The 241097-nt window shown below is 46.6% G+C and overlaps 13 protein-coding genes, 4 long non-coding RNA genes and 2 pseudogenes across 50 annotated transcripts; 9 read left to right on the top strand and 10 right to left on the bottom strand.

Moving 5' to 3' along the window:
• Positions 1 to 64472: 64472 nt before the first annotated feature.
• Positions 64473 to 106457, bottom strand: LOC140844070 (uncharacterized). The gene is made up of 2 exons (XR_012122241.1): positions 106221 to 106457; positions 64473 to 64718 (listed from the first exon to the last, which is right to left on the bottom strand). It is a non-coding gene; the product is annotated as an uncharacterized lncRNA (long non-coding RNA).
• On the top strand, positions 103338 to 105769 carry LOC140844071 (uncharacterized). The gene is made up of 2 exons (XR_012122242.1): positions 103338 to 104358; positions 105157 to 105769. It is a non-coding gene; the product is annotated as an uncharacterized lncRNA (long non-coding RNA).
• Positions 106458 to 106508: 51 nt separating the features above from the next.
• On the top strand, positions 106509 to 113202 carry MAPK3 (mitogen-activated protein kinase 3). Of its 2 annotated transcripts, none has more exons than XM_017662499.3 (9): positions 106509 to 106701; positions 107740 to 107922; positions 109716 to 109905; positions 110114 to 110230; positions 110523 to 110637; positions 111016 to 111147; positions 111314 to 111423; positions 111511 to 111664; positions 112589 to 113202. In XM_017662499.3, exons 1-8 carry the CDS (start codon positions 106538 to 106540, stop codon positions 111631 to 111633), a joined length of 1134 nt encoding a protein of 377 aa, XP_017517988.2. In that variant the 5' UTR covers positions 106509 to 106537; the 3' UTR covers positions 111634 to 111664; positions 112589 to 113202. The 2 variants fall into 2 exon arrangements, with proteins under 2 accessions (XP_017517988.2, XP_073071435.1); XM_073215334.1 differs by having other exon boundaries at positions 111511 to 111678.
• Positions 113203 to 113341: 139 nt separating this feature from the next.
• On the top strand, positions 113342 to 119028 carry GDPD3 (glycerophosphodiester phosphodiesterase domain containing 3). 9 transcript variants are annotated; one of them, XR_012122240.1, is made up of 12 exons: positions 113342 to 113998; positions 114266 to 114308; positions 114542 to 114677; positions 114766 to 114811; positions 114971 to 115089; positions 115174 to 115263; positions 115590 to 115723; positions 116971 to 117030; positions 117133 to 117184; positions 117642 to 117858; positions 118309 to 118381; positions 118832 to 119028. XR_012122240.1 is itself a non-coding variant. In XM_036992551.2 (11 exons), the coding sequence occupies exons 1-11, from the start codon at positions 113860 to 113862 to the stop codon at positions 118849 to 118851; spliced, it is 912 nt and encodes a 303-aa protein (XP_036848446.1). In that variant the 5' UTR covers positions 113342 to 113859; the 3' UTR covers positions 118852 to 119028. The 9 variants fall into 9 exon arrangements, 8 of the variants coding, with proteins under 8 accessions (XP_036848446.1, XP_073071436.1, XP_017517992.1 ...); XM_036992551.2 differs by lacking the exon at positions 117642 to 117858; XM_073215335.1 differs by lacking the exons at positions 116971 to 117030; positions 117642 to 117858.
• On the bottom strand, positions 116301 to 120303 carry LOC108398460 (uncharacterized). Its single transcript, XR_001853422.3, has 2 exons — positions 120105 to 120303; positions 116301 to 117319 (listed from the first exon to the last, which is right to left on the bottom strand). It is a non-coding gene; the product is annotated as an uncharacterized lncRNA (long non-coding RNA).
• Positions 120304 to 120333: 30 nt separating this feature from the next.
• YPEL3 (yippee like 3) lies at positions 120334 to 123696 on the top strand. 6 transcript variants are annotated; one of them, XM_017662506.3, is made up of 5 exons: positions 120334 to 120612; positions 121174 to 121356; positions 121462 to 121505; positions 121715 to 121823; positions 123218 to 123696. In XM_017662506.3, exons 2-5 carry the CDS (start codon positions 121240 to 121242, stop codon positions 123305 to 123307), a joined length of 360 nt encoding a protein of 119 aa, XP_017517995.1. In that variant the 5' UTR covers positions 120334 to 120612; positions 121174 to 121239; the 3' UTR covers positions 123308 to 123696. The 6 variants fall into 6 exon arrangements, with proteins under 6 accessions (XP_017517995.1, XP_073071441.1, XP_073071439.1 ...); XM_073215340.1 differs by having other exon boundaries at positions 120335 to 120492; positions 123663 to 123696; XM_073215338.1 differs by having other exon boundaries at positions 120335 to 120492.
• Positions 123697 to 123886: 190 nt separating this feature from the next.
• Positions 123887 to 129259, top strand: TBX6 (T-box transcription factor 6). The gene is made up of 7 exons (XM_017662502.3): positions 123887 to 125253; positions 126182 to 126449; positions 126531 to 126677; positions 126753 to 126823; positions 127907 to 127980; positions 128068 to 128251; positions 128333 to 129259. Exons 1-7 carry the CDS (start codon positions 124814 to 124816, stop codon positions 128544 to 128546), a joined length of 1398 nt encoding a protein of 465 aa, XP_017517991.1. The 5' UTR covers positions 123887 to 124813; the 3' UTR covers positions 128547 to 129259.
• Positions 129260 to 129365: 106 nt separating this feature from the next.
• Positions 129366 to 138799, bottom strand: PPP4C (protein phosphatase 4 catalytic subunit). Of its 2 annotated transcripts, none has more exons than XM_017662527.3 (9): positions 138696 to 138799; positions 138299 to 138460; positions 132758 to 132809; positions 132164 to 132214; positions 131826 to 131927; positions 131063 to 131236; positions 130845 to 130971; positions 129884 to 130073; positions 129366 to 129799 (listed from the first exon to the last, which is right to left on the bottom strand). In XM_017662527.3, exons 2-9 carry the CDS (start codon positions 138394 to 138396, stop codon positions 129670 to 129672), a joined length of 924 nt encoding a protein of 307 aa, XP_017518016.1. In that variant the 5' UTR covers positions 138397 to 138460; positions 138696 to 138799; the 3' UTR covers positions 129366 to 129669. The 2 variants fall into 2 exon arrangements, with proteins under 2 accessions (XP_017518016.1, XP_036848449.1); XM_036992554.2 differs by lacking the exon at positions 138696 to 138799 and adding an exon at positions 136985 to 137030 and having other exon boundaries at positions 138299 to 138436.
• A 2034-nt stretch (positions 138800 to 140833) lies between these two features.
• ALDOA (aldolase, fructose-bisphosphate A) lies at positions 140834 to 146127 on the bottom strand. Of its 2 annotated transcripts, none has more exons than XM_036992384.2 (9): positions 145989 to 146127; positions 143385 to 143511; positions 143102 to 143313; positions 142561 to 142615; positions 142277 to 142437; positions 141861 to 141944; positions 141578 to 141752; positions 141220 to 141419; positions 140834 to 141134 (listed from the first exon to the last, which is right to left on the bottom strand). In XM_036992384.2, the coding sequence occupies exons 2-9, from the start codon at positions 143494 to 143496 to the stop codon at positions 141039 to 141041; spliced, it is 1095 nt and encodes a 364-aa protein (XP_036848279.1). In that variant the 5' UTR covers positions 143497 to 143511; positions 145989 to 146127; the 3' UTR covers positions 140834 to 141038. The 2 variants fall into 2 exon arrangements, with proteins under 2 accessions (XP_036848279.1, XP_017518015.1); XM_017662526.2 differs by lacking the exon at positions 145989 to 146127 and adding an exon at positions 144814 to 144940.
• On the bottom strand, positions 144813 to 152814 carry LOC108398455 (uncharacterized). 4 transcript variants are annotated; one of them, XM_036992386.2, is made up of 6 exons: positions 152668 to 152814; positions 152122 to 152405; positions 151418 to 151561; positions 151022 to 151177; positions 145989 to 147030; positions 144813 to 145305 (listed from the first exon to the last, which is right to left on the bottom strand). In XM_036992386.2, the coding sequence occupies exons 2-5, from the start codon at positions 152137 to 152139 to the stop codon at positions 146917 to 146919; spliced, it is 432 nt and encodes a 143-aa protein (XP_036848281.1). In that variant the 5' UTR covers positions 152140 to 152405; positions 152668 to 152814; the 3' UTR covers positions 144813 to 145305; positions 145989 to 146916. The 4 variants fall into 4 exon arrangements, with proteins under 4 accessions (XP_036848281.1, XP_017517989.2, XP_036848282.1 ...); XM_017662500.3 differs by having other exon boundaries at positions 152371 to 152405; XM_036992387.2 differs by lacking the exon at positions 144813 to 145305 and having other exon boundaries at positions 145988 to 147030.
• On the top strand, positions 148058 to 153178 carry LOC118967283 (uncharacterized). The gene is made up of 3 exons (XR_005054191.2): positions 148058 to 148300; positions 149264 to 149338; positions 152852 to 153178. It is a non-coding gene; the product is annotated as an uncharacterized lncRNA (long non-coding RNA).
• A 6172-nt stretch (positions 153179 to 159350) lies between these two features.
• LOC108398456 (tudor domain-containing protein 3-like) lies at positions 159351 to 162807 on the top strand (annotated as a pseudogene).
• A 4311-nt stretch (positions 162808 to 167118) lies between these two features.
• DOC2A (double C2 domain alpha) lies at positions 167119 to 185266 on the top strand. 6 transcript variants are annotated; one of them, XM_073215326.1, is made up of 17 exons: positions 167126 to 167907; positions 168804 to 168887; positions 171525 to 171759; positions 172178 to 172273; positions 175069 to 175137; positions 177583 to 177637; positions 180183 to 180294; positions 180970 to 181247; positions 181584 to 181663; positions 181886 to 181960; positions 182084 to 182193; positions 183701 to 183827; positions 183909 to 183968; positions 184045 to 184208; positions 184336 to 184417; positions 184499 to 184595; positions 184686 to 185266. In XM_073215326.1, exons 1-17 carry the CDS (start codon positions 167783 to 167785, stop codon positions 184829 to 184831), a joined length of 1995 nt encoding a protein of 664 aa, XP_073071427.1. In that variant the 5' UTR covers positions 167126 to 167782; the 3' UTR covers positions 184832 to 185266. The 6 variants fall into 6 exon arrangements, with proteins under 6 accessions (XP_017518005.1, XP_073071427.1, XP_073071428.1 ...); XM_073215327.1 differs by lacking the exon at positions 177583 to 177637 and having other exon boundaries at positions 167127 to 167907; positions 175069 to 175132; XM_073215328.1 differs by lacking the exons at positions 167126 to 167907; positions 168804 to 168887; positions 171525 to 171759; positions 172178 to 172273; positions 177583 to 177637 and adding an exon at positions 174803 to 174854 and having other exon boundaries at positions 175069 to 175132.
• C10H16orf92 (chromosome 10 C16orf92 homolog) lies at positions 173743 to 174721 on the bottom strand. 4 transcript variants are annotated; one of them, XM_073215329.1, is made up of 4 exons: positions 174616 to 174720; positions 174161 to 174319; positions 173957 to 174047; positions 173743 to 173839 (listed from the first exon to the last, which is right to left on the bottom strand). In XM_073215329.1, the coding sequence occupies exons 1-4, from the start codon at positions 174677 to 174679 to the stop codon at positions 173818 to 173820; spliced, it is 336 nt and encodes a 111-aa protein (XP_073071430.1). In that variant the 5' UTR covers positions 174680 to 174720; the 3' UTR covers positions 173743 to 173817. The 4 variants fall into 4 exon arrangements, with proteins under 4 accessions (XP_073071430.1, XP_073071431.1, XP_073071432.1 ...); XM_073215330.1 differs by having other exon boundaries at positions 173957 to 174044; positions 174616 to 174717; XM_073215331.1 differs by having other exon boundaries at positions 173765 to 173836; positions 174616 to 174721.
• INO80E (INO80 complex subunit E) lies at positions 185216 to 193034 on the bottom strand. Of its 3 annotated transcripts, XM_017662525.3 has the most exons (8): positions 192878 to 193034; positions 192659 to 192729; positions 192395 to 192447; positions 189830 to 189908; positions 189616 to 189727; positions 189120 to 189236; positions 186360 to 186452; positions 185613 to 185798 (listed from the first exon to the last, which is right to left on the bottom strand). In XM_017662525.3, exons 1-7 carry the CDS (start codon positions 192956 to 192958, stop codon positions 186381 to 186383), a joined length of 585 nt encoding a protein of 194 aa, XP_017518014.1. In that variant the 5' UTR covers positions 192959 to 193034; the 3' UTR covers positions 185613 to 185798; positions 186360 to 186380. The 3 variants fall into 3 exon arrangements, with proteins under 3 accessions (XP_017518012.1, XP_017518013.1, XP_017518014.1); XM_017662523.3 differs by lacking the exon at positions 186360 to 186452 and having other exon boundaries at positions 185216 to 185798; XM_017662524.3 differs by lacking the exons at positions 186360 to 186452; positions 189120 to 189236 and having other exon boundaries at positions 185216 to 185798.
• A 324-nt stretch (positions 193035 to 193358) lies between these two features.
• Positions 193359 to 196328, top strand: HIRIP3 (HIRA interacting protein 3). Of its 3 annotated transcripts, none has more exons than XM_017662518.3 (7): positions 193359 to 193736; positions 193814 to 193934; positions 194041 to 194155; positions 194395 to 195410; positions 195508 to 195676; positions 195771 to 195869; positions 195945 to 196328. In XM_017662518.3, exons 1-7 carry the CDS (start codon positions 193672 to 193674, stop codon positions 196106 to 196108), a joined length of 1749 nt encoding a protein of 582 aa, XP_017518007.3. In that variant the 5' UTR covers positions 193359 to 193671; the 3' UTR covers positions 196109 to 196328. The 3 variants fall into 3 exon arrangements, with proteins under 3 accessions (XP_017518007.3, XP_017518006.3, XP_017518008.3); XM_017662517.3 differs by having other exon boundaries at positions 195481 to 195676; XM_017662519.3 differs by lacking the exon at positions 194041 to 194155 and having other exon boundaries at positions 194313 to 195410; positions 195481 to 195676.
• A 715-nt stretch (positions 196329 to 197043) lies between these two features.
• Positions 197044 to 217232, bottom strand: TAOK2 (TAO kinase 2). Its single transcript, XM_073215325.1, has 19 exons — positions 217102 to 217232; positions 211155 to 211321; positions 210905 to 210976; positions 210711 to 210812; positions 210163 to 210208; positions 209933 to 210029; positions 209670 to 209783; positions 209472 to 209563; positions 207389 to 207482; positions 207209 to 207290; positions 206266 to 206433; positions 205827 to 206090; positions 205482 to 205640; positions 203642 to 204007; positions 203350 to 203553; positions 202784 to 203023; positions 199467 to 199679; positions 198351 to 198533; positions 197044 to 198273 (listed from the first exon to the last, which is right to left on the bottom strand). Exons 1-19 carry the CDS (start codon positions 217109 to 217111, stop codon positions 197755 to 197757), a joined length of 3192 nt encoding a protein of 1063 aa, XP_073071426.1. The 5' UTR covers positions 217112 to 217232; the 3' UTR covers positions 197044 to 197754.
• On the bottom strand, positions 215976 to 224376 carry TMEM219 (transmembrane protein 219). Of its 3 annotated transcripts, none has more exons than XM_017662522.3 (6): positions 224211 to 224375; positions 222982 to 223183; positions 222706 to 222895; positions 218663 to 218892; positions 217102 to 217271; positions 215976 to 216078 (listed from the first exon to the last, which is right to left on the bottom strand). In XM_017662522.3, exons 2-5 carry the CDS (start codon positions 223144 to 223146, stop codon positions 217134 to 217136), a joined length of 723 nt encoding a protein of 240 aa, XP_017518011.3. In that variant the 5' UTR covers positions 223147 to 223183; positions 224211 to 224375; the 3' UTR covers positions 215976 to 216078; positions 217102 to 217133. The 3 variants fall into 3 exon arrangements, with proteins under 3 accessions (XP_017518011.3, XP_017518010.3, XP_036848159.2); XM_017662521.3 differs by having other exon boundaries at positions 222982 to 223180; positions 224211 to 224374; XM_036992264.2 differs by lacking the exon at positions 217102 to 217271 and having other exon boundaries at positions 222982 to 223180; positions 224211 to 224376.
• A 13347-nt stretch (positions 224377 to 237723) lies between these two features.
• Positions 237724 to 238578, bottom strand: LOC140843852 (nuclear envelope pore membrane protein POM 121-like; annotated as a pseudogene).
• Between the last annotated feature and the right edge of the window lie 2519 nt (positions 238579 to 241097).

Genomic DNA, 241097 nt, shown 5'->3' with positions numbered 1-241097 from the left:
CCTCCTGCAGAGATATCTGCTGTGAGATATGCTGTCTTATCCTGACAATCTATGGGTCCTCGGGTGGTCAGTTGGGGTCCAGCTAAGTATTTTGTCCCTTGAGATGTTACTTGTTTATGTCCTTGTATATTGGGTTCCAAATCCTGTATTCCTCCTTTACAATCACATGGTTGTCCAAATAGCTGCATATAGATCTGTTCTTTGTTAGGGGGTGATTGAAACCCACCCCCCCTCCGACAATAGAGAGGGAATAGTATACTTACCGTGAAGAAGGTGAAACCGGAGAGTTGATGGGCTTCATCTTTTTATAAGGTGCAGTTAAGAAGTGTGAAGATGCCAACAAGGATCCAGTAAGTGGTAACAAGAATAGTCTGCTGTACAAGGGTCCACTGGGGAGGGGTGGAGGTGGCGAGTCCTATGCCTAAGATAAAGGCAAGGACTAAACCGGCGGCCAGAATCTATGGAGAGAAGAAGAAAAAGGATGTCTCAGGGGGTATCACCACCCTGAACAGTTGGATACTATTTTTTAAAATCTTCTGGTAAATCTATTGGTTTAATCAAACGCTCTGGCAGCCAGCGAGCAGCTCTTTCTTTGGTGTCGAAAACACAGGCAGATCCCCGGCCCCATATGAGTATGGGATCAGGGCCATTCCAATGGGAAGTGAGGGGGTCTCTCCACATGACAGTGGCATAATTTTTATCAGTTTGTGGGTGCCAAAGGCGATCAGCTGCAGATTTGCCATGAGCGTCCAAAGTTAGAAAATTAAGAACAAACAAGGCATGATGAAGAATATTTCTTGGAGAGCCTTTCATGGGATATAAATCCCCCATTTTTAATTTGTGGAAGGTATGTTTAATAGTTAAATGGGCTCGTTCGACAATCCCTTGACCCTGGGGATTGTATAGTATGCCTGTAACATGCTTAATTTGTAATTGGCGACAAAATTCTTGGAATTTTTTTCCAGTATATCCAGGACCATTATCAGTCTTGATAATCTCGGGTTGTCCCATGACACTAAGACAATTGAGTACATGAGCAATAACATTTTTTGAAGCTTCTCCAACATGGAGGCTGACAAAAATAAATCTGCTAAAGGTATCTACAGTAACATGAAGATATTTAAGATTTGCGAATGAGGGGACATGTGTTACATCCATTTGCCAGATCTCATTGGGAACTAGGCCCCTAGGGTTCACACCCAAGTGAAGAACAGGCAGGAGAGTGACACAATTTGCACATTGTTTAACAATCTGACGGGCTTGTTCTCTAGTAATTTTAAAAAGAAGTAAGGTTTGAGCGTTAAGGTGGTGTAAAGAGTGAGCTTCTTTGGCTTGAGCCACAGGATCGAGCTCAGCGAGAAGGGCAAGTTGGGTAGCTTTATCAGTCACAGCGTTGCCTGTGGCTAGAGGTCCAGGAACACCAGAATGGGCACGAATATGGCTTATATAAAAGGGATGTTGCCTGGAATGTATGCACTGCTGGATGGAAGAAAACAGAGGGGTGGCGTTTGTAGTGGGTTTTATATAGGGCACGGTCTCTAAAAGGGGAATGGATTGAGCAATATAAGCACTGTCAGTGTATAGGTTAAATGGAGTATTTGGGAGTTGTTGAAAACTTGTAAAACAACAAAGAGTTCAACCAATTGAGCAGAGTGGAATGGGGATTGTAGGGAAGTGGTTTGATTATCTATGGTGAAGGCTGCTACTCTGTTGGAGGAGCCATTGGTGAAAACTAGGGGGGCATGAGGAAGGGGTTGGGAGGAGGTCAATGTAGGGAAAACAAATGGTTGGGTCCTTAGAAAATGGAGAAGCTTGTTAGCAGGGTAATGATTGTCAAGGGCTCCCTGGAAAGAGGTGCAGGATGTTGCCCATTCATTGTCATTCTCCATCAACCACTGGATTTGGGTAGGGGAATAGGGTAGGACAATTTTGTCGGGGTCTTTACCGAATATTTTCCTGCTGTGGTCACGTCCGATTTTTATCAGCTCAGCCACCCAGGAGGTATAGGGGATAAGGACTTTGGGTGGTGAGGCAGGTAAATGGACCCAAAAAGGGGCCCCTCTTGCCAGAACACTCCGGTGGGTGTAAAATCAGTAGCACAAATGACTAGGAGAAGAGGCTTCTCATAAGAGATAAAGACGACCCTTTGGTTTAGAATTGCGGCTTCCACTGCCTTTAGGGCTTCTAGGGCAGGGGCTGTTAATGAGTGAATGGAAGTAGGATCTGGGTCCCCTTTAAGAATATCAAACAAGGGTTTAAGCTCTCCAGTAGTTAGCTTGAGATAAGGCCTGAGCCAATTGATATCTCCTAGAAGTTTTTGAAAATCATTTAAAGTTTTTAAGCAATCTGTTCTAAGTTGAACCTTTTGTAAAAGAATCTTTTTATGAAAGAGTTCAAAGCCTAAAAACAAGTAAGGGGGTTTTAATTGAATTTTATCGGGGGCCATCTGAAGACCAGCTCTGGTAAGGGCCCTAGAAAGCTCTTGGGAATAAGCAAGGAGTTCAGTGGGGTTAGGACCAGCCCCACTGAGGATGTCGTCCATTTAATGAATTAAATATGTAGAAGGCCGTCTTTGCCTAAATGGGTCTATAATTTGAGCTACAAATTTTTGGCACAGTGTAGGGCTGTTTGCCATTCCTTGGGGCAGAACTTTCCATTGGAATCTTGGCATAGGGCCTTTAAAATTAATCACCGGCAAACTAAATGCAAAATGCTTGTGGTCTTTAGGATGTAGGGGGATTGTGAAAAAGCAATCTTTTAGGTCAATAATGATTTTACAATATCCTGCAGGAATCGCCACAGGAGTGGGGGGGCCTGGTTGAAGGGCCCCCATAGGTATCATAGCTTTATTAATTTCTCTAAGATCTTGAAGTAACCTCCATTTTCCTGATTTTTTCTTTATGACAAAAATAGGAGTATTCCAGGGGGAGGTGGTGGGCTCTATATGGCCTGCAGCAAGTTGTTCCTGTATTAACATTGTGGCTGCAGCCAGTTTTTCAGAAGTTAAGGGCCATTGATCAACCCATACAGGCTCTGTTGTTTTCCAGGATATTTTATCTGCATGGGGTACAGGTATGTCAACGGCCATTAGGGTAAATTTTCATAGCCAATTCCAGCACGATCAGTTTTTATGGTGACCAGGACTGGCTCTTTTGCGCCCTGAGAGTGTTTGCCCAACCCTTGCCCAGGGCGAAAGCCTTGATTGAGCATCTGGTGAGTGACTAGTTCATTAGGGCTGCACATAATGAGCTTCACTTGAGAGAGAATATCTCTGCCCCAGAGGTTGATAGGTAGGCCTGCAACCACATAGGGCTGGACAGTACCGTGATTGCCTTCTTATCTTCCCATTGAATAACTTCGGAGCTTTGTAGGGGGTTGGAGGTTTGTCCAATAACCTCTAAGGTGAGTCATGGAAGCGGTGAGAGGCAAAGGTGAAGGCCAATCCTTACTGGAAATTATTGTGGTGTCCGCGCCAGTATCTATAAGGCCTTCAAAGGTTTTTCCTTTTAATTTTAACTTAAGAAGGGGTCTTTTTTGAGTGATCTCTTGTGCCCAATAAACATCTGCTGATCCAAACTCATTGGGGCCTCTCTTTTGCTTATAGCAAGGATTTTTATCATCGAGGGGGGGTAATATTAATTGAGCAATCCGTTGGCCAGGGGAAATGGTAATTGGTCCCTGAAAGGCCGTAGCCATAAGTTTAATTTCTCCAGTATAATCGTTGTCAATGACTCCTGGAGAAATAGTGAGGCCCTGAATAGTGGAGCTGGCACGACCCAGAATAAGACCAAAGGTGCCCTGCGGCAAAGGGCCAAAAATCCCCATAGAAAGAATTTGAGTTCCCATTTCTGGGGTCAATATTGACTGGGAGGTGGAACAGAGGTCCAGTCCTGCGCTACCGAGGTTGCTCGGGAGAGGATAGTGACGCTGGATTTTGGACTGACTGGGGGACGAATCTGACGACCCCAGGGTTCTGTCCCGGGTAGGTTTTGGGGCCCTGGGGTGGGCTCTGTATCAAGTTTCCCTGCTTCGGAGGCAGAGGGTTACCCTGTATGTCAGCCTTGGAGCAGCATTCAGAGGCCCAATGCTTACCCCGTTTGCATCGCGGGCACAGGGATGATGGGAGCGATCGTTCGGTCCTAGGGGCTGTGCACTCTCTTGAAAAATGACCTGGTTGCTTGCAATTAAAGCAAGTCTTGGGCCTGGCTCCCTGAATAAAATCTTTAAGAGCTGCTCCTATGGCTATTCTGATATTGTGAGAGGTTGGGTCTGAAAGGAAAGGAGCGACACACAGCAGCAATTCACCGGAGAATTCCACTTTATTAGGGAAAGGTGCTGGGTTATATAGGAAGGGGCATGAATTGATTGAGGTGTCACTTCTACGGGGCTGGTGGCTGTTGGCTAGGTGCTGGGATTGGGAGGGGGGCGAGAGGTGATTGGGCTTCAGGTGGCACCGGCGGGAACCGGGGACCCCCCCAAAGAGAAGCTGGAAGTTCGCCATCTTACTGGTGGGGGCCCTTCATTCCCCCCTTTCTCCTCTATGGGGTTGTGGACGTTGCTTTCTCTCTGACTGCTTCCTGCTGAACAGGGGCGGAGAAGGGAGTGAGGGCTTGAGGACTGGGAGAAAAGGGTTGATAGGACTCCCCACAGTAAGGACGAGTAGATGTGGACTTCTTCAGGTTGGAAATCAATGAAGTTTCCCTGTAACTATAGGTCGAGGACTTGATTCCAATGGTGCCAAGAGGATATGGGTGTCAGGAGCCAGGCGTCTGCGGCCATTGTTTCCAGGAACAGTTTCCAGCGGAGAGAGGGGTCCATCTCAACGTGTGGTGAGGAGGTCACGTGAGGGTGAGGGATCTTCTGTGGCCAGAAGCTGGTAGTTCCTGAGTAAAAGCTGGTTGAAAGCTTGATTAGAGATTTTTCTGACTTGGGATTTGATGAACTTTATTATACAGGGTAAGAAGAGACAGGCGAGAAGAATGATTATTATGGGGCCTGCAATGGGCCAGAGCCAGGTGAAGAGGGGGTTAGTATTGAAGAGAATGGGTTGGAATTGGAAGCAGAGTGGAGGCTGGAGGCAAGGTCGGTGAGTTTGGTGATGTCAGTTTCTACAATGCCGGATTCATTGATGTAATAGCAGCACTCTTCCCGGAGGAAGAAGCAGGTGCCGCCCTTCTCGGCTGTAAGCAGATCTAAGGCCCACCGGTTTTGAAGGGTGACTTTAGCTAGCGAAGTGACCTGTCTTTGGAGAGAGGCTAGGGAATCAGCAGTGGATGTCAGGGCTCCCTCAAGTTTGGCGTTGAGATCTCTAACTGCCATAGAGAGTGACCCAAGGCTTCTCTCGAAAACCCTGCCCCAATGGCTGAAGTGATCAAAGAGATACCGACCATGATGGGAAGGAAAGCAGCCCTTTTTGTGCATGAGGACAAGGGAGGTTGGAACTCAAGGAATTCTGCCATGCTGTAAAGTGTAAGCTGTGGGATTAGGGTGATGAGAATGCAGGGTGTGCTGGAGTTGGGAGGCACTGAAGTGCGCTGGAGGGGGGTGGAGTTGGGCCTACACAGTGGTGGATGGTGAGATTATCTGCGTATTCTGGTTCTCATAGGGGTATGTCTGCCAGGGGGCAGAGGGGTTGTCTTTCTGCATGGAAGGAGTAGTTGGAAATATTAAGGGGCATGGCAGCCAGCAGTGGGCGCTGTAGTGATGTGCACAAGAAACAATTGGCGGTGCTAAGGGTGTGGTTGAGAAAGATGGTGGTGTCCTGAATGAGCTGTGACGAAGAGTAGGAGAAATGGGAAGAGGGGTGGGGATAAGAAGATGAAGAGGCGCCGTCAAGAGTTTGGATAATGACTTTTTCGGAATGTCTGATATCTGATGCAACTTGAGAGATCTGGGAATGAGAGGGAACATACTTTCGAGAGATATGAAGGGTACCGTGGGGGGTCAAGGACCCCCCATAGTAAACTGAGGCTGTGACTCCAGCAGCCCATCGAGAGTCCCAGGGATCTGGGATTAATAAGGAGAATGAGCCGTTGGGATATTTCATAAAATGGTTGGAGGAGTAATACTGTGGGTACTGGAAGTTACCCATGTAGTGAATGGCGCAAGACCAGTAGGGACATCTCCTGTAGGTGTCTGGCCATCGCCTGCAATAGGCTTGTTTTTGGTCATAGAGGAAGCAGAGGTAGGGAGAATAAGGGTAGCTACTAGTGAACACTTCGGTGGAGGGAGGAAAGTGGAGGTATAAAGGCTCAGAGCAGCTTTTCAGAGGGCAGTCTGGTGTGGCAATGAGGGCAGTAACTTTTGTTTGATGCTGTGTGTAAGTTTGTCTGACTTTGAATCGCCATACAAAGGAGGCTGGGGTGGTGGGGAAGACAATAGGAATGAGGAAAAAAAGCGAGAGAGCAGTAAATGAGGAAAAAGTCATGATTCGGGTATGGATGGCAAAGGGGGTGAACGGGATTTGGAGGAAAGAGGACAGTAAGGTCAGGAGTCTGGAGGGAGGGAGAGTCTGTAAACTTTTGTAGGTTAAGAGATCTTTTAGGTGATGTGGGGACAGAATGGTAAGGGGCGCCCTGAATGTCAGTTTATGAGCTGCCTTCTGCAAGAGCTGTCTAGCGGCTAATGCTCGTAGGTAGTGGGCCCATCCCCAAACTGTGGGGTCTAATTGCTTGGAGAGATAAGCTACTGGGGCAAAGGATGGGCCATAATATTGGCCTAGGACTCCTAGAGCTTGACTGGACCTCTCATGAATGTATAATGAGAAGGGCTTCGACAAATCAGGAAGATGGAGAGCTGGGGCTCCCACAAGGGCTTGACGGAGCTTAATGAAGGAGTGTCGGGGTGAGGAGGATAATGGTTCTTTAGGGGGGCCCTTGCTGAGGTCATATAGGGGTCTTGCCAACAGGGAGAAGTTAGGGATCTACACTCTAAAACATCTAGCCAGGCCTAGAAATGAAAGGATTTCTGTCTTGGTTTTGGGAACAGTTTCTGTTTAAGGTAATGGACTTTCTTTGTTGAGATAGAAGGAATCTGAGGTAAGTGACAGGAGGGGAAGAGATTTGAGCTTTGACGGGGGATATTCGGTAACCTCTGGAAGCTAGAAGGTTAAGTAGGGAGGCAATGTCAAGTTGAGACTGTTCCCACGAGGGACTGCAGAGTAAAAGATTGTCCATGTGTTGTAATAATGTGGACTTGGAGTGATCATGATGAAACTGTTTGAGGTCCTGAGCTAGGACCTGTCTAAAAATGTGGGGACTATCTCGGAAGCTTTGTGGCAAAACTGTTCAAATGAGTTGTTCAGAATGTCTTGTGTATGGGTCCGTCCAGGTGAAGATGAAAAAATCTTGGGAGCAGGGGTCTTGAGGGACAGAAAAATGGGTCCCTGAGATCTAGGACTGAGAAGTGGGATGCTGAGGCAGGGATCTGCGATAAAAGGCTGTATGGATTTGGAACTAAGGGATGGATAGGGAGAACCGCTATGTCGATGAGGCAAAGGTCTTGGACAAGGCGGAAAGATCCATTGGTTTTTTAACAGCTAATATGGGGGTATTAAACGGGGATTGAGTGGGTCTGAGGTAATTTTTGTTTAAGAGATCTTGAATGATGGGTTGGAGGCCTATGAGGGCTGAAGTGGTTAGGGGATATTGGGCCTGACAGATATACTGAGAGGGATCACATAATTTGATAGAGGCAGGAGGACATAGAGCTACGGAGGGGCTTGTAATGTCCCAAACTTTGGGATTTACAGGGTGTATGAGGGTGGAACCGGAGCTTTCATTGGGTAGAGGGGGGTCGTCGGCTATAAGAGATATCAGAAAGGGAGTACTGGGGGCTGTGGGAGTGGATATAGTTATGGAAACGTGGAGGAGAGAAAGGATGTCCCGTCCTAGTAAAGGGATGGGACACTGGGGCATAACCAGGAAGGAGTCGGAGAAAGGTATGGGATTTTCTTGGATTGTGCATAAAAGAGGGGGGAGTTTTAATGGGAAAATCTGTTTACCTCTTACCCCGACTATAGGAGTAATGGCTGGCATGGTAGGGCCCCGGTATTCTCACAAGACTGAGAAGGTGGCTCCTGTATCTAGGAAGAAGGAGATGGGGTGACCATCTACTGTTAAAGTAACCCTGGGCTCCTGTTTGGTGATGGAAATGGTCAGGCGAGAAGCCCCCGGACCCCATCAATCTTCTTCTGCCAGCCCCACTACGGCGGGCGTAGGATGGGGGTTGTTCGTCCAGCCTCCCCTTCGGGTGGTTGGGCAATCAGACCCCCAGTGGCCCTTTTTGTGGCATCTGGAGAATGGGGTGGTAGGAGATCTGGGGGAGGGGCACGCCCTTGACCAATGTCCCACTTTTCTGCACTTGAAACAAGCTCCTGGGTGGGGGGCTTGTTTGTAGAGGGGCGCCCAGGTTGTGGTTTTATCAGCTGGGCCAACATTTGAAAATTGGTCTGATCAGCCTTTTGTTTACGGCGTTCTTTCTCCTCCTCCCGGTTATGGAAGACTTTAAAGGCCACTGTTAGGATCTCAGTCTGTGGGGTAGCGGGGCCCTGTTCTAACTTTTTGAGTTTAGCTTTAATGTCAGGGTAGCTTTGAGCTAGGAAGTATGTCATAAGGACATGTTTTCCTTCAGGTGTTTCTGGGTCTAGGCTGGTATACTGTAATAGGGCTTGAGTGAGTCTGTCTATGAACTCGGGAGGGGGTTTCATCTCTCTTTTGAATTATGTCTTGGAGCTTTTGAAAATTGACTACTTTACGAGCTGCCTTTTTCAGACCTGCTATTAAGCAGGAGGCAAAAATATCTCGAGAGCGGAGACCTACGGCGGTGTTATAATCCCAGTGTGGGTCTGGTTCGGGGACAGCAGTGGGGCCAGGGGGATAGGTGGGGTCAGTCCTGTGGGTTTCGGTAGCATGCATTTGGGCGAAGTCCCAAACTCATCTACGCTCTTCAGGGAGGAGAGTATTGGCCAGGAGCATGAAAATGTCATGATGCGTGAGGCTGTAAGACTGGAGGGTCCATTGAAACTCCCTGATGTATGTCGTGGGATCAGTGGAAAAGGAACTTAGGCATTTCTCTAGTTGGGCTAAATCTCCTAAGGAGAAAGGGACATGAACGCGCACGATGCCTTCAGATTTTGCTACCTCCTGGAGGGGGGCGATAATTTTGGGAGGCTCTCGGGACCGAGTCTGAGGGGGACTGAAGGGTTCTGTCTCAGTCTGTGGGGGAGTGATGCAGTCTAGCCACGCCTAGTCGAGCAGGTCCTGAAGTGCGGAAGGGGGGCAAAGAAAATAAAGAAAGATAGAATCGGACCCACCTGTTGCCAGCCAGCAACCCAGCTGCTTGCTTCTGCCCCTCTAGTTGGGCTTGAACTCATGACTCTGAGGTTAAGAGTCCCAGGCTCTACTAACTGAGCTACAACAGGGCTCCAGTTAATTGCTTATGGAATGCTTAAACAGAATTTTCTTTGTTCTCCATTCCTGCCACATCGGCAAGTGGGGGAAGGGCATAGCTAGAAGCAGGGGCGGTGTTTCTACACATCTTCAAGGTCTCCCTACTTTCAGAGTGAGGAGTCTTGGCTCATCTTCAAGGACAAGATATGTTTTTGTGGACACATAACTTGCAAGGACTGCACCGGTTGTTCTCTAGCTTGTGCTTTCCCATGATGCGTTCAGACATAGGGGAAGGTGCTTTCCCATTCTCCCTACAAACATGTGAGAAGACAAAGGCGGTCCCTAACAGGGGAGAAACAGGTGATGAGGGCAAAGATGGAGGAGGCCCCTGGGACCTAGTTAAAGGGGGGGCTGAAAGGCTCAGGCTTAATCTGCGGGGGATGAAGGCGGAGGAGGTGAGATGGGGGAGGAGATGGTGGGGGAGGAAGGGAGAAGGGCTGTTGTAGGAGAAGAAGGGGAAGGGAGTGAATGGGAGGCTTCTGCCGGGGCAGCGGCTTGCAGGCTAGGAGAACTTGGGAGGGGGCGGGGGGAAGAGGAGGCGGAAAACTTCGATATAGGGAATCTCCTACCATTTTTTCAGGCACTGGCAGTAGTTAAAGAGATTGCGAGTGATGTTAGGATCAAGAGTTCCCCCTGCGGGCCATTGCTTGTTATTGTCTAGGGGGTATGTCGGCCAATCTTGGGAGCAATATTTACGGAGAAGTTTTGGTTTTATATCAGGCGTCAGGGAGAGGGTAGCCAGATGCTTAAGCAGGCATTCAAGAGGTGAACTTTCAGGGAGGGATGAGGAGGCTCCCATGGCTAAAGGACAGAGAAGGAGACAAACGGGAAGACAAATGGAGATCCTCGGACTGGAAGCAGACCGCAAGGAGACAAAGGGTGTCCCCGATGATCCTTGGTGGTCTGCAGAAACTCGTATATGAGTCGGAATTTCTTAGGAAGTGTGGGTCATCACCCAGACTTCCCTAAGAAGGCAGAGTGCTGGAGTCACGAGGTACCTAGCGCTAGGAATTTTTGGCAGACAGAACAGATTTTGGCGGACGGAACAGAAGGAGTGGGGGGGGGGGGAGGGAGTGTTCTCATCTTCAAAGGAGTCACCTCATTTAGGGCTGTTGGAGGGGGGCCTGAGGGTCTGCCACAGCCATGAAGGCCTGTGGCGGGGATTTATGGCTGCCAGAGGAGGGGCCTGAGGGTCCGCCGCAGCCGTGAAGGCCTGAGGCAGGAATTTATGGCTGTTGGAGGAGGGGCCTGAGGGTCCACCGCAGCCATGAAGGCCTGAGGTGGGGAGAGTTCCCACCTCATCCCTGAGCATCAGGGCCTTGCTGGACAATCACGGTCAATGGCACTGCGATAGCTCAGGGAAGAGTGGCCCACTCCGGGGGGGAAAACTTACCTAAAGGCCAGAGAGGAGTGGTGAGTGTGATGAGCCAGCACTGGAAAAAGAGGATGAGGGCAAGCTGCTGCTGGTGTCGGGGGGAAGACGGGGCCCAGTTGGGGTGTCCCGTCTCCCGGGTTTTGGCACCAATGAAAGGAAAGGAGCGACACACAGCAGCAATTCACCAGAGAATTCCGCTTTATTAGGGAAAGGTGCTGGGTTATATAGGAAGGAACATGAATTGATTGAGGTGTCACTTCTACGGGGCTGGTGGCTGTTGGCTAGGTGCTGGGATTGGGAGGGGGGTGAGAGGTGATTGGGCTTCAGGTGGCACCAGCGGGAACCGAGGACCCCAAAGAAAAGCCAGAAGTTTGCCATCTTACTAGTGGGGGCCCTTCAGGGTCGACATTGGCACAAAGTTTTATAAAATCAGAGACATTTTTGCCATGGTGATGGGGACGCATAGCCGCTTGACAAGCTGAGTTAGCATTTTCAAAAGCAAGATGTTTAATGAATTCATTATCTGTTTCCTCCCTTCCCATGAGGCATTCAGCGGCCTCTGTAAGGCAGCATATGAATTCACTGTAAGGTTCCTGTGGCCCCTGTCTAACCTTGCCAAGAGAGGTGATGGCTGACCCTTTAGAAGGGAGGCTCTTCCAGGCCTTAAGGGCTGCATGTTGGATTTGTGTGAGTAAGCCTGGAGAAAACTTAGCCTGTTTTTCATTTGTGTCATAGGGGTGATCGCCCAGAAGTTTGTCTAATGTCCAGGATTTGGAAGGACTGCTGGCAGTCATATTGCGGCGGGCAGTATCCTGGCATCTTTCAGTGTAATCAGCTTTCCATAAGAGAAAGTCACCCCTTGTTAAGGTGGCTTTAGTTAAAATGCCCCAATCATTAACTGTAAGCCAGTCTTCGCTTAGAGACTCTAACAATGAAATAGTAAAGGGGGTAACGGCCATAAGAGGAAACAGCATTCTTTAAGTCTTTTATATTTTTAAATTTAAGGCGGCAGTACCGCTGAGTCCTACTGGTTGAAGCTGCATTCTCGTCCTCTCCCTCAGTGTTTTCTGACTCAAGCTTGGCTATAGGCTCTTCTGCGTCCGTATCTCCCCCTTCTGATTCTCGTGGTTCAGCCTCATTTGACTCTCCCTGGGTCGGCTCTCCTTCGGTCGGTCTAGTTTGGGATCGGGTCACCGGGAAGACATTAAGGGTTTTATTTTTGGTTTTAACTTTCTGAATGGGGGGTGCAGAGGGGGAACTTATTTTTATTTTCTGAACAGGAGGGACAGTGGGGGAGCTTATTTCTAAGTCAAGGTCACATAATTGCCTAAGCAATTGGGATCTTTCCCTTTTGACCTGAAGCAGTGCCTTAAGGGACTGCACCTCCCGAGAGAGTTTAACAGTGGCTTGTCTAGTTATTTCTTCTAGATCGGGTTGAGTACAGAAAGGGGATGGTATGTTATAGGGTGGTGGACATGCACCTAAAGGTGCTTGAGGGGGCCAATCAAGATTATGGTGCTTAGTGGCAGCGTCTTTTAGTTCGGCCTCCTCTTCAGAGGAGAGGGGATCATCATCAGGGCTGTTGGACTTGAGACCGGACAGGACTGGGTAAATAGATTTTGGGGAGGGCCACTAGACGGCAGATCATTATTAACCACGGGCACGGGAATGGAGACAGAGGGACAATTAGAGGCTGGGGAGGAGGGACGAAGGTCCTCGGGGACCTCCTTTTTGTGAAGAGAAGTCTGACTGGTTTTTAACTTTCCTTTCAGATAATTTTCACTATCATCAACAATCTTTGAAACATCTGGGTGACAGTGGCGGACCTGCAACACATCATTTATGAGATTCCAATAAGAAAATGCCTGTACTGGGACCTTCTCAGGGCCAAAGGAACGATAAAAATCATTCAGGCAGTTGCCAACTCGGCGCCACCGTTTTTCATCTATAGTTCCTTCCTGGGGGAACCATGGGCAGACATCCTCTAGCAAGATAAAGAATTTAACTAAATCTTTTTTCTTAACCCTTATTCCTCGTGTCTTGAGAGAAGCCTTAAGTCCCTAAACAAATAACTCATGCTTATTTAGTGTTTGCCTCATGATTGCATCACTTTCCTTACCTTTACTGATCTGTGTCACAGGTGGGTACTCCTGTGGTGATCTTCGTGTGGATCTTCACTCACCGGCGGGGTGGCGATCTAAAGACAGAAGGACAGCTGTCCATATGAGCGACGTCCAGATCAGGCTTCATACCTCGAGCCCCGCATTGGGCGCCACTTGCCCCAGCCGGCGGGGAGTTCAACAAAGGCTCAAACAGAAGTTAACCTGGATGAGAGACAAACCAGACACAAAGAAGGAGACCAAGTCAAAAGTCTGATCAAGGTCTCAAGGTTTATTCTTACAAGGTAGATTATATAGGAGCTAGGAGGAGGAAACAGCCTCAGCTGAAGTGGCAAGGGTTATCTAGGTTGCTAGGATACCTAACTGAAGAATGTTCTCTAGAAAAGATCATGGGTGGGGGATTACTGAGAAAAGGCAGAATGTTTTACTAAGGAGGAGATGTTATCACAGCAGCTGCTTAATCTCTATCCCAGTGGTCTAATCGCAAGCTGGGTCAATTGATCTTTCGTAAATGGGGCAGACTTGAGAAACTAGAGACCTAGGCGAAAAGGGCGAGACCATTGTTTCTATGGCCTACAGCTCTCGACAACCAATTATTTCAGAAGAATCTGATTTACAATGAAATTTATGAGCTTTCTTATTCAAAATTTCTTTTTTGTTCCTTCAAACTATAAATGGCTGGTACAGCTTTCAGTTTTCAAAACAGCCAACACAATTTTCTATCTTCTTTCTGCAGAAGTTACAAAAACAGCTTAAATTAAAACAACAAAAACATTACTTACAGTAGTTTCTAGACTTAAACGTATCTTAGGACTTCTCTTAATATTTTACAACACTACATTGCAATATTTTGTATCAGCCTTGCCAACATTCTTAAAACTGGTTTTCTCTCGAAGCTTCTATTTCAGGACTCCACTGAGAAAACAATATGTTCCCCGAGTTTGGCCACTTGATTCCATCTGATGCCATGACTTGGATGTGACAATAACATCAGGTGACTTCCCCCTCAGTATCAGGGCAATGACTGGAGAAGAATGAGAGTGGGGGCCTTGTCATATCTCTGAGTCTGAAGGATCTTTCATGAAACACCCAGATGGTTCTTCTGTTCCTTGGCATTCAAAGCATCTCCTTTATTGCTCATCCTCACACTAGTAAAGAATTTTTTTAATGTTTCATAATTAAACATTTTTAATCTCAAAAGTAATACATGCTCATTGTATATTAAATCCTGAAAGATACATAAGGAAAAAGCTAATCATTTCACAACTAACCCTCTATTCCCATAGCCCAGAGGTAACCAACAATTGGATGTATTCTCTTGCATGCTTGGTAAAGAATATCCTAAATGCGGGTATTTCCCAGAGAGCCAAAGAAAGTCCTGGGCAACAACCAAAGAAAGATGAGCCTTAAAAAGAGAGTAAAAAGGAGGCGGAGCAAAGATGGCGGCGTGAGTAGAGCAGTGGAAATCTCCTCCCAAAAACACATAGAGCTATGAAAATATAACAAAGAAAAATCTTCCTAAAATAGAGACCACAGGACACAGGACAACATCCAGACCACATCCACACCTGCAAGAACCCAGCGCCTTGTGAAGGGGGTAAGACACAAGCCCCGGCCCGGCGGGACCCGAGCGCCCCTCCCCCCGGCTCCCGGCGGGTGGAGAGAAACCGGAGCGGTTTTTTTTTTTTTTTTTTTGGCGAGCGCTTTTTGGAAGCCTTAGAGGGACGGGCCCCCGTTGCTGGGGAGGCAGGGTGGCGGGACCGGTGAGGAGGTGCCTGGGAACGGCGCCAGAGGACAAAGAATATCCCGCGTTTCTCCCTGCGAGACCTGGGGGCGGGTGCCTGAGACCGGTGCCTGAGGACGGAGGAGGTCGCGCGTTTTTCCCCTTTTTTTTTTTTTTTCTCTTTTTGGCGAGCGCTTTTTGGAAGCCTTGAAGGGACGGGGACCCCAGTGCTAGGGAGGCACGGTGGCGGGACTGGTGAGCGGGTGGCTGGGACCGGCGCCTGAGGACAAAGAATATCCCCCGTTTTTCCCTGCGGGACCGGTGGGCGGGTGCCTGAGACCGGCACTTGAGGACAGAGGAAATCGCGCGTTTTTCCCCTTTTTTTTTTCTCTTTTCTGCGAGTGCTTTTTGGAAGCCTAAAAGGGACAGGGACTCTGGTGCTAGGGAGGCAGGGCAGCGGGACTGGTGAGCGGGTGCCTGGGACCAGCACCTGAGGACAAAGAATATCCCGTATTTTTCCCTGTGGGACCGGTGGGTGGGTGCCTGAGACCAGCACCTGAGGACGGAAGAAATCGCGCGTTTTTCCCCTTTTTTTTCTCTCTTTTTGCCGAGTGCTTTTTGGAAGCCTTGAAGGGACAGGGACCCCGGTGCTAGGGAGGCAGGGCGGCGGGACTGGTGAGCGGGTGCGTGGGACCAGTGCCTGAGGACAAAGAATATTGAGCGTTCCTTCCCTGCGGGACCGGTGGGTGGGTGCTTTTTGGAAGCCTTGAAAGGACAGGGACCCTGGTGCTAGGGAGACAGGGCAGCAGGACCAGTGAGCGGGTGCCTGGGACCGGCACCTGAGGACAAAAAAAAAAAAAAAAAATCGCTTGTTTTTTCCTTTTTTTTCCTTTTTTTTTTTTCTCTTTGTTTCTGTTCCCTCTCTCATTGTTGCTGCTGTTGTTTTGGTTTGGAGAGTGCTTTTTGGAAATCTTAAAGGGGCAGGACAGGTCACTTAGACCAGAAGCAGGGAATCTGGGGATCTCTGGGAACTCTAACCCCCTGGGCAGCAGGGAGCACAGAGGCCCCTTACGGAGATAAATAGTCTCCTGGCTGCTCCCCCTCCAACGGGGCTCCACCATTTTGGAGGAACAGCCCCAGCCAGGCCAAGCCCACAGCAACAGTGGAGATAAACCCCAAAGCAACTGGGCAGGAAGCAGAAGCCCTGTCTGCGCACAGCTGCCCAGCACAAGCCACTAGAGGTCGCTATTCTCCCAGGAAAAGGCTACAAACCAACAAGAAGGGAAGCTCTTCCAGCGGTCACTTGTACCAGCTCTGCAAACTATCTCTATCACCATGAAAAGGCAAAACTACAGGCAGACAAAGATCACAGAGACAACACCTGAGAAGGAGACAGACCTAACTAGTCTTCCTGAAAAAGAATTCAAAATAAAAATCATGAACATGCTGACAGAGATGCAGAAAAAAATGCAAGAGCAATGGGATGAGATGCAGAGAAAAATGCAAGAGCAGTGGGATGAAGTCCGGAAGGAGATCACAGATGTCAGGAAAGAGATCACAGAAGTGAAACAATCCCTGGAAGGATTTATAAGCAGAATGGATAAGATGCAAGAGGCCATTGAAGGAATAGAAGCCAGAGAACAGGAACGTATAGAAGCTGACATAGAGAGAGATAAAAGGATCTCCAGGAATGAAACAACACTAAGAGAAATATGTGACCAATACAAAAGGAAAAACATTCGTATTATAGGGCTACCAGAAGAGGAAGAAAGAGGAAAAGGGATAGAAAGTGTCTTTGAAGAAATAATTGCTGAAAACTTCCCCAAACTGGGGGAGGAAATAATCGAACAGACCATGGAATTATACAGAACCCCCAACAGAAAGGATCCAAGGAGGACAACACCAAGACACATAATAATTAAAATGGCAAGGATCAAGGACAAGGAAAGAGTTTTAAAGGCAGCTAGAGAGAAAAAGGTCACCTATAAAGGAAAACCAATCAGGCTAACATCAGACTTCTCAACAGAAACCCTACAGGCCAGAAGAGAATGGCATGATATACTTAATGCAATGAAACAGAAGGGCCTTGAACCAAGGATACTGTATCCAGCACGACTATCATTTAAATATGATGGTGGGATCAAACAATTCCCAGACAAGCAAAAGCTGAGGGAATTTGCTTCCCACAAACCACCTCTACAGGGCATCCTACAGGGACTGCTCTAGATGGGAGCACCCCTAAAAAGAGCACATAACAAAACACACAACATATGAAGAATGGAGGAGGAGGAATAAGAAGGGAGAGAAGAAAAGACTCTCCAGACAGTGTATATAACAGCTCAATAAGCGAGCTAAGTTAGGCAGTAAGATACTAAAGAAGCTAACCTTGAACCTTTGGTAACCACGAATCTAAAGCCTGCAATGGCAATAAGTACATATCTTTCAATAGTCACCCTAAATGTAAATGGACTTAATGCACCAATCAAAAGACATAGAGTAATAGAATGGATAAAAAAGCAAGACCCATCTATATGCTGCTTACAAGAAACTCACCTTAAACCCAAAGATAAGCATAGACTAAAAGTCAAGGGATGGAAAAACATATTTCAGGCAAACAACAGTGAGAAGAAAGCAGGGGTTGCAGTACTAATATCAGACAAAATAGACTTCAAAACAAAGAAAGTAACAAGAGATAAAGAAGGCCACTACATAATGATAAAGGGCTTAGTCCAACAAGAGGATATAACCATTCTAAATATATATGCACCCAATACAGGAGCACCAGCATATGTGAAGCAAATACTAACAGAACTAAAGAGGGAAATAGACTGCAATGCATTCATTGTAGGAGACTTCAACACACCACTCACCCCAAAGGATAGATCCACCGGGCAGAAAATAAGTAAAGACACACAGGCACTGAACAACACACTAGAACAGATGGACCTAATAGACATCTATAGAACTCTACATCCAAAAGCAACAGGATATACATTCTTCTCAAGTGCACATGGAACATTCTCCAGAATAGACCACATACTAGCTCACAAAAAGAGCCTCAGTAAATTCCACAATATTGAAATTCTACCAACCAATTTTTCAGACCACAAAGGTATGAAAGTAGAAATAAATTCTACAAAGAAAACAAAAAGGCTCACAAACACATGGAGGCTTAACAACATGCTACTAAATAATCAATGGATCAATGAACAAATCAAAATAGAGATCAAGGAATATATAGAAACAAATGACAACAACAACACTAAGCCCCAACTTCTGTGGGATGCAGCGAAAGCAGTCTTAAGAGGAAAGTATATAGCAATCCAGGCACACTTGAAGAAGGAAGAACAATCCCAAATGAATAGTCTAACATCACAACTATTAAAACTGGAAAAAGAAGAACAAATGAGGCCTAAAGTCAGCAGAAGGAGGGACATAATAAAGATCAGAGAAGAAATAAACAAAATTGAGAAGAATAAAACAATAGCAAAAATCAACGAAACCAAGAGCTGGTTCTTTGAGAAAATAAACAAAATAGATAAGCCTCTAGCCCAACTTATTAAGAGAAAAAGAGAGTCAACACAAATCAACATAATCAGAAATGAGAATGGAAAAATCACGACAGACTCCACAGAAATACAAAGAATTATTAAAGACTACTATGAAAACCTATATGCCAACAAGCTGGAAAACCTAGAAGAAATGGACAACTTCCTAGAAAAATACAACCTCCCAAGACTGACCAAGGAAGAAACACAAAAGTTAAACAAACCAATTACAAGCAAAGAAATTGAAACGGTAATCAAAAAACTACCCAAGAACAAAACCCCGGGGCCGGACGGATTTACCTCGGAATTTTATCAGACACACAGAGAAGACATAATACCCATTCTCCTTAAAGTGTTCCACAAAATAGAAGAAGAGGGAATACTCCCAAACTCATTCTATGAAGCCAACATCACCCTAATACCAAAACCAGGAAAAGACCCCACCAAAAAAGAAAATTACAGACCAATATCCCTGATGAATGTAGATGCAAAAATACTCAATAAAATATTAGCAAACAGAATTCAACAGTATATCAAAAGGATCATACACCATGACCAAGTGGGGTTCATCCCAGGGATGCAAGGATGGTACAACATTCGAAAATCCATCAACATCATCCACCACATCAACAAAAAGAAAGACAAAAACCACATGATCATCTCCATAGATGCTGAAAAAGCATTTGACAAAATTCAACATCCATTCATGATAAAAACTCTCAGCAAAATGGGAATAGAGGGCAAGTACCTCAACATAATAAAGGCCATATATGATAAACCCACAGCCAGCATTATACTGAACAGCGAGAAGCTGAAAGCATTTCCACTGAGATCGGGAACCAGACAGGGATGCCCACTCTCCCCACTGTTATTTAACATAGTACTGGAGGTCCTAGCCACGGCAATCAGACAAAACAAAGAAATACAAGGAATCCAGATTGGTAAAGAAGAAGTTAAACTGTCACTATTTGCAGATGATATGATACTGTACATAAAAAACCCTAAAGACTCCACTCCAAAACTACTAGAACTGATATCGGAATACAGCAAAGTTGCAGGATACAAAATCAACACACAGAAATCTGTAGCTTTCCTATACACTAACAACGAATCAATAGAAAGAGAAATCAGGAAAACAATTCCATTCACCATTGCATCAAAAACAATAAAATACCTAGGAATAAACCTAACCAAGGAAGTGAAAGACTTATACTCTGAAAACTACAAGTCACTCTTAAGAGAAATTAAAGGGGACTCTAATAAATGGAAACTCATCCCATGCTCATGGCTAGGAAGAATTAATATCGTCAAAATGGCCATCCTGCCGAAAGCAATATACAAATTTGATGCAATCCCTCTCAAATTACAAGCAACATTCTTCAATGAATTGGAACAAATAATTCAAAAATTCATATGGAAACACCAAAGACCCCGAATAGCCAAAGCAATCCTAAAAAAGAAGAATAAAGTAGGGGGGATCTCACTCCCCAACTTCAAGCTCTACTACAAAGCCATAGTAATCAAGACAATTTGGTACTGGCACAAGAACAGAGCCACAGACCAGTGGAACAGATTAGAGACCCCAGAAATTAACCCAAACATATATGGTCAATTAATATTTGATAAAGGAGCCATGGACATACAATGGCAAAATGACAGTCTCTTCAACAGATGGTGCTGGCAAAACTGGACAGCTACATGTAGGAGAATGAAACTGGACCATTGTCTAACCCCATATACAAAGGTAAACTCAAAATGGATCAAAGACCTGAATGTAAGTCACGAAACCATTAAACTCTTGGAAAAAAACATAGGCAAAAACCTCTTAGATATAAACATGAGTGATCTCTTCTTGAACATATCTCCCCGGGCAAGGAAAACAACAGCAAAAATGAGCAAGTGGGACTACATTAAGCTGAAAAGCTTCTGTACAGCGAAAGACACCATCAATAGAACAAAAAGGAACCCTACAGTATGGGAGAATATATTTGAAAATGACAGATCTGATAAAGGCTTGACGTCCAGAATATATAAAGAGCTCACACGCCTCAACAAACAAAAAACAAATAACCCAATTAAAAAATGGGCAGAGGAACTGAACAGACAGTTCTCCAAAAAAGAAATACAGATGGCCAAGAGACACATGAAAAGATGCTCCACATCGCTAATTATCAGAGAAATGCAAATTAAAACTACAATGAGGTATCACCTCACACCAGTAAGGATAGCTGCCATCCAAAAGACAAACAACAACAAATGTTGGCGAGGCTGTGGAGAAAGGGGAACCCTCCTACACTGCTGGTGGGAATGTAAATTAGTTCAACCATTGTGGAAAGCAGTATGGAGGTGCATCAAAAGGCTCAAAACAGACCTACCATTTGACCCAGGAATTCCACTCCTAGGAATTTACCCTAAGAACGCAGCAATCAAGTTTGAGAAAGACAGATGCACTCCTATGTTTATCGCAGCACTATTTACAATAGCCAAGAATTGGAAGCAACCTAAATGTCCATCTGTAGATGAATGGATAAAGAAGATGTGGTACATATACACAATGGAATACTACTCAGCCATAAGAAGTGGAAAAATCCAACCATTTGCAGCAACATGGATGGAGCTGGAGAGTATTATGCTCAGTGAAATAAGCCAAGCGGAGAAAGAGAAATACCAAATGATTTCACTCATCTGAGGAGTATAGGAACAAAGGAAAAACTGAAGGAACAAAACAGCAGCAGAATTACAGAACCCAAAAATGGACTAACAGGTACCAAAGGGAAAGGAACTGGGGAGGATGGGTGGGCAGGGAGGGATAAGGGGGGGGAAGAAGAAGGGGGGTATTAAGATTAGCATGCATGGGGGGGAGGGAGAAAGGGGAGGGTGGGCTGCACAACACAGAGAGGACAAGTAGTGACTCTACCACATTTTGCTAAGCTGATGGACAGTAACCGTAATGTGGTTGTTAGGGGGGACCTGATATAGGGGAGAGCATAGTAAACATAGTATTCTTCAGGTAAGTGTAGATTAAAAATTTAAAAAAAAAAAGAAAGAAAGAAAGAAAAGGGGGATTACGCCTTAACAGGATAAAACTATTGGTAAATCAAAGATCAACGCATGCTTTAAATATCCTTAATGTTGATCACTTAAAGGGTGTCAGATGATCAGCTATGGAGGTACTCTTTTCTGATAATATTCCTTTCTCTTAATTAAAAAAAAAAAAAAAAAGCAGTTACTGTGTGCTGACCTCCAATGAGTTCTGCACAGTGGTATAGAGGGCATGTCAAAGTGTGGGCAAAGGGTCTCTTTGTTTCTACGCAGAAGATCAAGGCCTAGCTTGGATACCCAGAAAATGAACTAAGATACGATATGAGGAGGAGCTTCCGGCATCAGCACTCTCTGGAGGACTCGTGCCGGGGGATGATCATCAAAAAGCCTCCACAGGGATCCGGACGATGCTGCGGTTGTGGCTGCATCCAGCCCACCGTCTCCTGGACTTGCCATAAGAAGGAGGAGGGAGATGTCTAGGCTGGCATGTGCATACAGTGAGACAACGAATTTGACTGGATCTGTACTGTTGGAACTCAACCAGGAGTTGGGAGGGGTGCAAGTTGTAGCACCCCAAAATCTCATGACTATAGACTATCTATGGTTAAAAGAACATATGGGATGTGAACAGATCCCAGAAATGGGCTGCTTTAATTTGTCTGATGGTTCAAGTACAGTTGGACAATATCCATCATATCATAGATAAATTTTCACAAATGCCTAGGGTGCCTAAATGGTTTTCTTGGCTTCACTGGAGATGGCTGGTAATTATAGATTTGCTTTGTTTATGTCACCGTATTCCTATTATGTTAATATGTGTGTGCAAATTAGTTAGTAGTTTAAAACCTATACATACTTAAGGTACTATACAAGAAGATATGTCAAAGAAATAATCAATCCTCCCAAGTTTCCTTCATATGCTAAATCTATAGCTTTTCTTCTTCCTTCCTAATTACAAACCTTAAATAGAATTCGTGCCTCATATCGAATTTACCGAGTATCATAATTCCTCCAGGTGGTAAAGATACCTCGAGACAAGTGCTGGGCATAGAAGCCACAGGGCATAAATCTGCAAAGAAGTAAAAAGCTAACCTTTGCAAACAATATGGCTTCTCTCTCACTTACCAACTTTACATTTCCCTGTATGGCCCCGGAAGATGACTGGTTGGCCAGAGACGGGTAAGATTCCTCAGGGGAGGAGCAACCTAAGACAGGCACAGTCGCAGGGGGGCCATCAGGTGAGAATTTGGGGATCAACAGAGGTGAGGCTCAGAACCTCACCCCCCCTGCTTTGAGAGAAATCTTCTGCATCCGTGGATGTCTTGCTGCCCTTGTCTAGCCTGGATTAATACTTAGTCCATAGGCACACACCTGATCATCTGATCATCTACATTTGCCTTCTTACAGCACTAAACTATGTTTTCTACCTTTATCTTGCATCTACCTACCACTTCAGCATTTTATTAAAAATAAAAATAATAATAATAATAGGAGAAATGTGGGATCAACATATAAATCAAGTACAAAAATCAAATGAATATTCATATTTGACCTGATGGTTTATAGGTCATATTGCATGATCAAAACCGAAAGTTTCTGTGATGACTGCCCTTGTACTGTTCACCATGTAAGAATTTATTCACTCTGTAAGAATTCGTTCACCATGTAAGAACTTGTTCGTTATGCTTCAGAAGATTGGAGACTGACGAGAATTAGGCTTGAGATGGATTAATGATTGTACATTGAGCATTGACCCCCCTATACTGAATTTTATTGTTGTTAACAACCATTTGATCAATAAATATGAGAGATGCCCTCTCAAAAAATAAATAAATAAATAAATAAATTTAAAAAAAAAAAAAAAGAGTAGTTGATAATGGGAAAAGATGCTCATAACATACTGATAAGATTTTAAAAGCAAATTATTAAACTACTGTGGCTCTAAAAAAAAAAAAAAAAAAAAGAGAGAGTAAAAAGGAACAGCCAATGGACTACAAAGGGTCCTGAGAAACCTTTTTGGGCTGATGGATATGTTCCAAAACTGAGACAGGGACCATGGATGTAGTTAGAATAGGGTGAGGGCCTCCAGAGAAAGCAAGGCAAGATATTTACAGTCAGAGCAATGTAACGACATGCAAGGAAACCCCCTACCAAAACTCTGTGTTAAATGTTAAGCTCAAAAGTCATTCTTCAGTGAGATCAGTTGATACTACCCAGATAAAGGAAAGTAGCCCATGTTTTTATTATGCTAATTGTTTGTAATCATGTGTAAGATTCACTTTAGCATGCTAAAAGGGATTTAATATCTCATCAAGGACAAACATCCTAAGGCCACTTTTAACAAGTCCACACCCTAAGCCCTTTCAGTTCCCCAAAATCCTCAACTGCCTATAAATCCCCTAGACAACCCAGCACCCAGTGCTCTCTTGTCCCCTCCTGGTGTGAGCCAGGAGCTCTATTCTCTCACTGTATCTCTAAATAAAAGCCTCTCCCTGGCTCTCCTATCTTGGGTGTTTGCTAAGTTCATTCTTTGACTCCACAAACAAGAACCCCAGCATCAAAACTATGTTGTGGCAATGGTTACACAATTCCATAAATTTACTAAAAGTCATTAAATTGCACCCATAAAGTGGGTGAGTGTAAATTATACCTCAATAAAGCTGTTTGTTTTTTAAAGTAGCCAAGGAAATGGGAGGGAAACCAGGTGTTGGGGCACAACACAGATGTGAAAGAACTCTGAATTTTAGAAGCTACCTAGACCCTTCCCCTATGGCCAGCAGAATAATGCCCCCTCGGGGATGTCCATACTCTATCCCTCGAACCAGTGAATTGTTATCTAACATCAATTAAAGGACTTTGTAGATGTAATTAAGTCTACAGATCTTAAAATAGGGAGATGATCCTAGATTATTCAGGAGCTCAATCTAATCACATAAGCCTTTAAAAGCAGAAAACTTTCCCCAGCTGGAAGCAAGAGAGATGTGGTAGAAGTCAGAGATTTGACACACACCTTTGCAGCTCTGGAATGTAAAGGCTGTGTGCAAGCACAGGAGTGAGGCGTCAAGAGGCTGAGGGTGGCCCACAGCTGACAGCAGCAAGGAAACGGGGACCTCAGTCCTACCACAAAGAACTAGATTCCACCAAAAATCTGAATAAGCAGATTCTTCACAGAGCCTCCCTGACAGAGTCCAGCCAGCTGACACCTTGACTTCAGCCTGATAAATCCCAGAGAAAGCAGTTGAGCCAACCTAGACTTCTGAAATACAGACCTGAGAGACAACAAACTGGGTTGTCTTAAATCTCTAGGCATGTAGTGACTTGTTAGGGCCACAGTAGAAAAGTAATACAATGTCTAAACTATAAATCGGATGTCAGACCCCACTTAAAACCTTTTAATGACTTTTTTTGTTGTTCTTGTTATCATTAATCTACAATTACATGAAGAACATTATGTTTACTAGGCTCCACTCTTCACCAAGTACCCCCACAAACCCCATTACAGTCACTGTCGATAAGTGTAGTAAGATGCTGTAGAATCATTACTTCTCTTCTCTGTATTGTACAGCCCTCCCCAGGACACCCATACACATTATACATTCTTATCATAAGGACCCCTTTCTTTTTCCCCACCCTTATCCCTCCCTTCCCACCCATCCTCCCCAGTCCCTTTCCCTTTAGTAACTGTTAGTTGATTCTTGGGTTCTGTGATTCTGCTGCTGTTTTGTTCCTTCAGTTTTTCCTTTGTTCTTATACTCCACATATGAGTGAAATCATTTGGTACTTGTCTTTCTCCGCCTGGCTTATTTCACTGAGCATAATACCCTCTAGCTCCATCCATGTTGTTGCAAATGGTAGGATTTGTTTCTTCTTATGGCTGAATAATATTCCATTGTGTATATGTACCATATGTACCACATCTTCTTTATCCATTCATCTACTGATGGACACTTAGGTTGCTTCCATTTCTTGGCTATTGTAAATAGTACTGCGATAAACATAGGGGTACATCTGTCCCTTTCAAACAGGGCTGCTGCATTCTGAGGGTAAATTGCTAGAAGTGGAATTCATGGGTCAAATGGTATGTCTATTTTGAGCTTTTTGAGGAACCTGCATATTGCTTTCCACAATGGTTGAACTAATTTACATTCCCACCAGCAGTATAGGAGGGCTCCCCTTACTCCACAACCTCGCCAACATGTGTTGTTGTTTGCCTTTTGGATGATGAGAATCCTTACTGGTGTGAGGTAATATCTCATTGTGGTTTTAATTTGCATTTCTCTGATGACTAGCGATGTGGAGCATCTTTTCATGTCTGTTGGCCATCTGAATTTCTTCTTTGGAGAATTGTCTGTTCAGTTCCTCTGCCCATTTTTAATTGGATTATTTGCTTTTTGTTTGTTGAGGTGCATGAGCTCTTAATATATTTTGGATGTCAGCCCTTTATTGGATGTGTCATTTATGAGTATATTCTCCCATTCTGTAGGCTGCCTTTTTGTTCTTTTGGTGGTGAACTTTGCTGTACAGAAGCTTTTCAGCTTGATATAGTCCCACTTGTTCATTTTTGCTTTTGTTTTCCTTGCCCAGGGAGATATGTTCATGAAGAAGTTGCTCATGTTTATGCCCAAGAGATTTTGCCTAGATTTTTTCTAAGAGTGTTATGGTTTCATGACTTATATTCAAGTCTTTGAACCATTTCTAATTTACTTTTGTGTATGGGGTTAGACAGTGATCCAGTTTCATTGTCTTACATGTAGCTGTCCAGTTTTGCCAGCACCATCTGTTGAAGAGACTGTCATTTCCCCATTGTATGTCCATGGCTCCTTTATGGTATATTAGTTGACCATATATGTTTGTGTTAATGTCTGGAGTCTCTCTTCTGTTCCACTGGTCTGTGGCTCTGTTCTTGTGCCAGTACCAAATTGTCCTGATTACTGTGGCTTTGTAGCAGATCTTGAAGTTGGGGAGCATAATCCCCCCAGCTTTATTCTTCCTTCTCAGGATTGCTTTGGCTATTCAGGGTCTTTTGTGGTTCCATATGAATTTTAGAACTATTTGTTCCAGTTCGTTGAAGAATGCTGCTGGTAATTTGATAGGGATTGCATCGCATCTGTATATTGCTTTGGGCAGGATGGCCATTTTGACAATATTAATTCTTCCTAGGCAAGAGGATGGGATGAGTTTCCATTTGCTAGTGCCCTCTTTAATTTCTCTTATGAGTGTCTTATAGTTTTCAGGGTTTAGGTCTTTCACTTCCTTGGTTAAGTTTATTCCTAGGTATTTTATTCTTTTTGATGCTATTGTGAATGGAATTGTTTCCCTAATATCTTTTTCTATTACTTCATTGTTAGTGTATAGGAAAGCCACAGAATTCTGTGTGTTAATTTTGTATCCTGCAACTTTGCTGAATTCCAAAATTAGTTCTAGTAGTTTTGGTGTGAAGTCTTTAGGGTTTTTTATGTACAATATCATGTCATCTTCAAATAGTGACAGTTTAACTTCTTCTTTACCAATCTGGATTTCTTTTATTTCTTTGTTTTGTCTAATTGCCATGGCTAGGACGTCCAGTATTATGTTGAATAACAGTGGGGAGAGAGGCCATCCCTGTCTTGTACCCGATCTCAGAGGAAAAGCTTTCAGCTTCTGGCTCTTCAGTATGATGTTGACTGTGGCTTTATCATATATGGCCTTTATTATGTTGAGGTACTTGCCTTCTATATCCATTGTGTTGAAGGTTTTTATCATGAATGGATGTTGAATTTTGTCAAATGCTTTTTCAGCATGTATGGAGATGATCATGTGGTTTTTGTCCTTTTCTTTTTGTTTATATGGTGGATAATGTTGATGGATTTTCAAATGTTGTACCATCCTTGCATCCCTGGGATGAATCCCACTTGGTCATGGTGTATGATACTCTTGATGTATTTTTGAATTCAGTTTGCTAATATTTTGTTGAGTATTTTTGCATCTACGTTCATCAGGGATATTGGTCTGTAGTTTTCTTTTTTGGTGGGGTCTTTGCCTGGTTTTGGTATTAGGGTGATGTTGGCTTCATAGAATGAGCTTGGGAGTATTCCCTCTTCTATTTTTTGGAAAACTTTATGGAGAATGGGTATTATATCTTCTCTGTATGTCTGATAAAATTCCGAGGTAAATCCATCTGGCCCGGGGGTTTTGTTCTTGGGTAGTTTTTTGATTACCGCTTCAATTTTGTTGCTTGTAATTGGTATGTTTTGATTTTGTTTCTTTCTGGGTCAGTCTTGGAAGGTTGTATTTTTCTAGTAAGCTGCCATTTCTTCTATGTTTTCCAGCTTGTTAGCGTATAGGTTTTCACAGTATTCTCTAATAATTCTTTGTATTTCTGTGGGGTCCGTGGTGATTTTTCATTTCTTGTTCTGATTCTGTTGATTTGTGTTGATTATCTTTTTCTCTTAATAAGTCTGGCTAGAGGCTTATCTATTTTATTTTCTCAAAGAACCAGTGCTTGGTTTCACTGATTTTTTTCTATTGTTTTATTCTTCTCAATTTTATTTCTTCTCTGATCTTTATTATGTCCCTCCTTCTGCTGACTTTAGGCCTCATTTGTTCTTCTTTTTCCAATTTCAATAATTGTGAGATTAGACTATTCATTTGGGATTGTTCTTCCTTCTTTCAATAGGCCTGGATTGCTATATACTTTCCTCTTAAGACTGTTTTCGCTGCATCCCACAGAAGTTGGGGCTTTGTGTTTTTGTTGTCATTTGTTTCCATATATTGCTTGATCTCTATTTTAATTTGGTCATTGATCCATTGATTATTCAGGAGCTTGTTGTTAAGCCTTCTTGTGTTTGTGAGCCTTTTTACTTTCTTTGTACAATTTATTTCTAGTTTCATACCTTTGTGGTCTGAAAAGTTGGTTGGTAGAATTTCAGTCTTTTTTAATTTGCTGAGTCTCTTTTTGAGGCCTAGTGTGTGGTCTATTCTGGAGAACGTTCCATGTGCACTTGAGAAGAATGTGTATCCTGTTGCTTTTGGATGTAGAGTTCTGTAGATGTCTATTAGGTCCATCTGTTCTAGGGTGTTGTTCAGTGCCTCTGTGTCCTTATTTATTTTCTGTTTTGCAGATCTGGCATTTGGAGTGAGTGGTGGTTGAAGTCTCCTAAAATGAATGCATTGCATTCTATTTCCTCCTTTAATTCTGTTAGTATTTGTTTCACATATGCTGGTGCTCCTGTGTTGGGTGCATATATATTTATAATGGTTATATCCTCTTGTTGGACTGACCCCTTTATCATTATGTAATGTCCTTCTTTATCTCATTACTTTCCTTGTTTTGATGTCTATTTTGTCTGATACTAGTACTACAACACCTGCTTTTTTCTCCCTGTTGTTTGCATGAAATATCTTTTTCCATCCCTTTACTTTTAATCTGTGCATGTCTTTGGGTTTGAGGTGAGTCTCTTGTAAGCAGCATATAGATGGGTCTTGCTTTTTTATCCATTCTATTACTCTGTGTCTTTTGATTGGTGCATTCATTCCATTTACATTTATGGTGATTATTGAAAGATATGTACTTACTGCCATTGCAGGCTTTAGATTCGTGGTTACCAAAAGTTCAAGTGTAGCTTCTTTACTATCTAACCATCTAACTTAACTCACTTATTAAGCTATTATAAACATGATCTGATGATTCTTTATTTCTCTCTCTTCTTATTCTTCCTCCTTCATTATTTACATGTTAGGTGTTTTATTCTGTGCTCTTTTGTGTTTCCTTTGATTGCTTTTGTGAGTAGTTGATTTTATTTTTTGCCTTTAGTTAATATTGATTGGTCTGCTTTCTTTGTTGTGATTTTATTTTCTCTGTTGACATCTATTTAGCCTTAGGAGTGCTCCCAACTAGAGCAGTCTCTCTAAAATACCCTGTAGAGGTTGTTTGTGGGAGGCAAATTCCTTCAACTTTTGCTTGTCTGGGAATTGTTTAATCTCTCTTTCATATTTAAATGATAATCTTGCTCGATATAGTATTCTTGGTTCAAGGCCCTTCTATTTCATTGTATTAAATATATCATGCCATTCTCTTCTGGTCTGTAAGGTTTCTGTTGAGAACTCTCATGATAGCATGATGGGTTTTCCTTTGTGAGTGACCTTTTTCCTCTCTCTAGCTACCTTTAAAACTCTGTCCTTGTCCTTGATCTTTGCTATTTTAGTTATTATGTATCTTGGTGTTGTCCTCTTTGGGTCCCTTCTTTTGGGAGTTCTGTGTACTTCTGTGGTCTGAGCAACTATTTCGTTCCCCAGTTTGGGGAAGTTTTCAGCAATTATTTCTTCAAAGACACTTTCTACCCCTTTTTCTCTCTCTTCTTCTTCTGGTACCCCTATAATGTGGATATTGCTCCTTTTGGATTGGTCACACAGTTCTCTTAATATTGTTTCATTCCTGGAGATCCTTTTATCTCTCTCTGCATCAGCTTCTATATGTTCCTGTTCTCTGGTTTCTATTCCATCACTGTCCTCTTATCTATTCTGCTTTTAAATCCTTCCATAGCTTGTTTTATTTCTGTATTCTCCCTCCCTACTTTGTCTGTTAGCTCTTGCATATTTCTCTGCAGCTTCATCAGCTTCAGTTGAGAATGATGAGTCCTGAGCTGAGAAGTATTTAGTTTTCTATACTTCTCTCACTGATTTCCTCCTTTCAATAAATGAGCACCAAGTAAGCTCTGCCTCAAATCTATTGGGCAACCTGAACGTGGCTACATATGTTAGTAATGAGTTTCCTATTCATGTCTCCAACATTGCAGAACCCTTGATAACATTCCCATTTCCTTAGAATCCACTGATGATGCTCAGACATCAGGTACAATCCTTTATTTTGAATTCTTTTTCAGAGAGATTGCTTAGGTCTATCTGTCCAAGCTCCTTCTCAGGGGTTGTCTCTGTGATTTTGGTCTGGATCAAATTCTTCTGCCCTTTCATGGCAATAGAAGTAGTTGTGGGGAGCTGGTGCGTGTGTCTGCTGGGAGAATGTACCTTCTTGTTAGTTTGTGGCCTTCCTCTCCTGGGAGAATGGCGACCCCTAGTGGCTTGTGCTGCACAGCTGCGCGCAGATGGGGCCTCTGATTCTCACCTGGCCTCTGAGGAGTAAGCTCTGCGGTTGCTGTGGGAGTGGCGGCTCTCAGGCTGCTGTTCCACTATGGCAAAGCCGCGTCGGAGGGGGAATTGGCAGGAGGCTGTTTATCACCATGAGGGCCCTCAGAGCTGCACTGCCACCCAGGGGGTTAGGGTGCCCGGATTCCCGGAGATTCCCAGCTGCTGGGCTAAGTGTCCAGGGATGCTTCTGTCCAGCTGTGGGATCCCTGTCCTTTTAAGACTTCATAAAGCATTCACTTTTCTTTGTCTCAGGGGCACCATCTGTGGGGACCCATTCACAGGTTTTACTGTCCTGTTTCCCTAGTATCCAGCACCCCACGCACTGTGTGTCTGTGCTCCCAGTGCGGATGGCTAGGGTTGGGTATTTGGCAGTCATGGGCTCCCTCTCCCTCCCCGCTCCAACTCCTGTCCTCCCGCCAGAAGCTTGGGTGAGGGGCGCTCGGGCCCTGCCAGGCCATGGCTTGTATCTTACCCCCTTCTTGAGGCTCTGAGTTCTCACAGGTGTAGATGTAGCCTGGCTGTTGTACTGTATCTTCTGGTCTCTCTTTTAGGAATGGTTGTATTTGTTGTACTTTCAAAAATATATATAGTTTTGGGAGGAGATTTCCACTGCTCTACTCATGCTGCCATCTTGGCTCCTCCTCCCTTTTAATGACTTTTTACTTCCTAAAACCAGGGTCTAAACTCCTTAATGTAGCATAGATGGCCCTCCAAGACCTGACCTCTGACATACCCTTAGCCAGAGACTATCCACCCCCATGCACCCTGTAATCTCTAACTTCCCTCCCTCTCCAATAAACCTTTCCCACTCTTTGAGACTGAAGCTCAGACATCACCTATTCCAGAAAGACTCTCCTGCCTCTGTTCCTAGCACCCTCTGGAGAGTTCCCTCATAGTAACATTAATATAGTGCATAATTACACTTACAATGAATTATAGCAAACCATTTGTGTTCAGGTTTCCTCTGCATAGGCTGCAACTTACTTCAGGGCAGGATCAAATCTTTTTTTGTTTCCCCAGTGATCAATGGACCCTCAATAAATATTATTTACATGTCCCATTTGTAAGAAAAAGTTTTGGTAACTAATAAGGAAGCTCATTATTCTACAGTTAGATCCTGAGGGGCCATTTACACATCTGTTCACTTGTAAGAAAGTGGGGGTTAGGTAGGCATCCCTAGATATTTCCATGAAATAGGATTATGTGTAAGCCCTCAAGCCCTAAAACAAGCTCCTCTCATCCTCCTTTGCAGATAACATTTTTCTAGAACACTACTACTTATATCTGTGGCAGAAGGACATCTCCTTCCTCAATACCTGTGTCAGTGGGAATTCCTTGCAGCTACTTGTGTCCACACCAGCCACCTGATTACTCACTTGGATGCTGTCTATGTCAAAAGGGCTTTGACATATGAAACCACCATGGTCAAGTAGTTTCCTCACAGTACATTCACCAAGCTTAGCCTGTAGGTTTTCCAAACTAATATCAAGCTAATAGGCATTGGAGGCATTTGCCATTACTTTTCCTGTTCTCTTGATGATTAATGTCAATGACACATTTTGCAAGTTACATAATTAAATGTTTGTTCTTCAGAATGGGTTTCTGTTGGGGAAAAATTCATCCCTTATACACATGACCATTCACCATTTTCCTAGGTTACACTTACTATTGCTACTATAAAACTTTGTAACTAGTAACTTTAACATGAATGTAGTATAGCAGGCTTAAAAATGTTTGTAAAACACCTCAAAACCAAACACAAACCCAGGAAACACACTGACAATTTAAGGGATATGCTGATGCTGAGTAACGCTGAAATGACAGCATGCAACCACTAACCCCATCTGTTGGTTCAGAGATGGCACATGCTTTTTCTTGAGTACAGCTTGGTTTTTCCTATAAAGGTTTATAAGTTGAGTAAGTAGAGGAAATTTTGTGTTTTGACTTGAAATTAAAAAGTGTATTATAATACTATAGCACAGATGTTTAAAGGCAAACATTCAGAATGTTCACCATTACCTTCCATAGATGGTTGAGAATGATGAGTCCTGAGCTGACAAGTATTTAGTTTTCTATACTTCTCTCACTGATTTCCTCTTTTCAATAAATTAGCACCAAGTAAGCTCTGTCTCAAATCTATTGAGTAACCTGAACGTGGCTACATATGTTAGTAATGAGTTTCCTATTCATGTCTCCAACATTGCAGAACCCTTGATAACATTCCCATTTCCTTAGAATCCACTGATGATGCTCAGACATCAGGTACAATCATAACATCCTAAACTTCTTTTTCGCCCACATAAATGGTGCAATCTTATTACATCACTAACACCAACAGGGGATCTTATCAGGAAACAGTACAAATTATCACATTTCATCTATATTTGCAAACGTCTTCATCAACACTCAAATGTGTAAATGATTTCCTGCAACACTCCAAAGCTGAGTTAACATGATAAAATAACTCCCTTCTAGCAGAAAATCCAATCTTCATATCCTATCCCTCAGGGATTATTTATAACCTGTCCCTCAAGTTCCTCTCCACATAACTCTTACTCTTGACCCCTTCACTTCAGGCAATTCATTGTGTCCACACTTGGGGTTTTTCATCACCCCTCTTCCTTATCCAAGCCCAGCTCATATCTCTGAAGTCCCAGTTTTCCAAGAAGCTATTCCTCTTCCAAACTTCTGAGTAGTTTATTAGGAATCAGACAATTCAGTCATAAACAAACTGGGCATCTGTGTCTTATACTTTGAGGAAAGGTTGATTTTTAAAAATTGGAACAATTCAAATTAAAGATGGTGGGTTAAACAAGTGTATTTACCTTTGTTTCTGCCAGAACCACAATAAAATGGCAGTAAGAGTTTTCTAATGCCTCAAACACATAAGAACAAATAATGGGACAGAAGACCATACAAACACAATTTAAAGTCAGGCAATAGATGAACATATGATAACTGATCTATGAGAACTGAGAAAGCAGAATCTTGAGCTGGCAGTGGAAAAAATGAGAAGTCAACAGATTTTTCTTCGCAAAAGATGCAGAAATTAGCAACTTCAGGCAGGAAACTGGAAAAAAAGCTGCACATTCAAAGTACTGAGGACAGGTGATTTCCAATTTTGAATCCCCTGCCTAAGCTATTAAGTATAAAAATAAAATAAAGACATTTTTAGACACACAAAGTCTGAAAATGTACCCTTACTTATCAAGGTACCGAGGAATGTTCTTACCAAAATAAGGGACAAAGAAAGAAAGTGGATGATAAGGAATCCACGGAACTAGAGCTCCAATCCAAGACATGATGAAGTAGATAAAGACAGTTCTCAAGGAGATGGCTATGTAGCAGGCCTGAAATAACCACTCCAAACAGAAGCAAGTCAGAAGGCCAGACAGATGTCTGTAGATTTTTCTATTGGTTTTATTACTCTTAACATATTTGAATGTAATGAAATATTTACACCTCAAAACAGAGTTTAAGATTAATTTAGGATTACACAAACAAAGCAAATAAAACAACAAAAGCAGAACACAATTATTACCTTGAAATGGGTGATGGGGACAGGGAAGAGTGGGAAACAAAAGTGCTGGAAAAGAAAAGTAGTCAGACTAAGTACATGGTTCAGCCACATGGAGTGCAGTTTGCATAGTTATAGTGATGTAAACTCTGAATATCTATATAACCAGAACTATTTGTGTTACAGCAACATAGCAGGAATGAAGACAGGAAGTATATGAAAGTTGCAAGAGGTAAAGCCTCAACTTCCAAAATGAAAATAGATAACACCTAAAACCAACAAATCAAGAAGTAGCAATATAATTAAAGACCTAAATATTAGACCTGAAATCATAAAACTCTTAGAAGTAAACATAAGCAGGAATCTCTTGAACATCAGCATCAGTAATTTTTTTCTGGATATGTCTCCCTAGGGAAGGAAAATAAATGAAAAAATAAGTAAGACTACATCAAACCAAAAAGCTTCTGCCCAGCAAAGGACACCATTAACAAAATGAAAAGGCAACCTAATATATTGGAGAATATATTTGCAAATGATACATCTGATAAAGGACAAATATCTAAAATAAATAAAGAACTCTTTCAACTCAACACCAAAATAATTATAACCCAATTAAAAAATGGGCAGAGGACCTGAATAGACATTTTTCCAAAGATGTACAGATGACCAACAGACACATGAAAGATGCTCCACATCACTAATCATCAGGGAAATGCAAATCAAAACCACAGTGAGATATCAGTTCATACCAGTCAGAATGACTACTATCCAAAAGGCAAGAAATAAGTGTTGTGCCCGAAGTCGTGAATCCCAAGGAGACACCAAGGAGCCAACACGGATGCAAAAGCAAGGAGCCTTTATTCGAGCTAGCCTGAGCTCAATCTCACACCCTTGCCAACACAGTGGCCAGGTGCCAGAGAGCGAGCGAATTTTCCAACAACAAAGGTTTTATGGGTTTCTAGGGTGGTTTGTGGGGTGATGGTCATGGCCCTGGATGATTGGCTGGGCCTGGGGGTAGTTGGTGGGGTGATAGGTTGTGGCTTTGGTCAATTAGCAGAGTCTAAGGGTGGTGGGTGAGCTCTTTGCTGACTGGAGAGGAGACCAAGCTCCGATTGGGTGAAATAGGATCTGGGTCCCGATTGGCTGAGGTAGGATCCGGGCCCCAATTGGCTGAAATAGAACCTGGGAGCTTGCCATTTCATTCCCCCCTTTCTCTGGATCCTAAGAAGGGACCCAATCATGGGTCTAATAAGGTTTTGCAGTTGTAAGGTGATAAAGGCTGATACTGTTGTCTTAGCACCATTAGCTGGACTGTATTAATTCTATCTTTAATAAAATTTATCAGTTTATTGAGGATACATGGTCTAAAGGTAAGCAGGAGTAACAAGATTACTAGGGGCTTGTATGAGCATGGAGGGCTATCAGTTGGATGGCCCCCACGTGGTCTCTGACAATCTGGACCAGCCTGTTGACCATACAGGGCCCAAGGGTTAGTAAAAGGAGTAGGATGGCAAGGGGTCCTTGAATATTAAAGATGATTTCCTACCTTGATTACTCTCTGGGACACTGGCACCTTGGTTCAGGCACACATCAAAAGACTGCATGCCCAGCCTCTAAGGTGGGCTGAGATATTGTCTATTTGCTAAAGAATCCTGCCTTTTACTATGCCATCTATAGCTGGGTCTGCATGCTAAGTCAATTGCTCTGATTGCAAATATCCTGCCCTGCCCCCTCCAGAGGCTCTCACCTTATTCTAAGCCTATGGTCCCTGTCTCATTCTCCCCTCTACAGATAGAGACCCTAGCTGCTGCTGGGAAAAAGGGGCGATGACCGCTCTGGGTTCTTCGTGCTGAGAAGGGGGCGCAGTAAAGGGTGCAGCTAGGTCTCCATCACTGGTCAGTTGAGAGGGCCTCAGAAAGTTGGTGCTTCTATTCTGGGTTTCATTTCTATTACTATTTGCAGTTTTGCGGCTTCTAGGCAAGATAAAACAAACTGTGTTATTAGGTTAAGTAGCAACATCTGGAGTTGGATTTTCTATTCTGGAAGGACAAACTTGACAAGATTAAGAATGCATGGCTGAATATGAGAACTAGAAATATGAAGGCTCTAATTGAGAATCATAGTCAGGTATTATGGGGAAACTAGAATTCTGGATATTAGGATTTAGTAAAGATAAGACAGCATTATTGAAACAACACTTTTCTCTAAAATCACCCTTATTTTTATTAGAATTAGCCAGATTAAGAAAACAATTAACAGGTGGCTTGATTATTTGCATAAGTGCAGCAAGAAGAGCAATTGATTACATAGGCTCTTTTAAACGTGCCTTGCTGGAACTTTTTGTAAGGAATTTCAGATTGAACTTTTAAAGGCCTCTTGAGGCCAGACAGCCAAGCCAGACTTGCCATCAGGTTTTGCCTGCAGTACCTGTGGATTTGGGTGAATTCCTCTCTTCTCGAGGTCCCTGAGACATCTTGAGTTTCCTGAACCTGCCAGGAAGTGACCTTCCTTACTCACCTGGTAAGGCTGCTGGGAACCCTGTAAGCAAGGTACCAGGCCAGTTCTTCCAAGGGGCTTTGCTGGCTTTATAAAGTCAACCTTAGTTCCTTAAAGCTGTTCATATCTGAGTTTATGCATGTGTCTCTCAGGTATGACATTCCAGTCAAAGCCTTAGTAGTATAACCTGTGTTTTTAATTGGTCCTCTTACAAGGAAAGCAGATTCTTATTGAACTTGTGCAAATAAACATACTGCCATGAAACATAAAAATACTGAAAGCTTTTAAATTCTTGAGGGGTCAAGGTAGAGAGAAAGATAAATGTTTCAATTCTGCTTATAAAGGTATTGTCATTCATGGAACTGTTGTCAGCTTAAGAGAAAAAGCTTAAAACACTTTATCAGCAACATCTGAAACAAAAAGTCACAAAACCATCTTCCTTAGTTCACTTAATCCTATGTAACCAATACCTGTTCTGCTGAAATCTAGTTCTTTACTAGTGTAGGAGTAATAAAACAGTGACTATAAATGGCAAAAGACTTACAAATGACAATGGTTAAAGATCTGATGAGAGCTTACTGCAAGACAGTAGACATAAGAAAATTCAGATATTTCTGTAACAAAAAAACATTAAGTAACAAAGTTTAGCATCATTCCCTTTGACAGTGTTTTCCAGGTAATTAAGCAGATAAGTATATATCAGATAAATAAGCCAAATTAGTCAAATACTTTCTCCAATGAGAAAAAAATTCCTCTGACATGTTCCAGGGGCCCTCTGGAAAACATCAGAGTTAACTAGCGGTAAAAGTACCTTTTTGAATTTGATTTTGGGAAGTTGTCAGAAGAAAGTTTATTTGGCACTTGCTTAAATAGTATTATAGCTTGCTATGAAGCAATACTTATACATTTAACCAGAATGACAAAATACCTCAAAGGCAAATAAAGAAGTTTACACAGTTGTTAGCAAACTTTAGCTTTTAGTTTTTTTAATATTAAGATGTTATTTTCTTAAATACTCAGACAACTCATTGAGACTTTAAGCATGAGAAACTGCTTTGATAAAACAATTAGAAAACTCATTGCAATTTTTAATATTAAGAGCAGACTAACATTTAGGAAATCTTTGTCTTTTTAACTGAAAACAAAATTCTAATTTTGCTGTGTACTTGATACCGACACTCATTTGCTTTAATTTTATATAGCAGGACCATATTAAATTCTTCCAAAACTTTCTACAACCTTCTTATATTTAGAGCTCTCCCTCTAAATAAACAGCTGTACTTTAGAACAAAGTTACTTTCTATTATCAAAAGGCACATTCTTTAGCATGCAGAAATGTTTTCCGTATTACTTTAAGTAGTTTTAAGTAGAACTTAAAACCATTAGGTACCTTAATTTCTGGTGAACACTGAGAAGCAGGCTATTGTAAACTGTTACACTATCATTCTTTAGATTGACAAATTTATGAACATTTTATAATTTCTGTAACTATGAGCTTTACAGCACAATCTCTCACTAAACATAAAGTATATCAACTTAGCAAAACTTTAAGATTTTAGGTTACTACGAAGATTCTCAGGCTGCAGGTAGGTATACACACTGTAACACACAATTAAAAAGGTGTTCACTTGCCACACTCATTTAGTTCGCTCATTCGTAACAACTATGCTAGATTACTTACAAGACCTTTACTTAATATTAGACAAACCCAAGCCTTTCAGCATTTTATTCTTAAAAGATTTAGCAGATAACATCACTTAAATGACCTTAGGTAAACTTAGGCAGCTGATAACTACAAGGACATGCCCGCCTCAGGCAAACCCAAATTAGCATTAATGCTGAACACTTTTTTATCAGATTTTCTGGAAGTTTTAGAATGCTCAATTTTCACAAGCGCTTGTCTTTAAATCAATTTCATTAATACCATCTGGAGGTAGAAAGATATTTTCATTTACACACTTAGACACACAAACATACAGACTGAGGCATAATGATAAGGTTCCCTCTGACAGCCATCCGACATTATAGGATGGCCTCTCCGAGGTGCAGAAAACATGAAATTTTCCCTTCCTGACATCCGTGCTCAAATTGTGAGCTCTCTTCCTAACGTCTGAGAAAAATGGTCATGAGAGACAAGGGGGTCGTCTGCGTCTGTCCCATTTCTTCTGTCAAGAAGACTAAGACAAACACGAGAAACAACAAACAGGGGCCTACAGAGAAGAATCTGCCGTGGCCACAGAGGCAAAACCGAAAGTTGAGGGCCTGTCGGACTGCAGTGGCAGCCAACTTTCCTCACAGATGAGGACCTCGTCCTCCAGATGGGGGCAAGGGACATCTCCCAAGACCCCTGGTCAGCGACCCGCCTAAGTCAATGCCGACCCAGATACAGATTGGAGCTCCTACAGGCTTATACAGGCTTGTTTGTGAACAAAAACAGTAAGACATAGACAAAGACAGAGTGAGACACAGGTAGACAAGGACAGAAAGATAACTGAGTGCACTCACCAGCCAGCACAGGGCCCTCCGGGTCGGGAGTCCTGGGGGTCTCTGGGATCCCGGATGAGCCCCCAAATGTTGTGCCCAAAGTTGTGAATCCCAAGGAGACCACCAAGGAGCCAACACGGATGCAAAAGCAAGGAGCCTTTATTCGAGCTAGCCCGAGCTCAATCTCACACCCATGCCAACGCAGTGGCCAGGTGCCAGAGAGAGAGCGAGTTTTCCAAGAACAAAGGTTTTATGGGTTTCTAGGGCAGTTTCTGGGGTGATGGTTGTGGCCCTGGCTGATTGGCTGGGCCTGGGGGTAGTTGGTGGGATGATAGGTCGTGGCTTTGGTCAATTGGCAGAGTCTAAGGGTGGTGGGTGAGCTCCTTGCTGACCAGAGAGGAGAGAGACCAAGCTCCGATTGGGTGAAATAGGGTCTGGGTCCCGATTGGCTGAGGTAGGATCTGGGCCCCAATTGGCTGAAATAGAATCTGGGAGCTTGCCCTTTCAATAACAAGTATTGGCAAGGATGTGGAGAAAAGGGAACACTCCTACACTGTTGGTGGGAATGTAAATTGATTCAGCCAATGTGGGAAGCAGTATGGAGATTCCTCAAAAAACTAAAAATGGAAATACCATACAACCCAGCAATTCCACTCCTGGGACTTTACCCAAAGGAAACAAAATCACTGATTTGAAAAGACTATGCACTCCTATGTTTATTGCCAATAAACTCCAATGTTTATTGTAGATGTTATTATCTACAATAGCTAAGGAATGAAAGCAACCTAAGTGTCCATCAATAGATGATGGATAAAGAAGATGTGGTACATATGTGCAAGGGAATATTATTCAACCATAAAAGAAAAAGAAATCTTGCCACTTGCAACAACATGGATCGACCTAGAGGGTATTATGTTAAGTGAAATAGGCCAGGCAGAGAAAGTCAAATACCATATGACTTCACTTAAATGTGGAATCTGAAAAAAAAAACAAAACAAAACAAAGAACAAATGAACAAAATATAAATAGACTGATAGAGAAGAGATTGGTGGTTAGTATAGAAGAAAAAGTGGTAGGGGGTGGGTGAAATAGGTGATAGGAATAAAAAGGCACAAAATCTCAATTATAATATAAATTAGTCATGGGGATGAAAGTATAGCAGAGAATATAGTCCATAATACTGTAATATCTTTCTATGTTGACAGATAGTAACTTCACTTATTGGGGTGAGCACTTCATAATATAGATAACCATGGAATCACATTGTACACCTGAAACCAATGTAATGCTGCATTATCAATGAAACAAATTTTAAGTAGCAATATGAGCATGCTATTTAGTTATAAGAAGAAAACAGAATAAGCTAATGGGGTTGAATGTAGTGGCTCTGGGGAATAGGAAATGATGATAGGGGAAGCCTGGTTTCCCATAATAAACTGCATAACTTTCTAAATGTGTATATGTACCTTTGGAAAATAAATAAACCCAGTTGAGGTAGAGGCTAATTTTTCCATTTTCTCTGTGTCTGCTTTTTTTTTTTTTTTTTGGTATCATTACTCTACAATTACATGAAGAACATTATGTTTACTAGGCTTGCCCCTTCACCAAGTCCCCCCCCCACATACCCCTTCACAGTCACTGTCCATCTGTGTAGTAAGATGCTGTAAAAATACTACTTGTCTTCTCTGTGTTACACAGCCCTCCCTGTGCCCCCCACTCACTATACGTGCTAATCATAATGCCCTCTTTCTTTTTCCCTGCCCTTATCCCTCCCTTCCCTCCCATCCTCCCCAGTCCCTTTCCCTTTGGTAACTATTAGTCCATGCTTGGGTTCTGTGATTCTGCTGCTGTTCTGTTCCTTCAGTTTTCCTTTGTTCTTATACTCCACATATGACTGAAATCATTTGGTACTTGTCTTTCTCCGCCTGGCTTATTTCACTGAGCATAATACCCTCTAACTCCATCCATGTTGTTGTGAATGGTAGGATCTGTTTTTTTCTTATGGCTGAGTAATATTCCATCGTGTATATTCACCACATCTTCTTTATCCATTCATCTACTGATGGACATTTAGGTTGCTTCCATATCTTGGCTATTGTAAATAGTGCAGCAATAAACATAGGGGTGCATCTGTCTTTTTCAAACTGGAGTGCTGCATTCTTAGGGTAAATTCCTATAAGTGGAATTCCTGGGTCAAATGGTATATCTATTTTGAGCATTCTGAGGATCCTCCATACTGCTTTCCACAATGGTTGAACTAATTTACATTCCCGCCAGCAGTGTAGGAGGGTTCCCCTTTCTCCACAACCTTGCCAACATTTGTTGTTGTTTGTCTTTTCAATGATGGTGATCCTTACTGGTGTGAGGTGATATCACATTGTGGTTTTAATTTGCATTTCTCTGATGATTAGCAATGTGGAGCATCTTTTCATGTGTCTGTTGGCCATCTGGATTTCTTCTTTACAGAACTATCTATTCACCACCTCTGACCATTTTTTAATTGGATTATTTGCTTTTTGTTGAGGCATGTGAGCTCTTTATATATTTTAGATGTCAATCCTTTATCGGATCTGTCATTTATGAATATTTTCTCCCATACTGTAGGATACCTTTTTGTTCTATTGATGGTGTCCTTTGCTGTACAGAAGCTCTTTAGCTTGATATATAGTCCCACTTCTTCATTTTTGCCTTTGTTTCCATTGCCCAGGGAGATATGTTCAGGAAGAAGTCACTCATGTTTATGTCCATGAGATTTTTGCTTATGTTTTTTTCTAAGAGTTTTATGGTTTCATGACTTACATTCATGTCTTTGTTCCATTTGGAGTTTACTTTTGTGTATGGGGTTAGACAGTGATCCAGTTTCATTCTCTTACACACAGCTGTCCAGTTTTGCCACCACCATCTGTTGAAGAGACTCTCATTTCCCCGTTGTATGTCCATGGCTCCTTTATTGTATATTAATTGGCCATATATGTTTGGGTTAATGTCTGGATTCTCTATTCTGTTCCACTGGTCTGTGGCTCTGTTCTTGTGCCAGTACCAAATTGTCTTAATTACTGTGGCTTTGTAATAGAGCTTGAAGTTAGGGAGCGAGTTCCCCCCCACCACTTTATTCTTCCTTCTCAGGATTGCTTTGGCTATTTGGGGTCTTTGATGGCTCCATATGAATTTTTGAACTATTTGTTCCAGTTCATTGAAGAATGCTGCTGGTAATTTCATAGGGATTGCATCGAATCTGTATATTGCTTTGGGCAGGATGGCCATTTTGACAATATTAATTCTTCCTAGGCAAGAGGATGGGATGAGTTTCCATTTGTTAGTGTCCTCTTTAATTTCTCTTAAGAGTGTCTTGTAGTTTTCAGGGTATAGGTCTTTCACTTCCTTGGTTAGGTTTATTCCTAGGTATTTTATTCTTTTTGATGGTATTGTGAATAGAATCATTTTCCTGATTTCTCTTTCTATTAGTTTATTGCTGGTGTATAGGAAAGTCACAGATTTCTGTGTGTTAATTTTGTATCATACGACTTTGCTGTATTCCAGTATCAGTTCTAGTAGTTTTGGAGTGGAGTCTTTAGGGTTTTTTATGTACAATATCATGTCATCTTCAAATAGTGACAGTTTAACTTCTTCTTTACCAATCTGGATTCCTTGTATTTCTTTGTTTTGTCTGATTGCCATGGCTAGGACCTCCAGTACTATGTTAAATAACAGTGGGGAGAGTGGGCATCCCTGTCTTGTTCCTGATCTCAGAGGAAAAGCTTTCAGCCTCTCGCTGTTCAGTATGATGTTAGCTGTGGATTTATCATATATGGCCTTTATTATGTTGAGGTACTTGCCCTCTGTGCCCATTTTGTTGAGAGTTTTTTTTTTATCATGAATGGATGTTAAATTTTGTCAAATGCTTTTTCAGCATCTATGGAGATGGTCATGTGGTTTTTGTTCTTCCATTTGTTGATGCGGTAGATGATGTTTATGGATTTTTTTATGTTGTACCATCCTTTCATCCCTGGGATGAATCCCACTTGGTCATGGTATATGATCCTTTTGATGTATCTTTGAATTCGGTTTGCTAATATTTTGTTGAGTATTTTTGCATCTATGTTCATCATGGATATTGGTCTGTAGTTTTCTTTTTTGGTGGGGTCTTTGCCTGGTTTTGGTATTAGGGTGATGTTGGCTTCATAGAATGAGTTTGGGAGTATTCCCTCCTCTTCTATTTTTTGGAAAACTTTAAGGAGAATGGGTGTTATGTCTTCTCTGTATGTCTGATAAAATTCCAAGGTAAATCCATTTGGCATGGGGGTTTTGTTCTTGGGTAGTTTTTTGATTACTGCTTCAATTTTGTTGCTGGTAATTGGTCTGTTTAGATTTTCTGTTTCTTTCTGAGTCAGTCTTGGAAGGTTTTATTTTTCTAGGAAGTTGTCCATTTCTCCTAGGTTTTCCAGCTTGTTAGCATATAGGTTTTCATAGTATTCTCTAATAATTCTTTGTATTTCTGTGGGGTTCATTGTGATATTTCCTTTCTCATTTCTGATTCTGTTGATGTGTGTTGATTCTCTTTTTCTCTTAATAAGTCTGGCTAGAGGCTTATCTATTTTGTTTATTTTCTCAAAGAATGAGCTCTTGGTTTCATTGAGTTTTTCTATTGTTTTATTCTTCTCAATTTTATTTATTTCTTCTCTGATCTTTATTATGTCCCTCCATCTGTTGACCTTAGGCCTCATTTCTTCTTCTTTTTCCAATTTCGATAATTGTGACATTAGACTATTCATTTGGGATTGTTCTTCCTTCTTTAAGTATGCCTGGATTGCCTATACTTCCCTCTTAAGACTGCTTTTGCTGTGTCCCACAGAAGTTGGGGCTTTGTGTTGTTGTTGTCATTTGTTTCCATGTTTTGCTGGATCTCCATTTTAATTTGGTAATTGATCCATTGATTATTTAGGAGCATGTTGTTAAGCCTCCATGTGTTTGTGAGCCTTTTTGCTTTCATTGTACAATTTATTTCTACTTTTATACCTTTGTGGTCTGAAAAGTTGGTTGGTAGGATTTTAATCTTTTTGAATTTACTGAGGCTCTTTTTGTGGCTTAGTATGTGGTCTATTCTGGAGAATGTTCCATGTGCACGTGAGAAGAATGTGTATCCTGTTGCTTTTGGATATAGAGTCCTATAGATGTCTATTAGGTCCATTTGTTCTAGTGTGTTCTTCAGTGCCTCTGTGTCTTTACTTATTTTCTGTCTGGTGGATCTGTCCTTTGGAGTGAGTGGTGTGTTAGAGTCTCCCAAAATGAATGCATTGCATTGTATTTCCTCCTTTAATTCTGTGAGTATTTGTTTCACATATATTGTTGCTCCTGTATTGGGTGCATATATGTTTATAATGGTTATATCCTCTTGTTGGACTGAACCCTTTGTCATTATGTAATGTCCTTCTTTATCTCTTGTTTCTTTCTTTTCAAGTCTATTTTGTCTGATACTAGTATTGCAACACCTGCTTTTTTCTCTCTGTTGTTTGCATGAAATATCTTTTTCCATCCCTTGACTTTTAATCTGTGCATGTCTTTGGGTTTGAGGTGAGTCTCTTGTAAGCAGCATATAGATGGGTCTTGCTTTTTCATCCATTCTATTACTCTGTGTCTTTTTATTGGTGCATTCATTCCATTTACATTTATGGTGATTATTGAAAGATATGTACTTATTGCCATTGCAGGCTTGAGATTCATGGTTACCAAAGGTTCAAGGTTAGCTTGTTTACTACCTTACTCTCTGACTTAACTCACTTATTGAGCTGTTATAAACACAGTCTGATGATTATTTCTTTCCCTTCTTTTTCCTCCTCCTCCAGTATTCATATGTTGGGTGTTTTGTTCTGTGCTCTTTTTAGGAGTGCTCCCATCTAGAGCAGTCCCTCTAAGATACCCTGTAGAAGTGGTTTGTGGAAGGCAAATTCCCTCAACTTTTGCTTGTCTGGGAATTGTTTAATCCCTCCTTAGTAATTAAATGATAATCGTGCTGGATACAGTATCCTTGGTTCAAGGCCCTTCTGTTTCATTGCATTGAATATATCATGCCATTCTCTTCTGGCCTGTAATGTTTCTGTTGAGAAGTCTGATGATAGCCTGATGGGTTTTCCTTTGTAGGTGACCTTTCTTCTCTCTGTGGCTGCCTTTAATACTCTGTCCTTGTCCTTGATCTTTACCATTTCAATTATTATGTGTCTTGGTGTTGTCCTCCTTGGGTCCTGTCTCTCAGGAGTTCTGTGTACCTCCGTAGTCTGAGCAACTATTTCCTCCCCCAGTTTGGGGAAGTTCTCAGCAATTATTTCTTCAAAGACACTTTCTATACCTTTTTCTCTCTCTTCTTCTCCTGGTACCCCTATAATGTGGATATTGCTCCTTTTGGACTGGTCACACAGTTTTCTTAATATTGTTTCCTTCCTGGAGGTCCTTTTATCTCTCTCTGCATCAGCTTCTATGCATTCCTGTTCTCCGGTTTCTATTCCATCAATGGCCTCTTGCCTCTTATCCATTCTGCTTATAAATCTTTCCAGAGTTTGTTTCACTTCTGTAATCTCCCTCCAGACATCTGTAATCTCCCTCTGGACTTCATCCCCTAGATGTTGCATATTTCTCTGCAGCTCTGTCAGCATGTCTATGATTTTTATTTTGAATTCTTTTTCAGGGAGACTGGTTAGGTCTGCCTCTGCAGATCCTTTCTTAGGTGTTGTTTGAACTATCTTGGAGTGGACTAAATATTTTTGCCTTCTCATGGTAATAGCGGTGGCTGTAGGCAGGTTGCGGGTGTGTCAGCTGGGAGAAGAAAGTTCTTTCCTGCTTGCTGGATGCCTTGCCCTTCTCCGCTGCCTGTGACGGCTACCTGCACTCCTGGAGCAGCCACCGGGTTAGTCCCCTAAGCTGCTGTGTGCGGGGTGTCCATCAGAGCAGCACAGAGCCCTGCGGGGAGTAGCAGGCACACCAGGTATGCTCCTCCATGCTAGCAGCGCCCCTGCCGCGCAGCTCTGTGCCAGCAGCCACCTTTGGGTCTGGCCTGGGCGGCTGTGCATTGGGCTGGAATCCGGTCAGTTGCTGGGAGCGCGCCTGCTCTCTCTGTCTCAGCTGCAGGTGCGCATGGACCTCTACTGGGCTCCTCTGGCTCCACTGCTGCTTTTGCATGTGGACCCGGGCTGTTTGGTCACACCGCTGCAGCTCGCACAGGCCTCTCCTGGTCCCATCCTGCACCGTTGGCACATGGATCTGCTCCCAGTCCCTTCTGGTGCCACCGTACGCAGCACGTGCTGCCACTCACCCACCTCTGGGCCAGTGTGTCAGGGTTCACGCCATTTGGAGGAATGACTGGCAGGCTGCTTAGTGCTGTGAGGGGCTTCAGAGCTGCACTGCCTCCCTGGGGTTTAGGGCACCTAAGTTTCCCCGGGATTCCCAGCTGCTGGCTAAGTGTGCCAGGACAACTTCTTCCAGCTATGGGGTCCCTGTCTCTTTAAGACTTGCAGAAAGCACTCACTTTTCTTTTGTCTCAGTGGCACCGGTTATGGGGAACTGCCCACAGGTTTTGCTTTTCCATTTCTCTAATATCCAGCACCCCGTGCACCTTGTGTCTGCCTTCTGGGTGTGGATTTCTAGAGCTGGTTGTTTAGTAGTCCTGGACTTTCACTCCCTCGCCATTCTGACTCCTTTCTTCCTGCCGGGTTTTGGGGTGGGGGGGCATTCGGGTCCTGCCTGGCCACGGCTTGTGTCTTACCCCCTTCATGTGATGTTGAGTTCTCACAGATGTAGTTGTATCCTGGCTGTTGTACCACATCCACTGGTGTCTCTTTTAGGAATAGTTGTATTTATTGTATTTTCATAAACATATATGTTTTGGGGAGGAGATTTCCTCTGAACTACTCACACTGCCATCTTCCCATGATCCCCCTTCTATGTCTGCATTTTTATCAGAAGCATATATTTATTTTTATGCAAAGATGTTTAAATTGATCAAAAGAAAAAATTACTAATTATTTCTGTTCATGGACTGGTAAGCTTCCAGCTAGAGGCATATACTTCACCTTTATAAATACTTATTCGTAAAGCTGAGGCAGTTTTAAAATACAGCCATAATTTTTTTTAATGGCTTAAAGCAATAACCATTTTATTGAGCTTACAGTTCTATGGGTTGGTTGAGGAGTTCTTTTTCCTAAACAGTAATTTATTTGATACTCCTCCCATTAAGTGGCGGGGCCTAAATTCACGCCCCTCAATCTGAGCTGGCTGTGACCACTTCAATAAATATAGTGCGGTCACATGCTATGTGACACCGGAGCACAGATCATTAGAGTCTCAGTGGATTTCACCTTTGTCACTGGAACATTCATTCCTGGAGTCCAAAAACCTGGCCACAACCATGCTGGTAAGGACACCTGTTGGCACTGTGGTTGACAGTCCTGTCTGATCCTGTCCTTCAGCTTTCTCAGTCAGGTGACAATCATATGAGTGAAGAAGCCATCTTGGAGGTGGATACCCACCCCCCAACCACCCCACACACCCCCGTCCCAGCTGTTTCAGCCCCAGCCATTAGAATCACCCTTAGCTGTTCAGGTCATACGAGGTGAGGCTCAGGTATCATGGAATAGAGTATAGCTTTGCCTAAATGTCTCTTCCAAATTCCTGACCCAGAATCAAAGAGCATTAAGAAAAAAATTGTTTGATGCAACTAAACATTGGGATGGTTTATTATGTAGTAACAGATACATGAAACAAAAGCTGAAGAAAAAAGCAGCATGTAATTATGTATTAATGTACTCAGCATTAACAAGATAATGCCTATGACTATTACAATGCTAAATTAATCATCAGATGCTAAATTAATGAACAATATCATTACATGTGCTAAATATTTTTATGTTCCAATATTAAACTAATATGTGGGATTTTAATAATCATTTCAAGAACTTCCAACCAAAAAAAGTCACTTCTTCATCCCCTTTATATCTTGAAGAAGCAATGGAGGGGCAAATAAAGGAACAAAAGTGGCTGCACAGGAAATTCTATGATAGAGGATGAAGAAGAGCCGCCTATTCAGAGATAAGCACAAAAGACTGATACAGACCTATATGAACCGTGTCAGGATGGTTGTAATGCAGAATTAGCTGAGGTTATGAAACATGCTATAGACAACAAAAAGGGCTTTGATAGCTATATTTGGAGCAAGAAGAAGGAAGAAATGGGCTCACTGCTTGGGGTAGATGGTGTAATATTAACAGATGACCAAGAGAAAGCAGAACTTCTCAACTTTCATTTAGTTTGCTTTGTATAAGGAGAATGATGCTCAAGATCAAAACTGTTAAAGGTTGTAGTTAGTGGGAAATTGAAGTCCCAAAGAAATGAAGAATGATAAGAGAACACTAACTCCAGTGAAATGTTCAAGACCCCAGATTTGGATGCAGTCTCTCCCATGGGATGCTGAAAGAAACTGTAGACTGGAACTATGTAGACAAACTTTGAGAAATGTTAGAAAAAAAGGGAAGTACTGGAGATAACTGAATATTGTTCTTTCAAGAAATTTTAAGAAGAAATTTATAAAACTATTCACCAATGACTTTGGTTATTAGTCATTCTGACAAGGTTCTAGATACTATATTCTCCAGATAACTTGTGAACACCATGTAGCAGGAGCAGTAAGAACTACTCATGATAAATAAACCTCATTTCCACTTTTCACAGTGTTACAATAGGGTTACAACACTGTTAGACAGGGGAATCTTTAGGACTTTATTTGCTTTCTGTTCTGACTTGCCATGGAAGAAACAGTCTTTCAGGACATCCTTGCAGAGCATATAAAGAAACTTGAGCAAAAGTGTAGGAATTTTGTGGGTCCATATTGTAAGAAAAATTCTAGCTGAAATAAGCAGGCAAAGAGAGGCAACAAAGGGCCAGGTAGTTTATTTGAACACAAATTCCCGGGTGATATTCCCCCATCTTGCTATCACAGGCTGGGGAAGTCAAACTCATCAGGGCAGGCAGTGAGTTTTTAAAGAAGGTAGGGGGAGGCAGAGCTTAGATTTACATTGGAGCGAGGATTGGCTAGCCTAAGGCACATTTTTCAGGTTGGGAGGGGGCAGCAGCCAGGAACTTTGGCACGTCATCAGTGTCTGAGTGCTCACCTTTCCCAGTGCCTTCAACCTTAACATTCCTGCCTTTTGGTCATAATGGGTGACGACTTGATCTGGCTACTTCTAGCTGACAAGGGGCGTCAGGGAGGCGTTTCATAGCATGTAGTCACATTGCTCTGATTGCAAATATCCTGCCCTGCCTTCTCCAGAGGCTTTCACTCCACTCTGTTTAAGCTCATGGTCCCTGTCTTATTTTATCCTCTACAGATAGAGACTCTAGCTGCTGCCAGGGAATAGGGGCGATGACTGCTCTGGCTGCTTCATGCTGAGAAGGGGTGCAGTAAAGGGTGCAGCTAGGTTTTTATCACTGGTCAGTTGAGAGGGCCTTGGAAGGTTGGTGCTTCTATTCTGGAAGGACAAACTTGATGAGATTAAGAATGCATGGCTGAATATGAGAACTAGAAATATGAAGAGTCTAATTGAGAATCATAGCCAGGTATCATGGGGAAACTAAAATTCTGGATCAAGTTTACATCTCAATGACTAGTATTAGGATTTAGTATAGATAAGACTGCATTATTGAAACAATACTTTTCTCTAAAATCACCCTTATTTTCATTAGAAGTAACCACATTAAGAAAAAAATTAACAGTTGGCTTGATTTTTTGCATAAGTGCAGCAAGAAGAGCAATTGATTACATAGGCTCTTTTAAATGTTCTTTGCTGGAACTTTTTGTAAGGAATTTCAGATTGAATTTTTAAAGGCCTCTTGAGGCCAGAAAGCCAAGCCAGACTTGCTATCAGGTTGTGCCTGCAGTACCTGTAGATTTGGGTGAATTCCTCTCTTGAGGTTCTCAAGACATTCCTGAGGTTCCTGCACCTGCCAGGAAGTGACCTTCTTTACGCACCTGGTAAGGCTGCTGGAAACTCTGTAAGCAAGGTACTAGGCCAGTTCTTCTAAGGGGCTTTGTTGGCTTTATAAAGTCAATCTTAGTTTCTTAAAGTTGTCTGTTCATATCTGAGTTTACACACGTGTCTCTCAGGTATGACATTCCAGTTAAAGCTTTGGTAATATAGCTAGTGTTTCAAATTGGTCTTCTTACAAGGAAAGCAGATTCTTATTGAACTTGTGCAAATAAACATACTGCCATGAAATATAAAAATAGTCACTGAGAGGTTTTTCTTTTAATACTGGAGGGATCAGGTAGAGAGAAAGATAAAGTTTCAATTCTGCTTATAAAGGCAGTCATTTACTAAACTGTTGTCAGATTAAGAGAAAAAGCATAAAACACTTTATCAGCAACATTTGAAACAAAAAACCACAAAATCATCCTCTTTAGTTTACTTAATCTTATGTAACTAATACTTGTTCTGCTGAAATCTAGTTCTTTACTAGCTTAAGAGTAATAAAACTGACTATAAATAATAAAAGACTTACAAATGACAATGGTTAAAGATCTGATTAGAGCTTACTGTAAGACAGTTGACATAAGGAAATTCTGATATTTCTGTAACACAAAACATTCAGTAACAAAGATTATCATCATTCTTTTTGACAGTGCTTTCTAGGTAATTAAGCAGGTAATTATATATCAGATAAATAAGCTAAATTAGCCAAATAGTTTCTCCAATGAGAAAAAGTTCTTCTGACATGTTCCAGGGGCCCTCTGGAAAATATCAGAGTTAACTAGAGGTAAAAGTACCTTTTTGAATTTGATTTTGGGAAGCTATTAAAAGTTTTAAGGCACTTGCTTAAATAGGATTACAGGCTGCTATGAAGCAATACTTATCTATTTAACCAGAATGACAACAAAATACCTCAAAGGCAAATAAAGAAGGTTACACAGTTGTTAGAAAACATTAGCTTTTAGTCCTTTTAATATTAAGATTTCATTTTCTTAAATACTCTGACAACTCATTGAGACTTTAAGCATGAGAAACTGCTTTGATAAAACAATTAGAGAACTTTTTGCAATTTTTCAATATTAAGAGCAGACTAACAGTTAAGAAAATTTTGTCTTTTTAACTGAAAACAAAATTCTAATTTTGCTGTGTACTTGATACCAAGATTCATTTGCTTTAATTTTTTATAGCATGACTATATTAAATTCTTCTACAAACTTTCTACAACTTTCCTTTCATATTTAGAGTTCTCTCTCTAAATAGCTATACTTTAGAACAAAGTTACTTTCTTTTATCAAGACATATTCTTTAGCATGGAGAAATGTTTTCCTTATTTAAGTAATTTTAATTAGAACTTAAAACTATTAGGTACCTTAATTTTTAGTGAATACTGAGAAGTAGGCTATTATAAGCTGTTACACTAGCATTCTTTGGATTGACAAATTTATGAACATTTTATAATTTCTGTTAACTATGAGCTTTACAACACAATCTCTCACTAAGCATAAAGCATATCTTTTTAATTTAGCAAAATTTTAAGGTTTTAGATTACCACAAAGATTTCTAGGCTGTAGATAGGTATACACACTGTAATGCACAATTAAAAAAGGTGTTCACTTGCCACACTTATTTAGTTCACTCATTTGTAACAACTATGCTAGATTACTTACAAGACCTTTACTGAATATTAGACAAAGCCAAGCCTTTAAGTATTTTATTCTTAAAAGATTTAGCAGATAACATCAACTTAAATGACCTTAGGTAAACTTAGGCAGCTGATAACTACAAGGACATGCTCACCTCAGCCAAACTCAAATTAGCATTAATGCTTAACATTTTTTATCAGATTTTCTGGAAGTTTTAGAATGCCTAATTTTCACAAGCACTTGTTTTTAAATCAATTTTTGTTAATACCATCCAGAAGTAGGAAAATATTTTTCATCCATACACCTAGACATACAAACATACAAACTGAGATACAATGACTACAGTCAGTAACACTTCTTACACAAAAACATATACACAGACAGACAAACTGATATAAAGACTTGAGTCACTGATATCTAATTGCTTTCCTCTCCTCAGCTTCCTGTCCATGGTTTATGGAACCAGAGGGTGGGAGGAGCATGTTCTGGTGGGGGAAGAGGGCAGTGAAGATGGAAGGAGAGGGGGAGGGTGTGGTGCAGCCACCGGAAGAGGAGAGCGGGACAACGGCATGGTTGAGAATGTAGGACTTTAAGATGGCAGTGATATGTGTGAAGACAAAGGACTTAAAGATGGTGGTGGAGAGAGGGGGAGGGGATCGCGAGCTGAGGGAGGTGGGTGACTGAGATTTTCTGGTGGATCTGAAAAGGAAGAAGGACTGGGCAGAGTAAGAGGCTGACAATCTTTAACTGGAGATCAAGCCAGGAGAACACTTAACATGAAGGTCTGGGCAGGAGTGCAAAGTCCAAAAAGCCTACACATATGGGATTTCACTCTACTCTCTGCTCCAGTGGCAATAATTAATCAAGTCAGTGAGGAGGCCAAAATTGAAAGTTCCCTCAGGGGGCCAGCAAGATTGATTGTCCAAGGAATATTGAGGCCTGGCCTCAGAGCAAAGAAAGACTAGCTTCCATTTGCGAACTTCCTGGGACAAATATAGAGTAGCCAAATTAGAAATGAAACACCGCAAAAGGGATTGAGCCTCTGCTTTTGAGGGCTGGTTCCCCATGTCTGCCCTACTTCCCAACTAATCCCACTGAGAGGAGTGCCCAGAGTCCCAAGCGCACCAAGTCAGGGGAGACAGCCTGGGAGCCTGGGTGAGGGACGTCTCCCACACTGCAGGGCCAGAGGCAGGTATCCGGATACCCGCAATGGATGGGCTGAATGCCCAGACCTGGACGTATATATGATTTCGGACAGACCAGGTGAAATGGAGTTAGGAAGGGAAACAGACTGGGGGAAACTTAGTCCACGCAGCAGAGAGCAGGCTAAGGTCCCGGGTCCGGGGAGGAGGGGGCGGGGCCGCCGACGGCCAGTCAGGGCCCCATGCTCATGCTCCTTCCTGGATTTCAGCATGAAATGTAAGATAAATTCTAGCCAAAATAAGCAGGCGAAGAGAGACAACAAAGGGCCAGGTAGTTTATTTGAACAAAATTCCTGGGTGATATTCCCCCATCTGGCTATCACAGGCTGGGGAAGTCACACTCAGCAGGACAGGCAGTGAGTTTTTAAAGAAGGTAGGGCGAGGCAGAGCTTAGATTTACAGCAGTGGGAGGGTTGGCTATCCTAAGGCACATTTTTCAGATTGGGAGGGGACAGCACCCCAGGACTTTGGCACGTCATCAGTGTCTGACGGGCTCACCTTTCCCACCCAGTGCCTTCAACCTTACACGTATTAGCTTGAACATTAATATTAATTAAATTACTTGAACATTAATATTAATTAAATGTTGATTTTGGTGATGTCAGAAAAAATAGCAGAGGAAGGAGCTATGAAAGTTCACTCCTACATAAAAACAATGAAAAACCCTGCAAAAATGATCAGAATCAACTTTTTCAAAACTCTATAATCAAAGGCCCGCAACTACTAGCAATACTTATTCAAGAAACTGGCTGAATCTTGATAAGAACACTGAGCTTTGTGATATTTAACTTGCCTTAATCCTGCCTCCACTCTTCATTTCTATCACAACTTTGAAAAATAGTGAAGGGTCCCCACCAGTAAGATGGCAAACTTCCGGCTTCTCTTCGGGGTCCTCAGTTCCCACCGGCACCACCTGAAGCCCAATCACCTCTCGCCCCCCTCCCAATCCCAGCACCTAGCCAACAGCCACCAGCCCCGTAGAAGTGACACCTCAATCAATTCATGCCCCCTCCTATATAACCCAGCACCTTTCCCTAATAAAGCGGAACTCTCCGGTGAATTGCTGCTATGTGTCGCTCCTTTCCTTTCAAATAGCATGTATTCCCAATGCAACCTAGCAACCACTGGAAAGCACAGAATGGGGCTAGAGCTCTTCCTGTCTTATTCCCAAAGAATTATCATTATTGGCACTGTTTTCTGCTTCATAGGAAGACCCCACTTACAAGACTGTCTGGATTTGACTTCATTTGGAGTTTGCCTCTTTCCCAGGGGTCATTTGTCAAAAGCATTTGCAGGAAATGTTTTACTTTTGCAGCTGCCTTAGGTAGTGGAGAGCTTTTAGGACAAACAATAGACTACCAAAAAAGCTTTTAAAGGAAAAGCTAGAGGTTTACCAAAGCTCTGAGATGACATACCCACTCCCCAGAAGAACAAGCAAAACTGGTGAAAATTATTTAAAAGAATATTTAAAGTCTCTGGAAATTGTCTTAATGGCAAATATACAATGAAGAAACATTTATTCAAGAAAATCCAACATTAGGGAGAGTCACAAACAATCCCTTCCTTCTCTCCCTCCTGCCAACTCAGTTTGAGGGACAACTCCACTCTGGGTAGGTGTGGCCAAGAAGATGGCCCTTTTTCTCCCTCAGCTCTCAATAAAGCCTTACTATTTCTCACCAGGTGGGGCAGGTGCCAAGATCTCTCATCCCCTCCAACTCCAAGTTAAAAAGGTTGAATTTTGGCTGTGTGGCAGAGGCAGGGGGCTCTCCTTCCCCACCCAGCCCCTACTCATATAAGATGAAGGTCTGTCCCGTGTGATAGTCCAAGAATACTGGGGCCCTGACTATATAAACCCAGCTTGCTCGTACAGCAGAGATCCCATCCTAGGAGAGTGTGGGTAAAATTGTAACATTTCCAGAGTATCTTGCCTGACTTTAGTACATCTTCATATCAATAGGCGTTCAGAGGTGGAAAGAAGTATGGCTTTAGTTCATTTACATCATTCCTCAGGGGTGGAGAGAAGTTCATCTCCATATCAATGGCAAGCGGGGCTTATCTGTACCTAGGAGGTGAGGGGAAGGCGGGTTTTGCCTCTCTGGAGCAGGAAAGAGAGTGGTCCCAGGACTGCAGCTTGTGAGCAATAAATGAATTTTAAACTTTATTTCTCCCTTTGACTGATTTCGGTTTTTAGAGGTATTTTGTTCCGGGATTTCCTTTCCCCAGACTTACAGAATGACAAGCCAAGAAACTAGAGGCTACTGCGTCACTCAAGGCCCAGAGTAGTGGTGTTACAGAAAATACTGAAAAAAAAAGCCTGGACTGGATCACCAATGGAAAAAACCAAGCGGCACTTGGAGGTCTTGGAGTGTTGAGGCTTTATTTCACACCGGCGGGCTCAGAGGGGAGTAATCTCCAAAAAAGTCTGAGCCCTGAACAAAGGAAAAGGGAGAAATTTATACCTTTCTGCTTCCTTATCTGTAACATTCCTACGTGCACAGCAAGAGAGCAGGCAAAGGGGAGGGAGTTTAGGGAGCGAACCTTGGTACCTGGTGCTCAACAGCATGGGGAAACCAAGGGAGTGTTTCTTTTGTTTGGGTTGAGGAGGGGGGCGAGGCAGAGGGGAGCCTCCCGCCAGGTTGCTGTTGTAAATCTTTCCTATCAGTGGCTCAGAGACTTTGCTCAGTGGAGAGGCAGTCCTTAGGAAAAGAGAGGACTACAGACTCTCTCCAGAGCAGTTGGCTTTGAAACATAATGTGGGAAAGCTCAAGCCTAAGGGCTCTCTAAAAGAAAACAAACAAAAATAGCTGCTCTTAATTAAGAACTATAAGGCTAAACAATAGGCCATTTGATGTACCAGAGAGAATGACGGGGAAACAGCTAAGAAGAGCTTGCCTGGGATCAGAACCAACCTCAAAGACCAGCCTCAAAACTTACCTCTGCCCAGATTTAGTCGGTCAGAGTGCTAAGCAAGATATGCCCCAAGGCAGTGTCAAGAACAGCAGGGCAATCAGCCAGCAATTAATGGAGCCTAAGGCTGGTGTGTAATACCAAATGAAGCAGACAACTTACCAGAGGAATCAGGGAGACAGTCAAATAGAGCCTGGCACAACCACTGTCACCCCGAAGTGACTGTGCACATGCCCAAGGCTGTGCCCTTGGAAGAGCACCACCAAAATGTTTCATGCTGAGGAGAGACAGACATAACTAAAAGAACCTAGTCAAGTCACAAGTCAAGCAAACAGCAAAACAACACCCAAAGAGGAAGAAGGAGAATCAGCATCTAGTTGCTATATTACCTAAAATGTCCAGTTTTCAACAACAGTTGAGACATGCAAAGAGAAAACTGTGACCCACAGGCAAAAAAAAGCAGGCCACAGATACTGTCTGTCTGAGCAAATCCCAGTGCACTAACACCAACTCCTTTTGGGTCCTGGACCCAACTCCAGAATGTGTGGGCTGGGGGTGGGTACAGTTCCTCACATACAACATCAAGCAATTCTCAAACACATGCAGGGTATCTGGGAGTTGAACTCAATTCTGACACTATTGCCTGGAGACAGCACCAGATTCTCCAGATAAAGGCTTGGTCCCACAAAGCTACCCTCCACCTGCACCCCATTCCAGACACCAGCTACAAGTCCCAGGCTGTTGCAGTTCCCTGTGCTTCTGACCAACTGGCTTCAGATCGGAGGTCCAACAACGCTTTAGGTTCGATGAATTTGCTAGAGCAGCACACAGAACTCAGGGAAACACTTATGTTTATCAGTTTAATAAAGAATACCGTAAAGGATATAAGTTGATAGCCAAATGAAAAGATACATAGGGCAAGTCCCAAACCAAGAAGCTTCTATCCTTGTGTAGCTTGGGTCCTGGCTCAGGGGCACATGGAAGAATTCTGCTTCTCCAAGCATGGAGGTTCTCTCTCTTCTGCAGGGAAGCTTGATGCGAAAAGGGCTGTTATCCTGGGTTTTTATGAAGGCTTCATTGCAGAATCATAATTGACTATCTTACTGGCCATTGGCTAATTCAACCTCCAGCCCCTCTGCCCTCTCCCCTCCCAGTGGTTGGGAACTGGGGCTGACCACCTTCTAATCACATGGTCAGTCCCCCTGGTAACCAACCCCTACTCTTGGGTGGAGTCCAAAAGTCTCATTAACATAAAAAGACAACCATTTCACTTTTATGACTCTGAAGCATTTTCAGAACTATGAATGATTCCAAATATATCTGAGAAATATATTTTGGTTATCTGAATGACCAAATACATATTTCTTATAAATCTTTATATCACAGCCTGTGAGAGGAACCAGACATTAGATTTAAACTTCAATGAACCCATTATAAATATGCTCAAAGAACTAAAGGAAATCATGTTTAAAGGAATTAAGGAAAGTATTGTTGTCTGAAAATCCAATCCGGGGAGATCTTCCTGCGTGTTAGGTGAGACCTCAACCAGGCAGAGGGTTATTGACTCTGACTGGGAAAGAATTTGCGAATAGGTCAGACGAGTGTAGATGAGGAAGGAGTTCATTCAAGCAAGAATGGTAGTGAATTGAAAGGAAAGGAGCGACACATAGCAGCAATTCACCGGAGAGTTCCGCTTTATTAGGGAAAGGTGCTGGGTTATATAGGAGGGGGCATGATTGATTGAGGTGTCACTTCTACGGGGCTGTTGGCTGTTGGCTAGGTGCTGGGACTGGGAGGGGGGCAAGAGGTGATTGGGCTTCAGGTGGCGCCGGCGGGAACTGAGGACCCCCGAAGAGAAGCCGGAAGTTTGCCATCTTACTGGTGGGGACCCTTCATTCCCCCCTTTCTCCTCTATGGGTTTGTGGACGTTGCTTTCTCTCTGGCTGCTTCCTGCTGAACAGGGGCGGAGAAGGGAGTGAGGGCTTGAGGATTGGGAGGAAAGGGTTGATAGGACTCCCCGCAGTAAGGACGAGTAGATGTGGACTTCTTCAGGTTTGGAAATCAATGAAGGTTCCCTGTAACCATAGGTTGGCCAAGAGGATATGGGTGTCAGGAGCCAGGCGTCTGCGGCTATTGTTTCCAGGAACAGTTTCCAGTGGAGAGAGGGGTCCATCTCAGCGTGTGGTGAGGAGGTCACGTGAGGGTGAGGGATCTTCTGTGGCCAGAAGCTGGTAGTTTCTGAGTAAAAGCTGGTTGAAAGCTTGATTAGAGATTTTTCTGACTTGGGATTTGATGAACTTTATTATACAGGGTAAGAAGAGACAGGCGAGAAGAATGATTATTATGGGGCCTGCAATGGGCCAGAGCCAGGTGAGGAGGGGGTTTGTTAGTATTGAAGAGAATGGGTTGGAATTGGAAGCAGAGTGGAGACTGGAGGCAAGGTCGGTGAGTTTGGTAATGTCAGTTTCTACAATGCCAGATTCGTTGATGTAATAGCAGCACTCTTCCCAGAGGAAGACGCAGGTGCCGCCCTTCTCGGCTGTAAGCAGATCTAGGGCCCGCCGGTTTTGAAGGGTGACTTTAGCTAGCGAAGTGACCTGTCTTTGGAGAGAGGCTAGAGAATCGGCAGTGGATGTCAGGGCTCCCTCAAGTTTGGCGTCGAGATCTCTAACTGCCTATAGAGAGTGACCCAAGGCTTCTCCCGAAAACCCTGCCCCAATGGCTGAGGTGATCAAAGAGCTACTGACCATGATGGGAAGGAAAGCAGCTCTTTTTGTGCGCGAGGGCAAGGGAGGTTGGAGCTCAAGAAATTCTGCCATGCTGTAAAGTGTTAACTGTGGGATTAGGGTGACGAGAATGCAGGGTGTATCGGAGTTGAGAGGCAGTGAGTTGAAAAGACTGCTATTACACTAAAAGAAGTGTCCCGGTTGCATAAAAGTCTTAGAGCTGGAGGTAGGGGTGTAGATAGAGAGGCAGTGAAGTGCGCTGGAGGGGGGTGGAGTTGGGCCTACACATTGGTGGATGGTGATATTATCTGCGTATTCTGGTTCCCATAGGGTTATGTCTGCCAGGGGGCAGAGGGGTTGTCTTTCTGCATGGAAGGAGTAGTTGGAAATATTAAGGGGCACGGCGGCCAGCAGTGGGCGCTGTAGTGATGCGCACAAGAAACAATTGGCTGTGTTAAGGGTGTGGTTGAGAAAGATGGTGGTGTCCTGAATGAGCTGTAATGAAGAGTAGGAGAAATGGGAAGAGGGGTGGGGATAAGAAGATGAAGAGGCGCTATCAAGAGTTTGGATAATGACTTTTTCGGAATGTCTGCTATCTGATGCAACTTGAGAGATCTGGGAATGAGAGGGAACATACTTTCGAGAGATATGAAGGGTACTGTGGGGGGTCGAGGACTCCCCGTAGTAAACTGAGGCTGTGACTCTGGCAGCCCATCGAGAGTCCCAGGGATCTGGGATTGATAAGGAGAATGAGCTGTTGGGATATTTCATGAAACGGTTGGAGGAGTAATACTGTGGGTACTGGAAGTTACCTATGTAGTGAATGGTGCAAGACTAGTAGGAACATCTCCTGTAGGTATCTAGCCATTGCCTGCAATAGGCTTGTTTTTGGTCATAGAGGAAGCAGAGGTAGGGAGAATAAGGGTAGCTGCTAGTGAACACTTCGGTGGAGGGAGGAAAGTGGAGGTATAAAGGCTCAGAGCAGCTTTTCAGAGGGCAGTCTGGTGTGGCAATGAGGGCAGTAACTTTTGTTTGATGCTGTGTGTAAGTTTGTCTGACTTTGAATCGCCATACAAAGGAGGCTGGGGTGGTGGGGAAGACAATAGGAATGAGGAAAAAAAGCGAGAGAGCAGTAAAGGAGGAAAAAGTCATGATTCGGGTATGGATGGCAAAGGGGGTGAACGGGATTTGGAGGAAAGAGGACAGTAAGGTCAGGAGTCTGGAGGGAGGGAGAGTCTGTAAACTTTTGTAGGTTAAGAGATCTTTTAGGTGATGTGGGGACAGAATGGTAAGGGGCGCCCTGAATGTCAGTTTATGAGCTTCTTCCTGCAAGAGCTGTCTAGCAGCTAATGCTCGTAGGCAGGGGGCTCATCCCTGAACTGTGGGGTCTAGTTGCTTGGAGAGATAAGGTACTGGGGGGCAAAGGATGGGCCATAATATTGGCCTAGGACTCTTAGAGCTTGACTGGACCTCTCATGAATGTATAATGAGAAGGGCTTCGACAAATCAGGAAGATGGAGAGCTGGGGCTTCCACAAGGGCTTGACAGAGCTTAATGAAGGAGTGTCGGGGTGAGGAGGATAATGGTTTTTTAGGGGGGCTCTTGCTGAGGTTATATAGGGGTCTTGCCAACAGGGTGCAGGGAGAAGTTAGGGATCTACGTTCTAAAATATCTAGCTAGGCTTAGAAAGGGCCTAGAAAGGAAAGGATTTTTGTCTTGGTTTTGGGAATGGGCAGGTCAGAGAGGAGCCATTTTCTGTCTAAGGTAATGGACTTTCTTTGTTGAGATAGAAGGAATCTGAGGTAAGTGAAAGGAGGGGAAGAGATTTGAGCTTTGACGGGGGATACTCGGTAACTTCTGGAAGCTAGAAAGTTAAGTAGGGAGGCAGTGTCAAGTTGAGACTGTTCCCATGAGAGACTGCAGAGTAGAAGATTGTCTATGTATTATAAGGTGGACTTGGAGTGATCATGATGAAACTGTTTGAGGTCCTGAGCTAGGACCTGTCTAAAAATATGGGGACTATCTCGGAAGCTTTGTGGCAAAACTGACCAAGTGAGTTGTTTAGAATGTCTTGTGTATGGGTCCGTCCAGGTGAAGATGAAAAAATCTTGGGAGCAGGGGTCTAGAGGGATAGAAAAATGGGTCTTTGAGATCTAGGACTGAGAAGTGGGATGCTGAGGCTGTATGGATTTGGAACTAAGGGATGGATAGGGACAATGGCTATGTCGATGAGGTGAAGGTCTTGGACAAGGCGGCAAGATCCATTGGTTTTTTTAACAGCTAATATGGGGGTATGTCTTTGAGATCTAGGACTGAGAAGTGGGATGCTGAGGCTGTATGGATTTGGAACTAAGGGATGGATAGGGACAATGGCTATGTTGATGAGGCGAAGGTCTTGGACAAGGCGTAAAGATCCGTTGGTTTTTTTAACAGCTAATATGGGGGTATTAAATGGGGAGTGAGTGGGTCTGCTTGAATGATTGGTTGGAGGCCTATGAGGGCTGAAGTGGTTAGGGGGTATTGGGCCTGACAGATATACTGAGAGGGGTCACATAATTTGATAGAGGCAGGGGGACATAGGGCCACGGAGGGGCTTGTAATGTCCCAAACTTTGGGATTTACAGGGTGTATGAGGGCAGAACCGGAGCTTTCATTGGGTAGAGGGGAGTCGTCGGCTATGAGGGCCATCAGAAAGGGAGTACTGGGGGCTGTGGGAGTGGATATAGTTATGGAAACGTGGAGGAGGGAAAGGATGTCTCGTCCTAGTAAAGGGATGGGACACTGGGGCATAACCAGGAAGGAGTGGGAGAAAGGTATGGGATTGTCTTGGATTGTGCATAAAAGGGTGGGTGGGGGGTTTAATGGGAAAATCTGTTTACCTCCTACTCTGACTATAGGAGTAATGGCTGGCGTGGTAGGGCCCCGGTATTCTCACAAGACTGAGAAGGTGGCTCCTGTATCTAGGAGGAAGGAGATGGGGTGACCGTCTACTGTTAGAGTAACCCTGGGCTCCTGTTTGGTGGTGGAAATGGTCAGGCGAGAAGTCCCCGGACCCCATCAATCTTCTTCTGCCAGCCCCACTACGGCGGGCTTAGGATGGGGGTTGTTCGTCCAGCCTCCCCTTCGGGTGGTTGGGCAATCAGACCCCCAGTGGCCCTTTTTGTGGCATCTGGGGCATGGGGTGGTAGGAGATCTGGGGGAGGGGCATGCCCTTGACCAATGTCCCTCTTTTCTGCACTTGAAACAAGCTCTTGGGGGGGCTTGTTTGTAGAGGGGCGCCCAGGTTGTGGTTTTATCAGCTGGGCCAACATCTGGAAATTGGCCTGATCAGCCTTTTGTTTACGGCATTCTTTCTCCTCCTCCCGCTTATGGAAGACTTTAAAGGCCACTGTTAGGATCTCAGTCTGTGGGGTAGCGGGGCCCTGTTCTAACTTTTTGAGTTTAGCTTTAATGTCGGGGTAGCCTTGAGCTAGGAAGTATGTCATAAGGACATGTCTTCCTTCAGGTGTTTCTGGGTCCAGGCTGGTATACTGTAATAGGGCTTGAGTGAGTCTGTCTAAGAACTCGGAGGGGATTTCATCTCTCTTTTGAATTATGTCTTGGAGCTTTTGAAAATTGACTACTTTACAAGCTGCCCTTTTTCAGACCTGCTATTAAGCAGGAGGCAAAAATATCTCAAGAGCGGAGACTCATGGCGGTGTTATAATTTCAGTGTGGGTCTTGTTCGGGGACAGCAGTGGGGCCAGGGGGATAAGTGGGGTCAGTCCTGTGGGTTTCAGTAGCCTGCATTTGGGCGAAGTCCTAAACTCGTCTACGCTCTTCAGGGAGGAGAGTATTGGCCAGGAGCATGAAAATGTCATGATGTGTGAGGCTGTAAGACTGGAGGGTCTATTGAAACTCCCTGATGTATGTCATGGGATCAGTGGAAAAGGAACTTAGGCGTTTCTCTAGTTAGGCTAAATCTCTTAAGGAGAAAGGGATGTGAACGCGCACGCTGCCTTCGGATCCTGCTACCTCCCTGAGGGGGGCGATAATTTTGGGAGGCTCTCGGGACTGAGTCTGAGGGGGACTGAAGGGTTCTGGCTCAGTCTGTGGGGGAGTGACGCGGTCTAGCCGTGCCTAGTCGAGCAGGTCCTGAAGTGCAGAAGGGGGGCAAAGAAAATAAAGAAAGATAGAATCGGACCCACATGTCGCCAGCTAGCAGCCCAGCTGCTTACTTCTGCCGCTCTAGTTGGGCTTGAACTCATGACTCTGAATTAAGAGTCCCATGCTCTACTAACTGAGCTGCAGCAGGGCTCTAGTTAATTGCTTATGGAATACGTAAACAGAATGTTCTTTGTTCTCCATTCCTGCCACATCGGCAAGTGGGGGAAGGGCATATTTAGAAGCAGGGGCGGTGTTTCTACACATCTTCAAAGTCTCCCTATTTTCAGAGTGAGGAGTCTTAGCAAGATATGTTTTTGTGGACAGATAACTTCTAAGGACTGCACCGGTTGTTCTCTAGCTTGTGCCTTCCCATGCTGCGTTCAGACATGGGGGAAGGTGCTTTCCCATTCTCCCTACAAACATGTGAGAAGACAAAGGCGGTCCCTAACAGGGGAGAAACAGGTGATGAGGGCAAAGACAGAGGAGGCTCTTGGGACCTAGTTAAAGGGGGGCTGAAAGGCTCAGGCTTAATCTGCAGGGAATGAAGGTGGAGGAGGTGAGATGGGGGAGGAGATGGTTGGGGAGGAAGGGAGAAGGGCTGTTGTAGGAGAAGAAGGGGAAGGGAGTGAACAGGAGGCTTCTGCGGGGGCGGCGGCTTGCAGGCTAGGAGAACTTGGAAGGGGGCGGGGAGAGGAGGAGGCGGAAAGCTTCCATATAGGGAATCTCCTTCCATTTTTTCAGGCACTGGCAGTAGTTAAAAAGATCGCGAGTGATGTTAGGATCAAGAGTTCCCCCTGCGGGCCATTGGTTTTTATTGTCTAGGGGGTATGTCGGCCAATCTTGGGAGCAATATTTACGGAGAAGTTTTGGTTTTATATCAGGCGTCAGGGAGAGGGTAGCCAGATGCTTAAGCAGGCATTCAAGAGGTGAACTTTCAGGGAGGGATGAGGAGGCTCCCATGGCTAAAGGACAGAGAAGGAGACAAACGGGAAGACGAACGGAGATCCTCGGACTGGAAGCAGACCACAAGGAGACAAAGGGCGTCCCCGATGATCCTTGGTGGTCTGCGGAAACTCGTATACGAGTCGGAATTTCTTGGGAAGTGTGGGTCGTCACCCAGACTTCCCTAAGAAGGCAGAGTGCCAGAGTCACGAGGTACCTAGGGCTAGGCGTTTTCGGCAGACGGAGCAGAAGGAGGAGGGGGGGAAAGGGAGCGTTCTCATCCACAAAGGAGTCACCTCGTTTATGGCTGTTGGAGGGGGGTGCCTGAGAGTCGGCCGCAGCCGTGAAGGCCTGAGGCGGGGATTTATGACTGTCGGAGGAGGGGCCTGAGCGTCCGCCGCACCCGTAAAGGCTTGAGGCGGGGATTTATGGCTGTTTGGGGAGGGCCCTGAGGGTCCACCGCAGCCCGTGAAGGCCTGAGGCGGGGAGAGTTCCCTCCTCATCCCCGAGCGTCAGGGCCTTGCCGGATGATCACGGTCAATGACACTGCGATAGCTCGGGGAAGAGTGGCCCACCCCGGGGAAATTTTGCTTAAAAACTTTCAGCACTGATGGAAGGGATGGTGAATGCATTTATGACTGTCGGAGGAGGGGCCTGAGCGTCCGCCGCAGCCGTAAAGGCTTGAGGCGGGGATTTATGGCTTTTGGAGGAGGGGCCTGAGGGTCCACCGCAGCCGTGAAGGCCTGAGGCGGGGAGCGTTCCCTCCTCATCCCCAAGCGTCAGGGCCTTGCGGGACGATCACGGTCAATGGCACTGCGATAGCTCAGGGAAGAGCGACCCACTCCGGGGGGAAACTTACCTAAAGGCCAGAGAGGAGTGGTGAGTGTGATGAGCCAGCGCCGGAAAAAGAGGACGAGGGCAAGCTGCTGCTGGTGTCGGGGGAAGACGGGGCCCAGTTGGGGTGTCCCGTCTCCCGGGTTTCAGCGCCAATGAAAGGAAAGGAGCGACACATAGCAGCAATTCACCGGAGAGTTCCGCTTTATTAGGGAAAGGTGCTGGGTTATATAGGAGGGGGCATGATTGATTGAGGTGTCACTTCTACGGGGCTGGTGGCTGTTGGCTAGGTGCTGGGATTGGGAGGGGGGCAAGAGGTGATTGGGCTTCAGGTTGCGCCGGCGGGAACTGAGGACCCCGAAGAGAAGCCGGAAGTTTGCCATCTTACTGGTGGGGACCCTTCATGAATGGCAGCAGCCATACAGGCAGAGACTAAGGAAAAACAGGCAGGAAAGGAAAGTTCATTGAACTCCTGCATGGAGTAGAGAAAATCCACTGTCAACTCCTAAAGCTGGGATCATTTGGCGTTCAGTGTCAGCTTGGTGTGGGAACTAAGACCCTACCATCCCAGGAGTTGGAGGAGCCACGGAGCACTGGATAGAGTGAGATTATGTTCTGAGAACTTCCCAAAGAAAAGAAAGGAGATTTTCTGGAAGGCTACTAGAGAACATGACTGTACAGCTGCAGTCCCATCAGGGTCACTCAGGCTATGGGAACGTGCAAGCCTAAATCACAGATATCAGTAGCCCTTCCCCATTTGTCTGAAGTAGAACAGGGAAGGAGAAGAGCTATGCTTAAGTCTAGAAAATTGAATGAAGTAGAGAAGTCATGGAGATGCATACCACCAGGAAGGGGGTCTCTTATTAACCTCCTGGGAGCATTGAGACAAAAAGCAGTAAGTTGAGCAGCAAAAAGGTTTTATTCAAGGCAAAGCACACACTTGAAGAAAGGGGAGTACAGGCAGCCTCAGAGGAGAGGTGTGCTTAAACCCTTAGGATTCAGGTTTTAAGGATTTCAAGAGTGGGGTAAAGGGCCAAGGGAGTGTGGGCTGATGTGCGCTCTCATGATATCTATCTCTGGTGGTAGAGACATTAACATGAACAGTCCTCTAAATATTCTGTAAGATAAATTTAACACAGGAATTTATTGGTCCTGTTATTTTCCAAGATAATGATTACCTTCAATCAGTGAAAATATCATTTAGGACTACTTGCCTGCCTTAGGATGGGGTTGGTTGCTGGTTAATCATGATAAAATGTTAGGAATTTTACCTTCTAACTGCCTGGTTTTTAAAATGGAGCCTTAGCCTTAAGATAGAGTCCCTCCTGTTCTTACTATTTATATCTCAGCATCTTTCATCATAGGAAAAATTATTCATGACACTTGTCCTGTGTCCTTGCCCCACCTCAGTAGAGTAACCATGTCACATCAAAGAGAACATATCAATAAAGAGGTAGAAATTATTTCAAAATGAAACAGAAATTCTAGAGTTGAAAAGTGTAAGGCTGGAGGTACTGATGGGAGAAGCGAGCACGTCAGACACTGATGACTTGTCAAAGTCCCCGGCTGTTGCCCCTCCCAACCTGAAAAATGTGCCTTGGGCTAGCCAATCCTGGCGCCACTGTAAATCTAAGCTCTGCCTCCCCCTGCCTTCTTTAAAAACTCGCTGCCTGTCTACTTACGTGCGAATTCCCCAGCCTCCATTTCTATAGATTGGAGAAATCTCGCCTGGGTATTTGCATTCAAATAAACTACCTTGCCCTTTGTTGCCTCTCTGCACCTGCTTATTTCAGCTAGAATTTATCTTACATTTGGTGCCGAAATCCCAGGAAGGTGCATGAGCAGGGGGCCTGGACTGGTGATGGGTGGCCCCGCTCCCTCCTTCCCCAACCCAGGACTTCAGCCTGCTCTCCGCTGCATGGACTATTTTCTGGTGAGTCCCTCAGTTTCCCCTGGTCTGCTTCCCTTCCTAACTCCATTTCACCTGGTCCATTAGAAATCATACTTACATCCAGGTCTGGGCATCCAGCCCATCCATTGCGAGTATACGGGATACCCGCCCCCGGCCCTGCAGTGTGGGAGATGTCCCTCACCCAGGCTCCCAGGCCATCTCCTCTGACCTGGTGTGCTTGGGACTCTGGGCACTCCTCTCAGTGGGATTAGTTGGGAAGTGGGGCAGACATGGGGAACCAGCCCTTGAAAGCAGAGGCTCAGACCCCGTTGCAGTGTCTCATTTCTAATCTGGCTACTCTATATTTGTTTTGGGAAGTTTGCAAATGGAAGTTAGTCTTCCTTTGCCCTCAGGCATGGCCTCAGTATCCCTTGGACAACCAATCTCGCTGGCCCCCTGAGGGAACTTTCAATTTTGGCCTCCTCACCGACTTAACTAATTATTGCCACTGGAGTGGAAAGTGGAGTGAAATCCAATACGTGCAGGCCTTTTGGACTCTGTGCACCTGCCCAGATCTATGTGTTAAGTGTACTTCTTCCCAAGTTTTGTTAGCCCAGGCCCTCTGCCAAGGACCACCGATCTCTACTACTCCTATTACTGGGAGGCTCTTCTCTGACAGACTCAGCAGAAGATCTCGGCTACCCCCCTTCCCTCTCCTCCAGGCCCACCATGGGGGCCAGCACCCTTCCTCACTGTTCATGTCCTCCATCTTGTTCTCCTTCTCTTCCAGTCTCTCCTCCATCTTGTTCCCCTTCTCTTCCAGTCTCTCCTCCATCTTGTTCCCCTTCTCTTCCAGTCTCTCCTCCATCTTGTTCTCCTTCTCTTCCAGTCTCTCCTCCATCTTGTTCTTCTCTTCCAGTCTCTCCTTCACCTTGTTCCCCTTCTCTTCTGGTCATGCCACCATTTTGCTCCACAGGTGCTGACTCCACTTCGGATAAAACTCCCCCATGTCCTAGTCCCCTGCCTTCAAGTTCTGCACCAATTCCCAGGTTGTATCCCCCACTACCAAGGTCACCTCCTCCATCCCCTTCTTCAAACCAGCCACTGTCTTACTCGCCATGGCTGGCGCCCAAATGGTCTAGTCCTCCTGTAACCCGCTCTAAGTCACAGCAGTCTCAAGCTCACGTGATGGCTTCTCTGAGGGAGGTAGTGGGGGCTGAAGGGGTAGTGCAGGTTCATGTTCCCTTTTCCCTGGCAGACTTGTCCCAAGTAGAACAGCAATTGAGGTCCTTTTTCCTTCAACCCCATAATCTTCACTAAACAGTTTAAATATCTCACTCGAGCTTACAAGCTCACCTGGCATGATGTACATGTAGTCCTCCAATTCACTCTAACCCCAGAGGAATATGACCGTGTCACATCAGCGGCACAGCATTGTGACAATGAGGCCCATGCCACAGATGAGTGGGACCCTATGGGCAGAGAAGCTATTCCTCTACAAGAACCCCTGTGGGATTATAATTCTCCCGAGGGTGAAGCATGCCGGGATCGCATGGTTCGCTACTTATTGGCAGGTATGAATTCAACTGCCCAAAAAACTATCAGTTATGATAAGCTTAGAGAAATTACCCAGAAACCTGATGAAAACCCATCAGAATTCCTCAAGTGCCTGAAAGAAACTCTGGGAGCTTTTACTAAGATTGACCCAGCCTCAACGTTAGGTTCCTCTCTCCTGGCCATGCATTTTATAACTCAGTCAGCTCCTGACATCAGGTGCAAGCTTAAAAAGGCTGAAGATGGTCCCCAGACCCCTCTAGGAGACCTGGTAGATATGGCATTTAAAGTTTTTCATGCCCGAGAGGACAAGAGTGAGAAGAGGTCAGCTGCCCGAATGGCAGAACAGACTCACGCCATAACAGCTGCTCTGGAGACCAGCTGGCTCGTGGAGACCGTTGGGGTGTCCCTGAAGATCGACTTGAACCTCCTGGCCCTTGCTTTCAGTGTGGCGAAGAAGGGCACTGGGCATGGAAGTGCCCCAACCCACACAAACTGACCAAACCGTGCCCCAGCTGTGGTAAGCAAGGTCATTAGAAAGTAGACTGTCCACTAGGTGGTGGTCCTCCCCTAGCAGCAGAGCCCCATGGGGGGCAGACGCCCTCAAAGGACTACCCTTCAGACCTGTTGGGCATCTTTGAAGATTAAAGACGCCTGGACTCAGACACCCCAATCACCCTCGCTGAGCCCAGGGCTAAGCTGTGGGTAGCGGGTAAGCCCATCTCCTTCTTGGTGGAAATGGGGGCTACCTACTCTGTTTTCCCCTCCTTTAAAGGGCTTTTATACCCTGCCAAGGTCTCCGTAGTTGGGTTCATGAGAACCTCCTCCAAGCCTTTAGAGATGGGCCCAGTAGCCTGAACCTTTCAAAGCATCCCATTTACCCATTTCTTTCTAGTCATGCCTTCCTGTCCTACCCCTCTGTTAGGACGGGATCTGCTCTATAAGTTAAAAGCCTCTATTTCCCTCCCACCTTTTAAATGCTTACAGGATGCCAGAAACTCCCTCATTGCTTTAGTCAGCAAAGGAGAGTTAGATGACAGAAACCTGAGTCTCCCAACTCCCTGGACTTCTGTCAATCCAGTCGTGTAGGATATCTCCACCCCGGTGGTGTCAACCCAACACACCCCGGTTTTAATACACCTTAAAGACCCATCCTGCTTCCCTTCTTGGCCTCGATTTCCTATTTCACAGGCTCACTGAAGGAGACTACAGCCTATTGTTAATCATCTACTCTTGCAAGGGCTTTTAGTACCGACTAACTCTCCATGCAGTACTCCCATCTTGCCGGTGAAAAAGCCTTCTGGAGCGTATCGCCTTACTCAGGACCTCCGAATAATTAACAAGGCTGTTATTCCCTTACACCCAGTAGTGCCTAACCCATATACTCTTCTGTCTCAGGTCCCATCCAGTACCTCTCATTTTACTGTACTAGACCTTAAAGATGCCTTTTTCACTATACCTCTCCACTCAGAATTGCAGCCGCTATTTGCCTTCACGTGAGAAAACCCTGACACCTGTTGATCTTGACAACTGACCTAGACAGTTCTACCTCACAGTTTTAGAGATAGCCCCCATCTTTTTGGACAGGCCCTGGCAGATCTCTCACAACATTCAACGGGTGAGAGTACTCTCCTCCAATATGTAGGTGATCTTTTACTTTGCAGCCACTCAAAAGAAGCCTCAGTTCTAGACACCATATCTCTTCTTAATTTCCTGGCAGACATGGGATACAGAATACCCCCTGGCAAAGCACAGCCGTCTCTACCTCAAGTTACATACCTCAGGCTAACTCTAACTCCCACCACTAAAGCCCTAATGGCAGACCGAGCGACTATGATTAAAGCTCTCTTACCACCTACTTCCGGAGCTGAGATACTATCCTTTCTAAGATTAGTGGAGTTTTTCAGACACTGGGTGCCTAACTTTGCACTTCTGGCCAGACCGCTCTATGTGGCTGCTACAGAGACTCCTACTGGGCCACTAACTTCACCCACTGAAGTAGCTTCTGCTTTCAATTTTCAATCAGTTGCAGAATGCATTGCTCTCATCCCCCTCCCCCCCGTTAATGCTCCCCAACTTAACTAAGCCCTTTAACCTATATACAGCAGAGAGGGCAGGAGTGGCCACCAGAGTGCTGGTATGGTCAGTGGGGCCAAGGTGCCATCCTGTTGCCTTTCTCTCCAAACAGTTGGATACCACCGCCAGAGGGTAACAGCCTTGCCTCTGAGCCCTGGCAGCTGTGGGAAGTCTGGCCTGAGAAGCCCTGAAATTAATGCTCCAACAGCCCATTACTGTGTATTCCCCACACTGGTTACACAATCTTTTGAGTCATAAATACCTGGCCTCCTTGAGTCCTTCAAGAGTACAAGAATCCCACCTCCTGTTCATTGAACATCCACAGGTTACCCTACAAGTCTCTCCACCCCTTAACCTAGCCTCCTTGCTTCCTGTCAGCGATCAGGCAGATCAGCCCACTCATTCCTGTGTAGAGATTGTAGAAGCTCTTAGAAAACCTAGAAAGGGCCTACAAGACGTGCCCCTTGAAAACCCTAATTAGACCTTTTTCGTAGACGGAAGCTCGGTGAAGGGGAGTGATGGGGTGCGAAGGGCAGCCTATGCAGTGGTGACTCTGTTGCAAGTGATAGAAGCAAATCTACTCCCATCTGGGACCACCTCCCAGAAAGCCAAATTAGTGGCTCTTACCCAGGCGTTACAGCTGGCAGCTGGGAAGAGGGCCACAATTTATACTGACTCTAAATATGCCTTCCTAATTACACACACTTATGCTGCAATTTGGAAAGAAAGGGGCTTCCTTACTACCAAGGGAACCCCAATCATCAATGGCAGGGCTATCAGCCGCCTGCTACAGACCCTACAGGACCCCAAAGAAGTGGCCATCGTGCATTGTAAAGGACATCAGACTAGAAACGATCCAGTAACCAGAGGTAGTGCATTAGCCGACTCCACGGCCCGACAGTTAACATCCAAGTCTAGTCTACCCTCTGTGCTGTTTCTTTCCTCCTCTCTACTGCCCCAATACACCGATGATGAACAGCAACTGCTCCTACATCAAGGGAGGGTGTTAGGAGATCAGGGATGGATATATCTCAGGGGACAAATTGCCCTCCCCAAAACCCAAGGCAGAGATGTCATATCCAAAATTCATCAGTTCCTACACATTGGGCCAGAGGCCATGCACCAGTTTTTCTCCCCCATATTTGCCCCTTATGGTCTCCGCAATGCCATAAATCAGGTGCACCAAACCTGCACTACTTGTCATCATGTCTCATCTTAAGGTGCTCTGAGAACCCAGATAGCCCTCCACCAGATGAGAGGAACGTTCCCAGGACAAGATTGGCAGGTCGATTTCACCCACATGCCTAAGCATAAAAGGCTCCATTATTTACTAATTCTGGTTGATACCTTTTCAGGATGGATTGAAGCCTTCCCCACCAGCCAAGAAACAGCCTCAGTAGTGGCACAGATGTTGGTGATGCATATCATCCCATTTTGGCCTGCCTGCCTCACTACAATCAGACAATGGGCCTGCTTTCATCTCTCAGGTCACTCAACTAACAGCTGAGGCTCTCAACATCACCTGGAACCCCCATATACCCTATCACCCCCAATCGTCAGGTAAAGTTGAAAGAGCTAATGGTCTCCTAAAAGACCAACTAACTAAGCTGTCTCTAGAGGTAAAGCTTTCGTGGCCCGATCTTCTCCCCATCTCTCTTGCTCGATTGCGTGCTGCCCCCAGGGAACCTGTTGGGCTAAGCGCATTTGAGCTAATGTATGGCAGGCCCTTCTTACTGAACACAAGCCTGCCTGCTGCCTCTCCTCCTTAGCCTCCTACCTTCCTTATTTTTCACTATTGAGACATCTCAGAAAACAAGCAGACCAGCTCCTACCCCAGCCCATGTTGTCCGACAACCCAGAGGACGCAGATCTCCTTCAGCCAGGAGACAAGGTACTTCTAAAAGAACTCCAGCCTCGATCACTCCAGCCACGCTGGACAGGACCAAACACTGTAATCATCACAACCCCCACTGCTTCCAAACTATCAGGACACCCTGCATGGTACCATATTTCCCGACTAAAAAGAGCCCCCCTTTCCAATAATGTTTGGCAAGCAGAACAAGTTGGACCTCTACGGGATCCAACTCTGAAGAGCTCCTGGTCCTACTCCTCCTCCTACATAGTGGAGTAGCCTCGCCCTCTCTTGTCAGGTATCAATTTGAATCCACCCAGCAATACATCATAAAAAATGGGCGGGTAGAAGAGACTATTGGGACAGCCTTTTGTGAAGCTGACAATTGTCAGCCCATAATTGCCCTCCCTCTTAACCGAGTTTGGTGCCCTGATGGAGAGACACCTACCCACATGGCCCTCTGCTTCACCTTTCAGCAAACAGGAAAGTGCAGAACATAGTGGGTCAAAGAAAATTTTGGGTGTCTCTGTGCCTCCTGTGTCATGAATTGGATGGTAGAAGGCCGCCTGGGCGATAGCCACCATATGCTTACTTTTCAATGCTGGGCACCCCAGGCAAAGAGGTATTTACACATCAAGGACCCCTTACATAATTGCTGGAATGAGGGCATTACAAGAGGTGTTTATTTAAATAATTTTCAAGCATATCCCTGCCATACTATCACGATTCACTGATACCTAGAGGTAAGCGCCCCCAAACATCTCGAAGAAGTACAACAGGCCATTAAAACCCAAGAAATCCACCTACAGACTCACATACAACAAAAGGCTAAGACCCTTCCCTTTTCTTGGTTAAGTCTCCTCCAAGAGGGGCTAGACTTATTCCGACACACCCTCCCCAACACGTCCTTGATACAATGCTTCCTCTGCACTTCCCTTATAGAAACCCCTGTGGTGGCAATTCAGATACCACCAAGAGAGAGCCTACCCTGCCCTCCAAGTCCTCCCTCAAAGCCCAAACTTATTGGTGAGGTACCGTTATTTGAAACACCTGAAGCAAATGTGACCTTGAGACATCACTATAAGCAGCCTTCCTTTCTCTGCTCCCCACCAGGCACTTTCCTGTGGTGCAATGGGACCTTATACGAAACCAACTTTGCAAATGCTTCTTGCCTGCTGGTCACCCTAGTCCCTAGGCTGACCCTGTACAGGGGAGCTGAGTTCACCAACTCCTGGGCCTTAGAATCCCATCACAAGAGAGCAGTCCTCCTGCCTTTAGTGGCAGGGATCTCCCTCACTTCCTCCATTCTAGCCATGGGAGGGAGTGCTGGTGCCCTGGGTTACAGTATTACAGCCCTAGAAAAACTAGAACGATGGCTCGAAGTAGCTGTCCAAGCATCTGCAGCCTCTCTGGCATCCCTCCAGAGGCAAGTCACCTCCTGGGCCCAAGTAAACCTCCAAAACCACCACGCTTTAGACCTCCTTACTGCAGAGAAGGGAGGGACCTGTCTATTCCTCTGGGAACAATGTTGTTACTATATCAATGAGTTGGGACTCGTAGAGCAGAATGTTCACAAACTACAAGAACTGAAAAAGGAACTCTAAAGAAACGGCATATCAGGTAATAATCTGTACAGCTGGTTTCAATCCCCTATTATGGCCTGGTTAGTGCCTCTCCTAGGCCCTGTTGCAGCAATCTGTTTCATACTCCTTATTGGTCCATGTGTTTTTAAGTTCCTAAAACAGTGCATAGCAGAAATGACACACATAAAAATCAATCAACTGTTGCTGCACAAGTACTTGCTCCTCCCGACTGAGCCTCTGGCCATCAACCAGCCTTAAACCACCCCCCACATCGCCCCCCCCTCAGCCAGAAGTAGCCAGATCAAGTCGGCACCCATTATAACCAAAAGGCTGAAATGTAAGGCTGGAAGCACTGATGGGAGGAGCGAGCACATCGGACACTGATGACGTGCTAAGTCCCCGGCTGCTGCCACCTCCCAACCTGAAAAACTTGGGCTAGCCAATCCTCACTCCACTGTAAATCTAAGCTCTGCCTCCCCCTATCTTCTTTAAAAACTTGCTGCCTGTCTACTTATGTACGAATTCCCCAGCCTCCATTTCTATAGACTGAGGAAATCTAGCCCAGGTATTTGCGTTCAAATAAACTACCTGGCCCTTTGTTGCCTCTCTTCACCTGCTTATTTCAGCTAGAATTTATCTTACAAAAAGTACATTAACCAAAAGGAAAAATTCATTACAGGGGCTCAACAGTAGATTTGAACTAACAAAAGAAAGAATCAGCCATCTTGAAGATAGATAGAGATTATGAAATCCAAAGAACAGAGAGAAATGTAATGAAGAAAAATAAACAGACTCTCAGAGAAATGTGGGACATTTTTAAGAGTATCAACATATGCATAACAGTAAGAGTAGTAGAGGAGAGGAGAGGAGAGAAAGGAACAGAAAAAAAAGTGGAAGAAAATGGCTAAAGACTTCCAGATTTGCTTGAAAATGTTGCTGTATACATTCAAAAAGCTCACTGAACTCTGAGAAGGATAAGTGCAAAGAGTTCCATACCCAAAATATATCATAGTAAAAGTACTGAAATACAAAGAGAAAATCTTGGCAGTAACAAAAGAAAAGATGAATCACATGTAAATCAGTCTAAAATCAGATTAACAGCTGACTTTTGCACCCAAAACAATGGAAGCCAGAAGGTGGGGGAATGACACAGTTGAAGTAGAGTTGAATCTCATTGCTCATGAAGTTATATTCTGTAAAGCCACTGCAAACACGGAGCGAATTCTGAACCATTGTTCCTAGAGAGAAATATAGGGCTAAGTTTCTATCAGCCTTTGGTCACAGAATTTTTCTCAACCCATCAATATATAACCTTGTTTTATGTATATTTTGTTTAAAGACACCTTATTTAATATATATATATAATTGATTCCTTAACATTGAACTCATGACCAACAGTACTATAACTCACACCTCAGTGAAGCTTATCTAGAGCACATATTTTTCTCCCAGGGTTTATTATGACCTCCTTGCACTTAGGAACACTTGTTCCTGGTGTCCAAGCATCACCTTGTTCAACCTTAGCTTAGAAAATACACACTGGTTACCTAAACTTTTTTGATGCTCTGCCCATGTCTGCAAATGACCATTGAAAGCACCCTGAGTATTGATTTTGAGATTACAAATAAAATTTAGCAAGTAAGCAAATTCACAAATACAGAATCTCTGAATAATGCAGATCACCTGTACGGAAAGAAAAAGATTGCCAACCAAGAAATCTTATATCCAGAAATACTACCTTTCAAAAATGGAGGTGAAATATAGACATTCTCAGATAAACAAAACTGAAAGAATTTGTTGCTAGCAGGCCCGCCTTACAAGAACAACTAGGAAATGTGTCAAGATGAATGAAAATAAACCTAGATGGAAATTCAAGTCCACACAAAAAAATAAATACCAGCAAAGGTCATTATATCAGCGTGAATGTGTATTTTTCTTTACTTGTCTTACATAATTTTAAAAGTGAGCATATAGCATATAAAGATGTAATATGATTGAAAATACCTCTAAGAACATGGGGGACCCAACTTGTATTGGTGTAAAGACATGACACCAGATGCTAACTTGACATCACAGAAACAAACTAAAAGAAGCCAAAATGGTGAAATAAATACAAGAAACTCTATAAATAAATACTTTCTCTCTTTTTTCTTAGCTACTTTGATAGACATAAAATTATATAAAGTCAGTTATATATCATTGTATTGCAACATGTAGTAATATATATAACAATGACAGCACAAAAAAGGATAAGAGGGAATAGAGCTATATAAGAGTAACATTCTATATCTTAACAGAATTAAGTTAGTATAATGTTTAATAGATTCTGCTAAATTAATATGTATATGGTAAGCCCTAGAGCAACCAATAAGAAAATAACTCAAAAGTACAGTTAAAAAAAACAAAAAGGAAATGTTACAAATGAAAATATTTACTTACTGCAAAATAAGCAGTGAAGGGAGAGAGAAAATATGATAAATATACAAAAGAATTATTTAATGGAAGATGAAATCCAACTATAGTAATATTACATGTGAATGGATTAAATAATCCAGTCAGAAAGGAGAAATTGTCAGACCACATAATCTACAGGAGATACACTTCAGATTGAAAGATACAAGTAGGCTGAAAGTAACTAGATAGAAAAAAGATATATCATGCAAAAAGTTAACCCTAAGAAAGCTGTAATGGCTTAATAATATCAGACAAAATTTACTATAAAACAAAACAAAACAAAAGCTACTACAGATAAAGGGGGACATTTTATAATAAAAAAGCCAACCTAGGAAAAAAGCAAAAATGAACAAGTGGGACTATATCAAACTAAAAACCTTCTGTACAGCAAAGGACACCATCAGTAGAACAAAAAGGCATCCTACAGTATGGGAGAATTCATAAATGACATATCCGTAAGGGGTTGACATCCAAAATATGCAAACAGGTTATACACCTCAACCAAAAAAAAGCAAATAATCCAATTAAAAAATGGGCACAGGATCTGAACAGACACTTCTCCAAAGAAGAAATTCAGATGGCCAACAGGCACATGAAAAGATGCTCCACATTGCTAATCATCAGAGAAATGCAAATTAAAACCATAATGAGATACCACCTCACACCAGTTAGGATTGCCACCATCCAAAAGACAAACAACAACAAATGCTGGTGAGGATGTGGAGAAAATGGGAACCCTCTTACACTGTTGGTGGGAATGTAAGTTAGTTCAACCATTGTGAAAAGCAGTATGGAGGTTCCTCAAAAAGTTCAAAATAGAAATACCATTTGACCCAGGAATTTCACTCCTAGGAATTTACCCTAAGAATGCAGGAGCCCAGTTTGAAAAAGACATATGGAACCTGTTTATCACACCACTATTTACAATAGCCAAGATATGGAAGCAACCTAAGTGTTCATCAGTAGATGAATGGATAAAGAAGATGTGGTATATATGCACAATGGAATATTATTCAGCCATAAGAAGAAAACAAATCATCCCATTTGCAACAACATGGATGGAGCTGGAGGGTATTATGCTCAGTGAAATAAGCCAGGCAGAGAAAGACAAGTATCAAATGATTTCACTCATCTGTGGATCATAAAAACAAAGCCAAAACTGAAGGAACAAAGCAGCATAAGACTCACTGAACCCAAGAATGGACTAACAGTTACCAAAGGGAAAGGGACTGGGGAGGATGGGTGGGAAGGGAGGGATAAGGGGAAAAGGGGGCATTACGATTAGCACACATAATGGGGGGAGGCACGGGGAAGGCAGTACAGCATGGAGAAGACAAGTAGTGATTCTGTAGCATCTTGCTACACTGATGGACAGTGACTGTGATGGGGTATGTGGTGAGGACTTAATGGTGGGGGGGAGTCTTGTAACCAGTGTTGCTCATTTAATCATATATTAATGACACCAAAAAAATCCTATACAATATGAAATAAATTGCAGTTCAAAAAGAACACAAGAGAAACTTCCATGGGAAAAAAAAAGCCAACCTTTCAGGAAAATACAGCAATAATAATCATATGTGTATTCAACAACAGAGAAATATATAAAGCAAAGACTGACTGAAGTCAGGAGAATGTTAGAAAATTCAACAGTAATAGAGATTTCAATACTCCACCTTTGATAAGAGATTGAATGAATAGGCAATAGGAAACAAAGAAATAGACAACCTGAACAACACTAAACACAAAATAGACCTAACAGACACATATAAATTTCTCTACCAGACAATAGCAGATACACATTCTTCTCCAATGCACATGGAACATTCTCGAGGATAGACCATGTATTAGACCACAGAACAAGCCTTAATACATTTGAAAGGATTGAAATCATACAAAATGTTTTCTAATCACAGAGAAATTGAAAATTCGTAACAGAAAGAAATTTTGGAAATTCACAAATATGTGGAAATGAACACACTATTTAAATAACCAATGAGTCAAAGAAGAAATCACAAGAGAAATTAAAAAATACTTTGAGATGAATGAAGATTAAATACAACATACCAAAACTTATGGCATGGAGCTGAGCAGTGCTTAGAGGGGCAATTTATAGTTTTAACAGGCTACATAAGAAATGCCCATATTAAAAAAGAGGAAAGAGATGGGATTAAAGATGGCACTGTGAGAAGTGAGACAGAAACCTCCTCCCAAAACCACATATAATATGAAAATATGGCAAATACAATTAATCCTGAAAGAGTGACAAGAAAGACTATGACAGACTGCCTACAACTGGGGAAAAGAGAAGATCTCATGGAAAAGGATAAAGTAGCAAAACCACAATCTGGCAGGACCCAAGCTCTTCCCCCACCTCAGCTCACCAGAGTGAGGAAGAGAAATAGAGAAGGGAGGGGGTGGACACCTAAGACTGCTGAACATCTAGCCATGGACATCTGCTCTGGGAGCATGAACCTACATTACCTGGTGCTCTGGAGATTAGTGGGGTTGGAAAGGTAAGACAGGTGGAATCTTTGGAGAGATTGAGATTCCAGCCACTTGTGGAGAACAGGTACCCACAATCGGCCGCTCTGGAACAAAAGAAAGACGGGCACTCTGAGAGACTTTCCAACAGTGAGAGGGCTGCTAAAGGGGCAAGGATTGCACAGAGCTTGCTGCTCAAGAGAAAGTTCAAGTGGACAAAATCATCCTGGCACACTCAGTCCATCAGGGTGGGAACTTTTGGGAGCTTCAGGTGCTCCATCCCCCTGACTGGCAACACAGCCCTGAGGCCCCCCACTGTGATAAGCAGCCTGCCGCTCCTTCCTCTCGGCCAGCACCAGCTCACAAACCAGCTGTCCCAACCATTGTGCCAGGCCAGCCAGAGGGTGTCCCTACCTATGGCAGTTTCAGGGGATTGGCACAGAAGCTGCTCCCTGCATGCTCCACTGGCCCTGGCAGTGGAGGCAGGCACTGCAGCCAGGAAGCAGGAAAGAGCTCTTTCCTCCAAGCAGGTACCAGCACCACACACCTGCAAACCCTGCCATTGCTCCAGGTGCTAAGCAGCTCCAGAGAGTAGAGCTTCTGGTCACTAGAGGGCACCACCTATGCAAAGTTATTGTTTCATATTCTTCATTACAAATATGAAATGTCAAAAGAACCTGGTATAAACCAAAATTCCACAAACACCAGAAAAAGGGCTAAGTGAAACCAAAATTACCTAACTCCCTTGAAATATTTCAAAATAAAAATCATAAACATGCTCATGGAGCTACAGAAAAATATTCAACACCTCAGGGAGGAATTCAAGAAAGAGATAGAAACTTTGAAAAATACAGTATCCAGGACTCTCTTGTCCCCTCCTGGCATGAGCTGGGAGCTCTGTCCTTTCACTGTATCTCTAAATAAAAGCCTGTACCTTGCTCTCCTACCTTGACTGTGAAGCTCATTCTTTGGCTCTGCAAACAAGAACCCCAGCATCATCTTTGGGGGCTCATCCGGGATAACTTTGGAGGTGAGTATCAGCATCCAAGCCTGGCTTTTCTTTCACTGTCCTTATAGAAAGAAGCCATCTGTGGCACACAAAATCGGGTGCTTGTCAGCCACTTAAATGGGACTAGCCCAGCTGCTGATCTCAAAGTCTCAAGCGACAGGTTCCCCTGCATCTCCCTCAGTGGATCCCCCATCTCCCTTGGGAGCTGGGAATGTCAGCTGAGTGGAGGCCAGGATTCCCTTTCAGAGGCATCTCCTTGGATGCAAGGGACTGAGGAAAGCCATGGACAACTGCGAGAGTCTAGGCTGAGGCTACACTTCAGTGGCTTCTCAAAGGCCCGCGTGTCTGGAATCAGACCCCAACAGCCCAATTGGGTATCCATGAGGAGCACCTCTCTGTCTCTGCCTCTGACTTCCAACCTGCTTCTTCAGGCCGCCCTGGCCTCAGTGAGGCAGGGGGTGTTCCTAACTCCCTTCTAACCTCATCGATTTCACAGAACCAATGCTCACCACTGCAAGGTAGGAGATCCACACTCCACTCCTATTCCTAACTAAATGCTGTACTTTTTATCTCATAAAAATGTGTCTGGGCACCCGTTAGCCACTTAAAAGATGATTAGCATCGGCTACCAGTCTTAAGTCTTGGGTGAAAGGTTTCTTGGTGTCTGCCGCTCCTTGATCCCCCGCCTCCAGATGGATGGGAATGTCAGGGAGTGGCTGAGCCGATTTTCTACTTTCCTCTCCTAATCTGTGGACTCCAAGGGCAGACTGGACTAGTAGACAGTGGTCCTTGAATCTCGGCTCTGGCCAATTGATCCAACAGCGCTGAGTGAACCTCCAGCTAGGCTGCTGCCTATGCAAGAGTTGCAGATGACTCCCGACCTCCTATCTCAGTGATCAGATTTGTTATAGTGGGTGATTGGTGAGATAATATCCAGGCAGTGGCAAAAACTGGTGTTTGGGAGTATAGACCCTCCATAAATGTCTGTGGCAGCTCCTGAATTTTATTTCTGGCCTTAGAAAAAAGTTCCCTCGCTCTCCATTCAAAGCAGTCCTCTTAGGCCTGTGCCACTTTCTCCTGTGTAAGGTAAATGATGTTTGTAAAGTAATCAAGCTAAAACCTGAGACCAACATGTAAATGGCTCTATTCTGTTGATCTCCTTTCCTTAGAGGCAGTCACCCTGGGGCTAGGCATTTCCTTTTCTGCAGCCCTGGAAGAGCAAAACAGGCTTGTGACTTAGATCAGGGCTCTGGCAGCAAGAAGTCACACAGTCCCTGCACTTATCAGACAGGCAGGGGGCTCTCAAGGAAAGCTCACGCAGAGAAAACTAGGAAAACTCCCAAAAGGCATAAGTAGGAGCACACTGGTAAGGTCCCATTAAATCCAGAGCTCCGAGATGACTCTTGCTCAGTGGGTAGGCAAGAGGGGAATCAGGCAAGGTGCAGGCCACGCTGGTAAGAAGTGGTTAAATCCAGTAGGCCTGGCAGAGGGGGTGATTGACCACTATCACCTAAGCTCCAAGGCGAGGGGACACCCTCACAGAGAAAGAGGCTGATCAGGTGCTGGACACCCGTCTTTTTCTCTCTGTTTCAGATGGGAGCATCCTCTTCAAGGTTAAAGCCAGACACGCCTCTGGCATGCATTCTGAGGAACTGGGAGCAATTTTGATCCCCAGACCCTGAAAAGGAAAAAGTGCTTTATCTTTGCACACAAGCCTGGCCTCAATACAAACTCTGATGGAGAGGCTTGGTCCCTGAGAGATGTATGCAATATAACAAAGTTATGCAGCTAAATTTATTTTAATGCAAGGAAGGAAAATAGTCAACAGTCCCGTAGACTATAATGTGGAACTAGTTTTCTAAATTATTTTGGTGGAAATCTATTCTACTTATTGGGTTCATTATCTTCAAAAATTGAGAGGTTTTTAAACTAGACTCCCTGAAACAGAAGAAATTTATCTTCTGAAATACAGCCTGGCTTTAAATGACTGGAGCTAGAATTGTGCTTGCATTTCATTTCCACCCACCTGGAGACACACAGTCCCTATCAGTTCAGAGCCTTCATCAGCCCTGTTAGTCTGAGGCCATCAAAACCTTAACCCAGTTATATAAACTGCTTGCCTGTAGAGTGTATTCTTGAAAACTGAGGTACTTTTAGTCAAATAAGCTAAAAAGAAAGGCAATTGGATATCAGTAACTCAAATCTCTGTATCAGTTTATCTGTCTGTGTATATGTTCTTTTATGGAAAGTGTTGCTAACTGTAGTCATTATGTCTCAATCTATATGTTTGTGTGTCTAAGCGTGTAAATGAAAGATTTTTCTACCTCTGGATGGTATTAATAAAATTGATTTAAAGACAAGCGCTTGTGAAAATTGGGCATTCTAAAACTTCCAGAGAATTCTAATAGAAAATATTAAGCATTAATGCTAATTTAAGTTGAACTGAAACGGACATGTCCTTATAGTTATCAGCTGCCTAAGTTTACCTGAAGTCATTTAAGTTGATGTTACCTGTTAAATCTTTCAAGAATAAAATGCTTAGAGGCTTGACTTTGTCTAATATTCAGTAAAGGTTTTGTAAGTAGTCTAGCATAGTTGTTAAGAATGAGTAAACTAAATGTAGCAAGTAACTTCTTAATAATAATTGTGTTATAGTGTGTATAACTACCTACAGCCTGAGAATCTTTGTGGTAACCTAAAACCTCAAAGTTTTGCTAAGTTAAGAAGATATACTTTGTGTTTAGTGAGAAAGTGTTGTAAAGCTCATGGTTACAGAAATTATAAAATGTTCATAAATTTGTCAATCCAAAGCATGCTAGTGTAACAGTTTATAATAGCCTGCTTCTCAGTGTTTACTAAACATTAAGGTACCTAATAGTTTTAAGTTCTAATGGTTAACACTGATATTTTCCAGAGGGTCTCTGGAACATGTCAGAGGAATTTTTTTCTCATTAGAGAAAGTATTTGGCTAATTTGGCTTATTTATCTGATATATAATTACCTGATTAACTACCTGGAAAGCACTGTCAAAGGGAATGATGCTAAACTTTGTTATTAAATGTTTTGTGTTGCAGAAATGTCAGAATTTCCTTATGTCAACTGTCTTACAGTAAGCTCTTATCAGATCTTTAACCATTGTCATTTGTAAGTCTTGTCATTTATAGCCACTGTTTTATTAATCCTAAACTAGTAAAGAACAAGATTTCAGCAGAACAGGTATTGGTTACATAGGATTAAGTAAACTAAGCAAGATGATGTTGTGGCTTTTTTGTTTCAAATGTTGCTGATAAAGAGTTTAAAGCTTTTTCTCTTAAGCTGACTGACAACAGTTTCATAAATGACAATACCTTTATAAGCAGAATTGAAACATTTATCTTTCTCTCTACCTGACCCCTCAAGAATTTAAAAGCTTTCAGTATTTTTATATTTCATGGCATTATGTTTATTTGCATAAGTTCAATAAGAATCTGCTTTCCTTGTAAGAGAACCAATTAAAAACACAGGTTATACTACTAAGACTTCGACTGGAATGTCATACCTGAAAGACACGTGCTTAAACTCAGATATGAACAGCTTTAAGGAACTAAGGTTGACTTTATAAAGCCAACAAAGCCCCTTGGAAGAACTGGCCTGGTACCTTGCTTACAGGGTTCCCAGCAACCTTACAGGTGAGTAAGGAAGGTCACTTCCTGGCAGGTGCAGGAACCTCAGGATGTCTTGGAGACCTTGAGAAGAGAAGAATTCACCCAAATCTACAGGTACTGCAGGCAAAACCTGATGGCAAGTCTGGCTTGGCTGTCTGGCCTCAAGAGGCCTTTAAAAGTTCAATCTGAAATTCCTTACAAAAGTTCCAGCAAAGCACATTTAAAAGAGCCTATGTAATCAATTGCTCTTCTTGCTGCACTTATGCAAAAAATCAAGCCAACTGTTAATTATTTTCTTAACCTAGTTACTTCTAATTCAAATGATTTTGGAGAAAAGTATTGTTTCAATAATGCAGTCTTATTTATACTAAATCCTAATACTAGTCATTGAGATGTAAACTCGATCCAGAATTCTAGTTTCCCCATGATACCTAGCTATGATTCTCAATTAGACACTTCATATTTCTAGTTCTCATATTCAACCATGCATTCCTAATCATCAAGTTTGTCCTTCCAGAATGGAAAATCCAACTCCAGATATTGCTACTTAACTTAATAACATGATTTGTTCTATCTTGCCTAGAAGCCACAAAACTGCAAATAGCAATGGAGATGGAACCTGGAATAAAAGTGCCCATCTTCTAAGGCCCTCTTGAATGACCAGTGATGGAGACCTAACTGCACCCCTTACTGCGCCCCCTCTCAGCATGAAGCAGCCAGAGTGGTCATTGCCCCCTTTCCCTAGCAGCAGCTAGGGTCTCTATCTGTAGAGGGGGGAATGAGACAGGGAACCTGGATGTAGTCAGAGTAGGGTGAGGGCCTCCAGAGGGGGCAGGGTGGGATATTTGCAGTCAGAGCAATGTAACTACATGCAAGGAACCCCCCTGCTAAAACTCTATGTTAAACATTGAGCTCTAGAATAATTCTTCAGTGAAATCAGTTAATATTCCCCAGATAAAGAAGAGTAGCACATGTTTTATTATGCTAACCACTTATAATCATGTGTAAGGTTCTCTTTAGCATACTAAAAGGCCCAGGCCTATGTGCTGTCTTTCCTCCTTCAGATCTGATGAAGTGATTTTGCAAGCTGGGCAACTAATTTAGCAAGTAAGCCCAGGCATAAACAACACAGTAAAAGGCAGGAAGGATTCCACCTTAAACATAAGATTGCATTTTAATACCCAAGAAATTAAGATGTTAGAAATTCTTAACTTACTCTTTGGCAAAACAATACCTCGGCCCACCGTGGGGGCTGAGCAGGTGGCCTTGTTTCATATGCCCCCAGACCAAGATGCTGGTATCCCAGGGAGAAATTATCAGAGGAAGTTGCTTGTGTTAAGTTAATTCTAAATATTCAGAGACCACTTAACAAGTCCACACCCCTAAGCTTTTTTCATGTTCTCGAAAAATCCTCAACTGTCTGTAAAACCCCCTAGACAATGCACCACTACGGACTCTCTTGTCCCCTCCTGGCATGAGCCGGGAGCTCTGTCCTTTTACTGTATCTCTAAATAAAAGCCTGTACCTTGCTCTCCTAAAAAAAAAAAAAAAAGAAAAAAAACAGTATCCAAAATGAAACACACAATGTAGGGATTTAAAAGCAGATTAGATGAGGTAGAGGAGATGGTACATGAAACAGAAATTAGAGAACAGGAATACAAAGAAGGTGAGGCACAGAGAGAAAAGGATCTCTAAAAATGAAAGAATATTAAGAGAACTGTGTGTCCAATCCAAATGGAGCAATATTTGCATTCTTGTGGTACTAGAAGACGAAGAAGAAGAAGAGAGAAAAAGGGATAGAAAGTGCTTTGAGGAGGTAGTTGCTGAAAACGTCCAAAATTTGGGGAGGGAGATAGTCTCTCAGGCCATGGAGATGCACAGATCTCCCAACACGAGGAACCCTAGGAAGACAACACCAAGACATGTAATAATTAAAATGGCAAAGGTCAAGGATGAGGACAGAGTATTAGAAACAGCCAGAGAGAAAAAAAATCACATAGAAAGGAAAATCCATCCAGCTATCATCAGACTTCTCAGCAGAAACCTTACAGGCCAGAAAGGAGTGGCATGATGTATTTAAAGCAATGAAGCAGAAGGGCCTTGAACCAAGAATACTCTACTGGGCAAGATTATCATTTAAATTTGAAGGAGGGATTAAACAATTTTCAGATAAGCAAAGGTTGAGGGAATTTACCTCCCACAAACAGTCTCTACAGTGTATTTTGGAGGGACTCTATAGATGGAAGTGCTCCTAAGGCTAAACAGGAGAAAATAAAACCACAGTAAAAGAAGTACACCAATTTATTATTAAGCAAATGCAAAATTTTATCAACTACCCCAAAAGGCAGTCAAGGTATACACAGAGTACAGAATATGACACCTAATATATAAAGAATGGAGGAGGAAGAAAAAGCAGGGAGGAAAAAAAAGAACCTTTAGATTGTGTTTCAAATAGCATATTAAATGAGTTAAGTTAGACTACTAGATAGTAAAGAAGCTACCCTTGAACCTTTGGTAACCATGAATCTAAAGCCTGCAATCGCAATAAGTACATATCTATTGATAATCACCCTAAATGTAAATGGACTGAATGCACCAATCAAAAGACACAGAGTTACTGAATGGATAAAAAAAACAAGACCTGTCTATATGCTGCCTATAAGAGACTCATTTCAAACCAAAAGACATACACAGACTAAAAGTGAAGGGATGGAAAAAGATATTTCATGCAATAATAGGGAGAAAAAAGCAGGAGTTGCAGTACTTGTATCAGACAAAATAGACTTCAAAATAAAGAAAGTAACAAGAGACAAAGAAGGACATTACATAATGATAAACGGGTCAGTCCAACAAGAGGATAAAACCATTATAAATTATAAATATCTGTGCATCCAACAAAGGAGCACCTACATATGTGAAACAAATACTAACAGAATTAAAGATGGAAATAGAATGCAGTGCATTCATTTTAGGAGATTTCAACACACCACTCACTCCAAAGGACAGATCAACAAGATAGAAAATAAGAATGGAGAGAGAGGCACTGAACAACACATTAGAACAGATGGAACCAACAGACATCTACAGAACTCTACACCCAAAAGCAGCAGGACACACATTCTTCTCAAGTATACATGGAACACTTTCAAGAACAGATCATATACTAGGACACAAAAAGAGCCTCAGTAAATTCAAAAGGACTGAAATTGTACCAACCCGCTTCTCAGACCCCAAAGGTATGAAACCAGACACAAATTATGCCAAGAAAACAAAAAAGGCCACAAACACATGGAGGCTTAACACATGTTAAGCTCCTAGGTAATCAATGGATCAATGACCAAATAAAAACAGAGATCAAGCAATATATGGACACAAATGAAAGCAATAACTCAACAATGCAAAATTTGCGGAACGTAGCAAAGGCCACGCAATACAGGCTTACCTCAGGAAGATAGAACAATACCATATGATAAGTCTAAACTCACAATTAATTAAACTAGAAAAACAAGAACAAATGAAGCCTAAAGTCTTTAGGAGGGACTTAATAAAGATCAAAGCAGACATAAATAAAATCAAGAGGAATAAAAGAGTAGAAAGAATCAATGAAAGCAGGAGCTGCTTCTTCAAGAAAATAAACAAAATAGATAAACCCCTAGCCAGACGTTAGACACATAAATAATATCAGAAATGAGAAAGGAAAAATCACTATGGACACCACAGAAATACAAAGAATTATTAGATAATACTATGAAAAATTATATGCTATTAAACTGGATAATCTAGAAGAAATGGACAACTTTCTAGAAAAATACAACTTTCCAAGACTGACCCAGGAAGAAAAAGAAAATCTAAACAGACCAATTACCAGCAACATAATTGAACTGGTAATCAAAAAACTATTTAAGAACAAAAGCCATGGACCAGGTGGCTTTACTGAATTTTATCAAACATTTAGTGAAGACCTAATACCCATCCTCCTTAAAGTTTTCCAAGAAAAAGAGGAGGGAATACTTCCACACTCATTCTATGAGGCTACCATCACTCTAGTAACAAAACGAGACTAAGACACGACATAAAAAGAAAATTATAGATCAATATCCCTGATGAACATACATGCAAAAATACTCAACAAAATATTAGCAAACTGAATTCAAAAATCATCCATCATGATCAAGTAGGATTTATTCCAGGGATGCAAGGATGGTACAACATTTGAAAATCCATCAACATCATCCACCACATCAACAAAAAGAAGGACAAAAACCACATGATCATCTCCATAGATGCTGAAAACGCATTTGACAAAATTCAACATCTATTCATGATTACACTTCACATCTCAATAAAATGGGCATAGAGGGCAAGTACCTCAACATAATAAAGGCCATATATGACAAACCCAGAGACAACACTATACTTAACACCAAAAAGCTGAAAGCTTTCCCTTTAAGATCAGGAACAAGACAAGGAATCCCACTCACTCCACTTTTATTCAACATTGTACTGGAGGTCCTAGCCATGGCAATCAGAAAACACAAAGAAATAAAAGGCATCCAGACTGGTAAAGAAGAAGTTAAAGTGTCACTGTTTGCAGATGAACTGATATTGTACATAAAAAAAAACTAAAGAATCCACCCCAAAACGACTAGAACTAATAGCTGAATTCAGCAAAGTTGCAGGATACAAAATTAATACACAGAAATATGTTGGATTCCTATATACTAATGATGAACTAGCAGAAAGAGAAATCAGGAAACAGTTTTTTCACAATTGCAACAAAAAGAATAAATTACCTAGGAATACACCTAACCAAGGAGGTGAAAGACCTATACCCTGAAAACTACAGGACACTCATGGGAGATATTAAAGAAGATACCAATAAATGGAAATACATCCCATGCTCATGGATACGAAGAATTAATATTGTCAAAATGGCCATCCTACCCAAATCAATCTACAGATTCAATGCAATCCCTATCAAAATACCAACGGCATTCTTCAATGAACTAGAGCAAATAGTTCTAAAATTCAAATGGAACCACAGAGGACCCTGAATAGCCAAAGCACTCCTGAGAAGGAAGAATAAAGCTGGGGTGATTGTCCCCAACTTCAAGCTCTACTATAAAGCTACAGTAATCAAAACAATTAGGTACTGGCACAAGAACAGATCCATAGACCAATGGAACAGACTAGAGAGCCCAGATATAAACCCAAGCAAGTCAGTTAATATATGATAAAATACCCATGGATATACAATGGAGAAATGACAGACTCTTTGGCAACTGGTGTTGGCAAAACTGGACAGCGAAGAGAATGAAACAGGACTACTGTCTAACTCCACACACAAAAGTAAACTCGAAATGGATCAAAGACCTGAATGTAAGTCATGAAACCATAAAACTCTTAGAAGAAAACATAGGCAAAAATCTCCTGAATATAAACATGAGAAATAAAAGCAAAAATGAACAAATGGGACTACATCAAATTAAAAAGCTTCTGTACAGTAAAGGACACCATCAGTAGAATAAAAAGGCATCCTATAGTATGGGAGAATATATTCATAAAAGATATATCCAACAAGGGGTTAACATCCAAAATATATAAAGAGCTCACACGCCCCAACACCCAAAAAGCAAATAACCGGATTTAAAAATGTGTGGAGGATATGATCAGACATTTCTCCAAAGAAGAAATTCAGATGACCAGCAGGCACATGAAAAGATGTTCCACATTGCTAATCATCAGGGAAATGCAAATTAAAACCACAATGAGATATTACCTCAACCAGTTAGGATGGCCAACATCGAAAGAGTAGGAACAACAAATGCTGGTGAAGACATGGAGAAAAGGGAACCCCCCTACACTGTTGGTGGGAATGTAAATTAGTTCAACCATTGTGGAAAGCAATATGGATGTTCCTCAAAAAACTAAAAATAAGAAATACCATTTTACCTGGGAATTCCACTCCTAGGAATTTACCCAAAGAAAACAAGATCCCAGATTCAAAAAGATATATGCACCCCTATGTTTATCACAGCACTACTTACAATAGCCAGTGGAATCAACCTAAGTGCCCATCAGTAGATGAATGGATAAAGAAGATGTGGTACATATACACAATGGAATATTATTCAATCATAAGAAGAAAATAAATCCTATCATTTGTAACAACATGGATGGAACTAGAGGGTATTATGCTCAGTGAAATAAGTCATGCAGAGAAAAACAAATACCAAATGATTTCCCACATTTGTGGAGTATAACAATGAAGCAAAACTGAAGGAACAAAACAACAGCAGACTCACAGACTCCAAGAAGGGACTATCAGGTACCAAAGGGGAAGGGTGGGGTGGGCAGGTGGGGAGGAAGGGAGAACGGGATTGAAGGGCATTATGATTGGCACACATGGTGTGTGTTGGGGTCATGGGGAAGACAGTGTAACACCGAGAAGTAATGACTCAGGCATCTTACTGCACTGATAGACAGTGACTGCAATGGGGTATGGTGGGGGACTTCATAACATGCGTGAATGTAGTAACCACAATGTTGATCATGTGAAACCTTCATAAGAGTGTATATCAATGATACCTTAATAAAAAACTAGTTATGTATGCATAGTGTATTATCCAAAACTGTTTCTTCCAAAATTCAACAAAAATTGCAAAAAAAAAAAGAGAAAAGACCTAGGCAATAATCATCAACAGCTAGTAGAAATATTATGTGACAAGCTGTTAGGGAACCTTATAAGGATGGGTCAGGCGGACCTTCCAATGTCATACAACAGAAAGTAACAACTTGATGTATACTTACAGAAAATAATGAACCTGAAACTCATCAGAGTCCTGGATCTAACAGAATCAGTTTAACAATGTCACAGAAATACAGTCAGAAAATCCCAGTTTAGGAAAATTCACAGGACAAATGACCAGTTTTTTTCATCAAATAAAATTACCAGGAAAAAAACAGTAAAAAGGGAACCTATAGATTAAAAGACACTTAAAGGAAATATCAACCAAAGACATTAGTGAACTGGTTTGCATCCTGGTTTGAATAAATTAATTGTAATACAAATTTAAGAAGAGACAGAAATTTTAAAACTTCACATTTACATTAAAGAGTTGTGCACTTTTACAATGTAATCATACTTTTTTATAAGTTTTTTGCATACTTACGTTTTCACCAATGAAATATGATTTGTGGGATTTGCTTAAAAGCAATACTGTGGAAAAGGAAGGAAAGTGGGAGGTAATTGATGAAACAAGATTGTTCATGAGTCGATCACTGCTAAATGAAGTCATCAGATTATTTTCTCTACTATGTATGTTTGAAATTTTCCATAATTAAAAAGTTGACACTTTAAAATAAAAAAATAAATAAGAAGAAAGATCTCAAATCAACAACTTACTCTTCTACCCTAAGACCCTGGAAAAAGAAGCACAAGCTAAACCAAAGAAAGCAAAAGGAAAGAAGTAATGATTAGATTGATTGATGAACTAGAACTGAGAGCCCAAATATAAACCCATATATCTATGGTCAGTTGATTTTTAACAAGGGTGTCAAGAAAATTCAGTGGGGAAAGAATAGTATTGTCAACAAATGGTAGTAGGATACTGGATCTCCACATGCAAAAGAATGAATTTGGACCCTCCTACCTAACACCATATACAAAATAAAATGTATCAGCCCTAAATGTATGAATTAAAACTAAAAAACTCTTAGAAAAAATATAGGCATATATCTTCATGACCTTGGAGTAAGCAACAGTTTCTTAGATATGAAACTTAAGCACAAGCTACAGATAAGCTGGACTTCACTAAAATTAAAACATTTGGACTTCAAGTAAATGAAAAGAAAGTCCATTGAATGGGAGAGGATATTTGCAAACTTCTTAAAAGAGACAAAATTGCAAAATACCTGATAAGAGCTTAATATCCGGAAATACAAATAACTTTTATAATTAAACCACAAAAAGACTAACATTTGAATTTTAAATTTTTAAATGGGCAAAGAACTTGAATAGACATTTCCCCAAAGAAGATAGACAAATGCCCAATAAGTTCATAGCCAGAAAATGTAGATAAAAACTAACAAGATACCACTTCACACCTACTAGGATGGGTATAATAAAAAAGACAGATAAAAACAAGTGTTGGTGAAGACATAGAGAAACTGAAATCCTCATATACTGCTGGTAGTAATATAAAATGGTGCAACCACCATGGAAAACAGATTGGCAGTTCCTCAAAAAATTCAACATAAAGTTATCATATGATCCAGCAATTCCACTCCTAGATATATACCTAAGAGAACTGAAGACACACGTTCACACAAAAGCTTACACACAAATGTTCATAGCAACATTATTCGTAATTGTCCCAAAGTGGAAACAACTCAAATGTCCATCAACTGATGAATAGATATATATATGTGTTATCGCTACACAATAAAATATCACTGTGGTACAAAGAATGAAGTACTGATATAAACTACAGTCTGGATGAATCTCAAAAACACACTGAGTAAAAGAAGCCAGATGCAAAGGCCACAGCTTAATATGATTCCATTTATGTGAAGTGTCTAGAATAGGCAAATCCATACCGACAGAAAGCAGGATTAATGGTTGCCAGGGCTGGAGGGATGTGGAAACAGACAGTGACTGCTAATGGGTATGAGGTTTCTTTTTGGGGTGATGAAAATGTTCTGGAATTAAATAGTGGAAATGGTGGCACAACCTTGCAAATATATTAAAAATTGCTGAGTTGTGCATTTTAAAATAGTGAATTTTATGACATATGAATATATCTCAATAAAAAAGTTGATTCCAAGGAATGAAGTATTAATATGCACAGGACCATTGATTAATATCAGAAGTATTATATTAAAAATAAGAAGTGAAACACAAACACTATATACTATATGATTCCATTTATATGAAATACTAGAAAAAGCAAAACTAGAGTGACAGGAAGTAGATCAATCATTGCCTAGAAAAGAGAATCACTGGTAAAGGGGCTTTGTAGTGTGAAGAAATTGTTCTATATCCTGATTGAAGTAGCTATTACATGATTGTATACAGAATATAAAATACACCAAGCTATATATTTAAAAGGGGTGAGCTTTATTGAATGTAGTTAGTATCTTAATTTTAGCAATAAAAATTCGATGTCAACTTAGGGAGGTATTCTCTATTGATGAAACATCTAACATCTGTGTATCTTTTCAGTTTTAAGGCCTGCATATTCAAAAATCTCCAAAATTTTACTACACCTACCAACTTTGTAAGGTAGACAGAATCAGTTTTATTATCCCAAATTTGCATTTGATAAAAACTGAAGTTTAGAAAAGTTATGCCACCCACCCAGGTTCACACATAAAAGCCTTTAAATCTCAACATCCCTGTGAAATAAATTTAACCTCTTTTTCAGATGAGAAAACTGAGGAAGAAGTTACACTGATAAGTGGTGACAGGATTCAAACTCTGATGTCTGATTCCAGAACCCATATTTTTGTTTTGTTTTGTTTTGTTTTTAATTAAAAGAAAGCAAAACAGCATGGGCTAATAGATATACATTTGTAGGCTGAATATGGCCTTGGGCCACCCATTTACAGCCTATCCAGAGTCAGATAGACACTGGCTAGAATCCAAGGCCTGACACTTAATCACATGTGCAGTCAAGTCATCACCCTTTCCACCCCAGTTTCCCCATGTGTGAAAAGAAAGTGACATCTATTTCACACAGCAAGTGTGAAAACCAAGATCTTGTACCTAAAATAATCTAGCACTTGGATGGCACTCAATTTACCCTTCCAATTTAGCCATTGCCTGCCTGGCACAAAAGTACTCAATAAATGTATATTGAAATAATATAATCCAAGCTTCTGCACTGAATAGGAGTATACTTCATCTCCACATTCTGGGAAGTGGATTCACAGAAGTGAATGAGAAGGGACCTTGCAGTCCCCACACTTACAATCACTCTATCACCTCATAAATGAATCTGTAAAGACAAATTATGATAAGTCCCCTGCTAGAAAAAAACAACATGAGGCAGGTATATGAACAGCACAAATTTTAGACGGGGGATTCAGGGAAAGGTTCTGTATGGAAGTGAATAAAATACCTGCCCAATACAAGGGAAACAGTTTTACTGTACTCCCAGGGGTCAGACTACCTATAGAAATGGGATTCTAGTTTGAATGCTGCATTTTAACAGGAACACAGTCAATCCAGAGCTCACCCAGAAAATTGCATCCCAGCTGATGATGGGTGTGGACACTATGCCATAAATATTCAATTCCTTCATTCAACAAATATTTATTGAGTCCAAACACTACTTGGTATTGGAGAGGGTTTAAAAGTAAAGACACCTGCATTATGGTCTTCAAGACTTTAACCACCTAGGAAGGGAAGTAAAAATGAGTACATAAATGTAATAGAAATGTGACATTTGTTCTAAGACATATGAAGAACAGTTGTAGCACATGCAACTGGAGGATACCAGGAAACACCTCATAAAAGGGTGGTATTTAAATTAATCCGAGATGAAAAGGATTCCTTTTATTGAAAAACCCATCCCACATAAGGAACATCCCCAATAACAGAAATAACATGAACAAAGTACAGAAGCAGGAATGCATATGGCAGCCAAGTCATTGAAAAATTCAGTTTGGCTAGAGCAAAAAATTTTATCTAGAAAACAAGCCTGAAAAGACAGATTTGGATGGAATTAAGTGGGCCTTGGATGTTGGTAAAGGAATTTGGACTTCATTTGTAGTTAATGGGAGGAATTAAGAATTTCTAAACAGAAACATTTTAATGGACACTGCTGTTTTGCTAGTTCAATCCTTTCTGGGGATAGCACCCCAAATTTCTTCTGGGAAACCATCCCTCCCCCAACCCCACTCATGTCATGCAAGTAGAGATATAACTAAACCCCAAGTCCTCATTCATGGGTCAGAGATTTGCACAGGCTCTAAACAGAACCAATAACCAATGGGGGTCAAAGCTGGGGTTTTAGTTATGTCAATAAAAAATTCATTAAAAGCATCTTAAAATAAAGACAGTTTTATTTGAGCCCAATTAAGGACTGAAGTCTGGAAACATTAACTTCCACAGGTAGAGAAATGTTTCAAGGAGCCCAAGTCACACGGAGATTTTTATATCCTCAAGAAGATAGCCAAGAAAGAAAGAATTTCAAAGGGGTATATTCCATTTACATAAAATCACGATGCTAAAAAACAAAGGATTATGGTTGATATATCTTGACACCAAAGGGAGCTAAGGGGAAGGGCAAAGGTTTTTGCTTATTTTATCTTATGACCCTGAGCATAAATCCAAAAGGCAAAAGTGAACAGATGTGGTGATACAAACTTGTCTAGCTTTTGACTTGGTTTTAATTAACAGATGGTATTATAGAATTAGGAAGCTAAAGATTTTCCTTTTTTTAATTAAAGAAAGTATCATTATATACAATCCTGGCTGTATAAAAAAAAGCTATTGCATATAAAATTGATATAAAAAAGCCAAAGTTTTTTCAAAGGTGTTATTTTGAGATGCCCAGAGTTAATGAAACCTTCAATACTCAGGCTTTAGAAATCTTTTTGGTAGTTGCTAGTACGCTGGTCAGCTTTTCTTTATTTCACAGTGACAAGGAGAGACAGATAGACAGAGACAGCAAGACATGAGATTTTCCCACTGCTGGCGTCCATCTTGTCACCAGGAAAGGAACCACCTGAGAATGGAACCCATTCAGAAGAAAGCATTTCAGTGATGGGACCAAAGTCCCAATGACATTGTTTGAGTTCCTGGAGCCACCTGTGCCTTAACATCTACCTCTAAACTTTTCAGTAATTGAGCCAATAAATTTCCTTTCTTTTTTAAGTTGGTTTGAGCTGGGTCTTTGACCTCTTATTACTAAAAGAGTCCTGCTTCATACAAACCTCACCAGGGCTGTGTTTTAGCCATATCTGAGGAAGAAGGCTAAAGAGAGACTGGTTAGTACAATAGTAATAGTACAATACATCAGTGAAGGTGAAGCGCAGTGAGGAATCACAAGGAAACATCTGACAGACCCAAACTGAGGGACCTTCTACAAAATAAGTGGCCTGTAATCTTCAAAAGTGTCAAGATCATGAAAGAAAAACAAAAACAAAAACAAAAAAACTAAGGAACTGTTCCAGATTAAAGGAAACAAGGGAGTGGTAACAACTAAATGCAACATGTGATCCTGAAGGGGATCCTGAGTCAGAAAATGGAGATTATGGAACAATTGCCCAAATTTGAAAAAGATCTATAGATTAACTCTATTAATGTTAATGTCTTGATTTTATTGTTGTACTGTGTTTGTTTAAAATTTTAACATTTAGGGATTGCTGATGAAGGGTATAACAGAAATTCTTTCAGCTCTTTTTGCAATTTTCTGGTAAATTCTGACATTATTTTAAAAGAAAAAATGGAATTTGAGCAATGGTAGAAGGGATGGCTTCAGGAAATATATGGTAATAAAATGACAAAAGAGTTGGCTAGATATGGAGAGAAATGGAAGAAGGAGAAAACAACGGTGTTCAATTCTGAGAGAATGGTGGCAGTACTGAACCAAATAGAGTCTGGAAGAGAAATAAGTTTGGGAGTAAAAAAGGCAGCTTTCATTTGCATGCTGAATTTTACATATCAGCTAGCCTCCAGGTGAAGATGTCCCACAAACACTGACACTTTGGAGCTGGAGCTTAGGAGAAAGCAATGGCCAAGGATGGAGATTTTACCTAAAGGAAACAGTTGCCACCATAGACGTGTGATGTGACTGGAAGAGACACTGTAGAGAAAGAAGGCCAGTGAGGACAGCCCAGGGAAAGGAACCCAGTAGGGCTTGGCAGAGCTGACCACAAAGGTTTCGGCAAAGGGATCAGCTGAAGAATACTTATGCCAGAAATGTTTGAGCACAACTGATCTCTCATACATAAACAAGTGTCATCAAGAAAACTACAACTGAGGTCTTTTGGATTTAAAAAATGGTCAGTACTTAAATCTTAATAAATTATTAAATGTGTTCTAACCCCTTTTCCTGACTATTTGTTGCCTCTTTGGTTTGTGCTGGCTAGTTGAGTTGAAATGGGCATGTTCATCCGTGCTCTTCAACTGTTACTCACTTGTGGTGCCCTGGACAAATTACCCACTGGCCTGTCTTGGAACCTTGATATCACAAACAGACAAGAACTGCCTTAAGACTTAGTCTGGGTAGATCCAGGGACTAGAGCTAAGACAAACAGCCGCTGTTACAAAGCAGTGAGCTGTGAAGTAATGAAATGCCTGATGGAAAAAATTATTCCTAGAGATCCTTCCAATCATGTAGGTCAGTATGCTTCTGCTTTTTCTTTTTCTGTTAAATGTTCATAGTATCTAATTCACATGGATGCTATAAGAATGACAGGAGATAAAGCACATAAAAATGCCTGGTACAAAATGATTTCACTCATCTGAGGAGTATAGGAACAAAGGAAAAACTGAAGGAACAAAACAGCAGCAGAATTACAGAACCCAAAAATGGACTAACAGGTACCAAAGGGAAAGGAACTGGGGAGGATGGGTGGGCAGGGAGGGATAAGGGGGGGGAAGAAGAAGGGGGGTATTAAGATTAGCATGCATGGGGGGGAGGGAGAAAGGGGAGGGTGGGCTGCACAACACAGAGAGGACAAGTAGTGACTCTACAACATTTTGCTAAGCTGATGGACAGTAACCGTAATGTGGTTGTTAGGGGGGACCTGATATAGGGGAGAGCATAGTAAACATAGTATTCTTCAGGTAAGTGTAGATTAAAAATTTAAAAAAAAAAAAAAGAAAGAAAGAAAGAAAAGGGGGATTACTCCTTAACAGGATAAAACTATTGGTAAATCAAAGATCAACGCATGCTTTAAATATCCTTAATGTTGATCACTTAAAGGGTGTCAGATGATCAGCTATGGAGGTACTCTTTTCTGATAATATTCCTTTCTCTTAATTAAAAAAAAAAAAAAAAAAAAGCAGTTACTGTGTGCTGACCTCCAATGAGTTCTGCACAGTGGTATAGAGGGCATGTCAAAGTGTGGGCAAAGGGTCTGTTTGTTTCTACGCAGAAGATCAAGGCCTAGCTTGGATACCCAGAAAATGAACTAAGATACGATATGAGGAGGAGCTTCCGGCATCAGCACTCTCTGGAGGACTCGTGCCGGGGGATGATCATCAAAAAGCCTCCACAGGGATCCGGACGATGCTGCGGTTGTGGCTGCATCCAGCCCACCATCTCCTGGACTTGCCATAAGAAGGAGGAGGGAGATGTCTAGGCTGGCATGTGCATACAGTGAGACAACGAATTTGACTGGATCTGTACTGTTGGAACTCAACCAGGAGTTGGGAGGGGTGCAAGTTGTAGCACCCCAAAATCTCATGACTATAGACTATCTATGGTTAAAAGAACATATGGGATGTGAACAGATCCCAGAAATGGGCTGCTTTAATTTGTCTGATGGTTCAAGTACAGTTGGAAAATATCCATCATATCATAGATAAATTTTCACAAATGCCTAGGGTGCCTAAATGGTTTTCTTGGCTTCACTGGAGATGGCTGGTAATTATAGATTTGCTTTGTTTATGTCACCGTATTCCTATTACGTCAATATGTGTGTGCAAATTAGTTAGTAGTTTAAAACCTATACATACTTAAGGTACTATACAAGAAGATATGTCAAAGAAATAATCAATCCTCCCAAGTTTCCTTCATATGCTACATCTATAGCTTTTCTTCTTCCTTCCTAATTACAAACTTTAAATAGAATTCGTGCCTCATATCGAATTTACCGAGTATCATAATTCCTCCAGGTGGTAAAGATACCTCGAGACAAGTGCTGGGCATAGAAGCCACAGGGCATAAATCTGCAAAGAAGTAAAAAGCTAACCTTTGCAAACAATATGGCTTCTCTCTCACTTACCAACTTTACATTTCCCTGTATGGCCCCGGAAGATGACTGGTTAGCCAGAGACGGGTAAGATTCCTCAAGGGAGGAACAACCTAAGACAGGCACAGTCGCAGGGGGGCCATCAGGTGAGAATTTGGGGATCAACAGAGGTGAGGCTCAGAACCTCACCCCCCCTGCTTTGAGAGAAATCTTCTGCATCCGTGGATGTCTTGCTGCCCTTGTCTAGCCTGGATTAATACTTAGTCCATAGGCACACACCTGATCATCTGATCATCTACATTTGCCTTCTTACAGCACTAAACTATGTTTTCTACCTTTATCTTGCATCTACCTACCACTTCAGCATTTTATTAAAAATAAAAATAATAATAATAATAGGAGAAATGTGGGATCAACATATAAATCAAGTACAAAAATCAAATGAATATTCATATTTGACCTGATGGTTTATAGGTCATATTGCATGATCAAAACCGAAAGTTTCTGTGATGACTGCCCTTGTACTGTTCACCATGTAAGAATTTATTCACTCTGTAAGAATTCGTTCACCATGTAAGAACTTGTTCGTTATGCTTCAGAAGATTGGAGACTGACGAGAATTAGGCTTGAGATGGATTAATGATTGTACATTGAGCATTGACCCCCCTATACTGAATTTTATTGTTGTTAACAACCATTTGATCAATAAATATGAGAGATGCCCTCTCAAAAAAAAAAAAAAAAAAGAGTGGGAGATTCAGATTTTTTAATTTGAACTATTTTTCAGAAACATTATTGACATACATATTTAAGGTGGACAATTTGAAAAATGTTGCCACACATATAAACCTGTTGAAACCATCATAATGTTGATATTGAATATGTCCATTATTTATACCTCATGCCCTTTTATATTCTCTCTGTCCTCTCCAGTCCTACAGGAGCCCAGTGGTTTACTTTCTTTAACAATAAATTTGTTTTCAGGGTCTAGAATTTTACATGAATCGACTCACAGTGTTTTTACTTTTTTCTGATATTTTTTACACTAATTAGAGATCATTGATGTTGCTTATATGAATAGTTCATTATTTTACTGTCGAGTAATGTTCTTCTCTGTGCTTGTGCCACTATTGGTTTACCTGCTCATCTGTTAAGGGGAATTTGGGTTGTTTCATTTGGTTTTGTTAGAAATAAAGCTGCAGTGAATGTAGGCATATAATTCTTTATATGAATTTCTCTTCTGCCAATACTTTATAGAGTTGGTGGATGTATGAGTACTGAAGAAACTGCCAACTGTGCTCTAAGCTGCCTGTGCTCATCTGTGTTCCCACCAGCAGTTTATGAGACCTCGTGTTCATCCACCATGTGCCAACGCCTGGTTGGTGGTTTTGTTATTCTTTTTCATTTTAGCTGTTTTCATAGGGGTGCAATAGCATCTCCATGTGGTTTGAATTGCAGTTCTGTGATGTTTTGTGAAGTTTAGCTTTTTTGATGTTTTCATCTGCTACTTGTTTAGCTTGTTTAATAAAATGATCATTAATACCATTTGCTTATTTTAAAATAGATGTTGGGTGACATTTTCCCTTTCACTAATGAAGACATATGTAACAAAGCCATATGTTGAAACTCCAGTTATCCTTCAGCAGTGATGTGTCATCTTTGCTAAATGGAAGTATTGTTTTTGAATACTGTAAGAATATTTTCTCATTTTCTGGTGCTATTCACAGTATAACATTCAGAGGCTACATGCTTTTAAGCATAATCTACAATTAACTTACTGACCATCACTTTCTTAAATCCAGCCGTCCAATAAAATAATCTGTGTTGTAGTGTTTGTGAATTTCTGCAGTGTACATACTCCCATCCTAGCCAATTTCAGGTTGCACCTGAACATGGATTTGGGAAGAGGTGTGCAGTGGGACACTTCTGTTCCCACCCTTCTGCTACCATAGCAACAGATAACCTCAGCAATAGAAAGAAGAGTACAACACTGTAAAGTAATTTGGAAGTGACAACCTTTGAGTACTTATTACATCTACTTTAAAAAGTAGTTTTATTGAAGTGTAATAGTCTTATAATAAATTCTGCACATTTAAAATAAAAAAAAAAAATGCCTGGTACAAAACAGATGTGCAGTCTAGATTAGCTGAATATGAATCTATGAAATAGACTAAGAAAATCCTAGTCCAATCCCCAAGGAAGTACCAACCTCAGCCACTAGAGGGGAATCTCTGTCACACTCCTTTAAATGAGATCAGATACTGCTTGAGGTGGCAGGCACCCCTCCGGATACACTGACCTATTGTATGCTGGGAAATTCACTCTGACTCAGGAAATTGGCTCCATGTTGAACTCCATGGTGTTTTCTGAGTCACTATATTCTCCCACAGTTGCAAAATGATCTGGCAAAAGTCCCTCAAAGGATTTTACTGCTTACTGAGTAACATCCAAACTCCTTGCCAGAATCCAAAGTGTCCCTCAATCTAGCCCCAGCCTACCTCTCCAGCCCCAACCCCCTATAACCCTTTATGCCACAGCCACAGTGGATGAATTACGCTCCTGCCTCTGTCGTGGTTTTTGCTGCTCATTCTATGCCTTTTCTCTCTCCCAACCTTCTGAAAGTCTACTTCTTTTTCAATGATGCAAATGCCACCTTTCTCCATTACTCCCTCTTCACTTCTCTAGATTGGTCTCACACACCCCTGAGCTTGCACACCATATATTACATCCATCTAGCTTGTATTACGTTGATTTATTTGTGTGCATCTTTCCTTTTCAATAGATCAGAAACTAAGAGTAGGAGAGGCAACGGGTAATCTGCCCAGGGTAACACAGCAAGTAAGTGGCAAAAGTGGGATTCTAACCCTGGCAATTTGGCCCCAGAAAGTTCTTACTCTTAGCCACTAATTCACAGTATATAGTAATCTTTCATCAGCCACAGTGCCTAGCTCAGAACTTTTGCACACAGTGCCATTCAATAGCTTACCAAATCAATAACTTAAAAAAAACTGGTATAATTATCACCTCTTTACATTTTGTTTACTTGTGGGCTATTGGGAACCAGCAACTTGGTCCCATTAATCTGAATCAAGAGTTCCTGGCTATACATCTAATTATCAGCAATTTCAGAATCATAATTACTGTTTTATTTTGTCTCTTGCTCTGTAATGCATATTAGAACCTACTCCCAGCTTCTAAGGGAGAAAAAAAAATGTGATTACTTACTGAAACCTAGGAGATGTGTTTTTGTGAAGCTGCAAGTTCACATCTTCACTGAGAAGTGAGGGAAATGGACTGGATGGTCTTTGAGGGCCCTTTCTTCAGTGTTAACAGTCTGATTCTGGGAGACTGCATGGAATTAAAGAGCACCTCTGCCTACATGTCAGAGGATATCATTTTGCATCTCAACCTCCCTGGCAACTTTCAGATTCCCCATATGTAAAACTTAAAACATCCATTCAAAGTCCTGAGTGTCTCCCTAGGAAGGGGGAAGGGGGGCATAATAAACAAGGCATGGCCCCTGCTCATTCAGCTAAGAAAATCAGATGACATCTGTATTGTGGTGTTGTCCTAAGGAAGAAAACTGAAGTGGTCAAAATACTGTATAAAGTCTAGTGCAGAATCAAAAGATGATCCTGGCAGAATTCCAGTTTTGCCAAACCCACTAACAACAAAAATGTTACCTATTTTGCTGGTTTTGAGAAAACCCTGATTGCGCATTTTAACTAAATCCAGTCGCATTACATGCAGCTTTCTCGCCTTTCCCTTGATCTATGTATAAGGTTGGAGGCACTAGAGGGAGGGGTGAGCACATCTGACGTACCAAAGTCCCTGGCTGCTGCCCCCTCCCAACCTGAAAAATGTGCCTTAGGCTAGCCAATCCTCCTGCTGCTGTAAATCTAAGCTCTGCCTCCTCCTACCTTCTTTGAAACCTCGCTGCCTGCCCTGCTGAGTAAGACTTCCCCGGCATGCGATAACCAGACTGGAGAATATCACCCAGGAATCGCGCCCAAATAATCTGCCTGGCCCTTTGTTGCCTCTTGTCACCTGCTTATTTCGGTTAGAATTTATCTTATATTTGGTGCCGAAACTCGGGAAGGGGTGTGAGCATGGGGCCCTGACTGGCCACCGGCAGCCCTGCCCCTTCCTTCCCCTACCTGGGACCTCAGCCTGCTCTCTGCTGCGTGGACTCAGTTTCCCCCAGTCTGTTTCACCTTGTCTGTCCGAAATCATAGCTATGTCCAGGTCTGGGCATCTAGCCCATCAGCTGCAGGCATCCGAGATACCCACCCCCTGGCCCTGCAGTGTGGGGGACGTCCCTCACCCAGGCTCCCAGGATGTCTCCCCAGACTTGGCGCACTTGGGACACTGGGCGCTCCTCTTAGCGGGATTAGTTGGGGAGTGGCACAGATATGGGGAACCAGCCCTCAAAAGCAGAGGCTCAGATCCTGTCACGGTGTCTCATTTCTAATTTAGCTACTCTATATTTGTCCCAGGAAGTTCGCAAACAGAAGCTAGTCTTTCTTTGTTCTGAGGCAGGACCTCAGTATCCCTTGGACAATCAATCTCGCTGGCCCCGAGGGAACTTTTGATTTTGGCCTCCTCACTGACTTTACCAATTGTTGCCACCGGAACAGAGAGTAGGGTGAAATCCCATATGTGCAGGCTTTTTGGACTTTGTGCCCCCACCCAGACCTTTACGTTGAGTGTTCAATGACCCAAGTTCTCCTGGCCCGATCTCCAGTTAAAGATTGTCAGCCTCTTACTCTGCCCAGTCCCTCTTCCTTTTCAGATCCTCCGGAGGGCCTTGGTCTCCCACCTCTCTCAGCTCACTACCCCCACCCCTCTCCACCACCATCTTTAACTTCTTGGTCATCCCCCAGGTTGCTGCCATCTTAAAGTCCTACATTCTCAACCATGCTGTCATCCTGCTCCTCTCCTCTTCCAGTGGCTGCACCATCCCCTCCTTCTCTCCTTCCGCCTTCACCGCCCTCTTCCCCCACCGGAACACGCTCCTCCCGCCCTCCGGTTCCGGAAGCCACAGACAAGAAGCTAAAAAGAAAGAAAGCAATTAAATATCAGTAACTCGAATCTTTATATCAGTTTGTCTGTCTGTGTATATATGAAGAGTATATACATAACTGTAGTTGTTATGTCTCAATTTGTATGTTTGTGTGTCTAAGTGTGTAAATGAAAAATATTTTCCTACCTCCAGATGGTATTAATAAAAATTGATTTAAAAACAAGCGCCTGTGAAAATTGAGCATTCTAAAACTTCCAGAAAATCTAATAAAAAATATTAAGCATTAATGCTAATTTAAGTTTAACTGAAACAGACATGTCCTTATAGTTATCAGCTGCCAAAATTTACTTAAAGTCATTGAAGTTGAAGTTATCTGTTAAGCATTTAAGAAGATGCTTAAAGAAAAGCTTGACTTTGTCTAATGTTTAGTAGAAGTTTTGTAAGTAATCTACCATGGTTGCTAAAAATAAGTAAACAAGTATAGCAAATAAACATATTAATAATAATACTGTATTAATGTATAACAGTGTATATATCTGCAAACAGCCTGAGAATTTTTGTGGTAACCAAAATTCTTAAAGTTTGCTAAGTTATATAAACTTTGGTGCTTAGTGAGAGATTGTGCTGTAAAGCTCATTGTTACAGAAATTATAAAATATGTTCATAAATTTGTCAAAGAATGCTAGTGTAACAGTTTACAATAGCCTGCTTCTCAGTGTTCACTAAAAATTAAGGTACTTAATGGTTTTCAGTTCTAATTAAAACTACTTAAAGTAATAAGGAAAACATTTCTGCATGCTAAAGAATGTGTCTTTTGATAAAAGAAAGTAACTTTGTTCTAAAGTACAGCTGTTTATTTAGAGGGAGAACTCTAAATGTAAGAAGAAGGTTGTAGAAAGTTCGTGGAAGAATTTAATATGGTCATGCTATATAAAATTAAAGCAAATGAGTCTCGGTATCAAGTACACAGCAAAATTAGAATTTTGTTTTCAGTTAAAAAGACAAAGATTTCCTAAATGTTAGTCTGCTCTTAATATTAAAAATTGCAATGAGTTTTCTAATTGTTTTATCAAAGCAGTTTCTCATGCTTAAAGTCTGAGTGAGTTGTCAGAGTATTTAAGAAAATGAGATCTTAATATTAAAAAACTAAAAGCTAAAGTTTGCTGTGTAACCTTCTTTATTTGCCTTTGAGGTATTTTGTTGTCATTCTGTTTAAATGGGTAAGTATTGCTTCATGGCGACCTATAGTCCTATTTAAGTAAGTGCCAAAGAAACTTTCTTCTGACAACTTCCCAAAATCAAATTCAAAAAGGTACTTTTACCTCTAGTTAACTCTGATATTTTCCAGAAGGCCTCTGGAATATGTCAGAAGAATTTTTTCTCATTGGAGAAAGTATTTGGCTAATTTGGCTTATTTATCTGATATATAAATACCTGTTTAATTACCTGGAAAGCATTGTCAAAGGGAATGATGCTAAACTTTGTTACTGAATGTTTTGTTTTACAGAAATATCCGAATTTCCTTACGTCAACTGTCTTACAGTAAGCTCTCATCAGATCTTTAACCATTGTCATTCGTAAGTCTTTTGTCATTTATAGTCACTGTTTTATTACCCCTAAACTAGTAAAGTTTATTCATGGCAGTATGTTTATTTGCACAAGTTCAATAAGAATCTGCTTTCCTTGTAAGAGAACCAATTAAAAACACTAGTTATATTGCCAAAGCTTTGACTGGAACGTCATACCTGAGAGACGTGTGTAAACTCAGATATGAACAGACAACTTTAAGAAACTAAGATTGACTTTATAAAGCCAACAAAGCCCCTTAGAAGAACTGGCCTAGTACCTTACTTACAGGGTTCCCAGCAGCCTTACCAGGTGAGTAAAGAAGGTCACTTATTGGCAGGTGTAGGAACCTCACGATGTCTTGGAAACCTTGAGAAGAGAAGAATTCACCCAAATCTACAGGTACTGCAGGCAAAACCTGATGGAAAGTCTGTCTGGGCTTTCTGGCCTCAAGAGGCCTTTAAAAGTTCAATCTGAAATTCCTTACAAAAAGTTCCAGCAAAGCACATTTAAAAGAGCCTATGTAATTAATTGCTCTTCTTGCTGCACTTATGCAAATAATCAAGCCAACTGTTATTTTCTTAATCTGGCTACTTCTAATAAAAATAAGGGTGATTTTAGAGAAAATATTGTTTCAATAATGCAATCTTATCTATACTAAATCCTAATACTAGTCATTGAGATGTAAACTCGATCCAAAATTCTAGTTTCCCCATGATACCTGGCTATGATTCTCAATTAGACTCTTCATATTTCTAGTTCTCATATTCAGCCACGCATTCTTAATCTCATCAAGTTTGTCCTTTCAGAACAGAAGCGCCAACCTTCCGAGGCCCTCTCAACTGACCACTGATAGAGACCTAACTGCACCCTTTATGCACCCCCTCTCAGCATGAAGCAGCCAGAGCGGTCATCGCCCCTTTTCCCTAGCAGCAGCTAGGGTCTCTATCTGTAGAAGGGAAAATGAGACAGAGACCATAAGCTTAGACAGAATAAAGTGAGAGCCTCTGGAAAAAGCAAGGCAAGATATTTGCAATCAAAGCAATGTAACTACATACTAAGAACCCCCACCCCCACCCCACGACGCCCCTTGTCAGCCAGAAGTAGCCGGATCAAGTCGTCGCCCATTATGACCAAAAGGCTAAAAGTAAGGTTGGAGGCTTTGGGGGAGGGGGGAGCACGTCGGACACTGATGACATGCCAAAGTCCCTGGCTGCTGCCCCCTCCCAACCTGAAAAATGTGCCTTAGGATAGCCAATCCTCGCACTGCTGTAAATCTAAGCTCTGCTCCCCCCAACCTTCTTTAAAAACTCCCTGCCTGCCCTGCTGAGTGTGACTTCCCCGTCTGTGATAATCAGACCTGAGAATATCACCGGGGAATTGCCCTCAAATAAACTACCTGGGCCTTTGTTGCCTCTCGTCGCCTGCGTATTTCAGTTAGAATTTATCTTACACTATGTAGAAGTAACACACAGTTAACTGTCCTGGCTGAAGGGACACTGCACGGTTTCTGACAGAGGTTAGGCTACTCCCACAGGCCTGTGTTTGAAAGCCCTTAGGCTGGGAGTCTGGACCCTGGGTTCACCAGTTGCCCGATCCACTCCAAGTCACCAACCCCGGCCCAGGTGTCAGTTTCCCCATCTATGAAATGCAAGTCACATCTGTGAGGAAACCATCCCCAACTGCTACTGTGAAATGCGGGTGGCGTCACTTATCGCTGGGCCACGCCTGGCCCAGGGAGGCCAAACTCCAGAGCTGTGAGGGTTCCTTTAAGGTTCCCTCTCAAGTCCCGCGCCACACTTCAGGGCCCTGCCCAGCAGAGCTAGCGGGTCCAGGAGCCTCTGTCCTGGTCCCAGCTCCAGCATCCACTTACTGGGTGGCTCTGGCTAAGGTCACCGGGAGGCCCTATAGGATGTTTTGCCTTCGGGGGAAGCGTCCGGACAGTCTCAAGGCGGCCCTGTGGTGGGGGAACCGAAAGATTGGCTGAGCAGACAGAGTGGGCGGGAGTCAGGCACGCACCAACGGCCTGTAAGCCGGACTCGGTGGCCCAGGCCACGTGACGGGCGCTGGGGCGCGCGGAGGCGGGGCCTGGCGCGCGCGGCTCCGCGACTGACCGGGCGGGCGGGAAGGGGTGGGGTCTCGGGCGGGGCCGCCGGGGGGAGGCTGGCGGGCGGGAGGGGAGGAGCGGAGATGGCGGCGGTGGCGGCTCAGGGGGGCGGGGAGTCCCGGGGAGCTGATGGGGTCGGCCCAGGGGTCCCGGGGGGAGTGGAGACAGTGAAGGGACAGCCGTTCGACGTGGGCCCGCGCTACACGCAGCTCCAGTACATCGGCGAGGGCGCTTACGGCATGGTCAGGTGAGGGGGCGTTTCGGGGAGGGGGCGTTTTTGAGGGAGGGGACTCTAAGGTTGGGGCAGGGAGGGTGCTGAGTGCTTTCTGGACCGGGGAGGCGCGGAGCGCCCGGAGGAGACGGGCTTCAGGAGGCTGCGGAGCGTCCCAGGAGAGGGCCTCTGAGTGCTTTCAGGGGGAGGGGGCGCTGCGTACGTTTGAAGGAGAGGGAGTTTGTAGGCTGTAGATCCGACTATATAATGAGACAAGGGTCATCTGAGAATGTGTGGGAGTCGTGGGAACCTTGAGGACCCTATAGACACGGGGTGAGGCAAATGAGGCAAAGACAGTAAGTGATCTTGTGGAGTGAAGAGGGAGTGAAGGACCCTTCTTTGGGGAGAGGATGCTATGGATTTCCCCAGTGAGGCCATCAAGGAGTTTGGGAGAGAAGAGCAGAGCTCAGGTCTGAGCAGGGTGGGGCAGGACTTTGGGACTGGGTGGAGGGGCCCAGTAAGCCTTGAGGGATCCAGGAGTGCCTCCCTGCAACTCTTCGGAGGGTCTGTGACTGTGAGTTCTCTCACCCCCACTGTACCTCTAAGCCTTTGCTCATCTGGGAACAGCTCTGCTGCCTGGGTATTCACCCTTACACCTTCTCTCCAGTACCTCCTGTGACTCTCTCCTTCACACTGTATTTGCCTCACTGTAGGTCCTCCACTTATCTCCCACCCACTGGACCTGGCTTGGTTGAGAGAGCCCACCCTAGAAAGGGGAGGATGAGGGGAGGATGAGACAACTAGAATGGAAAGGGTTGAAGAGAAGAGAAGTCAGTGAGCAGTCAGTCTCTTCCTCTGTTTGTGAAGTCACTGAAGGGCAGCCTGGCTGGTCCCCAGCTTTCTCCCTGGAGATCCCAGGCCTTCACAGCAGGAAGGAACCAGCACTGTTTATTACTTTGCCAGAGCCCTCTCCTGCTCCCTCCCCTCCCTGCCAAGACCTGGGTGCGGCTACCAACCAGGCTTGGACTCCCCCTTTGTAAAGTTGCACCAACGACATCTTTCTGGCCTTCTCAGCTCAGCTTATGACCATGCGTGCAAGATTCGCGTGGCCATCAAGAAAATCAGCCCCTTTGAGCATCAGACCTACTGCCAGCGCACACTGCGGGAGATCCAGATCTTGCTGCGCTTCCGCCATGAGAACGTTATTGGCATTCGAGACATTCTGCGGGCACCCACCCTGGAAGTCATGAGGGATGTGTATCCTTCACCTTGGCCAGTTGGCAGGCCAGGCACGGCCTCAGCTGGGCTGGGAGAACATAGGCTTGCTTTCTGTTTCCTTCTTCCCTACACCCTTCAAAACAAACCCAGTAAAAGACACTTTCCCACAGAAAAGAGTGTAAGAGTACTGGGAGGCCTCAGATGAATCCTGTTCTGCAGCAGCCAGACAGTGTGGCCTTGGGCAAGTCTCTCTTCTAGGCTGTGCCTCAGTGGGGGACTGGGCAGGATGGTCTCTATGGTAGCTTTGTCTTCTGACATCTGCAGTTCTGTGACAGGATCCAGCCTCTGCCCACAGTCAGTTCTTGTTTAACGGACAGTGATTATTTGCTCTCTGGGTCCTCAGACTGGAAGGCAGGCAGGAAGGAAGAAAACTGCCCTCTTTTGAGGGCTTACTGTAAGTCAGGTGCAGTGCATGCCAAGTGCTTTGCCATTTAGTTATTCTGTCTCCCCACTTCCCCCTGAGATGTGTCTTATCTGCTCTATTTCAAAGATGAGGAAACTGAGGCTCAGAAAACCTGAGATCCTGTGCTTCTGTCACTGCCTCCTCTCCCCCAGATGAGAGCCTGTCCTTGCTCCTCTGAGCCTTCCCGCTCAGAGCCCCACCCCAGGCACCTGTGGACTTGCACCTTGCCCAGGGAGAGACAACCTTGCCTTTGTTGCCCTCCCCCCATATCACGTTCCTAGTTGTCTACTTCCCGCCTGGCTCTGTTGTTAGCTTATAACACCTGTCACCTCTCCCCACCCCACCCATCCCCAGTCAGTCCCAGTTCTCCACCCAAGCATGGGGATTTATTTGTATTGTGATGTCTATAGTCCCAACCACAAAATGTGGGCAGGAAATCTCCATATTCATTCCCAGCTTGCTGTATGCCCTTAAGCAAGTCACTGCGTCTTGCCATACCTCCTCATCTCTAGAACAGCAGGGTTGACCCCCATGTTCTTAGAAGGCTCTTTTGAGGCTGATTCTAAAAAACAATCCTGACATTCTTCCAGAGACAATCCAAATGGCATTTATTTATTTATGTATGTTTAATCTTTGTTTTATCTTAAATTGTAAAAGTACATTTATTCCTCTGTCTTCTGATTGTATGGCCAGGCACTCTGAGTAGGAGCAGCTGGGAGTTTCTCATTTGTCTTTCACAAATCATTCCCATAAGGCAGGCATTTATTTTTAAGCAAACTTTTATTGCAAGCCAGATGGCATCCACACCTTATCTCACTTAACCCTCTCAATAGCCATGTGGCTCAGGCATTCAGTAGCAATGCTAGTTCATGTTTGCTGAGCACTTGCAACATGCCAAGCACTGGACTGGCTGGTATACACGGGTCACCTCATCTTATTTTCACAACTACTTTCTAAAGAACCATTGTCTCCCCTACAGTACAAATGAGGAATAGAGACACAGACAGGTTGAGGTCACAGCCAGTGAGCAGTGGAGTGGGATATTTCAGACACCAGCAGTTTAACTCCAGAGCTGATGCTTTTAACTGAATTCTCCTGCCTCCACAGTTTATTATCCCCAATTCCCAATAGAGAAACTGAGGCCACAACTGAAGTGCTTCTGCTCGGGTCACCATCTGAGACGTGGCAGAGGCCCCAAGCCCAGCTACTGAGGATAGGCCTAGTCCAGCTCACGATATGAGCTGGAAGATTTGTTGAGTCTTAGGGGCCCCCGCTGGAGGGGACAGGAAACCTAGTCATCAGAGCTTGTTCTTCTTAACCAAGTGCCCCCAACTACCCTCACCTGGGGGGTCTCTGGTGCCATCCTCAGCTATATTGTGCAGGACCTGATGGAGACAGACCTGTACAAGTTGCTCAAAAGCCAGCAGCTGAGCAACGACCACGTTTGCTACTTCCTCTACCAGATCCTTCGGGGCCTCAAGTATATCCACTCAGCCAATGTGCTCCACCGAGATTTAAAGCCCTCCAACTTGCTCATCAACACCACCTGCGACCTTAAGGTCAGAGGATTGGGTGCGGTCAGAGGATTGGGTGCCTGTCCCTTCCTCCCCTGGGGTTTGGGGCTTCCAGGTGACCAGTAGCCCCCTTGAGTATAGGAGCGCATCATAAGCAAAGGGCACAGCATGGGCAGAAGCACTGTGATACAATTGCTTAATTAGGCCTTGGAGGCCTGGAACATGAAGCTTAGCAGCCTGGGTTGGATTCCAGATCTGTGATTTTGGCCTGGCCCGAATTGCTGATCCTGAACATGACCACACTGGCTTCCTGACTGAGTATGTGGCCACACGCTGGTACCGTGCCCCAGAGATCATGCTTAACTCCAAGGTATGTGGGCTACTCACACTGAAGGGCAGGGTCCAGGTCCTAAAAAGTCCTGGAGCTAACTGTTAGCCAGAAATTGATGCCCATGGTGCAGGAAATCTCCTTCCTGCATCATGGGCCTTGTCACATTACTGTGGTCCTTAGGCTCTGGAAAGAAGCTGAGCATTAGTTCCTCCAGGCCTCTGCCCACTCCCTCCCTAGCTGGTATTGAAATAGATTGGGATGGTAATGTGGCCCAGACAACAGGACCCTGTTGCGACTGGCCCAGGAACCCACCATTTTCTCCTCTTCTCAGGGCTATACCAAGTCCATTGACATCTGGTCTGTGGGCTGCATTCTGGCTGAGATGCTCTCCAACCGGCCCATCTTCCCTGGCAAGCACTACCTGGACCAGCTCAACCACATTCTGGGTGAGGATCCTGACCAGCTGAGTGGGAGGGAGGTCAGCTTATCAGAAGCAAGATTTCTTTAGGGTCAGCGTCAGTGCATCTGTGGGAGTCGGGTTGGATACCACCATGTGTGGAGCCCCTACAGCATCTCACAGTATTTCAGTGAGGTACGATACCGTCTCCCACTTGATATATGGGAAAAGCAGAGCTACACCCCATGCTTAGGAGGCACTAGAGTTGAGATTTGAACCTGTAGCTGCCCAAATCCATACTTTTGATCTTCACTACCGTTATAGATAACTGTCAGGACCTGGAGCGGGTTAGTGGGGCTTTTGTTCTTGGCTTTTGTTCCCAGGAGGGAGAGTAAATCTGTCACCAGGTTACCTGCCTTACCTACAGGTATCCTGGGCTCCCCATCCCAGGAGGACCTGAATTGTATCATCAACCTGAAGGCCCGAAACTACTTACAGTCTCTGCCTTCCAAGACCAAGGTGGCCTGGACCAAGCTGTTTCCCAAGTCAGACTCCAAAGGTGAGAGAAATCAGGGCTGGTGTCGGATAAGAACTGGGTGCAGAGGAGGGTACATGAGCTCAGCAGCTGCCTGAGTAGACAGACCCTTGGGGAACAGAGAAGCAAAGTAATGCTCTGGGAGCTCCTCTGGCCTCCCCTTGGACTCCTGACTCCTACCCTTACCTAGCACTTGACCTGCTGGACCGGATGTTGACCTTTAACCCCAACAAACGGATCACAGTGGAGGAAGCTCTGGCTCACCCCTACCTGGAGCAATACTACGACCCAACGGATGAGGTGGGCCAGCCACCAACAGCAGGACTGGTGGGTAGGTGAATGGGTATGCATCCCTCAGTAACTGGCTGAGCCTCACTCCTATCCCAGCCAGTGGCTGAGGAACCTTTCACCTTCGACATGGAGCTGGATGATCTACCCAAGGAGCGGCTGAAGGAGCTCATCTTCCAGGAGACAGCCCGCTTCCAGCCTGGGGCACCGGAGGCCCCCTAACCTGGACAGATGCCTCTGCGCACTAGGCCTGGTGAGTGCTCCTTGGTGAGTGATTCCAGGGTGCCCAGTATGTCTCCGTACAGTCACAGGCTTGCTCATGCCCATGATACATGTGGCAACATGAAGGGCCAGAGCCATCCCAGGCCACACACCTGTGGACCACCAGTTTTATATGCCCCTCCATTCCTCCAACTGCAGATGTCTCCCACCTGTCAACACCCTGTACCTCCAGGCCCTCAGTGACCTCTAAGGAACCTATCTGAGGAACAGAACCAGGTTTTGGCTCTCCCATTATGAGCAGAGAGGCAGGTGGGGCAGTAATTGCACTGGGAGGAACCAGCAGCACCCGCCTGACCCGGATGCTAAGCTTTCTCATACCTGGTCCCCAGGTCAGCAGTTCACACACCATTAGGGAGCTCTGTAAGGCCTACCCTGACTCATGCCACTCTTCCTCCTTCCTCTGGTCTCCATTCTGTCTTTCTGGCCAGCTGCAACCTGATAAAAGGAAGGCAGACTCAGCTGGGCTCGAACTCCAGCTCTGACACTTATTAAAGAGCTGTGTGATATTGTGCAAGACACCTCACCCCTCTGTACCTCAGTTTCCTGGAGACAGTCCTGATAATAAGAGCAAATCCTTACAGAACACTAAGCATTATTATAAGAGGGTTACCTGTATTCACATATTTAATCTTTTCATCAGTACCTTGAGATTGTACTAATGTTATCCATCCCAGTACAGATAAGTAAACCAGACACATCCCACTCAGCTGTCAGGATGCAATGAGACAGTTGAGGTCAGGGCTTTCTCAGGGATACTAGCCCTTAAGCCTTAGGAATATTCCTTCAGGGAAAATGGGGTAGGGTTTTAATGAGATGAGGCCTCTCATCTCATTAAATGAGAGAGAGGGCCTCTCTGGGTGCTAACGGTTCCTTTCTTGCTTGCCTTTTTGTTTAGGCCCTGCCTCCTGCCTGCCCCTTCCCTGCTGGACTGTTAGAAAATGGACACTCTGCCAAGCCCAGACCCCCGCAGCCCAGGCTGGGGCAGAGGGCAGGCCTGATCACCTTCCCTTGCTTTGCTCAGGCCTCCTGCTTAAGGCAGGCCAAGGCTCCCTCCATTCTCCCTCTCCTCTCCAGAACCTGTGGGGCTCAGGTGGCCTCAAAGTAAATTCCCCTCTGCTGCTCTGCCTTCATCTACCCCAGCTATCCCAGTCTCTGGCAGTTCTGGAATCAAAGGGCTCTGGCTGCCCCAGGACCTACTGAGGGGTGGTGGGGGATGGGGGACACTGAGTAAGGACTCAGGGCAAGCCCTGCCCCACTCATCTCATTAAAACCCTACCCCATTTTCCCTGAAGGAATATTCCTAAGGCTTAAGGGCTAGTATCCCTGAGGAGCAGGACCCAGGCCTGAACTCCCTTCCCTGGAAAGCTACCACATCTAATGCCCTCCTACCCCACCCCATCCCACCCCGCTGCTGCATCTGTGTGTGGGTGAGCAGAAGTAGAGGTGGGGGCACACAGGAAACCCTATGCCTGTATCTAATATATAAAATATAGAGATGTGTGTATGATGGCCCTGGCTCTGTCTGTGTTCGCCGATGCCTTCACCTGAACCATTGCTGCTTTGAGGACTGACTGTTTGGCCCAGCACTTGCCAGCTGTGGCTTTATCCAGCCCTGGCTACCTTTGGCTCCCTAGCTGGCAGGGCTGAGAATGAGGGTATAAGGAACCCAAACTTTTGGACAGAGTGGGGTCAGTTTGACCTCTTAGTCATTGTCCTCTTCCCTCTTTAATGTCTTCTGGTCTAACTAGCTGGGGGTGATTTGGGGGTGACTCGGGCACCCTGCACAGCCCCAGATTCTCTGGAAATGGCAGGGGGTGGTGTGTTATACAGCCTGGCTGTAAGCACCAGTGGGAAGGGGAAAGGTGGTTGCAGACCCAGTGGGGGGACATGATTCCCCAGTGCGGCCAAGGAGAGGGTACTAGGGTCTATTAAGGATCTAGGATGTGAGGGCCAGAGCTGCCGGACTTCTACTCCTGCCTCTACTCCATTCCCTGCTGAGCCCTGCAGCCTGGCCCTGAGCCAGCAGCAGGCTCAGCAGGTCCCAGGGGTGTGGTGGCGGCCAGTGGTGGAGCCAGCCTGCATGGGCCAGGCAGGCAGTGGAAGCAGCACAGTCCATTGGGAACAGCTGAGCTTGCCGCAGCCAGAGCCAGGACAGACAGCGCGGCCATGGGCTCTCTGCTGTACTACGCCCTGCCCGCTCTAGGCAGCTATGTCATGCTCTCCATCTTCTTCCTGCGCCGGCCTCGCCTCCTGCACACACCCCAGGCTCCGGCCTTCTGTCCCCACCTGGCAGCCCATCGGGGAGGTGAGCTGGGTCAGGGTAGGAAGGTGGGGGTGGCAGCTATTGAGGGTGGAGTGAGGATAGCAAGAAAGGTGACTGGGTGGGCAGCAGTGAGGGGCAGGATGGAGGAAGAAGGCAGAAGTCAAGGTAGGTGGAGAGGGGTGGTGGGGCAAGATGTGAATTGGGGAAAAAGGCCTGTTCAGCCTGGGTGGACTCAGGGTGATGAGTCAGGAGTGAGGGGAGAATGAGTTGGCCAAGGCCCTAGGGACCCACCCCAGCTGCCCCACACAGGATCTGGAGAGCGGCTGGAGCACACCATGGAGGCCATGGAGAAGTGAGTACACCTGTCCGGCCAAGCTGCCGGGTACGGTTGTGCCAGTTGGGTGCTGCATGACACTAAGGGTGCCATTCACTTCTCAGTCTGGTGACTTGAGCCCCCTGGTGGTGAACCCTGCACAGCCTGCCATCTCACCTTGAACTTTGCCCTCTACTCCCCTGAACCTCCCCACCACCCCACGGTCTGCGCCACCCCTGTCCTGTGCCTCACACTGACTTTTGCTCCCATAGCTCCATGGCCCAGCAAGCAGACCTCCTGGAACTCGACTGCCAACTGACACGGGACGGTGTGGTGGTAGTGTCGCATGACAAGAACCTGTCCCGCCAGTCAGGTGTGAATAGGGATGTGGGCAGCCTGGACTTTGAGGTGAGCCTTGCCCAGCCCCCTACCATACCCAGAGAGCTGCCATACCTCCACACATACCTCCCAGTGATATGCTCCCTGCTCTTGCCAGGAGCTGCCCTTTTATAAGGAGGAGCTGGAGGTTTACTTCTCACCAGGTCAGAGCATGGGCTATGAGCCGTGGGCTGGGTCAACCAGAGTGGGGTCATGGCCTTAACCTCCTCCCCTCTTCTTCTCTGGGACTCTCCCCTGTCTCCATGGTGAGCCCCCCCTACCCACCCCAACCCTCCTGTGATCCTACTTCCCACACCCTGCAGGCCACTTTGCACATGGGTCAGACCGGCACATGGTGAGTCTGGAGGATGTGTTCCAGAGATTCCCTCGGATGCCCATGAGCGTGGAGGTCAAAGAGGAAAATGAAGAGCTCATTCACAAGGTGGGGCTGCCGACAGGTGGGTAGGGCCCAGGCCTGGAGAGACACCTGGCCTGACTCCCCTTCATCTACTCCTCCTCCTCCCAGATAGTAGACCTAGTGAGGCACTTTGACCGCAATGAAATCACCATCTGGGCCTCAGAGAAGAGCTCAATCATGAAGAAGTGCAAGGCTGCTGTGAGTCCCTTTTCTCTCCCGGCCCCAGTGGCCCCTCCTCCAAGGGTAGAGGAGTTTGGGGGGTGTTTCTGGAGCACCCTAAGCAGGGTCTCAAATGTAGGATTATGAGAGGTGAGGTGATGAAGAAAGTGTCAGCAGCGTCATGCTGCCGGGAACTGGGAGAATAAGTACACTGAGGCCTCTAACGCTGGGCCAAGAGGGGGCTTTGATCCTGCAGGTGGTAGGGCTTCCTGAATGTCCTAAACTGTTTATCCTGAAGCCCAGACCTCCTCTATGCTTCCCCAGGAGCAGACTGATCCCCTTTCTCACTTGCCCTTGTCTCCCAGAACCCTGAGATGCCGTTCTCCTTCACACAAAACCGAGGATTCTGGCTGCTGCTGCTCTATTACGTGGGGCTGCTGCCCTTCATGCCAATCCAGGAAAGATTCCTCATCAGCTTCCTACCCACCATCATCAACAGGTGCTCAGAGGGTTCCCATCTCTCTTCTTTATCTTCCCCAGGCCCCCAGCTGCTCTGTCTTCAGAAACCCCTCCTCCTCAAGCCCATCGTACAGGGTCCCCAGCTCCCTGACCACCCTCAAGCATAACCCCCAGGGTCCTTTGAGGACAGTCAGCATTCATGAATACTAAGGGGGCCACAAACCCCCTGAAATTCTGTGCAAATGTGTATTCATATGATTGGAGTTTTTGGACAAAGCGTTCATTTATTTATCCACTCACCCAACAAATATCTGTTGAATGCCTACTCTGCTCCGGGTGCAGTTACAGTGGTCAACAAAACCAGTGTGGGTGGGGTAAGGCCCTTGGTGAGCTTACAGTCTGGCTGTGGAAACACGTAGTAGGTAGAGCATCACTCTCTGATTCTCAAAAGGAAAAGCAGGGTTTTTCCTGCTGGGAGACACAGTAATGGCTGGGAAAGTATCAGGAATTTTGATACTTCCCCAGTGCTCTCTGCTCCTTCTGTTGACCTGAGGGAAGCTCCCAACCAGCCACCAAAATGCCTTGCTACGAAGAAAGACATCATTATACTACAGAACTTTATGTACATACTTTTTAATGTAGAATTTGCAAAGTGTTCTTACATCCTTTAGTTTATTTGAGCTTTACCTAACAGCCTGCTCAGGAGGTACAGGAATCATAATCCCCATGTACCCATGGAGAATCCGAAGCTCCAAGAGTTTCTGTAATTTGCCCAATTGCGGTCACACAGCTGGAGGTACAGAGCCTGGCTTTGCACTGGATCTGACTCCAAAGCCTGCTGTGAGACATTGTAAAGGACCTCTGAAGTCATGCCTGGAGTCGGGTAATTAGGGGGAAGTAGCTGACCCATTAAACACTCCGTTGTCAGGAAACTGGTCAGGCCCAACCAGAAGGACCTTCAGATTGCATGTCCAGGTTGGGAATCAAGCTGGGCTCCAGTGCTGGTCCTAGCACCATCACAGATTTACTCTGTGACCTCAGGGAAGTCACTTTAGCTCTCCAAGACTCAGTTTCCTCTTCTGTAAAACACTGAAGGGAGGGCACCCTCTCAAAGCATGATGTCAAGGCTATGGGAGTGGGGTCTCACTGAGCAATAGGTGAATTGCTCATCTGGGCAACTGCAAAGGTTCTAGAGGCGGTGGGCTTATACTGGTCAGGAGTCCTGACCACCCCAGCACACCCATGACAGAGACCCAAAATGCTGACTGCAGTACTCCTCCTCCACAGGACCTATTTCCCATTTTCCTGCCCAGGTCTGAACCAGTTGGCAGCTGTAGTTTCCAAATGGTAAGGTGATAGGGAAGGCTGGGTGACGTGTCCCCATAGAGACCCGCCGCTGCCCTTCTCCTTCATCCCTCGTCATGGCCTTTCCCGCATCCTTTTCACTAGGTTCCTTATGAGGAAAAGTCTGATCCAACACCTGGAGCAGCGAGGAGTGCAGGTGAGGCTTGACCACCACCCCCTCAGCAAGGAGGTGGCTCTCAAGTGTGGGCCTAGCACAGCCCTTCAGTCATAGCTCTGCTACTCAGCAGCTGGGTCACTTGGCAGGTCACTCTCTGTGTCTCAATTTCTTCATCTGTAAAATGGGGAGAATGGTATATTTAACTCTTCTGCATTGTACTGGTACTTAGTAAGCGCTTGATAAATGCTAGCCATTCTGATAACAATGATGAGTCAAACCTACTGCCCTGACTCCTATTGAGGGGGGCTGGGGAAAGACCAAGAAAAGGAAAAAATCCAGCCCAGCCCCGTCCCACCCCCAACCCTGAGCATCAGCTTTGACCAATTCATTTACTTAGCAAACCTTTGTTAAGAACTTCTAGGCACTGTGGTACCAGGGATAGAGCAGGGAGCTTACTATTAAAGACAGAGGAAGGAAATGAAGCAGTTTATCACAGCAGTCTGAAAGGAAACCATGCTAGAGATGGCCTCTGGAAGACATGAGGAGCTGGTTCATCAGAAGAGGAAGATGACAGCATCTCAAGCAGGAGCCTCAGCATATGGGAAGGCCAGGAGGAACAAGAGAGGGTTTCCACCAGGCTGTGGTCTGGAGGAAGAACGTGAAGAGAGCTGGAGAAGGCAGGAGAGGACGAGACAGGCAGCCGGTGAACCTCAGTAAGGAGCCTGGACTTCAGCCAAAAGGGAAGGGAAGCTTTTGAGGTGCTTAAGCAGGGGAGAGGTTTTATCCAGTTGAGGTTTGTTGAGGGTCCTGTCCCTCTGGTCACTGTGTGAAGTGATCGTGGGAGCCAGTGTGGAACCAAGAGGGTCCATCAGGATGCTGATGCTGCCATGGACAGGCCTCAGGCTTAGGTGCCAGCAATGGGGATGGATGGAAGTGTTAACTCAGACAGGCTGGGGCTCAGGGATGGACGGGATGTGGGGTAAGTGAGGCATGGGGGTGGGGAGTGACAAAGCACTTCCAGATGAGCCCTTCTCACTGCATGGGGCTTCCCCATTACTCTGGGAGGTTGGACCATCACACTCATTTGTTACAGTAAGGAACTAAGAGGTCCAGTGACTTGCCCGGGATACAGACACCATCTCCACCTTCCTCACTGCCCACAGGAGAGGACTCAGGAGGCAGGGAAGATGGAGAGCAGCAGGAGATGCAGGCAGGATGGGAAGCACTGGCATGCTGGTAAATGTTTCACAGCTGCTCTTCCAGAAGAAAAAAGCACCCTGATTTGAGCATTACTTCCCTGGTGTATATACTTCCACTTTGGCCAATTTCAAGCTACCAACATGAAGTCACTGAACAGAGTTGGAAAAAGATGTGTGCTGGCACACCATAGCATTTTCGTCTTACACATTCAACAGACATAAATAGCATCCATAGGTTATAGTGAGTATAGGTAACAGTAAAATGTAGCAAAGTAATTCAAAAGTGATGAGTTTTGAGTATTACCTTTAATATGTTGAATTGAACATTTATACAAGTTAATATTTAATAATGGCTTTATCTATGACCAGTTTATAAAACTCCTGAAAAGTTAACCATCAGCTCCTGCATACCACTGCTCGGAGCTCTCCACAGAGGAGATCCTGGTAAAGTTGTTTAGAAACCACAAAACCTACCCTTTCCACTCAGGTGATATTTTGGTGCCTTAATGAGGAGTCAGATTTTGAAGTGGCCTTTGGCCTGGGAGCCACTGGTGTCATGACTGATTACCCCACAGCCCTGAGGCACTACCTGGACAACCGTGGAGCAGCTGCCCAGGCCTCCTAAGCTGGAGTCCCTCAACTTCTCCTCTATTTCTCTTCCCCAATAAATACATAAATACTTCATTTTTAGTCATGTCTTTGTGTTTAAGGGGTAGGGAGTATGGTGGCATTGTGGGAATGGGGGCAGATCCTAGAAGACTGTAGAGATGGCAGCTTAGAGCAGAAGACACCAGCCTAGGGCCAGAGTTGGGCCCTAACCAGCCTGACCCACTGGTTCCACCACATTCCAGCCCCAGAGTAATGCCACACCCTGTGCCAGCCTGGCCTCTACTCCCCTCAGGAATATCCCTTGCAGAGGCAAGTCCTCCCAACCCCCCCTTCACCTTTTCAGAACCACAGATAATGGTTCCATTCTCCTGAGGACATCAAGACCAGGCACACGGTAAGGGACTTGACTTGCCCCTACGGGCCTTCTCACTTGGCCGCAGAGGGTGGGCACAGCTGGGACAGCTGAGTTCACAAGTGCCCATGTAGATGCCTCAGCCATTCCAACCTTCCACTCCCAAGTCTCCTACTCCAGAAGCTCTCCGAATTCTTCAGCCCTGTCCAGCCCTAGTATTTTATTCATTGAATGAATCACGTTTCACTAATTTTTATGGACTACCCTAGGCCAGGCTGGGTACTATGGTGAGTTCACGGAACAAGACAAGTCTAGTATGGCACACATGTTTAAACTGAGTTTTCAGCTGAGTTTAGAGGTGACGGAAGGAAAGGGGGAAGCCCACAGCAGACACCTAATGCATTCTGGAGGAGCAGGGTTATCAGAGGAGGCTGCCTGGAGGAGGTGATGCTCAACAGCAGGGGCTGGCATGTTCAGAGGCTCTGGCTCCCAGGGGTCTAACACAGATGGACACCCTCAGCACTTTCATTCCAAATCTGCCTGGTGCTAATGGCAAAGACCGTGGAATGGGACCAAAGTGAAAATCCCAACTTTGCCCCTTACCAGCTGGACAGACCTCCTTGGACCTCAGCTCCCTGGTAAAGTGGGAACAATAGCAGAAGCTGCCTCACAGGATTGCTGCAGGGGTTGAGAGTGGAGCATAGGCGGTGAGTAAAAGCCGATGATTATGACTGTTATTTCCCGGGGGGGGTGCGCATAGACACCATTTTCCTCCTAACCCCAAGGCCAGGTCACGTACCTCAGATCCTTGCCACTTGAAGGACCACGGGGGCCAGGAAGCGGGGCCACGTAGCTTGGGCCGCGGATTTGGCTGGTTGGGTTGCGAGCCGCAGCCGCATTTCCGGGCCAGCCGGAGCCCGAGCAGGGGGAAGGGCAGCCCAGGCCTGCACTGGCCGCTGTGTGACGCGCCCCCTCATTTGCATGCTGCGCGCCGATTGGCCACAGCGACCGGGACCAGAGGCCGGCCCCCTCCCCCTCCCGCCGCAGCGGCGGTAGCAGCTGGTCTCGGTGTAAACAAGTCGCGGCGCCTGCGAACCCGTGCCGGGGGGGACGGCGCCCACCAGGAGCGTCCCCCACTCCCAGGCCAGGCCACCCCGGCGGACCGGGCCCCCGCGCGCCCAGGCGAGGTGAGACTCGCATCGTCAGGGCTGCGCATCGCCCCGTGCCCCGTCCCCGCCAGCGAGGACTACCCCCTTCCGTCAGCGCCCGCCCCCATTCCCGCGCCCCAGGTGAGCCCGGGGTCTCAGGTAAGGCTCCGCGATGCAGGTAAGATCCCTTAGGCATAGACAAGGCCCCAAAGCCCGCAAGTAAGAGCCACTCCTCTGCTAGGTGGCCCTTCACCCCCCAGTGAGGCCTCACTGCCTGCTCCAGGTGAGGAACCTTCTCCCCAGGTGATCTCCCTGTACCTCAAGTGGAGCGGTAACCATCCTTCTCCAATCCCTGGCAGTTCAGATGAGGTCCTAAAGACCATCCAATTCCTAATCCCTCCGTGCTTCCCATACACTGAGAACTGAAAGCTCACCCAACTCTAAAGCCCCCTCCGCCAGTTTCAGTTGCTAGGTCAGCAGGAGTGAGGCCAGAAGTGGGTGGGTGATTCACCTTGGGCCCCTCCTAGCCTCAGTTTCCCCGTTGATGCAATGTGAGGCCTCCTCAGTGAGTCAAAACTGAGACGGCTCTGGCCCCTGGAGATGTTGCTGGCTCTGGGGATAGGAGGCAGCAGCCAAGTGTGACAGAATCCCCATAGCCCTGGGTGTGCCTGCATGTGTGTGCCCCTGGTCCTGACAGCCAACTCACTGTCTCTCTGGCAGGCACTGGGCTCCCTCTGCTCCCCGTGGGCCGCTCCCCGCGTGGGGCCACTGCCCCCGGCCCCCGCCATGGTGCGGATTTCAAAGCCCAAGACGTTTCAGGCCTACTTGGATGATTGCCATCGGAGGTATAGTTGTGCCCACTGCCGCGCTCACCTGGCCAACCACGACGACCTCATCTCCAAGGTAACCAACCAGGTCACTGTTGGTGGAATGGGAGGCTAAAGGGGCTGCCTGGCAGCTCCCCACCAAGAGTCCTGACCAACCCCTTCTCTCCCTCCCACCCTTTAGTCTTTCCAGGGCAGTCAGGGGCGTGCCTACCTCTTCAACTCCGTGTAAGTATGTGGTCTCCTTTCTTTCCCTGGCCTCAGTTGTGACCTATGACCCCTGGCATCATGCTGAGACTCCTGGAGTCCCCTGGTTCAGGCAGAAAGTTGTGACTGCCCTTCTGTTGGATGCTAAGGAGAGGCACAGTTGGATACAAGCTAGAGGGGGACTTTCTAATGGTGGGACCCTCCCTGGGACTGCCCCCATGTCCCTGCAGGGTGAACGTGGGCTGCGGGCCAGCCGAGGAGCGAGTGCTGCTGACAGGACTCCATGCTGTTGCTGACATCCACTGCGAGAACTGCAAGACCACTTTGGGCTGGAAATATGTGAGTCGGTGACCTCTGACCCCCGACTAGCCTTTAACCTGACCCCTCACATCATCTTCTCCTCAAAAGCAGTCATCTGGTCATCTTTCAGAGTATATGGGCCCAGTTCACACAAGTAAAACTGTCTTTTCATCCCCTGACCATGTGCTCATCTCTCACATCCTAAAAGGGCTTTTACAGTTTTTCTCTTAACCCATCCCTTTCCTCACAGGCTCAAGCATCTCCACTTTAGACATGAGGATATAATCAGAATTACCATTTAATGAATGATGTGGCATGCACTGTCATGTGCTTGGCATATATTATTTTATTCTGTCATTCCAACAATCCTGTAGGTAGAGTCTATTATTATCTCCACTTTACAGAAGAAGAAAGGAAGGCCCAAGGATGTTAGGTAATTTTCCTGAGGTCAAACAACTGGTAAGTAACAGAATAGGGATCAGAATCCTACGGGTGTGTGTGTGTACCAGAATCCTAGGTGTATATGTGTGTGTATGTGTTTAATCCCAAACCCTTGACTCCCAGTTTCTGTAGCCATTCAGAGGATCAGAGAAGTTCCCAAGACCTCACAGCAGCATGGAGCTTGGGTCCATGAGCCTCCATTTCCACAGCCCTCCTTGCCACTGGCACTGTCCAGGGTCTGATTTCTCTACTCTGAGTCTCAATTCCTTATCTGACCGTGGAGGAAAAAGTCACCATCTGGCACCTAAGATTGTTAAGAGAATGAGATTAGATACAGCAAAAAAAGATGCTCTTGGGAAACCGCAAGGGACAGGAGGCCTCAGGCATCACTTGGAGCAGTGGTGCCACTGTGAGGTGTTATATCTCAGGCACAGACAGGCAGACAGCCCTAATCTGAGTTCGCTCCTGGCCTTGCCACAGATTTGCTGTGTCCCTGGACAGGTGGCTTGGCCTCTCTGGACCTCTATCGAATAAAAAGGTGGTCTAATCCAAAGGTCAAAACCTCAAGTGCTTGCAGGGCCAGGCAGAGCAAAAGTGTGTGTGTTTTTAGGGTGGGGCAGGGTTGTCTTTGGCAAATTGGAGCGATACTTTATTATCTTTAACTCTGCTAGCCAAACAAAACGCGTAAGCCAAAACTGGCCCTCAAACTACCAGTTGTAATCTCTGGATCTTTTAGAAGTTTCCATATTTTCTCTGTTGGAGTCAACATTAGTATACTTAAAAAGTACTCATGATTCAGAGTTCTATCTCTTCTGGTAGTGAGAAGCCTGGCCCTGCCATTTAGCATCTCTGTATCTGTGGGTAGGTGGTTTGGCTTCTCTGGGTGACAGTTTCCTCCTCTCAAAAATGGGGCAAATTGTGCCCACTCCACAACCCCTATCCGTTTTGGTAAGGCCCTTGCTCCAGGGTTGAGGGTTCTCCCCTCCTTTCAGGAACAGGCTTTTGAGAGCAGCCAGAAGTACAAAGAGGGGAAGTACATCATTGAACTCAACCACATGATCAAAGACAACGGCTGGGACTGACAGCTACCCCTGCCACATGTGGTTCCAACCTGGCTTGGGTGCCAGGGGGAGCCAGTGGCTTCCCACCACTCACTCCAAGGCGCTCTGGACCCTCAGGGCCCCTGCAGAGGAGGAATCCAGCTCCTGTACATATATTTTATTGCATGCACTGTGACCTTGGGGGGAGATCATAAGGTGGAAGACACCCCTGCACCTCCCTGCGATCTGGCTGGCTTGGATCTTGTTTTTAATCCCTTTCTGCCCTATAGATATGGCCTGTGTACTGCTCTCTTGGCCCCAGTGCATCGTCTGCCCTGTGAACTTACCCAACTGGGCCCTTCTTACCCGATGTGTATCTGCTCTCCTTGTTCTGTAGAGTTTGTACATAATAAAACAATGAAGTCAAGACAGCCCTGGCTCTCGTGGAATCCAGGAGAGGAGACTCAAATGTGGATTCCTGCCTCTATAGACCTGTTTCCTTCTAAACTCCGACCGGGCATGGAGTAAGCTCAGCGGTCAAACCTGGGGTCTGCGCTACTAAGGCTCAACCATCTGAGACCTAGGGCGGGTCTCAACTGCTCGTGGAATCTCCGGAACCCATTCTGACTCCCTAGGCCTTGACCTGTGCTGATAGGCGTCTTCTCTGACTTAGCATTTTGCTGCCGCCTAGAGACAGCTTCCCTGGGAGGCAAGTGCGTCGCCACTTTTGCGAGCCCCTCGTCTCGACTACAACTTCCAGCGGCCGCAGCGGCATCTATCGGTCGCCTCTGCGCTGGGCCTGTTGGGAAGTGTAGTTCCGAGGGTTCCCAGCGCGGGACCTTCTGGGAATCCTAGGCGCCAGCCGTCTGAGATTGTCGACCTGTGGGGCGCCCCTAAATTTTTAAGATTTAGCCGAGGGTGGTTTTTTCAGAATGGGAGCTAGGAAGGACTCCAGGTTTCAGACCTCTGGCTGCAGGCTTCTCGAGGTCTCCAATACCCTGCGTAAAGATAAGCTCAGGCTGCGGCCCTCCAGCCCTGCTCTTTCCCTTAAGCATGGTTCATACCGCCAAGCCCCGTCCTCCAAGTGAAGCAGGAGTCACCTGCCAGAAAAGTCTGGGGCGCCAATGTCTGCCCCAGGTCCCCAGTCTCCATCCCAGGGACCAGGCTCCGCCCTCAGCTTATCCCTAGCCGGGGCTCCCCCCGTGGGAATGGGGACCAGCTGGCCGGAAGCGCCAAACTGCGTCCCTGTCCGAGCCCTGGGGATCAATCAGGCCGAGAATGTTAATTATGTAATGAGGGGGCAGGGGGTCGAGGCTAATGAATCCTGGTGGGGTGGGTGGAGAAGGGGAGGGTACCCAGGTATCCGGCCTCCTCTTGGACCCCTTCCAGGCCCCAGGGGTCTCCACCCCAGCCCAACTCCAGGGCCCCAAAGAGGGGAGGGGCTGTGATCCTGGGTCTGGAAGGGGCTGAGCTGTGAGCTATAAAGGGAGCATCTCTTAGCACGGGGACTCTAGGCAACTAGACCTGAGGCCAGACAGGACTAACTCCATGTACCATCCACAAGAGTTGTACCCCTCCCTGGGGACCAGCTACCGCCTTGGGGCTCCCCAGCCGGGGACAGATTCCAGCTTCCCCCCTCCCCTGGCAGAGGGCTACCGATATCCCGGTGAGCGCAGGGACGAGCTCCTGCGCAGGGATTGGGGGTGGGGGAGCTGTGGCCCTGTGCTGGCTCCTCATTCTCCCCCATTGCCAGATCTGGACACTCCCAAACTGGATTGCTTTCTCACGGGTATTGAGGCTGCTCCCTGCACCCTGGCCGCTCCTCCACCTCTACCCCCGCTGCCCCCAGCCCTGGGCACTGAGCCAGTACCCCCAGCCCCAGAAGCCCTTCATTCGTTCCCTGGAGTCAGCCTGAGTCTGGAGAATCAGGAGCTGTGGAAAGAGTTCAATTCCGTGGGAACAGAGATGATCATCACCAAAGCTGGGAGGTGAGGGGGCTGGGACAGGGTCAGAGCACCCAGTGTGTTCCCGGTGGGGATCTCTTGGGAAAAGCAGAGTTCCTGGTGATGGGGCTAAGTTTGGGGGTTTCTAGAGGGGCTAGAGCTCTGTTTAAATTCAGAGTGTGATTGTGGCGTGGTCAGGGGTTACTCTATGGCTGGATCAGGGGTCATTCTTCAGCAAGGGTCAAGGGTCAGTCTGTGGAGTCTATGGCTGGTATAGAGAGCAACCTATGGCAAGGGTCCTAGGTCAGTCTAGGCCAGAGTCAGAAAGTATGGCTGAATTATAGGTTAGTATGTGGCCTAGATCAGAGGTCAGTCTGCAGATAGAGTCAGGGTTCAGACTATGACTATGGTCAAGGCCCAGCCAGTGACTACCATCAGGGAAATCTGGCCATGATCAGGGTTAGTATGTGACTAAGACCTTAGAGACAGGAATATGGCCAGTATGTGGCCTGTGTTGGGGTCTTTATCTAGGCCAGGCGCCCAGGTCCTGGCGTGATAAGTCCTCTGCCTTGCTGAAGGCAGGGCATTTTTCTGAAGCCAATTCTCTTCAGCAGCTGTAGAGTCTGGTTCTGGAGATCAGGTGAGGAGATCAGGATGGGGAGCAGGAAGCTCCTGTAGAGAGAAAGTATACTACCACAGCTTCTGCAAATGGAGCTTGAGGGGCCAGGAGTCAGGGTTCTGGGCTCTGCTCCAATCTGCTCTGTGACCCTGGTCAGATCATCTGTCCATCCTGTCACCTGTCTGTAAAATACGATGTAAGACAAGCTTCCAGCTCGGAGACGCTGTCCTCTGAGTTCAAATTCTACCTCCCTCAGTGGTTCTCTGATAAAACTGGGTGGGCTGCTGGCTATGTTCCCTTTCTGGTGCTGTGGTACCCCTGGCTCCAGGCCTCTCCCATCACCTCCCTGTCCAGGCGCATGTTCCCTGCTTGCCGAATATCAGTCACTGGCCTGGACCCTGAGGCTCGCTACCTGTTTCTACTGGATGTGGTTCCCGTGGATGGGGCTCGCTACCGCTGGCAGGGCCAGTGCTGGGAGCCCAGTGGCAAGGCAGAGCCCCGCCTGCCTGACCGGGTCTACATTCACCCTGACTCTCCTGCCACTGGTGCCCACTGGATGCGGCAGCCTGTATCTTTCCATCGTGTCAAGCTCACTAACAGCACGCTGGACCCCCATGGCCACGTGAGGCCCAGGCTGTGACCCCAAGCTGGGGGGTGGGGGTGGGGCCCAGAACAGGGAGTCACTTCAGTTCTTCCCTCACAGCTGATCTTGCACTCTATGCACAAGTACCAGCCCCGCATACACTTGGTGCGGGCCGCCCAGCTTTGCAGCCAGCACTGGGGGGGCATTGCCTCCTTCCGCTTCCCTGAGACCACATTCATCTCTGTGACAGCCTACCAGAACCCGCGGGTAAGTGACTGCTTGTGGGGATGGTGGTGTCTTACCCAGGCTGTGGGACCTTTGACCCTGGATGTGTACCCCCAGATCACACAACTGAAGATCGCAGCCAACCCCTTTGCCAAGGGCTTCCGAGAGAATGGCAGAAACTGTAAGAGGTGGGCATTGTTCATTCACTCGCTCATTCAACAAATGTTTATTAGTCACCCCGTGTGTGCCCAGCACTGTGGTGGAGGCCAGGAACACAGTGGTAAGTAAAAACATTTTTTTCACTTATTGATTCAACAAGTACTTATTTAGCACCTGCTGCATGCAAAGCACGGTCTGGGCACTGGAGATGCATCAGTAAACAAAAGAAACCAAAGCCCCTGTCATCGTGAAACTGATACTCTAGTGGGCAGAGTAGACAAGCAAGAGAAATAAATAAAATATATGATGTGTCAAGGGTAAGCTCTAAAGAGAAAACAAATAAATCAAGGAAGAAAGATAGGAAGGACTGGAGTAAGGTATTTTTTAGAGGCCTAGGAAGGTCCTGAAGGAAGTATAGGAGGGAGCCAGGTGGATATCTGGGAAAAAGCATGCCAAGGAGTGGGAACAGCATGTGCAAGGGTCCTGAGAGCAAGCCCATAGTGTGGCTGGGTAGAGTGAGAGGTAACAGGGAGCCAGATTATATTGGACAGTGAAGGGTTAGTTAAGGCTCTGGCTTCAATTCTGAGTTCAGCCCCCACCCCCACCCCCCACCGCCCAGAGCTGGCCCTTCCTCTCAGGAGCTTACAGACTGGCCAGAGATAGGCATTAATCAAAGAATCACTCTGAATTAGCAGAACTGCTGACATGTTATAGGGGGTGCTGTGGGAGGTCAGCTTGAACTGAGACAAGAAGGATGAGCTACAAAGGTGAAGGGGGACAGAAGAGGATTTCACAGAGGGGCTGAAGGGCACAGCAGACAAGGTGGGATGAGCTGGCTTCAGACCACACCCTGGCCTTGTATCTTGGGAAGGACTTTCCAATGATTCTAATGCAGTAAGAAAACCATTGGGAGGTTTTAAGAAGGGAATAAATCCCAGCTTTGCCACTTCCTAGTCATCTAATTCTCTGGCCTTCAGTTCCTTCATCTATAAAATGGGTATAATAATGGCACCTACCTGATAGGGTCCCTGGAAGGGTGAGATGCCTGGCACCTGGTAAGTGCTATTGTTACCATCATCACCACCACCACCACCACCATCACTATTCCCCAGGGAGCGAGATGCCCGTGTGAAGAGGAAACTGCGGGGCCCAGAGCCAGTAGCCACAGAGGTCTGTGGGAGTGGAGGTGAGTATGGTCCCAATGGTGATGGGGCCAGGCAGGCCTGAGACGCTGATCCTCCTTAGCCCAACCTGTCCCCTTCTATCTTGCCAGATGCACCAGGTGGCCCCTGCGATTCCACACTGGGTGGGGATGTTCATGAGTCAGATCCAGAGCAGGCCCCAGCCCCCCAGGAAGGTGCCCCTGCCTCAGCTCCTCCATGTGGTGGCCCCAGTGCCGAGGCCTACCTTCTGCACCCTGCAGCTTTCCATGGGGCCCCCGGTCACCTTCCAACGAGGCAAGTGGGACCTGGGCACGGGGCTGGGCTGTTTGAGGCTGGGGTCCCCTTCCATTCTGACACCCCTCACTTCTACTTTAGGAATCCCAGCTTCCCTGAGGCTCCAGACTCTGGGCGTCCAGCCCCTTACTCAGCTGCATTCCTGGAGCTGCAGCCTGGGCCAGGGGGCTCAGGATACCCAGCGGCTGCACCCCCAGCACCCTTTGCCTCACACTTCCTCCAAGGGGGCCCCTTTCCCCTACCCTACCCTGGTCCTGGGGCTTACCTGGATGTGGGCTCCAAACCTATGTACTGAGCAATTGCTGGGCCCCTCTGCCTCCCTCCCTGTCTTCCATCACAAACCACAAACCTCCAGTTCCCCTGCACCCCAACCCAGCTACAGACCCCATAGCCTGCCACTTCCACTGGTCCCATCCCCCACACCAAATGGCAGCCTTGGGCCTCCCCCCACCACTTCACACTTTGATTTCACTGCCACCACCCATGGCTTCAAAGCTCTGGCTAAGCTGCTGGGAGTCCAGCTGGGGCCAGCTTCCCCTTCCCGGCTCTCACCTTAGTGTGAATGGAGGGAGGCTCTGCCTGGCCAAATGGGGCCAGTGACCATCATTCCCACCTTCTGGGCTTCACCCTTGGGCTTTGCAAGTTCTACCCCTATGCCCCAGTGCAAGCCACATCAGGCTGTTCTCAGGACCAGAGTATTTTTGTTAATAAAACTGAAAAGCCATCAGCGCTCTGGAACATTGGGCTAATGGTGTTTGGTTTTGTTGGTCCTGGGGCTTACCTGGATGTGGGCTCCAAACCTATGTACTTTGACAAGTCCCCCAGACTTGCCAGTTTCAAGCTGCTTAACTTTGTGCACTTAAATCAACCAACTCTGGGCTTGCTTCCTCATCTGGGAAATGGGGGAATCTGAATGTTTGGACACTTCATGTCTTGAGAATTAAATAAGGCTGCCTCTGGAACCCAGGCCTGGACCTAGTAACAATGAAGCCTTTGGGAAGTGGTCACTGTCACTGGATGGGGACCAATAGGCTCTGGCGCAGTGAAGGTCCTGACATCTACCCCAGGTCCCAGCCTGGGATTGCTGCTCATCCACAATCATGTCTGACACAAATTCAAAGACTATTTTTCTTCTTTTATTAGAATTTTTTCTCAAAATTTTTATCTAAAAACAAACAAAAAATAAAAGGAAGAAAGGAAAACAAAATATTATTGGAAACTTCACAATTCAAGTCAGGAGAAAGGAGAGAAAGAGCATGGAGCTGAGGCTCCAAGCCTCTCCAGACAAAGTCCTCACCCTCAAAGTGCCCTCTCTGTGGGGAGAGCAGAGCTGGGGACAGCCCCCCATGCCCAGCTTCCACATGGAGAGGAGGCTGGAGTCACAGTGGTCCAAGAGCAGAGGGGCTGGAGCCAGAGGGTCACAGGAAGTAGTCAGCCACAGGCTTCTTGGAGGGGATGCCGCGTGTCTCTTGGGGAGCGGCCTCAAAGATGATGAAATCTTTCTGGAGATGCTCATCCAGTTCCAAGATGGCAGCCACATTCCCACAGCTGGAAGTCGAGGACAGCACTGTTAAAGCAGTGGATCAACCTAGACCCCCAAGCCCCAGTGACCTCCCAGCACAGGCTGCTCACCGGTAGCAATAGTTGGGTGCCGACCACACAGTGAGCACAGTCTCATTGAAGTGCCACTTGTAACCTTCCATCACCAATTGGTGGGCACGGCAGATCATGTCAATGTCATTGGCTGCATTGAACTGGGCCACCACGTCACTGCCAAATAGGTAGCCAGCTCCACGAGGGCTCACACCCCAGCCTGTTGTGTCTGAGGCAAATGAAAGTATGGAGGGGAAGAGAGAGGGTGTCTTCAAGGCTTCTCTAGTTGCCCACTGCCCTTCTAAGGAGAATATCCTGTCCCCCTTCCCCAGTCAGGCCTGTGGGGCAAGAGCACAGGGCATAATGGAGTCTGAGGGGTTCTGGAGGACAGGACAGCAAATGGGGCAGATAAACTCCAAATAATTTCTTGATGGTTGGAGCTGTTTCATGGAGTGCCCATGTCGTTTACTGTCCAGACAGGCATACCACGCCGGCAGAGAAGGTGGGACCAAGGGCTGCCCCGGCTAGCAGTGGGGCAGCTGGTGTGGCAGTGAGGGAGTGGGGCTGTGTGTTACAGCAGGAGCCCTACTGGTATTTGGGAGATATGGCTTTCAATCTACAAGCCAGGGAACCCTGAAAAATAAGGGGCCCTCAGAGGGCTATCATTCTGAGAGTCTGACCTCTGCAAAAGCCCCTGCACATTCAGGGAGCTGTTGATTTGTCCCCAACAAGCCTCTGAGCTATGACATACATGCTCCAACCCCTTCTCTGAGCTCAAAGCACCAGCTCCCCACACTCCCCACTCCTCTCTCATGGGTGCTACTAGTGGGCAGGTCAAGCACAGACACCAGTGAAAACCAGCCCTGCTCTGCTCTTCCCCAAACTCACATGGTCTGGCTGTCCCCACCTTCAAGCACTTGCTTTAACACAGGACCTCCTTAAGTCTCTCACCAATTAAGGGTAGAGTCTACCTACCCCTGCCCTATCTGCTTGCCCTCACCTTCAGGGTCAGACCAGAGCAGGTCACACATGGGCCCATCATGCGGCACCTCCTGCTTTCGGTCAATTGTCCGGATCTGGTCCAGGGTCTGGATGGATGGGGAGAGGCCCCCATGTACACAAAAGATCTACAAAGACAACAAGAAAGGAGGGAGGGCTGGCTGAAGCCTGGCACCTTTCCCACCCCTCCCGACCCCTGGGGCCCTGTGGCCGGCCTACCTTGCCATCGATGATGGCTGATAGGCTGAGGTAGTCAAAAATCTCAGTGCAGTAGCGCCACACAGTCACTGAGCCATACTTGCGCAGGCACTCATCATAGAAGCCATAGACCTGGGTGATCTGGCGGCTCTCATGGTTGCCCCGGATCAGAGTGATGCGGTCAGGATAGCGAACCTGGAGGTAGCCACCAAGCCAGGGATGGGGGCTAGGCTCTGTCTCCTCCTCATAACCTTACCTGTCCTCTCCCAGACCTCCTCATATCTGCCAGCCCCACTCTATCCTTATCACCACTGCTCCAGCCCAGAATCACATCATCTCTTGCCTAAACCATGGTACATCCAGCTCAAAGACCCTCACTCCTCCTCAACAGGATGCAAAACTGACCCCACCCTATCAACTGTAAACCTACTGGCTCTAGCTCCCTTTTCACTTACCAGGTAGACCAAGCCCTTAACAAGATACTGATGGCCCTTTGTCATCTAGCTCCTTATACCCTCTCCCCCACCAGCAGATACTGTATTAACACAAGGGAACCTCTGTTTCCTTCCTATAATGCCACCCCTCTGACCTCATCCTCCAGGGGCCCAATCAGACACCCCCAAGTCAAGGAAACCTTCTCTGACTAGCCCCCACCAAGCTGCACGTGTCTGTCACGAGCAATACAGCCGACTTGGAGGGGAATAGAGCAGGAAAGGGCAGGAAGGCTGCAGACAGGTCAGGCCTGAGGTGGCCCAGTTTGGGCTCCGAAGCCAGGGGTTCCCACCTTAAGAGCCAACAGCAGGAGAAACGTTTCGACGCTGTAGAAACCACGATCCACAAAGTCCCCCATGAAGAGGTAGTTGGTCTCAGGGACGTCACCACCCACCTAAAAGGAGGGAGATTCTGCTTGGCCCTACACTGTCCTCTGCCCACTGTAGTGGTAGTCCATGTGCCAGTCAAGTTGAGGCCCCTCTCTCATAAAGGGCCCACCCACCTAACTAGCGGTTTCTTGCCCCAGTGCCACTCACCAAAATCAAAGCTTCCATTCTCAATTAAAGGGGTCTGCCAGTCACCCCCCCAACCTTGCCACCAGTCGCCTTTCCCAGTGTTCCCCACACTCACTCTGAACAGCTCCTTGAGGTCATAGAACTGTCCATGGATGTCACCGCATACCTGGGAAGTAAGGAGGAGGGTCAGCACTTAGAGTTGGAAAGCCTCTGCTCCTCTGCTTTCAAAACACCCACTGCTTTAGGAGAGGCTTATCCCTCTTGGCAAGCCTCTACTTCTCAGGGCTACTCTTGCACCCAAGTCAGCCTACTCTGGAATCATCCCCCAGCGCACTATGAATGTGAACTAGTCTGTGGGCAACAGCTAGAGCCAGGTCTTTCCAGCCATACCTGGAGGTCCTGGTTCCCTCCTCTCCCTACTCCCCTCAAGGAACCCAGAATAAAACATCTAATAATAAAGAAAGCATAGAAACATGTAGAGCAGAACCACTCACCAAATGAAGAGTGCTTCTGCTTTGCCTAAGAATATTCCCCTGACAAAAGATCCTTCCCGTAACATCCATGTCTCATAAAAGCTCCCTTGACAGTGGGGGAGGGGATACATGGCCTGTCAGGGATGAGGGGGCAGACTTCTAGAAACTGCAACGCTATAGAAAGTCCACGTGCCTAAAAGACCAAGCCAGGCTCTGGAGGGACAGAGGGTACTCACTGTGACTGGCGAGTCCACCCTCTGCACGTTGCTCTCCTCTACCAAGATCTCTCTGGAGACAGGAGAAGACCAGGGTCACCACAGGCAGCCCAATTCCCGACACTTCTTTGGAAGGGAGGGGAGGTATGAGGTGGTCCTTGAACCTCTAGGGGGCAGGAGTGAGGTGCACGATTTCCCCAGGATAGGCTGATTACAGCCTCCACTGCTCAACACCTTAGCATGGCTCCTCACTACCAAAAGGCCAAAAGCCCCAGCTCTTATTCCAGTGCTCCAAGCCTTTCCCAGCCTTGACACTCCCTGCTGTGCTCTTTCATACATTTAATACTCACTCCCAAAACACAGACTTTTCCCCCTTCTCCACAGAGCCCCCTGTTCATGCTGCTCCCTCAGTTTCGAGCACTCCCAGACCATGCCCCTGACTGTGCTCTTACCACCCCTCTCACCCCATCCCAGGGGCTTCCTCCCAGACACTCCAAAGGCATGGGGACAGGCAGACCAGTCTTCAGATGTACCTTCAAAATGATACATTGTTGCTACTTTTTCATTAATCTATTTAGAAGCAGCCAGGGTTTTGTTCTTCCATTTCTCCCCCAAGCCTATTTCTACTGGAGGGAGCATGACCGTAAAGTCACTTTGTCACCTAATTTAAGCAGTACCCTATTTCATTTTTGATAACAGCAGTAAACATTCCAGTTTACCCACGTGTTAACCTAACTGTAGTTGAGAGCTCTGCATGGATGATGCATGCAGTCAACCAACCACCCTCACAGAGGTGGGACCTGAACAAAGGCCACATGGCTCCAGTGTCTGGCTCTTTCATCAGGCTACTTGGACACAGGAGTACTGTCAGCACTTGCTCAACCTCTTTCTGCTGCTCGCCTCCCACTAGACTAGGAACTCCCTGAGTTCAGGAAACGGTGGTGTCACATATGGTCCTCAGGGTGCTCTGCAGACAAATATGGCCCAAAGGAGGTATGCACTGCCTTTCGGGAATGGGAGGAAGCACTGGCAGTGGTCCACAAAGCAACCAGGCTTCCCCACCTGTGCTGTACCTTGTGTTGAACACCCCTCCACTTGCCAGCTACTTATAATGTTTTAATGACCTTTCCAACTGACTTAGGGGTTCTTTTCATCCTCATCTGACAGACAAAGAAACCAAAGGTAAGAGAAAAAAGGGGCAAGATCAAGGTCACTGAGAGTGGCTGAATTGGAATTCAGGTAACCAATCTGCTGAGATTTTATGCCAGCCTCTTTCACAGACTCTAGGTCAAAACCCCACTTCAGCGCCAGCAACACACACCAGCGCTCTCGGGGCTCACAACCGCTCACCTTTACTTCCACAACGAAAATACTACCTTCAGGAAGTGCCCACCAAAGTGCCAGGCCCTGTCACTAGATATGCCCAATCTCATTTGAGCTCTATAATGATTTCAAAGATTTAGAGAGGTACTGACCAGGGTCATATTGTTTGTAGGTCACAAAGCTGGGATTCATAATAAAAACCACTTAATTCAAACCCTCTGCTCTTTTAACATGCTGTTATTTTTCAATATGAGTGAGTCCAGTTCACATACTTCAGGTCTCTGCAGATCTGAGTCTGTACCCCCTAAGCAAGCCAAAACTTCTGACACTACCAGCCTCAGCCCCGGCTCCTGGTGGGTCCTCAGAAGGCCAGGGGGAAGGTGCTAGAGTTGGTCCCTCTTCAGATTGGGTTTGGGATAACAGTGGCCAACTCAGGCCTTACCTGGTACCTCCCACCACCATCTGTGCTGGGCAGGAACTTGCCCATCTCTCAGTCCTTTATGGCTCCCTGCTACTTCTCACAGTCTAAATGTCTCTGCTTGCCTGTCAATGAGCATGGACTATGGTGAAGACCTAGATCCAAAATCAACCTCCCTTCCAACTAGCCGTGACACCATGCGCAAGACATTCTTTCCTCTGAGGCTTATTTTCCCCTTCTGTGAAATACCCCTGTACTACCAAGTCCACAGGGCTGCTGCAAAGAGCAATGGAAACTGAGTATGTAATTGCTCTGATATTCTGAAAACTCCACCATGCTATACAAGCACTACCTACACCACCAGACTGATTAAGGCCCTGTAGGGGAAACTAACAGGAAAAAAATGACATGCAGCGACTGGTTTAAGTTCCTAAAAATGCCAATCAAGAGGCAGCATGGATGACTAAAAACATCATGGAGTTGGTAAGTGAAATTTTACTGAGCCAGAAAAGCATGGAAAAGCCACAGACAAGCATTTAGAAAGGAGTTCTGCCTGTTTGCCAAACCCACGTAGGCTCTGTCTGGCTGTTACAGTTCTATGTGGGGCAAAACTAAGCAAAGAGCCTGTTGACCAAGAGTTCAAAACCCAGTTTTGTCACTTTCTCTGTGGGTGATCTCAGTCAAGTCACTAGGCCTCTAGGAGTCATGCCTTTCTGTTCTATAAAATGGAACACATAACTCCACCTGCCAAGACTGCGGTGGGGAAGCAATGGCATGTTTTTTGCCAGTACAAGGCCAGGCTAATAGTGGGCCTAGTGTTCAATAAATGTGGGGTATTTCTGCTTCCTCTTTTCCAATTCTCTAGCATAGTGGAAACCACAAATAGAACCTCAAAGGTGGCAGGTAATTAGTCTCCTTACTGTTGCCTACATATCTCACAGCCTCTACTCCTACTTGGAATGCCCTTCTTCACTGGCCCTGCTCCTATCAGCTATCCAAATCAATCTCACCTTCCAAGGCCGCCTTCTATTAGAACCTTCCCTGATGACATCAGTTCCCATCAGCACTGCCCTATTCCTATACAGTAACAGCAGTAACACCTGAGCACTGTCGAGCATTTACACTGTACCAAAGCACTGTGCTAAGCTCATCTCAAAAACTAACATACTAACTTTTCACAACCATCCTATTCAGTACTATTATTCCCAATTTACAGATGAAGAGACTGAGTCTCAGAGAAGGATCACCAACACAGCTAGTAAATGGCAGAGCTCAGACTCCAACCTAGAGCCATCACATTCTAAAGCTTGGGCTCTTAACCACTGTATCATTCTATTTCTCACAGAGCTCTCAGTTGGGTCTCCCCTCCTACTGCCGGGAGCCATGCTACTCAAGCTGTGTAGCAAAGCTCAGGCTGGAGGAAGACCCCCACAAATCAGGGGCCTTCGCAGCTGGCTCCCTCTATTACCCACCTTCATTTTGTTATTCTCCGTTATACTATTGGCTTTGTTTTTGCTTGCATTGTTGCCAAGGGTTAACTAACCTTTGCTGAGCAGTGTGGAAAGGATGAGAACATAAACTTCCCAAAAGCTTTTCAGGACAGTGTTCCTGAAGAATAGAACACGCAGGGGCCAAATGGCAATCTTAGCATAAAAGTACCGAAACCTGCTGTTAGTTAGTCAAACATTGACCACCCCATTTCCACTGAGAATGCCCCCATTGTTTACAATGCTAGTGAAACTAGTGATGGAAAGTTTTATAGAAAGAGTCATGAGAAAATATTGAATAGAATAACCCTGTTGACACTTAATTAATCATCTCATGTTTTCTTCCCTCTACTACTTCTATAGTTTGTTTTTCTTCTTTCCTAATCACAGCCCTTTACTAGAATTTGTGCCTCATACGTGAAATTACCAAGCACCATAATTTTCCAGGAAGTAAAGATACCTCAAAACAAGTGCTGGGCATAGAAGCCACGGAAAATAAATCTGCAAAGAAGTGAAAAACTAACCTTTTCAAAGAATATTACTTCTCTCTCACTTACCAGCTTTACATCTCCCTGTATGGCCCTGTAAGATGGCTGGTTAGCCAGAGACGGGTAAGATTCCTCAAGGGAGGAACAACCTAAGACAGGCACAGTCGCAGGGGGGCCATCAGGTGAGAAAAAGGGGGCCAACAGAGGTGAGGCTTAGAACCTCGCCCCCCCCAGTTTTGAGAGAAATCTTCTACACCTGTGGATGTTTTGTTGCCCTTGTTCAGCTTGGATTAAGACCTGGTCTCTGGGAACAAACCTGATCATCTACACCTGCCTTCTTACAGTTCTAAATCATGCTTTCTATCTATATCTTGCATTTACCTACTACATTAACATTTTATTAGATTCACATATAAAGTATAAAAATCAAATGAATAATCATACATCATATTTGACTTGACTGTTTATAGTTTAAGGTTTGTAGTTAAAACAGAAACAGTTTCTATAATATGCATGCCCTTGCATTGCTCACCATTTAAGAACTTGTTTAGTCCCTGCAGTAGTGGAGTCTTGGAGACCTGTGTAGGGTATGTAAGGGAGATTTTGGTATCCACACAGAAGAAAGAGAAATGTAGATAAAAAGGGGAAATTTGGTTTGCTGCCTACTGTGCCCTATAAAGGGGTATAAGGTGAAGATATGAGTTTATGATTTTAGATTGATTATAAATTTATTAAAGCCTCTAAGAATATTTTTGTGGGAAAGAATCCTAGCTAACTGTGGCACTAGGTGACCTGTATTTCACCCTGAGCTGATATAGACTCCAGAGTCGCTGCTACATACTGCACGCTCCTACAGTCACATGCACTTCTTAGAAACTGCGTTGCATAGAAATGTAAAACACAGTAGAGTACATGTTGACAGGAAAAGTTTTGGTCAAGGAACAGAAAAACAATCACCTTTCTAACGCTTGACCAGCCATGAATAGATTAGAAAGTAAAAGAAAGAAAAAAACCTTGCCTATACTTATTAACCAACTGCCTATACTAATTAATCATCAGAATAATAAAAAATAATCATATCCTTGTGCAAAATGGTATAAACAAAGCTGTCATCGGCACTTTGTCGAGAGATCACCTCCAGCTGACTCCGTGTCCTGTCTCTCCACATGCCGACTCCGTCCTGCACCTTCGGGCATCCCACCCCTAGGCTGGAGCTGGACTCCCGCATCCTATCATGCTTAATTCTACTCTGGATTATTCACTACCATTCTTTGGGATTTCAAACTGAGCATTAGAGTGATCCAACTCCGTGTTCTTGCATTATAGCCTGAAAAGCGGCAGGAAACAGAGAACTGGCTTCAGACTCCATCCCTCACATGCTGGTTGAGCCCTTATGTGTAAAATGCAGATACTACCACCTACTTGTAAGTGGAATTAAAATAATTTCATAAACCACAGAATACTTAGCTTTTCTGCCTTTAACTTTTATTCTTGCTGACACTTCTTTGTATCATCTTATTTTTCCAGACCTTTCCCCAAAGTTCAGTTCGTCCAAGAAGCCTTCTCTGTTGCTGACAGATAGGGTTGCTTCGCTGAGCTTCCTAAGTACTTTCTACAATTTTCTAACTCCACTGAAAACACATCATCTCAAATATTTAAGTGTCTTTATCCAGATGTGCCTTCAACCAAACAGGCTGGCTGCTCCTCAAGTAAAGTGGCCCTATTCTGCTCCTCTCTGGGAAAGCTTCCAGAATAGGCCAGGCCCAAAGTTCTTAGCTAGGTTTGTACCAGGTGGGAACCCCTGGGCAGCGGTCGGGCCGCCTTTCTTCCGGGCCACCTGGCTCACCTGGCTTTAGCGCACAGGGCCTTGACTTCGCTCTCCTTGATGAGCTCGCAGCGCCGCAGCTGCTCGATCTGCCGGTCCAGGTCGCTGATCTCCGCCATGGCCCACCCCCCGGCGCGGGTCAGAGCCGGGGCTACCGCCCCCTCCGCACCGCACAGGGGTCTCCTGAGGAAGGTGAAGATGAGCCCTCGGATTAATGTCCGTAGTGGGGGAACGGGGTATGGGAAATGGGTAACTTGATTCTGGAACTGGCCGGTCCCTTCCACCCACGCCTCCCCTCACATCGGCCCCCAGACCCCAGCGACCGACAGCCCTGGCTGCCCCACCCCTCGCTAACTCCCACTGAACCCCGCGGTCCCGCTCTAGGAATGGGTGGCCTAACGGGGCCTCAGACTATTACCGCCGCCGCGACTCCCGCTCCGGCTCTTGGGCTCCCTGCCTTCTTCCTCCACTCCGCTGTGAGCCACCGCCACTGCCACTTCTACTTCCGGCCCCGCGCGGAAGCAAAAGGACATTAGTTCCGCCACGCTCCGGATGTGGCGTCATACACACCTTCCCCTTCCCATGCCGTGCTCTTAACCCCACCTCTCAGGCAGTGGAAAAGAACCTAAGGAACGTGATGTTCTCCACTTGGGGGCGGAAGTTATTGTGGGTTAAGCGGATTGGCGCTGTGACGGCTGTTAAGACCCCTGTCCAGTCCCCTCCCATCGCAGGGGTACTGAAGCTAAGCTGACTCCACCTTGTAACTTCATGTTAAACGTATTTACCCATTTTAGTCAGCCTCCCCCATTACAATCCCTGAGGGATGGCACTTTAGTCCACCCTTGCAGCCCAGTGCTTATTAGAACGACCTGGCACAGTAGGCATACATATTTGTTCAATGGATGCAGGAAACCCAGTCCAAATCTCTTCCCATGGTCTCAGAGAAATCTTTATGTTGGACCTCCGAAGTTAGAGGCAGAAAGGAGTCTACCCTCCCCACACCAACCCTATGCCTCAGTTAGGATGACCTCCCTGATTCCAGAACGATCTCTTGACACCCTTCAGTTGCTTTCTGTTTGCAAGTTTTATTCCTGTTTTTTTCCAAGAGGAGAAACTGGGTCGAAGTGATTAAGTAACTTGTTCATGGTTACATAGCAAAGAATTTGGGGTTTGAATGAAGGTTGAAATTTGAACCCAGGAAAGCTGTGTTCAGCTCATTTCTCCACCTATCATACTTTCTAGTATTCACTTTGTCATTTTAGGAATTCCGTAACTTCCCAGCCGGCATTTAGGTCTTCTGCCTCCCTAGCCTTTTTTGCTGCAGAGAAGAAATGACTGGTTTTTAAGCAAACTTTGTTGTGTCTGACGCTGCACATGCTGCATTCTTCTTTAATATCCTTTTCTATTGACCTTTAGTTTTTGTTTCCTTTACTTCAGATTTTGTTTCATAGAGTTGAGTGAAGTCAGAGAAGTGAAGCCCAAGTTTGGAGGGTCATTAGAAGTGGGTTTGGTTTTGTATGTAGGCTACATTGCAAATGTGAAGAAAGGACCAAGTTATTAAGACTCCTAAAAGGTCCTGGGTAAGTCAGTTTCTATGTGGATCACTACAGGGACTCAAGAGGTCCAAAGAGATCAGAAAGGTCAAGATTATTATTATTTTCTCTATAGAGGGGAGCTCAGATAACAAAGGGCCCATAGCCAGAAACTTGGGAAGTGACAGGACTAACTTGGTCTCTGGTTAAAATTAGTGTCTTTAACAGCTTAAAAAACCTGAAGCAGTTACTTCTATCTCCCCAGCCTGGATGGGGGAAGGGGTCAAGGTTTTGCATAGGGGGTTAAGTGCAGGATGCTTATTCTGGCTTCATGGAAAGCAGCAGCTACAGATACTCAGTTCTTATCCTGGAATCTGAGCGCCATAGTTCTGTGTATCTGAGTTATTGAGGGGGTGTGTTGGAGATTCCAGGTTCTTCAAGGAGCACAGCTCAAAGACTAAGAAGCTGGTTCTAAACCCATCTTACATTAAGATGGGAAAACAGACAAGCTGAACAGTTATAGATTAAGGAGACAGGCATTAATAATCTTGAAACAGAGTGATCTCAGGCAATACAGTCTTATGCATGTAGTGGGAATAACAGCACCTATTCATGTAGAACACTTATTATGTTGCATAGCCCACAGCACTCAGAAAATGTTGGCTTTGGTCAGTGGCTGTTTTTGCCATAGGGCCGTACTGCACCCATGAGTTCAGGGTCTAAAAGGGGCTGAGCCTGCAGCCTCCTAAGACTAGCAGTTACAGAGGCACCACCCTGCTGTGAGCCTTATCAGATGCTGCTGGTAGAAGGGGGCAGAGCATTTGGGGATTGAAAGTAAAGTTTCACAACCTTTCCTCTTGAAGCCCTGGGCAAGTAGACTACAGAGCAGGAAGATCCTATTCTGCCCCTTCACCTTCTTCTTAACCAGGAAGGAAGAACACAAAAAAAAGGACTCAATTGTTCTGGGCTCTGCCACCTCCCCTGGCCCTCCCCTCCCCTGAACATCACAGACATGGACAACAGATTCCCCCTTAAATAGTTGTTTATTGGCAGTGGGCAGGAAAGAGCAATGGAGTTAGCATACATGGATACCACCACAAATCAATGTCACAAGGGAGGCAAAAGTGATGGAAAAGCAGCCTAGATCCCCGGATAAGGCCCCCCTCTTCAAGAATGTGGGAGGGGTTGGGGCCTGGAGTGTTGAGGGGGCAGCCTTAGAATACCTCCGCTTAGTAGGCATGGTTAGAGATGAAGAGGGACTCACTGGCTGCAGCCCCGGACTGACCACTTGGGGTATACTTTCCTTGGCAGGCGAGGCTGTTGGCCTAAGAGGGGAGAGGAGCCAGAGTGAGGTCTCTTTTCAGAATCCCGCCTATCCCACCACCCTCCCATCTCCTGCCACTTCCTTACCAGGGCTCGCTTGACATACTCCTCCTGGGCAGCCTTCAGGTTCTCCTTCTTTCCACCCCAGGCCTTCAGGGCAGAGGCCTGCAGGGCTCGGCCATAGGAGAAGGTCAGGGCCCATGGCTTCAGCAGGCGGCACTTGTTGATGGCATTGAGGTTGATGGATGCCTCTTCCTCACTCTGGCCTCCAGATAAGAAGGTGATCCCTAGAACAAGGGGTGAAATGGGGGTGAGGGGCTATAGTCAGAGACCCAGGGAATTGGTAGGAACCCCTAAAAGCTGACCTGAAAATCAGACCAAATAGGCATAAAGATTGTGGGTACAGTTCATCTGTCAGAGGTTGAGATGAGGGTGTGGGTCTCACCAGGAACAGCAGGGGGCACTGTGCGACGCAGTGCCGTGACGGTTGCCATGGCAATCTCCTCATGGGAAAATTTCTGGGTGCACGCATGGCCTGGGGTTACCATATTGGGCTTCAGCAAGGTGCCTTCCAGGTAGATGTGGTGGTCACTCAGAGCCTTATAGACAGCAGCCAGCACCTAGAGCAGGGCAAGACAAAGTGGGGTGAAGTGGGTGGACAGGAATCAGCCCCAGGGCCCTTGGCCCAGCTGCCCAGCCCACCACACTGCCCAGGGAGGGCAACCTACCTTCTCAGTTACGTACTGACAACGTTTCAAGTCATGGTCCCCATCAGGAAGGATCTCAGGCTCCACGATGGGCACAATGCCATTCTGTGGGGTGAGAGACAGGGTAGCTATAAGGTTTCTACCCCAGAGCCTTACCAAAGCTCTCCACAGCTATCAGCCAAGATCTCATCTCCATGATGATAGAAATGCATGGCTTCATAGCTTCTAGCAGGTAGTACGATAAGAAACTCCTTAGGCCCACCCATATAACCCTCATTCTGCCTCTCTGGGTCCTACACATGCCCCAGCTGGATGCTTGGTGAGGATCCAGAACAGTTGCCTTGGGTGAGGTAGTTATCCTGGCAGATGGGTGGCAGGCTAGCTGACGCTCAGGAACCAAATGAGATGGGACGCCTGTTGGGAACCTGTAGGCCCACCTGCTGGCAGATGCTGGCATAACGGGCCAGAACATTGGCGTTTTCCATGATGGCAAGGGACGAGGGGGTGTGTTCCCCAATCTTTAACACACAGCGCCACTTGGCAAAGTCTGCTCCATCCTTCTTATATTGGGCACAGCGTTCAGACAGCCCATCCAGCCCTGGAGAGAAGAGTCAAGAGCATGGCAGAGGAGGAGGTAGGTGGTTCCCACTCCCTCTTGGCACCCAGAGGCGTACCAACCTAGGTGGGCGGTCCATAGGGCAAGAAGCTGAACAGTTCTCACCTTGGGTGGTAGTCTCGCCATTTGTTCCCGCCAGGGGCACCACACCCTTGTCGACCTGTTGGGGTGGGAGCAACAATATGGGACAGAGGAAATGATCTCTAGTGTCCTTTCATCCTCAGTAGCCCCATTCTGCCCCCAACTTCACTGAATCTGTCAAGTGGCATCTCATGGTTTGTAAATGTTTTCACTTAGTTACAGTATCCAGTCTTAGAAAAGACAACACATGGGGTTATTATTTGGCAGAGGGCCTGGGGTCCTGCCACTTACTAGTTCAGTAAGCAAAATTTTCACTGCCTTGAACTTCTGGTTTTCCATCTGTACAATAAGGGTAATACCTTGCTCTCAGGACTGCAAGGGCTAAATATGCCCAGCAGGACCCCTAAGTTTTTAGCTTCTCTTACACATGCGTTAGAGGTGATCTGGGGCATGTTCCACCCAAGTCTCCAGGCTCCCAACCGAACATTCAGCCCCCAGCCTCTTACTCGGGACTTCGTTCCCCCAGACCCATCTCAAATCACACTCTGAGGCCCAGCCCCCTCACCTTGATGCCCACAACACCACCCTTAGATTTGATAACTTGGGGGAAGGGACGCCCATCATCTGTCTTCTGGTAGAGTGTCTCATGGAAAAGGATGACACCCCCAATGCAGGGATTCACACGGTCATCGGCAGTCAGCAGCAGCTGGCGGTAGAAGCGCCTGTTCTCCTCAGTGTTCTCAGTGCTGATGGACTGCAGCCGCTTGGCAATGCTCCCTGGAAGGGACCATCACACGGGAATGAGGGGATCAGCCTGTCACCCCTGTGCCCTTCTCCCTTGCCCATACCTGTGGACTCATCTGCAGCCAGGATGCCCTTGCCCAGAGCCACGATGCGGTGAGCTATGTCAGAGAGCTCCTTCTTCTGCTCTGGGGTCAGCGCTGGGTATTGATAAGGCATGGTGCTGGTTTGTTCCTTGGCAGAGGAGATAGACGGGGAGGACTCATCAGCTGGGTCTTCCTGTGTCTCCCAATGGGGAGGGCCCCTTGTCTGGAGGTCAGAGTAGAGGTTCCCTACCTCCTCTACTCCACACCCTGGCAGGTCTTGGAGCACTTCCTGTCCCCAGCTCTCCCCTTCACCCGACTTCCCTATACTAGGCCTGCCTCCTGTACCTTTCCTAACTCTGTCTGTTGCTGGGTGTTGCCCAGCTGAGGGTGGGGTTGCATACTGGCATCTGGGGTAAATGAATATGCCAGAGCCATAGACTGGTGGCTCATGTAGAAGCTGGGCCCTTCTGACTGGCGTCTTGCCATGGGGTCACCTTGCCTAGAGGCAAAATTGAATCAGAGTAATTTAGAGGTAGTGCATAAGGCAGAGGGCCCAACCCCCTCCTCTGAAAGGACCCAGAGAAGGGTAAGGTCTGTGTTTCAAGTCACACAGCAACTGAAGGGTCAGATCTGAGATTAGAACCCAGATCTGACTGCCAAACGAGTGTTCCTTCCAATCCACCCAAGATCCCAGGGATAGCCCAGTCTCTATCACCTCAAGGACATCCCAAGGTCAGGCTTCTCCTACCAGGGTCAGCAGGAGGGCATTAGGAAAATGGTGTTAGGAAAAAGATGGGAGGGTAATCAGAAGCTCAGGAAAGGGCAGCAGAGGAGGCCCAGCCCGAGGTGGAAGAAAGCGGTGAGGTTTGCCAATCTCACTGTTCATACATGGTAAGAGAATGTGGAGGAGAGGTAAGCGCCCCACCCCTGCCCCTGAAAAATGTCTGCTCGCACGGCTGTAGCTGTTCCAGACTCAGAATCAAGGTTACCCAATAAGGAAAGACAGGGAAACTGTTAATGGGGCATCAGGTGCTGCCAAGGGGTTTCCCCTGCTAGCCAGGGGTGCCCGTCTTCCAGGGTAGGTAGGAACCACCAGCTTTCGGGAACCCTGAGAAAGTATATGAGCTGGTCTCTACCCCTCCCTGCCTCTTAGGATCCCTGCAGAGGCAGAGGCCATAATCCTTTGCACCCGGGGTTCCAGCAAGAAAAGGAGAGAGAATGGCTCTTCATCTCGGTCCTGCTTCCTCCCCCGCCATGACTCAGCGCGCGGAGCCGCTGCACTGTGTAGCAAACCGAAGGAGCTCAAGCTGGACTCGAAGCATGTGGGTGAGTGGGTTGGGGTGATGCTGGGATAGGGTTGGGGGGGCTTCCCGTTGACACCCGACCCGACACTATCCCCAGGATCCTTCTCCACGGTTCCTGACCCTCACACATGGCATGGAGCGCTCACCTGGCACGGGAGAGGGGCGGGTGTGCGGGGCTCAGCGGTGGAGGGCAGCGGGCTGTTGAGTGGACCGAGGGCCCGAACGCGGCAGTCGTCACCAGAACCCCGGTTCTGCGGCGCGTTCCAGGACGAACGCTGCCTATTGTGCTCCGGAGAGGCGGCGCAGGGGGCGGGCAAGAGAGAAGTGGTGCCTGGCCTTATAAAGGCACCGCTCCACCCTCCACCAGATTTTTTTCCCTTACAGGGGGCCGAAGGCGCCCCAGCGTCCAATTGCAGAAGAGGAACTGTGGGAGAGGCCGCCCCCGAAAGGCGAAGCCCTGAGGCGGCGCTTGGGCGGGAATAGTGCAGCGAGAACTCGATCGCTCCTGGTCACCCTCCACACCCGACACTCGGACGTGACTCAGGCCACATTCCGCAGGTCGCCTGGACCCTCCCCTCCGTCTTCCTTTACCCCAGCCTGGCGCGCTTTGGGGGCCGTGACTCAGCCGAAATTTGGCACTGGAGGAGATGGGGATGGGGTGGAGGAAACGCGGATGATAGGGCGCAAAGAGACGGAAGCTCAGCCTCACTCTCAAGCCCCGTCCCGCGGCCGGGGTAGCCCCAGCTTCCGGCCTGCGCTGATGCAGCGTGTGTCACGCTGTAACAGAACCCAGATGTCGGGGGTCCCCCGGCCTCGTCCGAAGGCTGGACTTGCGGACTACGGGACGAGGAGCCGCACATCCTTGTGTCACCAGCCCAGGCAGAAGAGAGGCGGAGGACAAGGCGGCGAGTGGATTCACAGGGAGCTCCGCAGGAAAAGTGGTCAGGCTGGCAGGGGCGGAGGCGAGGCGGCAGCGATTCCGGATGTCGCGCCTGGGCCCCAAGGGCAGCCTTGACCGCGCGCACGCGCTCTCCGCCTGGGCTGGCGGGCACTTGCCTGAAGCCCCAGCAGCCACCGAAAACCAGATTACACGCAAACTGGCCGCCCCAGATTTGCTCCGCCCAAGCAAATCTGGGAATGCGAGGCCAGAGCCCCTGCGAAACACCTTCCTTGGATCTGATTTCCCGCTCCAAAATAAAATCCGTCCCTGAGGTGGTCATCCTTCCAGATACATTCCGAGCCTCTATCCCAACCCGCCAAGTCTCTTCTAATCCCGACCCTTTCGGCCCAACCCAACCCCCTCCGTCCTGCTGATGCCCACCTGCGAGGAGGCTGAAGGAGCGGGCAAAGCCTGGTCAGCAGCAAGTGATCCAGGTCACTCCAGGGCTGGGTTATAAGGCAGCTTCTGCCCTCCCCGCAACCAATGTCCCCAGCCTTCTCCAGTGACCCCTGCCCTTTCCTCAAGGCAGATCCCCTGGCAGGGACCTATATTTAGGGAAACTTGAAGCGCCTGACATTCACTCCAGAGTAGGGCCTAAAGTGAAGGAAGGTGAAGGAAGATGCCCTATTTTGGGAGTAGAGGGAGGGCCCTCTGCCCACTCACCAGTACCTCAGGAAATTTCTTCTTGGAAATTCAGACTGAGGCCCTCAAAACAGTAGTCAAGGGATAAAAATATTTGGACAAGGATTCGTGGGGACGGAAGTGGGGGGTAAAGGTACTCAGATCTATGGCCCTCTCTACCTCTTCCTCTGATCCTCCCTCCCAACTCGGCCTTTGCTGTGGCTGTTGATTCTCTGGAGCCCATTTCTTTAGACGGAGAGTAGATGCAGGCACTCCACTCATACCTGGAAATAACTAAAGTCCGTTGATGGGGTGTGGCTGGGGTACCCCTATATCCTGATACTCAAAGCCCAAGTTTGTCCATGATGCTGTCTGTGGTGAGCAGTGTCCCCACCCTCACCTTCAAATATAACAGTTTACTTAGGGAGGGGAAAGGCAGGCAGAGGCCCTCCTAGAGCACTAGCCTCTTTCTCTTTTGGCCCAACAAAGGAGCTGAGACCAGCTGGCCAAAGGCTGAGTCTACTCTGCAGGGAGCCAGGCTCTCCATTGCTGGTTCCCAGGCTGGTGAGCTGGGCAGGCCATTTGCAGTTCCAATGCCCTGGAGAAAGGTGTCCTGAGGCCCCTCAGGGAAGAAGACATGTTGGCCCTGGGGGCTGGCCACTCCCCAAAGGGCAGGGACTCTGGGTCCTCATCGGAGCTTGATCTCAAAGCAGAGACAATTGAGGCTCTGGCAGTCAGGCAGCTGGCACGCACAGGCACAGTCGCAGAGTGGGCAGCAGCGGGGGCAGGGAGGGGCCCAATCCTGAGAGAAAGAGGAAGGAGTGAGGGAAGTGAGCAGAAGGAATAGGGACCAAAGTTTGCAGCAGGTTCCCTCTCTGGGGAGAAGGGAACAGAATGGCCTGGGAAGTCCCACTTGCCCAGGGAACAGAGGGTACCATCCACCATTCTAGGGGATAAATCAATTCCCTGTGCTGTTGAGAAATCAGCCCAGACAATGTTCCAAACAGTTGGGTTCAGGAGCTGGAAGAAATTATTCAGGAGGTTCTTTCTTTCTTCCCATTTTATAGGCAAGGAGACTGAGGACCAGAGATGAACTGGCCTTGGTCCCATGCTAGGTCCCAACATTTAGCTCAAATGTGATTCTACTATATTCTGGGGCCTCATGCAACTGAAAGTGAGTAGACAGGGAAGGCATACACATATTGTCTTGGTTTTAAATGGATTTCTTCCTTGGCATGTGAACAAACTGAAGGGTCTCATTAATCATTTTCTAAGCACCTACTCTGTGCAAGGCATTCATGAATGATTTGAAAAAAAACTTTCTAATTTTCTTTAAAAATGGTAATTTGCATATTTTAAAAAATCTCTTAAAGTTTTATAAAGTTACATCTCTTATTTATCAGAACCTCGAGTAAGGGGTCTTCTTTACAAAAAAGGAAATGGAGGCTCAGTCACTGAGGGGAGTTAATTGGCCAAAGGAATACACCTAGGAATAAGTGGGTCTGAGGTTTGGGTCCTGAGCTCCTCACTACCCCACTGCCTCCCAGGGCCAGGAATATCAGCTTCTTTCCGAGTCTGCTAGGGAAGGGACAGTTCATTTCATATTTCCATTGAGCTTAGCAGGGGACTCAGGGTCAGCAGGTATGTGAGATACAGATGAATGTTAAATAAATGGATGAATCAAAGACTATAATTTTTCCCTCTTTGGGCAAAGAAGAAAGAAGGGGGCTTCTCAACTCCCAGGAGAAGCAGAGGGCCTGTCTCTTAGGGAATACGAATGGCATGTCCTTAGAAACAGGAAGGGAGAAAGAACCCTCTCCAGACCACTCCTCTCCGACCTGGGACAACAATGATCTGTGACTGCTTCACACATGGACTGGGGTGAGGCCAAGTGGCTTGAGTGGGACACACCCAAAATGTGACAGAAGATTGGCTCCTTGAGGCTGAGGCAGAGCTAGTGACAGTCACAGTTGCACAGCTCAATCAGACACCGGGCCAAGCCAGGAATAGGGGAATGACCTTTTGAACAGCTGAGGTTTCGGGGTACAGCATCAAATGACTGGTAGGATAAGGTATCACTAGGGGCCTCAGCAAGGGGAAGAGATCTGCAGGGAGTGGGGTCTGAACTGGGTTGGTGCTACTGCCAACAGAACTCTCTCTCAAGGAGGAGCCATGTCAAGTGTCATGGTGAAAGGGAGAGCAAAGTGATTTCCTTGTGTTTGATAAGGGTGTGGTTTGGGGTGTCCCTGGGGAGTCCCAGTCTGGACATGAAGTTGGCTCTGTGGGGTTTTTGAGGACCACACCATCCTTCCGTGTGCAGAACTGGTGGCTGAGAGACTCCAGTGCCCTGCCCTCAGAGAACAGAGCATTAAGTCATTCAGGGCTCTATCTGCTGAAAGGGTTTAGATCTAGTCATTAATAGCTGGCTAATGGATTTCTTTACTTTTAAGCAGCCATAAGGCTTCTGGAAGGAATCTGCTATTTCAATACATTAAATAAGGACTCCACAGACTGTTAACCCCTCTGTTTCTGTAGGCTCTGAAGTTTTTCACTCTGATTTTGTGAAGGCCAATTGTCTTTACTTGTGAGAGCTCAGTCCAGATTTGAATCTAATTCAGGTCCATGTCTGGCAGATTCACATTTTGATCCTCAGTTTCCTCATCTCTGAAACAAATTTAACACCTACCTGATAGAATCATTGTGGGGAATCACTGGAAAAAACTAAGGCCCAGTGCCTGGCACCTGGTGGGCTCTCAGTAAAAGGGAGCTATTCTTGTCACAGCACTCTTTCTTAAAAGTAGTTTTTAGTAGTAGTTCTTAATCCTGGTGTGCATCAAAATTATGTGAGAACTTATTAAAAATTCTAGTCCCATCCCAGACCTACTGAGTGTGGGGCCTAGATGCTCAGCTTTCCATTTAAGCCTAATACATGTCTCTTATCACATGCAGGGCTGAAAACCAACCATTGTACTATATTGCACAATTTCTCACACTCTATTATAATTGCTTACTTATTTCTTTCTATCCTTCACCAGAATGTGAGCCTTCTGAAGGCTGGGACCAGCTCTTGTTTTCAGTGCAGTGCCTTGATAGTACTCCATAAATCTTTGGTAAGTGAATAAATAAGTGAATGAATTAATTAGATCCTCACAACAGCTAGATCCATGTTTGTGAAAGAAGCAGAGCAGGGAAGTTTCTCCTCCAGAGAAGAAGAGAAACCTGGGTTTGTGTCCTGACCCAGGCCTCAGGCAAGTCACTCAAACCTCTGTAAGCCTCAGTTTCTACAGCTGTGAAGTAGGCAAGAGCTTTGTAATATTTCTGGCTGTTACTGTTACTATTAGGAAACTGAAGGACAGAAAGACTTTGATGTACTTTGTGGAAAGATAGATCAAGGACAGACTGACTCTGCTCCACCCTCTGCCATTTTAGAATCCTTCCTGGCTCTGGCAGAAGCCAGATAGGATCAGTCCTTGAGGTTCTTTGGAGGAACCTGAAGCCCTTGGGCATGGGAGGTTGGGGATGGGAGGAGCCAGGCCCTCCAGACAGTGTACCTCCCTCCCTCCTCACCCTCAAGGAGGAGGGGCCCTTGACTATCCCTTTGCTGTGGACAGAAGGGGAAGGGGGCAGCATCCTCAACAGGGGATGAGAAATCATTTTGTAATTGAACATTTCCTATAAAGCACAAGTCTTTAAGGACCTAGGTCTTCTTCTTTTTCCCATTTGCTCTTTAGCCCAGCCCTGCCCACACCTATCCCTCCTTAACCCTAGTACCCTGGGAAAACCAGAAGTAGATTATTTGAAAGAGGAGAGCTCCTTGCCCCATAATTTAGAAACACAGAACATCTTTCCCCCAGGAATTTGACCAAATACAGTCAGCCCAAGTTCTGAATTTATCTTTATCCTTACTCCTCCTTCCTATTGAAGGTCACCACTTCAAGGGGAGGATCTTTGCTGTCTAAATCTCTGAGCCCGAAATAGGAAGGTAGTCAATTACACTTAACATCTTTAAACCTGTATATGCAAAAATGACCTGTCCTTTCTGAGCCAGACTTCTCCCTTAGGATTCTGTTTCAACACACTAGTGACTCAACTTCCCTAAGCCAATTTATTCCCCTGAAACAGAGAATAAAAATACTTAGCTGTCTGCATGTACAGACATGGATAGGTGGGCAAGGCATGATATCAAGTAGCAGTTGTGATAAAATAGTATGGGATGACCCCATTTTTTACCAAATAATAGTAAACTACAGCAGCAATATACTGTCTATTTCACTTATGAGTGACATACACAAAATGCAGCAACCTGAGTTACAGAGTGACATATTTCTATGTATTTCTACATGTGTACTTTGTAATCAATGCTTTTTGTTACCAGAAAAAAATATATATAGGCTTTATAAAGTACCCACCTCCCAGGGTTGCTGAGAAAATAATAATGTCAATAAAGTAGCAGTATTTGGAACATAGTATTCACTCAATGAACAGAAGGAGCTGTGTGACAGCATCTGTTTTTTCTTTTAACTACCATTTTCAGAAGTGATTATGTGGCCTACATGTGACACACATTTCTCCAGCTGTTTTCTTTTCTCCAAGTAGCTTTCATCAACAGAAAGTATCTGATATGGTGTTTATGTTAGTTTGGGCTTTTTCCACCTGATCCAGTACCTGGAACTAGACCAAGTGCTTGGCCTGGAGTAAGTGCTCAGTACAACATGCTGTTGAACAAAAAGAATATTGTACAGATAGTGCCTAGAGAGGGGCTGAGGGGGTCAGAGGATAGGATGAGAACTCACAGCTTCAGTGGGCTGGGGGCAGCAGGCATCCAGGCAGTTGGCTGGGCTAGGCAGAGGGAAGTTGCAGGCTTCCACACAGGTCCAGCAACAGTCCTGGGGCCTAGAGACGCCTTGCTTCCTGCAGAGAGAGCTGCAGTCTGTGCAGCAGCTCTGGGCCTAGGAGATGACAGGGTTCAGGAACTCACCCAGTTAGCAGGTAGCAACAAAGTTTTGGGAGAGGGGCAGGAGAAGGTTCTCCTGGGGATGGGAGGGGAGGGACTTCCTGGTCTCACAAAAGGAATAGATGTGGGGGGTAAATGGCAAAGGAGTGTCAAAGTAAGGCACGCACATGAGGGACAGACTGACTGGGTCCCTTTCCCCAGAGCTCACCCTTTAGCCCTTACCCAGGCCCCTCACCAGCAGGCAGCGCCTAGTCAGTAGCACTAGGCAGAGCAGCATCAAATAGATGCCCACAGCGATGAAGACGATGGCAGGGATGGGGAGCAGCAGGGAAGGACTGCTGACAGGAGCCGGGGTTGTATTCAGCAGGCTAGAGGATTCCTGGATGAGCACAGGGGGGAAGCGGTGAGAAAGAGGTGGGGACAGGCTGTAGGAATACAAAAATAGCAGAAGGGACACCAGAGGTGGCTGGGAAAAGGGGAGGAACAGCCACCAAATGATGGGAAGAGAGCCAATAGGACTATGCTATCTTGTTCCCCACACCTGCCTCTCATCTGCACTTCAACATCATCAAGGACCTGTTGACCATTGTAGGCTTTTCCAGACCTTCCTAGACCTTTTCTAGACATACTGATTTTCCTTTCAGAATACCTTTCCAAATGGATCAACTGTCTGCTTCCACTATACTACTTTATCATCCCTCCGCCCACATTACTGGCCCATCTTTGAGCCTGCAGTTTTGCTCCTTTTCACACCAGTTGTCCCTGTGAGTCCCTCCCTTCCTTATAACCCATCAGTGGCTCCACTAACTCAGTCCAAACTTCTTATCTCAGTGACAAAGGCCCTGATATAGCCTTGCCTACCCCTCCTTCCCTCCCCCTGGACATGCCATTTATCCTGAAGTCCCAGCCATTCCCCAAACGCCCAATCCTCTCTCTCACCACCAAGTCTCTGCCCATGCTGTTCCAATGCCTGGGATGGCTTTTCTCCTTGATTACTTGGCAAACTCCTCATCTTGCCAGGAAGAACAGGAATGTGCCCTCCCGTGGAAAGTCCATCCCTGGAACTCTCTCACAGCTCTTGTCCTGAACTGGAAGGGTCTATGCTGGGTAAAGAGCCCCCTCTCCAGTCCGGGCTCGAAGTCAGGGTGAGGGGGCCGCTCCAGAGAGAGTAAGGGGCCTAGAACTCACGTCCATGAGGCAGGACAGGTCAGTCAGTCCAGGACCTGCAGAGGAAAAAAAGTCCTAGGCCTCAGAAACTGGAGGGGCCATTGGACTAGGGTGCCCACTCTCCTCTTCCCATTCCCCGTTTGGAGAAACTGAGGCCTAACGATGCCCCTAGTCAGGACAGCAGGGATGGCGAGGGGATATTCCCAGGATTCCGGACGGCGAGTCCCTCGCAGGCCCCACTTCGGTCCAGGCCACACCTCTCTTCTGCCTGCATACCCCGGCATCCTCCGGCGACCCATCCCCATCACCTGCACCCACCCGGCCACAGTTTGCGGATTCCGTGCCGCACTCCTCGAATCGGCGGCGGTGGCTGCACAGCTCCGAAGCCTCCCGCCGCTTCTGGCTGTTGCCATGGGGATCAGAGCGTTAGTGTTACGGCGGCCGCCGAGGCCCAACCTCTTCCTCTACGCCTCGCTTCCCCTATCCTCTCTTCCGCCTCCAGCAGTTCTTAGTCGCGGTCAACCGGGCGTTCCTCCAGTCCCTGAACGGAAGTGGTGAATTTCCGCTGCCACCTACCAGGTCGGATCTTCATCGTGTGCTGGGACCTGCGGCGCTGCAAAGGGAAGACTGAACCCTTGGGATACACCTCCAATCTGCTGTTGACTTCGGCCAAGTCACTAAGCATCGCAGAGTCCATTTCCTCCTCTGTAAATCGGGGAACCGCCTGCCTCACAGGGATACTGTAAAACCCAAAACTTCTTGCTAATTGTGTATAATTGTTCTCAATATTTTTTCAACCTGGCTCCACTCTTTTTATTGACAGTGCCCCAATTTAAGACAATTTGCTTTCTTCAACGTGAACATCACTGTCAAAGTGATTTCCTCCTACCCCATCAGCTTCCAGGGGTTCCCCACTGTCTCCAGTATAAAGCCCAAATACTTTAGCCAGCCGTCTACACCATCCACTCTGGGCCCCGCCTATCTTCTGGTTAACATAGGACACTGGGTGCCAAGCAGCGCTCTAGGCTCTGGGTCTCTAGCAGAGAATAAAGCAGACAAATTCTCTGCCCTGGTGTTGCTTGCACTCCACTGGCGCAGAGGGAACAGGTAATAAGTTAACAAGTAAATATGATTGCTTTTATCAGTTCTGCGGTAGGATCTGTTCAAGGTTCCTAAACCAGTGCATAGGGACTCACAACTCCACACCTTTTCAGATGCTGTTCCCTCTGCCTAGAACAACCTTCCCCTGTTTCCACCATGATTAACTCCTTCCTCATCCTTCCAGCCTCTGATCAGTTTTGCCTTAGGAAGGTCTTCCTGCTAACCTCAAGCAGAGGTGGCTGCCTTAGGCACCATGCACACACTGTTGTACATACATAGTATTTGAATTCTCTACTTTAGTTTCTGACTCCCCCTTTAGACTGTGAGTGCCTGGGTCTGATTCCTCTCCATACCGCTAACCCTAGTAGTTGGCCTGGCCTTGGGGGCCTTGAGTAAGTACTTGCTGATTCTAAGAATGAATCAAATACAATGGTGTCCACCAATGAAGTATTATCCAGATTGGTTCTCAAGACACTCAGACCTCCCACTTTCATTCCTTACCTTTTTGGCTGTACACGCACATGCTTAAATACGTGCATACTCACAAAAGCACACCTCCCTCATAGAGGCCTCAAACTTCATCCATTTCATCCAGTCACTGCATGCTGGCATGTACGCTGAAAGCAGTGCTCCTGTATACATACTTTTGTCCATTTTCTCCACCCTGATGTGCCTCACCACAGCTGCTACCCCTGTGGGTTTCCTACACCATGAGGCAGCCACAGAAATTGCTAGAGTCTGAGTCCCTGGTTCTCCAATCTCCTTTTTCCTTTTCAACCATACTGAATGGGTGTCAGCCCTCTGCCACCCTAAGTCCCCTCAGAAGGAGTTTTAACCTCAGAAAACTGGAGTCTAGCTGTCCCCAGTGCCACCAATGCTGGTTCCAAGGCAAGGTCAGATCACCTTCTTGGGGCCCCCTTCTTGTCTGTCCCATCTTATATGTAGGATCCTGAGAACCAAGGTGAGTCTAGTTCTCACTTTAGTCCTCCCCTCTCTCCAGCTCTTGCCAACAGAGAGACATCAGCCTTGGCAAGGCCTTTGGACACATCCATGGCCTGCAGCGGTCAGACTCACCAGTGAGGGTATTCTGTTCCTACCATGGGCTCATACATGATGCAGCATGGTGGACAGTGCACCAGGCCTGCTCACTGCAAGGCAAGCCAGTAGGAGGGGTGTTGTATGAACCCCAATTTGCCAGGGCCCTCCGCTACCCACATCACACCACTTGTTGGAGGCAGGGAGAAACTGACTTCACAAGAGCCAAATATTCCTAAGGTCCTCCTCTACCTATACTTCAAAGCTGAAGATGTCAGATATTATCGCATATGCTTTGCACTGCTCATACAAAAGAGAGAAAAGAATCATGTACTCCCAATCATCGTGAGGTGGATAGGAGAACTGAGATGCAGGGAAAGCCCAGAAGATGAAAGAAATCTCAGCAGGCCCAGGCTTGGGTGTGGGAAGGGAACCTGGCAGTTCTGATTTTGATCTAATATTTTCAGCCCCCTCATATAGACTTCAGACAATACTGACTCCCAGAGACTAAGAGGAGGTTCACCAGGCCTATGTTTCAGTAATTACACAGGGGGAATAAGAAGCTAAGACAAACTGAGCTGGAGCAAACACGAAGAGAGGCCTCTTTACAAACTATCTTTTTTACTCCTAACAGTAGCCTGAGTAGCAGAAACCATTATTTCCATTTTATAGGTGGAAAAGAATTATACCCAGTTGAAAAAGAATTTTAGGACCGGGCACCATCTAGGTTTGAACTCTAGTTCTGCCACTGTGTGTCTGCGATCTTGGGTAAGTCAGCTGACCTCCCTGTCTCATCCTGTCTTCCTCATCTGGATAGTAGGAATTACCTAAAAGACTGGCTGGGCTTGTGGTGGTAAGAGAAGATATATGTACAGAGCCTGGCATAGACCAAGGGCTCATTAAAGAATATAATGCCACCAGTTAATTCATTAATAAAGGAATATCACAATGAATATTGACAGTGCGCCACACAAGAACTGTGATTTCCACATCTTACTCAATCACCCCAGCAGCCCCATGGAGAGGACCTGCTCATCCACATTTTATAGATAAGAAGTCCAAGACTCAGAGGAGTTAAATCACTTGCACAAGTTCTCCTGGCTAGTGAGTGACAAGACTAGAATTTGAACCCAGGTAATGGGATTTGGTGTGTATACAATTGAGGCTTAAAGAGGTTCTGACACTTCCCAAGGTCACACAGCCAGTCTATGGAAAAACAAAGGGCCTGGACCCTTAGTTTTCTCACTCTAACTCAGCTGTTGTGCCCCTCAGCCTTTTTTATAGTACAGATAAATGGTGGGACTGGACTTGGTTGGAACAGTATCTAACCTGAGACAGGTACAATAAAGCCCTAAATAATAGATGCGCTGGCATGCTAAGGAGGACTCTGCCCAGAGTGGTAGGGGAGAATTGAACCCTTCCCTGATTATCACATGGGAAACAGGCCACTTCTGGCTGCTTATTGTTTACTTATTCATAGCCATTGATGGTATCACCCCTGCACACCTCCGCAGGGCCAAGGCAGCGCTGCACCCTGGTAAAGAGGATGCGCAAGGCAGTGTTTGGCTGGAGGATCTTGAAGTAGCAGAAAACGGTAAACTCCAGGCCCAGTGTGAATTATGTGACAGCTCTGTGAGGACCACTTGGGGGTGAGAGACTCACCTGGGGAGCCAGGCTGGGGCGGGAAGGCAGCAGCCAAAATCGTGCGAAGCTGAATGGGCACCCAGGGAGGGCCACCACCCGCTGCCTTCTTCACAGGGATGCCACCAGCTGCCTTTGGAGGCCTGTGTAGCCAGGGGCTGCAGCCCCATGCCAGGACTGGCTGACCTTGTCTCCCTTCCTCCATGAGGTATTCAGGCACCCCTAGAAAGCCCAGACAAGGAACTACGGTGTGTGGAATGCATCCGGTCTTGGGTTTATGTCAGATGGTACACAGATCAGAAAGAACACATGCACACAGGAAAGCTACTCTCTTTCCAATTCCCTTTCAACACTTCTGTGTATTCCAGGAGAAAGTCTCATTGCTGCCAGAAACCCTTTAACACCTTTCTATCCATGCTTATCTTGTCTTTAACAAGAGAGAGCAGACCTGAAGCTCAGAATTCAGGGCAGGTGATAGTATCTAGCTACAATGTTAGAACAAATTTTTTTCACTTTATTTTTTGTTACTTTCTATGTACAGCAAGTGATGCTGGTTTTCTATTTTCAGTAATGGGAAGTTTCCTTTTAAAATACATGGTTCAATGTAGGACTCTGGGAAGGAGACTACTAGGTTCCAATCCCAGCTGTGCCATTTAATACCTGTGCAACCTTGGGCAAGTCACATAACCTTTCTGTGCCTCAATTCCCTCATCTGTAAAGGGAAAGTAATAATGGCACCTCTGGCTTTATGAGTATTATATTAGTTAATATATGTAAAGGGCATAGGTTTGTCCTAACATCTAGTATATGCTGTATAAGTGTTCACTATTATTAGGTCAAATAGGGCAAAAGAACAACAATCCCCCCACCAAAAAACACGAAAAACAGAAACTCTCCGCAAAATTCCTGAGATTTAGAGAGCACTTCTGTGAACCAATCCCACTATTTTCTATGTGAGGAAACAAAGCTTTGGAGAAGATAATTAAGTGACTGCGCTAAGATCTTGGTAGGTCTCTGGATTCTTAACCCATTTACCAGCGATTTCAATCTTTGATAATTAATATAACCTCTCAGCCTTGGCTTATTCATCTGCAGAAAGGAACTCATACTATTTCATTGGATCTTGGGATGGTGTATGTAAAGGTGGCTCAGAGAATGAGTTCTTATGGTCTCTAATGTAGTAGTATAGCCCCCCCCAGGGGACAGAAATAGGTTCTTAGTGGGTGAAAAAAATCTTACAATTTTTAATATATAAAGCAGAGTTATATGGTATATATGTGTTACCAAAATTTTATGAGGAGTAGCAATTAGGAAACAAAAGGTCTAAAAAAGGCTCCTTAGGGGAGCAATAATGAAAAAAGAGTTAAGAAACACCGTTCTAAACGAAGGTTTGTCTAACAAGTGGGTTGTGAAATCAGCTTAATGGGTCATGATCAGCATTTGGGGAGAAGAAATGATATAGAAAATGCCACCATGCACCACACATAATAAAGATCAGTAAGTGTTGGGAGAAAGTTTGGTTCAGTTCAGCCTGTGTGTGCATGTGCTGACTCATGAAATAAAAGATATTTCTTTTTTTATGTTAAAAAAGTTGAAAGTCATTGCTCTAAACCACTACTTTTCTTTTTTCTCCCCTCATCCTTTATCTCTCAGACAAGTCCATGCAGTCTTGGTCTGTTCTGCTCTAAACAGAAAGAACTGGATAAGGAAAGAAAGAAATGTAGGACAGAGTCCAGATTCCAATGAACCTGGTGCCTGACCTTTATCAGCTTATGGTCCAGATTCTTCCCTTCCCCTTCTATATTCCCAGGTAAGCCACAGGGACAGAGGAAAGTGACTGTCCCTCAGCACCAGAGGAGAGAATGCCTCCCACTTTGCTGCCTCTCTCATTCCTTCCTCTGCCTCCCCCTTTCCTCCTCTCCCCTCTTCTCCCAGCTTGGAAGGCGGAGTCATGCTGACCCAAGTCTAAGTCCTAGCTCTGCCATTTACTCTGCAGCCCTGGGGCAAGTCATTTAACTTCTCCAGCCTAGTTTTCTCAGCTGGAGAACTGGGGAGGTTATTCATAAGGTTGTAGTGAAGCTTAAATGAGAGAGTGTATAGAAAGTGTGTTAGTGTTTTGGCATCGGTATGTTGTGGATGCTCGTAATAAGCCAACAGGTCCTGAACCCTGTGCACAGTAGTTTCTATACCTTATCTCTATTTAATCCTCGAAATAAGTTTACACGGGAGCTGGGAAGGTAACAGGGAGAATCTAGGCAGGCTGCTTGCTTTCAAACTTCAGTCTGGTATCTTTTCATATGCTTAAGAGCCATCCATATTTCCTTCTTGGGACTACACTGTCTTCCTTTTAAGAAAGGGGTTCCTTGTAACCGCACAGAATGATTTCTTCTTATGTTATATAGCTGGACCTCTAACTGCAAGAGAGGCCAGGAAATACATTTTTTCAGAAGGCACATTTCAGTCCCCAACAAAACAAGGAAGATGGGGAGGGGGGAGGGAATGGCTGCTGGTTAGGTAGCCAAAGGTCCCATCTTCAACAGAATTCTTATCTTGCTGTTGGTTGAAACTTTAATTTTCAGAGGCCTATCCAGAGGGGAAAAAATAAGGTAGCTAAAAAAGCAAGACCTATCAATAGAGATAAGCTCTGCTAATGTGACTGGTATGTCTAAATTGCATGCAGTTATGCTTTGTTTCTTTTTTTAATCTTTCAGTTCCTTTAGGAAAATGAGTTTATGAGTCTTCTATATTGGCTTAACATTAAGAACAATATATTTAGATAATAATATTGAAAAAAAATCCTACCTCATTCACTTCCTGACTGTGTAATCTTGGACAAGGTACCAAAGCTTTCCATGTTTTCTCATCTGTAAAATGGGTTCAATAATAATTCCTACCACAAAGCTGTTTTGAGGAAATGACTAGATGTTTTTTAAACACTCAGATCTTACAATGTCTGGTACATAGTAAATGCTGTCTAAATAGCATTTAATGAGCTGGCACTACTGTTATCCCAACTTCACAGATGAAGATTCAAGGCCTACAGAGATTGGCCCACCATCATTTAGGGAATGAAAAAGCCCTAAAAGTGTTTAGCATTTAAAAAATTTCAGCTTAGTTTTTTTACTTTTCTTTTCTTTCTGTTTTTTTTTTAATTTGGTCTCAAGTAGGAGGCCTCCCCCTCTCCCTGTCCCAGCCCCCCACTACCCCCAGCCTAAGCAGCTACTATGGCCAAAGTCTCCAGCACAGTGTTGTCCCAGGAGGGTTGGTATCTCTCAGATGAAGGCATTGAAGCTTGCACAAGTTCTCCTGACAAACTCAATATAAATGAAATCATCCTGATTGCTCTCAATACAGACTTGAGAACAACTGGCAAAAAATTCCTCCCCAGTGACATCAATGGTGGAAAAGTAGAAAAGCTTGAAGGTCCCTGTGTTTTGCAAATTCAAAAATTCCACAATGTTTCTGCAACAAAGGGTAATGAAGAATCTCAGGCTGCACCAAGAATGCTGTGTTTGCAAACGATTGATGATCACATAAGTTGCACAGCAGTAGAATATAATCATATATCAAAAATAAGCCTGAACACACCACCTGGAACTAAAGTTAAGCTCTCAGGCATTGTAGACATAAATAATGGATTCCTGCTCTTGAATGACACTAACACCACACTTCTTGGCAGTGAAGTGGAACACCTTATTAAGAAATGGGAGTTACAAAGAAGCTTGTCAAAACACAATAGAAGCAATATTGGAACTGAAGGTGGACCACCTCCTTTTGTGCCTTTTGGACAGAAGTGTATATCTTATGTCCAAGTGGATAGCAGAGATCTTGATCGATGAAAGACACTGCAAGTTACAATGCCTGTCAAACCTACAAGTGATAATGATGACTTTGAAAAGCAAAGGACTGCTGCTATTGCAGAAGTTGCAAAGAGGGAAGAAACCAAGACATTTGGAGGAGGTGGTGGTGGTGCTAGAAGTAATCTCAACATGAGTGCTACTGGTAACTGAAATAGGGAAATTTTACAGAAAGAAAAGTCAGCCAAATCAGAGAGAAAACATGAAGGTGTCTATAGAGAACTGGTTGATGAGAAGTCCCTGAAACACGTAACAGAAATGGGCTCCAGTAAGGAAGCATCGAGGCAAACTCTTGTGGATATTGGCAACAATTTAGAAGCAGCACTGAATGTACTTCTTAATAGCAATAAATAGAAACCTGCTACAGGTCCACCTCTGACAGGTAAAGGAAAAGGCAGGGGGCGAATAAGATCTGAAGATGAAGAGGAACTGGGAAATGCAAGGCCATCAGCACAAAGCACATTATTTGATTTCTTGGAGTCTAAAATGGGGACTTTGAGTGTGAAAGAACCTAAGTCCCAGCTGCAGCAGCTTCATCAGGGACAGCACAGATTGTCAAACACTGAGCAAAATAGAGTGAAAGATAATCATCAGCCAAGATATCTTCCTCGAAATGATACCAGACAGCCAAGAAATGAAAAACCTCCTCGTTTTCAAAGAGACACTCAAAATTCAAAGTGAATTTTAGAAGGCAGTGGATTACCTAGAAACAGAGGTTCTGAAAGACCAAGTACTTCTTCAGGATCTGAAGCAGGCTGAAGAGAGAATCAAGTGTGATAGACCATGTTCTAGATATGATAAAACTAAAGATACTTCATACTCTTCAAGTTCTCAGTACAATGACGGTGCTTTTAAAAAAAGGGATAACTCTATGCAAAGATCAGGAAAAGGTCCATCCTATGGAGAGGCAAAAGAAAATCCACTTCCTCAAGAATCTGTAGATTATAATAACCAAAAACATGGAAAAAGAGAAAACCAAACAGCAAGTCCTGATCATTTTTATGACAGGAAACTATGAACAATAAATAATGAAGCTTTGTAAAAATGGAAAAACATTTCCATATAAATACTGATTACCAGAACGCTGTCCAAACTAATAGTTTCATTGGTGTTCCAAATGGGGAGACAGAAATGCCACTGAAGGAAAGGTGAGTAGGACCTATTAAGCCAGAAGGACCCATCACAGCTACACTCTATGATGACAGAGTATTTTACAATAGTGGGCCCAAAAGAAGAAGATCTGGAGGGAAACAAAACCAAAAATGAACAAGTGGAACTACATCAAGCTGAAAAGCTTCTGTACAGCAAAGGACACCATCAATAGAACAAAAAGGCATCCTACAGTATGGGATAATATATTCATAAATGACAGATCCGATAAAGGGTTGTCATCCAAAATATATAAAGAGCTCACGCACCTCAACAAAAAGTGAACAATCCAATTTAAAAATGGGCAGAGGAGCTGAACAGACAGTTCTCCAAAGAAGAAATTCAGATGGCCAACAGACACATGAAAAGATGCTCCACATTGCTAGTCATCAGAGAAATGCAAATTAAAACCACAATGAGATATCACCTCACACCAGTAAGGATCGCCAACATCCAAAAGACAAACAACAAGAAATGTCGGCGAGGTTGCGGAGAAAAGGGAACCCTCCTACACTGCTGGTGGGAATGTAAATTAGTTCAGCCATTGTTTGTGGAAAGCAGTATGGAGGCTCCTCAAAAAGCTCAAAATAGAAATACCATTTGACCCAGGAATCCCACTTCTAGGAATTTACCCTAAGAATGCAGCAGCCCAATTTGAAAAAGACAGATGCACCCCTATGTTTATCGCAGCACTATTTACAATAGTCAAGAAATGGAAGTAACCAAAGTGTCCATCAGTAGACGAATGGATAAAGAAGAGGTGGTACATATACACAATGGAATATTATTCAGCCATAAGAAGAAAACAAATCCTACCATTTGCAACAACATGGATGGAGCTAGAGGGTATTATGCTCAGTGAAATAAGCCAAGTGGAGAAAGAGAAATACCAAATGATTTCACTCATCTGTGGAGTATAAGAACAAAGGAAAAACTGAAGAAACAAAACAGCAGCAGAATCACAGAACACATGAAAGGACTAAGAGTTACCAAAGGGAAAGGGACTGGGGAGGACGCCTGGGAAGGGAGGGAGAAGGGGGGGAAGAAGAAAGGGGGCCTTACAATTAGCATGTATAATGTGGGTGGGGCACAGGGAGGGCTGTGCAACACAGAGAAGACAAGTAGTGATTTTACAGCATCTTACTACACTGATGGACAGTGACTAATGGGGTATGTGGGGGGACATGATGAAGGGGGAATTCTAGTAAACATAATGTTCCTTATGTAATTGTAGATTAATGATACCAAAATAAAATAAATAAAATAAATAAAAAATGGAAAAAATAAAATAAAAGCACTGAAAAGTTAAAAAAAAAAAAGATCTGGGCCAATTAAACCAGAAAAAGTACTAGACTCGTCTATTCCTATGGAGTACTCAAAACTGTGGAAAACTGGAGATGAATGCTTTGCACTTTATTGGGAAGACAACAAGTTTTACCAAGCAGAAGCTGAAGCTCATCATTCTTCGTGTATGACAGCAGTTGTTAAATTTATTGATTATGGAAACTATGAAGTGGTGCTTCTAAGCAACATCAGGCCCATTCAAACAGAGGCATGGGAGGATGAAGGCACCTATGACCAAACCCTGGAGTTCCGCAGAGGAGGTGATGGCCAGCCAAGAAGATCCACTCGGCCAACCTGGCAGTTCTACCAGCCTCCCCACACTCAGAACTAATGCCAGAAGAGTCTTTGTGAAGAAAGGAGCCCTTGACTGCAACATCCTGGTCAAAACCTGTTGATAGACCTCCTACTTCCCCTTCAAAATAAGACACAACTGTGGTGGATATTATTTGGAGAACAAAAAAGCAGATTTTAGGGTGAAAAAGAATTCAGCCCATACAAAGAATGGGAAAAAGTACTGAGTTAACTAAAGCAAATACCTTTTACGTGTGAAAGAATTTTTTCTTCTGCCATCAATAAAATTAGTGCTCTATTATATATATATATATAAAATCCAGCTTAAATAAAATGCACAATTTTAAGAGTGTGCCTTGACAAGGTGTACTTATGGTTACACCTGCAAGCAAATAAGGGCATTCACAACACCTTAGAAGGCTCCCTGGGGTATTCACTTAGTTGATTCTTACCCCCCCAAATTAAATGCTGTTATGATTTTTCGCCAAAGATATTTTGTCTGTGTGGAATTTCATCCAAATGGAGCCATACTGCATGTCTATTTTGTTATCTGTGCAGTCTGAATTTGAAGCCCAGATGGTCCCACCATTGACTGCCATCTTAACATTACCTTATCCTGACTTTTAAAGCAGCCACTGTTCAGGCTTTTCTTGTTTTCCCAGCACTCCTCTTCCTTTCCTCTCTTTCAACCGCACCCCTGAAATGTAACTGTCCGTCAAGCCATCGACGAATTCTAATTGGTCAGTTCTGCAGTAGACACCTCTCCACATACTCTCCACCCTGGGGCAGGACCGCCAGGAAGCTCGTGTCAAGAGGTGGGCCAATGGAAGGATGGCATATTCCAAACCTTCCACCCGTCCACCAATGGGAGAATGATGTTCCCAACTGCCTCAGCAGAGCTCCCTCAGCGTCACGCCATTGAAGTTTGACACCTTCCTTTTGTTCTGAGAAGGTCCCTTCAAAGCTGCTTAAGAGATGCATGATGGCAAACCCCAACTCCCTACATCCCTCCTGGGCCTTCCTCACTCCTCCCGTCCCTGGAGTGGACGGGAGAGGAGGCTTTTCTGGACAAAAATAACATATATGTAAATATATGTTTTCAGGGGTTCTCCTATTCTTTTTTTTTTCTTTTTTAATAGCTTAATACTTTGTTTTTTCTTTTTAAAGAAATATTATTTTAAAATTTCAAATCTCGTTACAGTTTGAACACACACACACACACACACACACTCACCCCTTCTTTTTTCTGTGTTCTGAATGCTAATGAGAATTACCAGCCTCCCTCCCTAGCCTCCACCTTGCCCCTCAGAGGTAGGGACTAGGAGCAGGGAGAGATAACATGAGGAGTTTGAGGCACAGAGGATGGGATGGGAGGAGTTAAGAAAGAGCTGGCACATCATTAAGGTTGAAGGAGAAAGGGAAGGAATTTTAAGGTGTGAGATGGATGGGGAGGTATAGACCAGCTTCAGGGATTACAGGGAAAATGAATGAAATTGTTGGAATCGTATTGATAACAAAAAAATTAGGATTTTCAATTGCTGGATGAGGGATATTTAAAAGGCAATAGGATCCTAAAGAGATTAGGGAAGAGTTATGCCTGGTGGCTTTTGATGGCCACAGATTAATGGACCACTGAGTTATTGGCTGAAGGCAGTCTCTGAACCTGAAAGGACACTGTGCTGAGACATTCTCATGGCCATCTTTTCTTACTTTCTGTACTCCAAACAGGCATGCCCTTGCTGATTGTAGTGGGCTGCATTTTCTTCCCATTGAGCTTTGCTTTCCTCTGCTGGGGTCTGCAGAACCACCCCAACCTGCAGATGGAGAGACCAGAGGCTGTTTTGGTGGCATCCAAGTAAGAGGAGGGGATGAGGGCATACTTCCTGGGGTCAGGGCTGAAGGAAGAGTTAGTGGTGAGAGAAAAAGCAGAGTATGTGTGTATGTGTAGGGAGGGATTAAGAGCCAAAGACACTGGCTCTTTTTAAGTGTCTTTTGTAAAGTCATTTAAACCCTCAGAATTTGAGAACCCTCATTTGTAAATAGGTGTAATAAGAATACCCACTTCCCATTCTTCATGGAAATGTTGTGTGCGGGTCAGGTAAATTCATGCCTATAAAGTTAAGGGCTTACAAACTCCTGCAGGTAACATGAGGGATGGAGACTTTGTGGGCACGCTGTGAGCTGGAGGACTCAATGTTCATCCCATTTCATGGGGGGAGGATCTGCTCAGCTCCAGCCAAACATTATGGAGTTAGAATGTGGGCCCAATGTTTCCTGATCTTTTGATTCTTTCTTAAAAGATGTTCAGCTTTTATGCAAAATCTCCTAATTTTTAAACATTGACACATAACTTGGAATTTAAGGAAATACTATACTGGCAACACCATACTGTCCAAACAAAACTTGTTTATGGGCTGGATTGCACCCTTGTGCTGCAGATTTGTAACCTATTTGACAAAGCTTAACCTACATATGAGCTATCATTAAACCTTGGGTAGGAGAGGGAGCAAGCAGAAGACAGAATCCACTTGGGTGTCTAAGTGAGTTCCTGGAACACAAAAACCTGTCTCTGCCTGCTTTACTCCACAGCATCCAAAGGAAAACCATATCTCCATGGCCAGGCGTGCACACCTCAATCCCATAGTCGTGGTGACCTGCCATTGCCCACCTTTCCCCCAACTCAGCAGCTTTTTGTAACTTTGCTCACCTTTGGCTTTAGAGTTATGCAAACATGGGTTTGAAATCCAGCTTTTCCAAATTCTCCTAGCTCTGTTATCTTGGGCAAGATTTTTGTCTTTTTTTTTTTTAATCTCTAGGTCTGTTTCTTGTCTATAAAACAAAGATACTGGGAAGTTTAAATAAGAATGAACACAAATCACCTCCCCCGGTGCCCAGCATGTAGTAAACACTCAGGAAGTAGAGTTCCTTTTCCCTTTAAGTGAAGCCCTAATGTCAGGAAGCTCGTCCACTAGGGTCTCTGAAATTGTCCCAAACTCTTGCCTAAGGCGAGACCTCGCAGAACCTGTTCCAGCAGATGCCACTAGAAGGCAGCACGAAACTGCAAATCCCAGCCCTTTGCTTCTCTTTTGGGGAGATGACAGGCAAAGGCAAATTATAAGGTTGCTTACTAAGGTGGATTTTACCGCAGGCCTGGAAGCTCAAATACAGTTTGGGTAGCAGACCCTAAAGCATGCAGAAGGCCATAGCACGGGTGGGTTCAGGACAGGAAGGCTCAGTTTCAGGGAGGCAACATGAAAAGGTGAGAAGCAGCTCCAAGGCCAGTCTGGTTCTAGCTAGTCTTCTGACCTGGAGTAGAACCCTGGCCAAGTCACTGGGCTTGGTTTTCTTGTGGGTTGAATGAGGGGCTTGAATCAGCCAATCCCTCAGGTCCTTTCCCACTTGGGAAGGCTGTTCTGTGAAATCGCAGACAGGGAGCCATGAGCACAATAAACCCGGAGAAAAGGAGAGTGAATGGTGCTTAGCTGAGGCCAGGAGAGGCCAGGCTGCCTGAAGGACAAGGGCAGGGGCATCCTCTATTCGAGGTGGGTTTTCAGAGAGACACCATTTCCCCACCCCTTTCAAACCCTGCAGCCCCTCTGACACCCAGTAGGAGAGGGTTCCTGCCTCTTCTTAACAATGTGACCTTGGGGAGGGTCACTGAAGGCCTGGGAACCCTTCTTGACCTGTAAAAAGAGGACAAGTGCTGTTACCTCAGTGCTGTTACAATAGTTAGATGAGATCACGGACAGTCATGCAGCAAAGCTGAGACCTAGAGGCACATTAAATATACCTTCAGCTTCCCTTCATCCCATTGGTGTGAAGAACATTGTGTGTGGGGTGTTTCTGAGCCTGAAGGACTCTGTGTTGAGGTGTTTTTATTCCCATCCATTCCTTAAAGTCATCCTTCACAGACAGCAAGATGCACCACTTTCTCCCATGCTCTCCTTCAGGGACTTCTGTCTCTTTGCTGGAATGGGTACCCCTAAGCTTGGAACCCCATGGGCCTCTGAGGGACACATGTCGGGCGGTGCTGGCAGAGGAAGAAATGGCAGGCATTTGCAGAATGCTGGTGGAAAACGGGCTCAGGTCCATCAGGAGGCTCAGAGCTGCGTCCTAGCTGGCCAAAAGGTGCCTGGTCACCTTCCTCCCCAGGAGAAGAGCCTCCCCTCCCAGGGCCCTTGTCCCCAGCAGTCCCCTGTGCAGCAGCTTCTGTCTCTTTAAGGGCCTCCCCCTCCCTCTGTCTCTGCTCCCCCAATCTCTGTCGCAGCCGCTGCTGTGGCTCAGAGCTGCATGGAGAGACGCTGCTGCAGGTCCAGATTTTTGGTGTCTGGTTGGTGCCATCACCTCCCCACCCCTCCCCCCACCCTCCCCAAGCTGCTGACTCCCCCTCCCCCTCCCCCTCCACACCGAGGGGGCAGGGGGCTGGGCACAGACGATCTACAATGCCCTGTGCAGCTTCTGTGCCGGGCAGCAAGGACTGTGGCGGCAGCAAGAGGTGGGAGAGCAGTGCTGACCACTGACCATTTGCCTGGCTGCTTCGCTGGCTTCCTCCCTCCCTCATTCCTGACTCTTCAGGGCTGGCACCACAGTCCCACCCCCCACCCCGCCTTCTTGGCCCTCCCAGCTTCTCCACGTAAGCCCCCCTCCCCACCTGCCTCTTCTCGCCCTCCCCTCCCCCACCCGCATCCTCCTCCTCCCTCCCGTACTCTCTTTCTCTGTCCTCTCATCAAGTCCACCCCTCTGCCTCTCTCCCAACCCTCTGGCTGCCTTTCTCCAGCTTCCTTTCCCAGATCCTCCCTCTCCCCAGTCTCTCCCCATTTCCCCAGCCTCATCCAACTCCTTTCTCCCTTCCTCTGGTCTGACTCTCCTGCCCCATCCCATCCCCGCCCTGTCCCTTTGTGCCCCTTCCTCTTTTCCTCCGTCCCTGCCTTGGCGTCCCTCCGCCACCTCCCACTCCCTTCAGCTCGGCGTCCCTTTCCCTCTACGTCCCCTCCCTGCCCGAGGCCTGAGCCACCATGCTGACCCCAATGGTGGCTGGGGGGGTGGTGTTCCCCGGACTCTTCCTCCTCTCCAAGAACGCGCTGCAGCGGCTGCCCCAGCTGCGCTGGGAGGAGGCTGACGCGGTCACTGTCTCAGCCAGGTAAACTGCGTCCCTTCCCCTCAGCCCCTTCCTGCTTCTCAGCCTTTACAGGGAGTGGACTGGACTCTAGCCCTTTCCCGGACCCTGGGCCCAGTGGGGACCGGGAGCCCCCGTAGAGCTCGGTGGGCTTTCCTGCTGAGCTCTCTTCCCTCCTCACTGCCTCACTCACTGTCCCAGGAGGCCGCATCCAGACCCAGCTGTCCGGTCTACTAGTGTTCAAACTGCTTTTCTTTTTTCCCCCATTCACCCTCCCACCCTCCAAAACAGGGCCAGCATGTGAATAAAACATTTCTATTAGATATTAAAGAACAAGGCAAGGGGCAGAGAGCCATGTATTATCCAGAGCATGTGTTTGGGAGGATGAGGGAGAGAGGCATGAACACAGAACTCTACAACCCTGGAATAAGGGCCAGAGTTGGAGAGAGAAGCATGGTGGCAGTCAAGGAGCGAGGGGGAATTTCGGGTCACTGAGGAGCTAGCTGATGACCAGTATGATGGCTGGGTGGCTGAGTGTGCAATAACAGGTTCAGGAGTTCCCCTTGCCATCCCATGCTGTCCCCTCTATGCCCCTCCCCAGGAAGGGGCCTTGTTACCAGCTACACATTCTCAGCATTGCCCCACCTCATGACGACCTCCCTGGTGTCCTCCTGAGAGGAAGGCGACTCAGTGTCCCAGCAGTGAGGAATGAGGTGAACTGAGGAGGGGCAGCTGGGCAAGTCTGGGAGCCTGAGGTGGTGGTGGTGGGGCCAACCCTGGGCAAGCCGGGCTTGGCAAAAGGTGAGCAGGGAGTGGCAAGAGAGGTGACTGAGTCTGAAGCACAGTATCTGGACAGCAAAGAGGAGAAACCAAAGGTGGTGTGTCTTCCCCCTCTACCACTGCTCCCTCTTCCTCCCTAGGCTAGTGTCCTCTGTCCAAGCTGTCATGGCCTCCACAGCTGGCTACATCGTCTCCACCTCCTGCAAACACATCATTGATGACCAGTAAGTGCCATGAGACCACCTTTGCCTATTTCAGCAGCCTGTGTGTATGTGTGATCCTTCAGCATCCCAGATATTCTAGGGGAGCTCTCTTAGTGGTCCTCCAGCCCTTCACTTGGGCCTGAGCAAGTTAACTGCAATGCAACTCAACACCCAGGGATAAATTTATCCACGTCCTGTCCTTAAAGGTCAGAACCAGGAGGAGGAGTGGGAATCAAAAAAGATTCTCAAAGCAGCTCCTAGGCTTCCTAGTCTCTTGTATCCTAATAAGTTCTGAGTGTCATTTCCTTCCTTACCTCCTCCCACCCTTACACCCCCTCAGACCCCATTTCCAACCATTACCCAATGGGGTGAGGTGTGCCAGGCTCACCCCTCACCTCCCAGAACCCAGGTGTACAGCCCCAGCTCCATGCACAAGAGGAAGATAAGAGGAAAGAGATGATACAAACAAGGCCACTAACAGTTAGGCAGTGGGGGAGTTGGAGGGGAGGGTGAAGAGGCCAAAATTTGGCACTGGCAGCTGCTGCAGTGCCTGCTGCGTGCCAAAAAAGCCCAAGCTGAAGAGGTGGCATCCAAGGAGGAAGGAAAGGGGCCCTGTCCATGGTGCTGCCGGGCCAAGCTCTAGGTGACCCTTGGGCTGCTGCAGAGTTGCCTGAGAGGGTGCTGAGGATGCCCCCATGCTTAACTTCCAGCCCTGCTCCCTTTCGTTGGTGGCCACGGAGCTTTAGGGAAATTGTCTGGATGACCCTGACCTAGAGGCACTCCCTCTTTCCATGCACATTGAGTTCACTCACTTGTGGAGTGAGGTCCATCCCTTCCTGGAAGGGCCACCGTGGGGAGGACTGTTATCAAATGCCTAGAGCAGTTCAGGCTTACACACAGTAGATGCCAAACTCTTTCTTCAGATCCCGCCTGGTGACTTGGCCGCCTCCTGCCCCTCTCCCTCTGCCCCACCTCTGGGTCCAAGATGAGCCTAGATCTCCCATGTGCTTGTTGCTCTCATCTTCTTACACAGAGGTCACCTTTCTGCTCTTTCGTTTCCTTCCCTAACCTCCCCCCCAGGTTTGTTATTGTCCCTTTCCCCTTAATCCTCAGGTTGGGCGGGGAGGATCAGGTTAATCCAGGGGCAACAGCTGTTGCTACTTCACAGCACCTGATTGCTGGGCGGGTGGAGATGGGTTTAACCATCCATGTTGCAGCCCAGGGCCTGGTGGGTGGTCCTGGGCCTCCCCAAACCAGTGGGCCCACCATGTCAGCTGGGGCTGGCTCTCAGGCCACTCTTGCCCTAACTTTCCTCGGGCCATTGGACCACCTTTCTGCTCTGGCTCCCCACACTTTCTTGCCTGCATAGCTGACCTGGGCTGCTGCTCCCTCTCCTCTTTCTCTCCCTCCTGGTCACACACTCCAGCATGGGTCTCAGGGTCTCTTCCCAGAGTCGGCCCTGCTAGGTGGGCTGTGGCTCCCTTCCAGGCCAGCCTTCAGGGCTTAGGTTCTGTTTCCATCTCGCCTGTGCCTCAGCTGGCCTCGCATGGGTCTTACTCTCTTCAGAAGATCCTCATACTTGGTCTCAGCTCTTTCTCTGTGTTACTTCTGGCTGCCTTTGTTTCCATCCCTCCACCTAGCTGGGTGATTTCTCTGGGCCTGCTCCTGTGCCTCCCCTTCCCCACTTCAGACCTGTCACAGGACCACAGCATTGAAGAGAAAGTGCTCACTGTGCTGACTCAAGAAGGAAGATGCAATGCTGCATAGTCATGCGCTTTTCTATTTTGTTTACTCTCAAAGTACATGGAACTTTCTCTGTTCTTGGCTCCTTTTGCTCAGCGTTTTCTCCTTAATGCCTGGCTGTACCTGCAAAAACAAGATTGGGCCACATTCAAGGGGCACAAGGAGCACTGCAGTGCCACTAGTCCCCAGCAGGGCCTGTCTGCGACACCTGTTTCAGATCTCCTAAGGACAGTGGGGCTGCAGTAAGGGCTGTGGAGCCAGATTTCTCATGCTTGTTCTTTGGCCAGGTTACCTAGCCTCAGCTTCCTCATCTGTAAAACGGGGGTGATAACCATATACATTTTATAGGGTTTTTGTGGGGTGTGAATAGTTTATGCCTATGGAAGATTTAGCATATTAGAATAGTGCCTGCCTGTAGCAATAGCCAACTGATGCCAGACGACATGGTCTTTCCCGTCACTGTTCTGTCTCCGGGCTGTTATCTGTCCTGGCCTCAGCTGTATCTCACATCTCAGATGAACTTGTTTTTTCACTTCATTTATGGTCTGTGGCTATCTTTTGGTCTCTCTTCCTTTTTCTCTCACTATGTTACAGAGAGGGATGGAGAGAGAATACAAATGAATGGATGAAGGAATGAATGAATATGAAAAATGGATGGGTTCTAAAGTCAGAGGGTCTGGGTTTGAATCCCAGCACACTTACCAGTCATGTGACAGCATGACCTTGAACAGGTTTTTTGCCCTCTACCCTTGGGTTCCATCAGGTAACTCAAGAGTCCACTTTTCAGGGTTGTTGTGAATGTCTCTTGAGATCTGACTCGGGGGCACGTCCAGTACCAACTCCAGTGCCCAACAGCTGCTCTGTCATCCCCTTTCCACCTTGATCTCTCCTCCTCTCTCTCTCTCTGCCCGACAGACATTGGCTTTCCTCTGCCTACACTCAATTTGCAGTGCCCTACTTCATCTATGACATCTACGCCATGTTCCTCTGTCACTGGCACAAGCACCAGGTCAAGGGACATGGAGGGGACGAAGGGGGGGCCAGAGCCCCAGGCAACACCTGGGCTGTGGCTCGTGGCTACCTGCACAAGGAGTTCCTCATGGTGCTCCATCACGCTGTCATGGTGCTCGTGTGCTTCCCGCTGTCAGTGGTGAGTTGGGGTGCAGAAAACCGGGCCCCTGTACCACTCATGCCAGCATCACAGGAGCCTGGGATGCCCAGGGTCCTGGTCCCAGCAGCAGGACAGACCCAGGATGGAGGGTCCCCATGGAGGGTTTACTTGGACACCAGACCAGCCCCAGACAACAAGGGGGCCTGGCTGAGCCTGGCCTACCTGCAGCATGGTGCTCTGGAGCTGCCACTGCATGTGAGCCTCAGCTTTGTCATCTCTAACATAAGGCATACAGTCTTTCCAATGGCACTGCTGGAGGGACACAGTAAGGTAATGCTCCAGCTTTGCTCCTGGACATGTGTGTTCAGACTTCCAGAGTGAAGCATCTCCAAAAGTTACTGAGAGGAGCAGGGGACCACCAGGGTGAGGCCAGGCTGCTTCCTTTCTCTCCCTGCAGGTGTGGCGTCAGGGCAAGGGAGATTTCTTTCTAGGTTCCTTGCTGATGGCCGAGGTCAGCACCCCCTTCGTCTGCCTTGGCAAGATTCTCATCCAGGTGAGAGGGTACCTGAGGGTCTATGAGCCTGATGGGCATATGGGCACAGGAAGGGCAGGCACTTTCAGGGACCTCCAGGGATGGTTTAAGGTCAGGCAAAGGGTCAGGTCTGGGGAGGGTTGTAGCCTGGGGTAGTGCGCAGGGAGTGAAGGGAGGCCTTGAAGCAGCTCCATCTGGGGAGGAGAAGGCAGGAAGATGGGTGGAGGTGGGGTATCTCTGGCTGAGCAGGGGTGAGGGCAGCGGGCTGAGGCAGTCCCTCTGCCCCTCACGCCACCCCCACCTGGTCTGCCTTCAGTACAAGCAGCAGCACACGCTGCTGCACAAGGTGAACGGGGCGCTGATGCTGCTCACCTTCCTCTGCTGCCGGGTGCTGCTCTTCCCCTACCTGTACTGGGCCTATGGGCGGCATGCTGGCCTGCCCCTTCTTGCCGTGCCCCTCGCCATCCCAGCCCACATCAACCTGGGCGCCGCCCTGCTGCTCGCCCCCCAGATCTACTGGTTCTTCCTCATCTGCCGTGGGGCTTGCCGCCTCTTCCGGCCCCGGGGCTCCCCACCGCCCTCTCCTTGTCAGACCCAGGACTGAAGTTGGGGCCCTGGGGGACCCTCCCCACCCTGTGAGGATGAGGCTCTGAGGCTGCTGGGTGGGGCTGGGGTGCCAAGGGGCCTCTGGTTGATAGCCCCAGGACTGGAAGATGGACTCCCAAGGGGTGGGGAATCTTCCCTGAGGGGCTGAAGGGCAGGGACAGGGTGAGACGGCTGGAAGGGAGAGGGGACCACTTCTCCCCACAGTGCCTGAGCTGAGGGGAGTCAGCCCCTTCCTGCACAACCTCTTCTCTGATCACATCTCTGGGACCCTGGAGAAGCAAAGGATGGAGGAAGGGCTGCCACTTCCCAGAGACTCAAGGGGACCCGGACTCTGAGAATGTAGGGGAGGCCCTGCTGCCAAGGCCATCCCAGCCCCCCTGCTGCAAACTCTTCTCAGCTCCCTGTCATCTGGGAGGGAGGGGACACCCAAACTAATGCCCATGAGCCTCCTCTTCAAGGGAGGCTAGCCAGCCTGAGAAATTTTATTTATTTTATTTATTTGCCCAAATGCAAACTAGTTTGTTGGGGGTTGGGGCAGGGAGGTGGCTGCTGCCCCCAGCCTTCCCAGTGCTGAGCAACCCCAGGGATAAGTGAGGGGGCACCTGGCCCCTTCCCCATTAGGCTGCACATCTTGCCCTCGGACCCCAGCATGTCCCTGGTGCTACAGACCTCTCAAGGCTTCCTCCAGTCTGGGGTCAGGGGACCCTGGGAGGTGCTTTACAGACCGCAAATAAAGACGATCTGCGTGAATGTCATCAAGGCCCTCTTCACCCAGTTCTTTGGGGCTTTGAAGGGTGGGGAGGCCTGAGGATAGAAAGCATGGATGACCCAGAACAGGGCAGGGCCCCCTGGTTAGTCAGTGAGCAGTCAGGGGACTGAAAAGCAAGGCCTTTTATTCATCAGCAGAAGAGGAGGTGGGTTTGAGCATGCAGGAGAGTCCAAGGCCCTGGTCCAGCTCCTTAGGACCCTTTCCGACAGCTTCTAGGGGTGTGGAGAGCAGAGGTTAGGGATCACATGTTGCCTCCCTAGGCTTTTGGGTTCTTCAGCTTCTCCCAAGGAAGGCTGAGGCAGGTAGACCTGGGGCTGGGGGAGCCTTACATGTGTGTGCAGAACTGGAAAAGGAGGAAGAAGGCAGCCACAGCCAGAGCACCCACAAGGATGTGATGGAATAACCTGGAGTTGTGACCTGCTAGACAAAGAGGGGAGATGGGGCCCTTGGACTCACCCCCAACTGATGGGACAAGGGCAGCTCTCCTTGAGGCCCTGGCAAGGAGGGAGGCCCCTTCTCGAGCTGGTTCATACCTGAGTCAACAAAAATGACAGGACTCTCTCCAGTAAATTGGGCCAGGGCCAGGAGCCTGGCTTGGTCTGAATCTGGGTAATCAAAGAAGTCAGGTCTGTCTATGAAGACTGGAGATTCTGCCTCCAGGTCCGAGGTCTTAGCACTTTCCAGGTTGGGCGCTGGGGACCCAGAGCAAAGTCTATGACAAGATTCAAGCAGACCCCTGCTCCCCACCCAAAGAGGCTGAGGCCAACCTAGGGTCCTGCCAGGCCACACAGCCTTAATGGCTATGGAGGAGCTTGCTTTTGTCCCAGGAACTTCTCAAGGATCAACTGAGCTCTCCACAAGAAGGCCCATGCTGGATGGGGAGGATGGGAGAGAATTGTGGAGGGCAAAGAGAAAGCCCCGAAGCCCCAGTTGACCATTTCCTCCCAAGCAATCTTCCTTGCTGCTGCTCCCCGAGACAGCTTCCTACCTGTTTCTATGGCCTCCAGCCCGACCAGCCACACCCACACCTGCTCCCGCTGCCACAGCCTCATGGCTCTTCCACTGCTGGGAAGCGGTGGGGTGGGGGCTCTGTGATGTCACAGCCTGGAGTCATTCTGATGTGAGAGGACAGGGAAAGTGCTGGGAGCTGGGACCCTTCCCCCAAAACCCTGAATCAGAAGAGGACAGTTGGGACACACAGCACCTTCATGCCTTGGGATGAGGCTGGTAATAAAACAGTAACAGTGGCAGCCCCAGAATTTATAAACAGGGGGAACTTGGGGAGTCTTGCTGAAGGCTGGGACTAGGAAAAGCTGCATTTGTATGGCAGGTTCAGTTTTACTGGGGAGGGCCTGGCCTAACACCCTCAGTTAACCCCCTGGCTAACCACAGGTAGCACTTACTGAGCTCTTATTACTATGCCAACTACTTTACCACCTAGATGGACTCACCGAACTATCACAACACCCATCACAGAAGACGGAACCAAGGCACAGAGGAGCAAAGTAATGTGGGTGATGCACACTTCCCGGGGGTGTTCATTTTCCTCCCTGAGACACTAACTTGCTTTGTGTCCCCAAATTCGGGGGCACAAGGGACTCCTCCGCCCCGCAAACCAGGTCTCCCTGCTCCGCAGAGGACCACCCTGGTTGAGGAACCAAGAGAAGTAACAGACTTTTCCCACTAGGTGGCAGCAGAGCCCACAACTGCTTACTTGCCTGCCTGCCTGGTCCTGGCTTCCCATATCGGGGAAGGCAGAGCTCCAGGCACCCCAGACCCTCCTTCTGCCTCTTCCCACGGGTTGCACCAGGTGTTTCAGGAAAAGGTATTGCTGAGGAGTGGCAGGCATGGTTGTCAGAGGAAGTCCTCTGACCCATCCGGAGTCAGGTCTCTGATCATTCACAGGCTCCTCTCAGTAGGCTCCCCAAGGGGCTATCCCATTTTCCCTATAGTCACTGCCTTTTTGGGTTTGTCACTTCCCAACAGCTTCTTTCACTACTGCAGGCCCTCAGCTTCCAAAAGTTAGTTCCTCTCTGATTAGCAGGTAGGCCTGTCTGTCACAGATGTGTCCTGTCCCACCCAAGCCCAAGGACACTTTAGGGTCTCCATGGTTTGACTATGCAGATATCTGTACAACAGCCTGTGACAGTCCCTGTTCCGTGACTTCCACCAAGCCAGGCATGTGTCTGTGGCATGTGTGGGGCCCTCTGCCCTCTGGTGGAGTCTCCCTTCTCCACAGGATCCCCCCATCTTTCCTGCCCTTAGGTACCACCCACCCATTCTCCTCACAGCAGCCCTGGGAGGTACTTGCCCTGGTCAGCTTCAATTTCCTAAAACAAAGAGCCCAGAGAGAAAAAAAATGCAGAGGAAAGGAGGCAGACTAGCATCTATGGGGTCTCTTGAGGACTGGGTCATGTGGCTTTTTCCCCTACTCTTATCTTTCTCAGAAAGAGGCAGAGAAAGTCACAGGCTTGGGCAGGACAATGAGACTCAAAACAGCCTGTCTCTTGGCTCTGCGCCAGGGCTTCTGCTTCACACCTGCATACAGTTGCTCTTTGGGTTTAGCTGGGAAAAAGCGTTTGGAGCCTTTTGGATTTCGGAGTGGATTTTGCAGTGTCCTAAGTTGCCTCAAAAGAATACAGCTGCCCTCTCCACTAGAAAAGACCCTTTTGACACCAGCAGTGAATTATCCATTCATTTATTCATCCAGCCATTAAATACATATATCAAGCTCCTTCTATATGCTGGGCTTCATTTATGGCTTGGATAGAAATCACCAGGACATGGTCTCTGCCCTCGAGGATCACAGGGAGAGAACTCCTGGATCCACATCATTAGCATCTAGACGGGCAACCCCAAAGGGCTGTCTACACTTGCTGTCTCTGCACAAAACTTCACTGCATTTTTCAACCGCTGTGGACCTGACTTCTTCCCCACTACTCTGCTGAAGCCACTTTTGCCAAGTGCATCAATGACCTCTTAACTTGCCAAATCCAGTGGGTACTGCTCTGTTTGTTCTGTCTCTGAGCAGAGTGCACACATTCTTGCCTCCAGGCTCGGGAGCCAGCTCACCAGTTTTCAGGACTTCTCTAAACAGTTCAGCCTTGGACCTTCTCTTTTCTGTCTGTACTCTTTCTCCCAAAGTGATCTCATCCATTTTCATGGCTTTAAATACTATCTATATGCTGATGACTCACAAATGTATATTTCCAACCCAGCCCTCTCCTCCAAGCTCTAAACTTCTCTACCCAACTTCCTGCTTCATGTCTCTGTACGTCCAAAAACATCTCAAACTCAATAGATCCCAAATGGAGCTCTTGATTCTCCTATCCTGAACCTATCAATCCAGCAAATGGTCTTACACGCCTCTAGATGTTCTAATCAACACAAAAACTAAGGAATCATCTGAAACCCCTCCTGATCTCTCTCCTGACAAGCCCATATTCAAGCCATGTTGGCTCAATTTCTAACATATCTGAAATCCATCCACCTCCCTCCCTCTTCAGTGCTGCCCCCTCATTCAAGCCAACCTCATGTCTTAACTGGCTTATTGCAACAGCCTGTGGGCCTGATGATCTTTATTTGCACTTCCCTCAGTGAGAACAAACCAGAACACTCAGATCCACTACTTAAAATACTCCAATGGTTTCTCATGGCTCCTGTATAAATTCTGAACTTCTTACCCTGAACTACAATACTCTTACCCAGCCCTGTCCACCTACCCACCTCCGCCCGGCCCACACTCTCCCTCAGCACACTCCAGCCTTTTACACACTTCTACCCAGGACACTCTTGTGCCCACACTTGAACTGGCTAACTCCTCCTCAGCTTCCAGTTCTCAGCTGAGGCAACACTTGCTGTGCAAAGCAAACCTGAGCTCCCATGGCCTTCTGTCCATCCCCCATCACCGCAGCAATCTCACTGCATTGGAACTTTCTACTTGTCTATCTTACAGGGCTGTCAAGCTGGAGATGTTGATCCTGGTCATAGTTACAGCACCATGGTATATAGTAGGTATTCAGTGACTTAGTAGGTGTATGAAAAGCCTTTCCAGCTCTGGCCAAGCCAAGCTCAGCACTGTCTGCCATTTCCCCTGCCACTGGCTCAAGCTCCAGCTTCATCCTCACCTTCCTGCAACAAATCTTTCTAGAGGTGCTGCTGGGCCTGAGCTAAGCATTGTGAGAACAGCAGTGGAGGAGGCAGGAAGAAGGCTTCTCGCCCAGCCTGCCCCTCCCTGAAGGCCCAGCCCTGCCCTTGGCCAAACCCACCAGCTCTGGTCCTAGATGTGCCTCCATTGGTACTGCCTCCTCCTCATCCTGGAGAACCCCAATGAAATCTAATGGTTGCCTTTACTTGAAAAAGATATTATTTTAATGTATTATTTTCAATAGGTAACATAAGCACATGGTACAAAATTTAAAAAGTTCAAAGGGATGGAAAATAAGGTCTTCCAGTTCCTGCCCTACCCTGTCTCATAGCAACCTGATTAGAGGTCACTTTCTTGTGCAGCCTTCCAGAAATAATTCACACAAATATAAACAAACATATAAACTCTTTATTTCTCCCCACTTAAATGGCAGATTCCATACATGCCACTCTGCACCTTACTTTTCTAAGATGACTTGAGATTGTGAAGATGATTCTGTTCAGGTACATGCAGGGCCTCTTTCATTGCTGCATACTATTTCATTGTTAAAATTGTGTCATAACTGGTTGAACTGGTTTCCTACTCTGGGACATTTAGGTTGTTTGTCACTGCAAACGTGCTCCACTTGAGCCGTTTTTATTTTGCTTATGGGCCAGGATATTTATAGGATTAAATCCTATAAGTGGAATTTCTGGGTAAAGAGTCTGTTTCTGTCATCTTGGTATCCTCTGGCCTCAACAGAGGTGGTGTACATCTACCCAAAGCCTTGCCAACACTGTGTGTTAACAAATACTTTGAATTTTACCATTTGATAGGTGACAAGCGCTATCTCAGTATAGTTGGATTTTGCATTTACTTTTTTTTAAATTGTTAAACATTTTAAAAATACACATAACAATATTTGTATCTCACCATTTTCAAGCATACAGTTCAGTAGTGTTAAGTCTGTAACATTGTTGTACAATCACATTTCTTTCACTTTAAATCCCAATATTTAGTTATTATGCCACTTAGTGCCAGGCCCAGCTTGGGACAGCCTCTGCCTGCCATGGCACTCCTTGGTGGTGGGGGAGACAGAAACATAAACAGGCATGAACCAACCCAATGTCACCAGAACTGAACCTGTAATAGCACTGGTGGGGGTGGGAGGACTGCTCCAGAAAGGCTCCTAAGAAGTGGCCCAGGATGACCCCTGAAGGAAGGGAAGGTCTTCCAGGAAGAGAAGCTTGTGTGAACAAAGGTCCAGAGACCTGAGACACCCAGGTGCGTCCTAGGAACTGCAGATACCCATTCCTGCAAGGCAGCCAGGGGAGTGAGGGTGATGAGATCAGAGAAATCAGCATCTAGGGCTGAAGGGCCTTGAAGGCCACTGTGAGGACTTTGTCTTTGGGAGATGGCAAGTTTGGAGCAAAGGAGGACAACGATCAAAAGCTGGAGTTTGATGGGCAGGTGCCAGAGCTCAGGGGAGAATGGCAGACTGATGAAGAGCCAGATGTCCCTCCACACCTGAAGGACAGCGGGCGGGGCGAGGGAGGGTGGATTCCCAAAGGAGACGCTATCTCTTTGGGGACACGGGCCCATGGAGGCTGGGTTGCGTCCAAGGAGAGCCGCCTTAGCAGCACAAAGGAGGAGGCCTGCGGGAAGCCACAGCGTCGGCCTTCTGTCTCCTCCCTCAGACTGTGAGCTTCCACACTCGGTGCGGGGACCCCCAAGTTCCCATGCCAGCGAGCACAGGCGGATCAGACCCTCTTTCCGTACCCGCCCCTGGCTCAATGAGGCTCTCTAAGCCCCGCCCTCAGGTCCTGCCCCCACGGATTTGGGGAGGGGCGGGCTAGAAGCCCTCCTTCGAGCTCTCTGCGGGGCAGGGGCGTGAGGATACACTGGGCGGGGAGGCGGGGGGAGGTAGGAGCGGTCGTCGCCATGGCAACGAGGCCGGTGGTCGGGCCCTGGAGACCCGCGAGCCAAGAAAGGAGCCCGCGAGGGAGGAGGCACCGTGAGCTCAGCGCGGGGGCCCGAGGCCCCGAGAGGAGCTAGAGAATACGGGGCAGTCCTCACTGTTGGTTCCGGGTGGCGCAGGACCCCCTGCGTTTGCCAGTGTGTGTATGCGAAGTTCTCCGGGTGAGTGTGCCGGCGCGTTTGGTTGGTGCATGTGTGCGAGTGTGCGCACGTGGGCACAGGCGTGTGCGCGGGAGTGCCCGTGAGAGGTGCGTGTACCAGAACGCGTGCCCGCGACTGCGTGTGTGCCCCTAAGTGTGCCCGGCTGCGCGGCGGGAGAGTCCCGCCCCTCCCCAGCCACCGGCCGGCCCTCCCCGCCCGCGCCTCCTGCGCCGGCTGCGTCCTCGCCTCCACCTCGCTCACCCCCTCCTCCCGCCCTTCCTCCGGTTCTCCCTCCCTATCGCCTTACACAGCCGGACTCCCAGCTCTTCTCGTCGGCCGCCCTGGGAATCACCGGCCGCCACCGCCCAGCCTGCACCCGGCGGACCCCCAGTGCTTGGGCACCTGTTGGAGGCACAGAGACAGGTGCAGGGGGCTGGGCTGCCGGGGCATGAGGGTGAGGGTGAGTGTGTGTGTTAGCCTGTGTGTGCCTATTGGGGTGTTTAGCTCTCCAGAGGCTGCCGTTTCTGGCTCCTCTGGAAGGCCATTCTCAGTGGGAGGCGTGTGAAGCAGGCGTCCCCCACCTTGGGCGGCTGGGTAGTTGGGGACCAGTCAGGCAGGTGAGCAGATCCTGGACCCGAATGAAGACTGGGTAGTGAAAGTCTAAAGGGGTGGGTGACACAGGACCAGACAAGTGCCTGGTGCAGAAGAATGGAGATAGCCTCATAGAGACAGAGGAGGGGGACTTACGGGGTAGGCAGGGCCCAAAGCAGACAGAAACCCAGAATGAGGAACAGGAGCTGGGACGATGACAAAGGGACAATCCAGAGGTAAGTGGGAAATCTGAGGTGGAGCCAGGACCTATTTGGAGGGAGTGGGCCAGCAGCCCAGCCCCTACAGAGCAAAGCCTGGGGTCTGGAGTGCCCAGGCCTCCTGCCTGCCCATCAGCTGGCACAGGCTGCCTTCTCCCTTGACACCTAGGAAGGGAGGCCAGTGAGGGCCCCACAGACCGAGGAGCTTGCCGCCTGGCCCTCAGCCAGCAGATGGTAGGTATAAGGAGTCAGCCTTGGGCTCGTACTCACTCGCAGCTCCCTCCCCCAGATCAGGGTGCTGCATGAGGGGCCGCAGGGGTGACCGCATGACCATCAACATCCAGGAGCACATGGCCATCAACGTGTGCCCTGGGCCCATCAGGCCCATCCGCCAGATCTCGGACTACTTCCCTCGCCGGGGACCAGGACCTGAAGGGAGTGGTGGGGGCTTCGGGGAGGCCCCTGCTCATCTGGCCCCGCTGGCCCTGGCCCCTCCAGCAGCCCTCCTTGGGGCCACCACACCTGAGGATGGAGCTGAGATGGACAGCTATGACTCGGATGATACCAGTGAGTCTGGGGGCTGGAGGGGCCCAGGGCAAGAATGGAGGCCTCCAGACTTGTGGGAAGTGAGTGTGTGGGGGGAAGGTGGCAGGCAGCACTGCCACAGCTGCAGTCGGTGTGGAGATTACAGCTCTAGCAAGGCTCAATATTCAATATTTCTGCTGAGACACTCAACCACCCACACAGCCCCAGTGGCAGCCCTGCCAGGGATGCAGACGCATGCACACTCACAGGCTGACAGACCAGACACATGCACACACCTTCACAGCTGACACAGCCAGCCTGCCTAATGGTTTCTCACACACACCTGTCTACTCACGTTGCCTCTTCCCTCTTCTCCAGCTGCTCTGGGCACACTGGAGTTTGACCTTCTCTACGACCAGGCCTCCTGCACTCTGCACTGTAGTATCCTCAAGGCTAAGGTGGGCACTCATTGCCTCCCAATCCCCGGCCCTGTTCGTCTCCTACCTGGAAGGGGTGGGTTCCCATTTTCCCTTCCCTTTCCCAGGCTGGACCCCTGCTTCTCCTCTCTCACCTCCTACCCCTGCTTAGCACCCTTCTTGGCTCTGTGCACCCCAAGGATCCACTCTGCAAAGGGCAGGTGGATGGGCGCTCACAGCCCTCTTCTCCCCACTCTTCTCCAGGGCCTCAAGCCCATGGGCTTCAATGGCCTGGCTGACCCCTACGTCAAGCTGCACCTGCTGCCAGGAGCCTGCAAGGTAATGGCCTCCTTGGCCACCCAAGGTGTCCCAGCCTGTGGGTCCATCCCGAACCTTCCTTTGCCTTCAGCTTCTATGGGTCTGGAGGACGTGAATTGAGAACACTTCATCCCCACACCTCAGGCCAATAAACTAAAAACCAAGACTCAGAGGAACACATTGAATCCCGTGTGGAATGAGGACCTGACGTACAGTGGAATCACGGATGATGACATCACCCACAAGGTGCTCAGGTGAGGGCTCCCTCCCTTTTAGCAGGGATTCCAGCTTAGCCCTTCCTCTGGCACAGCTGTCATTGGAACCTTCTTTGGTTGATCTGTTTCCCATTAAGCCCCTCTCAGATGCTCAAGCAATCAGTGGCTCCCCAGCCCCCTCAGCAGCTGGCCAAAATGTTTCCCAGGCATTCCTGCCTCCACCCCAGTATCTCCTACTGTTTCTCCAACAGAGGGCTGCCCCCTTCAGATCGGTCAGATTCATTACTCCTGATCTTTGCCTGTTGTCTCTTCTGTGGGGAAGGTGCTCCTAGCCAGCATAAATCCCACTTGCTATTTGAGACTCTGCCTCCTGGAAGTTTCCCTGGTTACCGAGACCCTTTCTCAGAGCCCCCAACCTAAGTCAGACATCTGTCTGTTCTGTTTCCTATGTCCCCCTAACATCTCTAAGTAAGGAGTGAAGTCTTCAGGGACAGGTAACTTGCTCTGTCATCCCAGGAGTTGGAGCTGTGGGGAGAGTAGTCCCTGGTGGGGAATGAAGGGCAGCAGAACCCAGGCTTGTGAGACCTTTTCCTTTGTTCTTGGCAACACTGAGTCATGGAAGGGTTTGCACTGGGATAGGGGCACCATCAGGGTGTTTTAGGATCACTTTGGTATTGGGTAGACTGGAAAGGACCAGAGGCAGAGAAAGCAGGAAGGCTGGAACCAATTTTCAGAAGAGAAACAAGGCCTAAGTTAATGAGGGCTTACTAGTGCCCAACCGTGGGCTACTGATTCTTAATTTTATTTCACTTGATCCTATTAGTTTTAGGAGGTGGGAACTCATTATCTCCCTTTTATAGATGGGAATTGAGGCTTAGGAAGGTTAAGGCTTGCCCAAGGTCACACAGGCAGCTGGTAAGTGGCAGATCTTGAATCTGAACACCTCTACATGACCCATCTGCTCCAGAGTGTCACAGCAGAAGGAAGCACAGGGGGGCAACAGTAGGGTCTGGACAGAAGTAAAGGCAATCATTTCTTAATTGCTGGGCTCACATGTTTCTCCCAGGCTGGCTCCCTGTTCCATGCAGGAAGAGGTGTGGGATCCTCATCTGATTGTCCAAGGCTCCTCAGGCCCTTCTAGCTCTTACATCCTGAATCTGTGACCCACCCCACCAATGCATGCCCTGTGCACGTTTAGTTGGGTCCCATCCCCAGGCAGAGTGGAGGCAGTAGAGATGGTGGTCCTCAAGATTTGGGAGGGCTCCCTGAAGCAGATGAGCAGGTCTCAAGGGGCCAGGAACAGCCTGGACAGCTGGAAGAGGAGGGGCACAGGAACCAAGCAAATCAAAGAGTTCTTCTCAAGCTCCTGGCCTAGTGCTCACCACAAAGCCCATGAAACAGCCTATTTTACTGGTGAGGTGCAGGGTATTTAGGGCAGAGCTGAGATTGGCCTCTGGTGCTCTGCATTCGGTTGGAGGACCTTTCTCCCATGTTTGAGTGGGGCTCAGGTACCCCAGGGGGCCTTGACCCTGCAGTTCCCCACCAGGATCTCTGTCTGTGATGAGGACAAGCTGAGCCACAATGAGTTCATCGGGGAGATCCGAGTACCCCTCCGCCGCCTCAAGCCTTCACAGAAGAAGCACTTTAACATCTGCCTTGAGCGCCAGGTCCCGGTCTGTGAGGGGCTGTGGGACGCCAGGGGGAGGGGCTCCTGAGGCGGCCAGGTTTCCAGAACTTTCTCTTTGTCCCCTCAGCTGGCTTCACCCTCTTCCATGTCTGCGGCACTGAGGGGCATCTCCTGTTACCTGAAGGAGGTGAGGTGCCCCACAGGGACTATGTCTGGGTGAGAGGTGGTGAAGATGCAGGCTGACCCCTGCATCTGCCCCACAGCTGGAGCAGGCAGAACAGGGACCTGGGCTGCTGGAAGAGCGTGGACGCATCCTGCTGGGCCTCAGCTACACCTCTCAGCGCCAGGGACTACTGGTGGGCATTGTGCGCTGTGCCCACTTGGCTGCCATGGATGTCAATGGCTACTCTGACCCCTACGTCAAGACGTGAGCCTTGCCCTCCCTGAGGCCCACCCTCCCCTCCCCAGGGAGCCTAACCCTGCCCTATCCTTTCAGGGGCCTGGCCTGTTGCTGACCACCCTGCTCCCCTAACCCTGCCCACCTTCCATGGCAGGTACCTGAGGCCCGACGTGGACAAGAAATCCAAGAATAAAACATGTGTGAAGAAGAAGACTCTCAATCCAGAATTTAATGAGGTAAACAGGGAAGGGACTGACCAGAAATCGAGGGGGCCTGAGGGCAGTGCCTCAGGAAGGTGTGGCTTTGCATTGTCCCAGGAGTTTTTCTATGAGATGGAGCTCTCCACTCTGGCCACCAAGACTCTGGAAGTCACAGTCTGGGACTATGACATTGGCAAATCCAATGACTTCATTGGTAAGGGAGGAGCCTGCTGGGTGGTGCTGATGGAGGGCATCCTGGCAGTGAGCTGGGTCCTGACTTTGCCTGCATCTACCTGCTCCCCAGGTGGTGTGTCCCTGGGGCCAGGTGCCCGAGGAGAGGCCCAGAGGCACTGGAATGACTGTCTGCAACAGCCAGACATAGTCCTGGAGCGCTGGCACACCTTGACCAGCGAGTTGCCCCCAGCGGCTGGGGCTCTGCCCTCAGCCTGAGTGGGACAACAGCTGCCCAGCAGAAGCCCCTTGGGCCAAGTCCAGTACCCAACCTCCGCACGAGTGTTTTGCACGTTTACACGGGGTGGACGCCCTGCCCCCCACTACCTGTCTTATTTCCTGAGAGTCTCCGTGACTGTGGAGATCTGTATTCACATATGCAAACTTCCTTCTGCCTCATTTGCCACACATGCAAATATGCAAACCACCCATCCTGTGCACACTGCAGGGGGAGTCCTGTTAATGCCCCTTGCTGAGGCCCTGCTGCTCCTCTCCTCTGTCCTACCTCTCCAGGCTGCCCGGTCCCCCTCTACCCACAGGGAGGAGGTCGGATTGGGGGGGGTTGGAGGAGGAGAATGTTCCCAACAAAGAAAAGGACGAAAAGGCAAAAAAGAGCCACTACTTTAATACATAATCATTAAAAAATGAAAACACCTAGCCCTGTACAGCTGCCCTTTTAAATGAGGGGTCCACTGCAGGATCTCTGCTTCTCTGAGAGGTGGCAGATTCCCTTGGCCACTCATTTAAATAAGTCTCCTGGATGGGGCCAGGATGTTAAGGGCAGGACCTCTGCCCTCTCTGATGAGGCCCACTTCCTGGGGACATTTCTGCATGTTTACGCCTTTTCTGATTGTGTCAGTAGCCGCAGCATGGCAACTGGATGTCAATAAATGTCTCCATGGAAGCTGGGGGCTTATGTGTGCTGGCACAGAGGGCCCTGGGCAAGGGCTCACTGAGAGGGGGGTCACTCCGGGATGTCGATCACCAGGTCATCATCCCCGTCCAGAGCATCATCCCCGCTGCCTGCATCGCTGAACATCTGCTGAGGGACGGTGCTCAGGATGGTGGGGGGGGGCATCTTGGGAGGGGGCAGTGGGGCCAGTGCTGCCCCTACCCCAGCCCCAGAACCCTGGCCTGGGAAGGTCAGCGGCCCTCCCACAGCACAGTCGGGGGGGCCCACCGCCATCTGCAGCAGGAAGAAACAGGAAGGCTGTGTCAGGGAGGTACTGGGACCTTCAGGAGGCTCGCACTGCCCCTTAAGGTAGCTCTGGGGGATGGGGAAGGGGACAAAGGCTCACTCAAGAGGCAGTGGACATAGCCGGGCCAGCCAATGCTGCAAGCAGGGTACCTGCCCCACCTCAGCCCCTTAAAGTCTCAAACCAGCCAAATGCTGGGCATAACAGGTGGTGATGGAGGTGGTGATGGGAGGGGAGGGATCTTACAGGAAACCAGGAGGGAAAGGGCAGGCCCTGCCCTCACCAGGGAAACACCTTGGCTGCCCCTGTTATAGCAGTTAGAGACAGAGTCAGCCTGGAGTGACTACCTGCTTGCCCACCTCCAGCACTTCAGATACCACTTTCTACCACTGGCTGCCTCTCCCTCCTACCATGGGACTCACTGGTTTGATGGAGGGTGTCTAGGTCTTTGCCCCCACCCAGGTGAGGTTTCTACCTCTTCTATCTTGGATGGGCCCCTCCTTAGCATCCCCACAGCCAATGGCCTAAGCCAGGCCTTCCTTTCAGCTCACCTGGGCTATGGTACCAGCCTCCTAACTGGACTCCCTGCCTTCAGCCTCTCCCAGATCCAGCTCCTCCTCCACACTGCAGCCAGAGTGAGCTCTCTAAAACATAAACCTGAGCACGTCATTTCTCCACTTGAGGGCTTCAGGCTCCTCACTCCCCTTGGCACAGGCAGTGTGGTGGGCCAGAGAACAGGCCAGTCCCTGCACCTGGAGTGTCCTTTTCTATTTATCAAAAGCCCTGGTTGGTCCTCTGAGGCTGGGAAGGAGCCTCTGTCCTGCCCAACCCTCCAGCCCCACCCCTGCTAGGTCCTTACAGATCCTCCCCAGAGAGCTCTGTGGGCCTCATGCTTTGCCTGTTGGCACAAATTGAACACCTACTGTGTGCCAGGTGATTTCTGTTGACATTGCTGACCCATTCCAACCACCGTGTAAGGGAGGAGAGGTCATCAGCCAGAGGAGGAAACAGAAATGGAGGTTTTGTGGAACAAGCCTGCCCACTGGGCAGCGTCCAAACTAACCCTACCCTCTGCTTCTCAAGAGAGTTAAATAACAGCCCGAAGGTCACTGAGTATGTGGAGGAGCTGGGATTCAAACCAGCCAAGTCTGGTTGACGCCCAGGCTCTTAACTGACCTCATTCACTCTTCACAGACTTCCCTCCTCTCTTCAGACTACTTCCTGAATGCTCACACTAAGCCACCAAGAAATTTTGCTGACTGCCGCACCCCTTTTGCAGAACATCTGAGTCTCGGCGTCCAAACCTTTGTGATGCCGCCCCAACCTTTCTTTCTCATGTCGTTTTCTCCTCTTACATCTGCTCCAGCCCAAACAATGCTTTTGCTGTGTCTCTATCTTCCTTCCACTCTTGCCTCAGCCTGGAATATCCAAATCTCGCCCTGGGCTCAAATGCTACCTCTTGGAGACCCTCCCCCACCCACCCACCCACACAGCAATTGATTTGGGCCCCTCTCTCAACCAATATTTTCTCTCCTGTATGTTTAGAACTTAGCTCCCCATCACTCTTCTACTTTATGACCCAGCACTTCAGAAAGTTCACACCACGCCTCTACCCATGCTCCAGGATTCGCTGACCCTTGCCTACTCTACCATCCTGCCCTACACAACATAAGCACAGCCTGCTAAGTTAGGCAAAAGGACAGCATGTATCATCCATCATCTACCCATTTTTTCAGGCTCATGGGCCAAGGTCACATAGTAAGTGGCAGAGCTGGGATATGAACAACAGAACCCACATTCCTAACCACAAGCATGACCTCTCAAATGGCTCCGTGCTCCACAGCCTGTAGTCCACCATCCACCCAACTTGAGAGCTGCCTAGCCTGGATCCTATTCTACTTCGATTTAGAGCTGGAGGACACTGTGCCTTCTGTGTTCTCATTTCTCCTGGGGCTCAGTGCCCAGGCCTCTTCTCCACTCACCTCCATGCTAAAGACTTCCAAATCTGCCCCATGGGCCTCAGGCTCACGTTATCCAGTTGTTTCATTGGCATTTCCAGGCAGTATCTCAACCTGTCCAAAACCAACCTCCATATCTTCCCTCCCAAACCTGCTCCACCAAGCCCTCCCCATCTCAGAAAGAGGCTGCTCCACTTCTTCAGCTGCTCAGGCCCCACACTGGACCATCCTTGGCTCCTCTAGCTCATAGCCCTCATTGGTCTTCATGGGGTTCATGCTTTGAAATAGATCCATGATCCACTCTCCACCTTCTCTACTTGGTTTGCTGCAGGAGCCTCCTCATAGCTCCCTGCTTCCTTCCTGACATAACTCCTCCCCAGTCCATTCTCCACATGGTGGCAGCATGCAAATCAGATGAGATTCTCCTTCTGCGCAACCTGCTGCAATGGTTTCCCATTTCATTCCCAGTTCAAGGCCACACTCTTTACAACACCTGTAAGGCCCTCCATAGCCTTGCTCCTCAGCAACTTTTCTGGCCTGCTCACTTTCCTCTGACCACACTGGCCTTGTTCCTGGTCCTTGAACAAGCCAAACACATACCCTGCTCAGGGCCTTTGCACTGGTTGTTCTCTCTGAAAGACAATCTCCCAGGGAGCCACATGGCATGTTCTCATTTCCTTAAGTCTCTGACCAAGTAACATCCCAGATGACCCAACTGTAAGTATTAGCCCCTATCTACTTTGGTGCTTTCCACGCTCTCTACCTGACCCCATTTTCCTGCATTAGTATCAATTTATGTTATTTTCTGCCTATCTTGCTAGAATGTGACCTTCATGAAGGCAGATATTTTTGTCTGTTTTGTTCACTACTACATCTGTAGCACGTAGAACAGTGCCTGGTACATAGTAGGCACTCCATCAACACTTTTTCCTTACATGTAGTCTCATCACAGATTTTCAGATGCAGAATGAGTCCTAGAGTGTCAAAGAGATCTGCTCAAGGTCACATGGTTTTTAACTGGGGAGCCTTGACTTGATTCTAGATCCTACAACTGCACCCCTCCATTGGGGTTGCCTGGATTGGCCAGGCCCACACTGCAGCAGTCCAAGGGCAGGGCCCTAGGTGTCTGCACTCCAAGTACCCCAAGGCTGGTTCCACCCCTATTTGTCTCCACAATAGCCTGTGGGCCAGGACTTCTCTGACCTACCCCTCAGTGCCTAGCCCTGGGCTGGGCCCCCAGTTTCCAAATGAAACCTTCAAAGTTCTTCAGTCCAAAGCCCTTGTCTTGAGCCTCCCTCAGATGGCTGTCCTTCTGCCGTCTGGCCCCTCCCTATCATCCCCAAGTCAGGGTACCTTGAGTTTCCGGGGCAGGCGGGGCCGTTTCTCCCGCTTGGACCTCAGGGGGCTGGGCTCGGGTAGCTGCAGGGCCAGGTAGTCAGAAGGGAATGGGGGGTAGGGAGGGGAAGCCAGCTGCAGGTGTGAGTGGGGGATGGAGATGGGAAATGGAGTGAATGGGGTAGGAGGTAAAGGGAAGAAATGCAAACAGGAGGAAGAATGGAAAAACAAGAGATGGTGATGAGTGTGGCTCCTGAGAACAGAAGGGGAGGGACAGCAGCAGGACTTTGTCCTGGGGTCTGCTCTCCTTATTATGTCTGTTCCCCATTCCTGCACCAGAGACAAGTAGGTAGTTCCAACTCACACCCCTCCAAGGGACACTTGCTGGCCACACCCACACAGATGTCTCCAGAGCTGGGTTGTCTTCACCACAGGCTGCCCCCTCTGCCCAAACGATGCCCACCTTATTCCCAGGCATTTCAGTTACCTCTTCCCACCCCTGAGCCCAACTCACCGAGCTCAGATATGGAGAGGGGGTCCCAGAGGCCTGAAGGGGAAACCCTGTTGAAGGAGGCAGGGAGAGGCTGGAGGGAGAGGGAGCACCCCCCAGTGGAGGGCTTCTCTTCCTGGAGAAAGTACAGGGGAAGGGGAAAGGGTCAGAGGCAGCCAGAAGCCTCCTCCCAGGTGCCTCCTCACCCCACCCCCAGAGAATAATGGCTTCTTCTCACCTCTTGGGGGCTGGTGTGTCTGACAACTTGGGCGTCCCTTCTGTCTCACTGTTATCTGAAGATGCAGTGGCATCTGAGTCTGTGAGGCAGAGTGCTGGTCAGTGGGAGTGGGATGTAAGACCCTCAGTCTACTTCAGAGGGCTCAACTCTATGAAAGGGCTCAGGAGAATCTGACTCCCCATTTGGCACACATATGCTGTTCTGGGGAGGCCCACAGCTTGTCCAGCTTTTTACAATGTCCTTTACAGCTGACTTCCTGCCCAGGCTCCTCCATGACAACACATTTGTCTAGTACTCAGGACATGCCAGGCTCTGAACAGGCACTATACATTCACCACTAATCTTTATCTTCATAGGTGAGAGCAATATACCTCCACTTTCCAGATGAGGTCACTGAGGCTCAGAGAGTATGCTATGGGGCTGGGACTTGAACACAGGCCTCTTAACTCCTTGACCATTTTATCCCACTCTATTCATCTCTTAAGCTGCCTTCAGCTCCTATCTCTGTTCCACTGCCCACATCCATGGTCCTGTTAATCGAATCTCTCCTGTTTTTATCTACTCCCCATTACAATTGCCACAAGGCCAGGCCACCACCATGTACGTGAAAATCACCTGCTAAGCAATCTCCTGCCATCCACTTCCATTCAACTCTAGAATGACCTGAAATGTAAACCTGATCACATCTTTCCTGATAATGTCCCCTACTGCCTGAGAGCATTCAAAGTGCTTCTTAATCTGGTCACAACCTACCTTTCTAGTCTTCCAAACAAACTGTACTCTTCACAACACACCCATCTAGTTCATCAAAAAAGAAATGTCTCCCACTTCTGTGCCTCTACCTAGAAGGGGTCCATCATTCATTTAACAAACAACCAATATTCTTTCCAATTTCTCTGCTTAGATAGATCAGTTAAGAAGTAGATTAAATGTCACCTCTCTGAGAAGTCTTCCAGAATCCCTCAGGCCCAGTTAATTACTGGCTCTCCCAAAACTCTGCTCTCATGTCACAGCCCTCCTCACACTGTGCTAACATGTCATGTGTGGATTTCTCCCTGACCAGACTATGGGCTTTTCCAGGATGAGTAGTGGCTTATGTCTCTGGCTTTCCCTGCTCAGATTTATCCCTCTGACCATGAACATGCTGTTTTTCTCAGGCCTCCTATTCTGAAATCCCCCTCGAACAGCAAGTTAATGGAAAGATCCCAGGAAAGGAACAGCTGGCAATGAGAAGCTAGAATAAAAGCCAAACATTTTGCCGTGACCTGGCTCCTACCTACTTCTGTAATCTCATCTATTACCTACTGTCCTCTTACAAAATGATAACAAATGGGTGTTTTGTGTTCCAATAAAACATTATTTACAAAAACACGTAGCCTGGCTGGCTGTTTGCTGACCCCCTGCTCCAGACCAGTGTTTAAAAGCATGATGAGAAGTAATTGTATGTGACGTGGCTTATGAGGACCCCGCTCTGGCACAGGACCACAAATGCCCACCTCACTGCTTTTTCAAACTGGGAGTCTCAACCCAATAGGGTCATGAAGTGAATTTATTGATTTGCAACCAGCATTAAATGGAAAAGAAAAAAAAGAAAACCAGTCTAAGAAGTATCAGAATAAATTGTACATAACGGTCTTACACTGTTTCATTACATTTTGTGTTATAAGTAAGAATGTATGTGGGGATTTGCTCCTGATGTAAGAGATATTATTGATTATAAATAGTACTAAAAAAAAAGTTTGAAAATACTGCTTTATATTGCTTCGCTCTTCTGCTGCTCTTCAGACAACTTGGTCCATTCTTACATCAGGGCATCTTCATTTATTATTCTCTCTGCCTGGAAATCTCTCACTCCTAGTTTCACAAGATTGGTTTCTTCTTATCTAGGTTTCACTCAAACACTACATCATGAAAAAGGCCTTTTCTTGAGTACTGTATTGAGATTGCCTGCCATCTAGTTTTATACAGTCTGTAAACTAAAAATGGCTTTTTAAATGGGAGAAAAAATTAAAAGAAAAATAGTATTTCATGACATGAAAATTATATGAAATCCAATTATCAGTGTCCATAAATAAAGTTTTATTGAAACACAGCCATGTTCATTTATTTTCACATATAGCTACTTTTGCACTACAAGGCAGAGCTGAGTAGCTGCAACAAAGACTGCATGCTCTGCAAAGCTTAAAATATTCATTATCTGGCAGTTTACAGAAAAAAATGTTTAACCCCTGCTCTACTCAAATCACTACCACATAAACCTGATTTGATTCCTTTCAAATCTAAAATTCTAGGTTTTTTGCTTACTTACTACCCCCAACTAGAATACAAACAGACTTTGTCCATTTTGATTACCACTGTATTCCCTGTGCAAAGCACAGTGCCTGAAACATAGTAAATAGTAAATATTTGAGTGAAGGAATGAAAGGTAGAGGTGGAGGGCAAGCAACTAGTCTAAAGAACTACTGGAGGCTCCATCAGCCGCCAAAGCCTAAAAAGAGGGGCCCAGGAAGCTTGCTGAAGTGCCAGGAGCCATGTCCTCCACCAATTTTTCATGACCTTGCTCACCAGAAGAGTCTTCATCCACGTTTTCGTACTGCAGAAGTCTATCTAGGAGAAAACTGAGGGAAGAGGCAGGGAGAACAAATGTTTATTTCCATCTCAGCAATGTTCCTGGGGCCCTTGTCCCTTCTAGCTGGCCTGCTGGATCCTCACAACAGCCTCAAGGCAGGCACCATGCATTGTGGCCCCACTCCATGATGGGGTCCGAATGTAGATCCACAGGAGCCACAACTCCCGCTGGCCTCCCCCTTTCTCCCCAACGTGTCTCACCTCTTGTCTCGGGACACCTTCAGCAATTTCCTCTGCGCCTTCCTCAGTTCCTCCTGGAAGCACTCGTGTTCCTATATCACAGGCAATGTGGACGCTGGGCCAACAGCCGTGTTTCGAAAACTGGCGACAGCTCACCCAACTCCCTTTGCACATGGGTAAACTGAGGTCCTACCAGAGCCAGGCCTTACCCAGCCACAACCACCATATCCCAGCACTCACGTAAATGAGGAACTTGAGCTTCCGCTTCAGATTCCGGTATTTCTTCTTGTAGTCCACTTCGCCGTCCGCCGGCCCATTCATGACCGGCCCCGGGAGCACGGTCCTAACACTAGCCGGAGTTCCGCTACCCCGAGCCGGCTCGGCTCGGCCTCCCACGCCTCCACTTCCGGAGATTTAGGAAAGTTGAGTCTACTGGGACTACAACTCCCGGCGTACCCCGCGCCTAAGAGTCATGACCTCAGGGCTGTCCTCTTACGGAATACCGGGAAAGGAACGTTCTTTCCCGGACTACGCTAAAGATGGCGTCGCGGCAACGCAATGATGTCATAAAAATGGTGGACGCTGGAGTGTTTCCTCAGTGGTTCTAAATGTGCTTAGCGATTGGAGGCCGCAAGACTTTCCACAGGGAATCCTAGTCGCCAAGGCGGGGAAGTCCTTTTCCTTCCGTCTTTCGAAATCACAGCTGTCTAGGTGGTGCCGATGACCACCGACAGAGGCAGCGTTGCGGAGTTGATTACGTTACCCGCACAACTTGCCAGCGCCGAATAGGTTTCTAACGAGAACTTTAAAAAGATTGGTTTTAAGAAAAGGAAGAAGCCGCGAGACCCTCCAACTGCCCGGGGAAAGCAAGTTTTGTCTGGCAAAGTTCTCGGTCCAAACCGCCCGGGCCAGACACCCAAACGGTCCTCACCCGTCGGCGCCACGACACTGCGCGTGCGTAAACTCCTGTCAAACGAGAAGACGGAGGCCGAAAAGAAAAAAAGGCGGGAGTCACCAATCCCAGGTGGCGCAAAATGGCGTGGGAGAACAAGATGCAAGAGTTCACCCGCAGCTTATTCCGAGACCGCCCGGACCTCAGGTGCACAGGAGGCTAGGGTTGGCGTTGGGAAGGGCAGGGGAGGGACGGGGACCCTGTCGTGACGCATGTCTCCGCAGCACGCTTACGCACTCCATCGTGCGGCGGAGATTCTTGGCACACGTGGGCCGAGACCACTTGGAACCGGAGGAGAAGCAGGCTTTGAAACGGCTAGTGGAGGAGGAGCTGCTAAAGATGCAGGTCTGTGTGTGAGCCTGGGCCACGGGAGGCGGGGAGGCAGCGCCTGACAGGGCGTGTAGCAGAAGACAATCTTGGCACATATTTTGCCGTCTTGATGCACACGCAGGTGGATGAAGCAGGTGCCAGGGAAGAGAGGCTAGATCTTGCCAAGAGAGCGAAGAGGCCTTCCACCCCCTGCAGTGACCCAGAGAGAAAAAGATTCCGTTTTAATTCAGAGTCAGGTTAGTGTCTTCTGCACAGGTGGTTTATTTCTTAAGTATTGTGAATGTATCATATCCTGAGGCATTAGACAGAGGGCTCTAGGCTAGTGATTCAGAAACCAGGAACAAGGTGGACTGAACTGTGTTTCCTACTGTCCTTCTCTCCTCCCTGTGACAGAGTAGGGTCCGAAACAACCTATTCGAAGTGGAGAGAGAAGGGACAAAGGAACCTGTCCTTACCTCTTCTCTCCACATCCCAGAGCCAAGTTCTGCAGCCTCCAGTCCAGACTGCTTTGGCCCGCAAGCAAAGAATGGGCTGGCAGCAGACATCAGTCCAGCTGAGGAGAAGAGTTCAAAGCAAGCCTCAGAGAAAGCAACTGAGGAGAGCAGTGATGCAGAACAGCAGCAGCAGGACCTGACTGTAAAGACTGGATTGGAAAAGGAAGTGGTGAAGGAGAGCAGTGAGGAGGAGGAAGAGGGTTCTGCCAGAACAAGTAAGGTCTGGAAGGAAGAGAGCAGTGAGGAGGAAGTTGAGAAAAAGTTAGAGGTGGAAAAGGAATCCAAAGGCAGGACTGGGAAGAAACCTGTGACAAAGAGCAAGCAGGCATTAGAGAGGACCTCAGCCCGTAGGAAGCAGGCCAGGGAGGAGAGTGAGGACAGCGAGGTGGAATCTGCCCAGAGGACCAGAAAGAAGGCAGAGGGAATGAAAGGAGCTAAGGTCCACCAGGAAAACGAAAAGGAGAGTGAGGAGGAGACCCAAGCTAAAAAGAAACAGAACAGAGAGGACAAGGAGGATTGGAAACCCAAAGGCCATAGCAATGGAGGGAAAAAGTCAGCTTGGGAGGAGAGGAGCTGTAAGCAGAAAAGCAGGGCAGTGACACTGCTGAGAGACTGGAGGGACAAAGAGGAAGAGAAGGAAAGAGCAGCAGCAAGCAGTAGGGATAACAGTGAAGGAGATGAAGAGCTGCCAGTGCAGAGGAAGAGCAAGGACAGGACCGAGCGGATGAGTGGGAAAAGGCAAGTTGGAAGCAGCGAGGAGGGAGAAGACAGCAGGAGGGGGGTGAAACCAACTACTAAAGGCACTGGAAAGACAGCCAAAGAGGGCCATACCAATAGTGAGGCCAGTGACTCAGAAAGGGAGGTGAGCGACAGAGAGGCAGGGGGTAGACCCAGGAGGGAGAAGAACCGCTCTTCCAAGAAGAGCTCCAAGAAAGGCAGGATACGAAGCTCCTCCTCCTCTTCCACAGATGGCAGTCCAAAACCCAAAGGCAGGAAGGTGAGGGTGAGGATGGAGTGGGCAGCCACCGTTAAGGGTGAGGGAGACCCTGACTCAAGCCCAGGTTTAGCATTTAGCTGCTGTCCTTCCTTGCCAGGATGGCTCTGGTCGCTGTGATGAAGACCACCCAGCTGTGATGAGGCTAAAGCGTTACATTCGGGCCTGTGGTGCTCGTCGCAACTACAAGAAACTGCTGGGCTCCTGCCGCTCACACAAGGAGCGCCTGAGTGTCCTCCGGGCAGAGCTGGAAGCCCTGGGCTTGAAAGGTGAAGGATGCAGGAGGGGGCTTTGACTGCTAGGGATGTAGGAGGGGGCTTTGACTGCTAGGGAGGAGAGGATCACTAGCCTCTTCTGCTCCAGGTAACCCTTCTTTAGAGAAGTGTCGGGCCCTGAAGGAGCAGCGGGAGGAGGCAGCTGAGGTGGCCTCCTTGGACATTACGAACATCATCAGTGGTTCAGGTGAGGGGCTTTGCCCCACTCCACAGCAGATGGGGCTTGGACTTCCTCAGACTAATCTGCTCCTCCTTCCTCCAGGCCGGCCACGCAGACGCACAGCCTGGGACCCGTCAGGAGAAGCAGCTCTCTCTGGGGAGCAGTACCGCCGGACCCTGGATTCAGAGGAAGAGAAGCCCCATCCCCAGCCTCCAGACTGGTCACATATGCGTGGCATCATCAGCAGTGATGGCGAGAGTAACTGAGCTCCCCCAGAAGGGACTCTGCACTTGTAGAAAGCTGATGTAGCACATTCCCCTTCTACTCTCAATTCTGGGCCTGCATAAGCAGCAGCAGTTTTCTTTAGACTTGTAACCCCCAGGGACACAAGTTGTTGGGATCCTACTTCTCAGCTTCATGTTCTGTTTAAGGTGTTTATTTTTTATAACTCAATAAAGGAGTGTTTGAAGTACCTCATCAAAACCGGTCCCCCACTCTCACCCCCTGTACTTTGGGCCAAAAAGTTGAATAGCAGCCAGTCCCTTGTGTCTGGTTCCTTCATTTTCTCCAGGTTCTCCAAAGAAATCCCAGTCTCCAGACCCTGCCATCCAGTCTGCCACTAGGCTCTGTCAGAGAATGGTGGTTCCTATCCTCATTCTTCCACCTGACCAGCAGGCCCATGATCACACAGCTTTTGGCTGTGCCTGATAACCTAATGCCTAGTTGGGAGAAGCATCTGAATAACTGGCCTTAGAATGTGAAGCACAAAATGAAATGACTTGGGAACACCTGGTGTTTATGCCTTCCTTCCCCCTTCCTGAACAAGCCACCTAGTCACTGCCTGGCTTTTCAGCTCTAAAGGGGTGGGTATAGCAGGACCTAGACCTGATAAATCAGTGTACCCTCAGACCTCTGGCTAGAGATCGAGCCAATGAAGTTGCTTCAGGACTTTGATGGAATTCTTGCTGTTGAGATGTAAACTTGGAGCTGCCCAGGGTCTGTGCATGATGCAAATCTTCTGAAAAATCTTTGAAGCCAGAGAGACTGGTGGACCCCCTTTGAGGGTCTGGATCTAGTCATTAAAGTCATTGAAATTTTTAGTTAACAGCCCAGTAAATTATCTTATTTTAAAATAGAATTAACACTACTACTTGCCATTTACAGTCCTTAATACACACCTTAGACAGAGACAGTCCTAGGGTCTGTTAGAATAACCAACAGTTTATTAAAAGCTTGCTGTGGGGCTCTGTGCCAGCCCCGTAGCTGGTAGGGGCTCCATGACTGCTCCCACGCCCGGAGCAGCCCCTTCCAAGGTCTTTCCCTTGTTCCCTGCCCTAGCTCTGATCTCAATTAAAAAAAAAAAAATATAAAGGACAAGATGGCACAGGACGTCAAGACAGCAATGGGGGAATGGAGAGACCAGGCATCCTGACCCCAAGACCCTGTCCTGATCCTTCTCTCCTAGAAGTCCTTTTCCTTCCATTCTCTCCACCCCAGTCCTTAGACCTGTTCTGCCATATCCCAGGTTTGGGGGACCTGGCATCTCCAATCCATGGCCCCATTGCAGGGGGTAGTATAGTTCTCTTTAATATATTGTCTAGACCCACCCTTCCCCTCCCCAAGGGGACTAGATGAATATTTGACACACACATCTCCCTCCTTTCCCAAGGCTGCAATGGAGGGAGACCCTGGCACCATGGTGGGGAGGCAGGGGCACCTGGCCAGGCTTGAGGCACCTATGCCCAAGCTGGCCCTGGGCCACTGGTCAGCCCAAGAAGCTCATGGGATGAGGTCTGAGGGGAGCTGGAGCCAACATCCTGTCTCCCACCCTCAGGTGAGCCTTAAGCTCACAGCCTTCCAGGATCAGGCTCCACCCACCCTGCCCCATTCATCTGCTCATCCACCTTGCACTTCAGGAATAGAAGTGAGAAGAACCATTGAGTATGTGGGAAGCAACACTGGTGCTGCGGCTCAGAGGCCCAGGCACTGCAGCAGCAGGTGGGCCCACATCACTGCCACTTCCCCCAGAGGCTGCCCGCCGCAGGGGCTGGGGGCTGTTTCTTAGTAGCAGCAAGGCTCCCCCACGGGGTGTCCCACTCTGTGCTGGGGGCCCCAGCCAGTTTGGGGGACCTGGGGGAGCCAGTAGAGAGGGTTGACGCCAGGCTGGGGGTGGCATGCCTGGAGGAGGAGGGCCATGGCTCCAGTGTGCTCCTGAACGGGGAACAGGACGAGAGGGCCAGGCAGGGGCAGGGGGTGGAGCAGGGTAGCCCTGGGCGGCAGCCTCAGCTGGGATGCCCCCAAGAGCCATACTGGAGAAGCCCAGCCTCATACTCTCTGCATCGAAAGCCTCAATCTCACGGGCCTGCCGCTCAAGCAAACTCCGGATTCGCTCAGAGCACCCTGTTTGCAGGGCCAGCAGCTCTTCTTCCACCTGGGGCACCCAAAACAGAGGTTAGAGAGTTGGGGGGCTACCCTCCCCACCCTGTGCTGGAGGCCAAGCCCTCTTACCCGCTGCTCCAGCAGTGCCCGCCTCAGAGCCACTCTCTGCTCCAGCTCCCGGAGCTCCCTCTCGTGTTGACTCTCTGTGCGGATCTTGATCTTGCTCTGGTAAGCATTGAGCAACTCCAGCTCCTGTTGCAACTGCTGCCGAAGGGCCTGGAACTCTGCCTCCTGGGTCTCATCAAGCCGCAGCTGGAGAACAGAACTAGTTTAAGGGGCCTCCTCCCTACCGCATGATCCTCCCCTGCCCCAGATAGTCCTGAGCCCTAAGGTTCAAGCAGCAGCCAGTCTCAACATCTATCAAAATGAAAGACTGTCATACCCTGTGACAGCAATTACACTTCCAGGAATTTATCCCCAGGTATACTTGCCCATGTGCTTGAAGGTGTTCACTGGAGCGTTGTAATAGCAAAATACTGGAAACCTAAACGTCCAGCAATAAGGGATGGGTTAAATAAATAATGGTATGTCCATACCATGGAAAATTTTACATTGTTTAAAAAATGAATTATGTGTGCTGACATGGAAAGATGTCCAAGAAATATCAGGTGAAAAAAGAAGTTAGAGAACATCAGGTAATATGTTCCATTTTTTGTTAAAAATTTTTATATAATTTTCCAAATATGTTTAGGAAAAAATCTAAAATACAATTAATGATTAGTCATCTCTCAGAGATGGGACTGGTTGGGTGAAAGGATGACAGTGAATAGGTGCACTTTTACTTTTTATACCATGTGTATATTTTAAGTGGCCCATTCCAGTGTCACATGTGGTCACTTTTAGAACAGCAACCTTCACAATCCTCCAGAAGTTTGAGTAAATTGGCCTGAGGGCCACAACCATTTTTATTTGCTCCCTGTTCACACATTAAATAAATCAGGCCCAGGAAAAAATTACAGCCACTCTTCCCTTGGTGATTCTTGACAGAATAGGTGGGTTGGCTTTGTCAAGACCTTAAGAAAATACTAGAGAGGTAGTAAGACTATTGCAAAGAACATTACTGGGAGTTACCTGAATTTCCCAAGAACAAAAGCCCCATTTCTGTCCACACCCACTGCCCCTAACTAAGCAAGAAATACAGAGGCCAACCTCCACCACACTCCCTCCCTGGACCCCAGGCCTCACCGCCTGTGAGCTGAGCATCTCTGAGATGGACTGGTCATACTGCTCAGCTAGGATTGCCAGCTTGCGGGTCTGTTCTTCCTTGAGCCGCTTAAGGAGGCTCTTGTGCTGAGCTTTGGGCGTGGTCTCCAACAAGTGTGCCCGAAGAGCCTTGTACTGCCGAGTCTGGATCTTACAGGTCTCCTGGAACTGCTTCTTGATCTGCAGCTCCTTAGACTATGCAGTGGATGGACCAAGGGGAGATGGGGGCAGGGAAAAGGAAGAAGAGGAGGAGGAGGAGAAACAACCAGGGGAGAAGAGAGAGGAGAGGAGGAGACAGAAGCAGAGACAGGGAGAGGGAGAGAAACAGAAAACATGTTAGACAGAGGGGGCGGGGAGAGCTGTATACAGACACGGAGAGATGGGATTGTGTTGAGAGAGATCAGGAATTCTCAATGGGCAAGAGATGCAAAGAAAACAAGACAGGTTCCAAGAGTATGTTCACAGAGTTGGGAAGGAAACTCACAAGAAACAGCAGGAAAGTTCATGGACAGAAGACTGGGAATCTTTAGAATACTGAATGCACACAAGAAGCTCTGACCATGCAAGCAGGGGGAAAAGAGGACCTAGACTAGATTATAAACATGTGAGCAGATACAGAATGTGCATAAAAATAAGTGAGAAAACCAAGTCACACAACACCCATGGAAGAGAGCAGCATAGCTAAGGAAAGACAGAGGGAGTCCCAGGTTCAGCACCTCAGGATGGGAAGAAGAGATGGAGGATAAGCACCAAGCTGAGAAATGGGTAAGAAGGGGTGGCCCCATCTCAGGCCACAGAGGGAAAAGGGGCAAAGGAGATGGCCAGAAAGGGCCTGACAAGTACAATGGGCCAGCAGCTGCCACCCTGACCAGAACTACACATTTCAGCCTAGCCCCTTAACGCACTTAGCTCCCACTCCAAGCCCACAACCAATCCCATTTCCACAATGCCCACACTCTCTGCCTGGCCCCCCAAACTCACCACTCCCTACTGTGGAGGGTTTGCAGTCCCATCCCCCAGCCTTATAGGGAATGTCTGATACCAGTAAAGAAATTTGGCTCCCACACAGAAGGGAACCACATAGGGAATGGATTGGGAAAAATGGCAAGGGATGAAGACAAAAGGACCCAGAATCTAAGGACTCTCTGGAAAGCATCCACAAATGGGAACTGTGGGACCCAGAAGTTCTGTGGAAGCTCAAAAGGGGCCTAGACCCCTGAGCTGGTGGTGGTCATGGTACAACAAAACTATGAAGGCAAAGAGGATGAGGCTGAGGAGTGAAAGGGGGTAAGATAATGTAGATGGGGGTGAAGAGGTTATGAATTGGGGGCCAAGGGTCCAGATAGTGGGCATACCAGGGAGGCTAGGCGGCAGGACAAAGCAGACAGAGGCAGCCTGGGCCAAAAGTACAGTTCCGCTCAGATATTTTATTTGTGTTTATCTTTTTCTTTTTTTTGGTGGGGGAAAGGGGACAGGTTGGAAGGGAGACAGAAAAACAAAATCAAAGAGAGAAAAAAAAAACATGACTCTTTCCACCCACCACCACCCCTGGCCCCAGGCCTGAGTCGATGAGGGTGAGGATGAGCACACACACAGCAGGAGAACAGCAATAACTTAGGGTTGGGGAGGAGCGTCAGGAGAACACAAAGTGTGACTTCCAGACTCTGTGGTAGGGGAGGCTGCCTGTTTAGAGGTCTGAAGGGCTGGGGTGAGGTGGGGATGCATACTGAGGAAGGAGGGGTGAAAGGGAGGAAAGGATTGGGACTGGACAAACTTCACTGAGTAGTGGAAGATAAAGTGCTCAATGTTCTAGATTCTGGATGGGGAAGAGCTAGAGTTGGTCACCTCCAGGGAGGCAGGGCCCGGGACTGGCGAGTTTGGGATCGCCGCCCAGCCAGAGTCCCTGTTGGTGGTTGGCTGGAGGCAGGGAGCCCTAGCTGGCGCTGGCTGCGTGGTAGCAGCCGAGGGATCCGGCTGGGCCGTTCACCACGAAACAGGCCCCAGCTGGCCAATGTGTGAATGGCCCAGGGAGGCAAGCAGGAGGCTAACCCTTGGCCGGCCCGTGCCAGACGCCAGTTCCAGCCCTTGCACAGGGCCCAAAACTTTGCCAACAAGGCTAGTGGGTGTCGGGCAGTGTGGGGATTACTACGCCAGGGCCCAGGGACAGGCAGACGGCTGCGGAAGCCATCTTTGTTGGTCTTGGGGTAGAGTGCAAACAGGCCCCGGTCCCCCACAGCCCCACAGCCCTGTAGGGCCCGGAAGGCCATGGGTGATAGGTGCAGCAGAGCCCGCAACCAGAGTCGAGAAATGCCTCGGCGCATCCGGGGGCCCTGCTGCCGCACCCATTTGCCCCCAGCTGCCATAGCTGCCAGAGGTAGAGCCAGGGCTGGCCAGGCTAGGAGCCAGGCAGCCCCAAGGCCCAGAGGGACACCCATAAGACCTCGACGCCAGCTCAGACCCAGGACAGCCCCCAGTGCAGTGCCCTGGGCCAGGAGTAGGAATAGACTGGGCGGCAGGTGCAGAGCTGTACAAAGAAGTAGGTAGGAGGCCCCCAGGCCCACCAGCCCCACCTCAAGGGCCAGCAATGCTGCCTGCAGGCCACCCCCACCCTGGGCTGCGAGCAGTGGGAGCAGCAACAGAAGTAGGAGGGGCAAGAGGCCAGAGGAGGATCCCACTGCAAAGGACAGGCCAGCCAGCAGACCATGGGACAGGAGTCCAGAGAGCTGGCTAGCAGGGCCAGGCCTCAGATGTGTCGGAGGGGGCTCAGGGGGGATGTCTGGTGAAGGACAGCCATCTCCAGGATCCCTCAGGGTGCTAATTGAAGCCCCCTCCTCGTCTTCCTCCTCCTCCTCAGGAACTGGGGTCAATGCCTGGCCCTGGACCCAGCCAAGCTCAAACTCCTCATCCAGGACGCCCCCATTCTCCTTCTCCCACAACCTCCATGCCTCAGTGGTGTCCTGGCCCACAATGCTCCTCTCCTGAGGTGCCAAGGCTGGGACTATAAGCTCCTTTATCTCATCAGGTAGACCCCAAAATTCCTCATCAACCAAACTCCTATGTTTTGGTGGACTGGGACTAGGGGTTCCTGATTCTTCCCCCAATATCCTCTGATCTTCTGGTTCTAAGGCAGCCCCTTCCTTTCCCAGAATCCTTCTCTCTGGAACTGCTTCCTCCTCTCCCAGAATTCTTTGGTCCAGGACTGCCTCCTGGCCAGATGAGCAGGGCTGCTCTTCTCTAGGGGTGCCTGTGCTGGGTGGTCCCAGAGCCCCAGGAATGGGGAGCGGGAAGCCTGCACGTACTTTGAGGCTCTTGGGCTGCTGGCGAACCTGGGCTGCGTGCTTCTGCCGCAACTCTTGCTCACGCCGCTTGTTGTACTCCAGCTGGTTGCCCAGCTCCGTCTGGTGCTGCAGGCGGGTGAGCTCAGCCCGTGTGCGCTGTACAGCCTGGAGCTGCCGTAGCTCCAGCTCCCGTGTGGCCTCGTGTTGCCGCAGCAGCAACGCACACTCCAAGTCCTTCTGAGTCTGCTTCTTATTCAAGTCCTGAGGCAGAAAGGAGGCAAGGCCCAGAGCCCAGTCAGTGGGCCTTGTTGGTGTCAAGGAAGTGAGAGAGTCCCAGGAACCCATGGCAGAGGAAGCTGAGGGTGCAGATGAGAGGTATAAAGGAACCAAGCTCCTGGCTGGCCTGGGAATAGAAGCCTCAGGGAACTCTAGCAGGGTCTGATGGGCATGAGAAGCAAAAGCAGTGTTGAAGAGAAGCTGAGCCATAACATGAATGAGGGCAGAAGGAAAAGATGACCACAGTGAGGCAAACGGAAAAGAGGAAATGCTGGGGATGCAGGAAGGGAATGGGGGATGGGGTGACCTACCTCTCGCAGCAGGTCCTGGTCCAGGCTGTGACGAGCCAACAGCATCTTACGCTTGTATTGGCGACACTGCAGCTCAAAGTACTGGCGCTGCCGCCGCAGCAGCCCTGCCTCCTCCTCTGCCTGGCACTGCTGTAGCTGCTCCTTCTGCCGCAATAGCCACTCAGCCTTCTCTCGCTTGGGTGTGCTGGGGTTCTCCTGGAGCTCCTGGGTAAGGGCCGTAGGGAGAGCAGGGAGGTCAGGGCCTGCCTCAGCCCCCAATGGCTTGGCCCACTGCTGCAGCCCTACTGCACACCTCCTTTAGTTGCTCCTTCCGAAGTTTGTAGGTTCGCTTCTGTGCCTCCAGCAGGGCAGCCAGCTCCTTCTTCTGCTGCCCAAGGATATGCTGCTGGAACTTACGCTCCTCGGCCTGGGCAGCTCGTGCCTCCTTCTCACCAATGGCCTGGTGCCGCCGTGAGAGCTTTTCTGCCTCAGCCCCAAAACCAGCCCGCTGTGCCTCAAGTTCTCGTTGTAGCCGTGCACTATGCTCCTCACGCTCCCCCCTCAGCCGGGACTCCAAGGCAAGCAGCTGTTTCTGGTGCTGTCGTCGCATCCGCTTATAGCCACTCAGCTGCTCCCGCAGGGCTGAGTCCTGCTCATGCTCCTGGATCTGACGGCTGACCTGGGATAGGAGAAAGGAAGAGAAGTGGGTCTCAGCCCTGACCCCCATTTTATCAATACACACAGTCTTTGTGCTCTACTGTGGAAGAACATGGGTTTTAGACTCATGCGTTTAATTTTCATTTAGTACCTTCCTCACACTTAGCCTCTCTGAGCCTGCCACCTCAACTCGATGACGGAGACATAACCTACTTCACAGATCAGTGTGATTGAACGAGATGATAAAAGGTGCCAAGCACAAGGCCTGGCATAAAAGTAGAAACAATTCAAGTTAGTTAAAAAGAATAAAGAAATGAAACAGACCTGGGCCCAAATCCTAGCTCTGCCACTTACTAACCACATGACCTCAAGCAAGTTAATGTTGCTAAGCTCAGTTTCCGCATCTGTTATGTGGGGTGGGGCAATAATACCTCCTTGTAGAGGGCTATGGAGATTAGATTTGATATATATGTAGTAGTGTTTAGAACATTCTGAACCAATAAATGTTGGTTTCCTTCTCCTTCAGCAGACATTGAGGACCCATTATAGCCCAGGAATTGCAGCTGGGATCTGGGCCATGAGATGTTGGAATAACAAGAACATTGGGACACGATGCTCCTGTCTGAGGTTTGAGCTCAGGTCCCACTGTAAAGGGGCTATGTTAGTGGGCCCAAACTAGTCCAGGTGGCCAAGGCCCTGGAAGTCACAGACCTTTCTGCACAGCACTTCAAAGCACCAAGCCCCCAGGATCTGTGGAACTATCCCAGCAGAACAGTCACAGGCAGAGGCCACAGAACACACTGGACTGGCCAGTGGCCTCTGCGAGTTTTGTTGGTGCTTGTAGCTATGCAGGAAGATAATCTAATAAAGGCTTATTAAAAGTTGAACAGAACTGGTTTATGAAAAGTCTACCTGTTTTTTGAACTGAGAAAAACATTCTCATGACTTGATTTTAGAAGAGGACCACTGCTTACAGAATTTGAGAGCTCCTATAGGTGCTTGGGCAAGTAGCACTCTTGAGTCACAGCTGCCTCATCTCTCAAATGGGATCATATAGTCTCTCCAGAGTAGCTAGAAGAATTTAAATACAGGCACATGTGTGAGCCTGAGAGCCAGTCACTGGTAGGCAGAACCCTGAACACTATCCCTGCCTTCCAGGGGCACAGCATCCAGCAAACCTGTCAAAATGCTGTTAGGAGCCCCACCACACTGGGTATGAAGTACCTGGCTGGCCAGGAGCCTGGGAAGGCATCCTAGATGCTATTTAAGCCCAGACATGAAAATGCAGAATGAGTTTGCTAAGCTACATCTAGTGTGCCCAGAACAGTCAGTAGGGAGGAAAGGGAAGAGGGGAGGGTCCAGGTAAGGAGAAGGCAAGAGATGGCAACAAAAAGTGAGGGTGGCATCTGGATTTATCATGAGACACTGATAAACTCATTTCTGGTCTTAAAAAGACAGTTTGGGGCACTCAGGCCAAAGGATGGTGTTGCACTTACCAGGGAGGCAGTACGAATAGTGGCAAAGTGGTCCCGGTTGCGGCAGTAGGCCCGGCGGCGGGCAGAGGTGGTAGAGGTGGGAGCCGGGGCTGCAGGTGGCTGGAGGGGGCTTGGGGTCATATCTGGCTGGTAAGGGTCATCATACAGATTATCAGAGCCCTAGAGGAAGGAAAGGTGAAAGGGATGACAAAGGTTCAGAGGCCACTGGGTCCAAAGGGAGACCTGGTCAGACTTAGAGGAGAAGTCATGCTCGAGAGGGAGAGCAGGGACCCCAGGTGACTCCTGATCATGAAAGCTGTGGCTTGGCCTTGCTACTGTCATGCCTACTCAGGGTGAGCTGCATACCGGCAGCCGGTGGATGATGGAGCTATGGGAGGTGACTGTGTGCTCCCCCTCCTGCATCATGGCCATCTCTCTGGTTTCAGGGCCTTCCTCTTCCTCTTCCTCCTCTTCCTCCTCTTCCTCCTCCTCCTCTTCATTGTCCGAGGCATCTGCTAGGCTGTTGACCGAGCTGCTCTGGCTGGAGGCGCTGATGGACATGCTTGGCACTGAGTGGCTGCTCTCTAAACTGGTCAGCGTCCCGGCCCGATGCATGTAGGGTTCTGCCTCCTGTGGATAGGGCGGAGGCTGCTGGGCATGGAAGGGGAAGGACAAGGGTGTGGACATGGAGGTAGCACAAAGAGACAGAAGGTATGCAGAGGAGTGGGGAAGTAGGGGGGGTCAAGCATCTGCTTGGACGCAAGCACAACATGGTGGTAAAGGGTGGAAGGGCAAAGTGGGTCACCTCCTCCTCCTCTGGGGCCTCAGCACCAGGGCCATTGGGTGCCTCTTGGAACAATATTTTTTTCATCTTGCGGTACTGCAGGTTGTCCAACTCCCGCACAGCATCCTTGGTCCTCTGAATTAGGTCCATGATGACTGTGGGTGGCCGTTCCCGGAGCACAAAGCGGTGCTGGGGGAAGAGAACACTAAGGCCTGCTGCTAAGCCCTCCCCTGCCCCCTAACATCCCATGGGTCTTGGTATTCCTTCTGGCCTGAGGGACTACCCCTAGGGCCCTTGCCCACTATGGGTTTATGCTGGCCTTGTCCCAACCCCTCCTCCCACATTAATTTTCATTACCTAATCTCTTTTTTGCCTCCAAGTATGGCTGACAGACAAGAACAGCCAAGATACTGAATTCTAGTCCAGGTCCTCTATCAAAGTGCTGTGTGGCCCTGGACATGTTCATGAGGCCTTCTCTGGGTCTCATAAGGTATCCCACAATTATAAAACAAGTAGGTCAAATTAGATAATCTACATCAGTTCCCAACGAGGACTCCTTAGGCCACCATGGATCTGTGAAGGGAATGGGGGCCCCTCTACTTTTAGTAACTCAAAAAACATCTAAGGGAAATCATACATTTACCCATGACAAGGCTACACAGGCTTTTGGCTTGAATTACATCAGATCAGTGTGGTAACCCTGGTTATCGCATGCTGACCAGAAGGTCTGGCTGGCAATTACATACATCTTTGATTAATAAAAGATGGGAAAACAAATTATTACTTAATAAATAAAGGTAGTCTGGTAGATAAAATCTTACAAAACAGTCCACTGGCACTGGAGATGGGGGTGGGAATTCATAAATGAAGTTCTTGGTGAAGGAAGAATTGGGAATCACCAATTTCATAGAGGGGTTTCTGCGGCTCTAACAAACAGGAGAATGCTAGGCCAGTGAGTTCTCACCTTCAGCAGAACTTCTGAGGTTGGTCTGTCTTGAGGGATTTTCTGAAGGCAGGAGTCAACAAAATTCCGGAAGTATTCAGACCTAGAGTTATAGGAGAGTGAGGCAGGGATGGGAAGAGCACGAGCCAGGCAGTCTCACCCTACTGCCTCACCCCTGGGCCCAGGAATCCCAGCCCTCACCAGTGTCCTGACTGGAGTACGGGGGACTCGTTCTGTGCAATGTGGTATAAGGCACTCATCGCATTCATGTTAAACAATGGTGGTTTCCGTTCCGCTACAGAGAGAGATCAAGGGAGAAAAGGTGAGAGTTGGCAAGTGGGCAGAGGAGACTGGAATGGAAATCAGAAGACTTGGTTCACACCCCAGCTCCCTGACTTTTTTGCTGCATGACCCTGAACAATTCCCATAATCTTAATTAATCCCTCTATAAAATGCAATACCCATCCTCTCCCCTGCGCACAGTGGAATAGGGATCTAAGAAAATAATATTTGCAAAAGCACCAAAAAAGACAGAAGGAAGCACATTATTGGCTCAACTAATATTTATTAGGTGCCAAATAAAAGCAGTAAGTTTGCTAAATGTTATGGGGAAGATAAAGAAAAACAAGACAGGCCCTGTCCTTGAGGAACTTCCAGTCTAACAAGGAAGATTAAATAGGACTGAACAAGTAACATCAAGTTCAAAATGTCAATTGGCACAAGAGGTAAATGACTGGGAAGGTGAGTATGTGGTGGACCTTCAAGCTGGTACACCTGCAGAGGATTCAGGACTCTAAGGATTATATTGGGGCTACACCTTAGGTTAGAAGTTGCAAGCCAGGAGCTCATTGTGGCCGAGACAGATGTTTTGTGTTGTTTCTGGCCTGAACAGTGGTTTTTAAATTCCAACAAACAAATATTAGATCTGTGCAGTGTGGTACAATACCATAAAAAATTAGATCTGGTGAAACAGAGCCTACATTCCTGCATAACAATGGGCTGGAGCTGAGCAACAGTAATCTCCAGTTTGCTTCACCACACTGCTTCTCTGGTACTGTCAGTTGCCATTCATAATCAGGATTGATGAATTCTTTTCAACAGTAGAGAAATATTTCTCTGTATCCAGTTTTTACCAAAAACTAGGAATATACTGGGCAACTCTAGATTTTTCTTATACCTGGTCTGCTTCACATATCTGCATCACCCGTCTGGCCTTAGCCTCAAATGGGAAATGTAGACATGTGAAGACAGACAGAAAGGGCATGTCAAGTATCTGATCTCGGGCAAAGGACACAATACAAACCAAGGCAAGAAAGTGAAAAGGTTAATGGCACACTCCAGGGTGGAGGTCATGAAGGGGAAAGCCAGCCTTAGGAAGGAGAACCTTTAGCTTGGTGTATGGAAGGATAAGGATGGCTTCAGTCCTGAAAGCCATGGGGAGCCACTGATTTCTCTGAAACAACAGCACTGAGCTTGGGCAGCTCTCCCTGACATGAGAGATTGGAAGGAAAAAGAGCCTGGTGGTAGGAAAGATCACCGCAGGTTGTTGGTACGAGTAGCTAACAGCGTCTCTTTCTTGGTCAACTTTTCTGTGCCTGGCACTGTGTTGGACCTACCAACTGCTTCAATAGTGTAGGCTGGCAGAGATGAGAACCTTGACATGGCTTCAAGGTCTCATGAACTCACTTAAGCCTAACTCTCAGGCCTTACCTCTCACTGCTCTTTGCACTGCATTACATGCAATATGACAAAAAAATGAAACTAGTTTCAGCTCTCTATGCCTGCTCTTACTGTCTGGAATGCTTGTCCCTACAGTCCTCAAACAGCTGTATTTGTCTTAAGGTTCTGTTTAGACATCTCTGGTACAAGGAGACCTTTCTCAGGCCCTGAATTAGGTCAAGTCCCTTTTTTGGCGATAGTATTACACCTGTAACTTTTCCATTCAGCTTTTATCACATTGAGTGAAAATATGCTTGTTTCTTCAACTTGAATGTTAAGTTCGATGAGAGCAGGAACCTCATTCACTGCTGTTCCCAGAACCTACTAGTATAGCACATGACACTTAGCGGGCACTCAAAAAAGATTTACAAGTAGAGTAGTGGACAGAAGAGATAAATGTTACAAAATCTTTAGGTCTAAAACCTTGCAAGATTTGACAGCAGCCTTAATTGGATGAAGGGTAGAATCAAAATGGAAAGGAGCTTGGAGGCCTTGGAGGATGGATGAGATGGGGATAGTAAGTGAAACAGAAAAGAGTGGAGTGAAAAGAGGATGACGTCCTTACCCAATTCAATGCAGGTTATCCCCAAGGACCAGACATCCACCTTGCCATCATACTGCCCTTCATCCATCGCCAGGATCACTTCTGGAGCCATCCTTGGAGAATGGTCAAGAGAAAAAGGTTAATCACCTGCCCAGACCCTGCCAACTCCCGCTCCTGATATCCTGGGAGCTCTCTCCACTCACCACCACTCCCACTCACCAGTACGGGGTGCCCACAAAGGAGTTGGCGGGTGCCATGATAGATGCAGAGCCGAAGTCCCCCAGCTTCACCAAGCCTGGCTCTGAAAGCAGGATGTTTCCAGCCTTCACATCCCTGCCAGACACAAAGCACAGGGATAAGACAAGAGTCACAGGAAGGCTGGGCAGGGGCTTTAGCACAAAGTTGCCGAGAAGGCTGTAGCCCAGTTGAATGAGGAGTGGGGTAGAAAGCACCCTCCCAGCCCTCGTCAGTGCTGCTTGTACCTATGGATCATGTTGTGGGAGTGCAGATAAGCCAGGCCCTGAAGGGCCCCATGTGTCACAGCTGCAATCTCCACCTCCTGAAGGGGCTTCTTGTGCACTGAGGAGTGATGGAAAAACACTAAACTGACGGAGAGACCAATGGTGGGATGGGAAAAAGCTCCCCTGAACCCTTCCTCTAGGCTTCTCTGCTCTTCTCCCTTCTCTCAGTTACTGGCCAAAGAGTCACTTACCTTCTAGAAGGTCAGAAGCTGAGCCCAGGCAATACTCCATCACCAGCTAAGGAAAGGTCAAGGGTCAGAGATCAGCAGATCTGGCCACCCCTGGCCCATTTTCCTTGGGCAGAGATACAAAGCAGAGAGCTTTCTTGCCTATCTTCATTCAGGAAATGCCCCAGGGGTAATGGTAGGGAGGAAGGGCAACTGAGTAAACCAGGTGGATGGTGGGAGAATCCTGAGATTCAGGACCTACCCTAGAAAGAGTACAAGACTCCACCACTCCCATCTGAATCCCTTCATAGCCCAATTCAATCTCCATCTCCTCCAACCCCTATGTTCCTTTCCAACTGCTAACAGTCTATGTCCGACTCCTAACCAGCCTCTGCTTCTGGATAGATGCTACTGCTCATGAGTTTGAGGACTAAAAAGGTTAGGAAAGACCTTCTCCTTCCCAAGATCCCCAAAACAGCACCCTGAACAGGGTCCACCCAAGAGACTAGACCAGGATAAGGATGGGCCTGAGTGGGAACAAAGATCAGGCCAGAGTCAGGGAGCCAGCTCACCCAAGCTGTGTGCTCCCTCAGGTAACAGCCCCGGTACTGAATGGTATTGGGATGTCGGAGTTTCTGTAGGAACCGCACCTCCTTGATGATGTCCTGCCACTTCTGGGAGGTCAGGGATGGAGAGAGGCTTACTCAACTTGCATCTTGAGACTGTAGTCCCCTGCCCCGACCTGGTCTTGTCAAGCCTGACCCACCTCATTTGACTGCTTCCCACTGTACGACATCTTCTTGATGGCCACCACCTCACTATTCCGGACATCCCGGGCCTAGAGGACCAGAAGGTGGTAAAGGTCCCCGGTAAGAAATGGCAGTGGAAAAACTTACTGACCCAGTAGGAGACAGCAGGAAAGGCTTGTGTGGCAAGAGTAGTTTAGGGGGCTGTTTGTGGAGGTCCATGGGGGGAAGAATACAGTCTCCATCCTACCCTCCCAAGCCCCAACTCACAAAGTACACGGCTCCAAAGCTGCCATGGCCAATTTCCCGGAGGTCAGAGAAGAGCTTTTCAGGGTCATCCTTAAAGAAGAGCTCAGCCACATCAGGGTCCTTCAGGCTCCCAGCCCGGCCCCCCGCTGGCATGGTGGCCCCTGGGGGCCCTGAGAGTGGGGCCTGACCTGGAGAATGAAGATGCAACCCTTAGAGCAAGGATGGGGCTCTCAGAGAAAGGAAAGGGCTCCTCAAGTTTCTACCTTCTCCTCCCCTAGTTCCCTGATGAGGGGAGGCACTGCTGAGGAAGGGCCAGAGGAGATTAGGAACAACATCAAAGCTCCAAAAAAATGAAGTTACCCTGGTAACCAGAGCACAGGGGTCAAGTCCCTGAAGTCCCTAAAACTGCTAGAAAGCTTGAGAGCTAAGCATTCATCCTCACCATTCCCCTCAGCCCTCAAGAAGTTCCATTTCCCTACATTTACTTCTTTTCCAGGAATAAAAGAACCTACCTTTCAGCCAGAACCCCAGATCCCCAACAGTCCTGTCCTACAAGTCCCATACCCCAAATATAACCAGGCACCTTCCTGTTCCCCTTGGCGTCGAGGCCCCCTCCTCCCTCAACCTCTCACACCCTGAAAGAGAGCAGGAAATGGCCAGGCGAGGCAGTGGAAATCCGGCCATTGTTAGAAGTGGGTACTGGTCCAGAGGGGCCAGAGACTTGCTCTCAAAAAGGGCTTGGGATACAGTGGAAGGGAGGAGACCTAGAAGGGGAAGGACAGGAATAGAAATGGTATCTGGCTTTGGAGGCCTCTCCGTGACCTAGGCTGTCTTACTTGTCCAGTCCATACGCGGCATGCATAGGTACGGGACATTTGTGACATACAAATATCATTTACTGAGTATATATAGAAAGCACCTCATATGCATTCTCTCTCATTAAATGCTCACCACAAACTTAGGAAGTTACTATTACCCTTATTTTGCAGATGAAGAAATAGGCTCAGAAAAGTTAAGTGACTTGCCCAAAGCTGGTCCTCTACTACTATGCTTTCAAATCAGCCCAATGAAATAAGCAGGGCAGGATCATGATCACCAATTCACAGATGAAGTCACTGAGGCACAGAAGGGAAGCTCCAATCAGGCCTCTGTGTTCATTACTCTCTCAGCAACTCACCCCAAGCTCAAATCCCTCCTGCAGAAAGCCTCTCCTGATCACACCAGCACTTGGGAAGAGCTCCTAGAGCACCAGCCAAACACCCAGAGAAAGCTCCCGCAGTACATCTGAGCCAAGAACCCAAGGGGACTCCAGGCCAGGCTCCTGGCTAAGCACTTGTTGGAATTTAGCACAAAGGAACCTTCAACCAAGCTGGACTCCCAAGGCAGAGTTCTAGCTCCTTAAAAGCACCTAACAATTTAGCATGTAATTATATTCTGTTATGCACTGTTTCCTGTTGTGTTGTTAGTTTTGTCTCCTCAGTCCAACTGGAAACTGAAGGGCAAGGAGCAGACCTGATTCTCCAGTGCAGAGGGCTCAGAATAGCCTGGGAGAGTGAGTGATTGCCATGAGCAGCTCCCAGGCTCTCAAAGCAGGCCCTTTTCTTCATTCTGCTGCTAGCAACTCTGCCAAGCACCCCTCACCTCTACCACACACCCACACACAAGGGCAGGTGCTCACAACTTGCCAAAGGAATCCTCTTGACCTCTTTACCAGCACAAAGCAAGAATGCCAACCAAGGACAGGAGGCCACATATAAAACAGCAAACATCTGAGCAATTACCAAGGTCTGTGCTAAATCATAACCACCTTCTAAAACAGACATGTTATTTCCATTCTGCAGATAAGGAAACCCAAGTTTGTCTGTCCCTAAGCTGCATTACCAGCACAGTTCATCTGCAATGGTCAGTAACAGGGCTTTGAGTTCTTTATACTTGGTCTTCTCTTTGGTACAGTGGGTTATAGCATAGGGCTGTTATGAGATTTTAATGAGATCTCATACTTAGGAACACTATGCAGACACTCAGCATATGGAGTTTTCCTTCTCTGCCTCCAGGGTCGCCACAGCAAGGATTTAATACTTTGAGGATCATCCCACCCCAGCAACTTGGCTTTAACTGTTAAGGGACACCACCACTATGGCTATCATCTGTCAGAAGTTAGAGCCCCTCTTAGGAACCCAGGCTAAAGACTGGGATCAGGGTAAAGATGAAGGTCACAGTAAAGAGAAAAATCCATGAAGCAGAAGACAACAGTCAGAGCCTCCCATCAGGAAAAGCTTCTGAGTATAGCCCTCCTAAAAAGGAAGCTCTTCTCCCTTCCATTCTTAAATCTCACCCCAACTCATTCTCCTCTGGACCCCTGGCCAAACCCAGGTACAGAATGAGATAGCAAGAGCCTATGGCCATACCACCCTGAACGCACCCTATCTCATCTGATCTTGGAAGCTAAGCAGGGTCAGGCCTGATTAGTACTTGGATGGGAGAATGAGATGGCAAGAAACATGTGTGGTGCAGAGGCAAGACTTGATCCAGGGCCTGGGTTCAAATCCTGATTCTGCCACTGTGTGACCTTGGTCAACCTCTCTGGGCCTCAATACTCTCAACTGTAAAGTGGAAAGACAACAATAAAAGAGGTGAATGGAGTGAGGAGAGGACTCATGAGAGAATGGATATAAAGTACTTTGTAATACAATAACAGATGACTTGACAAATGTATGAAATTATTTATACCATCGCTCCAAGAGATTAGAAGGTAACTATATGGCTGGGTGAAAATACTGCCAGACAGCCCCAGACACAAATGCATACACACAACACACACATACGCATTTCCTTGAAAGGACAGAAAATCCTAACCAGACCATGCCTAAAAAAAACAGAAAAGCAGACCCACCAAGGGCAGAAGAGGTATGGAAATCACTTCAAAGCCATCAGGAGAAAGGTGTATAATCATAGAGACAAGATAGCTGTGTAGGGCAAAGTCAACAGGGGAGAAGACCAGAAGGGTGCAAACTCATCTGATTAGCTCGAGCACCCTAGGATGTGACCCCTGGTGATATCAAAGACCCTATCATCTGAGGTCCCGCATCAAACAAACATAATGAAGGGAAAAGAAAGGGGAAGAGGGTGGCAGCAGAAGGCAAGGCTAGCCGGGCGGACCACTGGCCCAGCTGGGCTTCCCCATCCTAAGGAGGCCTAACCAGGACGTTTCTCAGAAAGGTGCACCCATTCTTTTAATTGCTGGACACAGGGACCCGCGCCTCTGCACCCCGTGTCTCACCTGGTAGGAGTCACTATGGTGCCCCAGCGCCTCCGCCTCCTCCTGGGGTCCTCCAGCGACTCTGCCAAGCTGGGAGAGGGGCAAGGAGACCTTTCCCCTTGCCACCTCTTCCTCGGCTTTTGCCCTTCCTGAGGGGCGGGCCCGGGAAGCCTCCCCTGGAGGGGAGGGGGTGACAACCTGATCTGACTTCGCGGTCCAGTCCTCCTCCTCCTCCTCGAGGGCGACAGTTGCTGAATCTCAGATTTCTGATTGTAGGGTGTGAACCCCAGATATTTGGACGGGGGGGGGAGCCTGAACTTGATATTTGAACGCGTGGGGTATGAACCCCGGATATCTGAAATCCTATGAAACAGAACCCCAGGTCTAAAGAGGTTGGGACCCACGTCCGGTATATCTGGATTCTGAATGGCCGATATCCGGGTATTTGAGAAGCGAGGGGTCAAGCCCGGAAATTTGGGACCGAATAGCCTGAGCTCCAGGTGTTTGGGCACCGATAGGGGGCCCACCCGGAGGACGTCCGGCCGCACGGCCCCTCTCACGCCGGGTCCGAGAATGACAGCACCCACTCCCGCCCCGGCCTCCTCCTTTTCCCCTTTTCTCTCCTAAAGGTTGCTGAAAGACTGTAGCTAACGGAGGTCCCCACGCTCGCTCTCCCTTTTTCTCAGCCTGTCTCTCTCCGCACGACAGCGCGCGTCTTGTCCCGATCTCCCTCTCCCTCTTCCTCCCAATTCCAAGATGGAGACCGGGCGGAAAAGCGCAAGCGCGGTAGGGACGCCAGGCCAAGGGGGCGGAGCCCCAAAATAAAGTGGCCCCGCCCCTCTCCTTACTGCCGGGGCCAGGGAGGTGGGAAGCCAACGAGCCAGAGTGCGCGCGCGCCGCGCCACGCGGACCCTTGGTGGGAGGAGGCGGGGAGAAGGGCTAGGCTTGGAGTGGGAGGAGCCGGGCGCTCAGTCCAACTGGCGGTGGACAGGGCTGCGGCGCATGCGCTCGCCCCGCCTTAGCGCTGAGCCCGAGCTTGTTGCTAGGGGAAGCTTTCGAGGGGCGCGAGTGGAAGGAAAGCAGCAGCCGCGATTTGCGCCTGCGTGCACGACAGAGGTTGGGAGGGGTAAGGAAAAGCTGCTGCTGGGCGCGGAAAAGGCGGGAAAATGGACTGCCCTAGTTAGTAACCGTACCGTGTGGATGGCGACTATCACGTTTGACGAATCTGCTGGGAAAAATCAATCTGTCAAATCCCTTCAGGGAACTGGGGCCTTTTGCTAGTTTGACCTATCCAAGGTCACACTGCATTCACCTTAAAGCATTCCCATGACCATTGCCACCTGACTCTCAATTAGTTGGAATTAATCGATTTTATTTCATAGAAGAAAACAAAGTGGCGCAGCTGGGATCAAAACCAGGTGTTTTCCAAAGCCAAGTCACAAGTGTGGGAAGGGTTGACTGTAACCCATGCCCCATGCCAACCTGTGTACTAAAGAGTCAACAAGGAAATGTTCCCCAAACCTCCTGAGCCTGTCTACTCTAAAATTCCCAACTCAATTCAATCCTTAGTAAACACCCTGGGCAACACTGGGCAGAAAGCCTTTTATTTTCCCCCACATTCCAGCTCTCCACTTTTTGCAACATCTTGTCCAACTCAGAACCAAGGCCCCAGGAGTTGATTCACACCTGGAAAGAAAGAAAATTAGAAAACAGGGCAGGTCAGAGGGCCTTTGTGGTTAGCTCTGGGATGGTTGCAGAAATTGAGGAAGGAGCAGAGGAAGTGACAACTAGAGATAAGTATGGGCGTTTGTCCCCATTAGTATGGCGTCAGGACTCCAAGATCTGCCAGGGGCCAGAAGGCCTTCCTTTCCCAGTCCACTCAGATCTAAGAAAGGCTGAGAGCATTCCACCATTTTCTGTCCCAAGCAGGTGGTTGGAGCAGTCAGACCTAGCTTTAACCAAAATAAGCAAAGTTGATCTTGAGCATGTAGTTCTCTGGTCAGTGCCCTTCCCTATGCCTGGGCTGTTTCCACTGATCCCACAGTTATTTCCAAGGACACAGCAGCCAGCTGAAGCTGAGAACTGTTTAAAAGCTGGAGCACAATATATGACTCTCAAATTATATGAGACCCACCTGGTAGGGTGAGAATTTTTTACAGAAATATTTTTTCCCCTTAACAAGCTGCCCCACAAACTAAATAGGTCCTCTACCAACTGCTGTGTGAGCTGTTCCTCCAAAGATCCTTTTACAGAATCAACTTTTTCTAAATGCAATGATGGCTAATGGAAAAGGGAAGGTGCATGTAAAGTGCAGGGTACATAGTCCATGCCCAGTAAATAGGCATCATCAATCAATTCTTCTGAGCTGTTCAAGATGAGTTTTACAAAATTTGCATCATAAAACTGGGTATCAGAATTTCAGGACAAAAGCAAGACAACCATGATTCATATCAAAGTCACGTCATCATATTTGAATCCTCTTAACTCACCACTGTTGCCAAAAAGCTTGGATGTGAACTACAGCTATGGATGAACCTTAGAATGTTAAGGTAAAGAAGTCAGTCACAAAAGAATATGTATGATTCTATCTATACAAAGTTCAAAGTAAGTAAAACCAAACCATATTGTTTAGGAATGACTCCATCTCAGTTACAACTGTCATCCCCACTCCATCCCCTAGTCTGACAGGACTGAGGCAAATAACCTTACCTGAGAACATGACAGGAACTAGGCCAGTGCTCTCAAAGCCGGGTTCTAGACCAGTGGGATTCCCGGCGTGGGTGAAAGCACACAGCAGTGAGACAGCAGAGAAGGCCACAGAAGAGAAGCAGGAAGGAGCCCAAAATCAGAAGCCTGGAGCCACACAGAGCCAGCTCCTCCTAGCGGTGGGAACAGGGAGGGAAGGAGGAAGCAATGAGAGAGGAAGGGTGGAGAATCTTCCTTTGGGAAAAAGATAGCTTAGCACAGCCCAAGAGCCTCTATCGGGGAGAGAGGTCTCCACATCCAGGGAGCAACTAAAGGGAAAATGTTATTTTTTAACAAGCTAATTGTCTCAATGGTCTACAAACCACTTCCTGTCCCAAAATCAAACTGAACCCCCATTATGACTCCATGAGATAGGAGAGTTCACTAATCTTCACATTTTAGAGATGTTCAAGCAGAGTCAGATCTGGAAACCAGTATCTTCTCTGATTTCAAGCTCCAAGGTGATGCTCCTCACCAGGGTCTTCGCAAATGTGAAGAAAGAATATGCAGCAGTCTCCTAAATAGTCTCTCTCCTCCACTAGACCAATCTCTTTCACCTGGCCTACAGTGTCAAGTTGTAGCATCTTAGCCTGACATCATGGTGCCTCACAATCAGGCCCCTGTATCTCTCCTGATTTCCTCCTAAGTCAAATACTAAGCTCCTCACTGTGGAGTGCCCTGAATACTGAACATTTTTCAATCTTTAGGCCTATGCTCATGCTGTTGCTTTTGCCTCTCTGAAGCCTCTCCTGAACCTGCTGTACTGCACTCTCTGCCCAAATTTCTCTCACTCTTCACAGATCATCCTGATAGGGCAGAACAAGCCTGGGACATAGAATCAGAAGGCAGAAGGCACAGGTTGCAATCCTAAATCTGCCACTTAACCAGCTGTGTGGCCATGGGCAATTTACTCCCTCTCTCTAAGCCTGTTTTCTCATCTGTAAAATGGGATACTAACAGCTACCTCAAAAGGTTATTTTAAGATCAAATGAGATAATGAACCTGAAAGCACTTTGTACATTATAAAGTACTGTACACAAGTCCCTTTCTTAAATTCTCTGTGAAGCATTCTCCATAAATGTTCAAGTTAGGGTTAACTGCTCCTTATTCTAATAATGTTTGAGTAACACTTTGCTCACATCTCTACGATAGCAATTAACTCATTCTGTCTCTTATTATAGCTTCTGAATTCCTTTGTGGTGGAGATCATGTTTTATTATATTTAAAGACAATAGTTCATAGTAATAGCTGTCATTTACCCAATTTCCACTATGTACCAGGTATTGTACTGGACACTTCACATTCACTCTCATTTATCTTTTTTGTTGGAATTAAGAGATAGTATGTTTCCATTTTACAGATAAGGAGGCTGAGGCTCAGAAAGGCTGGTATTTGTTCAAGGTCTCACACAGCCTCTGAATTACAAAGCCTGTGTTTTTTCTACTAGGTAAATGGCCTTCAGGAGCCTCAAGACATCCCATTTAGTATAGCATTCTATGAAACCCCAACAACTGGAGGCTCTTACCGAGGTGAGCAGCTTGGTAAGCACAAGGCCTTCGTGGCTCCACACTCTGATACATTCCTCAGCCATCCTAGGGCTCAAGGTGGCATTTCCTGCTCCCTCCTCTGAGCAGGATATGGGTGGTTGGCTTGATGGCAGGATTCCTAGAACAGAACTAAAATACAGACAGGTTCCTGGGGTCTTTTCTGTGGTCACCCTGGCTGTAATAAGGACCAGCTCTCCTGCAGGAGATCCTATGAGAGGAATAGGAGAGTGATGGAAGAAAATTAAGGGTGGGTTGGGAGCCATTCACCTTTAGATTTCTATTCATTTCTAAGGCTTCCTACAGTACCAAGTGTTTTGGCATCGATTCTACTTAATAAAGTACTCTACACACAACCATTTACATCACTGAGAAATGAAAATAACTGTTTACTGCTATAAACACAAATTAATTTAAGTTAGCTTACAATCAATAACAATTACACCAATACTTGCAAGGCTGGAGTGAAACTGGAGCAGATACACATTGCCAATATCAGTTTGTATAAACTAGTTTGTCCTTTTAAGAAAGCAGTTTTCCACAGGTACCAAAATCCATTAAAAGGTTCACACCCCATTTCAAATTAGTGGGGAAAAGATGGCCTGCCTATTCAGTCAATGACCTTGGGACAATTTCCATTTGGAAAAAAAAAGTTAGATTCTTATCTCACACCATAAAATAAAGCCCAGATGTATTAAACACCTACATGAAAAAACAAAACCAAACAAAAACCAAAGGAAATACAGAAGAATATTTTCTAATTTTAAAATGGGGAAGGCCTTCCTAAAAAAGATACAAAACCTAAAAGCCTGAGTAAAAAGGACAACAGCAATAAAGTTAACCTCAGGAAAATTAAAGGATGAAATGTCATAATGAAAGATAAGTAGAAAAGAAAGTAACAGATTAGTTGAAAATACCTGTAATATATTTAATTGACAAAAGGTGTCCACAATGTATAAAAATCTAAAAATAAAGAAGATAAAAGCAAATAACTTAAAAGAAAAACGAGCACAGGGTATGAATAGGAAATTTGCAAGAGGCATGAAAATGGCCAATAAGATGTTCAACCTCACTAGCAATCAGGTTTAAGTAAATTAAGACAGTCAGGTAATTCCCTTACAATTAAATTGATAAAAACTTAGAAGATTGATAATAATAAGAGTTGTTGAAGATGTAGGGAAATAGGCACTCTTAATTGGTGACACCTTTTAGAAGACAATTTGGCTGTATTTGTAGCGATTTTAAATAGGAACAGAGAAGGATAAGAGGATGCCCATCAAACTGTGCACTCTTCAGGGGAGGTGAAGAGGACTTTTACGTTTGTTTTGTATATTTCTATGTGGTCTGAATGTACAACAAAGTGAATCTGTCTATTAAAAAAATCCACACCCTTGGACTCAGTATACCACTTATAGAAACTAATCCTAAGGAAAAGCTTCAAAAGAAAAATCAAGGATATCAAGATGTTTATTGTTAGTCCATTAAAAATACCAAAAATTGGAAACATTTAACAATAGGGAAAGCATTAACAAATGATGGCCTAGCAATGCATTGCCTTATATCCATTAAGATAATAACTTCAGACCATGTAGTAATACAAAAAACATGACGTTATAAGCGAAAAAAGAGAAATACAAATAATTTGTAAGTATTAAATAATTAAAACTGAGGAACATACATATAAAACTATAAGAGAACTCCCCTCACTTCTAAGTTCCCCAGATCACATCAGTCACCAAGTCCAACATCTCAATCAGTCTCCTTCTATTCAAGCATTGTCTTAACTCATTTTTCCTCATTTTTTTATTGCAACCACCTCCTAACTGGTCTTCCTGCAACTGGATATATTTCTTTCAGGAAGTAAGCCAACAGAGTGTGATCTTTTTACAAGAACAACAACAAAATACTACTCTCTTCCTAATTAAAATATTTGAGTTTGCCTAATGTACTGGCTAAAGTACAACTACCTTGGCTTGGCACATGAGACCCTCCATGCAATTCTGCCTGCTTCCTCAGGTCCATCTCCTGCCACTCACTCAACACTCCTTCCTGTACACCAGTCAAACCAACCCCCTTGATGTTCCAAAACATGCCATTATGGTCCCAAACTGCATACCTTTGCATATGCTTTTCCCTCTAGCTGGAAGGGCACAATCCTAAAATCCCTCAAGGCACAACATCCTTAGAAAAGTCTGTCTTGTCTTGGCCATCCCTGCTTGACAGACTTCTGAGTACTCCCACTGTACTTTGTGTTCTATTTTACACATTAAAAGGTATTTAATTCTGTTCACATCTGTATCCTTGCTAGACTGTGAGCAACATGAGGTGAGGCATGTTTTACACATCTCTATTCACCATGCTTGGTACATAGTAGATGCTCAGTAATGCAGTCATACACGATTATTTTCTATTTTGTTTCTAACCATTATAAAAAGAATAGAGCTTATTTGCAGAAGCAGAAATCAACAAGCTAAAAATATGATCCTAAAGATAATGGAAATTCAAGGGATCAAACAATCTTAAAAAAGAACAAAAGTGAAGAATTCACATTTTCTGATTTCAAAACTTAACAAAGCTACAGCAATAAAAACAATGTGGTACTAGCATAAAGAGATCAACGGACTAGAACTGAGAGTCCAGACATAAACCTAAATATCCATGGTCAACTGATTTTCAATTAGGATGCCAAGACTATTCTATTATGAAAGAATAATCTTTTCTATAAAATATGCTAGGACAACCTGCAAACTAAGGAAGTTGGACCCCTCACATTATATTAAAATATTAACAAAAATGGATCATAGACCTAAATGTATGAGCTAAAACTATAAAATTCTTAGAAGAAAGTAGAGGAGTAATCTTGGCGACCATGGGTTTGGTAGAGTCTTCTTAGATATGACATTAAAAGCACAGGCAACAATAGAAAAAAATAGATAAACTTGGCTTCATCAAAATTAAACACTTGTGTTATGAACAATACCATCAATAAAGTGAAGAGACAACCAGTGAATGGGAGAAAGTATCTGCAAATCATACATCAGATAAGTGATTTTTACCTAGAAAATAAAAGAACTCTTACAATTCATAATTAAAAGACAAATTACCCCCATTTAAAAAATGTGCAGACGCTAAATATACATTTCTCCAAAGAAAACACTACAAATGGACAAAAAGCACATGAAAAAATGTTCAATATCATTAGCTACCTGGAAAATGCAAATCAGAACCTCAATGAGATACTACTTCACACTCACTAGAATGGCTATAATGAAAAACACAGATAATAACAAATGGTGAGCATGTGGAGAAATTGGAACCTTTACACACTGATCATGGGAATATAAACTCATACAACCACTTTGGAGAACAGTCTGGCAGTTCCTCAAAGGATTAAACATACAGTTATAGTATGATCCTGAAATTCCACTCCTAAGTATATACCTAAGACAAACGAAAACATCTGATCACACAAAAACTTGTACATGAGTTTCAAAGCAGTATCATTCATAATAGCCAAAAAGTAGAAACAATCCAAATGTCCATCAGCTGACAAATGGATAAATGTGGGATATTCATATAATGTATGTTATTCAGCAATAAAAAAGGAATGAAGTATTGATACATGCTACAACAGGGATGAACCTTGCTAAGCAGCTAGCAGGCACTCAAGACAACTTACTTAGAACATGCTTCTCTGATATCCCTGAGGAAAAAAATAAGGTGCCTCAAAGAAGAAAAGGCTGTAGGGATGAAGAGGCATGAAAGACAATAGTAGGTCAAATCTAGCCCATCTCATCACACCTCTAAGGATAGAATCAAAGAAACTCAGAGTTGGAAGAGGAGACAGAAAACATTCATAGAAAACCTACACAATGACTGTCCTGTTTGCAGACAAAAACTTGTCCTTTTAACAGCAGGGTATAAGGCTCAGGGATATGCCCAAGGTCACCAAGTTGGTGAGGTCAGAGGCAGAGCCCACCCTTACTGCTCTGATGTCTAAGCCCACAGTCCTCCTTGAGCTCACCTTTCAATCCCATCTGACTACCCAGGACCATGGCTTGGAATGTCTGGGTCTTATTCCTGTCTGGACTATCTCCGAAGTTCAAGGTGGTCAGTAAGCCCACGACGTGAGACCCATGCCACTTCCCTGTGACTGTCCTGTTCACGGGGCAGAGGGTCAGCTGGCCAAAAGATCTCAAGAAGGAGACCCAGTCCTGCGTACAAAGAAGGTAGGAAAGAGGTGAGAGTAGATTTGTAGCACAAGCAGGCCTACATGGGAAGGATGAGGAGAGTAGTTTACCTGGGGGATGTCAGGGCTGCGCAGGCCAGTCCTGTGGGTGAGGAGGAAGCCACCAAGGCCCAGGCCAGAGAAGCCAAGCAGCAGCAGGATCAAAGTGGCACAGACCAGAGGTGGGTGGTGGGCCAGACAGAGATGCAGGTTGTGCCCTGCCTGGCCGCTGCCCATGGAGAGCAGCAGGATCTGGGCCTCCACGGAGAGCCTGCTGGAGGACAGGGAGGAGGAAATGGACAAGAGCCTGTGGGTCAAAAGGCACTTACCCATTTTATTCAAAAGGAAGCTAAAGTACCAAGAAGACAAGGGACTTGCCCAAGGATACACAGCTAGTTAGTGGCAGAGGACAAGAATCCAAAGCTCTTGGCTCTGAGTGTTCACCTCCCTGTACCACTCAATGTTTCAAACATTTCATTTCTAAAGTAATCAAGGCAGAAGCAGAGAAGAGCATGCTGTGCTGAAAAAAGGAACCCGAGAAGAACTCTCAAGGAGAGAAATTCAGAAAGCCGCTGTTTTGGGGCTAGGGTTTGGCTGAACAGTTCCAGCCACTAACGTAGACTAAGGAAGTGTCTGACGAGAATTGCACTTTGGAGCTAAACTCTTCAGTTCGAATCTTCTGCCACTCACTGATTATACGAGAAAAATCAGTTAACTTTTGGGAGGTTAAGAATCTGTGAAATGAGAGTTGTAAAAACACCAAGTAATGAGGAAATAAAGGCGGCAGGCAGATAAATCCCATAGTAGCTGGATTTGCAGGAACTCAGCAAATGTCCATTTGTTTTCTATTTCTCTGTGTCATACTTATCTTCAAAACCAGGTGAGGCAAAGGAAAAATGCTGTGGGGGTAATTAAGGCTCAGGGACTTTAACAGAGATGTGGTGGGGCCAAGGTCTGAAACCCGCCTCCTGCTTCCAAGTGGAGGGCTCTTTCCCTCGCGAGAAGGGATAACCTGATGAAAAGGAACATCTGGGAGGCGAGATAAACGCATGGGGTAGGGGGAGAAGGAGGGCTCCAGGGAAATGCAAGGGTCACAGATGCTCAGCCCCTGCCCTGCCTCCCGTCCCCGCACATTTGGAAAGAGAAAAAGCAGGAAGAGGGAGCGCAGAGCCGACGGTTAGCGGCTGGCTGGGACCCTTTGCCTCCCCTCCCCTCCGAAGCCGCTCCTGCAGGAACTCAGCACCCGCAATATATCCCTTCCCACTGTTGCAGCGCCGAGTCCGCCCACCGCTCACTCTCACCGTTCAGAGCCGGGCGGAGGCCAGCGCCTCCCGCGACGTCACGCGTGGGGCCGAAAAGGGGCGGGGTCCGTTCTCCCCCGACTCAAACCCTCCCCCAAGCGCCGTTGGCGACGCGGATTCGCGTGCGCAGTGGCCACGCGGGCGGCTGCCTTGCCTCTCATGTCATGGTGGGGGCGTACCAAGAAGAAGCCAATGAAGGGGCAAAGAGGAGAAATAATTATGCGGGAGGTGAATAAAAGTGAGAGAGGCAACTGAGCTAATTCTAGAGATGTTGTTAGAACTGTAAACTCTCCTTCCGGCGACCACGTGGGGGCATTTCAACAAGAATAGCGTCGCAGGCATTTTTCTGTTGCTCGTCCCCACCCGCACCAATCGCACAGCCCAGCCGCGCCCAGGTTCCGGGTGAGGCTCTGGGGTACGCCCAGGGGCGGTGCTTCAGCCCTGGGACTTGGCCACCTGGCCTGGGGTTCGTAGCAGGAAGTCATTGTTCTCTATAAGGCCAATGTTTTTAACCTCACGCTTAGCCCCCCGCTTTTAGCTATCTCTTGATGCATAGGGACCTACAGCTACAAGGCTGCTCAATATCGACCATCTCATTTCACTTCTCACATTTTTTAAAAATCAATTTATTTTTATTAAGGTATCATTGATATACAATCTTATGAAGGCTTCACAAGAAAAACAATGTGGTTACTACATTCACCCTTGATTATCGAGTCCCCCCACCATGCTCACATTTTCGAGATAGGAAAACTGAGGTCCATCTTACCTGAAATAGCAGGGCAGGACACATGGAGCCAGGGAACTTGGGTTTGAATCTGAACTGCCCCTGCAATTGCATAAACCATAACTGTGTTCTTCTGGGAGACTTTGAGTTTGCTCTTCTGTTAAAGGGAATCATCTTACCTATCTCAGTGGATGGGAAGCTTAAGGGCAAAGTACGGGAAAACATGAGCCCAGTGCCCACTGAGCACACAACTAGCAATGGACAAATGCTGTTTGAGACAGAATCTGAATATTCCACTCTCCTGAGGCTTCCCTAGTAGGGCAGAGCCCATATCATTTCTGTACTACACCAACCCCAGATTTTATAAAATAAAACCCTCTCATATATGACCAAATGATATTCAACAAGGGTGCCAAGACTATTCAATAAGGAAAAGCTAGTCTGTTCAACAAACTGCTGGGAAAACTGGATATCTGCATGCTAAAAGTTAATTCAAAATGCAGCAAAGAACTAAATGTAAGAGCGATGTTCTAAAAATCTTAGAAGAAAACGTCAAGGAAAAGCTCCATGACATTGCTTTTGGCAATGATTTCTTCTATGGCATCAAAAGCATAAGCAACAAAAGAAAAAAATAGGAAAGTTAGACTATATCAAAGTTTAAAACTTACCTGTATCAAAGAATACAATCAGCAGAGTGAAAAGACAATCCATGGAATGGGAGGTAGTATCTGCAAATCATGTTATCTGCTAAGGAGTTAATAGCTAGAATATATAAAGAATTATAACTCAGCAACAACAAAAAATCAACCTGATTAAAAAAATGAGAAAAAAATTTCTCCAAAGAAGATATACAAATGATCAACAACACAAGAAAAACTTCTCAATATCACTAATCATTAGGGAAATACAAACCAAAACCACAAGTAGATACTACCTCACACCTGTTCGGATGTCTACTATTTAAAAAAAGATGGGGGATAACAAATGTTGGCAAGGCTGTGGAGAAATTGGAACCCTTTTGCACTGTGGTAGGAATGTCAAATGGTACAGCCACTGTGGAAAACAGAATGGTGGCTCTTGGAAAAATTTTGAAAAGAAATACCATATGACCCAGCAATGGCATTTTGAGTATATACCCCCAGAGAATTGAAAGCAAGATCTCTAAGATAATTTGTTTACCCGTGTTCACAGTATTATTCACAAGAGCTAAAGGGTGGAAGCAGCCCAACTCTCCACTGACAGATGAATGAATAAACAAAATACAGTATATACATACAATGGAATATGATTCGGCATTTAAAAGGAAGAAAATTCTGACATACATGGCAATGTAGATGAACCTTGAGAACAGCTTGTACTTACTGGTAATAAATCTGGAGGTATTTAATTTAAATTGGTTGTTGGGCTTCTGAGCAAAAGTTGTGTCATTTATGATGCCGGCTGAGGTTAGAGACAAATTTTAGATCCCTCACTTACAGCACTGTTCTCTCTCTCCAGGAAGTGGAGCTCATATAGAATGCATGATAAAGGAGTCCTTGCAGAAATCAGTCATACAAGTTTATCTAGGATTTGAAGTCATTTCAAATGCATGAGGCACTTAACTCAAAAGGAGCTAACTTGTGTGTCCTGGGGGGAACTGGTCTTATTCTATCAAGGGAAATGGCAAACCTCTGGGTTTCTGAAAGTTTTGATAATAATGAAATTTCGAATTCATTTAGTTCTTTTAATTTTTCCTGAAGATAGTGAATGACAGTGTATTTTATGAGTGAAATGAATCTTAAAAAATAATGGCACCAATGAAATATATGTCTCCATTATTAGAGAGATAAGTTGAGACACCCCTACCCACCAACATTTGGAATTTTAAAATCAAGTAATTTTTCTCCACCAGTATATTCATACTTCTCCAGCAAGAAAAGCCTCAATCCATCCTGAGAATAAACAGAAATAACCAGAACATACTCATAGGTTTTCAAGATATTCACAAAGCCTGGAAACTCTTGCTCCTGTCCATGTCCTACTTATATAGTCTTTCTAGAACATGTCATTGGCAGATAGGGCATGCATTGGCAACATCTTTAAAATCACCCCTGCCAGTTGGTTCAATAATGTTAATTTATCTCTGCTACAGAGGGCAATCTCAAGAAACATTCTTGCTAAACTGCGTTTTGACTATGGCTACCTCCTTAGATAGAGCAAAATATCTAAATGTTTTAAATTTGCTGTTTATTTCATAGGGAGATGCCAGGGAATCTGATTTTTTTTTGCATCATTAATCTACAATTACATGAAGAACATTATGTTTACTAGGCTACCCCCTTCACCAAGTCCCCCCAACAAACTCCATTACAGTCACTGTCCATCAGTGTAGTAAGATGCTATCGAATCACTACTCATCTTCTCTGTGCTGTACAGCCCTCCCCGTGCCCCCACACACTATACATGCTAATCGTAACGCCTCCTTTCTTCTTCCCCGCCCATATCCCTCCCTACCCACCCATCCTCCCCAGTCCCTTTCCCTTTGGTACCTGTTAGTCCATTCTTCGGTTCTGTGATTCTGCTGCTGTTTTGTTCCTTCAGTTTTTCCTTTGTTCTTATACTCCACAGATGAGTGAAATCATTTGGTATTTCTCTTTCTCCGCTTGGCTTATTTCACTGAACATAATACCCTCTAGCTCCATCCATGCTGTTGCAAATGGTAGGATTTGTTTACTTCTTATGGCTGAATAATATTCCATTGTGTATATGTACCACATCTTCTTTATCCATTCATATACTGATGGACACTTAGGTTGCTTCCAATTCTTGGCTATCGTAAATAGTGCTGCGATAAACGTAGGGGTGCATCTGTCTTTTTCAGACTGGAGTGCTGCATTCTTAGGGTAAATTCCTAGAAGTGGAATTCCTGGGTCAAATGGTAAGTCTATTTTGAGCACTTTGAGGAACCTCCATACTGCTTTCCACAATGGTTGAACTAATATACATTACCACCAGCAGTGTAGGAGGGTTCCCCTTTCTCCACAACTCACCAACATTTGTTGTTGTTTGTCTTTTGGATGGTAGCCATCCTTACTGGTGTGAGGTGATATCTCATTGTGGTTTTAATTTGCATTTCTCTGATAATTAGCGATGTGGAGCATCTTTTCATGTGTCTGTTGGCCATCTGACTTTCTTTGTTGGAGAACTGTCTGTTCAGTTCCTCTGCCCATTTTTTAATTGGATTATTTATTTTTTGTTTGTTGAGGTGGGTGAGCTCTTTATGTAATTTGGATGTCAAGCCTTTATCGGATCTGTCATTTACAAATATATTCTCTCATATTGTAGGGTACCTTTTTTTTCTACTGATGGTGTCTTTTGCTGTACAGAAGTTTTTCAGCTTAATATAGTTCCACTTGTTCATTTTTGCTTTTCTTTTCCTTGCCCAGGGAGATATGTTCAGGAAGAGGTCGCTCATGTTTATGTCTAAGAGATTTTTGCCTACGTTTTTTTCTAAGAGTTTTATGGTTTCATGACTTACATTCAGGTCGTTGATCCATTTCGAATTTACTTTTGTGTATGCGGTTAGACAATGGTTCCAGTTTAATTCTCTTACATGTAGCTGTCCAGTTTTGACAGCACCATCTGTTGAAGAGACTGTCATTTCCCCATTGTATGTCCATGGCTCCTTTATCAAATATTAATAGACTATATATGTTTGGGTTAATGTTTGGGGTCTCTATTCTGTTCCATTGGTCTGTGGCTCTGTTCTTGTGCCAGTACCAAATTGTTTTCATTACTGTGGCTTTGTAGTAGAACTTGAAGTTAGGGAGTGAGATCCCCCCCACTTTATTCTTCCTTCTCAGGATTGTTTAGCTATTCGGAGTCTTTGATGGCTCCATATGAATTTTTGAACTATCTGTTCCAGTTCATTGAAGAATGCTGCTGGTAATTTGATACGGATTGCATCGAATCTGTATATTGTTTTGGGCAGGATGGCCATTTTGACAATTTTAATTCTTCCTAGCCAGGAGCATGGGATGAGTTTCCATTTGTTAGTGACCTCTTAAGAGTGTCTTATAGTTTTCAGGGTATAGGTCTTTGACTTCCTTGGTTAGGTTTATTCCTAGGTATTTTATTCTTTTTGATGATATTTTGAATGGAGTTGTTTTCCTGATTTCTCTTGCTATTGTTATACATTGTTAGTGTATAGGTAAGCCACAGATTTCTGTGTGTTAATTTTGTATCCTGCAACTTTGCTGAATTCTGATATTAGTTCTAGTAGTTTTGGAGTGGAGTCTTTAGGTCTTTTATGTACAATATAATGTCATCTGCAAATACTGACAGTTTAACTTCTTCTTTACCAGTCTGGATTCCTTGTATTTCTTTGTTTTGTCTAATTGCCGTGGCTAGGACCTCCAGTACTATGTTGAATAACAGTGGGGAGAGTGGGCATCCCTGTCTTGTTCCCGATCTCAGAGGAAAAGCTTTCAGCTTCTTGCTTTTCAGTATGATGTTAGCTGTGGGTTTATCATATATGGCCTTTATTATGTTGAGGTACTTGCCCTCTGTGCCCATTTTGTTGAGAATTTTTATTATGAATGGATGTTGAATTTTGTCGAATGTTTTTTCAGCATCTATGGAGATGATCGTGTGTTTTTTGTCCTTCTTTTTGTTGATGTGGTGGATGATGTTGATGGATTTTCGAATGTTGTACCATCCTTTCATCCCTGGGATGAATCCCACTTGGTCATGGTGTATGATCCTTTTGATGTATTTTTTAATTCAGTTTGCTAATATTTTTTGAGTATTTTTACATCTACGTTCATCAGGGATATAGGTCTGTAATTTTCTTTTTTGGTGGGGTCTTTGCCTGGTTTTGTTATTAGGGTGATATTGGCTTCATAGAATGAGTTTGGGAGTGTTCCCTCCTCTTCTATTTTTTGGAAAACTTTTAAAGAGAATGGGTATGTGTCTTCTCTGTATGTCTGTTAAATTCTGAGGTAAATCCATCTGGCCTGGGAATTTTGTTCCTGGGTAGTTTTTTGATTACCGCTTCAATTTCTTTGCTGGTAATTGGTTTGTTTAGATTTTGTGTTTCTTCCTTGGTCAGTCTTGGAAGGTTGCATTTTTCTAGGAAGTTGCCATTTCTTCTACGTTTTCCAGCTTGTACGCATATAGGTTTTCATAGTATTCTCTAATAATTAGTATTTCTGTGGGGTCTGTTGTGATTTTTCCTTTCTTGTTTATGATACTGTTGATGTGTGTTGATTTTCTTTTTCTCTTAATAAGTCTGGCTAGAAGCTTGTCTATTTTATTTTCTCAAAGAACTGCTCTTGGTTTCGTTGATTTTTTTCTATTGTTTTATTCTTCCCAATTTTATTTATTTCTTCTCTGATCTTTATTATGTCCCTCCTTCTGCTGACTTTAGGCCTCATTTGTTCTTCTTTTTCCAATTTTCATAATTGTGACATTAGACTATTCATTTGGGATTGTTCTTCCTTCTTTAAATATGCCTGGATTGCTATATACTTTCCTCTTAAGACTGCTTTCTCTGCGTTCCACAGAAGTTGGGGCTTTGTGTTGCTGTTGTTGTCATTTGTTTCTATATATTGCTTGATCTCTATTTTAATTTGGTCATTGATCCATTGATTATTTAGGAGCATGTTGTTAAGCCTCCATGTGTTTGTGGGCGCTTTTGCTTTCTTTGTACAATTTATTTCTAGTTTTATACCTTTGTGGTCTGAAAAGTTGGTTGGTAGGATTTCAATCTTTTTGAATTTACTGAGGCTCTTTTTGTGACCTAGTATGTGGTCTATTCTGGAGAATGTTCCATGTGCACTTTAGAAGACTGTGTATCCTGTTGCTTTTGGATGTAGAGTTCCGTAGATGTCTATTAGGTCCATCTGTTCTAGAGTGTTGTTCAGTGCCTCTGTGTCCTTACTTATTTTCTGTCTGGTGGATCTGTCCTTTGGAGTGAATGGTGTGTTGAAGTCTCCTAGAATGAATGCATTGCATTCTATTTCCTCCTTTAGTTCTGTTAGTATTTGTTTCACATATGCTGGTGCTCCTGTGTTGGGTGCATATATACTTGTAATGGTTATATCCTCTTGTTGGACTGATCCCTTTATCATTATGTAATGTCCTTCTTTGTCTCTTGTGACTTTCTTTGTTTTGAAGTCTATTTTGTCTGATCCTAGTACTCCAACACCTGCTTTTTTCTCCCTGTTGTTTGCATGGAATATCCCTTGACTTTTAATCTGTGCATGTCTTTGGGTTTGAGATGAGTCTCTTGTAAGCAGCATATAGATGGGTCTTGCTTTTTTCTCCATTCTATTACTCTGTGTCTTTTGATTGGTGCATTCAATCCATTCACATTTAGGGTGATTATTGAAAGATATGTACTTATTGCCATTGCATGCTTTAGATTCGTGGTTACCAAAAGTTCAAGGGTAGCTTCTTTAGTATCTTACTGTCTAACTTAACTCACTTATTGAGCTATTATGAACACTGTCTGGTGATTCTTTATTTCTCTCCCTTCTTATTCCTCCTCCTCCATTCTTTATATGTTGGGTGTTTTATTCTGTGCTCTTTTGTGTTTCCTTTAATTGCTTTTGTGGGTAGTTGATTTTATTTTTTTGCATTTCATTAGTATTTGGTTGGTCTGCTTTCTTTGCTATGATTTTATTTTCTCTGGTGACATCTGTTTAGCCGTAGAAGTGCTCCCATCTAGAGCAGTCCCTCTAAAATACCCTGTAGAGGTGGTTTGTGGAAGGCAAATTCCCTCAACTTTTGCTTGCCTGGGAATTGTTTAATCCTTCTTTCATATTTAAATGATGATCATGCTGGATACAGTATTGTTGGTTCAAGGCCCTTCTGTTTCATTGCATTAAATATATCATGCCATTCTCTTCTGGCCTGTAAAGTTTCTGTTGAGAAGTCTGATGATAGCCTGATGGGTTTTCCTTTGTAGGTGACCTTTTTCCTCTCTCTAGCTGCCTTTAAAACTCTGTCCTTGTCCTTGATCTTTGTCATTTTAATTATTATGTGTCTTGGTGTTGTCCTCCTTGTGTCCCTTCTGTTGGGAATTCTGTGTACTTCCGTGATCTGAGCGATTATTTCCTCCCCCAGTTTGGGGAAGTTTTCAGCAATTATTTCTTCAAAGACACTTTCTATCCCTTTTTCTCTCTTCTTCTTCTTCTGGTACCCCTATAATGCAGATATGGTTCCTTTTGGATTGGTCACACAGTTCTCTTAATATTGTTCCATTCGTGGAGATTCTTTTATCTCTCTCTCCATCAGCTTCTGTGCGTTCCTGTTCTCTGGTTTCTATTCCATCAATGGCCTCTTACATCTCATCCATTTTGTTTTTAAATTCTTTCAGAGATTTTTTTATTTCTGTAGTCTCCCTCCCTACTTTGTCCGTTAGCTCTTATATTTTTCTCTGCATCTCCATCAGCATGGTTATGACCTTTATTTTGAATTCTTTTTCAAGAAGATTGGTTAGGTCTATCTCTCCAAGCTCCTTCTCAGAGGTTGTCTCTGTGGTTTTGGTCTGGATCAAATTCTTCTGCCTTTTCATGGTGATAGAGGTAGTTGTAGAGAGCTGGCATGTGTGTCATCTGGGAGAACATCCCTTCTTGCTAGTTTGTGGCCTTCCTCTCCTGGGAGAACTGCGACCCATAGTGGCTTGTGCTGGGCAGCTGCACAGATGGGATCTCTGATTCTTACCTGAGCCCTGTGAACGGAGCCCTGCCCTGCTGCTGTGGGCGTGGCTGGCCTCAGACTGCTGCTCCGCTATGGCGGAGATGCGCCGGAGGGAGAACGGGTGGGAGGCTGTTTATCACTGTGATGGGCTTCCGAGCTGCACTGCCTCCCAGGGGTTAGGTCGCCCATAGTTCCCCGGGATTCTCAGTTGCTGGGCTGAGTGTGCTGGGGTGCTTCTGTCCAGCTGCGGGGTCCCTGTCCCTTTAAGACTTTCAAAGGGCACTCACTTTTCTTTTGTCCCAGGGACACCAGCTGCAGGGACCCACTTACAGGTTTTACTGTTCCGTTTCCTTAGTATCCAGTACACCACGCACTGTGTGTCTGCACCCCCAGTGCAGATGGCTAGGGCTTGGTAGTTAGCAGTCCTGGGCTCCCTTCCCTCCCCGCTCCAACTCCTTTCCTCCCGCCAGGACCTGGGGTGACGGGCGCTCAGGTCCCACCGGGACACATCTACTATCTTACCGCCTTTGCGAGGTGCTGGGTTCTCGCAGGTATAGATGTAGTCTGGCTATTGTCCTGTGTCTTCTGGTCTCTCTTTTAGGAATAGTTGTATTTTCAAAAATATATATGGTTTTGGGAGGAGATTTCCGCTGCTCTACTCACTCCGCCATCTTGGCTCCTCCCTGTATGTTTCATTTTTGATACTGTGTTCCATAACAATTGGATCTCAACCAGAATTCCTTCCTGAGTTCTTAAATATTTTTCTGTACCTCCATGAGCATGTTAATGATTTTTATTTTGAAATCCCTCTCAGGCAGATTCATGAAGTCTATTTCATTTGAATCTTTGTCTGGGGTTATAGTCATATTCATAATTTTACTTTGAACCAGGTTCCTTTGGCATTTCTTATTTGTATATGGCACCCTCTAGTGCCCATAAGCTGTACTCTGTGGTGCTGCTCAGCCCCTGAAGCAGTGTCGGGGGTCCTAGGGGAGTTGTATTGATGCCTTGGGGGAGGAAAGAGTTGTTTCCTGCTTCCCAGCTGCTGTGCCTATCTGCACTGCCAGAACCAGTGGGCTGAGCACACAGGTAGAAGCCTCTATGCTTTGCGTTTGTAGTTGCCATAGACAGGGCTTCCCTCTGGCTGGCCTAATGCCAGGGTAGGGTTTTCTGGTTTGCGAGCTAGGTGGGGCTGGCCGGAAGAAAGGCACAGTAGGCTGCTTATCATGGAGGGGGTCCTTGGAGCCGTGTAGCTATCCAGGGAGCTGGCGTTCCTGAAGATCATGAAAGGTCCCAATCTGCTGGGCAGAGTGCACCCGGACAATTTTGTCTACCTGTCCTTTCTCCTGAGCAGCAAGCTCGGTGCAATCCTTGACCCTTTAGCAGCCCTCTTGCTGTTAGGAAGTCAGAGCAGGCAGATATGGATCCCTACTTTCCACAAGTGGCTGGAATCTCAGTCTCTCCAGGTATTCTGCCTATCTTAGCTTTCCAACCCCCTAATCATGAGAGTATCATGAAAACACCCTGAAATGTAGGTTTGTGCTCCCAGATCAGATCTCCAGAATTAGGTATACAGCAGTCCCAGGCCTCCACTCCCTCCCTGCTCTGTTTCTCTTCCTCCCCCTGGTTAGCTGGTGTGGGGGAAGGGCTTGGGTCCTGCTGGGCTGCAGCTTTGGTACATTACCCTGTTTTGTGATATTTATTCTTTCCTCCAGGTGTATGCAGTTTGGCGCAGTCTTCTTTCCTGTTGCTCTCTCAGGATTAATTGTATTAGTTATATTTTCGTATTATATGCAGTTTTAGGAGGAAGCCTCTGTCTCACCTCTCATGCCGCCATCTTTTTAGCTGGTGGTACAGGTGTTTCTTGATTCTGTCCAGCCTTACCAGTGGAACCGTTCAAGTCAAGAAAGGTATCAATCAGGCTCTGCTCTGCCACATCCTGCCACCCCTCCTGCAAAAAGCCTGAGGCTCTGCTTCCTCCAGGAGAGGGCGGTGGCCTCCAGGGCTGCCCCTCCCTCCCTGCATGCTGAAGCCAGAGATCTGCTGCTGTCAGTTTGCTTTACAGAACAGGTCAGAGGCTCTTCCCAGCAGGAGCTGAAGTCTACATCCAGGTCTGGGGTGGGGCAAGGGACATAGGCTATTTCTTGTCCATGTGCTTATCTCTACACCTGCGTTTTCTGTCGGGCTCCTGGGGTCCTTGATTCTGCACCAATGGAAAAGGACCTCATCAGGGTGGCTATTACCAGAGACTGCTTCTCTGGGTGCCCTAACCTGTGGAGGGCCAGGCCAACAGAACACTGGGTGCTTCAATAGGGCTTCCCAGGCTGAGTTTCTTGGGATGCAGGAGGCCCATGAAGGTATTTTTACCTAGCTTTCCAGTCATTTGGGAAAAGTTCTGCCAGAAACGGCTCATCTCTGAGTTCTGCTGCCTATCTGCAAACCTCGGCTGTGCCTGACTGCCAGCGAGGTCACATCTTTCTTGTGCTTATGAGCCTGTTCTTTCCCAGAAGGGAAGGGATTGCACCCTGTTAGGCAGGAAAATAGATATGAGTGGGATGGAAAGAGAATAAGGCCAGGAAAAAGCCCACTAAAAAAGACCCAGAGTTAATCAGTTAAAGCTCAAAATGCAAGGAGCAACTTGGCCTGGAATGTTTGAATATTCCCCAGAGAAAGGAGGATACCTCAGCAGAGCCCATGGCTTTATTGTGTTAATCATGCAGGCCCAGTTTATTTTTTTAACTTTACCTATCTGCTGTTTTTTTCTCCTTTGGCCCTAATCAAGGAGTTTGCAATCTGAGCAATTAATAATGGCAAGCAAGCCCAGCATAAACAACATAGTAACAGGCAGGAAGGATTCCATCTTAAAAATTAGATTGCATTTTAATACCCAGGAAGTTAAGAAGTAAGATTCTTAACTTACTCTTTAGCAAACAGACAATAACTCAGCCCACCTTGGGGGCCAGGCAAGCAGTCTTGATATGCTCCCAGACCAAGAAGGCTGGGCTCCCAGGGAGAAATCAGATCAGGAAGTTCCTTGTGTTAAGTTAATTCTAAGTATTCAAAGACCCCAGGTCTGCACCCCCAGCCCTTAGTCACATTCCTTAAGAATCCTTAAAAGGGGGAGCCCCCAACCTTTTGGGGTGCTCCTCTCCCTGAGGTTGCCCACACTTTCTAAGTGCATGACCTTTTCACTTTAAACTCTCTTTTCAACCTTGCAGGGTGCTACTCTCTGAGGTCGCCTGCACTTTTTCTGTAAGTAACTTTAAATAAAACTTTTCCTCTGCTTCACTACTGTGTCTCTGCCTTTCAATTCCTTTTTGCGGCGGGGACAAGGACCAGGGAAAATAAACAACGCTCCCCCAACAACCACACCCCCTCTTCAAGGAATATTCAGGTCATCCTGACCTCAGAGACTTGCGGCTTACCAAAGGTTCCAGCTACAGCAAAGCCCTGGGCAGGTGCTGAGGATGCCCCAGAGGAGAGGCTGCTGCCTGATGTGCCCACCCCAGGGGGGCAGGGGTGTTCTGACCAAAGGTGGGTGTGGATGTGCCTGGAATGGAGAGACTGCAAAGAACTGTGACAACTAGGCCCAGAAGCAGATGGTGTCAAAGCAGGCAGTAATGAACTGGGGGGAGGTCTGCTTGCAAGCACATCCCCACAGGATCCCTTAGCCCACACAGCTGTCCTGCTCACGCCTCGGTAAGGAAGCACACAGGGTGACTGGGTCCTGACCCCTGTGTTCCAGGTGAGCCTGCCCCTCCCCCACCAGCTGCAGCAGAGCACAGGCCTCTGAGCTGCCTTTGGCCAACTGAGGAGTAGAAACTTTGCACTCCCTTGGCCATCACAGCACAGCTGAGGGAACACTGAATGGACCTCCCTTCTCTCAGGACTAATGTATGTCTACTCCCCATTTACCTGCCCCCTCTCCTCTAATTCACCACGGCCCCACCCCACAGTTGGCCCCCATCCTCCCACAGGCCCACTCGAACTTGGTCTCTGGCACACGCTTGCCCTCATGGAGCCTCCTGCCCAGCGCTGGGCTGCCCTCCAGAGTGGCTCTCCAGGAAGATCCTCTCACATGTATCTATCTGTCTAGGCCTGAGGTGGGGTGGTTGCCACCTGAGGTGCTGACTTTGCACATAATCTTCTCCCCCACCCAACCTCTGGGGGTCACACCTTATCACAACCAGGAACTGCTCTTGCCCCTAGATCTCAGCTGCGAGTACAGTGCTGTCCCTGCTCCCCATTTTCACTGCGCCCACTCCGGATCCTCTGCCTCATTGGGGCCTGTAGTCAGCCCCCCACCCCTCCTGCCCCCTGTGCCATTTAACCAGGTTGGGTTTACTCTCTATCCACTGATTTTAGGTCCACACCTCAAGACTGAATGTTGCTGGGGAGACACACAAAACTGTCCTGACCGGCCTTGCTTCAAATTCCTAACCACAATTTCCCAGACTTCAGAACTGCCCAGCATGGCTCTCACACGTCATTTTCTACCCCTCTCCAAAATGACTACTGAGAGAGGCCCTCCTTGGTACACATCTCCCCCTAACCCGCTCCAAAGAGCTCGTATATTCAGTGAGGAAAATGGAAGCTGTCAGGGTCAAAACTTATCATGTGTTTTCCACATGGCAAATAAAATCACTTCTTCTGCTTGAAATTCTATAGTGACTTCCCTTAGTACTTTAACAAAAACATTTTAAAAGGCCATGAATGATCTTCCCTTTTGCCTGTCTCTTAATGTCATTTTATGCCACTTCCCTCTTTAAACCTCTAGCCACATCTGGCTCTTCTCTGCTCATGAAAACATTAGGCTTATTTCTGCCTTTGGGCCTTTGCTCCTGTGCCTGCAGTGCCCTCACACCCAGCTGCTGTCCCTACTCCCAACTCTGGTACTATGGCCATGGCCTCAGTTTGCTATTGTCTCAGAAAGGCTGTCGCTGACTACCTAAATAGCTCCTCTGGTCACATGAGTTACACTGCTACCTGACACTGTTTACAGATAACATCTGTCTCTTCACCACAATGTACAGCTCCAAGAGCGGAGACCATGTTGGCACTTAAAACAGCACCTGGCACTGCAGACCGAGCCCATTCCAAGTCTTATCTGCAAACACATGTGTTCTGAGGCATGCTGGCCACGTGGAAGGCAAAGGGTGTGCTCTGGTCAGGTGCACCCAGGGAGTTCTTTCTCAAGCCTCCTCAAAAGGGGCCGTGCTGCCAGTGGTCCCACTCTGTCCTGCCCCAAAGCCAAATGCCCCAGTGGTGGGGCTGCTGTGGGGGGCAGCCATGCTCATCCCACAATGTCAGCGGGGCCTGCTGAAACTCTGAACATGAAAGGCGATGAGGTGGTGCTGCCAAACACTGAGCTACTGGTCCCGCTGCTGGTGGTCTGGGTGGTCATAGCTCCAAAGCCCGACGTGGTGGCTGCACCAAAGGAAGAAATAGCTGTGGTGCCAAAGGCCAGCTGAGTGCTGGCCGGGGTGCCAAAGACAAAGGCTGTGTGGATTTCAACCCATGAAAACCTGACCACACAGTGCTGCCAAAGGTTGGCTGGGGTGGGATTGGTGCTGGAGCTGCAGGTGGGGCCAGGGCTGTTGAGCTTCCAAAAGGAACGAAGCTGCCTAAGCTGGGGGCCAGGGCTGGCTTGGCAGCCCCTGTCTGCTGCCTGTCAGTGGCCCCAAGTGTGGGCTGTGGGGTGGCTCTGGGAAAGGATGGGATGGGGGGCCTGGTGTCAGGACCAAGGGAAATGTTGAAGGCTGGGGTGGTAGTGCTGCTGAATGTCAGTGCAGGCTGGCTTGGGGCGATGGGGGTGGATGTCATGAGGGTGCCACCGAAGCCATCAAAACTGGTGAAGCTGCTGCCAGCAGCTGTCTGGATGGTGCTAAGCAGGAACTGGCCAAAGATGATGGCTGTTGGAGCAGGTGTTGGGCGCCACACGTTTTCTTTGGGTGACATGAGAGAACAAAAAACACAGACAACACAGACAGACAGACAATGGCTGCAGCCCCGATGTGGTGCAGCACCTTTATTTTTATACTGCCTTTCTCAGACCTCAGCCAAGTGCTGTACTCATCTTTCCCTTCTGAGCGGGGGAGGCCAGAGCACCTTGTTGATTTTCTTAGAAGCTGCCTGGTAGGCAGGGGTGGTGTTTTCACACATCCTCAAGGTCTCCCTATTTTCAGAGTGAGGCATCTTGGCTCATCTTCGAGGACAAGATATGCTTTTGTGGGCAGATAACTTCCAAGGACTGCACCAGTTCTCAAGCTGGTGCTTTCCCATGCTGCATTCAGACATGTGAGAAGACAAAGGCCATCCCCTACATCTCCTCCTTTCTTTAAATATTACATGGCTGAAATCGAACATGTTGAAAGACAGACACAACTTGAATATATATATATATACAGGTTTTAACAAACTACTAGTTAAATTGCGTACACATTAACAGAATAGGAATACAGATACATAACAAAGGCAGACTTACAATTACTAGTTATATCTAATGAAATTAAGAAAACCAGTTAGATAGCTCAGGCATTTGTAAAAACTTATTGACAATATGATGGATATCATGTAATTGATTTTGGGTAGTTTTGAGAAAAATCAGACAAATTGAAACAGCACATTCTTGGAAACTGCTTACATCCTTCATTTTCTTTTAACAGCAGGCAGTCTATATAGTAGCGCGATTCTGAAGTACCGCAACTCGCATTTCTCTCAGTTCTTGGTTGAGTTCAGATAATATATAAGCAGTAAAATTTGTTGTTTTGCTATATGTGCAGGCCAGCTTATATATCTCCTTTAGCATTTCAACAACAAGTCCAGAAACCTGCAGGAGGAATGCAGCTGCAACTGCAATAGCGGCAGGATCTGAAAGTTTCAAGTTTTCATCACAATCAGATGGCAGAGCTTGGAGAAGTCTATTGGGCTTATTTCTTGGATGATTTATTATGGCAGGAAGAATGCGTCCCACACCACAAACACCTTGATAGTGTGGAGAGAGGCCTTGATATGTTTCATTATTACACAAAAATACTCAACCATTCAGAAGTCTATATCTAGACCATTTTACATTGATTGTAGAATTACAGTAAGAGGGTACATGAGTACAATTAATACATACACAATCAGTAATTATAGTAGTACTAACAGGTAAATTTAATTGGGCATCAGGAGCAAGCACTTTAGGGGGAAGAGTGATGTTTATGCCTGATATATTAGTGAACATCATAAGAGGAAGTCTTGTGCCTATTAAATTCTTCAACAATTCACTGATAGAGGAATCTCTTGCTACACAAAAAGACAACCTGTGCAACCCTTGGCTCACGAGTTGTTGTAACCACAAGTTAGGTGAGGAAAATTATTTTCTGGAATGAGTGATATATTTAAATACACATAATTACTCTTATACAATATGACAGGAGTTCTTTCTTGAAACTTTTCACAGGTATAACTGCCAATATCTTCTCGGGACAAAACTGCTTTATAAATATCACAATGATCACCATCTCTAACAGACCGATCAGCAATATCTTTCCATCCAAAATTTCCTCCATTATTTGTCTATATATTTCTTTACCATTCTTTTTCTATACTATAGGGCCTATAGGAGTGGAGCAAGTAGATAAGAAATACAGAGCTACACCATGGCTTAAATAAGGGGGGGATTGCTTACACTTGCTGTTATAATGCAAGCTTGTATAGTATATACATACATAAGTGCCATTATTGGAAATAAAAACAAAGATACTATTATTTAGTGGACTTCAGCTTTCCGTGTCTGATGTGCAGACTTTTGTTGAGGTTTTTTGATGGTCACCTTCTGGAATGATTCTTCTAGAGGATGTTGATGTTGGAAGTTCTTCTTATTGTATCTGAATTCATTTTCTGGGTAGCTAGATCAAGCGTTGATCCTCTGTAACAACACAAGCAAACCCTTTGCCCCACACTTTGGTATGACTTTTATGCCATAGTGAAGAACCTATTGGAGACTACCACACAGGAACTGTTGTTGTTTCAGAAAAGGAAATATTATCAGAAAAATGTATTTCCACTGCTGACCATCGGTCACCTTTTAAAAGATCAAAATTAAGGATATGTAAAGCATGCATTGATCGTCAATTTGTAATCAATTTTATCATATCAGGGAGTAATCCCCCCTCTTTGTATTAATAGATAATGTTTAAGAGTAAAATGACAATATTCAATGAGAGCTTGGCCTGTAGAATTGTATGAATTGCCTGTTTTATGGGTGACGTTATATAGCTGAAAAAATATGTAACACAGAGGAGAGGTAAACTGGAGCATTGTCAGTCAGCTTAAGAGAAAAATCTTAAAACATTTTATCAGCAACATTTGAAACAAGAAGCTACAAAATCATTTTTCTTTAGTTCACTTAATTTTAGGTAACCCATTTTGCTGAAATCTAGTTCTTTACTAGTTTAGGAGTAATTGAACAGTGATTATAAGCAAGAAAA

The sequence above is a fragment of the Manis javanica genome, chromosome 10 (assembly GCF_040802235.1).
Source record: "Manis javanica isolate MJ-LG chromosome 10, MJ_LKY, whole genome shotgun sequence".
In the NCBI taxonomy this organism is placed as follows: Eukaryota; Metazoa; Chordata; class Mammalia; order Pholidota; family Manidae; genus Manis; species Manis javanica.
The sequence above is the reverse complement of the archived record's forward strand: the minus strand, read 5'-3'. Positions and strand labels throughout refer to the sequence as shown.

Bases quoted from the DNA above. Each gene is read 5' to 3' on its own strand.
- DOC2A (XM_073215326.1), top strand. From the start codon at position 167,783: ATGCTGACCCCAATGGTGGCTGGGGGGGTGGTGTTCCCCGGACTCTTC. The intron at 172,274-175,068 runs GTGAGAGGGTAC...TTTACCACCTAG, and splicing joins TTGGCAAGATTCTCATCCAG to ATGGACTCACCGAACTATCA. The intron at 183,969-184,044 runs GTGAGGTGCCCC...TCTGCCCCACAG, and splicing joins TCTCCTGTTACCTGAAGGAG to CTGGAGCAGGCAGAACAGGG.
- TAOK2 (XM_073215325.1), bottom strand. The intron at 210,030-210,162 runs GTAAGTGACTCT...ATCACTCCTCAG, and splicing joins AGCTTCTGACCTTCTAGAAG to TGCACAAGAAGCCCCTTCAG. The intron at 206,434-207,208 runs GTGAGAACTCAC...CTCTTCCCCCAG, and splicing joins CCTCAGAAGTTCTGCTGAAG to CACCGCTTTGTGCTCCGGGA.
- LOC108398455 (XM_036992386.2), bottom strand. The intron at 151,178-151,417 runs GTGAGGGGCCTG...GTCATCTCCTAG, and splicing joins TGACTAGGCGCTGCCTGCTG to GCCCAGAGCTGCTGCACAGA. The intron at 147,031-151,021 runs GTGAGTTCTCAT...TCTTTCTCTCAG, and splicing joins GCCCCCAGCCCACTGAAGCT to GATTGGGCCCCTCCCTGCCC.
- HIRIP3 (XM_017662517.3), top strand. From the start codon at position 193,672: ATGGCGTGGGAGAACAAGATGCAAGAGTTCACCCGCAGCTTATTCCGA. The intron at 195,677-195,770 runs GTGAAGGATGCA...CTTCTGCTCCAG, and splicing joins GGAAGCCCTGGGCTTGAAAG to GTAACCCTTCTTTAGAGAAG. The intron at 195,870-195,944 runs GTGAGGGGCTTT...TCCTTCCTCCAG, and splicing joins GAACATCATCAGTGGTTCAG to GCCGGCCACGCAGACGCACA.
- TMEM219 (XM_017662522.3), bottom strand. From the start codon at position 223,146: ATGGGCAGCGGCCAGGCAGGGCACAACCTGCATCTCTGTCTGGCCCAC. The intron at 222,896-222,981 runs GTAAACTACTCT...CTTTGTACGCAG, and splicing joins GCAGCCCTGACATCCCCCAG to GACTGGGTCTCCTTCTTGAG. The intron at 217,272-218,662 runs GTAAGAGCCTCC...TCCCACCGCTAG, and splicing joins TTACCAAGCTGCTCACCTCG to GAGGAGCTGGCTCTGTGTGG.
- INO80E (XM_017662523.3), bottom strand. From the start codon at position 192,958: ATGAATGGGCCGGCGGACGGCGAAGTGGACTACAAGAAGAAATACCGG. The intron at 189,909-192,394 runs GTGAGCAAGGTC...TCTGCCTCACAG, and splicing joins CGTGGATGAAGACTCTTCTG to ACTCAGATGCCACTGCATCT. The intron at 189,728-189,829 runs GTGAGAAGAAGC...TACTTTCTCCAG, and splicing joins GACACACCAGCCCCCAAGAG to GAAGAGAAGCCCTCCACTGG.
- ALDOA (XM_036992384.2), bottom strand. From the start codon at position 143,496: ATGCCTTATCAATACCCAGCGCTGACCCCAGAGCAGAAGAAGGAGCTC. The intron at 143,314-143,384 runs GTATGGGCAAGG...GGTCCCTTCCAG, and splicing joins GGCTGCAGATGAGTCCACAG to GGAGCATTGCCAAGCGGCTG. The intron at 142,438-142,560 runs GTGAGAACTGTT...TCTTCTCTCCAG, and splicing joins TGGCGAGACTACCACCCAAG to GGCTGGATGGGCTGTCTGAA.
- MAPK3 (XM_017662499.3), top strand. From the start codon at position 106,538: ATGGCGGCGGTGGCGGCTCAGGGGGGCGGGGAGTCCCGGGGAGCTGAT. The intron at 109,906-110,113 runs GTCAGAGGATTG...GTTGGATTCCAG, and splicing joins ACACCACCTGCGACCTTAAG to ATCTGTGATTTTGGCCTGGC. The intron at 110,231-110,522 runs GTATGTGGGCTA...TCCTCTTCTCAG, and splicing joins AGATCATGCTTAACTCCAAG to GGCTATACCAAGTCCATTGA.
- GDPD3 (XM_017662503.3), top strand. From the start codon at position 113,860: ATGGGCTCTCTGCTGTACTACGCCCTGCCCGCTCTAGGCAGCTATGTC. The intron at 114,678-114,765 runs GTGAGCCTTGCC...TGCTCTTGCCAG, and splicing joins TGGGCAGCCTGGACTTTGAG to GAGCTGCCCTTTTATAAGGA. The intron at 117,185-118,831 runs GTGAGGCTTGAC...CTTTCCACTCAG, and splicing joins TGGAGCAGCGAGGAGTGCAG to GTGATATTTTGGTGCCTTAA.
- TBX6 (XM_017662502.3), top strand. From the start codon at position 124,814: ATGTACCATCCACAAGAGTTGTACCCCTCCCTGGGGACCAGCTACCGC. The intron at 125,254-126,181 runs GTGAGGGGGCTG...CTCCCTGTCCAG, and splicing joins ATCATCACCAAAGCTGGGAG to GCGCATGTTCCCTGCTTGCC. The intron at 126,824-127,906 runs GTGGGCATTGTT...ACTATTCCCCAG, and splicing joins AATGGCAGAAACTGTAAGAG to GGAGCGAGATGCCCGTGTGA.
- YPEL3 (XM_017662505.3), top strand. From the start codon at position 121,126: ATGTGTGTGCCCCTGGTCCTGACAGCCAACTCACTGTCTCTCTGGCAG. The intron at 121,357-121,461 runs GTAACCAACCAG...CCCACCCTTTAG, and splicing joins ACGACGACCTCATCTCCAAG to TCTTTCCAGGGCAGTCAGGG. The intron at 121,506-121,714 runs GTAAGTATGTGG...ATGTCCCTGCAG, and splicing joins GCCTACCTCTTCAACTCCGT to GGTGAACGTGGGCTGCGGGC.
- PPP4C (XM_017662527.3), bottom strand. From the start codon at position 138,396: ATGGCGGAGATCAGCGACCTGGACCGGCAGATCGAGCAGCTGCGGCGC. The intron at 132,810-138,298 runs GTGAGCCAGGTG...TCCTGTCTCCAG, and splicing joins GCCCTGTGCGCTAAAGCCAG to AGAGATCTTGGTAGAGGAGA. The intron at 130,972-131,062 runs GTAGGCCGGCCA...TTGTCTTTGTAG, and splicing joins CAGCCATCATCGATGGCAAG to ATCTTTTGTGTACATGGGGG.
- C10H16orf92 (XM_073215329.1), bottom strand. From the start codon at position 174,679: ATGAGGCTGTGGCAGCGGGAGCAGGTGTGGGTGTGGCTGGTCGGGCTG. The intron at 174,320-174,615 runs GTAGGAAGCTGT...CTGGGTCCCCAG, and splicing joins GCTGGAGGCCATAGAAACAG to CGCCCAACCTGGAAAGTGCT. The intron at 174,048-174,160 runs GTATGAACCAGC...CTCTTTGTCTAG, and splicing joins TGTCATTTTTGTTGACTCAG to CAGGTCACAACTCCAGGTTA.